Source organism: Triplophysa dalaica, chromosome 21, assembly GCF_015846415.1.
Source record: "Triplophysa dalaica isolate WHDGS20190420 chromosome 21, ASM1584641v1, whole genome shotgun sequence".
Classification (NCBI taxonomy): domain Eukaryota; kingdom Metazoa; phylum Chordata; class Actinopteri; order Cypriniformes; family Nemacheilidae; genus Triplophysa; species Triplophysa dalaica.
This window is the reverse complement of record NC_079562.1, coordinates 6650147-6870457: the sequence shown is the minus strand read 5'-3', so window position 1 is coordinate 6870457 and position 220311 is coordinate 6650147. Positions and strand designations below refer to the sequence as shown.

At 37.9% G+C, this 220311-nt stretch overlaps 5 protein-coding genes and 2 long non-coding RNA genes across 8 annotated transcripts; 3 read left to right on the top strand and 4 right to left on the bottom strand.

The window, feature by feature from the left end:
* Window positions 1-1151: 1151 nt before the first annotated feature.
* Window positions 1152-3042, bottom strand: LOC130410478 (uncharacterized). The gene is made up of 3 exons (XR_008905017.1): window positions 2748-3042; window positions 1922-2008; window positions 1152-1804 (listed from the first exon to the last, which is right to left on the bottom strand). It is a non-coding gene; the product is annotated as an uncharacterized LOC130410478 (long non-coding RNA).
* A 7158-nt stretch (window positions 3043-10200) lies between these two features.
* Window positions 10201-12093, bottom strand: LOC130410474 (uncharacterized). The gene is made up of 3 exons (XR_008905016.1): window positions 11797-12093; window positions 10971-11057; window positions 10201-10853 (listed from the first exon to the last, which is right to left on the bottom strand). It is a non-coding gene; the product is annotated as an uncharacterized LOC130410474 (long non-coding RNA).
* Window positions 12094-13061: 968 nt separating this feature from the next.
* Window positions 13062-25497, top strand: alpl (alkaline phosphatase, biomineralization associated). Its single transcript, XM_056735365.1, has 12 exons — window positions 13062-13203; window positions 17198-17317; window positions 17822-17941; window positions 19101-19216; window positions 19889-20063; window positions 21316-21491; window positions 21619-21759; window positions 22124-22193; window positions 22285-22419; window positions 22497-22688; window positions 22763-22882; window positions 23160-25497. The coding sequence occupies exons 2-12, from the start codon at window positions 17245-17247 to the stop codon at window positions 23426-23428; spliced, it is 1587 nt and encodes a 528-aa protein (XP_056591343.1). The 5' UTR covers window positions 13062-13203; window positions 17198-17244; the 3' UTR covers window positions 23429-25497.
* Window positions 25498-42958: 17461 nt separating this feature from the next.
* On the bottom strand, window positions 42959-43961 carry si:ch211-220m17.5 (guanylin family protein). The gene is made up of 3 exons (XM_056735239.1): window positions 43803-43961; window positions 43439-43625; window positions 42959-43296 (listed from the first exon to the last, which is right to left on the bottom strand). The coding sequence occupies exons 1-3, from the start codon at window positions 43872-43874 to the stop codon at window positions 43238-43240; spliced, it is 318 nt and encodes a 105-aa protein (XP_056591217.1). The 5' UTR covers window positions 43875-43961; the 3' UTR covers window positions 42959-43237.
* Window positions 43962-50755: 6794 nt separating this feature from the next.
* nmur3 (neuromedin U receptor 3) lies at window positions 50756-56176 on the top strand. Its single transcript, XM_056735096.1, has 3 exons — window positions 50756-50903; window positions 51630-52596; window positions 54636-56176. Exons 2-3 carry the CDS (start codon window positions 51732-51734, stop codon window positions 54944-54946), a joined length of 1176 nt encoding a protein of 391 aa, XP_056591074.1. The 5' UTR covers window positions 50756-50903; window positions 51630-51731; the 3' UTR covers window positions 54947-56176.
* A 1112-nt stretch (window positions 56177-57288) lies between these two features.
* On the bottom strand, window positions 57289-65987 carry lactbl1b (lactamase, beta-like 1b). The gene is made up of 7 exons (XM_056735095.1): window positions 65925-65987; window positions 63429-63579; window positions 62691-62797; window positions 62123-62280; window positions 60336-60583; window positions 58463-58568; window positions 57289-58264 (listed from the first exon to the last, which is right to left on the bottom strand). Exons 1-7 carry the CDS (start codon window positions 65985-65987, stop codon window positions 57289-57291), a joined length of 1809 nt encoding a protein of 602 aa, XP_056591073.1.
* Window positions 65988-92496: 26509 nt separating this feature from the next.
* ephb2b (eph receptor B2b) lies at window positions 92497-220041 on the top strand. Of its 2 annotated transcripts, none has more exons than XM_056734408.1 (16): window positions 92497-92648; window positions 137930-138009; window positions 147706-148390; window positions 177569-177724; window positions 178920-179255; window positions 193547-193671; window positions 195280-195442; window positions 197978-198086; window positions 198312-198376; window positions 201287-201409; window positions 201501-201748; window positions 206574-206789; window positions 206871-207020; window positions 211152-211345; window positions 213216-213371; window positions 215158-220041. In XM_056734408.1, the coding sequence occupies exons 1-16, from the start codon at window positions 92594-92596 to the stop codon at window positions 215264-215266; spliced, it is 2970 nt and encodes a 989-aa protein (XP_056590386.1). In that variant the 5' UTR covers window positions 92497-92593; the 3' UTR covers window positions 215267-220041. The 2 variants fall into 2 exon arrangements, with proteins under 2 accessions (XP_056590386.1, XP_056590385.1); XM_056734407.1 differs by having other exon boundaries at window positions 198309-198376.
* Window positions 220042-220311: the final 270 nt, after the last annotated feature.

Sequence of the window (220311 nt, the reverse complement as noted above, 5' to 3'; positions counted from 1 at the left end):
ATTTGCGTTATATGTCAAAACGGCTACATACAGCACTGTACAGTATTTTAATATGTCAACACAACTAAATGTATTTCTCAAGTGTCGTCATCACTTTACGTGCTACTGCTGCTTTAACTAGTGGTCATAGATCAGAGGAGCAGTCAAACGGGACATGGGAAGTCACGTACGGGACACATCAGGCAGGCATACACGGGATGTCCCGGCCGGTACGGGACAGTTGTCAACCTTATTTTCAACATTTCGTTAGGCTACTTCTCACAATTTCAAATTAGATGTCAATGCCCCCAGCAGGTCAATGGCCGACTAGCAAAACGGCGGATTGTTTCTGATGGAACATAAAGTGGATTGTTTGGTTTTAGTGACACCTTGCGGCAATCTGGTCTGCAATTCTTTATGTAAATTTGTTTGAAGTGAGAGATAGTATAAATGGTTTGGATAAGTGAAAACATTACTGAATGTACGTACGCAAGAAGCACGTAAACCTGGAACACTTGTATGCTATTATTTTGGAGGCACTTATCAATCGAGGCATGTTTGCACAATTGTTTGTCACTTTATGTGACTTTGTTAGAAAGGGAAAATCTTGTAATACATTGTAAGAATCTGTTGCATACATGTGACCCTGGACAACAAAACCAGTCTTATGGGTCAATTTTAAATTGAGCTTTTTACATAATCCGAAATATGAAGAATAAAGCGCTCTATGGATGGATGAGTTGTTAGGATATGACAATATCTGATTTATATCTCTGGAATCTGAGAGTGCGAAAAAATCAAAATCTTGAGAAAATTACCTTTGAAGTCGTTCAGAGGCGCTGTCGGAGGCCATCCACTCACACAAATAAAGTTTTATATATTTAAGGTTTGAAATTTACTAAATATCTTCTTGGAACATACACTCTAAAAAAAGGCTGGGTTAAAACAACCCAATTTGGGTTATTTTGGTAACCCAACGCTGGGTCAAATATGGACAAACCCAGCGTTGGGTTATTTTAACCCAGCCAGTTGGGTTATATCTTTGACCCAACATGCTGGGTTGTTTTATTTCAATCAACTTTTGCTTAAAAATTACATTGCTGGTTTTAAACAAACCCGAAATGTTTAAAAATAATAATAACAAAATCACAGAGAAATACTCGAGGCATCAGTAAGAATCAAAAGTTTTATTAAGGATCAAAATGCAAAACAAAAGGAATTCATAAAAACATGCAATATGTTATGCTCAATGAACAATAAAATGGCATATAAAACACTTTGATGAAATGTATGTTTATACATATTTAAGGAAAATTAACTTCAATAAATTACATTAGTTTAGATTTTAACATATACATTTAACAAGGTTATTAAAGTGGCACAAGTAAATATAAATAGTTAGACAACTTAACACTTCAAAAATTCATATACAGTTAACAAAGTGGCACGAGTAAAATGCTTTAGGGCAATTCCAGCGTTATGGATGCGACATAAAAACACTATAAAAAGTATTTTACTAAACCCTTGTTGATAGAACCGCTTTTATATGATAAAATATCAGTCTATGCACAAGTTTTCTATAAAAAAAGAAATAAACAAGCGTTATGGATATGAAAAAGGGACACCGTAACTTTCCTCTTCATATAAACTCACAAAACATTTTAAAGAGCGTTAGTTCTTTCGGTTTCAGCACTGCTTAACCTGACATATCCACGGAGCAGTCTTACTAAAGAGGATTCTTTTCCTGGGAGTTGTAGACAACAGTGTGGCGTGCACTTTTGGAAGTGGATGTTCAGCAGGAGGGTTTCTTTATCAATTTGTTCATCTATAAAGAGAAAAAGAGACAAGAGAAGAATGTAAGGAAACTGGCCTACCCAGAGCACAATGGATTATAATAAACATATAAAGAAGTACATTAACATTTTACCTAAATAATGTTTACCTTTAAGCCTGTCATGAAAATATCCAAGTTCCAGTTGACTTTCTCTTGAATAGAATGATCCATTAATATTAGCTGTTATTCTGCAACCTGTCAGTGGGGGAAAAAGATGAGTGGGATATAGTACAGAAACTGAAATACAGTCTTAAAAAATAATATTATAAACGTTAACACAACTCTTAACTAATTCGACACACTCGGGAATAAGTAGAAATCTAAAAAGAGCAACAATTGTTCGTTTCATATACCCAAAATTAATTATATCGCATTGTTAACCACTAACGTTATAAGAGCGGCTACTCCCGAGGCAATGGCCGAGATGCCACGGAGCCACGACCGCTGACAGCCTGAAGCTCACACCTCCGACAGCGTCTTAACAAAATCTCAAAGAGGCGTTATGTTTATATATAAATCACGTATTTGTGTTCTTAACAACTACATTCTCGTCTAAAAGACTATTTAAACTAAGTTCCCTCACCGAACATTAGCGGTATTTAAAATAAAAAAATTGCTGGATGTTTGCTTTTGACACGACGCTCTCTCGTGTCAACCTTAAACTAATATCAAGTTGCGTAAGTTACTGAACTAAATTCCTCACACAAGTCACACATTTCAGAGGAAATGTTCACCAAAAAGGAAGTTTAAATGATTAAAAAGCTGTAAGTTAGAACAACGTGGGCATAACGTTACAGACTAGCTATACAAAGCTAACGAAGCTAGATTGTAACGTTACTTTTCAAACCTAATGCGAACAGCCGAATTTTGCATACTTTTGCATTTTTTTTTTGTACAGTAATAGTTTTATACATTAAAAACTCGTAAAACATACCTTTTCTTCTCCGAATAACAACTTTCCGAGATGAGGTGGATCAAAATGCCCGCGAAGGTAAAGTTTGTCTGATGCGTAGAGGAGTGGGAGGGGTTTACTCTCTCAACTGTCACTCAATTGGACCCGACTGCTAACCCAGCGTTTGGGTTACTCAAAAAATGACCCAACACTGAGAAAATAACCCAACAAAATGACCCAACAGGCTCAACCCAGCTGTTGGGTTAAACAAATAACCCAGCATTTTTTAGAGTGTAATTGTTACTTAATATCCTGATGATTTTTGGAATAGAGAAAAATGTATAATTTTGACCCATACAATGTATTTGCATGTGCGCCGTAAAGGGGTGGAAGGTTAGGACGATTCTAAGGGCCCAGGCTAATTTAGGGCCCAGAAGAGCAGACCCCCTTTTTATTTTCCCTCTTTGTAGGGGGCCCAGAAATTTTGGTTTCCATAGGGCCCAGAATTTCTGGCGGCACCCCTGATTTACTAAAAATGTCCACGTGCTACTTGAGACTGGTTTTGTGATCAAGGGTCACACATGTAAAATTGTATGTTTGCTTGACTGTGTTTTATTTATTTATTTAATAAATAAATTGACCTTCTTGAGTTATTATTTATCTGATTTGTTGTTCTTATTTGTTCCTAATTCGGTTTGAATTCTGCGTCATAAGCACTTGAAAAAGAAAATTGCCTTTGAAGTTGTTCAGAGGCGCTGTCGGAGGCCATCCACTCACACAAATAAAGTTTTATATATTTAAGGTTTGAAATTTACTAAATATCTTCTTGGAACATAATTGTAACTTAATATCCTATTGATTTTTGGAATAGAGAAAAATGTATAATTTTGACCCATACAATGTATTTTTTACTAAAAATGTCCACGTGCTACTTAAGACTGGTTTTGTGATCAAGGGTCACACATGTAAAATTGTATGTTTGCTTGACTGTGTTTTATTTATTTATCTATTTAAATAAACTGCACGTTGTGTTATTATTTATCTGATTTGTTGTTCTTATTTGTTCCCAATTCGGTTTGAATTCTGCCTCATTAGCACTTGAAAAAGAAACATTCCGTTTGCAGCAGAAATATTATTAAAAATATATAAAAACAATATAAATAAGGTTTAAAGCAAATACTTTATCTACAATATGTTTTCCCCCACAAAGTTGTGTGTGAGTCAATGGGATGGGACTCATACGACTCCTATCAACAGGAGGAGCTCTCGCCTCACATAACAGCATTAATAATAGTGGACCGACTATAAGCCGGGGGTCTCTTGCTCCTCACTCTCTCTCATATGGGCTGGCTCATGATATAGCGTCCGTTATAAAAGCCCAACGAGAGGAAAACACGAATCTCACTCTTGTGTTACTGGAATCGCCGAGGTGCAGGGCTACACACAGGGGTAAGTGTGCATTATTCTCACTTCTAGTGTATGTATCTGGGGGAGCTCTGAATAGAGGGGCTCCAAGAGTGCTTCTGTTGATACACACCGTAATGTGACTAGAGTTTTAATAGCTAGTTGAAGAGTTGTGCGTGACCATATCACATTTGCGCTTTAAGGTCACTGCAGTCCAACAAGTTGCACATGTTTCGCTGTGTTCTCCGGTTTTCATCTGGATAACGGGACGCACGCGACCAACTTCATAGTCATGAAGCAAACACAGAGAAATGCATTTACATGGGAAGGATGTTGATGCTTTTCCTTACCTGTCTTTTTTGTCTGATTTAAAACCATGTGTGATTTAAAAGACTAGATGTGTGATTGGAAATATATGTATATACAGGTACATGCGTTCATATATTTCAGTAGTTAGAGCATTGTGCTTGCAACGTGAAGGTCATGAGTTCGAGTCAGGGAACACACATTCACAACAATGAGAAAAGTATTGAGCGCACAGACTCCTCTTTCAGATACATATGTAACATTATAGACCGAACTGATATAGTGGCATTGTATTTATTAATAGATACTGAGATTCCTTAACCACGTTTATCATGATAAACATAGTCATTTGTGGCTGCCATGAACTTGTATAGTTTTTGTCCATAGTTGTTTTTTGCAAGGAATATCAAAGGAGAACATTGTCTATATACACATACAGTCGGCAGACAATAATAGAGATGATAAATATAAATTATTTATGATGACAGAAAGCAAGAGAGGGCTAGAGTATGTCAGGTCATGTATCATTCAGGCATACTATACATAATCCAATACACATTTATTAAAAAAAGCAGTTGGATAAATACACAATCAGTATGAAGTATTATGATGTCATGATGTAATAAATATGATTTGTATTTGGAAACAAGATGCATGAGCACATGATGTGTGTGGTGATATCACATATATTATCTATATGATGCTAATATAACCAATACAGATACGGTTTAATAATAATGTTTTGTGTAATGAAAGAGTTTGACTGAAACACACTCTCTCTCTCTCTCTCTCTCTCTCTCTCTCTCTCTATCTCTCTCTCTGTTCGCCAAATCCAATGTGTTTTAATGCCATTTATCTTAAAATTATACCTTCTTTTAGCTTTTTTTGTCAATCCTTCAGACACAACACACCACACAGACATTTAAAGTTAATCTGTGAGCAAAAAAAGAAAAGAAAAAACTGAAACCTCAAGAAAATGACAGCAGGAAACACTGCAAGTACAGGGAGATGAAGTTTGCTTTTTACAACTTGCTAAGTGCTTCCCAGACATACAGTGTTTTTGAGACTTTTGTTATCATATGACCAACTGATTTGTATGCAACAATAGTAAAGTAACATAGTTCGATGTAACAACAGCAGAATTATAATGCTTAGAGTAGCATCAGGTTTTGTGGACTCAAGAATGTGACGTTCAAAATCTTTCTGAAATGGTTTTGTTGCTCAGAAAAACGACTTAGTCCTAATAGAATCATTTACCTTTTTGTATTGTAGTGGCCAAACACATGCTGCATCCTTAACATAATGCAAACCCATGAAATATAAACCTATATAATATGGTCAACACGTTATACTAACAACTTTCAGTCACAGTATATGAGTTAAGATCTAATTTTCTCGTTTATTAGAAATGTAGAATTGCATCTACAAAAGCACACTTACAGGAAACAAAAGATTTTTTGTGGAAAAACAGGATGCAGCCCCACATCCTTCAAAAACAATTGCTTTTTATTCATTTCAAAAAGGGTGAATTCAGGTTAATTGAGTCGTTTTTTGATGTTGAGAATAAGCAAAAAGTGCCAATCAGTCTGAATTCACCCTGTTTCTTTTGTAAAAGGTAATATGTGTGAAATGCAAAATATAATGATTATTTTCAAACAATTAATATAGTTATAGTTATCTCTGCTAATTAAATTGGAACATGAGAAAATGTTTTAACATAGAATAAAACACATTTCAAGATAAATGCAACGTCCATCTCTTTTTAGGGGGGCGTGAACAAAGATTTTCATTAATAATCTTAATCGTAATCTGTTTGAGCATGTACATCCTGCCAGGGGAATAGGTCTCACTCGGGTCCAGTGTGTCTCAGACAACAACAAAGTTCCTTCTCTGAAACTTGGAGTTGTGTTCTGATGCCATGAATCGGGAAGGGGTTTGGGTATTGTTGACGGCTTTCTCCACCGGTTTGCTTTTCCTTTGTGTTTTGGCACTGCTGTGTTTCTTTACCTGTAGAATAGCTTAAAGAAAACTGCCTGTCGGAGCCCCATTGCATTTTTGACAGAGATTTCGGCTAGGCCTCAAGTCACGGTAAAAGTCTCATAGTCACATCAGAACTCTTAGAATGGGCATATTAGATTAGATTAGATTAAAAAAGTGCAATACAAATACTGTATCTTTGCAATGTAAATTGGGAAATTCATTTGTGGGAAATTTATACAAGTGGACATTTTTTACTGCAATGAGAACTCATTTAAATTATGGTTTATGTAGCTATAAATGGGTGACATGATAAGATTCCATAGTGTAAAATTAATCTGGATTGCATATCTCTGGTAGTTCACAGGGTAGAATTGGATAAATGTTTGTGTTCATATTAAAAGGAATTAGTTTTGATTCCAGACTTTGGTACAGTTTGTAAATCTGTATCTCGGAAACCACTTGAGGTGTAGGAAAAACCGTCATATTAAAGAGATCTCATTTGTCGTTTTCGTTTCTGCGAGTAGACACACTTCAAAACTGTGTGGGAAGTACAAGACGTGACAAAACACTTACCACGCATTCATACAGCATTTAATCAGATATAAATATTTAATTGCATTACATGACCAGCATAGTGTCCCTTATCTTGTTTTGAAAATGCAAATATTATGTCCTCAACAGTGTTGGGTAAATTACTCTGAAAAAGTAATTAATAACTAGTTACTAATTACATATTCAATAGTGTTATAGGCCCTTTTCACAATGACCTCCCTAAACTTCCACCTTCTCGCAAAGCAGTGTTTCATGACATCCGTCTTGCAACAATCAAGAAGAAGATGAACTTTTGTTTTGCCGTCGCGCTGAACAGAACTGAACTTCCTGTTTCAGTTTAAACAAACACACATTAAACAAACGTTAAAGTGAAATACAAAAAGCAGAACAGAACTGAACTGAGTCAAAATGTCAAACAAATATCCTAATTATATGACTATTATATGAAATAAAATTAGAATATTAATGAAATTAAAAAAACTGAAATAGATACTGCTTCTGGACTAGTTTTGTTTACATCTACTAAAATGGTCAATACATTAAGAACTATAAAACAAGCTATTCTTTCAAATAAACTATGATTTAAACAGCAGCAAACAGCATTTTATAGCCAGTAAATACCTATTCTTTAAGCCTGAAAGTACACAATTAAATTTATACTAAAATCTACAATAAATGTTTCATGGCTCATTTCTGTTTACTAAATACATTTCGGCCAACATAAGCAATCGCTCCTATGCATATTAAGCATAAGCAATACGTATGAACTAGGGGTGTGACGATACGTATGGACAATAACCATGATATTCAAAACCATGATTAGCAATATAAACAAAACACAAAATAAACCAAAATTAAAGATAAATTTAATGGATGCAATCATTTAAAAGTAACCAATAATATATATCATGATTTGTAAACATGGCTACAATAATCGTGAAGTGAAAATCTGATGTGACAGTCCTTGTAACAACATGATCAGTGTAATGATGGGATATTTTATTAGATTATGCATAACTGAAGAAGTCACAAACAGGGCTGTTTACTGCCTTGTTGTTAGACAGCATGTACAGCTGGGATTCTGTTGCCTTGGGGAAACAATTTCAATAAATTCTAGATAATAAGTAACCTACGTTCTACCCAATGCACCTCATGGTTTCATGTGCCTAGGTACCAAAGTATTCGACCATTAGTCACTTTCACATAGGGACAAAGACTACAGGGAGTCATTCTGAATATGTTTCAAATAGGCACAAAACTATGTATATAATGATGTGTACGCTATTTAAGTAGATTCATTTATATGCAGTCAGAAACTGTTTATATAGAGACATAAGGAATAATCACATGATGTGTACCTGCAAATATATGAAGTTTATATATCTACTGTTCGTATGTCATGTATATTAATCAGATTGCTTTACTCCCAGCTGCTTTTAAGCAACCATGAAAACACATCAACAAGTATAGGTTATTTTCACAAACATATAAACAAGTGGGTTATTTTCACAAACATATAAACAAGTGGGTTATTTTCACAAACATATAAACAAGTGGGTTATTTTCACAAACATATAAACAAGTGGGTTATTTTCACAAACATATAAACAAGTGGGTTATTTTCACAAACAAATAAAAGTCGAATTTCTTACCCTTATTTTTTCTTGTGTAGTCTGTTTTCTAATAACATTTCTTAATATTTAACGAGCATAACGCCAGCATTCCCTTGATGACTCATTGAACAGTAAGCTATCTGTTTAACTGCGAGATGCAGCTTGGGTTATAATAGTAACTTGTCAACCAATCAGATTTTAAAGGAGGAGCACACGTTCAACTTCTGACCAATTGTAGTTTAGCTGTGGGCGGGTCTTTGATAACAACAGTACTGATAAAGTACGGCATGCAGATAGTTCAAGGCGTTTTTTTTATGTTGAAATGTAGCCCATACATGCATTGAACAGACGCAGGTCGTACATGTGGATTATAAGAACTAGTATAATCTAAAATGAGCACTTTTAATCTACTTCAGATAGGGTTGCCACCTTTGTCACGTTGAAATACGTGACAAAATTTGATCCATACGCATGACATCATCGCGTCGTATTTGCGTTATATGTCAAAACGGCTACATACAGCACTGTACAGTATTTTAATATGTCAACACAACTAAATGTATTTCTCAAGTGTCGTCATCACTTTACGTGCTACTGCTGCTTTAACTAGTGGTCATAGATCAGAGGAGCAGTCAAACGGGACATGGGAAGTCACGTACGGGACACATCAGGCAGGCATACACGGGATGTCCCGGCCGGTACGGGACAGTTGTCAACCTTATTTTCAACATTTCGTTAGGCTACTTCTCACAATTTCAAATTAGATGTCAATGCCCCCAGCAGGTCAATGGCCGACTAGCAAAACGGCGGATTGTTTCTGATGGAACATAAAGTGGATTGTTTGGTTTTAGTGACACCTTGCGGCAATCTGGTCTGCAATTCTTTATGTAAATTTGTTTGAAGTGAGAGATAGTATAAATGGTTTGGATAAGTGAAAACATTACTGAATGTACGTACGCAAGAAGCACGTAAACCTGGAACACTTGTATGCTATTATTTTGGAGGCACTTATCAATCGAGGCATGTTTGCACAATTGTTTGTCACTTTATGTGACTTTGTTAGAAAGGGAAAATCTTGTAATACATTGTAAGAATCTGTTGCATACATGTGACCCTGGACAACAAAACCAGTCTTATGGGTCAATTTTAAATTGAGCTTTTTACATAATCCGAAATATGAAGAATAAAGCGCTCTATGGATGGATGAGTTGTTAGGATATGACAATATCTGATTTATATCTCTGGAATCTGAGAGTGCGAAAAAATCAAAATCTTGAGAAAATTACCTTTGAAGTCGTTCAGAGGCGCTGTCGGAGGCCATCCACTCACACAAATAAAGTTTTATATATTTAAGGTTTGAAATTTACTAAATATCTTCTTGGAACATACACTCTAAAAAAAGGCTGGGTTAAAACAACCCAATTTGGGTTATTTTGGTAACCCAACGCTGGGTCAAATATGGACAAACCCAGCGTTGGGTTATTTTAACCCAGCCAGTTGGGTTATATCTTTGACCCAACATGCTGGGTTGTTTTATTTCAATCAACTTTTGCTTAAAAATTACATTGCTGGTTTTAAACAAACCCGAAATGTTTAAAAATAATAATAACAAAATCACAGAGAAATACTCGAGGCATCAGTAAGAATCAAAAGTTTTATTAAGGATCAAAATGCAAAACAAAAGGAATTCATAAAAACATGCAATATGTTATGCTCAATGAACAATAAAATGGCATATAAAACACTTTGATGAAATGTATGTTTATACATATTTAAGGAAAATTAACTTCAATAAATTACATTAGTTTAGATTTTAACATATACATTTAACAAGGTTATTAAAGTGGCACAAGTAAATATAAATAGTTAGACAACTTAACACTTCAAAAATTCATATACAGTTAACAAAGTGGCACGAGTAAAATGCTTTAGGGCAATTCCAGCGTTATGGATGCGACATAAAAACACTATAAAAAGTATTTTACTAAACCCTTGTTGATAGAACCGCATTTATATGATAAAATATCAGTCTATGCACAAGTTTTCTATAAAAAAAGAAATAAACAAGCGTTATGGATATGAAAAAGGGACACCGTAACTTTCCTCTTCATATAAACTCACAAAACATTTTAAAGAGCGTTAGTTCTTTCGGTTTCAGCACTGCTTAACCTGACATATCCACGGAGCAGTCTTACTAAAGAGGATTCTTTTCCTGGGAGTTGTAGACAACAGTGTGGCGTGCACTTTTGGAAGTGGATGTTCAGCAGGAGGGTTTCTTTATCAATTTGTTCATCTATAAAGAGAAAAAGAGACAAGAGAAGAATGTAAGGAAACTGGCCTACCCAGAGCACAATGGATTATAATAAACATATAAAGAAGTACATTAACATTTTACCTAAATAATGTTTACCTTTAAGCCTGTCATGAAAATATCCAAGTTCCAGTTGACTTTCTCTTGAATAGAATGATCCATTAATATTAGCTGTTATTCTGCAACCTGTCAGTGGGGGAAAAAGATGAGTGGGATATAGTACAGAAACTGAAATACAGTCTTAAAAAATAATATTATAAACGTTAACACAACTCTTAACTAATTCGACACACTCGGGAATAAGTAGAAATCTAAAAAGAGCAACAATTGTTCGTTTCATATACCCAAAATTAATTATATCGCATTGTTAACCACTAACGTTATAAGAGCGGCTACTCCCGAGGCAATGGCCGAGATGCCACGGAGCCACGACCGCTGACAGCCTGAAGCTCACACCTCCGACAGCGTCTTAACAAAATCTCAAAGAGGCGTTATGTTTATATATAAATCACGTATTTGTGTTCTTAACAACTACATTCTCGTCTAAAAGACTATTTAAACTAAGTTCCCTCACCGAACATTAGCGGTATTTAAAATAAAAAAATTGCTGGATGTTTGCTTTTGACACGACGCTCTCTCGTGTCAACCTTAAACTAATATCAAGTTGCGTAAGTTACTGAACTAAATTCCTCACACAAGTCACACATTTCAGAGGAAATGTTCACCAAAAAGGAAGTTTAAATGATTAAAAAGCTGTAAGTTAGAACAACGTGGGCATAACGTTACAGACTAGCTATACAAAGCTAACGAAGCTAGATTGTAACGTTACTTTTCAAACCTAATGCGAACAGCCGAATTTTGCATACTTTTGCATTTTTTTTTTGTACAGTAATAGTTTTATACATTAAAAACTCGTAAAACATACCTTTTCTTCTCCGAATAACAACTTTCCGAGATGAGGTGGATCAAAATGCCCGCGAAGGTAAAGTTTGTCTGATGCGTAGAGGAGTGGGAGGGGTTTACTCTCTCAACTGTCACTCAATTGGACCCGACTGCTAACCCAGCGTTTGGGTTACTCAAAAAATGACCCAACACTGAGAAAATAACCCAACAAAATGACCCAACAGGCTCAACCCAGCTGTTGGGTTAAACAAATAACCCAGCATTTTTTAGAGTGTAATTGTTACTTAATATCCTGATGATTTTTGGAATAGAGAAAAATGTATAATTTTGACCCATACAATGTATTTGCATGTGCGCCGTAAAGGGGTGGAAGGTTAGGACGATTCTAAGGGCCCAGGCTAATTTAGGGCCCAGAAGAGCAGACCCCCTTTTTATTTTCCCTCTTTGTAGGGGGCCCAGAAATTTTGGTTTCCATAGGGCCCAGAATTTCTGGCGGCACCCCTGATTTACTAAAAATGTCCACGTGCTACTTGAGACTGGTTTTGTGATCAAGGGTCACACATGTAAAATTGTATGTTTGCTTGACTGTGTTTTATTTATTTATTTAATAAATAAATTGACCTTCTTGAGTTATTATTTATCTGATTTGTTGTTCTTATTTGTTCCTAATTCGGTTTGAATTCTGCGTCATAAGCACTTGAAAAAGAAAATTGCCTTTGAAGTTGTTCAGAGGCGCTGTCGGAGGCCATCCACTCACACAAATAAAGTTTTATATATTTAAGGTTTGAAATTTACTAAATATCTTCTTGGAACATAATTGTAACTTAATATCCTATTGATTTTTGGAATAGAGAAAAATGTATAATTTTGACCCATACAATGTATTTTTTACTAAAAATGTCCACGTGCTACTTAAGACTGGTTTTGTGATCAAGGGTCACACATGTAAAATTGTATGTTTGCTTGACTGTGTTTTATTTATTTATCTATTTAAATAAACTGCACGTTGTGTTATTATTTATCTGATTTGTTGTTCTTATTTGTTCCCAATTCGGTTTGAATTCTGCGTCATTAGCACTTGAAAAAGAAACATTCCGTTTGCAGCAGAAATATTATTAAAAATATATAAAAACAATATAAATAAGGTTTAAAGCAAATACTTTATCTACAATATGTTTTCCCCCACAAAGTTGTGTGTGAGTCAATGGGATGGGACTCATACGACTCCTATCAACAGGAGGAGCTCTCGCCTCACATAACAGCATTAATAATAGTGGACCGACTATAAGCCGGGGGTCTCTTGCTCCTCACTCTCTCTCATATGGGCTGGCTCATGATATAGCGTCCGTTATAAAAGCCCAACGAGAGGAAAACACGAATCTCACTCTTGTGTTACTGGAATCGCCGAGGTGCAGGGCTACACACAGGGGTAAGTGTGCATTATTCTCACTTCTAGTGTATGTATCTGGGGGAGCTCTGAATAGAGGGGCTCCAAGAGTGCTTCTGTTGATACACACCGTAATGTGACTAGAGTTTTAATAGCTAGTTGAAGAGTTGTGCGTGACCATATCACATTTGCGCTTTAAGGTCACTGCAGTCCAACAAGTTGCACATGTTTCGCTGTGTTCTCCGGTTTTCATCTGGATAACGGGACGCACGCGACCAACTTCATAGTCATGAAGCAAACACAGAGAAATGCATTTACATGGGAAGGATGTTGATGCTTTTCCTTACCTGTCTTTTTTGTCTGATTTAAAACCATGTGTGATTTAAAAGACTAGATGTGTGATTGGAAATATATGTATATACAGGTACATGCGTTCATATATTTCAGTAGTTAGAGCATTGTGCTTGCAACGTGAAGGTCATGAGTTCGAGTCAGGGAACACACATTCACAACAATGAGAAAAGTATTGAGCGCACAGACTCCTCTTTCAGATACATATGTAACATTATAGACCGAACTGATATAGTGGCATTGTATTTATTAATAGATACTGAGATTCCTTAACCACGTTTATCATGATAAACATAGTCATTTGTGGCTGCCATGAACTTGTATAGTTTTTGTCCATAGTTGTTTTTTGCAAGGAATATCAAAGGAGAACATTGTCTATATACACATACAGTCGGCAGACAATAATAGAGATGATAAATATAAATTATTTATGATGACAGAAAGCAAGAGAGGGCTAGAGTATGTCAGGTCATGTATCATTCAGGCATACTATACATAATCCAATACACATTTATTAAAAAAAGCAGTTGGATAAATACACAATCAGTATGAAGTATTATGATGTCATGATGTAATAAATATGATTTGTATTTGGAAACAAGATGCATGAGCACATGATGTGTGTGGTGATATCACATATATTATCTATATGATGCTAATATAACCAATACAGATACGGTTTAATAATAATGTTTTGTGTAATGAAAGAGTTTGACTGAAACACACTCTCTCTCTCTCTCTCTCTCTCTCTCTCTCTCTCTCTATCTCTCTCTCTGTTCGCCAAATCCAATGTGTTTTAATGCCATTTATCTTAAAATTATACCTTCTTTTAGCTTTTTTTGTCAATCCTTCAGACACAACACACCACACAGACATTTAAAGTTAATCTGTGAGCAAAAAAAGAAAAGAAAAAACTGAAACCTCAAGAAAATGACAGCAGGAAACACTGCAAGTACAGGGAGATGAAGTTTGCTTTTTACAACTTGCTAAGTGCTTCCCAGACATACAGTGTTTGTGAGACTTTTGTTATCATATGACCAACTGATTTGTATGCAACAATAGTAAAGTAACATAGTTCGATGTAACAACAGCAGAATTATAATGCTTAGAGTAGCATCAGGTTTTGTGGACTCAAGAATGTGACGTTCAAAATCTTTCTGAAATGGTTTTGTTGCTCAGAAAAACGACTTAGTCCTAATAGAATCATTTACCTTTTTGTATTGTAGTGGCCAAACACATGCTGCATCCTTAACATAATGCAAACCCATGAAATATAAACCTATATAATATGGTCAACACGTTATACTAACAACTTTCAGTCACAGTATATGAGTTAAGATCTAATTTTCTCGTTTATTAGAAATGTAGAATTGCATCTACAAAAGCACACTTACAGGAAACAAAAGATTTTTTGTGGAAAAACAGGATGCAGCCCCACATCCTTCAAAAACAATTGCTTTTTATTCATTTCAAAAAGGGTGAATTCAGGTTAATTGAGTCGTTTTTTGATGTTGAGAATAAGCAAAAAGTGCCAATCAGTCTGAATTCACCCTGTTTCTTTTGTAAAAGGTAATATGTGTGAAATGCAAAATATAATGATTATTTTCAAACAATTAATATAGTTATAGTTATCTCTGCTAATTAAATTGGAACATGAGAAAATGTTTTAACATAGAATAAAACACATTTCAAGATAAATGCAACGTCCATCTCTTTTTAGGGGGGCGTGAACAAAGATTTTCATTAATAATCTTAATCGTAATCTGTTTGAGCATGTACATCCTGCCAGGGGAATAGGTCTCACTCGGGTCCAGTGTGTCTCAGACAACAACAAAGTTCCTTCTCTGAAACTTGGAGTTGTGTTCTGATGCCATGAATCGGGAAGGGGTTTGGGTATTGTTGACGGCTTTCTCCACCGGTTTGCTTTTCCTTTGTGTTTTGGCACTGCTGTGTTTCTTTACCTGTAGAATAGCTTCAAGAAAACTGCCTGTCGGAGCCCCATTGCATTTTTGACAGAGATTTCGGCTAGGCCTCAAGTCACGGTAAAAGTCTCATAATCACATCAGAACTCTTAGAATGGGCATATTAGATTAGATTAGATTAAAAAAGTGCAATACAAATACTGTATCTTTGCAATGTAAATTGGGAAATTCATTTGTGGGAAATTTATACAAGTGGACATTTTTAACTGCAATGAGAACTCATTTAAATTATGGTTTATGTAGCTATAAATGGGTGACATGATAAGATTCCATAGTGTAAAATTAATCTGGATTGCATATCTCTGGTAGTTCACAGGGTAGAATTGGATAAATGTTTGTGTTCATATTAAAAGGAATGAGTTTTGATTCCAGACTTTGGTACAGTTTGTAAATCTGTATCTCGGAAACCACTTGAGGTGTAGGAAAAACCGTCATATTAAAGAGATCTCATTTGTCGTTTTCGTTTCTGCGAGTAGACACACTTCAAAACTGCGTGGGAAGTACAAGACGTGACAAAACACTTAACACGCATTCATACAGCATTTAATCAGATATAAATATTTAATTGCATTACATGACCAGCATAGTGTCCCTTATCTTGTTTTGAAAATGCAAATATTATGTCCTCAACAGTGTTGGGTAAATTACTCTGAAAAAGTAATTAATAACTAGTTACTAATTACATATTCAATAGTGTTATAGGCCCTTTTCACAATGACCTCCCTAAACTTCCACCTTCTCGCAAAGCAGTGTTTCATGACATCCGTCTTGCAACAATCAAGAAGAAGAAGAACTTCTGTTTTGCCGTCGCGCTGGAATTTAACAACAGTGACAGAAACACTGAAAGAACACTTATTCAAGTACTTATATATTACAGAAAAAAACATAAGAGTAAGGCCTTACTTTACTTTTCAAGGGATAAGTAATTAAATAAAAGTAACTAATTATTTAGTAACTAGTTACACCCAACACTGGTCCTCAAGGCTGCAATGTATGAATGGAATAATAAAGGACTTTAATGCTTTGCTGACTGCACAATGACTAAAATACATTTAAATAATGTGAAGCAAGCATAGGAGTCGTGTGTGCGAAACCGTGCGGTCTGTGCCTCTGAACAGAAGTGTCCTGTTAATCAGCTTTGTCATGCCTATTAAAGCACCGTGTGCATTGGCACTCAATCCCATTAAAGTGACCTTGACCAAAGAGTAGAAAGACTGTGGTTCAATACTAATGAAGTCGTACCACGTTTACAGGTGTAAACTTGTAGTTAGCTGGCTGAATTTAAGTGCAAATGTGACTACAAATGGTTTAAATGAAATTTTAGAAATGTACAATTCTAGCTGCTTTTGCATAGGGAGATACGATTATTGGCACATTCCAAATGGCATGCACGGTGCCTTCAAAGGCCATTTGGAAGGGGGAACAATAATGGCAATTATGTTCCAAGCTTCATACAGAAATTTCTGAATGACCGTTACACCTTCTGAAGCTCTTACTGTCAAATATAAAGCCTTGGAAGAGAATGATGTGTAGGGAAGGTTATGTCTGAATAGATGGCACTTTATGATTGGTATCATCAAACACATTATTTATGTCTGCAAAATAGTGTTAGAGAAATGGTTATTTTGCATGAAATAAGTTACAGATGAAACTTTTAACTATAATAAAGAAAATACAGCTTTTCCTATCTTTTCTCATGGCAGATTTTAGAACCGTCTGACTACCCTGGAACGTGAGAGTTTACCAGCAGATGAACAATACAATGAAGGTGGCAGTACTACTTATCTTTGGATGCCTGTTGTGGGAAGGTTTGGGGTTTCCAGGTCAGTTTATGCTGTTTGTACATGCATTGAGAAGCTTACTATTTCAATGGATTACATACTTCTGCATGGAGACCTGAGAGTTTTTTCAGTTTCATGACCAAGATTGGTTTTATATACATTAAAATGATATGCATCATAAATAAAAAACCAAACATCTCAGGGCACTAAAAAGCTAACCCTCTTTTTTGACCAGGTGAATAGAAATAAACTCATTTGAAATCTATGTTAGCTTTTATAAGAAGATTGAACCTTCGTATCTGGTGAGTTGAAGGAGATTATGAGGTTTAACAATATTAAGTTGTAGTGACTATTTCACTGAACATCGTTGTTTTGTTATGCACGATTGTTGTCCCAGTAATAACGGCAAAGATAACATGTTCATAATCCCTAAATGGAGACCTTCACTCTAAGGTCATCATTATCTTGGTTACCAGGAGCGTCTTTGCTCCCTTTGTGTCATAACATGTGAACATAAGTGTAATTATTTTTTCCTACGCCTTGTAGAGCAAGAGAAGAATCCTGCTTTCTGGAAAGAATGGGCCCAGCGTACGCTGAAAAATGCCTTGACCCTCCAAGAGCTCAACAAGAATGTTGCTAAGAATCTCATCTTGTTTCTTGGTGATGGTAGTCTTGGCATGTTCTGTGCGGGTCTTTAACAAAATATTTCTGGTTTCAGCACAGACACTACGTTAAAGAAACAAGTTGTTCCAAATCTATATAAATGTTGTTCTGATGAACACCGAGACAGATATTTGGAAGAATGCTTGTAACCAAACAGTTCTTGGCAACCATTGACTACCATAGTATGATTTGTTTTGTACATTTCTTTGCTGTGTTGTACACAAAAGAAGATATTTTGAAGAATGTAGTAACACAAACAGTTTGGGGCAGTTTAGACCAGTGGTTCCCTACCTTTTTTCCTTGGGCCTCCCCACGTTCATATATGTTATATGTAATAATTAAATTAAATTAAATGGTTAAAAAGGAGTAATTTAAAATATTTTAATGACATTTTTACTTGAATAATCAATCAAATTTTCAGGTTATTTTTCACGTGACTGTCAATTAATGCTTATTTTTACAAGGTCTCTTTTCATTTTGCTTGGTTTCATGCTGTCGTTTACCAATTTTCATACTTGTCTTGTCCTTCAATAAAACCTAAATTTAAGTTTTGTCAGAGCATCTAAACTTTTTCATCATTTCTGACTAAGAATCACCGCATTTGCGTTTGTAACGAGCAAGGCGGAGAAAGAGACGTGGGAATGACGCGAGTGATAATGAGTGTCAGCTGCGCGTTTTTCCGGTCTCGCATCTCTCACGGAGGAGATCGGAAGCATAAAATGAAGAGCGACAGGAGTGTATGACGAGAACGAGCCAGGCCTGGATTTTATGTTATGTTTTATTATGTTTTTGTGGCCCGCAGTCGAGCGTGAGTTAGCTGCCGCATTTTACTTTGGTTTTGTGGTTTGTTTATTTTATTAGAAGTTGTTAAATTTTCGCCGGTTCCCGCCTCCTTCCTTCCATACTTGGAACTGTGTTACAACGTTTCTCTGCAATGTTTCCTTTTGACCATTGCAATTTTTCCTAGTGGTAGTCAATGGTGGCCAAGAAGTGGCAATAGGTCCTCCAATAGAACACCTATACACCGCTACATTTCATACACTGGACTTTTAAGACCTGATGTTTGGGGGTACATGCAGACTATGACTCAATACATTTAAGTAAAACATCATTTTGATGAAATACGTCTTAAACAAGCCACTCTCTGTTTCGTGTACTGTAGGAATGGGTGTTCCAACAGTGACAGCAGCACGGATTTTAAAGGGTCAAATGAATGGCCAGAGCGGTGAGGAATCTCAACTGGAGATGGATAAATTTCCCTATGTTGCCCTCTCTAAGGTACATCCCGCATGCTGTAATCCCATCATGCCTTTCTTTTGTGTCCAAAATCCATGCATCCGCACAACAGTCTGCCCAGAGCCACAGGAACCGATTCAAAACATAGTTTAATTCCTCTAGCAACCACAGTTCTGGGGTCACGATTGTCATCTAGTTAAACACTTCACTGATGTGTGAGTCATTATAAAAATTATTACCTGAAAGATAGTCAATTATTATCTTGTAGTTTGTAGACATTAGATGATCGTGATTATAATGTTTACACCTTTCCTGGTCATAAATTAAATAAGCATTATGACCCCATGCTAAACGTCAGTAGTGAACCACATCTGATGCTTTTTTTGCTGAGACAACATGAATCAGGTTTTAGGTAAACTTGCCACAGTAAAGGGATAGTTCACCCAAAAATAACAATTCTTTCGTCATTTATTTATCCTTACGTCGTTCAAAACCTGTTTATGACTCTTTCTTCTGTGGAACTTAAAAGAAGATATTTTGAGAAATGTCTCTGTGGTTTTGTGTCCATACAATGAGGATCAATGTTGTTTGGTTACAAACATTCTTCAAAATATCTTCTTTTGAGTTCTCCAGTAGAACAAAAGTCATACAGGTTTAGAATAACATGATGCTGCATAATTGAGGAAGTCATTTTAATAACACTTTTTTTTTTAGACCTATAACACCAACGCTCAAGTACCAGACAGTGCAGGCACCGCCACGGCGTTCATGTGCGGCGTCAAGGCCAATGAGGGCACGGTTGGAGTGAGCGCAGCATCTGTGAGATCCCAGTGTAACACCACTCGGGGGAACGAAGTCACCTCTATCCTCAAATGGGCCAAAGATGCAGGTGAGCTGACATCCTCACACGCGACGGGTGTATATCTCATCTTTTCCTCGACTTTCTGCTTCGGTCAATGGCAATTAGAATATAGAAGGGATATTTGTCTCTGGGCAAACTTTTTTCCACTAAGAATTTATTAACTTGTTTTTGCATCAGAGAAACAAAGGTGACCCAGTGAAAAAATAAACATGTTTAGCGGATAAAGTATGGAGAAAAGTAGAGAAACACAGCCTTATCTGAAGAACAGGAATAAATTGAGTGACAGTTTGAATGATGAGTGGAACAGGCGAACAGCTTCCTCATATTATATTCTCGTATAGAAAATAGAAACAAATGGTGCGTTTTAGAAGATGGAGGTTATCAGCTAAAGTAGAGGTGAATGAATGCAGTCAAGTGGAATTTGTAACAGGTCTGGAAGGATTGACGACTTGACGTCCATAAACCTTTTATGATACCAGCTTTAAGTTTTTAAAAGACCAAAAGGTCCAGTCATTGTCAGAGTGCTGTCCTGGGAAAACGGTCTTAGATGGGTACTTGTACTGAGAATACATTAAAACACTGTACTATACAAGTACATGATCTTGACCAGTCTAAAAGACTTTACATTATAAGGTGTGCAGACTTCTTGTCTAGTGTAACATTGGCAGACAGATTTTTTTAATTTATTTATTCATTTGTATTTATTTTATTTTAGTAATAAATAAAAATAACTAAATTGACATGAATTCATTAAATAATATTTACATTAGCATGTATTATTTAATACATTGAATACATTTGATACTATTTTATAGTAAAAAAATTAAAATTATTCTAATTATACAAAATAGTTTTAGATTTGAAATAAAAATAAAATAAAATGATTTTAAAATAAAAAAATAGCTAGTAAAAAATACATATACATGAAATATATTCATGTCTCTGATAAAAATGTGTTGCAATTTTTTTATATGTGTTAATACAAATTCTTAAAGTTCTTTTATTTTGTGACGATAGATAAATAACATTAGATTTGGCAAAAACATTCAAAACATTAAATTTTATGACAAGTTTTGCAATATTCCCCCGGGTCATCGTGTCCTTCCGCAACCAAGTAAGGATGATCGAGTCCTGATCCAGATCCACAAATCTTATCTTATGTACTTTATTAATTTCCATCAATTTATTTTCTTAGGAAAGTTTTACAAAATGTAACATGATTATGTACCGACAGGAACAATTAACAGTTTTTACTTGTACTTTCATGTGTTTCCCTCAGGTAAATCAGTGGGAATTGTAACAACAACGCGCGTGAATCACGCCACACCCAGCGCAGCGTATGCCCACTGTGTAGATCGTGACTGGTATTCAGATGGGGACATGCCACCTGAGGCAGTGGAGAGCGGCTGCAAAGATATCGCCAGACAACTTTTCGAAAACATCCCAGACATAAACGTAAGTTGTTACTCTCATTAAAGGTTGTTGGTTTTTTTTGCCAAGTGCAACCTTCCAAATGAAAGTGTGCCGTACGGTATTAACTAAATATTTCTAATTTGAAACACCTCCTGATTTGGTTTGGCAGGTGATTATGGGAGGTGGACGGAAAAGCATGTATCCCAAAAACACACCAGATATGGAGTACCCGGCTGAGAAGAAACACAACGGTACACGCAAAGACGGCAGAAACCTTGTGGAAGAATGGACTGACAGAGTGAAGGATAAGGTGAAGGATGAAAGCGTTCCATCTTCTCGCTTACAATGTCACATTCAGTTTCACTCCACACAAACGCTTCAATATTACGCCTGTGCTGACAAATCACTTTTTTCATTTCCTCTCTGTGTTTGCCTGCCTCTGGTAGTATATTTTCGCTTTGATGATATGATGCCTTGTTTCTTGACCTCACTGAATCTGATCCAATGCCTCCAGCATACTTTACAACTGCGCAGTTGATGACAAAGAAAGAAAATGTGTACTTGTTTTGAGACCGCGTTACTTGGTTTCAGATAAATCATAACAAAGCAATGTTTCTGTTGTTAACAAAAAATGAAGAAATAAAAGGGTCTCTTCTCTTTATTTCTTTAATCAGAAAGGAGAATATGTTTGGAACAAGAAGAAACTCCTTTCTCTCAACCCAAATAATGTGGATTATCTGTTAGGTGGGTTTTATAAGCATGCTGGTCAAATTGCCGTCTTCAGATGTTTTGTTTTACTTGTATTTGAATCTGTCATGTTGAAACTGTACTGCAGGTTTGTTTGAGCCGGCGGATATGTCCTACGAACTTGAGAGAAACGACGAAACCGACCCTTCGCTCACCGAGATGGTGGATATAGCCATCAAGATCCTCAAGAAAAATGAGCAAGGGTTCTTCTTGCTTGTGGAAGGTATGAATGTTGCATAAATCAAGATTTAATCTTCATTTGCCACATGCGTGACAACTGACCGTGTGGTCCTCTAACAGGTGGACGAATTGACCACGGACACCACGAGGGAAAAGCAAAGCAGGCCCTGTATGAAGCTGTGGAGATGGACCGAGCCATCACTCGAGCTGGTCTTCTCACCAGCCTTTATGACACGATGACCGTAGTCACGGCCGACCACTCTCACGTCTTCAGTTTCGGAGGATACACGCAACGAGGGAACTCAATCTTCGGTAGGTAATGAAGTCTTGAGGCTTAATTGTGGGTATATGGTCCAGACTCAGAGCTTTAAATGACTTTTTTGCAGGATTAGCGCCTATGGTAAGCGATGTTGACCAGAAGCCCTTTACATCTATTCTGTATGGAAATGGTCCTGGGTTCAAGGTGGCTAATGGCGTAAGAGAAAATGTCTCAACAGTGGACTACAGTAAGTAATTGACGGCTTGTCGCTTCGCTTATCGTGCTTTCTGCCTCCGGACTTTCATTCGAGCTACTTGGAATGCTTGGATTTCGGTTAACCACTGTTGGTTTGGTTTTTGCTTTTTAAAATGTTTATACTTTGGGGAGGGTATAGCATACTGTACGGGCATACTGTATTAGAATGAGGCGCATTCAATTTACTACCTGTCACTGTTTTGACTTGTGAATTAAATCTATATGATACAGCAGAATATATCCTAGTATTGACTTTCTTCTACCCTTAGCGCAAAGTAACTATCAGGCGCAGTCCGCTGTTCCATTGCGCAGTGAGACTCATGGAGGTGAAGACGTAGCCATTTTCTCAAAAGGCCCCATGGCTCATCTTCTTCATGGAGTCCAGGAACAGCATTACATTCCTCACGTCATGGCATATGCAGCCTGCATTGGCCAAAACAAAGACCACTGCCGTATGAAATCTGGTTCTGCTCCGTCTCTCAAACACGTCACGCCTATGCTGGCGGTTCTTCTCACAGTAACTTGGATTCTGTGTTGACCCGTTTTCTCTTTTTAATCGATCACTATTCCATTATCCAAACTGATTACTTCAAATGGAGTGTATCATGTTTTTTAATATTTGATTTGTTTTTTTAATATTTCTTACCAGTCTATAAACACTGGGACCAGCGCTCGGGCATTATGAATTGTGTAATATGATTTTTTTTTTTTGGGGGGGGGAACGAAGGTCAAATGTGAACTACTTTCATATGTGGCATTTAGTTTCTTACAATGCACAGTTTTAAATGTAGAGATGTGGTTTGCAAATTCATGTGAGCAATTTCACATTCATCTGGTATTTTCACATTCTGGCATTTAGAAGACGCTTTTATCCAAAGCTACTTAGCAAAGCCGTGAAATGATTCATCAGGAGGCAATAATATAAGAAGTGCTAAGAAACAAAGTTTCAATGGCCCTTTCACACATACAACCGCAGGTTTTCTTTTTTATTACCTTGTTTGCTCAACACGTTTTTAGTCAGTCCTGTCGATTTTAAGCAATAAGAAGTTACCAGTAAGATTACCGGTAAATTACATTTACACCATCAAACGATAAATGGCAAAACATTACAGATTGCATTCCACAATTACTGGCATCTGGTACTGATGTGTGAATGGTAATAAAATGGGGAAATCTTTTTCATGTGTAAATTGAAGTTGGTACATTTACCGGAAAAGGAAATTTATTGCATGTATGAAAGGGGCTTATTTTAATTGGATCGTCTGCATTTGAAAGATCATGTTTGGGCACTTCATCTGTTCTGGGGAGTATGCACACTGCTGTATCAAGACAGTATATAACAAGAAAAAAGTTATGAGTAATATCACACCCTAGTAGCTCACGTAGCTTTGCGTTCGATGGGTGTGTTTTTAACCGGTAAATAGTTGGTCTCTTAAATTGGTCCCTGGTGGATTTTGAATGTTCTCGAAGAAGTTTATGATAAACATCTTTGTTTAGATGTTCATCAAACGACTGAACTCGATCATTCAAGTCAGATGCTTTCCAGAAGATCCAATCCAAACAACCCTGTGCTAACTGGCTATTGATTTTGTTACTTGAATGTTATAAAGTGTGAGCTTAGCCTTTTGTTTCTATGATTAAATAGAGTAAACACTGTGTTTGTTACTGAACACAGAAATCACTAGTTGTCTGTATTCCCATTAAACCTTGTCTTTATATATTGTTACCCATCTGTTAGCATCTTTTCTATTTTTCCCGAATGCAAATCTACCTCACTGTTATGTGATATTCAACTGTAGTGAAATCCCAAATAGTCCCAGGCAGACAATATCTTAAAGGCACAGTTTACCCAAAAATGAAATTTCTGTCTGAATTTAGTCACCCTTAAGCTGTTCCAAAACTTCTTAAAAGTTATTGTAGCGTTTGCTCTGTTGAACACACAATATATTTTGAGCAATTTAGGAAAGCAAACTGTTTGACTAATATTTTAGTCTTTCCTAGTCAATGATGCCACAGAACTGTCAGTTGCTAACATTCTTGGAAATATCTTTGTGTACAACCGAAAAAATAAATGTATACAGGTTTGGACCAACTTAGGGGTGAGTAGTTTATGACAGAATTTTCATTTTGGGGTGAACTATCCCCTTAATATACATTGTATTCCCCTATGAAGAACAATTCGTGGCCAGCGAGACTAGATGTCTTATTTTTTCTTGAAGGACTGTTTGCTTTTACAAGTGATTACATGTTTTTTTGTACACATTATGAAAAGTAAAAATGATCTTTATTGATGTTTAAATTGGCAGTGCTTGCTTCTACTTGTTTTGAGTCATCTGATCATCTTTTATCCGTATCCTATTTGATCATCCGAATGACAGTTGAGAATGTGCAATTGTTGCATTTATATCTATAGTGCTCCATGAGTTCTCAGTGAATGTAATTCACTCTATTCAATGCTAATAACTGTTTTTATGTTGTAATCTGTCTACTTTGTTTACCCGAGTTTCTTTCATTTGGATCTGAATTGAAACATGCTGAAAGAACAGACATTGCAATTTTAGAGATAAGGAAACCATTCACAATAAAGAGAGCGAGATGGAGTGGGGAGAAAAAGTTGCACGTGTCATTTTTCCTTCACTTTAGTACACACAGTAAAACACACACAGCTCAGACAGGCCGTCTAGGAGCATTGTGGGAAAAGAATATGGCTCATGTGGACATTACGACATAAGATATTGGCTGATAATATAGAGAGGAATGTTACAAAACTACTGTGCCATGTAGAGGTTATTTTATCACTTTCCAACCACAGTGATCTGGCGTGTTTATATTAAAAACATTGTTTAAGCCATTTATAAAATAAAATAAAGCTGGTTGACTTGAAGGGACAGTTCACTCGAATATCATTTTTGTAATGTAATTTGTTCAAAGCCTGTAAATCACACTTTCTTTTGTGTACCAAAAAAGAAGATATGAGAAATTTCTCAGTGGTTTTGTGTTTATACAATGGAAGTTAATTGGGGACAATGCTGTTTGTTTACCAATATATTTTCTTCACCACGGTTAGTTATTACATGATGGCGAATTTTCATTATGGGTGAACTATCCCTTTAAAACTGTCAAGCAAATTTCATTAAGTACAGAAAGCTTTTCAGAAACTAGGCACAATTTTGTGTTCACATTCTCTTCCGTCTTTCACAGCCAAATAATCATTCTCAGTAAAGTCCCAGGATGCAACGGGAAAGAGAAAATTCTCTTTTTGCAAGTTCGCTTTAATGAGCGAATGTGATATTCGTATTAAATGTCACCCGAGACACCACCTCAATGGATAGGGATACAACAGCCCCCAAATTGATCTTCTTTTCACTTTTCTGACCTCTGCGTTAATACCGGTCGCCCTTTCATTTATCATCATCCACACATTTTGCATTAGAAGACAAATTGCCAGGGACACCCATCCCCCATCTCCTCTCTCCAAGGCTATTGGTTTTTATATCCATCATCCAATGCTGCTTATATCACACTGACATTCAAATGCCAGAGCCGGTCATTTCCATAGACTGAGAGAGTTAGTGTCCTTCTGGCCTTCAGAAAGTGTTGATAAGGTGTGAAGTCAGTGTGGGGGGATGTGTGGAGGGTGGTGTATCCCGCGCCTTGCATGCGGAAGAACGCGTTCCTCTAAACTAGCAATAAGTGGAGAGCTCTTCAGTAAGAGGCATTACAGATGACCCTGAAGACAATTTGACCGTATCATGAAAGCCTCTTTGGAGCTGTTGTGATTGACATAGAGAATCCATCAGAGGAAGTCTTTATCTGTCAGAGCTTGAAATGAGGGCACCGCCTGACAACTTGCCAGTGCATGGCACCACTCGCTTTATCTGCCTCTGGTTTTCTCTCTCTGCTTAATTTTAATGTGTGATTTTATCAGTGGTTAAGCGCTGAAACCTGACCACGCCCCCTTATAACCCACCACCACCATTATAAACTGACAACAGATAATAAAAGTTATACAGAACATGAGTTGATGTCTTACTAATACGAAGCTAGTATATTACTTTTCAATATTTTTTTTATAAATATCTGTTCACACTGTACTTTTATTAATCTTTTCATTTCACTTTGTGAAAACACTAGAATTTTTTTATAGTCCTATTTTTTTATATATTTCCATTTAAATGTATATTAAAGGACTGTCAAACAATTAATCGCGATTCATCACATACAGAATAAAAGTTTATGTTTACATAATTAATAATATTAATAAACACAAAAACATACACAGAAATGTTTATATATGTTTTTAGGAAATATTTACATGTATTTGTTTATATTTATAATTAAATATAAACATTTACTATTTTTTCTTAAATGTACGTATGCGTATGTTTTTATAACAAATGAATATGCCCAGTGCACAGACATGTATTATTTAAGCACAAACTATTATTCTGTATGCGATTAATCACGATTAATCATTTGACAGCCCTAATTTATTCATTTACATGTGATCTCACAAAAATGTTTCAAAAGCACACGTTTCACATGTGATATTCCTGTCTTTTCTGTAACATTTCAAATTTTCATTTAGTTTCTGCTTTTCAAATGTTTATGCTGATGTTTTCTTTGATTTTAATTACAGAAATTGTTTTATAGTATTATTAAACTATTATAACATTGGATTATATTTATGTTATATATAAACTATATACTATAATCTATTGAGAATGTTATTTGGAAAAAGACAAACGTGAGACGTTGAGTTACCCTGCAGGACGACAAGGACAATTGCCTCTGACAACTAATAGTCTATCAATTAAGTTTATCATCTCCAATAATGTCTTTCTTTCTCTAATTTCTTTTGTGAACTCTACATTAGACATTAACGTCAAATAAGCAGCCCTTATGGAGATCAATGCATTGTCCACAGGCCCTGTTGCCCTCCTCTCTAACGCAATATTTCTGTTGAACTGATGTCCTCTGCAGATCTGAACTCATGATGTCTCTTCTTGAGATGCCTGCCATAAGGCATGCATAACCAGGCTGAATAATTGAGGGAAGGAGACTTTAGATGGGCTCTTGCTCGCTCAGATCAAACCCAGATCATAGAGCCATGATGACAGCCACTGGCTTCTCTCATAAAATAAGCTCTGAGGCTGCCTGCAACAAGATCCAAATGCTCTCTTGTTTAAGACCCTTTTTTAACCCCCAATCATTCGGACCCTGACCTCCCGCACAAAACATTACTGCAACATTCAAAAGCTGACCTCAGTACAGTACTCCAGAATAATGCGTATTGCCCATCAATCAGTATGCTCAATGATTGTTCAATATAGACTTTGTTGCACTGCATATTGAACAAAATCAAACATTGGTTTTGTGTTCATGTCATGATTTTATAATGGCAACAGATGATTAAGTCTATTTTGGGTAGATTAGATGTGATGATTCTGTCCTGGAACAAGGTGTGGTGACAGATCCTGTTAGTGCACGAAAAGGTCAGAGAACATATCAAATATTTTAAACAAATGCGTTGACAAGATTTATTTAATAGAAAATGTGTGGATTAAGGGTGATGAATATGCAAATATGTTTTACTAAGCTATAAGACAATATATACAGTGTGTATATATGCATGCTGTCAATTTCCTATTTGGTAGTCCCTAAAACAAATTTACACATGTACACAATATTCAAACCTCTCATTTGTTTTTACTAGGAAGGGTCACTATATGTAATCTCTTTGAATATCTAAATATTTGTCTTTTGTCATTAGATATCTATTTACTCTCATGCAATATTAATAAAGTACACATTAAGTAGTTTGTGTTTTTGTACAGTCACCAAGGTAAATTCTCCCTTTAAATTAAATGAGAAAGAAAAAAATTCTGCTTGGCCTCTATCTCACATTGCTTTGGTTTGTTCTTTACAGCAGCCATGCATAATAATATGAAAAAATATGAAGAAGAAATAGCACATAAAAAGCAGAACACTTTGGACCATTCCAGAGGGAAATGGTCAAGCCAGACCTTATGCTTTTTATTATCATGTCCAAATTAGTTTCCATTTATTAGTCTGTGTAAAACAAGATGATGCTGAATTAACACTTTCAATGCAGGGAAACGTATAAAGAGAAACCAGGTTTGACATTCGAGTTTAGAGACGAATGGTTGAATTCTGTTCGAATGGTTGAATTCTCAAAGATAGGATATTGGATTTTACTGCTCTTTAAAGACCTATTGTTCTCAGAACCTGATTCTGCATAACCTTTCCTGACTTGTGCATCAAAAGCCTAAGCCATTTAAACTCTATTCACTTTGTGAGATCCTTGTAAGTTTAAACCCTCTTTTATATTGGACCTGTAGTTTACATTTGACATAATTTTGCACGTTATTCATCTTATCTTTCTTCAAATGTAGTCATGGCCAAACATTCACAGTCTTATGAATATTGACATTCTCTTGTCTTGGTAGAACTTGTATTGCAATTTGTGAAAATCAAAATGGGTACTGGAAAATTACATGACATCTGTTGATCTTTAGTGTAGCATGTAAGTCCCTTTATGGGAAGTCATCCCACTAGGCGGCCGTATTTGCAACAACTCATGGCACCTATTTCAGTCAAAGAAGTCCTATGTATTTGAATGGGGGAAGACAGATATTTAAGAAATGTTGGTAACTGAACGATAGCGGAAAATAGTCATACAGGTTTGAAATGATGATGACCGAATTGTTTATTTTTGTGTGAACTGCCCCTTTAATTTGCTGGCTAAGGTTACATTCATACAACATATTTCTATGACCAAATTCTGTTTCCATGGCTTAAATTAAACAGTCAGGTTGCTTGAGCTACTTCGCATGCACAAATGCTGGAAAATACCTCACAAGATGATGATTGGCTTTTTCCACAGATGGGCGGGCTTTTGTCGCAGAGTAAACTGTACAACAACAACAGTTTCTTGATACTATATCTACTAATAATCTTTAAAGTTTTTGTGTCAAAAGAAAATGTTTTCCAAAAGGGGAGACTTTAGTTTGCACCTCGTTTTTGGCTTGAGTTTAAAATGAACGTTTAAACAGATGATACATTTAAGTTTCTTTCAACATTTAGCTGTGACCTTCTTTCACCCTACGGAGTGAGGTTATGATGACTGTTTTTGACTTGGAGTGTACAATAATGTTATTTTAATCAAGGATAATGGAAGTCAAAACAGATTACACGCTGACTGATAAAATGGAGAGAAGGATACCAGAGCACGAGATGGACTAAAATACCAGAGTTCGCCATTAAAGAACCGCTAGCTGTTCAGTTAACACCGCACCCTGCTGTGATTAAAAACAAAAGAGTCGTACCAAAGAAATGTTCCTTAATCGTTCCCACAGTTCTCTAGTAACAGTTTAGCTCTCCTGAGAATTACATAAAACATAGATTCAATGGTTTTCACAAACATTATAACACACTTGCAGACAGCTTTACACCGGTAATGAAGTCAGCCCAGAAGTCAGAGTCACTTCTTTGGTTTAGATGAAGACGTCATTGTGTTGTTTGTGGTGGCCATAATATTTAGTTACTAGCTATATAAAAACACACATTCTATTTAAACGTACATAGTGGAATGGGACCCTGGGACATTTCAGAGGAAATCTATTATGCAAAACAGTTCAACATTTGTTTGTTTTTTGTGGGGGACAGGGTGAGTGTCCGATTATGCATATTTTTAACAGGTTAAAGTTGAACATTTCCTGCATTTTACTCTGCCCGCCATAGTGTGATCTCATAACATGTATGCACAAAATAAAAACACAATTTATCTGCAAAAGATGCAGGGAGGCTCGTACATATCTTTCCAGAAACATGCTTTGAATACCACAGTGTCATCTTAATCGTGTTTTTCACATGAACTCGTCTTGCACAGTTAGTCATCAACAAAGTCGTCTTGCTTCAGTAGAGAGCAACGGGCAGATCATATGGTTACATGATCATTGAGTTGTTGGTTATGTTTTTTTTAATTCAATCTTGAGATATCTGTCACACAAATAATTTTGAATATATAGTGGATGTTCATAGAGGGATGACATTATTTGATGCACATTCCATGAAAATGGGACAAAACAAAATATTGTATTTGACAACAAATCATAGGCGAAATGATACATTCAGAAAATGCAGAATAATTATGAGATCAAACTACATGTCATCTGTCATTTTTGCATCCAAATTCTGTGACTGTGCCCTTTGTGATTTAATTGTCTAAAACCGGGATGACCTGAATGACCGTAGTCCTGCACAGTTTAGCTCCAACCCTAATCAAACAAACCTGATTCTGCTTATTGAGTCTTCAGGATTAATAGAACCCTGCGTTCCATTTTGAAGGGCTCATCCCTATCCCCTAAGCCCTTAAAAGGGTTTACCCTCAGGAGTGAGAGTTTCAAAGGGTTGAAGGGTGTAGGGGACCAAACCCATAAGTAGCCCGTCGCCATATACGCAAGGAATCACGGGGGCCCGAAGCGTCCATCAGTTGTTCCCTTTGAAGTGGCCAGTTATGAGCACTCGGTTTGGAACGACCTTTCAATATGGCGGCCATGATTGTTTTCAATCCGAAGTGCCCTTCACAGGGCGATATATCCCATTTGGAATGCACTGGATACTTCCAACCAGGTGTACGTTGGAGCTAAACTTTGCAGAGCTGCAGTCCTCCAGGAATTGAGTTTAAACCCCTGGTCTAAAATAAATATGTGTTTACTGTATACCAGAATGGGTAACACACATGTAAATTAGCCTAAATTATACAAAAGGTAGCACCAAATGTTCCTTCATCCAGCTAATAAAGTACATGAAAGATTTATTCCGAATAAGTGAATAGATTCGGGTTGGGGCTGATTTGTGCACATCTTTGTACAAAAGTATGTTCGAGTTATTGGGTGAGGCTGATAAAACTTACAATTCAGGGGAAAAAAAATCATCCTGTAATAATCTGATGCACAAAACGGGGCCAAAGAGGACACTGAAAATCTCCCAAATTGTTAAATCGGGTTTTGCATAATCTCAATCACATTCAGTCAATAGAGATGACGTCCGGACGTCGTTTTTCATTAGCTGACAAATCCATCATATTCTAAAAGAAAGCATGCCAAAAAGTCTCTCCAATTTAAGTCATCTCTTTTAGTCTCTAAGGCATAATGTTGCGTAATTCTGTTAACATCCAATTAACCTGGTTGGTGAACCTGAATGATGGCCATTGAATAACTGCCACACAAGATAATGTTCCCAATTATAGAGGACATTAGGCCAGACTTCCTTACGGTATCTTTATACAGGCAGCAGGTTGAAATACTTGTTACTGCTCGGCCATAGAAGATTTATTTTTTGATAAATCAAAACATGTTTAGTTGCAGCAATTGCTATTTAACAGTACAAATGAACGGTCAGATTCACAATGGCCGATAATGATAAACTACAGTTTGTAAATTATCAGACACCCTTCCTATGGTTTCCACGGCTACCACAAGGGTACAGACAGTTCAGCGAACATAAGAGGACATGTAACTGAAGCGTGATGATTCAGACACGCTTCATACAACCTCTCCTTCCATTCTCATCATCACACAATAAATCCAGGCCTATAAAAAGAAAAGAAATAGAATCCATGCTCATCCTCAGAAGGCCGTTGAGCAGCCGCCTAAAACAATCCAGGGACGGTGTTGTTTAGCGTCTCTATATTCCCAGCTATGACTTCAAAAAGGGCCTATGTAAATCAGATGATAATTAACAGTCTCTAATCCCTCTCCACTCCTCCATCTGTCCTTGAAATGAGATTATTAGTGAAACTCCAGAGAGTCACCCAACCAGCAGCAGTTTACAGCCAGTCTCCGGGTGGATTTGGTATGTTTTCAAATCCATGTAAATCCACATGATTTGCTGTGAAAATATGCTTGAAAAGCAAATTTTCTTCCTTGCAAACAATGTTTCGCACATATATTTAAGGTTGGATTTTGGTCGGATTGCTCTAGGTTCCCGTAAATTTTTTAATCCAGTTTACTCGTATCCACATAGGAAATGGGACGTCACAATGTGAGTCATGCCTGAATAACTTCTGTGGGCCTACTTATATTTCAGCATCTGGAAAGAATACTTTTTTCCTGTTAAAAACGTCTCCTGTTTGTTGAAGTACAAGACTGTGCTCAGTGTGTTGTAATTTAATGGTGACCTTGTGCAATTAGCTTGTTTTCTTTCCTCAGTATGTACATTAATAGGATAGTTTTCTACAGAGAGGAGGCCTGGATGAAAATAAGCATCAAAAGTTTTAACTAAATATAATAATGTGTGTACACTTTGGGGTCTGTAAATCCCGAATTAAGATATATGTTAGCATTCTCAGTCAGCATTTTCAGACAGATGCTACTTGGCTGGCAAATGACCTATTGAAAGGATGTAATTTAAAAATATAATCTCATGGGACCACGGGACTTTTTGAGTTTAGTGACATGAAGCCATAAATGCCTTGTGAATAATCACTACGAGAAAGCAGGAGTATCATGACATCATCAAGACAATGCTGACTGGCTGATGGCACCACACAGTCTCAAGCCCTTCATTAATGACTATCTAAACTGTAATGCAAAAGTACACAGGAGAAAATTAATCCATAATAACATAGTCCATAATAAATAATAATAACGTCCATAATAAATAATAATAACGCCCATAATAAATAAATAATATATTTAATTTAAATAATTGTATTGATAATTGCATTTAGATAATTACACATATTTACATATACAAAATCTGTTTTTCTGAATGTAATATTTTAAGTTATGTGCTTAAGTTTTAATTAAATTTTCAGCTATGTGTTTAAATAAAATAATTTTTTGTTAATTCTGTGACAAAGGTGACAATGTTTGCAGATCTTGAATACTTCAAAGAAAACAACTTCATATTCATGTTTAAACAACACAATAATAATGTTTAACATGTAGGCCTATGTTGTGTTATTTGAATCATCTCAGTTAAACATAAATATATGATGGAATAATCCACATTTTTTAATAGCTTTCATGCATCTTTGCATTCTCTCAGTTTTTCCCATGTGCTATGGATGACTATATGTCATTCTTGATATCCAGATATCACAGATACTGTAAATGCCACAATAGTTTGCTCTCACATGGCTCAGGAGTTCTTAGTTGTGTTTGAATTATGTATCAACTTATGCTAAGGTTTTTTACCTAAAATTCTAGGAGAAATTTGAAAAAAATTCAAGCGAAAAGTTTTTTGTGTTCATTGAACTTGAACATTTTAAGCTGCAGTATAAATAGTTAATACTTCACATAGGACTACAATGTGTGGTTTGTATAGAGCTAGTTAGGACAAAAACATCAATTTACACAGGAGATATGCCACTTTCTCACATTGCACTTTATGAGGTGTGGTAACAGCCAAGCAAAACATAAGAACTATAACAAGACAAGAAAAGACGGCATACGCCTCTATCAAACACATAATCGCATCATTTCCAGAAACATGAGTCGTTTCTCCGACTGACTGACTGTTTGAATGGCTCGGTGGGAAAAATATGTTGCAGGATTTGTGTGGGAAGGAATGAACACATCAATCTACTGAACTGTATAATACCTCTCTCTCTCTCTCTCTCTCTCTCTCTCTCACACACACACACACACACACACACAAAACATGCACTATAAAGAGCTTAACAAACACAGCACAGCAAATAATGACAAGGGACAAGAAAATAAAAGAGCAATAAAATAAAATAGAGGTCAGGGGAAATATCACAAGACAGAACAGTTTCCATTTCATGTTGATGCCTGTATAATGCCACTGCACATCAAATAAAAAGTGTTTGGTTTCCCTAAACAGATATTTGGGATCTTGTCTTCTTTCAATTTCTTGAACATTATTTTGCTTAGCTTGTTTGTATGCATGCTTCGCTTCGAGTTAGATTGTTCCAGGAAGCCAAGATCACAGCAGGTCAAGCTAACCAAGCTTCTGAACAGCACAAAAAAAAGCTCTACTGAATACACCACCCACTGAGATGGACAGAGCGAGGTTGAGCCATGGTACACGGTTGTAAACTTGAACAAATGTGAGTAGAGAGATGGGTAGTGACTCTTGAAGTGATTCCATAAAGTAACCCTGAAGACTAGCACTGGTCATCAGATATTTTGTGTTTTGGAAGCTGATGTGCTGTTTTCTTGAGTTAAGGATTCGTAGCAAGAGACATGCACCTTTACGATAAATGCCATGTTGTTAAACATCTTTTTTGGTCCTTATAGGGGTGTAGAGAATCAACAGGGCTTCATATTATAATCTAACAGATTTGGTATAAATGGCCGTTAAACTTTAAAAAAAATCGATATTAAATAAAAAGGAACTTTTTGGGAATATTGTTGCAGAATTGTGGGGTAAAATGTAAAAACCAAACCATCATAAACCCTAAATCTTCCCTGGTTTTATTATTTGGAAACCTTAATATGAGAAGAGGAAGAGCCTGTTATGAATTCCTCTGGGCAAATATCGTTGGAAATCATAAAAGACATTTGATTATGAGCATGTATGTCATATGACTCTCGCCTTTATGATGCTGCAGGGACAGATCAGTTGCCTGCATCTGTTGAATGTGAAAACATAATGAAAAAAATAAAACAAATACAAATAGCCCCGTCTCAGCTCCCTACGCAAACATCACTTTGATATTCTTATATAACTGGATCTCAAAACAACCTTTTCCTTTTAGTATTCTATGTGGGATTGACTGATTCACACTCTGTGATCGTGAAGACGGAAAAATGATGTTTGATCCTGTTGGACAGGAAACGGAGGACGCTTTGTTTGATACAGTTTCTGGTTTGAGATGTAAACTACAGTGATTCCGTGGGTTCTTTTCAGGTCAACGCACAAGTCTGAACACACAAGTCTAGCTAGAATCAACCTGCATGCTCATTCTTCAAAATATATTATTCTGAAGAGGCATTTTTCTTAAAAGTGCACTGTTGGTTTACGCAAATGCTTCTGATATAAAAATTGGTCTATTCCTCAACACACATACAAAATCACACACTTACACAGACTTTAAATAGCTAGACATTTAGGTCAAGCCAAGTATTATGTGTTCATAACCTGCAGCTGCCAACGTAGAAAAACATACATGGCTTGAAACAAACAATACTTTTTTTTTAACCGCTTTCCATTCCAAAGTGATCAACCATATGCCCCACTCCCTCTGAAGAGTAAAGCTCTTGATGTGTAAACTCTGGATGCAACAACACAACTGTATCTGTTTAAAATTCACTTGGCAAAAAGAGCAATAAAAACAATGTGATTTTCTATTTATTTGGAGGGATGTTTTGTGGGGCGTCCCCTTGCCAACGGGCCCTTCGGAGGGCAATATAACCCGTTTGGAAGACAATATGAAACACCTGTTTTTAATATTCCAGTGATGGGAGAAAAACGAAAGATCGAAACTTTATTTGAGACAGTGCTGACCTCTAGTGTTTGGTCAATTTAATGCATTGTGTCTAGCACTCGTGTCACTTAAACTTCAAGTGAGTGGCATTCTACCGTATTTGAATGTTATAACGAAATGTTAACTTTTGAAAGTAGGCCATCACAGTGTAGAACAGCACTTCTATATACACCTGCTAAATTGAACTATTTTAACATTTTCAATTTCTCTCTGCTTTAAGTCTCCCAACCGGAAACTGCCTAGGCTTTTCCTGCGAGACGCGGAAGTCACGCATGCATGTAGCCCGTAAGAGTCCTTCAAAATAAAACAATCACTTGCTTTATCATAATTTTAAATTGTAAATATTATATAATTGTAAAGATCATGTACAATTAAAGATTACAATTCTAAGTCAAAACAAGATAAAGGAAAATAATTCGATAATTTAAAAAGATTTAACAGGCCATAGGCCTGCCATTAAAAACTGTACTGTCCTTTACACCCAAATAACTGGCAAAATGGAGTTAACTGCAGTATATGTTCAATTCACTAGATGGCACTAACTCCATTCAATGTGGACTTCATCTTTGTGTTAAAAACATTTTATGAAACACACAGATGCAATTTTTATTTCTCAGAAAATCAAGGAAAAAAATACATTAAACTGACCATGTTTGCAGTGCTGTTTATATAATCATCATGAACTTGAGTGCTCATAGACAGCCGGTGCAGGCAGCGTAAGCAAAGATCTAACAGGGGTTAAAAGTTATGATTTTAACTACAAACAGAACCAAGAAAAGGTCAGATTACTGTATCTAATTATTTTTTAATGACACTCATCCTTTCTGAAAACTTCTGGAGTACACTTTTAAGTCCCATCAGTGAAATTTCAGATTCATGTCCAAATTTGTCATATGAAGCTTTATTAATATATTCACTGTGTCATCACACACCTTGAGAAAAAATATATAATTAACGATTTTAAATAAAATTGTATAGAATTATTTAGGTCCCACCATATGGTCACAATTTTAAGATATGTAAAATAAGCGAATTGAATTACAATTTGACATTATTTCAAATGGAATTGTTTAATATACCTATTAATTTACAGCACCGTAAACATTTTTGTATATTTACTGATCATTTTTATAATTTTATGAAGTAAATGTGCATGTCCCACAATTATGAGTCCTTACCGCAACCATGAAAAAAGGCTTTTATAGTAAAGTTTTATCAAAGACAAACAAGGCTAGTTTCTATGGAAACAAAAATTTCCACATGAGCGACAGATTAGCCCACCTCACTACCTCACTAAACTTCATATTTTCTGTGTTAGTATTTATTGTGTGTCTTTACCATACAGCTTAGTAATTCTGTACTTCTGTCTATGTATATTACTGTTGAATTCATGTATATAAAGATGCTAAGAGTCAAAACTAATATCGTAGACTTTATCAGCTGCCACTTACTGTAGCTGGAATATAAGCAAAAATGTCATTTCTGTGGGTTGATTTTTTGTTTTGGACAGTCAGAAGTGCCCTTGGTTGCAGAAACACCCAAATACTTCAATCAAGTGTTGATGATGGCAACAAAAGAGATATGATCTATTATAAAGAGCAGATGATGTCAACAAAAGGGCAATTACAATAGTTTTGAGTTCTCAGCTCAATTTGTGTGGTAACAGCATGGCTACAGGAAAGTCTCTATTTCATCGCACTTTACATAAAGCAAACAAGACTTTTCTTTGTTCTTGTTCAATTCTAGTTAGTCTGCAGAAGGAAAAGGGACGAGACAAGTTATGCTAAGACTGGACAAATGTTATGAGCTGTCAGGTTCCTTTGATCAGGTCTACAGCTCGAGACGTAATGGTGTCTTTGGAGTCGCAGTTAGGGTGATTACAGCCCAGCGCTCCTGTATGTCTGTCTGATGCTGATAGGCAGAGAAAATGCGTGCCTGTAAGACTCTCAGAGAAATCACAGTGCCCATTGATACTGCTGTATGACATGAAGGGGAACGGGTCAGAACTACAGCTGTGTTCGCTCATACTTCTATACAGCATATGTGAATCCTGCAGGCCTATAAATCGCATGTAAAATGTGTCATATATATATTTCAGCATAGACAAAACAAGCATGTCGAGTCTAACATCTGAAACAACCAAATGATCTACGTGCAAAAAATATAATTACATAGTTTTCGACGTTGATGGAGGTTTAAGGCATCAAAATTTATATACGTTGTGTTCTGTTAAAATAGAGCTTATTTCTGCTTCACCACCAGTTTAGTGTCATGAAAAAGTATGTGATACAAATCCCATTTTACAGTTTGTGAGATTTATCAATAATATCAACTACAAGTCACTAACCCTGATTGTGGAAGATCATCTTTTTCACAACACTGTGAACCCTCTTGGCAGTTTACGGTTGGTAAAAAACGATGGTGATTCACTGAAGGTATAAAGAGGGATTGTACTCATGTCAGACTCCTTAAGCTTTTTCAGGGTCTTCACTGCCTCCAGGGGAAAACTGTACCCAAAAACAGACATCAGATATTGAGCCAAGATGTTAATTATTGCACAACACATTTTTTCCTTATGGAGCTGTCATTAACAAGTAATAGAAAGAGAGAAATGTACTACACTATTAAACTGCCAATATTATAACCCTGCAGATAGCCAGTGTATCATTTAAAGGGATGTACTGTCAGAAGAGTAAAGGACTACCCTTCTGCCAATTTACCAGACCAGACTCATTGTTGCAATTTACATTAATTGAAACAAGAAGAGTTTGAATCTGAATCAGTACACATTCAACCATGAATAGAGAACAATCTTTGTCCAAGACCATTTAACATCAGGACATAATAACCAATGACGTCAATGTTGATGTTTTCAGAGAAATATGGCGACCATTTGTTTGCTGAACACTAAAATGAGACCAAAAACTAATAAGTAAATTAAATTCAATACAAATATTTGAAATATGTGTATAAATTCACATAAATACATTGTTTAAATAAACATTTGCCGCAATTTGCTACTCTTACACTTCTAAAATTTAGGCTTGTTGTATTAACTATCCAAATTATGTTTGCCGAAATATTATAAAACCAAGATTACATGCACAATTTCAATTCTCTTTATGATTTTGTGCTGATATGAATTCATTAAATTCACCTGCTCATGCACGTTGTAAATACAATTTTGTCAAACAATATACAGAAATGATCATTGCCGATCATATCCAAATTCGCATATCACAACGATTCGCACAATTTGACTCATTTGTACTTACATATATTCACATTTTCTTAAGATTAATGTTATGAACTTAAATCAATACTGTTTGGCATATCATGTTGCATTATGTAATTTAAGTTATTGCATATAACATTTTTCTTCAATATGGTGCTGCACTATTAAATATCAAGACACTGTATGTTGAATCAATGCTCTGAGGTTTATAATAAAAAAGCCTTATTTTAGAAAAAGTAGAACACATACTAGTTCCTTCCAGATTTTGTTGTTATACACAGTGTAGACATAATACTTCTTTGGCATGATTTTGAGAAGCTATTGCTAGTAGCTTTTACTAAACAATCTCTAAAATCAGTCCGTTGTCTAAAGGTGGTTATGACTCACCGTAACCTGCACACATCGTGAGGTGTGAAAGAGGCATGTGGCCATGAGGAAGATGATTATCAGCGATCTCGTTTTCAGTCTCTGACGGTATCAGGAGTGATGACTTCTTTGGTTGGATTGCAGAATGGATACAGATGTGTGTCAGCTGAATATATTTATAGCATGTGCGTCTTTATTAATAGTTTACTAAGTAACCTATTAAAACTAAGTCGTCATAGATAGTCTGTCAATTGTGTTTTGGCCTCTCTGATAACAAAAGAGGATGTTTGTGTTTCCCATTAACTTTTTTCATATTGACGAATCATTTGGAGCACTATCAGTGTGTGATATACACATTGTACTTGTTAATCTCATAAATTCATCCTTTACAAGCCTGTACAGGACATATCTACAGGATGTCAGCTGGCTGGCTGGGAAATTGGGATTTAGGATGTATATCGTACACAATGCACTGTCCGTGTAAACTGCATGAACAGTTTAACACTTTCTATCTAGACTTCAAATGAATTGATGTGGTGGCATTTTTATAGTTGTGCCTTGCTTTTTGACCAAATATTGAGTTTTGTGGAAGCTACTTTGTTACTTTTACAAACTGGTGATAAAAAGCAGCATTTAACTTAATAATGATTTCTTGGTCAAAAGAATGACTGTATTACAGCAGAAGTACATCTGTGTAGTCCTGACACAACCCGTCAGTGACAGGATATTGCATCCCTTACCCTGAGTTTCTTCAGCTATGGAATAATGTCCACCAAACGCAAGATAAGAGTCAAGAAGATTGCATATTCTTCTCATTGTGGGGCTTGCACACAGGATGGAATTTAATCAATAATAAACAACAGATCACTGACTGTTGCTAGACATGATACAATCTGACCCCATATTTAAATAAAGAGTTTTTTATGAGATTTTTCTGATGTTCTTCTGGGAACACTCACTCTTTACATGTGGTTCAGCATAAAAGCCCTAGAACGCCTTTAGATTCACTAAAGTCCTTTTTATTGTTTTCTTTTTTAATGTTTTTAAATATATATATAATAGTGTACATTTATGTAGGGGTTTAAAGTCTTCCGCAAAAACATGAATACATCATGGTAGGACATTATGGTGAAATTTAACATGATACCAGTGGCGTCCAAACTGCGAATCCTCTGGATACCCGAGTCCTTTGAGAAAGTGAGTTTAGTAAATAAATCAGGGTTTGACATTAACTTTCGGCTCACCAGCCCCGGAGATACCAAAACCAAAGTGTTAATGAATTTCAGTGATCAGTAATAATAACATCAAATGTGATACCTTGCGTTGGCCTGGGACCCTATAATCTAGAACTAACTTCAAAATATGAAACGATGGGAACTCAAAAGGGAAATCTAACAAGCACACTTGTTGAAGAAGCTAGTCGGCTAGTGAACTCCACAAGTGCGAGGCTTCCGAACCGGACATTTCTGAGTGAAAAGGAATTTCGAAGGAGAAAATTAGTGGCCGTGGCTTGAGTTTTTCACTGCATATTGATTGGATGTGTAAAAACAGCTGTTGCATTGATTTTAAATGAAATTGGGAAAAGACTGACAGTCGAAGGGGAGAAGTAAACGGATGCTCCGGCCAAGCCGTCTAATTTGAGATGGATATTCATTTCAGGGCGGAAATGCATTTTCCGATTTTAACTGAAGATTATGAGGGTACATGAATTTACAAAAGAAAATGATCCACATTGATGAGCTGTTTACTATAAACGATGCAAAAAATAAGAATAGTAATTTTTATATTTCACTGGGACTTTAAAGTACCGCTAATGTGATCTGCGTGCCGAATACAGAAAATTATACAAAATACAAGTTGCGAAATCAGCGATGTTTAACCAATTAAAACAGTGAGAGATTCTTTCTGCTAGCATATGTAAAAAAGTCACTGCTTGCCACTGTCTGTTTTTAAATCTTTGGTGATTTTTTTTTATGATTTTATTACGTCGGTTGAAAAAAAAGATCTTGATTAGATTAATTTAGCTCCCTTTGGAACACACAACTTTTGTTACAGGATTAACTTTAGTTGTTTTACAAATAATTTTTATAAATTTACTGTAACAGTATAGATTTGTTTTCTCATGAGAGACAGGAATTTGCTGCATGTCCGCATATACACAGCCTTTTTGTCATGTGGGCTCCTGGTTTCTACAGCATTATTTAAGCTTTATGTTTGGATTTAAGGCCAGTCCAAAACACACAGTCATAAGCTTTTGAAGATTTCTGTGAAGAAAAATTCTAGAATAATGATTTATTCACTGTAGTGTTTGCAGCACTTGCATGCAGTTTTTTTCTAATGACCGAAACCTTCAAAGCGAATATGTTATGGTAGCTGAAAGAGATGCCCTCCATTTTCTTGTATATCATTTCAACAGAGCTTTCAAAGTAGGTGAATTACAGTTCTAACAGTGGCCTTCGCTTTTCTCCGAGCTCAACCAGAATAGAGAATAGCCAAAAGTACATTGGACCTAATCAGATTTCCTCAAAGCACGAGATATCTATAAAAAGTTAGCAAATCAAAATTTCGGAAAGGTGAAAATGATCAGGAATGTGTGTTGTAGAACAGGTGGGGTTGGGGCGAGGGGGCTTTGATGTACTGCACACTTAATTCATTGCATTCATACATTTTCTAGAAAGATTTCTTATACACACATTTAAATTCACACTCGCTTTTGGTTCAAGCATAAAGACATGTTCACGGCTGAATGAACTGAGGACATTTTGTGTCAAATAGCTACTGCCAAAATGGAACATTTGAAAGGGCACTGAAATAGTTCCCTGTATTAAATACACTCTTTGCACTGAATGTTTCTGTCACTTCGCATTCAATAAATCTTTGCAGAGAGAATGAAACAGCCCACAGAACATCATCAAGAAGTAGTGGCAGAGGTTTAAAGCATTAAAAACACTTTCATCTCGATAAAGATCACGGTAGGTCAAGACTATTTTAAATGCAGTTTATTGAACATTAAAGCATTATCACACACAGAGGAGGATAAATAGAAAAATACAAAGATATTTTGTCTTAAATAAATGAAGTATGCAATGTAACAAACAAAACATTAGAAGAGGAAAAAGTCAATGTTAAGCAAGTAACAGTTAAAAAAAACATCTGCTGACAGTTTTGCCATTTCTTTGCCAAGATGACAATATGTGGATGGTTGTTCGATGATACACAACATGAAAACTTATGATGTGGTTCAGAACAGGCGTAGAAGAGGATTAGCATCCGGTACACGCAGCAAAAGCACATATTTCACAGACATCCACAGGCACTGAAGCTGCAACGCAGAGAGAAAATAAATTCAAGTCAGATCAAGATTTGTTGGTCGGTCAATGAAATGTGACATTTCTTGTGTGCTCTCAAGGCTACACAACATACAAAACAGTGAGCGTGAATTTGAAATAAACGAGGAATCCTACCAAGTCTAGCAAAAGACAATGTTGCTCCTTTCTGCATGCACAGGGGCACAAACTCCTGCGGCAAGGTCGGACTGGCACACACAGAATAGTAGCTTGTCTTGGCCAGGCGTGGGTTCTGTTCCCGAGGTTGGGCGGTCAGCTGCTGGAGAACTTTTACAGATTCTAATGAAAAGGAAAATTCGCCTTCCTGCAGGAGGGAGATTGCAAAAATAAAAGGTTAAGTTAATTTCGCAACTCCTCGATTCCTAGTGAGCAATGCATCAGCTTGACCACTGCAGTTGTACTTGAGTATTTTTATTTTTCAATTTGCAATAGAGGAGAATGTCTTTATAGATGAAAAAAACAAGAAATGTAAACAGCATACCTGGACCTGGACAGCCTCAGAGTTCAGGCAAAGAGCCATAACCATGACCGTAACGGACAGAATTGTCTTCATTCTGGCTGGTGTAGCTGGTTCTTCTTCAGAAGTGTTTTAGCTGTACGTTTTTCAGGTGTCAAACAACCTCTGCTCCTCTTGTTTTCTTTCTCCTCTTTTAAAGGGACTGATCCTCAGCCTAGCTCTGCCCCACCAATCAGAGCTTTTCGTTTTTTCCTGCGCAGTTAATGAATAAAGAGGATAAATTTTACAATGCAGTAAAAAGGAATTCATAAATCCTCCATGACCTCATCTGAAGTGTGATGTGTGCTTTTATGGACCTTTTAGTTAGTTCTGTCTATTGGCTTGTGCTTCAATGTCTGGTTAAGGGTTAATTAATAACCCTACAGTGAGCACACAACAGGGCCGTTGCGTTTTGCAGTATGAAAAGGCCATGGTTTTTAGCATAAATAGACTATTTTGTCGATCACAGACAATGCCTTAAACCTTGAGTGATTGTACTAAAATATTCATAAGTGTTAATGAGCTGATTCATCATGCAGAAAATAGTCACAATGAGCACCTTTAATGCCCCCCTTGGATGTTTCAAGAGGAATAATAGACTGCACAGCTATGTGATATATTTATATAAAGAATATGGAATAGATACCGTTTTATCATTATTTATTCACCCTCATGTCATCCAAACCTGTATATTACCTGCATTGAACACAAAATAAGATATTTTGAGGAATGTCACAGTGGTTTTGTGTCCAGACAATGGAAGTCAATGAGGGTGAATGTTATCAACATTTTTCAAAAACTCATATGTTACGTAATGGAGAAGAAAAAAAGATGAAATAATAAACAAATATTTTTTTCATGTGAACTATCCTTTTAAGTTATGGCTCTTTGTCTGAATAATAACTAAATATAACTCTTTTCTATTTAATCATATACACTGTCATGAACTGATGGTCTGTTCAGGCAAACATCCCCTCGTATGCAATTTCAGAACAGGACATTTTGGATAGACTTCTTCTCTCATGATTGATCTGTTCTGACCATCCAAGTTGAAATGAAAAATGGGAATATTAAATGTCGACAATTTGTCATGCTTGTCTTTGATGGGTATTTCATTCAAGACTCAACATTGATTGTTACAATCAGTAGGTTAATGTAAAATTTTAGGAGGGGCTTCAGTGTGAGGCGGTGATGCACGTACCTGGCAGATTGATGATGTAATATAATTTCAACACTGCTTATCTGTCAAGTCTCTCCCTGACGTTGTCAATATCCACGATTGTTCACACTACAGACACAGTCACAAATGACCACAGGCCGTCATGTCCACAGTTTTCTAAACAACACATGTCTCCCACGTACATGCGAAAAAGTCACAAACAGGTATACTCCAACACTTATTGTTTGTATAAAAGAAGCTGCTGTGGCTTATCAGTGTGGGACAAAAGGATTATTGTGCGTGGTGTTTACTTATTATTGTTAATATTCCTCTATCATGTGAAGATGCCCTCTGTAAAAGCAGCTTTATGACTTAATCTCCCTGATTACACCGTTAACGCTTTAACCTTTGCATTTGATCCGCCGACGGTTGTGAGAACAAATCAGGACGTTAAGAAATGTAAAAGTGTTATAAAAAAAGTAAAGTGTTAAAAAAAGTAAAGATGTACTAATGTAGCAGAAAGAAATCGTTAGCTTCTAGTGAGACGGAAACAGCCATTTTGTTACTAAAGGGGTCATATGACAGAGCTAAAATGAATATTATAGATTTTTTTGATGTAATGCAATGTGATTACACGATTTAAGGTTCAAAAACGCTGTATCTTCCACATACCGTCCATGTTTGTATCTTCTCTTTGCCCCGCCTCTCTGAAACGCGCAGATTTTTAACAAAGCTCATCATTCTGAAAAGCGAGGTGTTCTATGATTGGTCAGTTTACCAGTGCATAGTGATTGGTCGAATACTGCAAGCATGTGGCGGAAATGTTACGCCTCTTACCATATTTGGAACATCAGGTTCCAAAGCAATTGTGCTGACAGGTACACCCACATTACTTGCGTATACATTGGAGCGATCTTGATACCACAAACTGACATAGACTTCAATTTTATGTTATTAACATGTCTAATGCGTGCATGGGCAACTTATAACACACCAAAGACACAGAAAAACATTATTAACAATATAACACATATTTAATAGGCTATACAGTATGCCTGTATGTTGTGTATGTATATTTATAATAGTCTCACTGACTCTCACACACGTATTTTATGAACACAAATATTTATTTCGGAATCGATTAATCATGCTTAATCAATTTGACAGCGCTAAAAATGTAGAAATATGTGAACAAATAAGATTGTATCAAACAACCCTCATAAAACAAGCTGTTTAATCACAGTTTATGCTTGAATTATTTAGCTTTAAGTTAAAAACTGTGTGACATTATGTGTTTTCCTGCTGGGATAACTGACATAGCAAAAATCTGTACCCATTGACATTTACTTTAAAACAATTTTAATGGAAATTTTTAATTGAAAATGCATGGGATTACATGTCTCAGTAGGACAGAGCAAAGTCTATTTTTATAGGATGGTGGTAAATGAGTTGAAAGATCATATTAATCATCAGGGCCTACATGTTTAGGAGTGCCCAAACATCCGCTGTTTAGTGCGGCAAGATTATTTTTTTTATAAAACTAGCTCACAACGTATTCATACGCAAGATCTGATGTAAGATCTGTGAAATCTTTCACCAATTAATGATATCAAACTGATGACTGCAACACTAACCTGCCCAGACTACTGACTCACACTATTGAAACGTAATTCAGCACTTGCGCTCATGATCTTTGTATCTGGGAGGTTAAAGGGAACTTCAATTATGTATGAGTCTGATTGACAAGGAAGACTAAGCAGCACATATATGAGGAAATAAAGGAAGTTACTGTATAATGCTTTAGTATATCAATAACTTTTTATGCGGGTTGAAAACTAATCTGATTCATTTGGTGTTTTAAATCTTTTTTTAAATACACAGTCTACAGTTTTTATTAACATGCGTCGGCAATGACATTTAGGCGGTTTAACATTGATGTTAGGGATGGAATGTAGATTTGCCATTTAAACATGTTGACTACCGCCTTGACTTCCCAAGTGAAAATATATGTGACAGCCTTTTCTTACTTGAGAATTCAAATAGTCAGTCCGCAGTAAACAACATGAATATTACTGAGGGTTTTAGGTTACTATATCATATATTTATATACTTATATCATTATATATCACTTCAATTTCAACTGGAGCAATTCCTACCAAGTGTTTCTCTTTAGTTCAAGAAGTCCAAATAAAAATCATAATAAGGAAATTTGTTTGCTTGTGACGCATAAAATAATAAACAGGCATTTTTTTCGTTGCTCACACATTTCCACCAGGTCTGTGTTTATCGTAAGATGACAATGTTTCTTATTAGGCAAGATTTCAAAGCTAATTTTGTGGACTATAACACTTTTCCCACAAAAATGAAAATTCTGTCATCATTTACTCATCCTCAAGTTGTTCCAAATCTGTTTAAAATGTATTTGTTCTGATAAAGGCAGCTGTTTGGAAGAATGCTTGTAACCAAACAGTTCTTGACCACCATTGACTACCAGGAAGTTACAATGGTAGTCAAAAGTGCCCAAGAACTGTTTGCTTTCCAACATTCTACAAAACATCTTTGAAGAACTTAAAGTTTTTTTCCTACCCCGCTAGTCCGAATTATCCTTTTTGGGTGAACTTTTCCTTTAATAGATGAACATTAAAAAACATGAGACACAACAATACAATTATTAAAAAACTAAAGACTAACCAGGCCTTTTTTACATAACTACACGAATCAGTGACCACCAGTAACTTTCCGGACACATCAGTATGTACACTCTCTCACACCCCATCTGGGTAAAACACACAGTTTTATAGGCATATATGCGTCATTTTAGAGATTGGTGCCATCTTTGTAGCTCTTTATTCTGTCTATTTGATGTACAGCCACTTCCATAAATGTGGGAGCCCTATTCTTATCTGTCAGTATTTTATAGTCATGTCTTCACTTCGTTGTCATACTGAAGCTATAAAGGTGAAAATAACTCATGAGATGAGTTTAACCACTACACGTAAAAGTTGAGGATCATATACTGTACATAAATATTCTCTGTTATGAAGACCAGTATTGTCGGTTTTGCTCATATAGATAAACTATTGACATATTAACTGCTTATTTTTATGTTTATTGAAATTTAAAAAAGACATAAAATAAAACTGGACACGATGCAAAACTGCTTAGTTTGTTTTTGATTTTCAAAGTTGATTAAAGAAATAAAATATAGTAATTTCTATAGCACTTTTCAAAGTGCATTGTTGCAAAGCATCTTAACAGTGAATGCACAGTACTGAATGGATATAATTCAGCGGGTGAGCAACAGTGCAAAAAGATGCATGATGACATTTTTTTACTCTCACATTTGTTCATTCTTTTCACTGGGTCTTTCAGATCATGGTCTAATCACAATGTACCCAATTTTACATTTTAAAATCTCGTACACTACGTCTTCAGAGGTGTATGAAGACCTTACATAATGAAGTGTTGTGTTGTTTATTACCTTAGAACGAGTTATTTCTATCTATATATACCGCGGGTCCCCTTGCAACATGTTGTTTGTGCAGTAGACCTAAACAGAAAAGCTGCTCTACAGAGCGTATTTTGTAAATATGTTATCTCCTTCAGTAAAGAAACTATATGTGCCGATATGTTTGTCCTGTGTCAGTTGTCATAGTGCTTTGAAAGGGAGGGGTGGAGTGAGCCATTGGTTGCAATTTGCAACCTTACCGCTAGATGCCGTTAAATTGCATACACTGGACCTTTAATTCAACTATAATGGTTTCTGATGGTCTCTACTGGTTATGTCCAGCTTCAGCTTTAAAATGTTTGTAAATAAGTTAGTTAGGTGACGATTGACTCACAAGGTTGGCGGTTTGCGATTGATCTCTGTTGTTGCAACAGTGCCTAAGTGATAAAGTGAACTGAGAGCTTACTCATGGGAGAATTTGTTCCAGTGATTGGACCATTTAACACAAGGCTGTAGTGGAAGTGTACTCTGATGAACGAGGCTTAAAAAGGCTAAGCGTGACCAAGCAAGCTTTTGAGTAGTGTGAATAATAACAGCTTTGCAGTTTCACAGTTGGTTGGTAGATGCATTTGTGATCTGTGCGTGCTCTGAATACAATGAAGACACATGATCTTTGAATGTGGCCAATCTAAATTAAAGTCTGATTACTACACATTAACTCTAAAACACACATCTACTGAACGCCACCTTATTAGTTTATTTTTTTGACCATTTTTTGTGCATATGCAGATAGCCGATGAGGTGTAAATATTAGATACAAAATTAAATATTTGATATAAATTATGGCAAAACAAATATATAAAAATAAATAAAATCACATAAGAATAACAACTTTGGGCTACATTTGATGAAATAAATGACCAGCACTAGACAAAAAATATCCCAGCATTCCTCCATGCAGTATTGATTCTGCAGGAGCGTATTGCCTTTTGAATGCTTTTCAGTTATTGTATGACTTTTTATGTGTTGTATGTTAATTTGGTTGTCATGGTAACATTGACAATAGACAAAGTCATGCTATCTCACACGTTATCGGTCTCATTGTATATCTGTATCACGTATTTAAGGCTATCTCTTGAATCAGTAAAATACTGTCTTTTATTTACAAGTCTTATCTAATCTAATCTTATATAATCAAATCTTTGTTATGCATGAGAGTTTAATACAATTTTGCACTCATTATGCATACGTTTTGGTAATTCTCACGTTTTTTAATCACGACCGTGATATGTTTTCTGGGCTTCCAATTTTCATTATATTATGTTAAATCTGTTGTGAAGCTTCAGTATTGACGGTCAAGCAGAGGTCTCTCCACACTTCTCATCTGATGGATGTTTAATAAGTTAATCGATCAAATAAACTTGACTTGACAGATAAATATATATTTTTTTGTTAATATTTGTGTGTTTAACAAATAGGTGGGAAACACAAGAATACACATAGACACAGTCTCTCTCTCTCTCTCTCTCTCTCTCTCTCAGCACTTAGATTTGATTTTACTTAAACAGGTGCTCTGCCCTCTTTTGGTGGACTCTATATCAAGTCTGTAATTTACCCATAAATTATTGTGACATATTGGTACCTGAAAAAGCATTACATTTATTTTAGTGTTTCGGGTTAAAACCTTCACATAATGTCTATATTGTTACATGAATATTAAGTTTAGTTACATAAAGCACTAACCCAGTTATTGCCCATGTGGACATCTACTTCTTAAACCAATTCCATTTTTGTTGTATAAGAGCTTCAACATAAATCTTATCATTTAACTGTATAAACTTTAACATGCAGATGTATTGACAGTTTCATTTCTTCAAAGAAAAATGCAAATGCAACTAAGTGCACTTCAGAGACATCACATATAACTAGACATTTTAAATGGGATTTAGCATTTGAAATGATTGAAAATGGATTTGAATGTATGAATGAATGATTGAATGAATTAGGCATTTAGATAATGTAGCAGAATAGAGAAACTGCATTTGAAATATAATCGACTGATATTGGAGAGGGACGAGGGAGCGCGCGCACGTTGACGTACCCATCACTAATTTGCTTCCTTTACATCCTGTTAAGTTCACTCAACTTTGAAGCAGACATGCACACACAATCAAAGACATATCTGTTTGATTTGCCGATAAAAGCACCGAGGAAGGAAAATCAAGAAGGATAAAAGCCTCAGGGCTTTTCATCTCACAGGTGATTGGGTGCGCCTTCGCTGCAAAGATCCGTCACCCAAACAATTCAGGCAACGGGAGACATCGTTGCGGATCTGCGACAGCAGGAGTTTGCAATTTTACACAATTGTTTTCAAGATACTGGAGCGAATACGATCATTCGGAAACCATGAAGTTAACGGCAAGTTTCTGTAAAGCGCATCAGTCTGGATGCGACGCGGCGCGCGGCGGACGCTTGAGAGGTGCGTGTATTCTGCTTGTTTTTGAACTACTTTTCAACAGTGCACTATAAAAGCATTAGGCTACATATTTCTTTTAATGTCATTACTACGAAGAAAGTAGAGTTTTAATATCACATTTTAGCCGTTATTATACTAAGGGACATCAAGCAGATGGTGAAATTCCGAAGAATTCATGCATGCAGCAAAACATATATTAATAAATATACTACTGACTATTATTATTTTACATCTGGAAAGAAAAATGAACCTTATGATTTCTCATACGGTGTCAAGTGGGCTAAACGCTAAATAGCCTATTAGATAAGATTTTTTAGCACGCTTCATTTCATGCATCGACATTAAGAGGGTGATGTTTGTTTTTATGAAAGTACCCTTCAAGAAATCTAAGCCATAATTAAATGAATGATTTGGTATAGATTCGGTTGCATTTACTGTGCTCCCCTATTGGTTGTCTTCATAAATATGCATGTCAAAGTTAATCATGTAGAGTGACTTATCGTTTTAATGGAAATGAACGTGTTAACTAAGATAGCGCCGAGTGTTTGTGCCATTGTCAGTCGCTTCCAATCGCTTCATATAATTTACAGTTGGTTAAATCGTAAATTCGATGAGGTCTTGTCAGGAATTTAAAAAGCATAACTGAAAGGGGAGAAACAAAAAAAAATCTTGTCTTGTTAGTGTTGTTACCGACCTTTAGATTATTTTCCTATTTTCTCTTTGACACAGGTCTCTATCGTTCTCAATGTGGAAATCTCAGAGGCAGCAGTTTCTAAAGCAGTGTTGACTCAAGGACTGGTTACTGAAGCATTTCATCCTTGGAAAGCAACAATGGCCCTGAGCTGCCTTTGTGAGCCTGTAAATGGTTCCGAGCATGAATTTGTCTTCTGCAACAGCACCGCATTTAACTTTACCGGCAATGAAAGCGGACACTGTCACCTTCAGACGCTGGATGAGGTTCTGTTTAGGCTTCTGGGCCCTAGACGATCTCCATTCTTCTTTCCTGTAACCTTCACGTACATTTTCATCTTTGTCACAGGAGTTGTGGGAAACCTCCTGACCTGCACCGTAATCGTTAAAGACAGGAAGATGCGAACGCCTTCTAACCTCTATCTCTTCAGCTTGGCCATCTCAGACCTGCTTGTGCTTTTGTTCGGGATGCCCCTGGAGATCTATGATCTTTGGCAGAACTACCCCTTCCCTTTCGCGGAAAGCATCTGCTACTTCAAAGTCTTCCTGTTCGAGATGGTGTGCTTTGCATCCGTGCTCAATGTCACAGTGCTGAGCGTGGAACGTTACATAGCTGTGGTGCACCCGCTCAAAACCCGCTACACAATAACTAATAAGCATGCCCAGCGGGTTATTTCTAGCGTTTGGGCCATGTCACTGTTCTGTGCCATTCCGAACACGTCCCTCCATGGTTTGCAGTATCACTTTCTTCCAGAGAAAGCGATGGAGTCGGCCACGTGCAACCTGCTGAAGCCCAAATGGATGTACAACTTGGTGATCCAGGTCACCACTATACTGTTTTATTTTGTCCCGATGATGGTGATCAGCGTGTTGTATCTGATGATTGGTCTGACACTGGGAAGGGGACAGAGGCAGAAAAAAAGCAAACAGGACAAACAACATGGCAATGACAGCTGGAAAATTCATTTGGATCGTGGCCGGAGAAGGCAGGTCACCAAGATGCACTGTAAGTGACGGATAAATATTTACATTAAAGGTCCAGTTTGTCTTTTTTTAGAGGATCTAGTGACAATTTGCAACACATTACACATAACTATTTCCTTAGAGGTGTATAAAGACCTTACATAATAAAGGGTTGTTTATATTAGAATGATCTATTTCTATTTACATACACCGCAGAGCCGTTCTCATCAAATTCTCTATGTTGTTTTTACAGTAGCCTTAAACAGACAAAATGCTCTACAGAGCACATTTCGTAAATACATTAACTCATTCAGCAAAGAAGCCAAAACGTGATAACATCTTAGTTCTGTGTCAGCACCGCATTGCTTGGAAAGGGAGGGTGGAGTGAGCCATTGGTTGCAATTCACAACCTCACCACCAGATGCCTCTAAATTGATTGTACATTGTACATAACAAATCCTAATTCTATTTTTTTAATTAAAGGAGTCATATGACACGGCTAAAACAAATATTATCATTTGTTTTAGATGTATTGAAATGTGTATACACGATTTAAGGGAAAAAAATGCTTCATTTCCACTTACTATGCACGTTTGTATCTGCTCTTTGCCCAGCCTCTCTGAAACGTGCTGATTTTTTACAAAGCTCATTGCTCTGAAAAGCGAGGTGTGCTATGATGGGCCACTAACCAGTTAGTGATTGGAAATGTAGCGCCTCTTACCATATTTGGAACATCAGGTTCCAAAGCAATTGTGCTCACAGGTACACCCACCTTACAGCCCTTGCGTATACATTTGATCGGTCTTAGTCAAGTCATACCACGAAATGACATACATTTGTGGGGGTTTGGTTACAAGAGGTGTTTCAGGCAGGTCTTGGTGAGCATTCGCTTTTAAATAGATACTTTAATTTTGGCAATTTTACGTGTCTAATACATGCTTGGAGAACTTATAATACATAAAAGACACAGAAAAACACATTTTCGTGCAATATGACCCCTTTTAGATAAAAACAGCAAAGGCTGACGACATTGGCTACATTTTGGTGACATCTGGTACATTTACATCACAATGTGTTAATTATCGTAAATTGTACCTGAAAAGAATAATGGTGTATCAAATTAACAATTTGTTTAGTTGGAATGGATCTGACCATAAAATAATCAGAATTTGGGATTAATTCTTGGAACAATAGTCTTGATTCTTTTTGTGTACTTTTGCACAATATGTGGAAAATCTAGATTGGAAACAACCCAAATCCATTAGTAGCAAATACAAATCAAAGCATGGGTGAGCATCTATCTCAAAGCATCCATCTGGTTAGTTCTCATTTTCGGGAAAACCCAGACTGAAGCGGTGAAGTCTCAAGGCAAAAACACATTTTATTCACACACATATTTTCTTTAGTAGCGCTTTAATGGTGAGGATATGCAAAGGCAAGTGCGTCTTTCTTTAAGCTTGGATAAGTCTTAACTTGTGGCTCTGGTCATACTTTGCAAAGTAAAGTGAACCCTTGTTATCAATGGGGACTAGAAGCAAGACAAATTTCTCTGCTTTTACAGAGCATATAAATACAGCATACTGTAGTAGAGCTTTTTCAGAGTGTATTCATACTGTTATATACTTGTGGCATGTTCATACTTCGTGTAAAAGGGAAAATTGCTTGCAGATTTCATAAAGCATGCATGCAGATCATAAGATAAAGATTAATGTATCGTTCGCCCCAAAATGAAAATTCCTTCATCATTTACTCATCCTCTTGTCATTTCAAATCTATATGACTTATTTTCTTCCAAGAAGATATTTTGAAGAAAGCTGGTAACCGAACCGCAGCAGCACCCATTCACTTCAATAAGGACACAAAACCATTGCAAAGTGAATTGATGCCAGTTAACAACCTTCTTCAAAATATCTTCTTTAATGTTCTGCGTTAGAAAGAAAGTCACACAGGTTTGAAATGACAAGAGTGTGAGAAAAGAATGACAGAATTTTGGGACTAATTATCACTTTCAATTGGAAGATGCTGGTGCAAAACTTCTTTTAACAATTATTTACGTAATGTCTGCTCTCTATCTTTTAACAGTCGTGGTGGTGTTAGTCTTTGCCATCTGCTGGGCTCCGTTCCACATCGACCGACTGTTGTGGAGCTTCATCACGAGTTGGACGGACCACATGCATAACATATTCGAGTACGTGCACATAATCTCAGGCGTGCTCTTCTACCTCAGCTCCGCGGTTAACCCCATCATCTACAACCTGCTCTCCAGTCGCTTCCGTGAACGCTTCAAAGCGCTGGTTTGCCGCCCCCTGCCATCGAGCTCTTCTCGTAATGATTCAGTTCCTTTTTACTTCATCAACAAAGACCCCACCACTGATGCTCAGCGTCCAGGGTGACTGCAGAGACACGGGCAGCGCACACCGCTTTGTGATTATCAGCAGTGGCTGGAAACAGGAAAATGAATGTGGTTGTGGGGGGGGGGTTGCATTTGAACGTTTGCCTGTTGTGTATACACTAAACAGTTCCTTAAAACCATATGTACATTTAAAAAATGTTAAATAAGTTCCATTTGTTATCAAGCTATTTACTATATGATCATTATTATAGCTTCTATGAGCATTCGTGTTGAAGGTCATGACAGCATGTTACTTAACAATTACTCACCGGTCTCGAACCACGGTCTCGCCCCGCCTACTCCACAACAACACACTTTACCCAATATACATAGCCTACATTTACATAATAAATAATTGACAATTGTACACAATATACAGTACACACATTTCCATAATAGGAAAAAAGCCCATAACGCCGCCTTTTTGTTATGCATAGCTATTTCCATTCAGGTTGGGCATTGTGCATTTAGATGTTCTATTAATGCAGATCATTGCATCACATGGATGGCATAAAAAAAGGAAATATTGAATTTCATATAACGCTTATTATGATTCTAACAATAACTGTTTAAAATGAACACCATCAGTTTTGTTTGGAACTAGTTGTTTGTGTCAAAGGGACATTTACAATCAAGCACGCAAATCTTTTTTCTGGATCTATTTTCCACAAGCACTAGAAGAGAGATGAAGAAGCACTTTATGCTAGTGCGTCATCAACAAAACCACACGGTGAAAACAAGATAATAAAAGCTGCATGGAACATTAATCCTTTCAGACTATTATAGTAAATTGCGTATTTCATGTATGAATGAACAATAAGGGACGGATGCGGTGTTGTTTTAACATTGTGCCAAAAGTGCTTCAGTAGATTTGGATGTAGAAATTTCACATCATGGTTATAGTGACCAAAATTACCACAGTAATGGTAAGTTAACTTATTTCTCATTCGCTATATAACAGCGGATGGTGTTCACGAATATGACTTTTGCGGTGACTTCCTTTTTTGCATGACTTGCAAACAGGCTGCCCATCCTCAAATAAAATGCCCTCAGGACTCCGATTTGGTCCTTTTAGATGGCGGAAAAATCTCCCGAGCGCTGTCACTGCCTTCCGCCATGTTTGCACGTGCAGAACAACGTCACTAGCTGCACAGGAATCACTGCAAGTTTTCAAAATCACGCTAATCATACCCGGTAATCATGATAAGTACAGTTTAAATGGTAATACTAACCGTCAGTGCATTTTAGTGTGGTTTATCGTGAAACCGGTAATCGTTTAATCTCTATTTGGATGTCATGAGAATTAGATTGGAATACTTGTAATTGTGTATTGCAACCTGTCTTTTCTGTAGAGCGCCAATGTCATAGTGTTGTTTACCAAGGAATGCACATACAGCTTGAATGTACTGTGTAATGCTTTGGATAAAAGTGTAATGCATAAATATAATGTAAGCAACAGAGAAATGTGATTTTGATATAAAATAAATGAAAATTTTTAGTTTTTCTTCAGCCATTGGTCTTTGTTCTGGTTTGTTATCTTTGCAATTCTTCCAGTACAGTGATCTTCCCGAACACAAAATGTTTTTAAATAAAATTAACAATGGCGGCATTGACTTGCATCGGTTTGTGTTCATAAAATAGAAGTGAATGGGCACCATCGTTGGTTTGGTGACCAACATTCTTCAAAATATATTCTTTCATGTTCAGCAGAAGAAAGTCAGTCATAAAGGATTGAAATGACAAGGAAGTAGCATTTTTGGGTGAACTATCCCTTTAATATAATAAACCAATGCAACTATTGAACCTCTGTTTGATTTCATCTTAGATTTATCATTCAATAAGCTCAGTTTATTCGTTTTGATGATGAACAATTATACATTTTAGGGTGCTCATTTTATATCATCAACTTATTTAACTGCATACAATATTTTGCATAAATTACATTTGGAGGTCCGAATATCCGATTGCGATGGTACAAAAATTAAACAGGTGACCATGATTGGCTAAAATAACAGAAACCATAGTTTAAAAGACACACGGACCATTCATTATGCTAGAACATTGTAGTATGTACAATAATGTGTGAAGCCAACTGTACATAAACATTGTTAATACGATTGCATATAAGTGTATTTGAGAACATGAAAATATGGGTCATTTTTATATACAAGGACATATATATGTACAAAACAAGTTATGTTTAAATTTCATAACATTGAAAACCAGCATAGAAATAAGTAAAATGATACCAGAGGTGACTTACAATTTAATCCAATTTATCCAATATAAATGCAATATATAACCCCCCAGGTTTTTAAATCAAAGTTTTTCTAAAGCCTTTCTTTAGGAGAATGTGGGTCTGCGAGCTATTCGAACCACATTATACGTGTTAAGCCCAGGAGCATCAAATCCTGGAGAAAGCCCATTCTTGTCAAAGACGTAGAAATTAAAAAGCTGCCCATCCTGAGCTTCAAGCGACACCGATGCGGTGTTGACACGTAACACACAGGGGTATTCTTTCTCAAACACGACTCTGAAAACCCGGTCCACGAGGTAATTCAATTTTATGGTCCGATAACGCTCGGGGATGAGATCTTCTATTTGCGGTCCAAACTGCTGCATGATCAAGACGCCATCTGGCCCTGCTTTAATCTCGTAAAAAGTGATGTTGCCGTAGGTGTAAAAGCCCACGTATGGTGCGGGGTTGGGTGGTGGATTCAAAACACGCCTGGCTTCCCTGAAAGCTCTCTCCATGGCTGGAATTATATACGAGTAAGCCTTCGACACAACGTCTTGGTTCTGTGGCCTCGTGCCTGCCATTAGCACCACCAAGCCTAGCTTGAGCCGAGGGACCAAAGAGAACGTTGCGGAGTATCCGTCTAGATCTCCATCTTTGCGGAGCACTTCATATCCCAGCTGTTCGTTTACCTCCCATGGAGTTCCGGTCCGGTTGGCAAAGTAGTCTTTATCGCAGCGGAAAAGAGGAGTAAGCATGATTTTGAGAGTGTCTGGTTCCAGCAGCTTTCGGTGATAGGCACCCAGCAACACCATGGCTAATTTAGCCATGTCGGCAGCCGTGGAATACATTTGGCCCGATGGACGGTACCAACCCAGGTCATACAGAGGTGCCGTCGCACCACTGGAGTAGACCCCCACGGCCATTTGACTCTGGATACCAGGGTTGATGTCAAAACCAGTGTCCTCCATTCCCAGCCTGCCCAGAATGTTCTCAGCGATCCATCGCTGGTAGTTTACACCAACTACTTTTTCAGCCAGTACGTGGGCCAGTAAAGAGAACGCCAGATTGCTGTAGTGACATCTAAAATAACATTAAGAAAAGAAAAGTTAGTAACTGCTTCATTCAATCACAAAGGCTTGTTATTAAGAGACGATAGAAAGAGAAAGTTATTGTCATCATAATGCAGTTTACATGAGCACAAACGATGTTCATTTAGAGTTGCTGGCAGAAACAAATGTCGGTAAACACTTCATCTAAATGAATGCAGAGGAGACATACTTAGTTCCTGGATCTGCAACAAGCACATCATCTTGCAGGAGACTGACAGCAGTTTGGGTCTTTCCTTTCCATAACAAGTTAGTTGCACGAAGCCTTCGAGGCAGACCTGCAGAATAAACAGTGATCTTTATTATTGTCTTAGTTTTTGAAAAGACAAATTTAAACCTTATTATGTCCTTTTATGAAGTAAAAAGCCGAAATTTATGGCTGGCTGATGTTCTTAGCTTTTGATACAATACATGTCTATTTTTGTGCTCCACAACTTCATTACACAACATTCAATTAATTCAATACGTATTTATCACACATACAGTTGTAAGCATGATACAACTTGCAGTGAAGTGTAGGTCTGGTTAACTATACTTAGACAGTGCAAGTAATAGAAAAGGAGGTATTAAAGGGGTAGTATACAGCATTTAGCATCATCTAGTGGTGAGGTTGCCAATTGCAACCAACACCTTTCTCCATTCCTCCCTTTAAAAGTACTACGGAGGCTGACATAGAACTAAGATGTCTTCATGTTTTCTCTTCTTTGACGAAGAAGCAAAACGCGTTCTGTAGAGCAGTTTGTCTGCTTAGGGATACTGTAGAAACAACATGGTGAATTCCATGTAATGGGACCCACAGTGTTTGTAAATATAACTCATTCTAAGCTAATAAAAACATAACGCTTCATCATGTAAGGTCACCACTGAAGATATATGTATATTATACTGCATTTCTGTCAATAGATTCTCAAAAAATGACATACTTGACCTTTAAGATACAAAATACCAGTGAGCACTCACCTAAAGGATATATGAAAACCATACTAATACTGTGTTTGACCCCCTTTCGCCTTCAGAACTGCCTTAATTCTACGTGGCATTGATTCAACAAGGTGCTGAAAGCATTCTTTAGAAATGTTGGCCCATATTGATAGGATAGCATCTTGCAGTTGATGGAGATTTGTGGGGTGCACGAAGCTCCCGTTCCACCTCGTCCCAAAGATGCTCTATTGGGTTGAGATCTGGTGACTGTGGGGGCCATTTTAGTACAGTGATCTCATTGTCATATTCAAGAAACCAATTTGAAATGATTCGAGCTTTGTGACATGGTGCATTATCCTGCTGGAAGTAGCCATCAGAGGATGGGTACATGGTGGTCATAAAGGGATGGACATGGTCAGAAACAATGCTCAGGAGGCCGTGACATTTAAACGATGCCCAATTGGCACTAAAGGGCCTAAAGTGTGCCAAGAAAACATCCCCCACACCATTACACCACCACCATAATTGCATTAATGAGAAATTGAACAGGTGTTCCTAATAATCCTTTAGGTGAGTGTATATATATATAAAAATGGCAATTATAATAAAATTTAAAAATGAGAATAATAGAATAAAAATTGGAATCAGAATTAATAGGCATCTGAATAAAAGAAAAGTGTATAAAAACTACAATCAGAATGTAAGTGGAATGTAAACAGCATACAAACAGAAATCTTTAACCCACCGGGGTTTGCACAGGTTCAGACTGTATACTGTAATTTCTGCATTGAATGGATCTAAATTTGTCTCAACCAGCTGCCGTACAGCCACAGTGAGAACAGTAATCACAGATATTAAATATATTTCAAAGACCCTTTTTTATTCTGAACTTTTGTTTGCCATCAATTGAGACTATTAAGACTTACTACAGTGTTCAAAGAAACACTCATGATAGCCTGCCGGTCTGACTATTGCACACGCTGCGAACAAAAACTACAATTATTTTTAATGCTCGGTAGTTGTGCACAACCACAGCATTGCTCTCTTGTTAAGATTTGGTACCAACTACTAAAGAAATAATGAAAATCATATGAATTTGAAAAATGCGGAGGCTGGATACGTACCAGAAAGCTGGCTGGCCATTCTTCTTAGTGTTACGGAGGACGATCGAATTTGAACCTCACCGCTGTCCAAAAAGATAAGGCCATCAGTGACATATTTCAGTTCGGAGTCTTTGCTTTTGCCCAGGGGGTTCTTAATGGTGAAAATGTCCACATATTTTTCGAGTGGGTCATCCAGAGAGCCCACCTTACCATCCTCCCATAATCGATATAGCATCAAAGTGGGAAACAGCTTGGATAGACTAGCAATTCTGCAACAAAAACAGTTGATTCAAATGATAAGGTTTAACAAAACAACATTTATCAAATTTAAATGTGCTTAAAAATAGATTTCAGTTTTTTGAGAAATAATCAAAATCATAGTGAGCATGTTTAAAGACATCCTTGAGAGACGTTTCTTAACAGTGTAAGTCTCATTTACATATCATCTAAATATGAACACAGAGTTCAAATCACCTACTGTAATGCATCAAAGATGCGCAATCTTTATAAATACATTCCAATCTAATAGTTGGATACTTCAAGACACTTGAAAACAGAGACAGGGTTGTGTACCAGGTTTTAAATACAGCTATATCCCTAAAAAGAGCAAGAGAAAAACAGCTCACTTCAATTAACAACAATACTCTCTAGAAAGAGAGACCAGTTTCTATGACCAATAAAACCATCATCTGTATTCAAGATAATACAAACTGCAAACCCTTTTACTTTTGGTTATCGTCTTTGACCTCAGCTACTGTAAACACAGCCCTCTAGTCCCTGGGGCTTTTTATAAACCAGAAAGGAAAATACATCTAATCTCTGTATAAAAGGGCAAATTCAAATGTGAAACTAAAGGATAAAAAAATGCTTCTTTTACAAATAACCTTCTAAATCCATTATGTTTTTAAGATTAATTTTAAATTTTAGAGAAATTAAATTTTGGAGATTCAACCAATAGATGGTAGTAAATACTAATATTACTAATATACATGCACATACTGTGTTTGAATGAAGAAAGGAAGACATACTGCATACATCAGGGATGCTATATGGTTGTGTGAAAGAATTTAATTTTTGGGTGAATTATTCCTTGTTGCAGGCGTACAGAAAGAATCAACATTTTCCACTCCAGTTACAATTCCTTGCCATTCAGTTTAGGTATATACAAACAGAAAACTGATGCCTTTCAATTAATAAAAAAGATCAGGTGCAGTTCAGAAGAGACTGACCAATTTCACAACAAACTGAAAGTAATAAATGCAATAATCTTGTCACAAGACTTATATTGCAATGGAGAAAATAAGGCTGCTTTAGTTCTTTCTGAAATGTCAGTTTCAGACAACATTAAGTGCCGGTGCTTGAAATGAGAGCTCCAATTAGAAGTGGATTTGAACTGATTAAATGGATAAATGTGGAGCTGTGTTCTTCTTCAATGAAAAAGAGTTGCATGGCTCTTAGGAGTTGACAGCATCAGTACCAAATCAACAACATGCTACAAATTACACACAGACATTAATTTGGCAATTATGATGATGTTCTACGTCTGTGACAGACGCTGTTAAATATGAAGGGGATCTGTGTTCCTCTGCGTAGCATCTATGTCAAGTCATTGAAACCAAAAACACAAATTTCAGACTCGCACAAAAACGTGTGGAAGAATTTAGCAGAACATTTGAAAAACGAATCGCAAATTGTATTTACAAATGCGATTTTTACGTGTGAATAAGTTTCAAATGCTTCGATGGTATATGGGTCTCACTTCCTGTTTTTAAAGCAATGAGACAACATGTATAAATGTGTTGGCCTACCTGTAGATGGTGTACTCATTTGGTGGTGGAGAGTTTGGATCGCTCCCATTTCTCTTGCCGAAGTTTCCAGTCCACAGTACCGTGTCATTATAAATGACAATAGCTGACAACGTGGGCAGGCTGATAGGGTTGATGCTGTTGCGCAACACAAAGTCAACCTAAAAATATAAGACTCTTAATCATTTAATAAATATTTTTTTGAACATTCAAAGGTTTTGATATTACAAAATTATTGTTTATCTTGAAGGAATAGTTCACCCAAAACCGAAAATTCTGTCATCATTTACTCACACTGTTTTATGACTGTACCTGTATGACTCACTTTCTTCCATAGAACACAAAAGTAGATATTTTAAAGAAAGCTGAGAATCGAACAGCGCCGGCACCCATTCACTTCTATAGGATTGTATGGACACAAAACCAATGCAAGTGAAAGGGTGACAGTTAACAACATTCTCAAAATATCTTCTTTTGTGTTCTGCGGAAGAAAGAAATTCATACAGGTTTGAAATAAAAAGAGGTTGAGTAAATGAAAGGCAAGGTTGGCTTTCAATCTTCACATGCTTACCTTTTCAAGTGCCTCTTTCAAAGTAGGAATGGGGTGTTCCAGAGTGGTGGGCTCGGGAAAGCGAGGGCACATTCGCACAGATCTGGAATTTCCATCAAGATTTCCATCTAAAGATTGAACATAAATGCACACATGCAAAGAGGGAAATTATGTTAAGACGAAATTGCACTGATCAAGCAGACATCAAGAAACACCAACATTTTAAACAATGAGGATAATTCTCTCCTATGCTTTTTTGTATTATAAATATTAACAATAATCATATAAAACGATATATTATGAACAGATTTTTTCGTAATGTTTGCTGTCACACCATAGCACACATGTATGAATGGGAATAGTAAGGCTAAATGCTAAATATGTGCAGTGCAGATTAGTTTTGTGCTGTATAAGTAAGAAAACTAAAAGGTGGTCTGACAATTTTAGCATCCTTGGTACATCCTCATTTACAGACAGAAAGTGGTTAATAGGATCAACAAATCACACACTGTCTAAGCTTTCACACATGCTCCTCTCACAACACGGGTAATTCTTCTGAAATTGTTAAATCTAAAAAATAATTGTATTTATCAAACTGTATTTATTAATAAAACTGAAAAATAAAACATGTGCTGCCTTGACAGTCGCATTTCACCCTGGTGTCTATCGAACTCTGAGGTTCTGTTAAGTTACCCCAGTTTAGCAATACCAAATAGACAGTGAAAGTATCTTGTATTAAAAACTACTTCTGTTACATACCTGGTTCTAGTTTGGGCAGTTGGTACTGCCAGATGAAGCAAGATGTCATAATGACAGATAACAGCAAGAAAAAGATCAGGCCCAGTTGACTCCACTTCACCTTCATCTTGCTAGTTTTGGTCAGTCCATCTATGGCAAGTGCCGGGCTAGGCTGTTACCAAAAAATGGATAACAAATACATAGTTGTATGTTTTTTGTGATGTGCAATTGCAATTGAGTTAAACATATACATTGTCTAAACGATAGACAGTTTCAGCAGCAACAACATAAACATTATGTGACCCAAACTGAACGTCTGGTAACTCTCCGCAAAGAATCAATAAATGTTGAGTAGTTTTAACTTCATTTAATACACAATAAAATATTATTATAAATAAATAATAATATCAAAATAAAATGGTTATATTATAACCAAACAAGGTTTGTAACAAGGAAGTAAACTTCAGGCCAGCATGTTCGTCCGATGAAACCGTCTTGTCTTATAACAAAGAACGAGGTGGCTATGGTTAAAATAATCATAAAATTTAAAGCTCGTTGTCATTGTTTTAGCTTTTGTTGATGCTGCAAACCTTTGTAAATGATAGGAGATGCGTTTTGTCAGTCCAATTAATCAAATTTCTGCACAATTCTACAGGCATTGGATTCCTCATCTAATCAATCACCTACAAAATGACAATATAAAACAAGCCAAACAAGCAAATTCGATCAACGGTGTAGCCAAGGAGAACAAATTATGACGTAAAACCTGCTGCAAGCAGCTGATCAAACTTCTCAACAACAAGACTAAATAATAAAATATATATCAGGGCACTCACCGCAAGTAAAATTCAATTTACACTTGAAATCCCATTACTCAAGAAGCCTTATACAGTGAATCTATATTATATAGAGCCGTTCGGGTGAGTCCTACTCCATAACTGTCTTCACAACATGACACAAACACCTGACTTTGGCCATCTTGACTGTAGCATAATCCTGGCCACCAGATTCCCTTTGACAATTCTATTTCCCCTCCCACCCCAGCACCCGATCTGACATCATAATCCCTAGATTTACCCTTTTAAAATCCATCAGACCAGAGCGGTTCTTTATGTTAATCCCTGCAAATCAATTCACTTGACATGTTGTATCCTGCTTCCAACTAGAGTGGCATTCCCTGCTTTAGGTATTCCTAAACCTAGGGTGAATCTAACTTCAAATGCTGTGATAATATTTGAAATATTCTTAACAATTGACAGTAAATCGCCACATACGGCACACATCTTTTCCCAGACACTCTAAAACAAATCTTTCCAGGCCATTAACGCGTGCTAAATTTGGTCTTGACCATTTCACCCCTCCCACTTGTGGATGAAACATGTGAATAGTATAGAAGCCTTCGATTGGACCAATCGGCCCATGGGTGTAGCTAAACCTTTGGATTAAAAGGAACACTGAGAGCAGGATAAAAATAAATACTCAACTGTGAGATTATTGGAGTGTGAAGAATCCACAGACATCTTCTCTGACACCTGAAAATCAACATGAAAATATCTGAATGATCTGAGGTGTCTCACATTACTCAGTAGTCACATTTACATTTTGATTTATTAATTTACCAAGCACTTTCATCAGCTATTTCACAGCTGATGAATGTCACATGAAACGTGGGAAGTGTTGCGAAACAAAGCTCCAAAATTGCTTAGATTGTTGAACAACATTCAAATAGAAATGGAGCAGAGCTGTTTGATCAACATGTAAGACAGAATAATACATATCTAAGGGAAATGCTCTTGCTTGAAAGAGGCAGATCACGGTTAAACATTCCTGAGTAAAATAAATGGATGGGTAAGGGGAAATGTATTTGCAAACCAGTTTGAAAATCACAACGCTCGGGTTCACATTAAAGTTACACGGGAGCAGACGCGCGGTACTATGATGTCATGCGCTGATCAGTCTGCGCAGCGCCGCTTCAAGTCAAACACATCTAATGAATTGAATACATCCTCTTTAAATGGACTGAACATTTATACTTAACTTATGTGTGACTGTGGAGTAGTCAAATGGTTTGCTGTTTTTCCATACTCTGGACTGATCAGTGTCGGGGGACACAGCGCAGAACTGTTTTATTATTTTCATCATGCTAATGCATTTTATATGGCCTAATGGAAAAGATGAGGGTGAAAGTGTGAAACTCGAACTTTACTCGTTTTCCTGCTGAGCCTCGTGGCACCACAGCTGGTAAGTTTAATGCACCATGAGAGGACTGATGATATGGCGAAAAAATACAAAGTATGTTACATTGAGCTCGCGAGTGTGTTGCTTTGCTTTCATGATGAGCACAGATGGTCATGAACTAAATAATGCGTGTCAGAAAGGATCTGTGATAGCTTAGGAAGCTTCCAGTAGTTCAAAAAAGACAATGTAATCCAGTAGTTCAATCATTCTTTTAGAGATGGGTGAATTATGTTTTTGCATTTCGATATAAAAAATGGCACAAGACTGTATTTCTCTTACCTGGGGCTGGACTCCATCCACAGGAGTCTCTGTCTTGACAACCTTGCTCCCAAACCCCCCCATTTCTGTGTTCAAAAACAAGTCCAAACACATTTAGACAAATTATTGGCTCTGTCAAAAAACACATTTGTGTGTATTTAATTTAAAAAAAAACATAACAATATCTTAAATTTAATTTCCTCAAGTTTTTCTTGGGCATTTATTAATTGAAAAAGATTCAGCTAGTATTGATGAGTTCATTATGATTCAGAATGTTTATTTTTACATGGGTAAAAAACAGAAAACAGTAAAAATCTGATTTATTATTTTACAAATTACTTTTGTACATTATGCACTTATATGTTAACAGCTCAACTATTAGGGACATTAGGGACAGACACATATATTGACCCAATGTAAATGCACTAAGTCACTGAAGTCAGTGGTGAACATTATTGGGTGAATTAATCCTTTAACATAATCAAAATAGGGTGTATGCACACGGGGCGATGATGTACTTCCGCCAAAATCTCTGCCAGCTAGGTCACTTCCGCTGTCATATCACTAAGTGTGATAACAATGTGTTTAGTAAGAAAACGTTCAAATTTTGGCAAACCGACAGGACTACGGGTTAGGATTGTTAAGTGTCTATGAGATCATTCCTCTAGTGAGTACAAAAATTCAGCTTTTTTCATATTTGTTGATTTACCTTCAAACCGATAGCATGAAGTGCTTCTCCTTTTTGGATATCAACGTATGGCGAAGTGTTAGAATTATTAGACTCACCTCGTTGAAACCAATGAAAACGCCTTTTTCCCTACGGCGCCGTATGTAACAGAGCTGGGAGAGATTTTTATGGAAGGACGTCATCACTCTGTGTGCACCATTTGGTATTTGTAAAAGAAAATAAATCAATTATTAATTTGTCTTTATACCAAGGTCTGTCTGAATGATTGATTCTGATTGGCTTAAAAAAAGTGTGCATTAAAACCATTCAATGCTAGCCATGGATTATCCCTTAATTGTGTACTGAAAGTAACGCAATACAATGAATTGTCTTATAAATCATGTTATTTATACACTTGTTGCTCATTCTAAAGTATTTCACCATTCTTCCTGTTATCTGCCACCTGTGAATAAATTATTATTTTGCCCTTTCATGCATTTGGGTTTTCACTGTATTATAAAGTCAATTGTTCCGGTCCGCATGTACTTTTACCCTTAAGGTAAATAAATGACATTCTTAGACCTTTCGGCAATTCTCAGTCAACTTAGCTCTGGGAACAATACCAAATAGATCTGATAAGCGTTCCAACCCTGAAAATGATATGCAACTCTCGACTATCAAACCTCAAAATGTCAGACAGTCCGAGAACTAGGTTCCCCAAGGACCAAACATGTCCAGCATGTCGTTTTTTCACAAATATATGCAGGTTGAAAACTAAACCGAAGGTGTTGTATTGCGGATGAGTTAGTGTCGTGTGAGTATAGGGTTTAGTCTAGAATAAAATCATGTTTTTTAACAGGATGCACCAAAAAATTGGAAAGCATTACTTAACATTTTACAGTAATGGTAATTGACACAATGGAGACATTTTCAATTTTTTTTACATTTAACTATTCTATCACTTAGACTTAACTGATGTTTTAATTTCATTTAAATACACGGAATGTATGGTTTCATGAATCAATAATAGTTAAATGGCTTTTGCTATATTAGACAGAAATTAAGTTTATTATTATATCTCGCAAGATGCTTTGTCCCTAGTGCTCAGAAATTATGAACGTTTATGAGGGAGGAAACATTTAATTTGACCCACAAGACCCCCAAGACTGGACAAAACTCATAATAGGAAAGATGTAATTGTATCTCCATTACATGGATGATTTTGTGAGTTCATTAAGACATTGAGCACCCCCTACAGACTAATATGTCTTAAAATAGACAATTCTTGAACCAGATAATGATATATACATATAATAAATACAAACTGTATAGTGAAATGCATCTGCTTTCACAGTTTTCCTTTTGGATAATACACACAACACACAAAAACAATTTATTTTGAATTGTTTATATAGACCTCTTCCTCAGATGTAGACATTGGTCCAGATTCTGGTTTCAGTTTTTATCGATCTATTTATTTATTATCGAATTAAATCTAAAATATATATTTTTTTCACTCGCTTATAAATATTCTGTTACTTGTAATTTTTGTTCAAATATGAGTGTAGTATAAAAAAACAGGAAGTTCTTCTGGTCCAGCGTTAAACCAGGGTTGCATATGAAGTGGTCTATAATAATACAATGCATGATGGTAAACTTTCTATCGAAAGCATAGTCTATGCGATAATGTGATAGACTTTTCCTGTTCTCTATTTCTTTGAAGTTAAATGAGATTATCTTAATCTCTATATGAGTGGTAAATCATGATTCAGATAAAACCAGTTTATGTGAAATATAAAACCTGCTTTTTTCATTTTTTTATAAAACTGCTAATATTGCATTCCTTGGCCATGTTATAATGTTAACACTGCAACAATTCTAATAACTGTATAAAGCAGTGGCTTATAAAAGAATCCATCCGCAGGGTTCACACACCAGATAGCCTCACATATGGCCCGCATATTAAGAAATCTTGTATAATACATGGCATGTAAAATATATGTGTTTTATGAGAAAACTTTTCTTTTGTAATGTAAAAAACAGCAACATATGAAAAAACTATTTATTTAAAAATAAATGCAAAAATTGAAAAGTAAATCCTTTAAAATGACAGTTTAATAAAACTTTAAATTCTTGAATATGCATTACCAAAAAGAAGTCCTGGAATGGTTTATTAAACCAGTTTATTGTATACAAAGGCTTTTTTACTTTAATATCCTTAATAATATTTTCCTCCATAGCAATTGCATGCATTAATCAAACATCAGCAAATGCCTTACCTTTAGGTGAGATCTCGGGACGCTTTTCTTAAAAACAATGGAAGCGTTTTCACGCTCAACACACTTTCTCTGGTTCAGCTGGCTTTATGTGAAGTCACGACAGATGTTGGTATCATGGGCATGGCTAAATCCAGCTTGTATCGGGCCCAAGTTTCTGGATTATCTGCCATCTGCAACATCTGCCATCATTGGAGAATAGGCTGTGTGCAATGATTGAGTTGTAGTGTGAGGTCATTGTTTGTCTGAGTAACTATGATTTATGCATATGTGAAAAACACAGTGGTTGTTTTATTGCATTGAATATTTTCCCTTGTCGCTCTTCTGGCCTGTCTAAAACCTGCCTATGGATTTACAAGCTGTCATTGAAACGTTTTACCACATTTACACACACTTTACACAATTATTTGTTTTGAGATCAAATATACAGTGACCTTAAAATGACAAGACAAGCAAGACACACCAAAAATATGTTTTTTAACTACTTTCAAAAGCTTGTTTAAAAGGTCCAGCGAATGAAATTATGCGCCATCTTGTGGCGAAGTTGTGAATGGCAACCAACGGCTTACTCCACCCCTTCCCTTTCTAAGCACTACAGTGACTGACACAGAACTAACACCGTGTCTACACCAGGCGTGTCGCGATGCGACAAAAGACAATAGATCGCATCAGAACTATTATAATAGAAATAGAATTATAATTTGAAATTTGTCTATACTGGATGTAGCGCGGCGCAACAATCCCATTAGAACAGGCTGTGTGTTGTGTCGCATCGTGGCGTGTCCGACGTAGACACAGTGTAAGATGTCATCACGTATTTGCTTCTATGCCAGAGGACATAACATATTTACAAAACTGCTCCGTGCAGTTTGTCCGTTTACTGTAGAAACAATGTGGTGAATTCCATGTAAGGGGACCGTGCTGTATCTTGATAGAAATAGCTCATTGTAAGGTAATAAAAACAAATATATTACATCTCTGAACACATAGTTATGTATATTATATTGAATTTCTGTCAATAGATCTTCCAAAAAATTACACATTGACCATTAAGTGTCCAAATAAATGTTGGGGTAATTGTGAATAAAGTACAAAGCTGTGCCTTTTAAGGTAAAATAGCTGTCACCCTTAGGGTTCCTTTTTGAACTTCTGCAAGTACAAAACATAAAATGTTGTACCTTTTATTACTATATATGTTTTAACTGTTCACCAGTTACTGTTTCAGTAGTTGAAGGTAAAATACATATACATGATTGCATCCCAAGTGTGTCATTTCGATTGTAGGCCAGTGACATCTGGAGATGAGCAAATATTATTCAGAGCCACAAGTGTCACCGGTCACAGCTAACCTGAAGGCAAATAACAGCACAAGCTTTCTGTTCAGTCTATCTAAGATGCTTTTGAGAAGTGTTCCCTGTGGTACGAGAGCTGAAAATTGTGTTAGCAAAAAATGTATCTATGTATCTCAAAACACATCAAGTGGTTTTGATGTATAGTTTGATTTAGAGGCAATTTTAAACTAATTTGCATTTCAAAGGATTGCACATAAGAACATTGGACAGGTATCAAGGTATTAACCGTGTATATTATCCAAACTGTCACAGAATTTGTCTGCATCGCTCATAATTATTCCATTCAATCACAACTCATCTGAATGGGTGCATTCCCATGATTGTTCTCATTGATTTAATAGTCTTGCTATGATGAACTGCTGAAAAAAATATCAGAGTCATGTTGATGATTTGACCGTCTGCCGTTTGCTTTGGACGTTTTCATCTCCCACTTCATTTTACAGGTGGACAGACTCGAAAACAGATCATAATGAATACTGCACACTTGTGTGTGGGGTGTAGAATAGCAATCATTCTTACAAAACAATTACTCGGAGATGGTCAGCTGGGCTCTTTGTCCCAAAATATTGAGATATAACCTATGATTTGAGAACAGTTCATTTAGAAGCTGAATTGTCTATCCGCTATTCCCATTTGCAATTAAATAGGAGAGACAAGAATGATGAGACTGATTTAAAAATAAATTACACATGTGTTTTTACAGAATGAAGTGAAGAATCCTTATTTACTGGAATAAATTATCAATGAAAAAAAAAAAAAAATCGAAACTTTAATGAGACCAATTATGAGTCTATTTAATGCCCTTGTGTTTGCCTTTTCTGGATAATTTGTCTACCTCGTCTCTGTCTGTACCCCGTCTCGGTTACTTCCGTCTATTGAAGTCAAGTTTAGTTTGTTTTTTGTCATCTTGTTTTTTTTCCGCCTTGAGGGATTTTGAGTTATCTTTTGGTCCTCAATGTCAAATAAAATGTTTGTTTTATGAGAGCTGTCTGCATTTAGGTTTCATGCATATCATGGTCATTGGAGCATTCAGATTTTTAAAGGTCCAGATAGTATTTTACTATAGTGCAACATACCTGTATAGCTTTATTTTTTTTGTAGAACACATAATAATTTATTTTGAAGAATGTTGGTAACAGAACAATGGCCCTACTCATTCACATGCATTGGTTTTGTGTCCATACAATAGAATGTAATGGGTACCACGGGTTACCAACATTCTTCAGAATATCTTCTTTTGTGTTCTGCAGAAGAAAGTCAAACAGGTTTGAAATGTACATTTTCATTTCTGGGTAAATCATCCCTTTAATAAATGCAATTTGAATGTGTATAAGGCCATGAAGCAGATGACGGGCAGATAAAAAAAAATTGCAATTCAATTTTCCGCCAACAGATGGCGAATGGACTTAAGATATTGTCATATCTATGGACAATGGAGATTTTGGAAGGAAAAACTTGGTGGCATGCTGTCCTCTGGAGGCCATTCTGTGCTTGCTTTGACACAAGTAACAATTTTTGCTGTTCGTAAATTACTTGTTTGTACTCTACCTGTGTGTTTTATACCATCCCTGAAACTATTTGAAAAAGGTAAAAGTATAAAAATAAGGAGTGAATACTCAAGCAGGTCACATCTCCAAAACTGAGTATCCAGGAAAAAGAAAAGAAAGCATTTCTGCATTTGCAGACAGTTTTTCTAAAGTGACTTACTTAATGTATTCAAGTTCACTTGTGTGTTTCATAAAAATGAATCTAAAGCTGTTGGCTTTTACAAAAGCATTAGACTTCGGCGGATATGGAGTACTGTTATGATCATTTTTATTGCCTTTTAGTCATTTTTTGGAGCTCACCGTCCTCCTCCCCCATTCGATTTTACGATGCCAGAATTTTTCATTTTTATTACACAATATTTTAACAATATAGGCTGTGATAGTGTGCAGATTATGTTTATTTTTACCGTTCACTCTAGAAAGCATGTGATCACAATGAGTAGGACAAAAATTCAGTTTGTCATTACAGTGTGGACGGTTTACATCTGGATGAACAAAGCATTGGAAAACTCTCTCCCTCAGTCATTCAGGTCATCGCAGAATGTCTCAAATTATTTATCTCAGGGTGTTTTTGGAGAACATTCCAGGTTGATCTATGGTTCAAACTTCCATTATGATGACCTATCCGCCAGAGAATGCACGCAGAGTCAGCCTCTTCTCAAATAAGCACCATGTGGCTTTTCACCAACGTCGGTGCTCCAGTCAACAAAATGCATGCTTGACATTTTCCACCTTCGTCCAGAAGAAGTTGGCATTGGGATAAAAACAGAATGCGCTGCTTTGCTTTGCCTTACAGCCCTGTTCCAAATGTTGTATTTGCCATTTATGTGCCAAGAGTTGGCCGCAGTCGTCGTCTGCCGTCATCCACCCGGATCCCACAGGGTTTTCCCTACCAGATCAAATATTTGCAATCAAGATGAATCCTTGGGGCGATAACAAGCGGATAAAACATCTTAATTTTGAAGCGCTCAGTATAGAGGAAACTTTACTACAGTATGCCAAAGTATTGAGATACCTAGTGAATATTTAAAAAAAGTTATGCAAAGAGACTTGAACTAAAAACACATAATATCATGTTTTTTATCAGTGCATTCTTAAGGAAATTCTGTTGAGTAGATTTTAGTGATTAAAATTTGTACTTGTTTATTACATCTTTGCGGTCATGTTTAAATTTGAGTTTTATGCCCACTTTTATTCAGTTTTGTTTGAGAACGCCTAAACATGAGACGCAATCCCTTTTAAACCCACTGAAGCAGAGGAAAACACTCAAGACATCATTGCCACTTGTCTCTCAATACTACACAATGTTTTCAACCATGTTGGCCCCCTGCCTCATGCCCCAGTGGGCTGTAGTGAATGGCGGGTCTGTCGCCCGCAGTGTTTGCTGCCACAGACTCTACAATAATGAGGTGGAATGAAGAGGGCCTCTGCATCTGGCTTTGCCCTCTTAGGGCAAACCGAACGGACCACCTTTGCTTTTCAACGTCCCTTTCGCTGATTGCCCGCGCCTCCCGTTTTATTCCACCGCCTTGACCTCCGAACTTTTTTCAGCCTTCCATCAGAAAAGTGGCATTTTGACACAATCTGCCCTATGGGAGCCGACAGAGCTAGGTCAGAAAACATGCACCAAACTATCCCGACACCACATTGTGAATGTGAGTTTGTGTGTGCGTTTTTCTGTGCAGCTTCCGTAGTGCTATTGGTATGGCACACAAAAGGGGTGGAAACTCCATCTGTTGTGAGTGCCTCTTCAGGCTTCATGCTTATTTCGCTGCTGATGGTTGAGGAGATCCATTTGCTGATTTTACCCACAGTGTTATTTAGCCCTTTCATACACCCGGTGTAGTAAAGCAAGGCTTAGGCGTTGTGACCTTATGCTGACAATTGACACATTGGGATGTATTGTTTATTGGGTGTTAAATGTTCTCACTTTCAAAATGTGAGAGCAAACATTGTATGTAAAAATAATATTTTTTGTTTTTATCTGACATAAAAGATAAAAGGCAGTTGGCTTGAAACCTTTAAATAGAATCAGAAACATAATTTATATAAATCATTCAGTGTACAGACAGTATAGGTTTCATTAGTTTATAACATTTGCATTTTTCCAATTATATTTTTAATTTATTGGGAAGTTCAAATTGTTGAAATCATTTTGTTTAAATTATTTTTTTCAAAATCTTTTGCATTTTTAAAGCAAAGTTTTCCTAAATCTGTGAAGTGAATTGTCACATTCATAAGGGTCTGTAATCCTCATAAATAGACACATGAAAACTAAAATAATTTATTTGAAGTTTATAAAGAGCCACACCTTCTCCTTTTGTTGTTGTTTTTTTTGTACATTTTAATTAACAGAAATCATAAAAAGTACTAAATATGTCAAAAACATGGCACGACTTTCTGTTCTGTTAATTACAAACAGATTAATATATTGGTAATAAATACATTCAGAATATAGAACTTATATTTCAAGTTGTAATTGCCCAGATGTAAAAAATAATGTAATTATTTAAAAATAAAAATATATTCTAAAAAAAAATATAATATTGGTATTTATTTATAATGTTTTATTATCAATGTTTGTAATAATATAATTTGGGATTGCTTTTCAGTTGATTAAAAAGAAGTAAACAAAATTGATTATAGTGACCTGGAAATAGTGCAAAATCTTAGGTTAAGAATAATGATTTTTCTGACCCGACTCTTTGTATCAGTAAATTAATAACATTATGAATTATTATGACAATTATTAATTATTTGTCATGTAAGTATTTTGATTCATTGATTAAATAGAGCAAGCAGCTATGTGATTATTGCACTGTATAACCACTAGAGTGGCGCCATTTCACACAGATAATAGAAGCTAGAGAGCCTAAGCAAATCGACAAGAGCTGACAAACATCGAAGAGTCCAAAAGGGCAGTTCTCACCAGTAAGTGACCCCTGACTCACACCATTATCCAGTCTGGAACAGGGCCAGCGGGAGGGCAACATCAGTGGATGCTTCTCTGCTGCACAGAACAATGCCAAAGCCTGGAGCAAATATTAATGTTATGAACTGTACATACACTCACACGATCATGCACACTGTAGTGGAAGCGTGGATATTCCCAAATGCATATGTGCAGTCTTGCACTCGCAATTTTTTCCTAGCGCATTTGCATCAATACACACAGGCGTGCAACCATGAATATTCATCTGGATACACAGTTTAAATAAAAATCACTCTGACTTAGCCTTTGGTATAAAAATGAACAGCAAGCAGTCTTAAAAACTCCATCTGTGCGTTTCATATGCAATACAATCACTGACTGAATTATAAAATAAACAACTAATAATAATTATAAATAATAATTAGTAATAACAAGTATGAATAAATACATGAATATAAAATATAAACAATTGACTAAAGCTGAATGACTAAAACAAGTCAATCTATGTTTTTATAGTGCACAACCCAAATATAGGAGTGATCTAAGGATAGCAGACATCTTGAAGTAATTTAAAAGTATAATGTAGTGGATGGAAAACAATGGATATTACAAATGATAATAACGAATCATTAAAGGTTACAGTAGGCCCTTCCGAGTGGTTTTCAAAGTGAAGTGAGTGTGAATCAAAACATAGAGAACCTTGTTTTGCTTTCTGTCTCTGCTTGTTCTTTACAAAGCTCTTTGAAATGTCAGATCTCACTATGAATCATGTATTAGATACAGCTGCTTTAAGATAAATATTTACTGCCCAAAGTATATCTAGAAGAAGTGGAAAAATCTGCAGAACGGACAAAATAAAAAACAAATGCTAATAATTTTGTTAATAATTTATTTTTGTCAACAATGGAGGAGAAGACGAGTGAGTTGGTGTTCAGCACAGAAACTTGATTTATTTCCTCCCAAATTCCATCCGTGTCTACACATCATACATTTATTTTGAAATGACCTCTGCCCTTTTCCCATAGCAACAGCCTTTGCTGTCCAATGACAAACCTTTTCTGATTTCATTGATTTATCTGTCAGCTGCGTCAGCACATCTCCAGCTAAAGAGGTGCAAAGCTTTCCCCCTGTTCTTTTAAAGACAACCAGCTGTGGTTCTTTTAGTACTGACCTGTGATCAGTTCATCGACGCTATTGGAGTGATGAGGATTGGGCTTTAAGGATAGAGCTTTGATCGGTGCTCAGAATTAAAAAGGGCAACTGCTGCTTCCAGGATCGAGGGATTGACCAATTGTGCGACCAACTGAACTTTGAAAGGATGGAGGCTCAATCTGAACATATCTCAGCTCTTATCTGGTGACCTGTGCATTTGCCCCCAGGGCAGTGAAGGCAACAGATTGAACAAAATGTGATGACAGGGTTCACATACCTTGTGCTAAAGCTATTTTAACAAATATATATTTTGCAAACAATATGCATGTGCTGTTGCCTCTAAATCAGAATAAAAAAATAGTCACAGTATATCAGTCGGGCAAACAATAATGAAATGTATTATTTAAATATATTATTTTATCTATTAAAGAATGTTTTGTTTATATTTTATTTTATTTTTTAAATGTCTGTAATTAAAAAATGACAGTATAAAAAATTAAAGTAATTATGTAAAAGGTCGTAATGAAGATAGATTTTAACATTTAGATTTTGACCTTTTTACTAATTTTTAGTTTTAGTTTTTACAACCTTTTATTTATTTATTTTTAATTTTTCAAGAACAACATTTGTTCATGAACTTTATTTTTCATAATATTTCACATTTTTTAATTATTTACTGTTTAAATGTATTTTTAAAAGAATAAATCAATACAACGATATAATATAGTATATTTGATATTATTATATGTAATTAACTATAATACTTCAAGTAAAAGAAATGTCAACATTAGACGTCAATTTTTAATATACAAATATAGCTTACTTTACATAAATAGACATGTCACACGCAGAAGTGTTAAACGTTGTTACATATTAAAACATCAATTATCCATGTTCTGTCTATGCTGCACCCTATAGAGTCTGATCTGACTTTTATACATGCTATTTTAACTCGATGGCACTTCTAAGTCACAGCGAGGGGTGGCAGTGTATTCCTTAAACTATTTTAAACATTTATAAGCTTCTGTGTTCTGTGTCATGACAGATACCAAAGTTTCCCAGATACCACGTGTAAGCAAGACCAAAGACATTGATTCTGTTGAAATGCAAAAGTTAATATAAATGTATACCTTATATACATTGTAGGCTGTTTTGGATAAAATGGATTAAGAAATATTCTTGAGAATTAACTTTCCTTGTTGAACATTTATCCTATGTTTAGGTAAATAAATTGTTCTCTCATCAAATAAATCTCAAAGTAAGACAGCAAACTCTAATTTCAGATGTTAGGCGAGGACAACATGATAAATATTGCTATCGTCGCTGTCATGTATTCACTGACGATACTGAGAATAATACTAGATAATATAGTGATGTGCAGTCATGCCTGGAATTTCAAACACCTCAGGATGACCTTCAGCAAGTATTGCTCATTTGCATGTTATCCTCACCTTCCTAATGATATGATGAAGCATAATTTTGGGTTAGCAGGGTTCATTGTTGCAGCTCATTTGAGAATGGCACATATGATGTCAAATCTACTCTTTGATCCTGAAATTTGTTTAAACCATAAAGTAATAATAACATTAAACATGAAACATTTCCTAACATATTGGGTTTGGACCCGTAAATTACAATTCTTAGTTCATGTAATTTGTTAACCTATAAAATCCATATTTGATTAAGATGCTATAAAGTGAAAATTAACAGTTTAAAATGCATAGAAGTGCATTTGATCCAAAATAAGAACTGATCTAAAAAGGTTAATAAAAAAATAATTTTAAACTCGGTAGTAGTGATGTTGTTTAAAGTAAAAAAAATCTTTAAGTAACTATTTGGTATCTTAAAGTTGAATGAAAAGACGATTGACATTTCTAATCTAATTAATTACATGATGTGGCGATTATTTAATCTAATTAATCGCAAATTAATCACATTTGGGGCCAATATATAATTTAAAGCCATTATAAGACAATACAGAAAGTAGCTTCAGATGTTCAGAAGCTTAAATGACCATCATTTTATTTTATGAGCTGAAATAGTTTGATTACCAACAATAAGAAATACCTTCCTTTTCCCCAAAGAAATCGCAATTCATGTTTAAAACAACATGAGGTTAAGTAAATGTAAATAAACTGAATTTTTTGGGCAAACTATCACCAATTTATTAGCATTGTAATTATTTAACTTTTTGTATATTAATACTGCTAAAATTCTCTATAGAATCAAAAACTGCCAGTAGGTAGATATTTTTAATTTTCGGTTCTTTTTGACAGTATCCTGTATGTTATATCACGCAGTAAGTTGTTGCAAGCATCATATTTGTCACCAATCGACTGTGTGAAATATAAGATGACCTACTTATGTCTCAGGGTGCATTAAATGCATAAAAAATGTAATCACATTCATTTTCCATAACGGTATATGCACAGCCCTTGAAAAAACATGACAAGATTCATGTCAAAAATGCATTATAATGCGAATTTCTGTAAAAAATCAAGTTTATTCAATGACTGAATTATCATAATATAATTTAGTAGGCCTACATTAAATAAACACGGTTAAGTCAGCTTAACAATTTACATTTAATATGAGCATCAAGTTGGAACTGTGACTGATACTCAGAATTTAGTTTGTATATCTACATGGCAGAATAAATGTTTATTTTTTAAATTTCAATTTTTTGGGTCTTTTTTTAATACTTTGCGCATACAGAATTTCTAATCCTTATCCTTGTAACACTATTATTATTATTTTTTTTAATAATATTGTCATATAATCTATTTTGGAAATCCCCACTCCTAAAACAAAATGAACTGGGATTGGTCACTTAACATGTCACTCATGTGGTTTCTTCCTGTAGGCGTTTATTATAAGCCGGATAGGCTGGGATGAGGACCAGGAGGCAAGTCTGTCTACACAGGGATGCATGTCTGCAAAACTGTGGCAATTGTGGAGCTGCTCTTGTTTTTAGTGACCAAGCGTTAAGAAGTGCACGCTTTAAACATATCTTGCCTGTTTGCCTATAGACATAAATTTGTCTTGCAATTCTATTCAGCCATGCAATCGAGGTAAAAAGACATGAACCGACAATAAAAGGGAATCGACTATTTTATTGTAGTGGCTGCTCATTACACATCATCTAGCTCTGAAGTTACTGAGGGGGAGCCCTGCAGGATGACAAGACAGAAACTCCTGTTGATAGGTTGCGTGCGTTTGTCGTTGACCCCCCTTGGGCGGGAGCACCATTCAAGGCGCATTAGGCCAAGACAGATTGAGTCCGGGCAATGACCCAGAGCAAGAGGGCAGCACAGTAAAGCGGGTGTTCTCAACCCTTAACTGGCCCTTAGAAAAGTACACATACACAGTTCATGCCCCCATTTGCTGTTCTCTTCGAGATCGGTGGCCGTCTGCGTACTCTTGCAACCAAAGATACAGGGGAGGCGTTCATGTTCCAGATATTAAATTACTCATGAAAAATTTGCTTGCGCTTCAGGCTTTGCTGCTCCTCGGAGCACTTCACTTAGCCCTTTTCCGGGCGACTCGGAGTGCTGGCGTGTGGCACCTCTCTTCAGAAAGTCAATTTTTCCCATTTGGAGCACCAGCATTAGAGGAGCATTTCGTATCACATTAGCATCAAAGCCCCGTGCCTTGCCACCTTGTACTTTTGCACCCTCTTTTTTCCTTCCTGTTCTCAACTTCTAATCACCACCACCTTCACACTTTAGGTAAGATGGTTCCCTAAAACAAGACACTCGGGAGGTGACCTCCGCGTGATTCTGAAATGAAATCCTTCATGCTTCCCTGCGCTCGACAGCGCCAGAGAGCTCCATCTTTGCTCAGTGAACCCGAACAATTCTTTAAAGACCAAGCGCTGGAGAGCTGTGAGAGATCGCGTTTAGTTCCTACTGGCGTAATTTCATTAGTGCTCTAAAACTCTGGGTTTCTGTCAGATTGTGTATGCCTGGGGCTGTATGACAAGAGTTGAGAAGAGCTTGAGCATTAAAGATCATTTGAGTCATTAATTGAGCAAAGAAATCTGCAGAAAAATAACCAAATCAGAACTTATTTATGTGAATGTGTTTTGAAATAATATATTCTTAATTATAACATATCAAATTGTTATTGCTATAATAATAATGAAAATCGTAATAATAATTATTATATAGCTTTGTGTAATTTTTTTAGTTAATAATTATAATGTATATTAATTTTATTATTATACCTAAAATATAACATACATGTGTATTTATTATTACTACAATTGTACCTAAAATATTAAAAACAAGTATATTTACATATAAAATACATATAAATACGGTTTATATTAGAAAAATTATACAATTATGTGCATTATATAAATATATGACACTGCACTATGATCTTGAACTAGAAATAGAATCTCAAGCATATAGTATAAACGTTTAATGTTAAACAGATTTCAAGATCCGATTATGTTAAGTATTTTGAGAAAAAGCTAATTCATTCAGATGGAACGTAAAATGTTAAACATTCCTAAATGACATATCTCAGAATTTTGCAAAATAATGCAAGCTGATCGATGGTCTCCGGCGGCTTTGATCCTGTGTGAAAAATCAAATTACTCCTAATGACAAAATCAGATTAGTCTAGTCTGCAGCTGTAGGCCTTTACGTCCCCTCTGAAAAATATGGTCAAGCTATCCAACGTCTGTTTTTGGAATATCGTCTCTGATTCCTTTCCCCCATGAGCACTGCACAGAGGCTAAATGGGGTCTGGGTGTTTGCCCTTCTCCGCAGACCTCGCCTGCTTGTAGCTGCCAACCGCAAAGTCTCGTCAGGAGATATTCACATCTGTCCGTTATAGTAAAAACTAGGCAGCCCTCTCTCTTTCTCTCTCTCTCTTCCTATATTTCCGCTCGGCTCTCGTCCACTGGAAAAGGTGACAATCCATTCACCCGTGACTATTGCTAGCTCATTCATGAAATTTTCAACCAAGGGACAGAGATGAAAGGTGGGAGTGCTGGTATCAAGTGCCCTCTTTACTTTAACCAGTCCCCTCAAAGTGGATAAAACAAGTATATTTCAGTACTTCGAAAGCTGTTTCTGTGCATCAACAGATCAGGGGTTGTGCTAGGGATTTCAAGGGTAGTGTTTATTTCCCATTTAATCCATTTTAATGTATCTTGAATACACTGTAAGCTGCTCTGAATATAAATGTGAGCAACTGTTTAGTTCTCCTACTTTAATTTGCTTTCAAATTGTATTATATATTGTCAGCGCTGGTGGTCCAGTGTACTGTGTGATCGGCTTCTGTTCCCCTTTCTCTCATATCACCATTTCTTGTCTACAGTGTTCTATTCAAATAAAGCCGTAAATAGAAAAAAATATATATTTAAAAAATATACCACTATATATTTAACAACATCTAGCTCCATTTCTCCTCTGGCCTCTTTTTCTAGTGATTACATTTGGATTAGTGGACTCCTCTTTATATAACCCTAAGTCGATGTGTTTTGATGGAATAAGTATGTGTGAGTGTGTGAGCATCGCGTGGTGATAATAAGTGTTTCCATCAGTATTTGTAACCCTTTGAGTAAAATGTCCCTTTTATAAACAAATCACAGACGTTCTCAGATGCCGACCATAAACCATGAACCAAAGTCTTAAGTTTCAATGTATATAAAACGGCGTACAGACCTTGAATTTCTTTACTATCTTCAAATAAGTTTGGGCCCCTCTGATATTTGTGTTTTCTCTGTTGTGTCTTTCCAAAGACATGACAAATAAATCATACTTATTTGTTTTTCTGCTGATGTGCTTGTCCTCTGTGACTCTACGAGCAGTCAACCAGTGACATATAGAACTAAGAAGCCTTTAATGAAAAATAATTATGGTGTGGGAAAACTATATCAGGACCCTTTGGAGAATTCTACAAAACATGTAGGGCATGTCAACAAAAAGCATAATTTAACAATGCTTACTACCTTTTGTATTTTTATTTTGTGCATTCCACATAAACAGAACAGCAGTAATAGTGCTGTCAGACATTGCATCTTGAACAAATCGTACAAAAAAATTACCTGGCAAATGATATAAAGCACATACTGTAGCACGTCTGTCCATCTGTCAGCAATTACTGCCATCGTCCTCTGAACTAATTCCTTTCGCTCGGACTCCCAACATCTCTATTCCACCGTCTTGCTGTTTTGAAAGCAGTGACTTGTCACATGCAAATGAACATAAATAAAGTGCCAGACGGATGCCCGGTTGTCCGCGGCGTCTCATGCTCCATTCAGCTCAAAATGTAAAAACACAAGATATGTTGCAAAGGTGAAGATCACATTTGCATAGGCCGACATTTTAAAATATTGTACTGGGAACGCAAGAAGGCGTCCTGGGCAGTTTGTATATTAAATAAACACAGACTATAAGCATGTCTAAACTGAAAGAATACAGATGGACCAAAGTGAAGAATTAGAGTCAAAGAATTCCCCCTAGGTGTTTATAAATCTTCTGAATTACCAGATGAAGCCTTGGGTGCATAAACACACAGATTGAGTTGCCACAACACAACCCCCTACACAGTTGTGACTAAATTGGATTGATTTTTTTATAAGTTGTTCAGACGTTTACTTTACCCTGACAGCTGACTGGCTGACAATATTCAGTCAATATTTATAGCAATTTCAATGAACGGGGTACAAAAAAGGGCTTGAAATGCAAATGAAATGGGAATCTTTGTTTTTGTCTTTTTTAGCTTGTACCTTTTCTTTAGTTATTGATAAACGTATATGTCATGAACTTAGAGAACAGGCTTGAATGTTTGAGTCGGGTGAATGCAAAGTTCAACACTTAAAATTAACCAAATAACTAAATAATTTACTTTTGAAAATCATGTTGTGCTAGGATTGTAGTGAGATGGGGCTTAAATGTATATTTGTAAATAAAAATTATACTTTTTTAAAATTTGGTAATTTAATAATTCAGATTATCTTCTGTTACAGTATTCCTTAACATATTTAATAGGAGGTCACATAACAATAATGCATGTGTTTACTTTAAGATATTAGGAAACCCAAGTTTGCAACATGAATAAAAAGTGATAAAAAATATTAAGATGTTTTTTATTATTTGCATATGATTATCAGATTTATAATATCTTTTGTCATCTGTCTTTTGTTCAAAACTATATTTTAGTTGTCCTCCAATGAAATTTTGCACCAGAGACAAGCAAATAAACATAAATCAAGCTAACGTTGTTCTGCGAATTTGTGTACAACAATCATGTTAACAAGTGTTTACTCTCATCCAAGATGCCTGTGTGTTGTGTGTGTATTTTCATAAACACTCCACATTAATGTGGCCCTGACCTGGACAGTGAGATGAGTCTGGGATGAAGCCAGCTTTGCAGTGTAATTTATGACCTCGAGTCAAGCCAGATTAGTCCTGATTGGATCGCCTGTGCCATATGTGACCTACAATCTGTACTCTGCTTGTATTGGCAGGCTGAAAGGGTCAACAAACTCCGTGGGCAAAGGTTGTCATGGGAACGACCCCTGGATTCTTCAGTCTGCTGTTTCGCGGCCTCCTCTCATCTTGAAGCTGAATGATCTAGATTCTTGTATGTCAGTGTTCTATTCTTCTGCTCTATTTCCAAACTCCACTGCACACACAGTGGGGCGAACACAGACAAAATAATATGTGAAAAGTATACATATTTAGAAGATGAACAAATGAATAAGTTTGCTTAATACAAAAAGTTTCTTGTTTTCTGATCTCTGTGAGAAACCTCTTGTGAGAATCTGTAAAAAGCTGATTCGTTATTCTTAAAGTGCGTAAAACTTGCCTATATGAAACTGCTATTTTACTTGTAAAAACATGGAGAAGGATTATGTTCTTTTCAAACAAAAACTTCAATGTTCTTTTTTAACAAAAAGTTAGTAAAAGAAGTTGATTCATAACAATTTTCTTTTTTTATAAGGCCTGTAGCCAAAATTAAACTTACAATAAATTTAAAATACATTTTAAACATAGTTTAAATGTCTAATTTGTGTAATTCTTTAATTGCTGAGAAAAATGATTAAATAAACATAATTGTTGAAATAAAACAAACAAAAAATATTGAAGAGATTTTTTTTTAATAATAATGTTTTTATTCAGCAGAAGGGACCAAATAATTGCTTCTCATTATGTAGTAACTTAAAATTGAATGATCCAGAGTGATTAATGTACTGTAGTCAACATAAAAATATTTATTAAAATTAAGAGAAAATAAATGGATCATTTCATGTGTGTCACAATTTTAAAAAATTTTAGCATGTCATTTATAACAAAAAAATTTAAAACATTTTTTTTCCATTAGAACTACTATAAATATAAACATAAGGGTAAAGGGTGATTGCATGCCGACCAGGGGCCGGATGCATGAAACTGTTCTGAAGTCAAAATATGAGATAGTTTTTTAAGATAAAATATAAGCTGTTAGGAATATTACATTTTAAGAAGTTCTAAAATACATTCTTAAGAACATCTTCATTTTTTTCATAAGAATAAAATTACATATTACGTGTAAATCAATCTTGAGAAATAAATGTAAAAACTATCTTAAGAAGTTTTTTCTTAAAATTTAAGAAAGAGACATTTTCTTCAGAATGTTTTGTGAATCCGCCCCCAGGAGAGAAACTGAAGAGTCATTCACATGCGGGCCGCCTGCGCCTAAACACCTTGAAATTATTCTGAAAAAGCAATTGCAGAGCTTTTAAAGGGGCGGCTGTAACACTGTCATCCCCATCCATTAATAAAACATCCGCTGAGAGCTCCCGAGCACAACGCCATATTTCTTAACATTCAATGGGGTACTGAGAAGCCTGATATGAAATGGTTGCACCCAGCTGCCCTCGGCCCATGGAAGAGTGATTAAAATGAGAGTGTTCCACAGGCTGATTGTAAATCGGGTAAATATCTTCCAGATGTAGTGCTGTAATAATCTCCTGAAGAAGAACAAGAAACGGGTTGTTATTGAACACTTTGTTTGCTCCGATTTAACATACTTTCAGGAAACTGTTAATACTTGCTAAAGTAGCGAGCTCTGTGCATTTCGCATTAGAGTGTTACACATAAGTAGAGAGCCAGCGTGCAATCAGTGAAACTGTGTATCTACAACATTGGATAAGTACTGTATTAAACACATTGCTTAATCGTTGGCAGATATTAGCGGCTCCACATCATAGACCCTTATAGTGTGGGTCATGGTAAGTTTATGGAAATGTACTGTAAAGGAACGATTTGAATGACACATGGAGAATTTAATCCCTTTTGGTTCACTGGACTGGCGTAGTTGCCGTAAACAGAGGATTTTCACTTTGCAGCACAGCGGGGTGAAGGGAGACGTGGAGTTATGCATGATATAGTAAACACTGTTGGGAGGAATGGGAAAGTGCATCTCAAACACAAGATTAAAAAATGTTAAAATGAAGCAATTTATTTTTAAGTAGGCTATTTTTTATTAGCAGTGCATGCAAATAACACATGCACACACTAAAAATTAAACAATATGTTTATTTTTTAAAGTGAATTGTTAAACATATTGTTCGTGTAAAGTTGACTATTATTAACATTTCGTATTTATTAAACATATTTGAACACGAGTAAAATACATTAAAGCCTCAACTCAGATTTTGTAGTGACTGGTAACATTTAAATTTAAAGCGATAGTTCATCCAAGAATGAAAATTCTGTCATCATTTTACATTTAATCTATAACTTTCACAAAATAAGATATTTTAAAGAAAGTTGGTAACCAAACACTTCTATTGTAAGCACACAAAACCAATGTAAGTCATCGGTTGCCAGTTAACAACATTTTTCATAAAATCTTTTTTTGTGTTCTGCAGTAGAAAGAAAGTCATACAGGTTTGAAATAACAAGATTGTATGAAAATAATGACAGAATTGTTATTTTACTTTAAAATGGCACAACTGCGAATTATCATTTGTGACATCAGATCTTTCCTTGAATTTACAAACCTTAAATTGGGCCAAAAATGTGGAGTTGAGAACAGAAATTGTTATTTTTTTAATTGCGGCTTGTTAAGCCTGACCACCATATTTGGAAGTTCATACTGTTTCCTGATCCAAATGTTCAATAAGCTGCTACAGCCAAATAACAAAATTGCTAATATACGCTCATGGCGAGCTGTAAAACTATCAGAAAGTCGCACATGGCCCACACAGCCAGTCAGCGATTCATTTTTCATAATTTATTCAAATTTTGATGTCGGAGATTCTCTGAGCCTGGTGACATAGTATATTGAGTTAATACATGTTTAGCTTAAAAATGAGACCAGTTTTCTTATTGCACTTATGCTTTTTGTTGTCCTTATGTTGCTAAATGGCTTCCATTGTTTCCTGAATCTGTAATTCGCTTTAGCGTCTGCTAAATGACTAAATCTAAATATGCGAAATGATGAGTAAACAGTGCTCACTAACAGTTGTTTAAGATGTTGCCCCGATTGAAATGTATGGATGCCAGGACACAGAAACGGCAATCCTTACGTCACCACTTAACAAGCGGATAGCAACTTTTGTCACATAACTACAGTGAGCAATCCTGTTAGCTCTTGATTCCTGTTTACAAGTTCCATCTGTTGCTTTAGGTCAAAGGTGGAAGGTGGACAAAAATTGTATATGTGTTTAACAAGATTATTAACAATCTTTAGCATAAGCTGTTCTTTCTATATTTTTATTCTATATCATGTTGAATGTTACCAGAAGCATTCTATTTCTGATGAGCGGATAATAGCTGATGGGTTCATAGGAATTAACTGTGTAATGTCTCACATTTTTTGCCTTTCGCTAAACAATCTTTTGCAAATTTACAAAAAAAAACATCAGAAGCAAATCAACATATGGTTTGGCTTTTCACAGAAACAAATGCACATGTTTTGTCTAGTGTTACATACGCCGTTTGACATACGCACACAGGTGCACACCAAAAAAAACCTTCTCGGGATTATATTTTTTGGCTACGAGAAACCTGACGGGACACACAGGAGCTTTGAAAGGGACTTCTGGCTAATCTGCATTTGGAAAGTGAATAAAGCTGTGGACAGGGAGCTTGTGTTTCATGTGGCTAATGAAAGCCACTTTTCTTCAAGGCCGCTGCTCATTCCACCTGAGGAACATTACAGGAGATTTGGCTCCATGGTCAGCCCCCCAAACTCCCTTAACCAACCCAAAGTATTTCGGCATGGCAGCTTGGGCCGTCATCGCTTTATGTGAAGAGACCTGTATCAATTAGAATGAGGTCTGTATGGAGTTCACATGGCCTCCACCACATGATCGATGGCAAACTTTTGCTTTCGCCGTTTGAATAATTTTGCGAGAGGCTGTGTTGTGCTGTGACGGACTTGGATTTATTTTGGTGATAAAACCCGTGTCCTGGATTGCAGGCTGATTTGTGAGGGTTGGGTCTCCGAGGCTGTTAAATGCGGGTCTGTCTGTGTCATAAAAACAGATACAAGGGTAAACGTTGATATGCAAACAAAGCTCTGATTTCAACATTTCATCCTTTGTTTTGTCTTGCAACAAAGCAACCTAAAGTATTTTTAATACCACATTGCATCACTTTGCTTCGTTGCAAGACAAAAAAAGGATGCAAGGTGGTATTAAAAATACTTAAGGTATTTTTTGCTTTCTGGGAGCGAACCGAATGTCCACCATTTTCAAACTCTCGTACTACATTCGCCGACGTCTCTTGCAGAAATTCTGATCACATAAGTTCAGATGGTAATAGTCCTGCAGTAAGTTAATTAAAGAAGGACAAGACTCCTAGCCTTCTGATTAAATCTGCACAGCCTAATTGAAGTTGAATTCACATTTTGGCAGTCAGTCACTGAAGCACTAATAGGATGACTTAAGCCAATAGGATAAGCTGTAACTAAACCTGACCACAGGGGAAGTGCAGAGAACCGTCTTTGTATATAAAAGGCTTTAATATTCCTCTCACAGGCAGAAGAATGCAATTCATTAACTTCCAAATTCACATATTATATTCTAAAACCTAATGGCTGATGAAGCTCTATATACGTATTCTCTCCCAAAGCAGCCAAATCTATTTGCAATATGCCTGGAGTCAAGCTCAAGTTTAATTGAAAGCCTTGAAAGTGAAGTGCCAGTATAAAAGCCTTATCTTTTCTCTCTGACCTGTGAGGGTGAGTCTACCTTGAGGCGTAATCCACATCTGAAGGGTCTTCTGAGATTAGAGAGCAGGGAGGATCTGTCACAAGGGTCAGAGATCAAGCACACATACTTAACAGATAGCAGACCACTTTAAAGCCCACCTTCATTTGGCTCTGTGGACAGTCGTGCCTTTAACAACAAAATACTGGTATGGGCAACTTGGATGTAAGAGGTGCGGGGTAAACAGAGGGCTTTAAGTGCTTTATGGCACTGTGTTTGGACATATACAGTGAAAACATTGATGTTTGATTGATGAAGAGAAACTTAAAATACCTGGTGCTGACTTAGAAGCGCATATTAGAAAGTGAATATCTGCAGCTGTTACCTTAAGTATCTTGTATCAAGGATTTTGTTGGTGTAACCTCATGTTTTCAGGATAATTCAATCATATCAAATTATATTTAGTTTGTTTCTTAGTTCAGAAGTACAATTTTTTTTAAAGTGGTAATAATTTTGAATGCAGTTTATTCTCACAGACGCAACTTCAAGCAAGACAGAGATTCTTTTCAAGGCTGCAGGATAAAAAAAAAACAGAAAAAGTTGAGCCGCAAGAATGAGAATGAAATTCAACTCCTCACCTCTAGGTGGCAACGTTGAAGCAATTTGTTCCCTCATGTGGTCATTGGATTACAAAAATTTCACATCTTTTTAATTTTGCATGCAATTATTTTTTTGTTTTAATTTGTTGAACTGTTGAAAATGACACAACATTTCCTTTTTAAAGAAATTAGGCTGATCAAAATAAAATAAAAAAACTGATTATGATATTATTGTAGCCTATTTATTATGTGGATTTGGAGAGTTAATTGTTTTAGTCTGTTTAGAAGGAAAACAATTTAAAAAGTATTGTCTAAAGATATATATATATATATATATATATATATATATATATATATATATATATATTAAATATTGCTTCAAACTATCATTCATATATCAGCTTTTAAATAATGTGACATTTAAATTATATGAATTAAATGATTGATTGTGTATTCATGTTTTATTTTCTTTATTTTTCCTTATGTTTTATGTATTTTAAAACATAAACTTACATTTTAAAACATAGATATAAATCTGTCCGTAACTTTTAACTTATTTTACATTTCAATTATTTTTTCTTCAAAATCATTTTATATGGGAGATGCCTGAGAGAATGCTAGTTTTCTAGCACGAAGTTGAGACTGTCAAAAACTAAAGAATGAAAGAAAACACATTTCTCAGTTTGAAATGTGTTCTGACTGATATATTGATGTAAGAATGTCAAGGTTTTGGTTTTTAAAAAGTGAACGGGCCACAGTGACTCAACAAGAATTTTTTCACACACACAGTAATTCTCTCTTTGATGTTTAGTGATATTAGAGAACGGTATCAATTCACAATACACATTCTCTTCCATACGGGAAATGCTAAAAAATAATTTAAAACATTTCTTGCTCCATTTTCCAGCAGGCATAAGTCAAAGTATTCAAGTCCAATCTCCCATGGTTAGTCTAGTTTTATATCCTTTGATATTTCTCTTCAGCCTGACTGGTATTTTCAAGTAAAATACTGCCAGTTCTTTATATTACAATAACAGCTTTGTTCCATGAGAGCGTAGACTAACAAAACGCAGATTCCAAATTCAATAACAGGGAATAGAATAACTTAATCCCATCATTGCCTGTAAGTCTCTACTTATTTAGACAGACACCTTATAGGTCTATATCTGTGTTCTGATACGTCCTGTAATTTCTATGATTTACTTGGTCAATTTTGTGACCTTGCAGGGAATGGTAAAAGCAGCCACACAGACATTAATCTGGGATCCTTATGCTATACTTTACCACTGTTGCCTTTACCATCTCATTTTTATTCTGTGTGTTTGAAAATCTGCTTGTGAGCATCTCGCTGCTTTATTCTGTCCTTCCATCCATTTCCACCACCGCCCAGAACCTCATTTTTTGGCTCTTGTTCTCAGCATTATTTGGATTACACTACCAGCTGCTGAGACAGGAAATCAAACTTAGATTGCTTTTAGGAAATTTCAAAATTCTGTTTGTGGCTTGGCGCACAATGACGCATAAATTCAGCTGTCACTTCTTACAAACTAAAACTGACAAGTAAAAAAAACATTACGGATCTGTTTAAGACAGACCCAGGGACTTTTAGTTTGTCGAGAATATTATCGCCGTTCGAGACAAATATTCAAGGTTTCTAAATTTGAAAAGAGTTAGCGTCTGACATTTCTGTGCTGACAAAACTAGTAGGGTGAATGTAAAGAATTTAAAGAATTTGGATAAAAGCGTATGCCAAATGCATAAATGAATAGAGGTGATTAATCAAAGCCACATTCTTACATTGGAGTAAAACCACTCCAGAAAAAGATTTAACAAAAAAATGCCTTCGTGATTTCTGCACAATTGCTCTTTCCCAAAGACCAATTTGTTGAAATTCCACTGTCCAATGGATTTAACTGTCATTTTCTAATCCACAGAGCTTTGTTATTTCCTAACTGTCCAACTTTTCATCTGTAAGCAATAAATTATTGTGGCTTTTTCAACTTCTCTTTGTGGGAAATACAAACTTGTACGATCTCACTGGACAAGAGAAAATATTTATAGCTTCATGACAGAGACATATAGTTTATATAAAATAGATGTTGTAGTTGTATACTTTATAACATTTTTGTACCTTTAAAACCACCACGTAAAAGAAAATGATCAACTCTTGCCCAGAGCAAATCATTGGTCCATCAAACATTGAACCTGGTAACCAGATTTGCTTGCATATGGAACTTATTCAACAAACTGAACAAAGGACTAGTTAAACAGGACATTCTGTTTAGCGATTTAAGTAATATCAAACACAACCTATGTGTAATATAAATCCAGACACAGTCCGCCGGGATCGGCTAACTCTTGAATCAGGCTTTCCTATAAACTGTGGGCAAAAATAAAACATGTACCTCTTTGGGCTCACATACAAGCACAGTACTTTTCTTTATTTTTATTTTCAGTTTTTACAATGTAATTTTACTTTAATTTATTAAAAAGCCATTTATTTTATATACATATTTATATCTGAAGTAGTGTAGCGGTATATATCAAGTGAAATATAGAAAGTGAAAAGGTATGAACAGGTCTCTAACTAATTCATCATGTGCCTATGTTATAATCACAGACCAAATAACCTACACCTCTTGCCAAGAAACTATGTTTTCATTGGAATAAGTGATTGGAAATAACATGTTTCATTCATCACAAGGTTTCAAGGTTCATTATTTTTTTATGAAGCACCCAGGGTCACAAAGGAAACTACGTGAATTACGGTGACTGTTTGAATTTATTCTAAAAATTCATTGTTTTACAAAATGATAAAAGGTACAGTATAGTGTGTCAAATATTTATTTGTGTCCATTATTATTTCATGATATGAGAAACAAATTAATTTGTTTTTATTTTTCACATACATCTTATAATATTTTTTATATATATGGAGTGGAAAAGGCATTATTTATTTTCCTAGTGTTTTATACAATTTCTACTGTACTTTTATCACATCAGTTACAGGTTAGCTGTAGGCAGCAGGCACACATTTTCAAAACACATAGAAATCAGTTAGTCCCTGGACACACACATTGTTAAAATTGCAAATGAGGCCTAGTGAGCCTGTGACAGCTGCCAGCAGACACATTGTACCTCATTCTGTCCTCATTGATTCAGCTCTAGCCTGTATTAAACATCTGTGCCTCTAAATTAAAGTTACACGTATGCATGTAACGCCAGGCCAATGTGTTGTTCACAAGTATTGGTTTTTATAATTTACATAATTTTCCTATCGAAATTACAGTTTAACGAATTAAATACATATATTAATTAGAAACAACACTACAATGAGTATAGTAATAACTTATTCTCTTACGTTTTCATTTGTTTTTTTGCCCGTTTCACACTAATTTCAAAATCAATCTTACCTTAACTTTAAATGACGACGGAAAACATGAAGGCACCAGTCTAATCCATTAACATAAAACAACTGTAAGAAACACAGTTTTATCAAATGAAATTGATAAAGCACGTAAAATAGTTTAAATCACACATCTCTGCGTTTCCAATACTCACAAATCTTTCACCGAACATCCCCTGATAAGACCGAACAGTTACGCTCTTGCTTTGATTGACAGGTAGGAAAGAGGAAAATTGCTCTTTCGGGTGAGTTGTCTTCACGCTTTTACAGACGCATTGACGGAAATCGGCTCGGGTCGATGCTTATCAATGAAATAATCTTAAACACGGCTGTTTCGCATTCGTGAAGCGTTGCTTCTTAAGCACATCCATCCTCTGCCCGATCGCTCCCGGTCCTCGGAACCACCGCCCCCCCCTCGTCTGTCTCATTTGGTCTCGTCCATACTTGCTTAGGATTTTAGTTGTGTGTTTATGGCACCGTACTCATTCAACGGACGGGAAAAGTCTGCGGGTCTGCGCCAGCGTCTGATATCAATGGCTTTCAGGGCTCGTTTTGTTTAATTGCCTGGACTTTCTTATTATTTCACCCCTAAGAAACAAATGATGGATATCTTATGGATTTTATGGACACTACCGTCGGTCCTGGCTGTTGAAGGTAAGATGTTTCCCCCCCGTGTTGTGCGAGTCCAGCATCTCGCCGACCGAGTGAGAGTTTACGGTCACGGCGCGTTAGTTTTAAATGCCACGCAAGAAATAAGATACGAAAGCAGTTTTGCTCTAATAACGAATGTTGAATGATACTGAGACAAATGGGGCATTTTTGAGCGGTTGCAGGGAGGTTTTCCCTTTACAGGGGTCCGGTAAAATACGTGGTAATAACATCAGGTGCCAAATGTGCTTATTTTAAAGAATCGGTATAACCACGGTGCATTGTGGTCATTCCATCCATTTACATGTTTGAATCTTTAGTGACACTCTTAAAAGGTTATTTTATTACCAAGCTCAGATATCGTTGCGTGCGGATACGAGAAATACACGCTCGCGCTCCTTTCAGCTTTAATTGTACAACAATCGCTGAGGTGATATATTAACACAGACCACCTATATGTATCGCTCGTGATTCTCCTCTTTAACATTTCCTCGTATATCATCCATGTGATGTTTTAAACACAGTGGCTTGTGTGCACGAGCTATCGAGTGGTGAAATAGTGATGCTGGAATCAGCATGTTGGACAATGAAACAGGTTTCCAGCAAGGCATACAATGCGAAAAAAGGTCTTTATTCTGAATTACTCACATCAGTTTTAGTCCCTAACAAATGCAGTGTCTGTCAATCTGGTGATTTTGATTTAACCTAGGCTAAATGAATTCTAAGTAGGCATTGATGTTTATTATTACAGGAACCTCTTGTGGCTTGATATCTAAAGTTTAATTAAACCTAGTTTTAGAGGCACGTGTAATGTATGTATATAGACACGCTCCTTCCTGTATTTTATGCTCTAGATTTGAGAAGAAATACATTTGTTACTTTGTTTTTTTTAGCTATGTTTGCTTCCAAACGTAAAATAGATTTTAATGTTATTTTTTTGTATGTTCAAAACAGACAGAGTAAAGCTAACAAAGCACGTGTTGTAATAAAAATAAAATATGCATATATAAAAATGGCCACATTTGCATACTAAGGAGCTCCTTCAACACAGTCACAGGGAAATTCGTCATAGTGCTTTTTCTGATGATAATAACTCTTTTCTCAACTCTTTCAATATATATATATATATATTTGTAATTTAATATATTATAAATACTTCAGTGTAGCATTACTTATTAAAAGTTTTTAAGATATGTTATGCTGGATTTTTAAATTCGAGAGTTCAGTGTATTTTAATTAAACTTTGTAACTAGGAAAAAATGGGGCAATTTTTTGCCATTGATCCCATGAGCCACATCGTCATGCCTATATTAAATATTTTAAAACGTATTCAGGCCAAATTTGTTTTCACTTTATAAAATGTGTGCATATAATAATAGTAGTAAGCATAAATCAGTTTAACTGTTCAATCAATTTAATGCATTTAAATTATTTTTTATTATGCTTTTAGGGTTCTTACTTTGTAATTGATGTTTTTTCTTTATTGTATTATATTTTTGGCTTTTAGTTCTGTCTTTTACAAAATTGAATGAATGGTGTTCTCTTGCATGGATTACTGTAAAAGAGCGCTGATTGTGCAAGTTGTATTGTGGGATTCTTCTTTTAGCACGAGCCAGCTCATGATTCTCGCAGATTCTCTTTTAATGTACATGCAAATGTAACTGAAAACAGAAGATGTATTAGACATAGACACACATATAGTAACATATTCCTTTAAATGTTTTTTGAGGAAAATATTCTGGCTTTCCCCTGGGTCGCTTTTTTACAAAATCGGTAGTGATTGGTCAATTCTTATTCTTCCTTTGACTGTCACCCTTTTTATCAGCCAATGGCTTTAAAGCATGGCGCTTACATATAAAAAAATAGAGAGTTGAAAAAGAGGTCAGCGCTGCTACGACCTTACAAAAACAAAGAGATACCATTTTAAGTAGAGAAGATGGGTTGCTCAGATTTGATATTGCCTATAAAACAGTATATTAAACTGCAGAAGTGTGTAAATAATCTAATTCACCGAAAGAGAATACAATTTTAGACACTTTATTTCTGATTTTTGAATAATGCAAAGTAATGTATTTGAGGATGGGATTTTATTTGCTGTGTGGCCATTGTTGTAACCCTCAAGATGTAATATTCGGCTTCTTGTGAGCGTCAGCCCCCTTAGGAGTATGAATTGGCACTTCAAGTTCTTTTTTAAGCTTCCCGATCCAAGAAGAATTTGCTTGTGTTGATTTTGACCGATCACCCAGCAGGTGTCTTTACGAATATGGTTCAGATTCTCATTGTTTTTATCAAATGATACCACCTGCCTAACAGACTTTAAAGTTTCTCGCAGTGACAGTTTTTTTGTATAGGCCTACCTTTGCATGTATTTATAGAGCGTAAATGAAATGTCTTTTATGTCATTTTTGTCATCACAGTTGAGTGCCTATTTTTCTTCTGCCGTTCCACTTTGTTTTAGTTGTGTGTTTACAGTGTAATTTACACAATGTGTAATTTTTTTGTTTTTAAATAAATAGAAATATAAAGGAAAGAGACAGCTTAATGGATCCATTAGACTTGCAGCATGCGATTTACAGGCATTGTTATGTTTTAAATGATTTAGAAATATAATTCAGCAGGATATTTGATCAAATAGGCGTTAATGAAGCTTAATTTTGTTTACCATGTCAGAGAGTTGGCATCTCTTTGTGAGTAGGACACCAGTCGTGCACAAGATTCCTTGGTATTTCAGTATTCCCAGCATGCATTCCATTTTGCTGTCATGATACAGTGTGACTTCTCTCTCATTTTGAGATGTCCCATAAGCAGCTGCGTCTGTTCCCATGTACTGTATGCAAATATTTGATCGCTGATTATATATTACTGTGCTGTAAATTGTTAGAATGCTTCTACATTGTGGGGGTTAAAATATTATGTAGCCAAGGGATTTAGTGACTACCACACTATTTTAACATCCAACTTTATTTAAAAAAATATTTTCTGTATCAATAATTATTTAGGTTCTGCTAAATTAACATCTCTATAAAAATACTATAATTTTGAATATAGACACAGCAAAATGAGGGGAGAAATGGGGAGAATTTTCAATGTTATACAAATTCAAGAATTTTGTTTAGCTATGTTCAAAGTTTGTTGCCGATAAGTGTTCATGATCTATTTCAATAACAGTAAAAAACAACTGAAAGGGCCATAATTAAAGCTGTTGTTTGTTAACATAGCCATTTTAGCCTTAATATCAACACTTTGAAATGCTAGCCAAGTTTGAATAATATGCTTTCAGATGTAAATGCAACTAGTCCGTTTCCAGCTAGACTGAGTGTGGGCCACTGCGGTGTAAAAGCCGACACATCGCATTACAGTTTTTCAGGCGGGTAACAAAAGGCAGCGCGTAGGGTGGAGGGCTGCCTATAGACGTTCAGATACGGGATTAGATAAAGGTAAAGCAAGCGGCTGCTCGCAATCCTGTGTTTTCTCAGTCCACTGAATGAGCAGATGCAGGGTGCTCGTCTGCGCGCCTGCCTCCGCAGTGGCGTTCACAAAGAATCCGCCTCCATTCAGTGCTTAATCCATGCTGCCCAGGGCCCAGCTATTGTCACTTTGCATGCAAAATTTCAATTAGTGCTGGTACCAGTTGTTTCTGTAGTGAGACGGGGTGTCACGTTTCGAGGGAACGACCGAAGGCTACCTTGACCATGCAGGAAGTCTGAAGTAGCAGAGAGACTCATGGGAAATGGGCTTGATGGTAATAAAACAAGTTTTTTTTGCAGAGATCCTGTCGCTGTCGGCGCAGCATGCTATCTTTGAGTTTTTAGTGTTACAAGTGTGTCATTTCTACACTTGCTGCACTGTTTATTTTAAGCGGTTTCTTGATGTCAGTGCGCTCAGCAATTTGAGGAATTCAAACTGTTGACAATCACTCTATCAAGGGAGTTCGCTTTTGTTTAAGCCAAAGCTATCTCAATATCAAAACATGTCAGTAAGAGTTAAACTCATATTGCCTTGTGATTATAGCTGGTAATTTAGTAGAAACTAAAGAACAATTTAAGTGATGACTACTAAAATAATTCTCATTAGCACTTCTCATTAAAATTGCATCATGTCCACGTGAGACATTTAGGCGAGATCAAACACCATCTATTATTGTTTGACAGTAATATAAGGTTATTTTAGTCAGGTCCAGGCAGTTTTTCTGCTTTGAACAGGGAGTTTCAGTAAGCAGCACAGTCGCAGTGATTAGAGTCGCTGTCTACCACATTCCTCTTCTTTGGATCAGTCCGAGTGATGTCACGTCATCCAAGGCTTGCACACACCCCGCACAGGAGCAGAGATCTATCTCCCTTTAAAGCTTGGCGGGGCCTTTTAATGCATCATGAAGGCGGTGAATTCATAATCATGCGTTTGTCAATAATCAAAAAAACTTTTGCTCACTTTAATACTTTAAGTGCTTGAATGGTTAGGGCTTCTGTGAAATCATAACTCAAGATTTGTTTTTGAACTTTGAGAGTTGATTGTGTTCACATTTGTCATTGACTTAAATTTGCCTTTGTGTACTTTAGTGTGGATGATGCTTTTGATGTGATCCAGGTTTTTTCTTTCCTGGCAATTTTATGGCTTTGCAAATTGCGGTTATTCGTTCCTAACTAGGCATGGGCCGGTATGAGATTTTGACCATAACCTTTATCCCAAAATACCACAGCTTCCTGGTTTTGCAGGTATTGCAATTACAACACTAAAACGTGTTTTTTTTCAGCTGGAGATAATACATTTGATTTTTAATCAACATATAGAATATGTTTGTCAGGAAAAAATAAAGCCTTTATATTCTTTATAAAGTCACAGCTCATACCTTAGAAATGGTATCACAGAAAATGATAGTAGTTTTAAAAACTTGACCCTTTTAAAACCTGGGTATACCTTGAAACCAGTAACCGGCCCATGCCTATTCCTAACACATTTTATTATAACTTCAGCCACATTTTTAAACTGCACAAAACCTGAATACACATCAGTTTATAATCAGAATAATTTGAATAATCATTGTTTCATGTTTCATCCATGTACTTTCTGTGCGTATTTACACAATGTCTCAAAGGACCGTATCCTTTAACAAAAACATGGCAGATTGACCATTACCTGAGCTTGTTTAACTCTAGTGTTAGTGCAGCGGGAGGACAAATGAGGGTCTGTATGTTACAGAATACTGTACTCTGTACCCAAGATGGGTTGGACGTGTAGTTAGAGATGATGTGGGTTTTTTGTAGCAGTTAAATGATAGCTTGTGTTTTTCCTACCTTGAGGTGATAATTGTTTCAATCTGCAGTACTAGAAAAGGCTAAGGCCACGACGCTTGCCAGAGCTACGGTATGTCTGGAGACTTTACGTAGAACATATTTAAATCATGCCATGATGAGACAATTCAGTCTTTTTATCTGCATAAATGTTTAGGCTTAATGCAGCCTAATCAATCCATTTAATCACATATAAGCACTTACTGGCAGAAAACAGAATGGCTGGCTTATTCCCATTGGCCTACTTTGTAAGAACATTTTTCTTCACCGTAACCAGATGCAATGCAAACTGTCTCCTGCAATTTACGAAGCATTCTGCAAAACACATTGAAAATGAAATATGCAGGCAGTCTTTTACTCTTTAGAGCTGTTAGCAATGCAATTGCTCATGCATATGTAAGCTCTCATTGTTCATTCTATGTTTTTAGCCATCATAATGCACTCAAATTCTCCAGGGCGTAGAGCATGAGCGTAAGGGATAAATATGTGTTGTTAGAATCTGCAGAATCTGCGGAGAATCATAAAAATAAAACTCGTCACATGACCTGGAGCATTACATCAGGGAACTTTTATGATGTTGGAATATTGATTTTCGCTTATATATGGACTCCTGAATGTGGTTTTACTTTGAGCTTTTTGGCACTTGGAGCATTTCTGCTAATTCAGTTTTTAGTTGGCTGGTTGTCTTAAGGGGATAATTAAAAGAGCCTAATTGCATGAACTAGTCCTGCTGAATAGTAACTTAAACAGCAAGGCCACTTAACCACAATGAGACCATTGACCTTTGTCAGAGCTTGAAAGGATTATAACAAATTTGGTATGCATTTACACGTATCCAATAATTTATTATTATATTTGTGATGTTTTTATTTGATCACATGCACTTGATATTGTTGCACTATTATGTTGGATCATTGTCACAACGGAACGCAATGGACCAATTATAAAATTGGGGCGAAGGAACAAACAAATAAACAAACAGTAAAACATAATTAGTCTTGCTTGCACCTGTGAAGAAATTAACAGATCATGCGGTTTGCGCTTTCTGAAACAGCAATCAAACGGCACTCTCTGTTTTACAGATCTTTAAAAGAATAGAAAGTTTGTGACAGTTGTGTATTCTTGCGAGAGGTCAGACCTTGTTCGCGTACACCCTGAAACAGCTGCCTCTCATCAAGATGTTCGACAAACACAATTCCTCTGAACTGGTGCGGTGCTGTCATGAGTTTCTCCAGTCTGTATTCAGAGATAAAGGCAGACTGATTGCATCCTCATCTGCATCACAAAGGAACGCCGCATTCACCTGAACTCTGCACACACTTGACGTCTCTCGGCATTTCCGCCACCACATGAAGTCTGCCAAGCTTTGACTGCATACATCCTCTCTTACAGGCTGGAGGCTGACGGCTTGACTTATACCAGCTCCTTGGGGATGTGACCCGCGGTTCCCTTATAACTCAGCCTGATGTTATTGCTTTCATCCTTGTCAGTGGCAACCGCAGCAGCGCCCACACGCTGGCCTTCCCTTCACACCGGTCTGGGTCACAACATGCACTCGGGATGAGTGGAGAGCAGACAGAAAGCTTCCACTTTCCCAGAAAACATTGCAAGGGTCTTTGGATACAGCAGGATGCCTGATGCTGTTGTTATTTTTCTGTTCCATTGAATGATGTAATGATGTAATGTACACACAGTCTTTGGCCCTCAGTTTAATTTAACTCTACTGTTGGTCTGACAAATCCAAAGTTGCTCACATATTTGCATAAAAAGGTATTCGCTACTGTTAATTCCTCATATTCTGGTGAATCATACAACAGGCAAAGGACTGAAGTGGCAAACTTGGACTAATTTGACGAAGTGTAAACATGAATTGATTGCTACCCCAATATTTTGCATTGAGACATTTAGTTTCCACGCTAGTGTTGAATAACACTTCTCACTTGGTTGTTTCTGCCAGAAACTGACTGGGCAGTGCAATGTGAACTGGAACAAACTTCGTTTTGGGCAATGTGTCAGCCTCCTCCTTACAGGATTAACACCCCGACTCCATTCCCAAGCCACCTGTGACTTTTTCATGGCTAATCAAATGTTGCATGCTACGGGCCCCTCTGGTGACAGAATTATATAGAAATAATACGCAGGAGGTCCATTTGACACTTTCCTGCTTTTTAAGCCTCGGAATGAACTGGTGTACTTAATAAAGACAAATTTAAAATTAAACGTATAAGAAGTGACCTAAACGGCTCTGCAGCTGTCTGTCCTCCCTAGACGTTTAGAAATTCTACATAAGCCAGTGGCCAAGATGTTTTTGACACGCTGAGCTAATCAAAATTACCTGTCGCTGAAAGGCGAAGTGTGCATGGCAAAGAGAGAAAAAAGTGTTACCATGGAGCTATTTGTTTGCATATAATTGCATTAGTTTGGCACTGAGGGAATTAGCGGAGATAATTGAGTGATTTGGCCTATAGCTGTGACTCAACTGCTTTGGTGGGGGGGATTATCCTCAGTTATTTTCCTATTAATTTATCATTATTATGAACCCTTCAGAATTCTCATACTCTGTGATGTTTTGTTGTTCTGACTTGAAGTCAAGAGCGCGGCGCCATATTAAAAGGCATAATTAAATGTTTGTGAACTGCTGGTGTTTTAGTTAATTGTATATATTTGTATACAGTATACGGTTGTACACAATTGTAATTGTGTAACAACTAAATGGGTAAGCTTACACATCAGCTACACTCTAAAAATAAGAATAGAATGGAGTAATAGAATGCCAAAGAAATACATTCCAGGAGTTAAAGGTTAGGACTTAAAGTCACAATGAAACGGAAGTTGCGATTGACTTCTTTTCCATATCGTGACGTGTAACCGAGTGAAACGGCTTCTGAAATGAGAAACACAAATGTAAGGCGGGGTTTATTTTGTCCTTCCCTTTTTGATTGGTTTGTTTTTAGTTGGGCCTGCAGGGGAGGGCTCAAAATGCCAGGGCATTGGACTGTAGTAGTACCTCTATTTTGTTGCTCACGTCACGTGATGAAGAGTTGTTGTATAGAGGGGGAGAGGAACTTAACGTTTTTGATTAAAAGTGCAAATAAATATTACAAAACAATGGTGTGCGTGGATAAATCATTTATAATAATCACTGCAACAATGTGGAAAACATCTTACATTTTCCTGTTTGATTTCATGGTGATTTTAAAGACATTTCATAATCGTATTAGGGGTAAAGCAGTTGCAGTCTAGTTAGTCAGGACTGCACCACAGGGGACCGCCTCAGTTTTTTCTTAGTATTATCTCTGATAGGCACCATGAGGGGGTTAAGCTAAGCAAAAGGCAGCAGGTGGTTGTGATGTCTGTAGTGTGGGGGTTCTTCTAAGAATTATTGTGTTTTTATTTTTTCAGTGTGGGCATTGAAAGTATCTTTTGGAATGATCTTAGCATCATGATTTTTGAGGCTAAAGGATACATGCCGCTACACTTTAACACTCACTGTGCATCCAAAGGAGAAAAGTGGAGTTTGAGTGTCAGACTGGTTCCACACACATTCACATAGATCATTTATGTTTCTGGCTACATACTGTAGTATAAAGTATATTGAAGATATATAAATAGAACATCATGTATAAAGTATGATTATATGCATAAATATGCTGTCAGGGAAAATACATATATATCACAGACAGATCTAGAGATGCGCTATAAAGTGATGATAATGGAATCTGTTTTAAGTTTCCATCCCTTTTAAGGTCTGTCTATTCAAAGGGGGAGAGAGAGAGAGAGAGAGAGAGGACACACAGGTTGTGCTGATTTACTTTCACAGATTCTGAAATTAAAGTTTAAAAGAAAGACTTTCATATTCATTTTGTTTGTTTTAGTAAATTCTTGCAGGAATTAATTCAAATTATTAACATTGCTCACAATACCAGCAATCCTACGACTAGTTTTGAATCCTGTATACCGCTTCAGCCAAAATACTGACATATTCATCCACTGGGGTTGGTTAAACCATGTCTGGAATCATTGTGGCCCGAAAGTAACACCGCTCGCTAAAACAGGAGCATAAAGGGTTAGAAAAGAGTGATGACTATTTTCCGTAACTTCCACCAGCCCTACCTTTCAGATAATAATCATCATGGATCATCCAGGCAGGCAGCTGGAAAATCTATCCAGCCTCCCGAGGGAATAAATGTAAAGAGGAGGCTGTTCTATGAAAATGAATAAGTCATGTGACGGAGTTAATGTTCAGAATGTTATTTCTCTCACCGCATATGTTGAATACCGTTTTTATCTGACACTAACACAAGATGTCATGCGTATGGGTTTAGCTAGGCTGTCAGTTCTTGGCAGTACCCACAATCCATCAGAATCACAGTCAACCACAATGGCTGAATGAATGTGAACATTGGAAAGTGCCGATGACAATTTACCTCAAGGCGATGACTATTACACTGTCTGGGGTCTGGGGTCACATAAAATAATCTGTAAATTGGATCAATTCAATGTGGATTTTATTGGTATTTTCAGTATGGGAATATCTGCCACATGCACTGTTCTTATCACACGTCAAGTGAGTTTTATCAGTCTAGAAAAATAAACAAAACCACCCAAGCAATTTTCCCTGTTTATTACAACCCATCCCCATGGGAGGGGCTCAGCATATCAATTACAACATCGAGCGATACGATTTCTCCTTTGTTCTATGCATGCAGTCGAACCCCCCAAAAGCCTCGCATTTGAGAAAACATGCTCGGTTCTATTGACATAATTTACACCAACTTCACTGTCATATGTTTAGATCTTTTAAGCTTCGGCTGCTTTTGTTAAGATTATTCTCGCCCTTCAAGCTTCCTTTGATTCCACGCCATGTGCTGTTTTACTGGTCCAAGTCGTCATTTATATGAAACACAGCTTTTCTTTGTGCTCCCTTTTGGCAAAGCAGTTATGCATTATATCAGTCAGTCTGAGGGTATTTTTTATTATTACCTAAATTAAACAGTAGCCAGTGATTAAGCGAGGACATAAATCTGCATGTGATTTTTCAGCACTGCACGGTGGGCTTAGAATGAATTATTAAGTGCCGGCACAGAACACTCAACACAATGTGTGGAGTTGGTGACATGATGGCGTCTTCCAACTGCAGACTTGTCTCGTGATACATGCATTTGCGGCCTGTGGTGATATGTGGCAGACACGTTGCATCCACGTGGTAACCGTACAAGTCCCTCGATGGGCTCTGTGTCGGAGCGGCCTGCTGCATATAGAGTGATTGAAAAAACATGTTCTTGATTAAACACCGGCCTACAGTTTGGGCAGTGAACATGTCAGGCTTTTACCTAAATGTCCCTCTCCTCCGCCTGCTGCTAGGGCCTTTGAGTGATGGGAAGGGCCACTTGTTCCAACAAGCCCCCTTCCACCCCCCAAAGTGAATAATGGGCCCACACCTCCTCTGAAACGGACCATGTGAGGCTGCTCTTTGTAGGGACCATATGGCTCAGGCTGTTGCATTTTGATATATGGCCAAAGGAGCACCTGCGGGATCGGACAAGGAGACCACGTCTCTCCTTGGTGTGTGGAAACAAGAGGTCTGAAGTTGGATTACTGTGTTAGGTGTGAACACAGGGTCAAGGGCATGGGTAGCTTTTCAACTATATGCCACCAAAGGCCACACCTCAGATGCTTAACTACACACATTACTGTTATGGGCTTATTTGTTCATAATTCTTCCACATATGTATAGAGTAGATTTAAGATGTTCAGATAACCTTTTGAATGTAAAAAGTAAGTCTCTTGCACAGCAAGTGGACCTGGCGTCTACTTTTTAAAAATCATTTGACACCTTTAAACATTTTGGATTTGTATCCTCTTGTCTAGCCAAGATGGCTAGCGCACTGATGAAAGCTTTTTAAATGGTAGCAAACAGTTTGTGCATCTGTCGTGTTCTACTTTGTTGTGCCAATTTGTTGCCACTTCAAACAGTCTGCTCTTTTGAAACAGTGGTTTAAACCTGTTGCTTTACAAATCAATGCAGAACTTCTAAAAGCATCAACATTGTTTATTTTAAGTTGGTCGCCACTGAATTGGCGGTCCGTTTATGATGCTCTCACACTATAGTAAAACAAACAAGTCGTGCATTTATTTACAATTGTGCAGTTTATACTTTATACATACACTGGCCTCTATGTATATACTTTCACACCATCACACGCAGCTAAGGTGCATGAGTTTACTTCATTGTCATGGCGACAGTTTGTCATCACATCTTTTTACGTCAGGGTTTGTGGGAGAATCACACCAGACGGAAAGCTCACACATTCCACGACCAGATAAAAACAGATTGAACGTGTTCAGTTAGTGAAAACAAATGGGAGTAGCAAACTCATCCAACAAAACTCAAGTTGGTGTTAAATGTGTAAAATGAACGTTCTGAACTTTTTACTGTGAGGAATAACAACATGTTTAGGTTGCCAAGTTGTCGAAACAAAATGTTTAATCATGGTTGGAGCAGCATGGAAATGGGAATGCCATAAAACAAGTATCAAGCTGCAGATAGTAATAATACATTTATTGTTAATTTATATAAACATTATTATTAGGTTTAAACCTTTGTTTACAAAAAAGCAACCATCACGACAGCAACTCTGACTGTCAGACAAGCATACATCACTTACCATATGGTAGCTGTCTATCAATTTTAATAAAGCATTGAAGCATTTTTTTCAAGTAGTGTCAATTAGTGCGCACATCAAACAACTCTCTGGACACATGTGCCATCCATCAGATTTTGTATGTGGTCAACATGCGTAGCATTACGGCATCACATACTGTAGCTCTGCAACATAAAATCAAAGTAACAAGCACTTCAAGTTCTGACTCATACATGTTTTAAAAGCAAACATGTGCTTTACTACACTACACAAATGTACTCTGTTGTTTGTGTAGCCAAGACTGTTTCCAAGATGCAGTGCTCTATAAAAACCTTTCTCAGAAAGCGAGTCACTTATTGGAGAGGGTCATTTTCGATCGTTATCAGCCACTTGTTACTTGCCAAGAGTAAATTGCATTTAGGCTGCTCCGTCGAAGTCAACATTAAAGACTATTAAATAAAGAAGGTTTCAGACTTCACGAATGTTAGACTTCAAATGGTGTATCAAAGTGATTGATTTCACTTTGTTTGTGTTGAGTCAGGGTCTGAATCAAAGACTGACCTCATTTATTAAACTTCTAACTTAGCTTTTTACATAGTCTGTTCGACAGAAAACAAGTAATGAAATCCAGAATGATATGATTATTATGTACCCATTAGACAGCAGCTTAAAGGGATAGTTCACCCCCAAAAAATCATTTAAACCCCCTTATCTCATTCATGTCATTATTGGCGCAAAATGTGACATGTTTACACACAGATCACTGATTGGGCAGAGAGAATCATTACCAGCGTCATTGGATTCACAACACATGAATACGCATGTTCATACATAATATTGGCATTTCGATAGATGCTTTGTGACAGTAGAGATTGAGACCCTTAATGCAATGCTAAATGCTACATTAGCTTACCCTTGTGAGCCGTCGAGCAAACCAAATGATCGCTGTCTGCTCTTTGCTGTAAGATTTCCCAAACTCTCTTGTATTTTCGCAGTGTTTAGTTTTTCTGCCATCCGCCATCGATATGCTCCATTACTCCTGTTTTGTACGTTCGTTTGTCGCATTCACAATGATGCTATGGCAGTAGAGGCGGGACGATACCAGGACAACCAGGACGATAAGTTTATAATCTCCACCCACTTTGAAGCGGTACTAAACTGATGTGCAAAAGCAAACTGAGCCGAAGTTTTGGGTGAACTATCTCTTGGAACAATAGTGTATTTTTTCTTGTTTAGTATTTCTAAAACACCTACAAAAGTTTTTTTTACATAGGGAATACTTCTGGAGGATTCATCAGGACTTTTCTCCCTAGTACAGCTGGTCGGACAACCACACATACTGTACACATGTACATGAAATACAAATTGATTTTCTTTTAAACACATGTAGCATAACGTGGTTTTTATCACCCAGGGACACTGTAACAGTACTTGATGATAAGCACATGTCTTTGGCATAGATCTACGGCACATCATAAATAATGTCTGCATTCAGGAAAGCCATGTTTTTTGAATAATAGATGGAGACTTTGGTTGGCGGCACCCCTGGCTCTCCTAATGGATTCACATTTAACCTCTTTATCCTTTGGCAAGTTCAAAACACTTTAACAGCACATTCCGACTGAAACCTGGCAGCCCTGGGAAATGTCCCTATATGCTAGCGTAAGGTTGGTCTTTTTTATATGCAGGAAGTAAACCATTGTTTGCACACTGCAAATCTTAAGTGATGTACTCGAGACGCGCAAATCGCTTCAGGTGGGAACACAAAGTATCTGCTTAGCAGATTTTTTCAGGACTATTTTGGTTGGTGCTGGCACCTTCTGGACAGCATCTCCAAATCCTTGAAACCAGGAGAAGAGAGGAATCTTAAGCTGCCTCACTTGAGATGTGTAGCTGAAGGGCAATGCTCGGTGACCTCGTAGACAACACAATCCACTACACTCAAAGATGGGCACTCAGCTGCCACCTCAATCTCTATTGTTGCCTCTCTATCCACTCTCTGTTCTTTGTAAATCGAGCTCTCTTTCGCCCTCTTATTCCATTTCTATCACTAACAATCTTCCTTTTAGCTAAACCTTGCCGTTGCCTGTTGTATCAGGTTCTGCTTATGCAAAGTGAGAAATATTCACAGAACTAGACCAGTGTGGCAGGATCAGTGCGGAGGAAACATTGCTTGTCATTCTGCTTTGTATTAAGATCTCATCAGTGCCAAAAGATTTAAGAGGTTCGGCTTCAGATGTCAGTTTGACACAGATTCACCCAGGGCCATCACAGAACATGTGTTTTCTTTGAGGGACCGGGGCCAGATGTAGCGCTTCGGGTTTCCTCTCACCTTCCATGTGTCAAAACTGCAAGACAGGCGTACGAACTAAAGCAGTACCACAAAACAAAGGAGAGATAGAAAAAAAGGGGAGGGGTCTAGAAAAGACAGACAGCACGATGCAGACTATGCCATCTCTGCCGTTCCGTGGGCGCGGGGTTTCCGCATTCCGAATTGTGGCTGCTGTGAATTGTGTGTGCACGTGTCTCGGAAGGGATTACAGGTGGAGAATGACAATCATCCAGCCTTCGCGTCAAACCTGGTCTCTTGCATGTGTGTGTGTGTGTATTTGTGTGTGTCAGAGAAAGAGGAGAGGAGGGCCTCCCTGCCGGGAGGTTCAGGCACAGGGTTGAAATCCTTCTCTGGGGAAGGGTGGAAGGAACACGCACTGTTCGATCAAAGCGCCCGTGAATTAATTAACTCAGCATGCATTATTCAACACGTTTTCAACCGCTGTACTCATAATAGTGTTTCTCCACTCCTCTGGGGAACAAAAGAACCCACATTATATCAGATAATGCAGAGGCATCCGTGGTCTCCAGAGAAAACTGCCCCAAGGATTTCGACCGCCTGTGAAGTGCAGTCCTCATGTTGATGAGGTGTTAGGGGGCTTTATAACCAAATTTATTTCTTTTTTTTATATTTTATCAATGTACAACTACCTTAAAGGAAAAGTTATTCGTTTTGAGCTGACAGAGGTATTTGGGCTTTTCATGCTTGATAATCAATGCTATTACATTACTGTCATAAATTCATATTATGGTGGTTTGTAGTATGTTACATTTGAGTTTCCAAAAGAGCAATTTTTCACACGAAATAGTGTGCTTCTAAAAAAACATGACTAACTCTGCTTCAAAAATAAACATAGGTAAAGATAATGTACAATAAAACAGTGGTTATTGTTCAGAAAGAGCAAGGTTTCTTCCTTGAATGCTTGAATTGCAAAACCCTGCACCCACCCAGAGTAATTTTTTCTATATCGTATCCACAGGTATAATAATAGCAATTTGGGGGAAATAGCTGGCTAGTTTTTGTCCTACACACCCCGTTGTCGGTCGGGCTAGGTTCTGTTTCAGACTCACTGCCTTTGACACGAAGGAAGTGAAAACAGAATCAACAGGTTTCTGTCTCAGCCCTCTGCACTCTTTTGCCCTGCCGTCTATTCTAAATGAGAGTCGGACATTAGCCTCTCCGTGTACTGATGGCAACAGATTTATCAGCCAGGAAAATCTTTTGTAGAGGATATGAATACTGCATGAGAGCCCCTGACTCATTCATACAGCTCAGCAGAGAAAGGATATTGGCATCTCGATTCATTTCTTAGAACACAATGCTTACAATTTTTTGGTTGTCATCCAAAAAAAACACCTCCCTTTGTTAAGAGTAATTGAGAACCGTCTCCATGTGTGGCGGTAGTTTTCATTTGTAGACTATACGCTAAAAGCTTTCTGGTATTTTTCAGTGAGACACTAAGCATTTTAAAACTTAAAACTAATGCCTTTTGGCAAGCGAATAAAAGTTTGATAGCAATTCACCGTCCATTTGTTTTACCCTTTGAGAGATTAAAATTTGTCCTTGTCTCATTCGTCTCTCATCGTCCACTTCAATTTAAAGGGACACTTCAACCAAAATGAAAATTCGGTCATCTTTTACTCTTTATTTTGATGACCTAAAAACAAAGTATGTTTCAAGGAGTCTTGTGAATTTTCTCAGGTTCCGCCATTTGGGTATTTTCTCAGATGAAGTATTTAGTCGACACCGATTCAATGCAATTTAAGACGATTTGTTGGTAGAACAGGTGAGATCCTAAAATCCACATTTCACGCACCTTAGTTGTCCATGTCCCCGCCCTTTTTCTTTCAATTGCAGATCTTGATTTGTGACCCTGGACCACAAAACCAGTCATAAGGTTACATTTTCCGAAACTGAGATCTGAAATCGGAATAAATAAGCTTTCCATTGATGTATGGTTTGTAAGGATCAGAAAATGTTTGGCCGAGATACAACTATTTGAAAATGTGGAATCTGTGGGTGGAAAAAAAATGTTGAGCATGTCGCCTTTAAAGTTGTCCAAATTAACTCCCTATCATAGTATATTACTCACAAAAAACAAAGTTTCGATTCATCTACAATACAATAGGAAATTTACTTAATATCCTTATGATTTTTGGCAAAGAATAAAAATGGATCTTTTTGACCCAGACAATGTATGTTGCTGTTGCTTCAAATATACCTGTGCTACCTATGACTGGTTTTGTGATCCAGGGTCACATTTGGGTTCTTCATGGAAGACCTTGGTCTGAGAAACTGGGGGGCACTCTGCAAACAATAATACAATATTTTTGTTGGAAAGCGACGAGTTCTACGTGAGTGCACAAAATGGCTTTCCTCTGTCAGCAGTGCATTTAATATGCTCATTACTCAGGTCTGTCTTGGCATACCGGAACGGGGCAATGCATTACACCGACCGAGAGTGTTCGGAGCATTAGCTATGTGCAGGAAAATCATTTCTAATCTTCTAATTAAGACTAGAGTTGGACCACATCTGATACTCCGAACGTCTCCCTGCGGTGCCAGATGATGAATGGTAAAATGCAGTGATGGACTCTCCATAGCTTTAAACAACCACTGCATTAAGTAAGCCACGGCAACTGGAACCAGATGTGTTGTTCTTTAATTCACAATGGACCATCCTATTTATACGAATTAGCGTCTTCTCATTCATTGACGGAAGGCGGATGGGGCCTCACACCTACACCTGTTGTTTCGATATATGAACATTAATCTTGAGAGCTGGGAAAAAAAGAAGGCAGCAGCCATTGTTTCAGTGTTTTACACATTTTGTTCCTCGTGGAAATTCACATTACTAAGCTCTCAGCTGGAACAAAATACAAAAATATATATAGTTAAAAAATGTATACCAAGAAGGGGGTTCAATCAGGAGTTGCACTCATGCATGATGCCCTGTCTTTTTTTAATCCAATCCAGCACTAGCACGCTTTGGCATACTGGCCTACACGGATTATTTGTGACAGCCTTGTTCAGTGTTCTGTTTATACATCGAGATAGAGAAGTTTGCGAGATCTTAAGATGCTATTTATAGCAATTTTTTTAAGTATTTGGCAGAAATTGAAGTCAAATCCCAGGCAGTCATGTTTCTTTTGCCTGACAGATTTTTCCGTTTTGTAAGGTAACTTTATAAGAAAACATTTCCCCGTTTTCTATCTATGCCAAAGCTTGCATGACATCGCCCAAGTCTGATTGGCTAGGACGCTGTTGCAAAATGTATAATTTCAACCTCGTTTTGCATATAAAATGAAGCAAACATTCATGCAGTAGGACACATTGTGGAAAGAAAATGAGATTTTTAATCTGCCATTTGCAAGCCATTACAGCCATTTTAGACAGTGATGGTTCTTCACGCTAAACGGATTGGACATTCTTGAGCAGAGTAAGGCAGGCTGCAGCTGGATTTCTGCCTGGTTGGAAGATTGGAGTCTCTGCTTCACTAGCTTCCACTCTGATGTCTTGCCGTGGCTCATCTGCACTCTGACAGTGTGGTCCATCTGCCCGGGACGGGCCTCAGAGGCTGCAAATGCTGTCAGGCTGCAAAAGAGGAAAAATATCAATTGTAGCCTGGAAGTTTTCCCTATTATATCTGCAGATTGTTCTCTGTGTGATTTAAGAGGTACACAAGTAACAACAGCACTGCAGTTGTTTCCGAAAGGATGTATTTCCTCATCATCTAACCTTAAAAATTATTTATGTCGGTCCAACAAGCCACCTTTTATTTATAACTCTAGGTTTGATTTTTCCTGTTTGATCTTTTCATAATCAACCCATGCAAAAAAATATTTAGATGATGTATTGCCGTCAATATTTTCATAATATTTTTATCAATTTTGCACTTCAAAGGGTTTAGAGCTTCGAGGACCACAAAGCCCATAGCAACCTTAAAAATCTAGCACACTCCAAATATCACCCACAATGTTAGGCTTACCAGGGACCTCGAGTAACCCATCATTCACTCAAGTGATTGTGCCCTCATCACACCAAAAACGGCCTGCGTTTTTACAGAAAGAAACAGACAGATGTTATTCAAGGACTTGGTGGTGATAAGTAAAGCCGTGTGTTCACACATCAAACAAACGCCTAATCATCAGTGATTTAAAGAAAGATACATAATACTCGCCCCCAGTCGGGCACAATTACATATTCTGTCCCCGCAGAATTACATTCAAAGCTTGCCATAAACACTCGCCAATGAAAAATGGGAGGGGAAGTGACACCTTGACCTCACTTGAGCACTGATTGGCGGATCTCATCTGAGGAATTCCTCCTGCACTTAGCTTTAATAGGAAAAGCAATGAGTTTTCCAGAAAAGCTAGAAAGAGTTCTGACTTTGTCGGGTTTGTTTCCTACATTACAGTGTTATGCTGCCCTGCCTCGTGCTGATTGCAAACAGACCTTGGATCATGTCTCGGGCAGGTCATGCAAATTGAATTACAGTTAGAACGGGGTGGGGTGTTTCAGAAACCAATTGGCAGGAATTGTGTAGTTGGTGACCTTTTTATACACTACAGAGAGCGTCTGTGTTGATATGGAGAGCCTTTTCTGTTGTTGTCCTATTGAATGTCTGTTTCTTACACGGACCCATTGGGGTCACAATGGGATTAATCTATACCGGTTTGGCTGATATGAAGTGAACAGCAGCTGTAGGAGGATTACTCTGTAATTTGTAGGATTATTGACACGCCACTGAGATGCATTCAAAAGTGAGGCCAACACGGATCGATCTGCGGTCAGTCCCGATGCTAAATGTATTATCTAACACCGTGTCTACACCGAACACAGCACCGCATCCGGTGTAGACATGGTGGAAGTGTAGCGACAGTTATTCAAGTGCCACAGAACGATACACAGAGTTATTGACAGAGAGGGGCTCTGGAAACGTCCTATATTCAGCTAAACTATATTGCTTTATTGAGATTTACACCTCTTGATATCATTTGAAAAGGCTGTAGTACTTTTCACACATATCAAATCTAGATAAAAGCACAGACAATGAGATATTGTTTCAGCTTCCAATAAGTGTCTTTGTTTACATCATTGACTGGAACCAATGGAAATGCAACACAGTCTCACGGCAAAAACTGTAATTTTTTACAATGTGACTTATTCTTATGAATTCGTAAGATCTTGTTTGTATGTTTTTGTACAACTTGCTTTCGTGCTAGTGACATTACTGTAGGTCTAGGGGTAGGGGCGGGGCGGGGCTTAAGTGTAGGATTCTAATAGGCTCGAAAATTCGTCACCTCGTGAAATAGTTTGAAATTCCTGTGAGATCAGGTTAAAATTTCTGATCCGTAACATTAAAAACAAATGCCGGTGGGGTTCGAAGCATGGTCGGGTAAAACATGGACAAAACATTTTAAATGAACCTGTGCTTAGTTGTTTTACACAAAAGGTTTAATATATAACCCAACGGTTGTTTTTGTGGGGCGAAACAACCCAGCATTTTTTATAGTTGGGAAAGTAACAGCACAATTTTTCATTCCTATCTGTAGCCCAATTGATGTGGGATGGAAACCCAACTGTATTACTAGGGGTTAAGGGTTGTTCAAATCCCTAACCTCAAGTATAAGCAAAAACAATAGTAGTTCTAGCTTTAGACTCAGTGAAACACAATAAAGGCTTCTAGCTGATCTAAGGTTTCGAGGATAGTATAATGTACTATTATAGGGATTCACCAGGCCAAGCCCTTCAGTTACTTCAAGCGGTTAGAGATGTGGCAATGCCATCATACAATAACTAGAGTCTAAAAATAGACATGATGGTCAAGGCACGTGAATGCTGTTCATCCAGGTGCCAATGAAAAGACGCTGTACTTTTTTGTTAAGAGATAATGTGTTTGTTCTGAAAAGGTGTGTCTGTCTCAAAGTAAAAACACAGTGAATTTTTCTAGACAATGTGGGACAAAGTAGTGTCTCTACATCATTGCATGTCGCTTATGCTTCGCAACAAGCATGACCCCTGCAGTGTTAACGCACTGGATATAATACTAACGTAGTCTATTATATCGCCTTTTTTTGAAATAATGTGCAACCCGCACTCACAAAATAGAGGAAATCTATGTGCCAAACAGCTGAATTTATTCATACTCGAGGACGCAAAGGTGTCTTTGCTCAGCGTCTCACTGTGTGAGTGCTCGGCTGGCGCCGTTCCAGACCAGATTCATGCGAAAATGGTGTTCATCTGAGGGTGATAAATAGGGTTCACCCCGTCTGCTACACACTGTTTTCCTCGCCCTCCCTTCCTCTGGGCGCTGATCACTCCCAGATTAACTCCAACTCCTATATTCACCTGGACAAGCGCTTTTCAGTTCGATACAATGTAATCTGACATGCGGTTTGCCTATGCACAGCAGGCCAGACAAGTCTCGACTGATTTAGCCCTCGGTTTGCATAAATGCATCTATCACCCCAGCGGGGAATAAATAACCACACTCTCTCATCTCTCATTCACCCTCTCTCTCTCTTTTCTCTGTTAATGCACATCATTTGCGGTAAAGAGGAGAGGTGCCTCTCGAACCGGTGGGTCTGGGGTTTGTGTTGAATTTCTCTGAGAGCCTTTCGACAGATTTATCCACGTGAATCCGAGCGTTCAAGAGGAGGACGTCTCGTCACGTGCTGCCTATTGTCACCTTCACAATGACTACGCTTGCATTTTGAGAGGACATCACACTGTGGAGTACGAGACAAGAGAGCACGATTTGAGTTCTTCACGCGTAAGATGGCAGCTTCTGTCTGAGAGGCACAGAGATACTTGACATTTTACGCTATGTAAAAACCCCCCAAAATTCTACTAAGTTCAAGCCATGCAAATCTCTTGTGAATCACAGAGTGTTATTGCTACGTGAAAATGATTGTTATGCAGAAAGCTGTCTGTGGGTGCTAAGTGTCTTCGGTCCTCTTGATGAATTAGGACGGGGTGCATTTGTGATTAAACGGTCCCCAAATCACTTCTGTAGGATTTAGGTGTGAAGGATTTTTTTGATGAACAAATTATTGGACTCAAGTAAGCTTCTGAGAGGCCACTTACCAACTGCAAACACCTCTTTGAAACACATTTGCAAGAATACAATTTTCAAAATGCGCAGTAAAAGAAAAATGTGTGTCATACTTTAAAACCCACAGTAGTTCACCCAAAAATAAAAATGAAGGTAACCATTAAAGTTATTTGCAAAAAATTCAGCTCAAACATGTCATGTGATACATCCGAAAACCAATAGTGTTTAACATCACTTGTGTCACGCTGTATATTTGAAAATAAGATTTAGGAGCTATGGAGGAATGGAGGATTTTCTGAAAATAATTTTAGTCTGTTTCTCACACAAGTTATTCTATGGCATTTGAAATTGTATACTTTGAACTGTGTTCCTTAAAAAATAAACATAAGGATCAATAATTGTCATATAATGTTCATTTGCAAGTTATTGTAAATTGTTTACTTTTTTTGTAGAGTTACTTTAATTGTATGTTATGGTAAAAAATATCAGTCATCACTAGCCATGTGACATGATCTGTACAAGGCTGTTATGCCATCAGCAGATGTTCATTACAGTGTTGGGCTCCGGATCTTTGGTGCTTGCTTGTCAAGGTTTTTCCTGCCAGCCGTCTGGGTTGCGTTTCTCTCCCTGTTGCTCACTGCAGCCCTGTTTGCACCCTGAGGCACCATGACACACGCTGCTGCTTACTGACCTATGACCTAGTCAGCTGAGTACCAATCTAGAGAGAGAGTTTGCTGCAGTTGGATTGGATATAAAGGAAAGCTTCTTGGTGCATTATTTTGTCAGATTTGACATCATTCAGATTAGAAGCACCGGCACATGTTTATGTTGCACTGTATGGAACGAATGAAGGTATATATTTTAATTTTCTTTCTACCATTTTTACAGCACAAACAAAAGTGTTGCATAACACTGCAAGATGTAAGTACTTCACACGGCGGAAGTTGCAGAAACAGGTTACTTAAGATAGAAAGTTATAAGTTCAGCAAAGCTTTTAGAATGCAAGTGTGATCATACTGTGCTTGAGTTGGGAAGTGCAAACCTACAGATGCTCAAAATCCATTAGTCTGAATGACTAATTCTCTAATATGAGTCTTAAAGGAACAGTTCACCTAAAAACTATTCTGTTGTCACCTTCATTCTGTTGTGTAGCCAAAGTAAATGAGGACTTTTTCTATTAGTCGGTAACACTATGTCTAACATTATAGTGACAGTCAAACCTTAAACATCCCCATCAAGGAAGCCCTGTATAGTTAGGCTGCTTGTGGGTTAGATGATTAGATTAGATTCAACTTTATTGTCATTACACATATACAAGTACAGTGTAACGAAATGTAGTTTAGGTCTAACCAGATAAAAACCTTAAATTAGTTAAACCTAAATTAGTTAGAATGCAACAGACTCAAAACTGGACTGGACTTTATTAACTTGACACCACATCTTAAAAATGAAGTCCTGATAATGGGACGGTCACAAAAACAGCACGAGACATGACGCAATGGCCAGAGATGTCGATCTGAATGTCTTTGGCTCTAGTGGTGGTGCTTAAAAGGGTATGGATGTACAGATGAAACTTTTCCAAAGGGTTTTACAATGCAAAACAAAGAAAACAAAGCAGAGCAGAGCGACTGCATGTTCAATGAAGCACTTTTGCAAAAAAGAAAAAAAACTTGTCAAACTGAAACAGCGATAAATTGTAAATGTATACCTTACAGGCTATACATATGTTATGTATAAGTCAAGAATATTAATTTACTTCCTGGTTGTTACTAAGCTGTGACCATTCGCTATTCCATTATTTCATGCAGTTGTCATCTCAACGCTGCTGAAACAGCCAGCATTGTTTACCATTTTAATGATTTTTGCATCATGCTGAAAGAGAACCTCACATTTTGTGACTCGGGTGTACAAACTGTTCGGTCTTTCCCATTTTTTGTTGTTCAGAGACGAAGTTTGTGAAAGGAGTTAGCAATTTGAGGGGAGTCTATAGAGTGTGCTGAGCAGCTCATTTGCCTAATCTTGGGAACTAGAGTGGAAGCGGGCAGTTTATTGAAGAGCATGGCTTGTCTAGGGTGGGGTGACCGAGCGCTGGCTAAAGCGGGGGGAAGGGGACAGTCTAAAAGACATGAAGGTATTAATCAGACAAAAGACGCAAGTCTGAACAGAGTGAGAACGCTGGAGGAATGGTCAAGCATTTTGCATTTTCATAGCTTTTGTCCAGACAGTTTTGATGGAGAAAGAAAGAGAGAAAGTGAGGTGCTGAGGAAGGAGGTGTCATTCTTTGCAGGCTTAAAGGCTCGTCTCACAGCAAACATTTGTCCACTTTTTGGAGTGCAGAGAACTGGGCTGGAATGCGCGCCGTGCGCCACGTTTCGCAGAGCGAGACCGCGGTTCTGCATCGCTGAGCTGTTAAGGGCAGACAATTGAACCTACAATAATGGAACACTAAACCAGGGTTTTAGTCACTCTAAAAGGCATCAGTGACTCTACGCTTCACGAAAAAATTTAACTACCGCCTTTGTGTGCTAAATGCGAGATTGCCCACTCACAGGTACCACCATTGAAAGGAGATAGGCTTTTCGAACAGCCACGAATTAAGCTGTCTGCATCACTGCGAACAAGACAGAAAATAGTCTGAAGTGCGTCTGCGCTCGGACGACACATGCCAGGCTATGGATTAAGGAGCTGCTATTGTATTTGATTGGATTTTTATGTCCCGTTTCACAGTAGACCACCTGCACGTGTATTTACATCTGATTGTTTAATTAACCCCCATTTCCCCTTCACTCACAGTCCCTAGGGCCACAACAAGCTATTCAAACAAGCACACTTTCCCACTGCACATACACACACACAGACACCAAACACCAAGGCATCTGTACCTCGAACCTCAAATGGCAGTAATGCTGTAATGACATGGACATTATCTGGAGTAATCTAGCAGCAAATTCATCATAATTAATTAGGAACAACAGTTCTCTGTTTCCTGCATCATTTTCCCCCAAGAGCTGCACGTAGTTCGACTGGCTGCTCGCTCTACAGTACAGAGCCCAGAGCTTTGGCAGGACTGCGGCCATAGATACCCTCTCTGCTATTCATTCTGCATGTAAATGAGCTCCCTGCAGCTAAATGTCAGCACTTCTTTTTTTGAAATGCTTTAAAATTACATTTTACATTCTCTTGGAAAATGGCGAACTGTTAAAAGCGTGTCATCACGATGATAGAGCACTGCTGAGGTTCTGAAAGGTTGCTACGGTGTTGCAAGCATGTTATATTTGCTTTCGTACCAGTCGAAGTCAAACCAGCCGAATGCAACAAATACTGTAGCCCACTTGAAAATGAAGAAGATAATGCTGGTGGAGCAACTCTGGTCCAGAACAACTTCCTGTTTTTAACACTGCATTAAGTGTTGAACAAAACACAATCAACAAAGTGTTTATAACCGAATCAAGCTTTAAGCAAATATCTTTATGATTTATTTACACGGTATATGCAAGATATAAAAAATATAGTAAAATGCTGAAACAGGAAGTTCTTCTGGTCCAATGTTGTTTATTTTCTTAAATGATCGTAGGCTGTGAATATATCAGATGTTCACCGCACCGTTATCGTGGACAAAATAATTCACTGAAAAAATCTCCTTTTTAAAGAAATAAAAATGCTATCAGTCAAGTCTTGAAATAAAGCCGATGAGTGTTAAAAATTAAAGTGTAAAATTAACATCATATTGATAAATGTGTTTTTTATTTCACGGTTATTGTCAATACTGGTATATTGTGACACTCCTATGCCTTAATCTCTATGATAGTTGCTATATATATGGCTAGAGTTCCTCCTTTAGTGTGGATATTTATTATTTTAATTTATTGAATTGCATATCGGTGCTGTCCTTCTGAAATCTCCATATTCCATGATTTTTATTTTTGCCATAAATCATTATTATTAATCATTTCGAAAGTACAGTGGGTTTTTTTTAATTACCCTGAAAAAGAGCACATTTTTTAGTTAAAAGGTTTAAGAAGGATGAAACGTTTGTCCTTTTTTCTAAAAAAAATTATTCTGATACATTACATTACAAACATTTCCTTAAAAAGCCAGGGATCATCTTGTTCATTTTGCATCAGAGTTTAATATGTAACGTTTGATAGCCCATCTGTTTATAACCCCAGTGATGCTTGCCTCTGGTTAAGAGGCCTTAACAACAAAAATGTGGCAGAGTGAATGAAAAGGCACACACCAAACATACCACTGTATTTGCCTATGAAAAGGCCTTTGCCACCTGTAGGCAAAACTTTTCAACCGTAGAAAGTTGAAGTAAACACGTCTGGTCTAAACGGCCGGCATCAGGTTTCCCTGTAGATGTTGGCCTGAATGTGTGATCAGGGTAAACAGTCACACTTTAAGTGAATGATTAATGTGAAATTGATGACATGCAACTATAGCCTTGTTAAACAGGCCCGTCCCACTGTGAATAGTTAATCTGGTTAACATGTGTTAATGATAAATACCTCCTAAAGCTCACATCAAGTTACAAAGATTTACAGTTAATCTGCTGTGAGAACGACCCACTCATGTTACTCGCCGTCTTTCACAGACGAGAAAACTTTGCACGTCCGGACAGAATTTCCGTTCCTATCTTTGATTAGTCCGTCCTGCATCCGCAGCCTCTCGGAACGTCAAAGTGAGTGAAATGAGGTCAGCATCACAATGAAGGAAATTCGAGCAGATTCCTGTTTGTTTTCTTTGGTTTCCATTTCTCTTGTAAAGGCCTCCTGCATTAAAACATGCCAAAACCCCTCCCAGTGTGACAGAAGGTGAAGTTTTGCTGTCTCACTGTACTATACACCCGTTATAGCATATATAAGTAAAATAAAGATGTTGATGTAGAAATATACGCCAGGTAAGGTACGCACGCACAGATTTGCACACAAGGTTATAATGAGGGCCCTGGCAAATGCGCACATCTTATGCAGACACACACCCTGCTAAAGGAACACACTGGAAAATTGATGCACACACACACTCTCAGTGATAAGCCCAGCGAGTTTGTTGCCAAGAGAATACGGCCATCCGTATCGTAAAAGAATACACACGAGCGAGCCGGTCGCAGGCCAGAATTTTTCCATTTTGTCACCTCGACTTCTAAATTAAAGTCGGCTGCAGAACGCATAACTCATTCAGCCATCAGCCACGATTGTTATTCCTCTCTTTATATTCATCGGGGAAAGATAATGATAAGAGTGTTTGGGGCTGGCGGACATGAAATTGAATTCGCGCTCAGGTTCTTCAGCTTTGAAATCTTAAATAGGTGGGTTTGAAAAAATTGAAGAATAACAACTCAAATTGCATTTATTTCCGGACCATTTCCATCTAGCATTTATTCTGTTCGTTTTGACAAGACAGAGATGCTACACGAAGAATGTTGTCAGACAGCACGATCAAACTGAAACTAGAGTTGGCTCTGGAAATCGCATTGTTGGACAGGAAGGTCTGTTTGATGAGTGAGCTCAGATCTGTGTGCCTTCAGAGATTTGAGCTGTTGAATGAAGTTTTCCAGTGGAAAGTTTCAGCGGCTGGTGTCTTACTCAGGTGATGATGAGCAGAGAAGTAGCAGCTTCCGTTTTTTACCTTCTACTGTTTCAAAGGCCAAAAGTTTCTTTATCGCAGATCACAGGTCTAAGATGATCTCCAAAGTATTTTTACACTCCAGCTTTCTGTTCTCTTTCGTGTCTAGTAAATTATACCTGAAGACTTAGAATGTTTTATACCAGAGGTTCAAGAATGCAAGAATTCCATGCGTCCTGGATGCAGGGTAATACATCTGCAAAAAAGCAACACAATACAAAATAAATGTATCGAAAGAAGCATTCTTTGCAGTTGAATCACGATCTTTATGTTTGAAGTGATGTGTAATTTTTATTAAATAATATAAATATTTAAGGAGCTTACACTAAAATAGCTGAAAACTACAGAACATTATATTGTAGATGGCCATATCACTCTACAGTTTTATGCCTCTTAGTGTTCTTTGCCGTGTCAACTGATCATGTGAAGAATGCACATTCAAAATACAACAGTTGTGCATCTGAAACAACAATAAGAAAACAAAACAAAGTCAGGATGTGGTTGCTGCTGAGCATACATGGGTTGTTCCTGAAGAGCCTTGGCACAAAATCCAGGCCCATTGAGACAAAATTCTTCTGTGGGTAATTCAAGCTAAAGTCTGGCCATGACAATGTGTTCCAAACGCCATTATTCCTCCTCTCTCTCTTATAATTTCTGTCTTTTCATTTTAAATACTGTATGTTTAACGAAGTGGAAAAGCCCCAAAATTCCAACAGAATCCTTTATCTTTTCCGCCAAAAGTCACTAAAAGCTTGTACAAACTGTTGCAATGTGCCACGATAAACCAAAGGAAACTCCACAGGAATGGATTATAAAGCGTTCCTTTTAATGCTGAACGGTGTCATTTTTAATTCAAGTTAATTTCCATGAGAGGCTATAATACACCAAAACATGCTCTGATTGTTTAAGCATCCATGTACAGTAATATGTCAGATTTATGAGATACACTGCATTGAATATTCAAATCAACGCCCAAACAAACCATTATTAGAATTTTGTAAAAATGTCTGTTATTGGGTAAAAAATGCTGCACATAGTCCTGGCTGTGTAAATACAAGAAACAAAGCACATTGACCGATCCCCATAACACACTCATAGCCAAACGGCAATAGGGGGTATGTATTCTTATAAATGAACAAGCATTTATAATATTGAGGGGAGAGAAATTAAGACATGGGGTGTATTTGTTTGGGTATTGATTTAAAATATCAACAGAACTTATATCACTTACTGCGTCTTTAACCGATGTTGTGAGTTTCTCTACTTTAAAACATTTTAAGTTTTTGCAGTTCTATTTGATGACAGCAGTAGTGCATAGATGACACACGTCAGCTTTTAAATGAAACATCACTCAAACGTTTTTGCTTGAACCTCATTTGCAGTTTGCAGCTCCTTTGCAGCACCGCAGTTAATTACTCTGCGCCTTGGCCGATTTGTAAAAATGAGTCTGACCGTAACCTTTCTGCATTAATCACAGTAAATTACACAGAGGAAGGCACAGCACAGAGACTCAATTAACCTCTCAGCCTTCATCTCAATCCTGGGCTTGTCAGTGGCTATTCAGTACAGACACCTTTGCTAGTCACCGGGGAGAGGTAGCGGCACATGGTGTGATGGCACATGCTGCATGAAACTGTACCACCCGCCCGTCTCACGTGCTCAAGACCCTGGGCTGATTTTCTAGTTGAGTGGGCTTTTATTAGAGGGTGTTACTTGACTGTCGAGAGCGCAGGATGATGTAGCCAGATTAATTTTTGATAGAGAGAGAATACGGTTTTACTGGTGTGTTGGTGTCAGTTTGAAATAGCAGGAGCGCAGACTATAGGCACCGAGGACATGATTTACCACTTGCGTTCTATCATCATAAAAATATGCGCAGTGAAAATAAACAGAACGGCAGTTTTTGTCTGAACGTTGACAGCGTCTAGTCACGCCTGTCATACGGGAGCCATGGCGCGTTTTATAGCATCCGTTCATTAATTTATTTGTTTTTATACATAAACACACTCACGACATTGAGCGCAGCAGCACATCTTTGAAAGACAAAGAAGTGTTTGTTTTACATACAATGGCTTCCTGCATTTTTTTAATTGTTTACTTTACAGATTTAAACAGTCAACCTTATTGCAGACGCCGAGGAGCGTTTCTGCCAGCGCATCCCCTGGAGATTCTCACTCCTGTCACTTTCTTTGCCGTTTAGATTCTCAAATTGTTATCCTGTCTCTTTAAGTATGTTAAGTTGGCACCCAAATCCTCATCTTGTATTCCGGCCGTGTGCACCGTCACGAAAGGAATGCGAGGGACCGGGCGACGAACCAAGGATGCTTGTTATAGGGCATATCAAATTAGTGTGTCTAAGCCTGGCAGTCCCAATTCAAGTTTTATGTAGCAGTTTTGTATTGTTATTTTGGATTTACAGCATGCTTTATGGACTGCAGTCTGGTTAGCAGCACAGCACAGACTGTAAATCGTGAAGCGTTTGATTGCGAACGCGGTGAAACAACGCAGAAGACCTTGAAGGAGATTTTCTAAAAGCGAATAAACATTTGCCGTTTTCATTGCGTCTTTTATGTGGACGTGAACCTTGGATGACCACGCTTCCTCTTTGGTCGTGAGGATGTTGTATAGTTCTGTATAATAGTCATTTACTCACTTTGTGAAGGAAGAGGACGTTTGAGTAAATAGCAGATGGTTACAGCGCAGTAAAAAAGCTTGCTTTCATCCCTTAGATGGGTGCGTGTTATACAGGAACCACGTGACCATGCATGTCACGGAGGCACAGCGACACGAAAGGGGGTTTCTTTTAACCTATACTAAAGAATAAAAAAACAGCGTGGGTTAACATACACATCATCACACGCATGTGCACATATGCAGTAATGTATGAATATGCAGGCAACCACGGTCGTTCACCCAGAAAGCATTTCTATCAAAGCTTTAAACTTCCTGTGGGTCGCCCCCACCATCTTCACCCCAACAATCCGAGTGCACACAAGCATTCCTCGCGGATCACTGCCCTTGCCCCCTTTTTTCCCATTCTGTGGCCACTCCGACACCTGTTCCGCTACACCCCCCCAGCTCCTCATTAACAGCGTGTGATATTAATGGGAGGTGAACGCTGGTAAATGACGGCCTTCTAAAAGCTCGGCGCGTCCACATGCGGACCTGATTTACATGCCAATCCGCGCTCCCCCCCAAAGCTTTTCCCAGGCCACTGCCCAGCCAAGCCAGTGAATCGAACCCTCTGTCACAATCTCTCTTTGCTTTCCATTGCCTTGTTCTTTCTCTCTGTCTGTCCAGCTGAACGGCCGCACCTGGGCGTGATATGTGTGCGCTGAATCGCTCAGTCACACTGGCCGATTTCTGCTCTGCGCCTGTTTTCTTCTTTCTTTTGGAGCTTCATTATATTCAGTTGAGGGGCATAAATCACTCGTCAGCTTTATTTGGAATGGTGTACGGGCCGCCGCTTTGGCATTTACTGTGCGTGCGCGTGCATAGCTGTCCTTGCGTGCACCTGCGCACGCATGTGTGTTTAAGCTTCTTTATTTGTTCAGACACTTTATGTTGTTCGATATTGAAATATTGAGAACATTCAAATAACAAACATTGTCATCACGCCATTAAACTCCAATGCTCTCACACTGTGGTTTGTTTCACTGTTTGTCAGAATTTTTTACAGACTTCCATTGTTTAAAAAAATTATGTTTATAAATTGAGATATGTAGAGATTTTCTACCCCTTTACCTTCAAATAAGCCTTGTTAGATTTGAAAAACAATTTTTGAGGACTTTTACTTTACTGTACTTTACTTTACTTTACTTGGTGGTTAAGAATATTTGTTTGGAGATTTTCACAAATTTGTCCCTCTCATGTATAGACAAACCTGTACTCACACCCACATCCTCCCAACCTCTTTTCTCACTCGCTTCCTGTCCCATCTCTTGCAATGAATGTTGGCATTGAGGACTTTCTTAAGCAATGACCACTTGTTTGAAAGGCTGCATACCCTTGTGTCCTTTAGAAACAGAGACTGCTTCTCCACTTCTGTGCCATTGTTCGGTGCTCTGTGGATATAGGAATTTGCCACAAGATAGAACAATAATCTTTTCTACTAGATGTCCCCCTCGGTTGAGCTTAGAGCATCGTGTGGTGAAAAGGCAAAGCAAATGTGGCTGAACTTTGTCTGTTTTAGCAGCTCAAATTTGTATAGAAAATAAGAAACATCAACCCTGTTTAATATAGCCTAGTGTGTAAACTTAGTTCACCCCAAAATGATTTTTTTTCATCATTTAGTCACCCTCTTGTCATTTCAAACCTGTTTGACCTTCTTTCTACAGCAATTCAAAGGAATACATTGCTGTGAACTATAGAGAACCATACAACTACATTATGACATGCACCTGTGAATGTAATGTAAGTTGGATCTGTTTAGAACGTACATAAAACATTTAAACTTTGTTTTTTAATCAATGGCAGAACTGGAATGCGGTTAAACAGGTTTGAAAACAATGTTTCTTTCTTTTGCCGGGCAATTGTAGCCGACTGTTTGCTCACATAACCTTTCCCTTCACCGCTTTGTCTGATGAAGCACCTTATTTAACGCCGTTGCCGTGCATTGCCAAAACAATGTTGGATTTGTCTCCTCAGATGACTGTAAGCCATTTGTTATTGCCAGACATTAATGGCAATTTTATTAGAGTCTATATTTAATTTGCTGAAGAGGAGATAAAAAAACATAATGGAATGAATATGCATGCTGTGTCATTGTGTAATCTGTTTAATAGCATACATAAAGGTTATTTCTGTGATCTACGGTCAAAACCTAAACCACTTTTGAAATGCTTAAACAAGACTTAAAACATAGAAATTACTTTGTGTTTAAGAAGTAAACATTAATGCGAAGTGTTGAAATGATGCGTCTTAAGGTGCATTTGGCAGTCAAAACACAAATCTCTCATACCTGTCAGCAGATAAGCTCACCAAACCTCTAAATCACCTTAAGTGACTGTAATCGAGCGAGAGCAAACACTGAGGAATGTGTAAAAGGGGCCGTTGGACGTTCCAAGTGACAGAACAAAAAGGACCCAGACTCCAGACTTTAAACAAGCCGTGCTACGTCGGCACATTACACAGATCTTAAGCAAATGTTTATGTCGCAGGCTTAGTCTGCTCTCCGCTAACTCTTTTATAGGATAATTTCGACTGATGGACACACGTGTTTGTGCCTGTTTCTGCTTAGGGGAACCTTTTGCCCTTCCCGGCGATAAATTACCCATGTATTTTGAGACCCTGTTTTGTTTGCACAGCTTTCTGTGAACTTGCAATATTATACTGCTTTCAACGTTGCCTAAGCTTAAGTTTGCCCTCTGAATGAGCTGTTGCGCTCCACAAGTCTCCTTCTGGAGTAGCGGGGGTCCTTAAAGCCTCCGTCAACTCGATCGCTTAGAAGTGCTGAATCTAAGTGCACTTGACTGACCTCTCCATCACATGAGCAGCAGGCCTACTTCAGCTCTCAAAGATGTCCAACGTGGATCCTGAATTATGGGGGTGTCTGTTGTATGCGAGATCTGTTCGAGGGCTTAACTCTTGATTCATACCATAAGATAAGCAACGAAGCTCTTCATTTTTACGACCGATTAGATCCACTGACGTCTGATGCTATTTCAACTGTCTGGGACTTGAAGATCAAGGGGCATTCTTTTCATCTGGGATTTCTTGGTTTTCCAATCTATTATTTCGCGAGTCCAACATAATTACAGAAACATAAGCGTGGTTTGTCTTGGATGACACTTCTGTGATACTGGAACATATTTGCCGAGTTCGGATTTCACACGGGTTCCCTGTTCCTCAGCTGTTAGCAATTCCGTCCAAGGGAGTTTGCTCACCGAGACTCATCAGTTAAGCGTATTCAAGGAAAGGTCCTGATAAATTTGCCGTCCTACATATTGAGCTTCCTTCTCTGCAGCTGCACCTAGATCCAGCCCAGAAATCCTGCACACTCATGGGCCCCTTTCTTTACTTCTGTTCCACAAGCATTGAATTAGGGCTAGACATATGAGAGCCCTCAATGGGCTTCAACTCTCTATCATTGGGATCAAGTATCCAAGCAAAGTTAAATGTAGTTTCCGTTCAATACGGTGGGGCAAAGTGGCGTAACAGGTCACGCTAATGACCTGGAGCCTGAAGCATTTTTGTCTGTCATTTCCCAAATCGTGTTTGGGTTTGGCCATTGACGTCTGGGCGGTGCAATGGGCTAGTGGACGTATAATGATCCGATGCGTGCAGTCTACAGTGTAGTCTACCCCAGGGGCTGTTGTTTATAGTTCCCATAGGACCACATGGAGTCATAACTCATCGCGCAAAAGCGAGCTGACTCACGGGCCTGAAATCTGCAGCCAGACACCATTTCTTTCCAACGCTTCTCTCTTTCACCCCGACGTGCAACTCCTCCGTGGGGGGATCCTGGTTAAGTGGTCACGGGTGTGAAGAGCAATGCTGGTTTTCTCCTCGGGTCAGGGAACATGATGGAGCAGCAACTGATATGGTCCACCCATAAAAAGACCTGGGGAGATAAAAAACATCAGTCTGTGGTCTGGATAAGAGCTTAAAGGCACTGCTTCTGTCAGCCCTTATGAATAATCGTCCTTGGCTTGCGTTCTTATCTGAAATACTATTTCTGTTCCCTTGCTGCCTTTCTGTCGGGCTAACAGCCACCTTGTCACACCGTAATGCTCATGGTTGACAAATAAGTGTTCGTTTTCTTTATTAATGTCCATCTATGGTTTAATATAGGCAGCGGATAATGTGAAAAAGCTTTCCATTGATTATACACTGAAACTCTGGCCTACATGCTGACAAATATCAATGAAATGTTTTTTGGCAGACAAGTTTCATCGACTGGCAGGAGATCATCTTGTCGCGTCAAAACCCCTTAAAACTAACTTTCAATGCCTTCGTGCACATCCCTCTGCGAAGTGTATTGACAAGAAAATCTACCCTGGTGTCTGTCACACCTCTTTCTTTCGGACACAAGAAAGCCTTTGCTATTATCAAGCCCGGGGATTGCAATTAATGAGGATAAGTTCATAATCGCAGCTGGGCCGAGTTTAGACCTTGCATGGGTAATAAATCGAGCTGGAAGGGCTTGCTTTGTAATGAGGACGTGGCATTATGAACATATTGGGTGTCAGCAGCACACTCCGTACTGTAGCAGATTGAGTAATTTGCACTTGGGAAATGGTTATGGATTACTCAGGGGGTTAATTTGAGGGTGTGATCCAGCCCAGCAGGTCACTGCTTTAATGTTTCTTTATCAGGTGTAAAAGCTGTTACTCCAACAGCTTCTCATCACACCTTTGAATCGCAATACTTATCAGCATATGGTAATTATGATAGGTGTTAATAATATTAGCTACGACGTCTCTTTAAACAGAGCATATGCTCAGAGGAATAAGATGCTTTTCAATATTCATAGTTTGAGTCTTACAGTATGCTTTATTGTTTGATATTTGGCTTTGGTCTTCTTTTCCTTTACGGTTATTGATGATGACCCCTTTTAACCGAAAACAGATGCCACCTACTCAGATACTTGAGATAGCATGCACTGAATGTTCAAAATAATCAGACTCTCCACTTTCTTGTACAACGTGCCATTTTTCCAGAATGCCAGCATTGTTTTGGCTAGTTGCCGTCTAATGATATCTATAATATTTAACAATATGTGGTGTCAATGGAATGACTTTTGGATAACCCCTATCCGTACACATTTTAAATTGTCTGTTTAATCCATGCGTCTGCATTGGAGAGTTGTGTTTGTATGTGTCCTATCAAAAATTTGGAACGCTAGTGGCATACTTTGAAATATTAAACGCATTAAACCAACTGTAATTAAGGGTGCGATTTCCAATTGTTCCAAAGCACTATTCATTTCGGTTTACCATCTGTGATTTTCTGTTTAATACAAAACATAATAAATATGTTTCAAGAGTTAGTAATCCAAAATAAAACCTGATTCACATTAGTTCCATTTTATGCGTTCTTTGTTAGCTATTCGATTTCAAAACCCTTTGGAGTGTGGCCCATCATCTGAGCATGTTGAATAACATTGCGCTCAGTTCCCTTATTTTAATCGGAACAAGAGCAAAAGCTTATAAAGTCTCCTATCTGCACACATGGTTTCTCACGCACATTGCTGCTAGAAAAGAACCCCAAGATATTGACTTATCTCAGAAATCTGGTAATCTAAACCATTCATATTGGACCAAAAACATAGTAGAAAGTGGTCAAGCTGAAAAAGTAAGAAAAGAAAGTGCCCTTTGACTACACAAAGCACTACATTGGGAACTTTCATATATCTGAAGCTTCTACATAATTAATTAATTTAATTACTATTTATTAACATTTATAGTTGCATAATACTGGAATGCATGGTAGGATTAGAGTGCATGGTAACACCCCCATCCCACCCACACCATCTGGTTGGAGCCCGTAGGCTGACCTGGCATTATGAACCAATTTCCAGGTGTAAATGATAATTTCCCCTTTTCAGTTGATGTCTCATCTCTTAAGGTGTAAGACTTCAACAGGGTCCATTCTATAAGAATTCACTGTCATTAGTGTTTAATGACAGAGCTGTGTAGGTACAGCAGTCTTGGTTAAAGCACTATTGACATTTAACCTTTACCCTCTTTATCATAATACAAATCCGTCCACAGCTTTGTGATGTCTCTCTCTAATCACTTCAGGCTTTTATAGTATGTTAATAACGCTATCTAAGTAATTGAAAATGTGACTGTGTTATCAATATAGTACACTGGCATGATACCAAATGTCTGACTAATATGGGATAAGTAAGTCCCAGTATGCCACAGCAGGAGTAATAACTGCATGGAAAAAACGGCACAATGGTTGACTAGTAATCAAAAAGTTTGTTTCTATTTGAATCAAATACTTAAATAGTTTTTAATAAGAATACTTAGTGTAATGTGGATATTATTTTTGTATTCATAAAAACATACACATTCATGTATATATTTAAGAAAAATATAAAAATAAAATATATTAATAAAATGTATCTATAATTTGAATTATTGGTCAATATAACTTAAATACGATTCACAACGAAATCGTTATTAATCGTCTGACAGCCGTCGTATAAAGATAGCATTTCTGAAATGTAGCTGAATAAAAAGTGTGATATATGTTTAATAATGTAGGGAAGTAAAAGAAATCTATGTAAACCCACTGATAATGTACAGATATTTTTACGTGATGGTTTAAACACTTCTCGACTGTCCACACCTTCTAAGTAACATACAGTATGTAAACCTCCCTAATAGTAAATGAATAAAAATATGTAACTAACTACTGTTTTAAAATACCTACGACTGTCGAGTCTGGAGAGTACTTCATGTTTTCCACAATTTTCATACAGAGCTGGCAGAAGGAAATCGAACCTGTTTGAGGTTAACCGTGCCCGTCCAGGAAACAACACAGTCCCTTATGACTAAACCTAAATATTCAATAGGATATCCGAGAGAGGAAAGCCTTACCCACATGTCTAGCTCATTCCCATGAATATTTATCCATCTGCAGTCAGTTCTGGAACATAACAGGGTGTTGTAGGACAGCATTTGTTTCTGACAGCTCGCGAGCAGCCCGTCTGTGGCTTCCTTCACCAAGCCATCCCTGGCTCGTGTCGAACGTGATGGAGAACTCACAGGGGTTCCCGGGGATTCCATATCAAGGAGACGAGTCTAGCACAGAAGTACAATGTAAGCCAAATGTACTGATTGTATTAAACCCTCTTTAAGCTCATAAAACAGGTAGTAAACCAAACCGTTTTGGCAGGTTAATGAGCTAGCAGAATCGACTAGTTATGTAATCGCTTGGACATACAGTAGAGTAAGACGGTTTATTTGGTGAAGGGTATTTGGATGACAATAAATTGGGTTCCATTGGACTTTTCGGCGCAGGAAGCTATCATCCTGAAAGAAATAAGGAAAGAAGCTCTTGGATGCATTACCTCTATGTGTTCCCAGATGGGGTTGTTCAAAGTGCACACAACTCAACAACACAAGATAAAATTGAAAAGATAGATATCCAACTGGAACTCATTAGTTTTCTCATAGGTCATCCTGAAAGAGGGTCCCATGTGTGAGACTTTTCCAAATTCATAGTGCAGTATCTCTATTCTGCTGTCAAAATGTGAATTGAGTGAGAACACAACAGATCTCAGGTCATTCATTACTGAGACTCGGGAGAATACTTACATGAAGTGCAAGAAGTCTCCACTGCCCACTGACTTTTTGGATCATCAAGCCCAACCTGGTGAAGGGAACCAACATGTCATGCAAACCTCCAAACAGCACAGCTACATTATGACAAATTGTATTCCTCTGTGTTCGTGGATGCGAAATGTACACATTTTTAATCATTGCTTTAGTCTATTTCCTCTGGGCGAGAAGTAAGATGTTGGCAATTATCATTTTCATCAACTCAATAAGCAATAATGTTTTTAAACCTGTCAACCGGATGTTTCACGGTTCAATGTCATTTGTGAAAATGAAGACACTCCCTAATCCATCTGCATTTTCTTCCAAAAGAATTCTCCATGCTCGCAAATTGTGACACAATTTATCTATGACCATTGCATAGATGTAATGGTTTTCAAATAAGGTGCTCTTTCAAAGCCAAGCACATTTAGGCCCCTTAGCATCTCACAAATTGGCAGCATACCTAACTGCGAAAACATATTCTCGAAGCACGGAAAGACCATTGCACTCTTATATGTTTGGCAAAAAGAATAGCATGCTGTAATCCGAAATGATGTAAGATCTAGCGTTTGAGGAACGAGATGCTGTGATATGCTTTGGAACGGATGGTTTGGAAATACAGTCGGCATGAGCTGTGGATCTCTCTGCACTCCGCTTTGTGCACGGGGGCAATCATCTGCACCCGAAACCTCACACAAACAAGGGGGTTGAACGAAGGGACAGAGAGCGAATTCGAGCGCAGCTTTCAATTACCATTTCGTGGTGTCCTTGTGATGCACATTCAAAGTAAATAATTAAGCTTTTCACTGAAGAAACACCAAGCCATTCAAACAAGCTGCTAAAGAGGACCTGGGATTGATTTAGGAGACTGGCCTTGAGACAGACACAAATTAGAGAGTAGCCAAGGACGTCTCGCTTGTTTAGAGAGTGTGCGTGTGTGTGCCTGTCGATGTGCGTGAGGAGGAGATAAAAATCGTGCAATGTTTTCCTGACGTTTTGGGTTCTTTTTCGCTATTTCTCAACCCCAGACACGTAAAGCATTCTTAAATGATGTGCTAGTTCGCTCTGCAAGGATAGAAAATTACTGAAGCCTGTCCCCCATTGAACCCTGGGAATTTAAAGCTACATCATGTTGTCAAGCGGTCAGGAATGCTCCGTCGACTGCGTGGTAGCATATTTCACAGAGAATCGCCTGCCGCCAAAATCAACCGCCTGCTTCCTCTTCCTTTAAAACACAGTGATACTTGTGTTGCTCAAGTCCCTTTTCATTCCATATCTCTCCGCACTTCCTTATTTTATCATCTGACCCTTAAGCAGTAAGCCCAAAATCTATAGGAGCGAGCTAGACCTCTCCATGGACGTATGTAAAATCTAGCTGATTCTGTTTTGGTCTTCTAGGGCCCTTGAAGTTAAGCTGGTGGGGTTTGGGTATCTGCCACCTTCTGGATTAAAGCACTGCTCTCTAAGCACGTTCTGGGTGCAGTATGCCCTGGCATACGGACTCGATTACCATACAAAGCCATTCTGTAATGTGGCGGTTACGTGCGCTTCACCTAATTGACCCGCGTTGTGCTGAAAGATTTCTGGGCGGCTAAGGGCACGTCAGAGCCTTGCAACCCTGCTCACCCATCATTCCAACCGCACGGGCCTTTGGCCTTTGACGGGACATATGAACGCCATTATCACGTACGCATGCCACTCTGGAGAAATGATTTCCCCCAGACCCTTTTGTAAGTTGCGGCAGGATCCTAGTGTTACATCGATCCTGCATTAATTACCTCTTTTGTGGTTTCTTTCCGTGCATGTGAAAGTATTTGCCTTCACTGAATAGCGGTAAATGCAGTGCGGTTACACCTCACATGTCAGGACAACTCGTTTCAAACTTATTCTAATGTTTTTATTCTTTTTTACGAAAATAAAATAGCTTTAATTTTTCAGGTGTTTCTCAGAGGGAAAAGCGTGAGGTTACATGCCCATAAGGAGCAAATGGCTGTATAATGGAAATGATTTTTTTAAATCTGTGCATGAGTTTGTGCCTGCTGCTGCAGGCCTGTTCTTTTGTGAGACACACAAACTACTGCTGCTAATAAGAAAATGTCTTCATATCAAGGGATTTGTTCAAAGCGGTTTGTACACTGCGTTTTGGTACGAATACTTAACAAATGTTTTAAGCCAAGTTGGCAAAGGGAGATATTACTTCTAATTGTGTTCATATGGAAAAATAACCTAAATTATATCTCAACATTCAGTGTCGAAACTGAAAATTGTGCATATTGGGAATCAGCTTGGTATAAATGCCTGTCTGTGACTCATTGATGTGCGTTTATTTTGAAACTAACACTTGTTGAAAGAACCCTGAGGAAATAATCATTTTATCATAGGTTGCTATTCCATATCTCGGAAAACCCGTTTATTTCTCTATTGTATAGCATTTCACTGTAGTAACACCATGGTCTCATATTTTTCTTCCGAATTTCTTCCTAAAAAAATGAGTTACACAGAAAAGAGAAAGGTAACATGTATAAATAACGTATAGTAAAACTAGTTATAAATGAATGTGATAGTAAAGCTCAGCTAATTTAGCTTTATATGAATTTAATTAGAAGTGTTTAAATAGATCTCATAAGAAAAGTGACATATCTCTAATGTTTTCTTGAATTTAATGAATGAATTCGAATCAAGAGCAAATAAAAAGCTTTGCTTAAAAGTTTCTGCATCTCAGTTAACAGTATCCTATAAGAAAATATCTTACTTTCAAAAACGGTGCCTAAGTTGCCAAGATACTAAAGTCTGTAATCATTGAAACTTTTTCATCAAATTTATAAACTGGATAATTTGACCAGATTATACAATCCGCATTTATTTATCGGACCCAGTACTCTTAATATATGTCAACAATTCTTTCAATTCTCTTAGCAAGCTTTCCAATCTCACTACAGTTTCAGAGAAACAATTAAAATACTAAAGAGGTCCCATTTGGGCTATACAAAAGCCAGGTGACTCACTTTTATGTTTTTATGGCCAAAAACTTTAGTCTCTCTTGTCCTCTGTCATATCCAGCCCACCCACAAGCCATATAATTGAATTAGAGTAAGCGTAGCCAGTTTTTGAGGTTTCATCCGTTGGAGAGCATATAAAATCATACACAGGAATTAGAGATTTCAGGGATTTTGCAGGCAATGGAATTATCAGACTTACTTTTATCATCGCAACTCATCATTTCTTAACACTGATTTGGAAACAGGCCCAGATTCAAGGTCACCATTTAAGCTGTGATGTATATCTATCACAGTGTGATGTAGGTACACAGTTCAGAGTTGTCTATGTAACACGAGAAAGTGTGTGGCATTCTGTGGTCAACAGCCCAAACCCTAATCACCTCCCCAAATAAACAGACCTCCAGTTAATGATCCGTGCAGCCATTTTACACTGCAGCGTTCCCCAAATAACTAGCTGTGGCCTTTTAAAAGTAGCAATTTTAACAGGTGCCACTTTATCTCACGCTGGAGCGTAGCTGCTAACCAATCCATTTCTACTGTGGTAATCCCAGGCCTGAGAAGATCCTGTTCCCTATCAATTAACGTGGACTGGTGTTCAGAGCCTCCCTTTGTTAACAGCCCTGAGATGAACAGCTGGCCTATCTAACCTTCATTTGAAATGCCACGGTGCTCTCAAACCCAGCCAGAGCTGTTTGGCTCCTGGCAGTTTTGCTAAGCAAGAAATGCTTCTTGAATACACCTACTACAGCATCTTTGAAAAATTCCCGTCGACAACTTTATTCAACCTTCAATTTCTTAACCCTGCTTTTCACCAACTGAGCTCTTGAAGTCCATTGGACAGCTCCTCCCGTCATTGCATATGCATTATACCTCCGGGGAAACTGCAGAGTTCCAAAAATCATCTCTGTTGAAAAGCTTAAATTTGCATGTTCTCCTGGGTCTTATGAAGGCTGAAATACAACTGTGCCAAGAAAGTCAAAGGCTCGGCCTTATTCTCTGGCACAGGTTGGAATGTGTTGTCACCTCCAGTCTCGATGTGAGTGTAAACACAGTTAATCCTCACAGCGCCGTATCCACCGCTCTCCTCACGTGGAGCTCACAGACCCCCTGCCTTACCTGGTCACAGAGTATGAAGAGCAGGAAACAAGACATAGTCCTGAGGAATGGCCGTAACCGTGGGGAGTCGTAAATCTCAAGCTTGGCTCTGCGCATTGAGGCCTCTGGTAGAGAGGTTAACCATTGCACAGTAGAGTAGAAACATTGCTCTTCCAGGCTGCGAAAAAACAGAAGCCTATGAAAGTAAAGGATCTCAGAAAGACGATGAGGGAAGAATGTGTTTATCTAACCACATGCCTTGTTTCTATAATTCCTAGAAAATAGCCTAGTAAACAGCTTCAACCAACTAGTCGATTATATATATATATATATATATATATATATATATATATATATATATATATAATTTGCATTAAACAGATTGTATGGTAACCCAGAGGGAATTTGTATTGCTCACAGGCTGGCTTTTATAGCATAGAAGATTTGATGAAGTTCTCAGTTGTGTTTCATTTGAGGATCAACTTGTTCTCAGGTGTTTCTCCTAAAATTGCTTAGGAAAAAAAATCAAACGAGGCAATTGTTAAAATACAAAAATAAAAGTATGGTGCAACTCTGGATTTGAGTTGATTTTGAAACGTTCAATAATATTGACTATGTGTCAAGTTTGTGATATTTTTGAGATCTCTTCTGAAATGTAATAGACGTTTAGGAGAAATATCTGAGACGAAGAAAAATTCTGCCATGGATTACTCACCTTCAAGTCGTGCGACAAGCCTAGGACATCGGTTCAGCATCACAACGCAAATGAAGATGGTTTTGGTGAGTTTCGGAATCCATCGACAGAAACGCAACTGACTTTCATAGTGCAGACTGTCAGTAATGTTTCCGTTTATAGGCAGGAGCCAGAAAGCTACCGAAGCTCAACAAAAATTTTGCGTCTTGAAGATGAAAGGATGTCCTAGGCTTGTTGAACGACTATAGGGTAATTCATTGCAGCATTTTCATTTTTCAATGCAGTTCCCCTTTTAAGCAAGTTTCCATTTGCTCTCAAATCTCATTGATGTCATGAGGTGAAATAATTGACATGCTAAAGAGATCTCATGTGTGTTTTTTCTTTCTTATGGGTAAAACCTTCAGGAAACATTTGTTTCCAAAGCCATATTCAGATGCACATCCTTGGTCACTGTGTAGCATCTTGAATTGTTAAGCTTTTAACATGAGTTGGCACATTAAAATAGTCTATTGCACTCTATCCTGCTGCTTTTGAATCCAAGAGCACATCATACACACACTGTGTAATGTAAATACCCTGTAAGGGACGTGTTCTGAATCAGGTGAATGTAAAACCAGCCCAATTATAAATTTGGTTTATAAGACCATTAGTCAATTTAATTATTACTTAGGGCATCAAATGTCTACGCTATTTTACAATGTTTTCAATTACCATTGTTTATTGTGGTCTGTCAACTGAAGCCAGAGCTCCCCTTTACGTTATTTTGTCAATGGCTACAGAGTATAATTGATATAAATTTAAGGCTTAGTAACAATCAAATGTAATGCGTAATGTGCTCACATAGATTAGTGTGCCTTAGAGATTCAAAACTTTTTTTTAATAGACACACGTGTCGTTTGTTCATTGAAAGCTTAGTTTTTCCCAGGAATATAATTCAGAGGGAATCTGAAGTATAGAGACATGCCCAAAATGCTGCATTCCTCAGTGCAGCCCTAAACAGAAGACTTACTGTTTTTCTGCAAAATCACTGTCGTTTTCAAGACTTAATTGCAACCAGCATTGTAAAGCGCATTTAAAATGATCAAATAGCCTAATGCAAGATTAATGAAAATGAATAAGAATTTCCAATAGCTAAGACTAGTAATTACGTTGGCCTCAAGCTGAGCTTCTGAAAGATGTTTTGTACTCTAGTGCCTGTAAAAGGAAATCAAAACAGCTGCGTTTCAATGTGATAAACCCCCCAACTTCCTCTATTTCTATCAAGCCCCATTATCTAATTCATTCCAAAAAGTCTAAGAAGTCAGTCTTACTCTAATTACTAAAGGAAATTAATTAAGTCATCAGTGTGATAACATGGATTATTCACATGGGATGACTGACGGCCATTCTGAACAGAGAACCATCATCTCTTTGCCTCCGAGGACCTTAAACTGTAAAATGTAGTCTCTTTGACCCCAATTACTTGAGATATTCTTTACCACCAACTAATCAGAAGCGGATTGAGTAACTGGCCTCCAGTAACCAGGAAAATCGTTTTTCCAGTTACACCACAGAGCTAGTGGCTAAAAGACCAGCATATCCAAGATGAATGACTTGAAGTGTCCTACTTGTTTCAGGTTATTGGAACAATAACTGACTTCTTCAGCAAAGTCTGATTACAAATCTTACTTTTCCAATGCCATTCCTTTCCGCACTTTTCTTTCCCACATAGGGCATACATATAAAAGGCTTGTCCCTATATTTCGACAAACCGTAAAATATGGATTTATGAATTGATGAATTTTTTATGCAAACGTACACACAGGCGTTATTTTTGGAGCTCTCCAAGGTGTAATTTAAAGGCTGTTATATTCACACTGAGTGTTGATAAGTCGTAGAAGCACCTGAGCTGCATTTTCTAGCTCTTCTTTCACATGTGCACACATTGACGAATACATTCTGCATATTAAGAGTTCAAAAATATTCAACAAATTTTATTTCAAAATATTTTTTTATGGATAAACAAACAGTCACAATAATTTACAACCTCATGTTTGCTAATGCTTTCAAACTAGAAGCCAATATAAAAGAAGCAAATTAAAAGTAGTGTGTCCATTTGGCAAAATGTACATTCAATTTAAATTCCTTGAGGGTTTCATCATTGTTTTCTATCCAAAAACTGTACCGCGATAAGCAAAGTCAATCTAAACACAGTTTTAGTGTTTCCTGTGGGTGGATATGGCTTCAGCCCAGCTATATGCATATTTGTGGATATTCATGTCCATTTGTCTGCACAGGCAAAGTAAAAAAAAAAAAACGATGTCTGTAAAAGATTCTCCTTTCCAGTATCGATATACTGCTATACTATTTTAAAAAGTGTCTCCACTGGGGTTCTCATCCTTGTCCAACTGCTAACCTACATCCAGTGTCTGATGTTACAGTAGTTCTACAGTGCCAGAGTTAGATAGCAGACTGTTGTCTCTAAAATATCTTGGCTCAATCACACAGCGGGGTGGCAGAACCCACTATTTCCCGCTTGCTTCCTGATTTTACAGCACTTTTCATCTTTACTACTGGAGACGGCTGTAATATCGAAGCAGATTTAGGGCTGATTCTTGTCAAACATGTTGATAGTATTTTATGGAGCAGTTGGTTAAGTGGTATCACAAGCTTGTATAACTGTCCGGGCAAAGAATGATGTCCATGCATTGTAAGATATGAAATATTCATAGCTTATTATAGTTCCCCAGCATTTCTTTAAGCATGGACTGAGGACAAAAAATGACTTAGCTCCATATTTTCACGTTAATGTCAGAGTCTGTTTCATCTGGTTTCTGGGTTTATTTGTAATTTTGGAACTTCTTAGAAACACGGGAGACAACATTAGCAGGATGAAATGAATTTCCTTATCGTGTTCATAACTCAACAATGAGGATTATTCTTCTGGCTTGGTCATGCAAGTAGTTTCATTTCACATATTTTCACTGGGTGATTATTATACGTTTAGTATTTTAGTATAGCAGCACATTTTTATGCAGTAGGTGTCATTTCATTTGCAATATTATCTGGAATTTATTACTTACATTTAATGCAAAACATCTGATAACTTGCCACCGATAATCACTGAAGGTCATTGCAATTTGGCAATTGAGGAGTGCGTCAACTAGCTGATAAATTAAAGACCCTTTGGCTGATTATCTCATTAGGTGTTTGAACTTACTGTACAGGAATTGCCTGTTTTAAAAACATCACTTAGAAATATCCTGTTTAACCTTTTTATATTTCCTCTCGCTTACACAGAAATATTGATGGACTCCACCACGGCGACCGCAGAACTGGGCTGGACAGTATATCCTGTTTCGGGCACAAGTGACACCAGTGTAAGTCCTCAATGTTTTTCTATGTTAACTAAGTCTATTTCTAGATTTAGAAAGACTAACTTTGTTATAGTTCTAACGGGTCTGGACAATATATTCACAATAAATGATTAATAATTTTGCTGGTGATATAAAATTAAGCAACATTGTGAACATGGGTGAGATCAGATATTGTTTAAGCTTTATCTACTCCTAATTGTTTTCTAAAGAATATGACCACAATTTGATTCATATACATCCCAGATCCATTCTGCATTGCATTCATCTAGGCACACGCCTGGTCGGCACCCGCTGGTCAGATAATAATTAATGGTTTCCTTTCCCATGCGAGGATCTATGTTTCTCCAAATTGTTCAGGAAGGAAAAATGTATTTCTGAGTAATTTGCCGCTGTATTTCTGTAAAACCACTCCTTATTTTATTCAATTATTTATGCTTCTGTGTCTGATGGGGGATGGTTTAAATTATACCATGCAGTGTGTCTGGAAGCGTTCTTATGAAACAATAAAAACTGTGGGAGAGGAAAAAGTGGAAGGAGAAAAGAGGATAGAAGGCTGACAATGTGGTTGTACAACTTCAAAGTTCTTCAGATATAATTTTGCTCACCATATTCTCTTCCAACCTGAGGGCACGCAGCTTTTTCCGTTCTGATTGGAGCAATCAATATAAAAGAACAAAGCGGTCCGGTGTCTCTGGGTCTGAAGCTCTGAAGCTCTGGATTCAATCTGTGAGGAATAAGATTCACCTCTCTTCTTCCTCTCTAACAAAAGAAACAGAATTACACATGCTTTTCATCACCACATCTTTTTTTAACTTCGTTGCTGTGAAGGTTTACCAAAAAAACAGCAAAAGTCAAATTATTTCAATACCACAGCTAATGGCGAAACACGTCAGAAAGAACGTCTGGAGATAAATGCAAAATATGATATAACATGGAAAAGTTGCAATGCAAGGTTTTGACGCATTTAAAAATGTACATTTCCAAAATGGCCACGCTGTCTCGAAGGAAATGGATTCTTCAGTGAGGCATGCTGATGATCTGTCCAACTTTCCCTTGCATTCAGTTATTTTGCTGTCTGACACCACATATTTTTGAAGAGCATATACATTTACGTGAAGGAAATGAGACAGAGAATAGTATCTGGGAAGACATAGCATGCATTATCTACACTGTAGGAATGGCAGCCCCCCGCAGCAGTGCTAAACAGGTGGGATTCTGTAAACGTTAAAGAGAGAAAGGCTTTAAGTTATTGTCTTACACCCCTGCAGAGCCTTGTGGGCTTAACTAAAGTATCAGTGTCAGTCAAAATATAGAGCACTCTATCAACAGTTGGCTTACATGGCACTGAATAGCTTTGCAAAACAAACCCCTGTTGCAGAACTGTCAAGGAGAAGAAATCCAGATGTGAATTACTCATTCTTTCATTTGTTCATTCATTCATGCCACTGTGTTGAATGTACTCAAACCCCTTAACATATTATGCAGATGGAATTTACTGTAGAACATTGTAATTATAGATTTTAACACCTATATTAGAGAAAGATTTATGGTAAACATTTATCAAAGGCAGGTGTGAGAGGTGCATACTTCATGTGCTTTCAGCAGTTATTATATGCTTGACTACCTATTACTTGTCTATGTAGAGACTTGTTGAGACCTGCACATTATCACACCAACTTAAATATTGTTATTTCAGATTTCTTTGAAATATTATAAAGCTGAAATGCGTTTTCTATTATTACACAAGTAACGTAAAAATCTGTGTTCAAATCTGTCACATTCCCCCAATTCGCAACGTTAAGCAGGACTAAGATGGTGATGTTATAGATGCTAAAGTTGGGGATTTCTGTTTTAATAAACCAAAATGAAAGTCTGGCTTCGCTCGTCCACATTTTAGCACTTATATCATCTCTAAACCTTGGATGTCCAATTCACTGTTTTTCAGGAAATGATAAAACACTGTACTTTTTAAATGATTAAATATTATGTTGTCATAGGAACGTTTTTGACAGGCACTTTTTAATCATTTTACTTGTTCAGATATTTTGACAAACATAAAGGCTGACTAATAATAATGATTTATGGCAACAACAAAAAAACCTGTATATGGAGATTCAAGGTTTCAGAAGGACTGCAGTGATATGTATAGAAACTCTCTCTCTCTATCTGATAATTGACCAAAAACATAGATGATATCATCTACTGCTCATGGGTGTAAACAATTGTAAGATACATTGATTTTTCAAATGCTTTTTACTACTTATACTAAATAGCTACTCATGATTCACCAGTCTTTTAAGTTAGTTTAAACCTCTTACTTTTACCTACTTTTTTTACACAATTTACAATCAATCCTTGGCTTGTAAAGGAAATAATGTGTCAAGTGTTGTTTTACATGCTTAAACATAAGCTAAAGGCCACTAACTTTATGAAATATGAATTCCAAACAAACATCTTCTTTACAAATGTGTGATAACACTGCATTTCATACTCTTCATTGTAAAATGGATTAAAAGAAGCAGCGAAAATAATCTTTAAATCAATTCTTCAGTAATAAAGCTCAGAGCTGGTTTGCCAATTACATTACAAAGATAAGTGTGAACTCATAATTCATTCTGTTAACCTTACAATTTAAGTTTAACTCAGAAGCTTAATGTAGCTCAGGGGCATTATATAAAATATATATTTTAACAGAAATGATAAATAAAATACACACAGAATGTTTAAATACATTGTTAGTCAAACATTTGTTTTACAGTGAAATTATTTGTAACTGTTAGGGTATGATGCTGCAAATGAAATCATTACTGGCTTAATTACATAAAGCCATTGCAGGGACTTCACAGAAGTGTATAAATGGCTCCATGTTCAGGCTAGTGTTGGTCATGCATCTTGACTTGTTGCTTACTGGTGCAGAACATGAAAATGAGGCAGTACATTTGTGTAACTAATCGCTGTAGTGTGCTCCTCATTAGACCGCATCTACGTCCAGATGAAAATGCTATCATTAATCATCCGTGACTGTATTTGCATGCTAATGAACTACTACCCACTGTTTTGCTTGTACTAATACGCAATGACATGAGGTTTGACGGGGTCTTACTGTAATTCTGAATGTGAATCTGCAGTACATGCTGCAAATGCTAAAAAAGCAAAGTCAAAGGGATGGCTCACACAAAATCAGGAAATCACTTACTAGTTCCAATTCACAATTCATCACCATTGGAACCAGAGGTACAGAGAAGACATTTTGAAGAATCTTTACTTTATCCAGACAGTGAAAGTGAATGGGGACCAAAGTTGTCAATCACAAATTTGCAAATCTGCATATCTTTTTTAGTGCTTGTCTCTAAAGCACCTAGAGCATTGTAAGTTGGGAACAGCAAGAATCTTTGGTTCTGTCTGAACTAAGGCTTTAACGCAGTTTTAAAGTCCCAGTTATAGTAAAAATGATGTACAGTATCAGGTTAACTGTCACCCGGTTCCGTATACGGGACACCTAAGTTTGAGTCAATATTGTGCATGTAATTTCTAATCGAATCATGACAAACTATATATCATTGGAAAGGTCTAAGACTCTAGAATACAGATTTCTTTGATGTTTTTTTAAATAATTTATGTAGGGAGACTAATTGATTCTTTTTTATAAAGAGTATGCTAAGAATTTTTGTTATCCTTTTGCGACCCGTATTTAAATTTATTTTTTAATCAATGAAAAACAAACCTCTTTTTATATTTTACAATAAACCTAACAACATACCTTTAATTTTTGAGTGTGTTGGATTTTTTTGGCAATATTAAACTACTTTTCTTTACCAACCGTAAGTCTGTATTCCAATTAAGTCTGAATTGACGAGTTACCGCCATTTTAGTTCCAACATGCATTTTCATGTGTAGGCTCAAAAAGAGCTCCGACAGTTAAAATGTTTTAAATATCGTAGCGTTTATTGTAAATAGTTTATCAATGTGGGTCATTCTCTTTTTAAAAATCGTGTGCCATCATAATCTTCAGTTAAATTCAGAAAATGCACTTATGACTAACCATCTAAGATTACATTTGTTAGACGGCTTGGGCGGAGCATCAGTTAACTCCCTCCCTTAAGCTGTCATTCTGCTACCAGTTCCATTTCAAAATGCAACAGTTGTTTTATACATTCAATAAAATCGCAGAGAAAGAAGGAAGCCACACCCACTATTTCTCATTCAAAATTTATTTTCACTCGGAAAATACTTTAAAATACGGATGTTTGAAGCCATCGCAAGTTCCGAGTCTTTATGCTTTTATTTAAAACCATGCATCAACTCATTACTGATTGCCATCGCATGACCTACACAAAACATATATTTCAAACACATCAAGGCTGTTTATAGTACAGTATTTAAAAACAACACACACATATCAGCAGCCGCCTCAAAAGAGCACTTGCTTTTGGAAATTTCCTAAAATCAGTTCCACTGCTGAATGACCTGTGTCCATTACATTTGATCTATAAAAGACTAGTATACCATTTTGTGGTCCCTTCATCAAGAAATCCAAACTCTGTGTGGTCACATGTCAAGATTTAAACAAGCAGCCCCTGGCAGCGTGACTCTTTTGTCACGCCCTTGATTTATATAAAGAGAAATATATAAACAGAATCCACATGAAGATGGAGAAAGACGAGGGTTAAAGAAGCAATAGGAAGCTTGTTTGTCTAACTTCACATGTTGCGCATTACCAGTGGATGGAGGTAATTGAAAGTGACTGCTCAGTTTGTAGGTCGGGTCTCAATTTTAGTCTTCAGTGTTCTCTCTCTCTCTTTCAATCACTCACTCCGTCCCTGTCACTCCTCATGGTGGGGATCTCAGTCCCTCGCTCGGTGTTGTAATCCCACTGCACTTTAACTCAAATATCTGGATGTCATTTGTCTCGCACGTCCCCTCAGGACAAATGTCTCTATGAGTCTATCTGTCAGAAATCCCACAACTGCAAATGGGTAACTCTCCCTCCGGAGCTGTCATGCACGCCTCCGAGTGAATTGTTTATTTATGCACATTTATGATGCATTTGTAAGTCCGAGGCACGCTTTGCACACAGGCCAATGAGATGTGGAGTCAGCATGTTTCATAAAAAGACCCATCATCTCCGCTGGTTACATACGCTGTAAAACAAACGACAACCCTGGGAGAGCTTTAATTGCGGCTTCATGTAAACTTCATGAGGTTGTGACAGTTTATTTGTTATAGATGCTGAAGTCCAAATACATGTTGGAGCTATGTCACAGCTGAGCAATTAATAAAACACAACTCTCGATCACGGCCAACGTCTCCGTCCCCCAGAGCTAGACTTTTTCATAATTCAGTACGAGCTCCCTGCGGTTCCACTCGACTGGACCGATCAAGTAGGGCGAGTCTCTGTCTGAGAGACTTATAGATTACAGCTCAGTTCAACTCTCTCTTTTTGGGAGGCAGGGGAGTTATTGATTCTAAACTTCTTTCTAGAAGAACATTGTGCAATATATCACAGGGCCCCTTTTCCCATTGCAACTTATAAAATATTTCAAGAGTAGAATTTATTATTTCTTTCTTTGGTTTGTCCAAAAAAGGAGCCCACGCCTAATATCCTGCTTTCTGCATTCATTATGTACTCACTCTTATGTTATTCCAAACGTGTATGCCTTTCTTTCTTCAGCAGAACACCAACGATATTTTGAAGAACATTGGTAACCAAACAACACTGACCCCCATTTTCTTCCATTGTATGGATACAAAACACTTAGTCATTTCTCAAAATATCTTCTTTGATGTTCCACAGAAGAACAAGTCGTGTGCAGGTTTGTGATGACAACTTCTTAAGACAGTAGTAGAATATGAACACAGAATCTATTCAGTCTTTCTTGTCGTGATTAAAAGACTGCAGATTTGAACCGCATGGGCCCATAAGTCCCAGGTTGTGTTCTCATTCAGTGGACCGAAGCTCTGGGTTCTGCACTAGCAGTCTCTGTGATAGTCCTACTTATGTTTGATTGTGACCCTCAAAGCACACTCTGCCCTTAGACCCGATGGCGCCATTATTTTGTTGTGCTTTTTGTATGTGGTGCCTGTAAATAGCGATGCGACCGAGTGGTGCACCATCTCCAAAGGACCTCACTCTGACCTCCTGCTTTGAGTGCATACAGAAACATGTAAGATCCACCACGATATCCAAGATAACAACAAAAGGCAAATTTGAAATGATTATCGTAACACCCATCAAATGCAAAAGTTCATCTCTTAATTAAACGAACCAAAAGAATAAAGAGGGTATTTTACAAACCTTTGGCCAGTTATTACTGAAACTGACAAAATCTCCCTTATCCACCCATTGAAAGTCCATGGAGAAACCTGTAAAAACGAAGATGCTGCATTTAATTTCACACTTTATACTTGATAGCTTGCTTCCTCTGTCTCACTTGGTTCTTGGTTCACTCCTCTAATAAAAGAGTGGCAGTGAAGCTCAGAAAGCACAAAGGAAAGCCCTTTTAAAGGATGTTTGTATGGAGTTTCTTTAACCCATCTTCTCCTGCACACATGGCTCTCTACTTCGTTTCTCATAAGCAACCACCTTGCTTTTTCAATTCTTCATAATTTGATTAGCGAGAATGACAGGCAACAAGCAAGGAGATGCTACACGCTGTCTTCTCTTGTTTAACAACCCTTCATCTCCACCCTGCTTAGTGTTTATTTAAAGAACGGGTCATCCTTAAGAAAAGGAGCAAGGTTAATGGCTGCCATTGACCCGAGAGACACCTGCCTGCCTGCAGAGACAAAACATTTGGAAAAGATACATTTTTCTCATGTGACTATGGTTCTGTGATTTTACAACAAGAAAAGAAGATATATATTTGACAGTTTAGTTCCACATTAAAATGTATTCAGATATATTAAAGGGATAGTTCACCCAAAAATGAAAATTCTGCCATCATTTACTCAACTGAAAGTTGGTAACCGAACAATGCTGTCACCCATTCACTTCTATTGTATGGACACAGAACATCGCAAGTGAATGGGTGCCAGTTAACAACATTTTTCAAAATATCTTCTTTTGTGTTCTACCATAAAAGTAATAATGCACATCATTTTATAAAAAACCTCATAAAATCATTACATTCTGTCAATCAAAACCATTACTATTCAAATAAAGTAAAAATTATAAAGTGTATTTTTAACATGGCACCTAAATGCTGTCAAAGCTTTAGTCAAACATAAAAATTTAGATATCGTTTTCTCCATGTCATCTCAATTTCAAAAGATTTTCTTTCATATTCCAGTTAAATCTCCTCCATATAATGAAAGATAAAGAGGTTGGGGATCTTAATCTCCAAAATGACAATACAAGCACCATAAATGGGCCAATAAAAGTCTTCCGAGAGCATACGACCATCACAACAAATTTTTAACAACGCTTGGATAATTTATGTCTCTTAGGAGCAATAGTTACTTTAACACTCTTGGTTTCGAGGAAACCATGCAGCTCCTAATGACCACAATTCAATCCAGACTCATTTAGCTTTGTCATGAATAACAAGCACATGAGAGCAGAGAAGAAAAGCTGTGAGAAAAGAATGCTTTTTTAATTAGTCCAAGACCATTTGATGAAATGGAGGTCTTGGACAGGCTTGACTTTCTCCCCCAGCCCGTCAAAACTCTGTCAAAATCCTTGTTAAGCAGCAACTAATTTGGGAAATTATGTCAGCTGTTAAGTGAAGAGTAAAACACTCGGGGGGAGTTGGAAAAGGGAGGGTTGGGCTGATCATAGACTTGCTGGGCTTTGAGGCCACGGTACGAAGAGCTTTTAAGGTAAAGGAAAGGGCTTTCCCTATTAGACAAGGTCACGACTTTGACTCCTGTGGCTGGTATTTTGCTTGTTTAGTGCTGAAAGCCTGTGGCTTGATCGCAGGCGGGTTGACTGGAAACCACAACGGAGTCATCTGGAGTCACTTTAGGCCAAGTTGTGAAGTCCCTGGTGCATGTACCCTTCATGCTTTAGTGTGCACAATATATACTTGTTAACTTTACAAGAAGTCTCTTTCGCTCTATCAAACGGTCATCCATATAATTTGATTATCTTTGGTTTGCAACCTTCAGTGGGATGCCATTTTTATATGTGTTTCTATAAGAGCTGACATTGCTGTGCTAATTACCATCAGGTCAACTAAAGGTAAATTCTCTGTAGGTTTAAGATTATATGTTCTCTCTCTCTCTCTCTCTCTCTCTCTCTCTCTCTCTCTCTCTCTCTCTCTCTCTCTCTCTCTTTCTCAACTCTTCTTATTCCCTGATGTAAGCTGTTGCTTGTATGTAAATATATTATAGAGGTATGTTGGTAAATGTATTATTATAGATTTTTGTACGACGATTTAGTGAACAAAAATACTTCATTTAAAATATATATTCTTACCCCTCATTCCTTATATACTGTATACATTTTCATTGTCTGTATGTCTGTATTTGAACAAAAATTACAAAATTGAAAAACATATGTTTACTTGTTTGGATCATAAAATGGGCAAAAAATCCAACAGATTTGCTTTTTATTAGATTGCAGTGTTGTATTTAAAGTCCCCCTGCAGTCGATCATTTTATCACTCAAAAATCATCTTTGAGCATCAAAATAGCATACAATTGTCCTTCAGAAACCTCTGATTTCCAAATGTTTTTTTTTCAGGAAATCGAAAAAACTGTACCTTAAAAATGACAAAATATCGTGTAGTTAAATTTTTTATTGGTAAGATATTTGCAAACCACAGTGACAAACATAAGGGTGACTCAAAGTAATGATTTATGGCAAAACATAAAAATCTCAAAATAAGGAGATGCAAGGTTTTAGAAGGACGGCATTGATATGAAATATTTAAAAAATGACTTTGATGTAATTCCACCCCGTAAAGTAGGTTAAAAAACACACAGACATATAAACAACATTAAAGGCTTGATTTTCACCACAGGGGGATTTTAATAGCCAGAATATCATAAAGAACTGAAGGTGGAATGCATAGCACCTTAGCAAACCAATGAGCAATGCCCCTGCATTGACTCAACACCACAGTCATAAAATCCACAGAGTAATACAGCATATCAAAGGCCCTTGACAACAACCCACAAAGCACGGGCGGGTACCACTCACATTTCCAAAAATATAGATCACACCAATTAGTCAAGTAATATTTATGTTGTCAAGTCAGCGTGTTTATTGTTTAATTTCACCAAACTACGCTCAGTTCTTTTCTTGTAGTCTAGCGTGCAGGAAACATGAAATTATGCTAATGCTGGATTCATTTGATTCTTCCTGAGGACAGAAAATAGGCAGCACAGCAAGAAATGAATAAGTGTGTAAACATCAAAGTCTGTCACCTGTTCTTCGTCACGACCTGAGCTGTATTAATAATACATGTTCTTAAACAGAGCAAGAAATTGAGAAAGGGAGGGAGAGATCATTTGGCGCAGTCATACAGGGTCTCCAAAAAACACAGCCCAATGCCAGTCCTCTTTATACCGAGTGCCAGAACCTGCTGGCAGAAAGCAAGCAAATTTTACCCTCTTCCCTGGCTCATTCCTTCTCTGCTCTGTAATCTCCCTGCTTAAAGAAAAAGCCTTGCTGGTCACCACCATATGTTGCGTTTTAGATCAAAAAGCCTCCAGAACAAATCCATAAACCATCTCTTTATCTTTTCCTCTCTTTAGTGGGAAGAAGTGAGCGGGTATGATGAACACATGAACACCATCCGCACCTATCAGGTGTGTAACGTATTCGATGCCAACCAAAACAACTGGGTGCGCACCAAGTACATCCGACGAAGAGGGGCACAGCGCATCCACGTGGAGATGAAATTTTCTGTACGTGACTGCAGCAGCATCCCGAGGGTACCGGGATCGTGCAAAGAAACATTTAATCTCTACTATTATGAATCGGATACTGACACGGCCACCAAAGTCTTCCCTCCTTGGATGGAAAACCCTTGGATAAAAGTGGACACCATCGCGGCCGACGAGAGCTTCTCCCAAGTGGATCTGGGTGGAAGGGTGATGAAGATTAACACAGAGGTTCGCAGTTTTGGGCCTGTTTCACGCAATGGTTTTTACCTAGCTTTCCAGGACTATGGCGGGTGTATGTCGCTGATTGCCGTACGAGTGTTCTATAGGAAATGTCCTCGCACGATCCGGAACCGGGCAATATTTCAGGAGACGCTTTCAGGGGCGGAGAGCACCTCACTGGTGGCAGCGAGGGGTGTGTGCATCCCTAACGCTGAGGAAGTTGACGTTCCTATTAAACTGTACTGTAATGGAGATGGAGAGTGGATGGTCCCTATTGGCCGCTGTATGTGTAAAGCTGGTCACGAGGCGGTGGACAACGGAACGGTTTGCAGAGGTAAGCTGATTCGTTTGGCTAATGTGTGAAAATCTTGGCATGGTGCACGAAACTCTTTTATTTTTAGGTCATGCTTTCTGCTGACCACAGACAGAATACAAGACCGAACACATTGGGGGCATTCGCTGATTGTGAATGCATAACATTTTCAAAAATAAGTTTTGTACATGTATTCTTTCCTAAAATAATGGGAAAATTTGAAACAAATTCACTTAAATAACATGTACACAAAAATCTCAAATGTTTCCTGTGAGACGGACGACGTAAACAATGCTAGTTTAACGCTGGTCCCGTAGAACTTCTTGTTTCAACAAAATACAAACAACAGAACAATAATAACTAAATCAAAATGTATGTATGATTTAAAAAGAAATAAAAATGAATCCAGAGGGGCCTTTCGAACCTTTGTAATATACAGATTATTGCAATATTAAGTTTTTATAAATATTCACTTATATTAGTTACTTAGTTACTAAGTTTTGCGTGTTACTAATATCTTTATATATAGTAACTTGGTAAATAAGTCAATAATTAGTCATTAATTATAATAAATATATATTTTGTTACTTAGTAAATAGTTATATTGTGATGATTGGGACACGTTTTTGTCAAAAAATCGGCAGGCTGCTTTCTTTGTTATAACCTGAATAAAATGGTCAGAAGAAATGCATTACAATATTACTTTATATATTAGGACATTAGGACATTTCAGCAGGTTTTCTTTCATCCCCCTCTATGGATATACCATTTGGAAAAACAGACTGCCAAAAAATCCTCTTATGTTCAGACATTAATCAGTCCTCTTGTTTTTAGACATTCATACTGTATTGTTAAGGGACCTATAAGCTATGTACATTTTCCTACCAGCTCATTTTTTACCCATACTGGAGCTCAAGAATCAGCCCACTATTGATGTTGTGGTTTCTCCGTGCTGTCCGAAGCAACTCAAACACATTCATGTGGCTGATTTTCCCCCTCACCGAATCCCAGTGCAGCGTTGACGTAAACTGGCCCTTTCTCAGCATGTGGAGGTATTGATCGTTTCTATGCCAAGCCCCAGCGCTCCTCTGCTTCAGTCCTTCTCACCTGTAATTCAACTCACACTGCAGCAGGGGCTCTCGTTCCACTCCCGACGGCGGGTCCTGTTCCCACGGCAACGCTTGCCTGCAGACAGGCACCATGCTGACACAGACGACACAATAAAACGCCCACCTGTGTTTCAGACACAACCCCTCCTTCCTTTCCACAAATGCACCCACTCGTACAGGCAGACGTGCACACACGTGCTTCATAGGCCTGCCTGTAATTACCTCACCGGCTCCCCGTCTAGGCCAGAATGGGCTGTGATAATAGATGCTCATCGCAGACATTCGCGGGGCGGCACTCCGGTGGAACGCATTCAATGACATTTAATGAGGGGCGCAATCGTCCCTTTGGAGCACCTGTCGATGACAAAAAAAAATTGTAGATCAGTGTACTCCAAACCGAAGAGCCTGCATAATTATGCACATTTGGTTGTTTTTGACCCACATCTCATTTACGATACACTGTGGATTTATATATCCCCAGGGTCTGCTTGTCCGGGATCTTTGTAAACAGCTGGATTTAAAAACAATTAAATGGCAGTGACAAATGGAGATGCTTATAGCTAAATCAAACAGGCTATGAAAAGGGTGCTTGATAGAGGCTTTCACATTACTGCTGTCAGTGTGTCTCGACAGAGGCTGGAAATCCAAACAGGGAGAATAATGATTGTAATCATCTTAAGCTCACCACAAAGCATTGGTGAATATTAATAGCTCAGCGATATTTTATTTTATATTCCAACAGACCCTGATTGCAAATCACTGATCATTTTGCCAATTTTGCCAACGTTTGTAACGTTATTGAGGCACTAGAACTGCCAGAAAAACACGGTCGGAATGTAATACTGTGTAATATAAGTATGCATTGCATTACTATTGCTGCATCAAGACGTTTTAGTATAATTACAAATTTTTCTTCATTTGCAAACAATTTTAAAGGCACCGTAAACCAGAAGTCATGTTTGAATTCATTATTGTGACATATTCAGACAGAATGCTGAAAAAGAAAAACAGAAGGTGTGGCTTGTTTTTTTACACTACGAATTGATTGGATCTAGAAAACCTGAATGTTCCTCTTCAGTTTTTACTTCTGCTCTGAAATAGCGATGGCTCCCGTTCTATTTTGGAAAGAAACATGATGAAAAACATACTAAAAAACAACATTTTATGTTTTATTTACCTGTAGAGGAACATAAAGTAACCCTTCAGGGTAAAACCCTGATAACAGGTACAAAACTGGAAATATGTATTAACAATGCAAACAGTGTCCATTCCAGGGTGATTTCATGGGAATTTGATGGCATTTTTTTAACAATATGACTTGACCACGCTTATAATAAGCGTCATTTTTCATTACCAATCATCCTTTGCACCTTCATAGAGAGTGCATGGCAGAGAGGACGTGCCGTCATCGGTCCATGGTCCTGCCGTAGCCAAATCTCACACTATAAAATACACTGACAAAGTGACCAATGGTAACACAAAAAAGTGGTTAAATTCACCTTATTTAATAAAGACATTCAATAGTCAGGAGACAGCAGGCTACAAATGAAAAGAAGAAAAGTCAGAAGGAATACGAAATAAGAAACTATATAAAATCATTTAAGAAGTAGAAGTATATTGATGGTGGTTGCCTGTCTTATACATAAGCGGTTTTGATCTAGGTCTGCCTTCAATTCATCCAGCCATTTATCTGTGTGGCAGAGGAAAGCCGATACTGCCGCGTGAGACAATGTCAGGCCTGTGGTCAGCCTTCGGGGGATGGGTTGATGCGAGCAAGAGGGGCTTTTTCAAGTGCCGAAGGTCGGGCGTAATGAATTGATTTGTGAAAGATGTTTGCGCGGGGATGCCGCGGTATCGCTTTACATTCCAGGTTGTAGTTCACAAAGAAATCATACGAACTGGAGATGAAAGACGTCTCGCATGGCTACTTTCGCAACCGCGCCGACACATTTTCCAAACACCTCTCAATGACATAGCATGTAATTACGCATGTTTCAATTAAGTCTTCGCCGACGCTTTCAACAAAAAACATTCTTCGACGTGACGTCTGTCAAAATATTGACAACACACCAATTTGTTTATGATTGCGATGACTTTGGCTTCTTGTCGGTGAATTCAGATTGTTTTACCAGCCTAACAATATTAAATTTCCTTGGAAGTAAATGAAGTGAGCCAGGTTCCTTTAGCCGAAATGCCCAGATCTTATTTCTTTTTGAGCTGCGTGAGACGGGGACCCTCTGGAGACACGTGGGGTCTTGTTCACAGAATGTGTTCGTTTGAAATCAAAGCAGAATGCTCTGAAGGACATAATGAGACACATGTTCACTGGCTTCGGCTCCTTAAACAATATTTTTTATTTTTCTACTTGTAATGGGATCATTCTACAGAACAAAGTACAAGTAGTGTAACTTAAATTCCATAACGCAAATGTCTATATATCAACACAACCAAATGCAGCCTCACTGGGACAAATCACTCTTTTAGTTTGACAAGTTGACGAAAGTCTCCTAAGCAATGTTGCTCAGTTGAAGTAAGACATGATACTTGCCTGGCCATGCTTAAAGACCGCAGACCTTCCACCTGTTGAGTAGTTTTCATCCGCTGATGTCGGAAAGGAACAGCAAGGCCTTTTCATGTCACGGTAATGATGAAAGAAAGCAAGTTTAAGAGGGGTAAACTTTGACTCACATGCTCAGGAATGTAGCTGTGCACTTTGCAGATCCAAAATTTATGGCTGCGCGATACAAAAGACTGCACAGAACCCTCAGAATAAAATATCTTTCTTTTAACTTGATTATTACATTTATGGTTTTCAAGTTTCACGTAATGAACAAAAAATCCCACAATGATGAACACCAGAGCAGATGATTCAGAACAATACATAAATAATATTAGGCATAATCTGAAACGTAACTCTTCCTACCAACCGCACTTTAGTCTTTAAATTGGTAAGAATTGCGATGGCACATTCAATGCCAGAAGATTACAGCACCAGGCTCCGCAGTCTTAAACTAATTCCAGATAAAACAAGTTGAAGACAACCATGACCAGATGAAATAGGAGGCTGAAGAAAGGGATAAAGGATTGGGAAGATACTGACAGTAAACAAGAACAGTAGTATCCCTCTGGATTCCTGGTCCTGGCCACCTTCCATCTGGACACCGAAAATATCATCACGACGCAAAAACACCGCTGCAGCTCCCTTTATTTCCCATGGTGCATCTGCTTTTAATGAAAGCTCTAATTGGCTAACAGCAAACGTAGGGCACAGCCATGCTTTTGGCCGCCTTGATGTCCCAGAGGCTAAGCGTGAGACATTAAAATAAATAAACACTGGTCGAATGAGGGATTTTTTTCTTTCACATTTTTCCTTCCAAATACCAAACCTGTAAAGAAACAAAAGTTTGGTTTTAATCATTCACAAGACATCTGTAATGTGACGTTATAGAAGAAAAAGTGTAAGCGTTCCTTTTGTGATTCAATCTAAAATCACAAATGAGATCTCTTACACATTTCAATTTTTTCTCCAAGACAGCTGTGAGATTGAGAACAACTGGAAACGTTTCGCTTTTCAGATTTTCTCCTGAGAGTTCTCGTGTTGCTTTTTTCATTGAGACTGACAGATGCATTTTGCTGAATACCTCTCTGTGACCACAATTATCCTAAATATCTTGTTTGCGAACGCATTTTTGTTTTGTTTTGCAGTTTAACGAAATTGGAAACTGTTTGTTTTAGCTGTTGAACTTGCTCTCTTGGAAACCCAATAACACATTGAATCTCACAATTTCATCAGCGTGCTAAACAACGTCTGTCTCAAGTTGACGGTAACTGAAAAGCGCTTGTTGTCCAAAAAGTATTCCAGCTCAAGCATTGATATATTCTCACGTTGTTGGATTTTAATGTTGTTCGACTGAAGTGAGCTCTTACCAGAGCTGCTCTTCAACACTTGATCACACAATTTTCTGCATTATCTCATGCTGACTGACACATACACACAATTCAAATAATCACGCTTGCAGTGTAACGTAAACCTCTCGACTTTCTCTTTAGCCTTGTGAGCACTTACAATTTGGCCTCTCTGCCGTTTTCAGACAGTTTGAATCCACATGTGACCCATGGCACGGTTTTATGGCTGAACTCCTAACTGCTGTGCTCCTGCCAACCCTCCAGTCTGCAACCTAATTGGGAAAGTAAAGAACATTAAGCAGTGAAATAAAACCCCCTTGTACTGTTTGTTCTAAAGCCTGACGTGGGTGCGAGAGTAACCCAGAACTCAAAGTGACGGTAAATGCATGGTAAAGTCCTCACGACCCGTCTCTCTCAACCATGTAGCCAGAAAATAAAGATTCCTCAAGCCAAGGATTAGGATCACAAGTACCATAGGAGCTGTCTACCCACCTACAGAGACCCACGAGGGTTGTGATATACTTTTATTTCATGTTGCTTAGCTGTAATGGAGATTTCAGCCTTCCTGGTGTTTTTTCTCTCCCTTCTCTGAAGCAGAATGGATGTAACATTTCTCTAGCTAAAGCTATCCCCCACACACCCATCCAGCCGTTGAGGAGCGCTCGTCGTTTTCCTCTCAGCACATTCATCACTCTCTTGAAAGTGATAACGCCAGACTGAAACGACTGGGAACGGCCCGGAGCTTAGGGAACATGATGTGTTAACTTGTTCCACATGCATCTCCGAGCAGCCAGTCATTAGCTCACATCTCCACTGGGATTGAACTTGTTGGCGGCCCATCCTCAGCAGCAGTAATCACTATTCTGTGGCGGCTCAGATCATTGGCCGGCTGGGGGGATTTCTCACGCATGTCATTCTTTCTGCACACGTTTGAAGTTCTCTGGTATCAGCTATAGCACAGACAAGAAAAATTAGAAATTTGATCTATTCGGCATTTAAATTGTTTTTCCTAACCGAAAATGAGATGAAATAGAGAAAAGTTAAACTTTTGGTTACGTCTCATGGTTCTCTTTTTTTCTGCTGGAAAAATATTTTCTAGAGTGATTTTTTGAGTTTTAAAGAAGATCTTAATAATGTCTTAATTTTTGATTGGAGACTTGAGGACAATTAATGAACATTTCTACTAAGACCACATTATTTCTACTATGTCATTCCCATCTCGGTTATTATAGTTTACCAAAACTATTGAAACATTTCCGTTAATTGACATCAAATAAAATATTGGCTCTATTATCATTTGAAAAACTTGAACTAAATACAAATTGTAAATGAAAACTAAATTTAATATGTTGCCTCAGCACTGAACTGAGATAAGTTTGAGGCACCAAACTGAAAGAAAATGAAGAGTTCGGTTCCAAAATGAGATATCTCGGTTTTAATTTATTTTCAAAAATCATGTTTTAATCACGTCATCATGTTTTTATTTGTGTTTTCATGTGTTAGTTAGCTGTAATTTTTATTATTATTATGGCTTAAATAAAAACAAAACTAAAACTGAAACTGAAATAAAAATGAATTTTTAAAGCAAGATTAAAGTAAAACTCATAAATAATAAAATAACAAGCACATAGTCACATAGCTAAACAAATTTGAACTGATTTTAGTGTTGGATACCCTTCATATACTGTATCTGAATAATAGTCTCATTTGTGTAAACAGTTGCTTTGTAACAATGAAAATTGTAAAAAGCGCTATATAAATAAAGGTGAGTTGAGTTGAGGAAAAAAAAAATCATTTGTTTCTCACGCCTGCCTTACTTCAGGCTTCTTATCTCTCATTCACACATCTAAGCAGAGGTCAGACAAATATCTACAGGTTAAAACTATAGACCAAGACCAAGGTGGAGAAGCAGCTCTGATCTCTTCAGAAGCCAAAAAACTTATCCTTTTTTTCCAATCAAACACAGGACCTCTCGCGAACATGCCAGAGATTTCTTACATCTATTCTGATTCATGTTCTGACAGATGTGCCACTGGAAGGCCTGCGCAGGATACAGTATCAGTTCGCCATGGGTCAGAGAAAGGAAACAGGGCACATGTCCTAAGAAGAGCTACACGTCTGCTAAGCGGCAGCAAATACAAAACAAGGGCCTGCAGAAATGGAAGCGTGTTTTGCCGCGAATACCATTCGATTCTGGTGAAGAAATCAGGCTCAAATGGCCGTACAGCTGTTGCGGCATTTGGGCAGCAACGAGTGATGGATGAGTTCAATTGACATGCAAGGCAATATATATTGCAATTCTTTAACCTTGAGTGACATTTGAGGGTCGTGGAGGACTAGGAATTTGTTACACTTCAAGCCTTTTCTGGAGGTTTGATAGATGGCTTTCATTCCAGCGTGAGGTTAGGACCGCTATCTGTGTCACGCTGCGACTGTCTTCGCAGGAAGATTCCAGTTGTTCGCACTCTGTTGACCCCGGCCATGCACAGAGGGGTATAGACTACAAAGCATTCGGTGTCCTCCCCGTTATATGACCTCACAAACATCACTTATGAGATCTTCTTACAGTGTATGTTAAGGTCTTAACTTCAAATCTCAAGACTTGAACTATACCGTTCGGTTAAAAAAAAATCTTTTGCCATGAGGTCTATGTTTTATTATTATTACTATTATTTTTACATTATTAGAAAAACTTTGATACTCGATACTAAATTTGAAGTATACCACAAAATATAAATATGACATTCACAGATTACCGATTTACAGTAAGTACAAGACAAATGTCTTATAGGTGTGCCCCTTATCTTCAAGGGTACATTACACATATTGGTAATGGATTCTAAAATAAGAAACCATTGGTGACAAAAGGTCTCTACATGATGTCTCCAGCCCCTCTTTCATGGTGATTAAAGATTAAACAAGACAGTGGGTGAAGGGCAAAAGATAAGAGTATGTGCTTACCCCTTGACTGGATCATCGGTAATGGCCGCCACAGTTGAAATGACATGCTGTGTTAATATCAGCATTCAGTTCTGGTCTTTCCTCTTGAAGAACACTCGAAACAGCGATTTCCCTGAATGAACAGAATATTTGTTGTTTAAAGTGCGGAATAAGAGCTTTGGTTGAACGGGAATTGAAAAAATGGAAAATAAATAAATTCTGACAATTGAGACATGATGCTGTAAACAGTTTAAGTTTATAGTGTGCAATAAGAGCAATGACAGCAATAGCAAAATCATATTTGTCATTGGATTCATAGATGCACTTGTGGCTGTTTATGTTTGGTAACATGCAGTCACCACATCTATAGAGATTTGAGCACACTGTGTGATTCATCCAAATAATCAAAATTTACACAGATTATGTAGGTTGTGGGATATGCATGTGACTTGAGGAACTCCAGGCCTGCCTATAGATTTTTCATTTGGAATATAAAATTCTTCTCTGAAGTATACCAGGATATCTCTGGGAAACACACCTTCAGGGCTTACTGTCAGATTACTCCATGATCAGCAGCCTGTGGTAAAGTTCTGTCCTTAAACTCTAAACCTTCTCCGAGTAGGCACCACAGGTAGAGAGGAATTACAGATTTTTTTCATGGTTTTGGGACTTAAAACCTCAAGGTTCTTACTATAATGATGTCGGAAACGTTAATTTTTCCCTCTGCTGCACAGGCGCGCTTAAAATCATTCCAGATTGTGGAGTGTTTGACGCCAGTGATGCCCAAAGTCACTGGTTTATCATTCGTGATGGAGCATGTATGGATACACAAATATTAATGAGATTTGAGAGCTACTGGAGGACAGATGGGAAGATTTATCAGTGAATTATTAACCTAAGTTGCCTCAAGACATATTGATTATTTATTAAAATAATGAGTAACGGTTTACCATAAGGTTGTATTTGTTCACAATAGTTGATGCATTGGCTAACATGAACTAATAATAATCAATAGTTCTGCAGCATTTATCTGTTAGTTCATGTTCATTACACTATATAAAAAAAAAAAAAAAAAAAAAAAAATTGTAATTTGTTAACATTAGTTGACATAGTTGATGCACAATGAACTAACATAAACACTTTAACTAACATTAACAAAGAATAATAAATGCTGTAAAACTATAACTATATATTCATGTTAACTAATGCATTTACAAGACGGCTATAGCCTTTTTGTGTTATGAAATATTTAATTTTTTTAAAGGATGAAAACAACATAAAACAATATAAAAGTGATTAAAATATGACAGAATTTTTATTTTGGAGAGATATATTCATTTAATATAACCTCTGTATATTCCCGGCTGACTCACTTGTACCTAATCCTTCTGGATATTGTACTGCACTTGATAAAGTTATAAAGAGACATCAGTTGTGTCGCCTTAGGAAAGAAAGTAAATTATAGAAAAGCAGCCTTGTAACTTATTTTGTTACGCAAGCTTAAGGATGTAAATTGTAGTTGCCCCAAGCGCTGCAAAGCAAATAAATGACCCAATCTAATGAGCTATTCTTAGGCTCTGCGCACCTCTAGAGTCTCCTACTGAGAGATGGATATCTTCACAACACTCCCTACTTATGTTTTGTAAGAAGAGTTCATCTAGAGGATACTGTGACATACTCACCTGCTGTTTGCCTGGATAGATAAATCTGAAAGTAAAGCGAGTCTCCTCACGACTCCATTTTGAGAAGGGCTAAAGCAGATAAACAGCAACCAATACAGACCTCAGTTTAAGCGAATTCTTCAGTCAACACTTGCCAAGTTCAATGTTCTGCAGACACTACATTCATCCCTTCCTGACAAACGATTTGTTTCTCACTTTCCTGAGGTTTTATTTGGCACACTCAATGTCCTCTCGAAAAGTACTTTGGTTTAATCACCGAAACGCAATTATTGAAACTTTATGCTATTGCCTACAAAGGCACTAAGCTTTGCCTCTTCTGTCTTATTTTCACTGTTTTGCTCCAATACAGACTGCTTCAAGGACTTTATAAGTGGAGTAATTTAAAACATGGTTTCGTTTGTGTACCTTGAGACGTATTTGCTAATATGGCATGAGACTTAAACGGCCTGAAGTGTGGTTTGAAATCGAATCTTCAATAATGAATACATATGTGTATAAAGAAAATGAAACACAAAGCCATGTGGTCCATAACGAACAGTCATATGTTCCTTGTAAACTAGCAGGAAATGCCAGGTAATCCCTAAACAAACACAGCACATAAATAATCGTAATGGTTTTTGTTTTAATTTATCCTCCCTCAGCAGATTTCGGGCACGTGATGAATAAAAAAACAGACCATTTCTTGGCCTCCTGGTGGAGTGCAGTTGGCAAACCGGACGATATGTGCCGGACATTATAAAGAAACAGACGACTCAATTAGTCGCTAGCATTTCCTATCTTTAGTATTCAGGCTGAACTAATTTAGCCTGGGCACCGTTTGAATATACCGTATCTCTCCGTGCATGTGGGACAGTGGTGGATGGTTAACTGGTAACTCTGTTCTCATGAAAAAGGACATTCCAAGACTAATACGATAATACCCGGTTTCTAATGATGGAAGAGAATGTGGCGTGGTAAGCGAGGCTTGGACCATCTCCAATAATGAATAGTGCCCTTGTGGATTGTGAGGTGCTTGGAGAGATTGGCAGTATATGGGAGTTCTTTAAGGAGGCAGCATGCAGGCCCGAAAATATTCGGCAGGTACCGGGATGCTCCGTTCCAGTGCGGGGGAACGTAATTCTGTTTATGCAATACGATCCACATTCTACCTCTGGTTTCAGGAAACCTGGACCAATTTGAGGGAAAATTCATTTATATTTACTAAAATGAATGTGGATTGCGGTGAGAAGGTTAAACACATTAATGTTCGCTCACCAATACGGAGACGTTTTGGGTCACTGTAACCCCGGCAGGAATCGAGCGTACTATATCCAAACTCGTCCGGACTGCCGACTCGAGGCTGCTGGCACCGTGGTGGTATTCGGCGAGGTTTGGGCAGGGCCAGGAGGCGCCTGTACGTGCTAGTTGTCGATGCGGCTCGCTTTTTCTCAAGCTAGCGCCAGCAGACTGTGTGGTGGCACCACAGAGGCTCACCAAGCTGGCAGACAGTCTTCCTGTAGAGCGAGAGGAATAGATTAGAGCCTGGCATTAATGACTTTCTTTGTTTCTTTGGCATTTTGCAAGCTAAGTATGAAAATAAGACTGTCGTGACGGCTTTTTGGTGAAACCAAAGGAAAAGCGGAGAGAAAAGGAAATCCCTGTTGCTTAGACAATGATAAATATGCCGAAAATACCAAATTGCTCCCTTCGAAGCTCTTAAAAGTTGTCGTGATTGTCTTTCAGCACGCTAACGCTCCTTCTCAGACTGCTGTTCACAGAATTACGATTTGACAATGTTGTTAGAATAAACAAACAAATACACACATAAATATCTTAACGGCGTCGTCTCCGCTAAGGATTTCCTTTGTTACTTTTCAAATGCTTCCTAATTTCTGTTTGTTTCTTAACTCAAGCAAGCCCAGGGCAGACTGCTTTGTGTTGCTGTCCGGTCTAATAGGCACAAGTGATGAATGGTTGCGCTGGGTCCAGGACAACACATTAGCATTATTGACCGGCTCCCGGTGATCAAAGAGTCTCGCTATGCTCCCTCCATTCAGGTCTTGTTTAAACTGGCTGGCGCGCTGTGGTCTTATTCACAACTTTGAGTACGCTGCAGAGAAAAATGTGCATAATGGTTTGGAACGTTCATTTGCCTCTCAATCCGACGTGTCTATCAATAGCAAATAATGAGATTTGATTAGCAAACGACAAGTAATACATTGTTAATAGTGCTCGGAGTCACAAGAGACATGGATGACTTTGACACCCTGAGTGGAATTTGGCACGACCTATAGCAACTGGGGAGACGTTTGGAAGAGCGGCTTTGATGATGTCACTCCCTCCCTATACAACTATGGCAGCTCCTCCTCATGACCCTGTTACCATTAATAGATCGTCACATATCGATTTGGGGAAAGAGTTCCTTCATGACATGTTTTGACACAGTGACCTATTTTGGCAACAGATCACTTTCACTCAATCACACAGAGAGCCCAAAAGAACTGTATGATCGGGAACAACGGAGAGTTTCTGAATCGTTGTGTTAACAGTGGCGGACATGCCTTCTCTATGTAGTAATGGTTGTTTATGCACAACTAATCCCACTAATGAATACATTGCTGTCCCATGACAACACATGTTGCCGAGTTCCTCCCTCTCCTTCACGCCGTTTTGAAAGTTTTAAGTTCCCCTCACAGCAGCATATCAGATGGCGTCTAAGCATTCAGATTCTTTGCTTGCTGTCCTACAAAAGACTACAATAAGGCTTCAAGAATGTGAGCGAATGTAAGGAATACATTTCATCTCTGAACCACGGCGGTACCCATTGACATTGGTTTTGTGGTAAATACAGTAGGTACTGCCGTGGTGCGGTTACCAACATTCTTTAAAATATCTTCTTTTGTATTCTGCAGAAAAAAGAAAGTCATACACGTTTGAAATGACAAGAGGGTGAGTAAATGATGACAGGTTTTTCATTCAATTAAATTTACAGTCATTCCTTTAAAATGACCCAATTCTTCAATTCTCCATTTTGCTCAAATCTCCTGGCAGAGACAAAATGCAAGACTACTTCTCTTGCCTGGATCATCTCACATTTTCTCAACACGTTTCATCAAGGCAGCGTTTGAAGACTGCTGATGCTGCGCGATGAGTGATTTACATAAGATAAACATTCACCTGCCAACTTGTAGAGTAGAAATTAGAGGTAGTCATACAAATATTGACATTTTGCTATGTCTTATAACAAGACCTCAAACACACGGACCAATATAATTATTTGTCTTGGCTGTTTTACCTAGAAAAATGAAGGAAAAGAAACGTGAACAAACATTCAAAGTCTTTCAAAGCCCTATATAGTTGCAAGCCCAGGGATAGGCTGGTTGCTAAGCTTTGTAAACATGTTTTTTCAGTATGCTGTCGGCACATGGATGAGCAGGGGAATATTTCTTTGAGAGAATATTTAAAAAACCTGATGTTTTATTTCTAGCCTGACAGTCCAGCCTATCAGTATAATCCACTATTCGATTGGTTTCGGTTTGGCGTGCTGTACTTCCTCACGTCCAAATAATGACCTCTTCCAATTCACATGGATGTAACAACAATCAATGCTTCATCTTGAATCTCGCTTTAGCCTTTCAGCACAGGCTGTTGTCTGGCTTTTGTGGTTGCTGCTTGTCAGTTGGCGCCCTGGTTCTGTTGATAAGGAGTGCGTGCCGAAAACACAGGTTGCTCTGTACAAATCTGAAGTGCTGGCTAATTGAGCGCTTCTGTGCATGACCTGTTATCTGATAAGCAGGTATTTGACCCTTTGGGAGTCCTGAGTTCCTTCAAACTCTGAAAATAGTCTCAATTAGCATGTTTTTCTCAAAACATAATGTGCCTACAATGGTAGGCGCCTGCTTAATTGTTGTGGTTCGGCTTGATGTCACTGGACCTTAAACGGAGACCGTGGATGCCATCACAGACTGTAAAGCACGAGACCTTGTGTTTACACATTTCTCGAGGGTGCATGCGCCTCGACGTGGACCAGAGCCGCGCTTGGACGCAGATCACTCATAGTTGGAATGAAACGATCCACCCCAAATTAAATTCCGTCACACTGGTAGACCGTTCGCTGATGCAGTCTACTGAAAGCATCCAGTAAATCTTCCACAAATGTGAACGCCTCAAATTTTGTTTCGCCTTCCACTTTACTGGCTAGAAGCCTTGTAAGTGGTAAGTTCTGGCAGGCCACACATCCCCCCGGCTCAGCAGCATCCAACTGTCATGTCTTTCTAAAGATCGTTGTTGCAAAGCGTGTCTGTCCAACAAGCCCCGTCCGACCCTGTAGGCTAATCCCGCTAGCTGCAGAAACCTTAAACTAATCCGGCTAGTTTCTCAGTCACACTCGGCCTCCAGACCGAACCTCTGAGGGTTCCATTACACTTCATTTAGATTAAGCGGCCTTCTGCGGTCACGATACGGGATTTTAAAATCAAATGAGCATCGATGCCAATGTGAGCATTAACGTGCCTGTGCATATATGTGTTTTACTTGGCACGTGCCCAGTATTGACTCAACTGCTCTTCCTAAGGCTAAAATTCCTCAGATGATCAATGAAGTGCAAAGAAATAAATATATAAACATAAGTCATATATAAACACCCTCCCCTCACACAGAGTATATAAGAGACCTGCTGGCAAATAACCATCAAAAGCTCATATTACGGTAATGAGCTGTCACAGGCCCAGTGTTGAGTTCTGTACCGGTCTGTGCGAATATGACAGCTTAGTGTTTTCGGAAGGTCTGACTTGCGGCTCTTTGAGTTCAGCATTTGTTTTATGATGGATTTGGAGTTTAGGTTGATTGGCAGCTGGATCCGCCGTAATTGGCTCGCCCTAATCAGCCGCTGCTGAATTCAGAGGTGTCATTGGAATCCGTCGGCATGGTAACGCTTTCATCACGAGGCCATAGTAGTGTTTTTGGACGTAGGACTGTTTTTCACCGGCTAGCGCTGCTTGCTGGGAAGGATCGTTTTTGTGTGCACCTGTGTTTCAAGCTGAGGCGTGCAATTTCAGCTCTGTTAGCTACTCGAAATATAATGGCAAAAATCAAATACTATTATTATATAAAGATGTAATAAAATAAATGTTTTCAAACATGTGTTCCTCCAAACTGGATGTCTTATCAAATGTATATGCTTAAAAGAAAAGTTCAATGAAAAATACAATTTCTATCTTCATTTACTCTCCCTCAAGTTGTGGCAAATCTGAATACACTTCTTTGTTCTGATAAACACAGAGAAAGATATTTGGAAGAATGCTTGTAACCAAACAGTTCTTGGCCACCACTGAATAGGAAAATTGCTTTATACATTTCTTTGTTCTGTTTAGCACAAAGGATTTTTTGAAGACCGTATGAAAGCAAACAGTTCTGGGGCACTTTTGAGCATTGTAATTGCTCCTACTGACTGTCAATGGTGGCCAAGAACTTTTTGGTTAATAGCATTCTTCCAAATATCTTCCTTTGTGTTTAGCAAAAAAAAGAAATGATAGAGATGTGAAACAACTCCAGGGTGAGTGAATAATGATACTTTTTTTTATTTTTGAGCGAACTGTCCCTTTAACATATGAAATATAAAAATATTTTTCTGTCATTTCTCACACCCAAAGATTCTTGTTGTGATAAAAAAAGACTATTATTTTTTTTATGGGATTTTAAGCACACAATGGAGTGTGTGAAAATGCTACAGCACATCGCTCTTGCCTTGAGATCAGGCCCCCAGACAACAGTAAACCAAACACATATTATCTTTAAAGGGAAAAATGTCCCATATTTCATTCCAGCGTGAACTGATTTCAAGAGGTCGGTGCTGCTCTCATCGTGTGTGGTCCAAAAAGAATAAAACCGCACCTAAGTGTTCTTTTGGGAACCATTGAATTGACCTAGAGAGTAACCGAATCGTTTTATTTGGTTCTATATACCTGCATCCACTCACTCACACATTTTATATACAGAAATATACAAATCCCAAACGTACGAAACAAAACATTTTTTGAAAGATTTCAAAATCCCAAATTTCTCGTACACGCTTTCTCCCCAGCATGTGTATAATGGTATTCTCCACGCCATGGAGATGTCATTGTTCTCCAAGCCCAGTCGGCCAAAATAGAGAAGAACGATGAATAGTAGTTTGGCACCCCATCACCATAGCAACAGAGGAGCATTGCTCACCCCTCCCCATGCACCTCGTGCTGGTCTGGCCCCTTCTCCACACAAGCCGTGCTGCTTAATTTCTCTGACCCCCAGGGTCTGCTTTTAACAGGCTCCATTGATTGGTACAAATGCGGGAGCGCAGAGCCGATCTCGGAGTCTCTGTAACAGGGTTAAGCAGACAGTGTGAGGGGAACACATTTGGGGGAGCGTAAAACGCAGGCAAGTGCTTTTTTATCCGGCTAAAACGCATCATTTATAGGCTAATTAATTGATGCAATGCACATAAAGCATACGTGCTCGAGGAGCGCAACCTTTCTTCGCCTTGATGATTGACACCTATAATGTATTCCGCCCTTAAATGGCCACCATTAAACCCTTCAAAATGAATCCCTGCCGAACAAAACGCACCCAGGTGTAGGTGCCCGAGGGAAGCGCACGATAAACGCACGTTTTAAAACGAGTTTCTGCTTGAGGCCACACAACATTAATTTTACAGCTTTGTGCTCAAAAATTGTCTCTTGTGTCTGTCATTATTTCTCATGTTATTTATCAGAGAGAAATTTTCGGAGAAATATAAAAAAACTACAATCAAATTAAATAGAATTGCAACTTCATTATTCATACGTGTTGGGATATACACAAATAGTTTTACGGTACTTGTGCATGATGGTGTGTGTGGAGGTATTAGGCAGCTGTTGTTTTTGCAGATTGGACTGATAATAGAGGTCAGACTCCCCAAAGCCTCATTAAACTTTTGGTCAGAACCGATATAATCTTACATAAATACCCTCTCGGGAACAGAACAACGCAGGAATCGAATGAACACCATTACAGTCATTCGGTTTGTGTGTGTGCGTGCGTGTATCCCTGATTGTATCTGTTGGAAGGGATCGCACAAGTAAAGCAACAGGATTGGACACCAGCTGCTTTCTCTAGATCCTCTGCTGCACAGCCGCCCCCCTCCTCTTCCTCTCCTGCTGTCTGCTCTGACAGGAAACACACAGCTCTTTTATGCCGCTTGCCTATCATTCCACACCCCACCTTGAGGCCGCCACTGTCACTGGACTGTGCACACAGACAGTCCCTGTCAATTAGACATTGCATCTGCTGGGTAACAATAGAGCCCTCTCGCTTCCTGTCTGTCTCGCTGCCTGTCGCTTTCTCGGACCATTTCTTTGACTTACGTTTTCCTCAATTCTCTCTCTCGCTCTTTCTATTTTTGCTTCTCATCAAGCGCCGACTCCCCACTTTGCAGCTATTATTTACCCGAGGAACAAACAGCCGTCCTTTTAGCGAAAGAGTTATTTGTGTTTATATTGATTTTTGAACGTGTGGCTGAGCTTAAGGCATTAAGGTGAAAAGTATTACAATGCCATCATTTTACAAACGTTTCTCATTCTTCCCGGAAAAAAAACAGGAAAAAAAAACGCTGCCTCGACACGCTGTGTCGGAAAGCTGCATTTAAGAAAATTACATTGAAAGAAATAAAGCCAAGCTCTTTGTTTGCCGTCTTTTTTGATCCACACATCTGCTCCCCCATCCTATTTTGATTTTGCTCGGAGACACCTTGGGTTCCAGCAACCCCCCTTCCTCTCCTGAAAGCGGCATCTCACGATTCTGACCACAACATGGGATGCATGCACAACCAGGGAGGGTCCTGCATGGCAACGGCTGGCTGCGGTTGCCCTGGCAACCGACTGTCCTTGAAGAAAGGGCACGTATGGAGTTTTGGGGCCAAGGTTCTGACAGATGCAGTCAAAACTCATAATGCACCCTATTATAGTGATCCAGTGATCACAGCACTGAATAACGAAATTCAAAGCCCCTAACAACAGATGAATCATGAATCTGTTTATACACACTAGTCTCCTAATAAGGGGCCTGGCCTTTGTGCCTCCAGTCACAATGGGCTACTTCATCATTTGGCAAGTATTATTTGTGGTGTAAAGACACAAACAAGCATTGACGAGGAAGCCAAAAATGATTCAATCGCCGTGCAACTGTGGGTGTGGTCTGCTTTTCCCTATGGGGGATGTGATTGAAGGGGTCTATAAAAGGTGCACTAAGATCTTGAAAAAGGCACTTCAGTTATCGTTACATTTTCTCTTCCTGCCATATGAGACAAAAGGACAGGTGAAGAAATAACCTGTAGCCACAAATTATCATGACATTGCTAGCACAACAGCAGCCTCCTTTGTTAGCCATTCAGCCCAGATGATAGATGAACTGAACATGTGTCCTGGCAATAGATGATGAAGGCAGTCTTATGCAATTTTTGTTTAGTTTGACCTTCTCAAAGATTGTCTCCAGTAAGAACACTGTAGACGCATACGGTGTCTTTGTCTGCTGTTATTTTGTGTGCAGACTCTCTGGAATTCTATGGAATAGAGAAACATAACTGAGAGTATATTCTTAGTGAAATAATCTGGGAATGCAGAGAATTTGGAAACGACAGGGGAGCTTTCTGGTGAGCTCTGCAAGGTGCGAGTGGAGTCTGTAAGCGTACAAATGTGTGTGCGCACGTCTGTCGCGCTTCCTTATTTGGCCCCTGTCTGACTGCTCCGTGAGTAACCCAAGTCTTCCTACAGGACGTCCTCGCTGATTTCTGTCTCGCAGGACAGCTTGCTGTGATTGACAATCCATCTTTAATGGAGATAAATGTGACTGCTGAGCTATCCCCTCCCCAACCATCTGCAGTGGACTTAAGGAGGATTCGAAATGAAAGTGTGTGTGCATGTGTGGTGCAGGGATTTCATCTACCTTCAGTCACACATTCCCTGTGACCTCCGTCGACCAATCCCTCTGCACAAAATGATCCTTGTCTGTCTGTTTCTTAGCAGCCTTTTCAAAGTCCTTGTAATTCAGAAAGCATCTGTCTGTGCGGCGCTGCTCAGAATAGGGAGGAAAGTGTGTTACAGGTAAAGCATTTCTTTTATTTGATGTTTCAACAGGTGGATGTTTGTGATTGTCAGAATCTATCTTCCTCTCAAAAATAATAATTTGCCCATCGCCCAATTTTCAAATTATGGACAACAAGCAAAGGAGCTCAGAGTGAACCATTATCACATGTCTGGTTTTCTCTCTGTCATTATGGTTAAGGCCTATAATGTGGCTGAGCCAGCGTTTCTGTTGTGGCCTCCTGCCCTCTTTGTCCTTTTAGCTAAACAGACATATATACACTGCTGTCCAAGCATCTAGAAGCACAAAGACATCAAAGACACGTTTTTTTTAAAGTGCACCTAGCATATGGTTTTTTAGGCCCTACTTTGGTTTATGGAGTGTCCAACAACAAGTTTATGTACATACAATGTGTTTAAACACTATAATGTCGTAATAATAGTCAGTTATTCGTACCTTACTTCTTGACTGACTCTCAAATGATTCGTTCTGTTCGTTGTAAGTGGCAAGTGACAACTCTTGTCATAAAAACTCCCAGTGTGACAACACGCATGTTGTGCTTTTGCTCATCAATGAAATAAAATATAGTTTTTTCTTAAAATATTGTGAATACGTTAGTAATACAATTATTTCGTCGTAACTGTGAGTTGTCATGGTACATAGAGCATTTCAGAAAGTCGACGTTATGGATATATACGGATATATACCCTGGGGTTATTTTCCTTTGGTATCGTTGGAAAAATGAATTGTAACCATTTTTCCCTTAGACGTTCTTCCTTTGGTAGTTGAAATAAGACCGACTGTGTCACACCCTAGAACACAGGTTCTAGACATGATATACACGCATCACGAACGAGTGACAGTGTTTGGGGGAGGAGAGATACATTTTCCCGGCAGTCTCAGCAAAACGTAGGCGGGGACTATGTATAGTGACGTAGATACGCAGTTGAACTATTCTACGTCTCGTTTGTGTGATTCAGAGTCGACTCCCATTTTTACATGCAAATAACTTTATTTATTCACCTTCGAACTTACAACTTGGCAGACAGCTTACTTTCAAACACGGCAACATAACAGACTAGATGAAATGTCATTTTCATGATCTCATGCTACCTACCCTTTAAATGATGCTTGACTTCACCCATGCAGCATTTCAATTATATTTATTTGATTGAGAAAAAAACGCAATGCTTTACATATAACAGTTTGAAATCCCTTGTACTTTATATTATTCCCTTGTATTTATATTATATATAATTATTTTTATATATCTGAATATTCCATTTACCTGTGATGACAAAGCTCCATTTTCAGACTACTAAAAAGAAACACTGCATTACATGATCTTCAAGAAACCATTGTATTGTGCAAATTTCAGTTTTTGAGAAAGCTTTCTTTTTATAAGCACAGTTGAAAATGGTTGTGCTGCTTAAGTGTTGAAATCTTAATACAATTTCTTTTAACAGCTGCTGAAGTCACTTTACTCTTGCGAGTCAAATTTTGGCTTCAAACATGGCAACACATTTACAGTTTTCAGAAAATCATCAGTCCGTTGTTTCTTTGAGAAATACAGACTACTTCATCCTCTACTGTGAACATTTAAATTTAGAGGAAGAGATCTCCCAAGAATGATAATTGTGTCTTTATTAAGTTACCCTTAAATTGTTCCAGAGCTATGTAAATTTCTTTCTTTTGTGTTCATCAGATTCTTTTTTTATAAAGATTTGGAACAACTCGAGGTACATATTAAATATTTGCTAATAGGTATTATTATCTTTCAAAACATAAAAGTTTTACCCAAACTTTGACAAACGAACATACCCATACCCAGTACGTTAGCATATGAATACTATTCTTAAATCTATTAAGTCTTGTTAGATTCAACTCAGTTCTTTTTTCTCTAGTTGTGTCTATTGACCGCAACATGTGGGGACCATAGACTGAACTCAAATGTAAGGCATGCAAGTTACACAAATGCGTACACATGCTACACACACTCAGCCTCATATGCACATTCCAGCTGTTGCGTCCGTTCCAGAAAGCTCTTTTCCCAGGTGCCGCACACATTTCCCTGTAATCTCTCTTCACACACACTTTACCGGTGCTCTTAATTTGCGGCGGTGGCGCCTGCTGGGCGGATTCGGGCCACGGATCGCGTCTGAAGACATCACCAACAACTGTTTGCAAAAGACACGGTCACAGTGGGATGCGTCTCCTAATTTCTGATGAGAAGTTTGCACGTGCACATCAGAATTTCACGCAAATTACTGAAGGCCATTCAGACTTCTGAAAGTCTCGTGAAGCCACAGGCCTGGATTTATGAATCAAAGATATGCGTTTAAATATCCAGACGCATGAGGCCCACTCTTAACATACTTCATGCATGTATACATGTTTGCATCGTACCAGCCTCAAAAGGGAAAAAGTGACTTAACACAGAAAACAACAGTGTGTAGAAAATAAATCACAATTTTATTAAACATTTCTGTTATAACAATTAGCATAAATCATAGTATATCGGCGCTGTCCTTCTAAAACCTCATATGTCCAAAAAATTTTCAATAATGGTTTAGGGTAAAAAAAACCCTCAAAATATGAAGATATGGTTTCAGAATGGTCAGGATATGTAATGAAACTATGGTAATACTGTACAAACGATAACCTGCTAAAAAAACATACTAACTATACATTTACTTTAATAAAGCAAGCCACAGTTTAAAATTCCTAGAGGAGTGTTCTCAAGCTGTGGGCTGTGGCCCCCTGGGGGGCCCCAAGATAGATCCAGGGGGGGGCACTGATTTTGTGGCAATTTATGAAATATAGCAATATATCAAATTTTATGCAAAAAAACATCAGAAGAATAAGAACCAAAATAATTGACGTTCCAGCATTGTATAACTGAATATAATTTTTGATTGATAAAAATTCTTAGTTTAGATTTTAAGTATTTATTTGGGGAGGCAGCAAAGTGACAAAAAAGTCAAGCAAATCATGAAGATGACCAAATCAAACTTTCCTACAGTACTTCTTATATATATTTTTATTACAAAAGTTTTTTTTTTGTGAAGGATAACACTACTTTTTGTTCAATATTTGTTAGTCTTTGAGTTCTAGGCCATGTCCGATATTCATAGCCCATGCCTTCTGAAGGTTTAATGCTCCGTACATTCAGTATTTGGCATTGACATTTTGAATAGACTGCGCTTTCATTCACTCACTGCCCCGTTTTTAGTTTCGTGTCAAACTAAATATGGCTTCTATTCTGAATGCGGTCTTAGGTCTACGCTAGCATATGGCACTACTTAACCTATGTCTAACTCAACCACCTTTTTGCATTGTCGGTTACTGTGACTGATGGAGCTGAAAGAGTTAGGGTTGACATTGAGAGTCTTAAGACCTTGAGAACATCATTGATACTGTCCTTTATTCCCTGGACCCCAGACTGGTCCCTCACTAACAGGCCGGGCAGACACGTTTCTGGTATGTTAATTGCATCAGACAAGACGACGTACATAGGGAAATAAATTTGTAATTTATGCCCGAGTGGTAGGTTGAGCCGAATGCCAGTAGTCTAATTGCTTTCACACAGTCCTGATTGAATTAGCTGGTCAGGCTTGAACCTTAATTGAATTCTGAGGCCCAATGATGCTTCACCTTCTCTTTCTCCAAATCTTTCACACTCTCTTAAAAAGATGTTGATGGCCAAGCTTTTTATCACCATCAGTGTAGAGATCCTTTCTAGGCGTTACGCATATTTTCTCTAATACTGTATGTATTTGTTAAATATGTGGGATCTCTTCATAATGCTTTTGGCTACTGCACATTTTCAACGGGGTCCTTGTCCCCTTCAGTTGTGAACTGAACAGTTGAAAAACTGGCCATGTCTGTCACTGTAAATTGCTCTCAGCCGTTGAAGCCCCTTTACGTCTGTAGTAATTTGCCTCTGATTGGCTGGGATGTGGGATGGAAGTATGTCTGCTTATACGTGGAGAATAAAAACATAAAGTGGGCATAATAAGGAGACAGGCAAAGGATCTAATGTTGATTTATCCAGGCATTGAGGACTATTTGGGGAAAATATATTTTGCATAAAAATGTTGTTACCTTACAATTTTTATTACAATAATATTTGCTTTACAAGTCATTTAAACATACTATTTAACATTTTATATTTAGATGTTTTCAATTATCAGAAGCTTCTATTCAATCAAATTAGAGAGTATTTAGCATTTTGTCAAAGAGCTGATAATATTTTTTACTTACAAAGTCATGTTTCACTCAAATTCTGCTTTCTCAAATGTTTCTAAAAAAAAATGTATCACTTCAACTCAACCAAAGAACAAAGAACTAAAGAATTACTAGCATCAACTCATGAAAATAAATTAAGCAATTTCAACTTTAAAAATTATAAGCTTTGTTATTTTTGTCAAGCAACTCATCACTGAACGAATTACATAAATTTCCCTCTGTACTGACCTTAAAAAGGCGATTTTACTTTAAATTTTATGGCAGCAAAAAAGTTTCCTTTTTTTCTAAAACACATTTTATTTATTTTTCTAAACACTACTGTATGTCATTTACAATATACTTTGAGGTTTAAGAGCACAAATCACAAACATCTCCTGCCCTTGGTCACAATAGGACTTCCCCCATCTAGCAGAAAACTCCCTCTGCCTCATTTCCCTGCTTTCAGCAGATTTTTCTGCTGCGCTGACAAAACCAAGCATCCCTCGATGCTTCGTTTTTCTGTTTTTCTTCTTTCCATAGATTTCTTTCACATACACATGCACCCACATACACCTCTATCCCTTCTCTTAATGTAGCTTTCATTAAATGCACTACTTTCAATTCAGCTTTTGAGGGGCTGAATGGACGGGCAGTGGAAAAAAAGGGGAGGGGATTTTGTCACTACTACAGTCACCGAGAAACAAAGAGGCCTTTTTGTTCTGGTCGGGACTAGAGGACATGTGAGTGTGTGTATGGTTCGGGGTATACAAATGTGCACGTCCGTGTGTGCGTTAGTTAACAGGACATGTGTTCATGTCACAGGATGACCAAAATAAATCTTCCAAATATCTGAATTGTTTCTTCGAGATTAGAAAAATTGCATATTTAAATATTTGCTTTATGCAGTTTCTTGTATTTTTCTCCTGAGAAATCGATCACAGTAAACACACATAAAATAAAATAACAGAATAGATCATAATATTAATATATATGCCCTTCAAAGTCTATAGAAATAATATGAAAAAATAAGGCTATGATATTTAAATGAACTTTCTTCGTGTCTATTTTTCTCCTAAAGAATTGAGCACACCCATCTAAGAAAATGTTCCTACTTACAGCAATTGAAACATAACATGTTCTCAAGGCATCAGCAGGGTCTGTAGAGAGATTTCCCCGCACTGCTGCCATTATGTGCATTACTCCTGAAGCAGGCGCAGCTGGAGAAGCCATGTTTGCCGGCACACATACACAGATTCCCGCCCTGCCACCGGGCAGACCCGCCGCGCATGCAGCCATCTGGGTCTCAGGCTCTTTCTTTAGCACCGGTGTAAATCAGGCTAGATGAAATGCTCTTGTAATCTTTGAAATCACCAGCAAATTACCTGCAATAAAACACGACTAGCATTCTGGCACATGAGCACATCCTCGCAACGGGAGTTCACACACTCGGCCCACTAAGCTTCCCGTTCAGCCCTCGCTACCTTTCCTACTATAAAAGGCAATAAACACAAGCGAGTGCGGGTCTGAAAGAACGCCAAAAGGTTTGAGTTCATTTCTTTTCACAGCAGTAATTAAAACGCAACAGCAAAGTTCTTGTTCGAAGGCCTTGAACGGGTTTCAGCTAATCTGGAGCGAATTGACTCGAGTTTAAAATTAGATCAGATGCTGGTGGAAAGACAGGCACATCTGGTCAAAAACCAGATGTTTGAGATGCTTGTCCCTATCATGGGAAACTGATATGAGGGTGTTACCATCAAGTCTCTTAGCTTAAATTACATGTCTGTGTTGGTCAACCAGATTCACCAAAGGTGACTCAGTTTTATCTGTTAAATTTGCTGGATTGGATTCTGGTGTAAACTGGATTTTACAGCGAGGGGGGTACTGTATTTTGACTTCCTGCATACTTTGCTAAACAACAAATACATCCAATTTGCAAAAATAGCTCCAAGATGTCTCAGAACTGTCTTATATGTTGTTTGCCATACAAACAGGTTTCAAATTTGCTCCGACAACAAAGAGTCAGTATTTTTTGCATGCCGAGCTCACAGGAGAAACTTTGTTGATCAAACGACACAACAGTTTGTAATCTGGATGCAAGCTGTATCAAAGGCCCGATGTGTTCTTTAATCAGGGTTTCTCTCGTCCCTGGGGCTACAGCTGACACTGCTTTTCTCTTCATCCATAAATTGCATTCCTCCTCACTGGGTCGGTCTGCTTCAACGACCGTGTTTAACACAGTCCCATGTTTTGAGCCGGGATCTGTTCTGGCTGACGTTAGTTCTATTGGTTGGATGGGACCATCTGGAAGCAAGTAGGGAGACATGCAAGGTCATGCCCAGACGCCAAGTGGCGGAGTCAGCCGTGGATATTCGGTGCCTTTCTCTCCCTTCATTCGTCAGTGTGGCGTAGACTAACTGTAGGAATCCTCTGTTGGATGCTTGCAGAGTTTTTAGAGGGAGGCCCGGTCCTCTACATTTATTTATTTTATAGTTAGTTTAGTATTAGTTAGAATTTATATTCTAAAGCAGGAGTTATAAAAACTCTTTGTATAATCGGTATGAAACAAAACTTTTAACTTTCTATTTGTGTAGTAATAGCCACCATCCGATTACTTAGAGTAACTGAATGAGTTTGTACATGTCTAACATCTTATCTTGCCATTTTTGGTTGATGGAACAAAATAAGTAACGTTACAGTAAGTTTTTAAAAATAAATACGTTTTGTTTACTTAAAGTTTTGAGTATAATCAAATTGGAAAAAATGAAAACATTTTTCGACAACCCCAGAAATCCTAGCTATAACATTCTTCTAAATATCCATCTTTGTGTTTAACAGAACAAACAAAAAAAATATACAGGTTTGAAATTACTTAAGGGTAATTCATGACAAAATTGGGGAAGACTATCCCTTTAAGGCATCAACATTTTTTACAGTATTTTATAGGAAACACTTGATAAAATGTTAAAAAAAATTAAGAATTAGTTAAATCATTTTGTAAACATTTTAATGAGAAGATATATGTACTTTAGCATTAAAATGAAATATTAAACCTGTTACAAATGCGTGAAATAAGTAAAAACTTTTTGCCAAAGGGGTACAAAAATATTTCAATATAATATTTCAATTTATAATATAATTTCAAGAATTTTGTAATCATTTTAATGAGAAGGCATGTTACAGTCAAATGACATTTAGTCCTGTTAAAATGTTTGAAATAGGAGAAAATTATTTGCCAAAGGGGTGCAAAAGCATAACCTTCACCAACTTATTAGATCTCTCTCAAAGTAAAACTTACTATCATTTCGTTTCATATTCAAATATTCTTAATTGAAAACCAGGCACATATATATATATATATATATATACCGATTAATAAAATATTTTTGTGCTGTGAATAATCAATACTGACTAATAAAAGTGATCATCTATGCTTTCCGACATGAATCACAGAATTGTTGGCCAATAAATATATCTCTTGTTTCTGCTTATTTAAAGCCTTGTCGTACGACAATCTCCACCCTGGCTCCCTTCTTCTCTTTGCTCACCTCCCTGCATTGAGGTCCATTCTCTGCCACTGCTGCTTTTGATTACCATTCTTTCATTGTTAAGCAATCTGAGTTTCATCCTTAATCCTGAAGCTTTGCAGTGGCTCCTGTCTCGGGGACTCCAGTGACACTTTCTCAAATGCAAGAGCCTCATATTTCACGTTACGCAAGGCCAGTTTTCCCATAAATCATTTGAAAAGAAAAACATGTCAAAGCTAATATTAAACCAAGATGCTCTATCGCGTTCACACAGCAGTCCATTTCTAACCGTTTATTATAGTCTCGTCAACATGGGATTTTCAGTCATGCTTTTTTGCTGGGACATACAGAGAGCTGTGCGTGCATGCTAAAATCAAGAGGGCCGTCAGATTGCTGTTGGAGACTAACAGGAACTTCCACAGACGGATTTGGAAAAGACTAAGTTTGCTTAAACCCTTTAGAGGGAGAAAGTGCACAAGTGTTTTTAAATACGAATTAAAGCGCGGATGTGTTGAGTGCAGTGTGGGAATGTAAAAATGAACATGTGTGTGTCATTGCGTGGGCGTCTAAAGTGTTACTGGATGCAGAGCCGGGCCTGCGGTTCACAGAGGTGTTGAAATGGAATCGAGAGAGTGCCCGAGCCAGCAGGTGAGAGGAAATAGGGAATATCACCCTTTCTGTCTGAAAAGTTTCACTGAAACAACAGCTCTCATTTAATGACCACTGGGCACTAGTTAACCTTTGCCTACTGTGATTGAGCTGAAAGAAAATGATCTCACCACTTCAGCGGATGTGCAGTCTGACGCGTTTGCACGCGCTTAAGTGCGAGCCCTGGCTGGAGTCACCTTCTCCAAATAAACCCACCGACAGACATTTTCCTTGGCCCGCCCGCTGAACAAATCCCTGCTGTGATTGCCAGCTAAGACTATGGAGGCCAAAGCGCCTGTGCCTTATTGCTTTTAGCTCCTCTAAAATGGTTCCGATATTGAAGGTGTGCTCAAACCATTTGGCGTGGATGCGAGGTCACCCATCAGGAATTGGGTGATGTTTTTTTTAGCTTGGCCGGCTGAAATAACCTCTCCCTCCCGTTCTCTCCAGATGTGGGTGGATGTGCTCTTACGTCTTTTTCGTTTGCTCCCAGGGCTGGGAATGTGCAGCAGGACGTACTTGATAGCAATGTGCTGCTCATACTAGCCAAGTGCTTGTCACATTTCCCACCGGTTGGGAAGTGCTTTGTTTGTTTGGCATGGAGAAGTGCAACATGAACACTGGCCAGATCCGAAAGCCCTTCAGGGAATTCCAGCACGTGTGCATGAAAATCTATTCCTGCTCACTGGTAGACCACACCTAATAATAAAGCTAACCTGGAATCAAAGCTGACCATTTTTTATTACTTTAAAGGTGCTGTGTGTCATTTTTAGGAGGATCTATTGAAAGAAATGCAGCATAATATGCATAACTATGTCTTCAGAGGTGTATAAAGACCTCACATAATGAAGCATTATGTTTTTATTACCCTATAATGAGCTATTTCTATTAGCTTACATGGAATTCGCCATGTTGTTTCTACAGTGGCCCTAAATGGACAAACTGCTCTACAGGGCACCTTTCGTAAATACGTTGTCATCTTCAGCAAAGCAGCGAAAACGTGACAACATCTTAGTGCTGTGTAAGGCTCTGAAGTGAGCCTAGCTGTAGTGAGCCATTGGCTGCGATGCGCAACCTCACCACTAGATGACACTAAATTTCATACACTGGCCCATAATACCTTTTTAGGATTTTGTGTTTATTTTATTAATGGATATTATTCAAACAATGTTTCTAACCTTTAAGCAATTGTTTTAGATAACGTTTGGCTGTTTTGGCATAAGTAGTGCATGTCATTGTTCTGCTCCACATTATTTTTAATATTCTGTTTTAAATGAGAAATATGCCACATTATAAAAGAAATACGGGTTGCAAATTCCAGTTCATATTCACTTTTAAGACGTTCCCTAAACAGATGCCTGCAAGTAAAAGAAAATGCAGAAAAATGAGGCTGTTGTTTTGGTGTGTGTTAACTGGAGAGCTCTCGCACACCAGCTGTACTGGCTACAGCAAAAAAAGACAGAATTTGACATTGAGTCTTCACATGTGCAATGAATTCTGGGAGGGTTTCCAGCACCAACAGAGATGGAGGGTGTCCCAGGTGAACAGAATGAGATTCACCTAAAGGAAGAAGTAAAGGAAGAGTTACAGTCATAGTGATCCATACTAGTGAAAACTGCAGTATACAATGAATGAGTACTGTAATGTATTTAAAAGGAAGTGCTCCAAGCTCAATTTAATTCCAATGTATAAAAGTATAATGTAAATACTGTATCTAAGATATACACTCCCTTACATATGACTATATTTCACCATTCTTCTTGCAAGTCTTTTTATTTTAGCTGTCTCTTGTTTTCCTATTTATTCTTCAACTGATGACATCAATGAGTAGATCACAGGAAGTGGAGCGGTCTCAAAATGTCACACAAGAGCACATGATTTGAATTATTCACCTCATACTGTATACTGAACGATATGTTTACTGTGGAACACTGAAGCTCTTTACATGTGTGAAATGCTCTTACATGTGTTTCAGTTCCAGTGGCCCATTATTCTTTAGCGTCTTATAGCCCGTGGCAATCATGCGATATTGAAGAGTTGACTGCCTTCCCTTCAGCTCTTCTCATTGCTCTCTCTCTCTCTTTTTTTCAGCATGCCCCTCAGGTTTTTTCAAGCCAGCTCAAGGTGATGAGAAATGCCTGCAGTGTCCAATAAACAGCCGCACCACCAACGATGGAGCGACCAATTGCGTCTGCAGAAACGGATATTACCGCACAGATTCAGACCCCTTGGAGATGCCCTGCACAAGTATGTACCTCTGCCTCTAAGCTTTATCTACATGCAAACATTACATGAAGTCATTCTTTATAATACAGCAAAACAAGCTACAGTTTGAAAGAACAGTCCAAGTGTAGTAGGCAACAATGCAAGCTCCACAATTTACTGTATCTAACCACCAACCCTCCCTTTAAAACAAAATTGTTATTGTCATCGACTGTATAATCTAGTCAACTGCAGCATTTTTTCTTTCACACCGACTCCAGACCAGGCAAAGTAAAACATTGCCGCGGTTCTATTATTGAAACAGATGAGACCACAACGACTAAAGCGCAAGAGGGAAACAGCTCCTTATGCTATTGTGAGTGGCACGTTTTTGTCCCTCGCTCAAGGAGACGGAGAAGCGAACAGGGGCGAGGCGGGGGCCGAGAAAAGGGAGAAAGAAAGCAAGGAGCGAAACAGAAAGATCATTCGAGCTTTTGACAAAAGCCATTTGCAAAAGCCCGGCCCTGGGAGCAGAGCAGCTGTTGTGAATAAGAGCAGCATCAAGTCGCAGAGTTGAAGCTCAGTGGGCCTTGGCTTGATTAAAAAGATCAAACAGCGGTCGGTAACGGCAGCCATTACCGCCCACTAACCTGGGAATTAGATGTTTAGAAACGCTTTTGCATGCGACAGAGAGGTTTTAACAGCTGTGACTTCCAGACGCGGATGCCTTTTAATGGGCCCATGGTTAAGAAAGCTGTAAATATGTAATCAATTGGAGCCTTTGTTTTTTGGACACTTTTTTATAAGGGTAAGGGTGCTGAGTTGTTTTTAGCAGAGCACCCAATGTAATTTGGAGCACATGCCAGTGGAAGATAAACTCGGGGCATTGTTAGGTTTAGTCGGGCTGTCAGACAGAGGGAGGTCTCCGAGGTGCTCTTTGTGTGGTGGCTTCTCGCTCTCCTTCAAACATACTTTTTGTGAGCCATCGCAAGTGATGTTTACAAACACAAAAACTGCCTCTCCTCCAGTATCTCGTAACTGGCTGAATAATCTGTTTCCCCATACCCAAATAAGCCTGTGATTTGTGCGATGTTATCGCTTTTCCAACTGGCATTATGAGAATACACAATAGTGACATTTCAGACCCTTGTAGTTAAACTGTATCATTCAATCCAGCCTTCCAAAATCAAACCATGAATGAGGAAGACCGCTAATTCGTACATCTATGCTTGTTTTACAGCCGTGTCTTCGGCCCCTCAGAACGTCATCTCCAGCGTAAACGAGACATCGCTGATGTTGGAGTGGAATTCTCCACGGGAGAGCGGCGGCCGCGACGACGTTGTCTACAACATTATCTGCAAGAGCTGCGGAGGCGGCAGGGGAGGCTGCACGCGTTGCGGGGACAACGTGCAGTTCAATCCGCGGCAGCTGGGACTCACAGAGACTCGGGTTTTTATAAGCGACCTGCTGGCACACACGCAGTATACGTTTGAGATCCAGGCCGTCAACGGAGTATCGGATCAGAGCCCTTATTCACCACAGTATACGTCGGTTAACATAACTACTAATCAGGCTGGTAAGTTTACACCTTCAGAAAAAACATTTCTAATAGCCCTGTTTCATGGATGGGCAAACATGAAGTTGCCATTTTTTACATTAGATTACTACTACGGCTGAGAATCTTTTGGTATATGACACGGCTATAAGGAATAGATTTTTTTTTTCTTGATGTAATGCAATTTGTATATGTATATAATATGTAAATGCTGTATTTTCCACATACCTTGTTTTTCTTGTATCTCTTTGCCCCGCCTCTTTGAAACACACAGATTTTTTACAAAGCTCATCGATCTGAAAAGCGAGATGTGCTATGATTGGCCAGTTAACCAGTGCGTAGCGATTGGACTAATACTGCAAGTGTTTGATGGAAATGTTACGCCTCTTACCATATTTGGAACATCAGTTTCCATAGCAATTGTACTGACAGGTACACCCACATTACTTGCGTATACATTTGGGCGGTCTGACGTAGATTCATGGTGGTGTGGTTACACGAGGTGTTTTTGCTTCTTTTGTTCTGACACTTTCATTTTTGCAATTTTACGTGTAATACAAGCATGGGCAACTTATAACAAACCAAAGACAGAAAAACATGTTTTTGCAACATATGACCCCTTTAATGAATCAATTTCATTTTGATTCTATGAGTTACGATCTGATTCCAAAACAATTTGTGATGCATCTCAATTTTAGAGGGCTGGTGGCCAAATTCTGTTTAAAAATCTCACATGAAAGTCATGTTGATATATTACAGTTGAAACATTATTGCATACATTTTTGTAGCTCAAGTTTGCCTTTCCTTCCCCTACTATTAACTAGTTTGATCCACTATACATCCATTCTTGATGTTTTTGTTCATGCAAAGTTTGATGTAATACATGAAATAGAAATCTCGGATCACAATGCAGCTTGCTTTGTTACCTCTACATTAAACCCTGATTACACTCTCTGGCACTAACCACAGGACCATCTCACCATGAGATTAGACCTAATTCTCAGAAACTCAACGTGATGCACGTTGAATCGAACCCAAACCAGTGGGACAGATTATCCGGAGCCTAGGATCTCTCCAGCCAATGATGACTTTTAATGAAAAACAGCTTCTTGCTACTGATTAGACAAACGTTTTCCTCTCTTGAAGCAACGTCCGTGGCTGGAAGACAGACTACAATCAGGCGCGGTCGTTGCAAAAGACGGCGGAGGCTTTTTTCCCTCCGCTCATGCCATTGTGGTTTAGATTACCGTGTTCCAATTATTTCAAAGGGGATACAGCATTGATTTGTTCTCCAAGTGTCCGTATGAAATGTGCTGTTGATCGTGCCAGATCGGTGCTTAGAGCTCTAAGGGGCTCAAACTGAGACAGCTATTATTTTATGTTCCTTATCCCTGCTGGCAATAGGCAGAACATCAGACCCATCCCCGGTTTAGCCTACTAAAGCTCCTTGTTCAAACAGTTGACAGTATTTTAATTGGTTATGACACGTTGCTAACTTCAAAATTCAACTCTTTTCCAATACTTGCAGCTGTCAAAGGGGACTTTAAGCAGTCTGGTTTGCAAAAAATAACCTGGACGAGATGTACCTTTGAATTCTTATTGTTTATATCATCAGGACAACCGAAAAGACGGCTTGCTCAAAGCATGCTGGGAGTGCGGGTTGAGTAGAGGTGTTTTATAAAGTAGCCTGCAGAGACATCATTCAACCATCACACGGAGCACACAGAGAGACACTTAAGCACAAACAGATGTATACAGCCATATACAATATTAATAAACAGACCTCCGGAACACTTGATTCTGAATGGTCAGTTGCTGCATAAGGTAAAATGTATATTTGGCCATTTGCTGTGGCAACATACCAGTGGTATTTTGCGGTCTCTTGTGCACGGTCTCAATTTTTGCAGTTGCTTCCAGGACTTCATGTTTGGAAAACAGACGAAAAATAACAAAGAACATAATACCGAGAAATAAAGCGCTGCGTTAGTTATGGCAGGTCTTGCTGTGCTCCCACTCTGTCCATGCAAGGCTGCATGGACAGGCGGAGAGTTTGCCCAGAACAGTTTCAATTCGCCAACCTTAAATATTGCTATTGTTTTTTTTTACAGAAAATTTTTTCTCCATATGTTTTCACTCCACGTTATCCTGCTGTAACCCACCCTCTCGTCTGCTGTCGGGGTGTTCCCCCCGCTCTGCCTGTCACTTTGGATTAGCTACCTTCGGACCTCCATCAGGGGGAGCTGTGAAAGTGCTCAGACCAGCTCCTGTTAGCAGGCCAGGTCCCCTGGGACAGGGCACTAGGACTGAGAGGCCTGGGTCACTCTTCTAGGCCTTTAATTTTGTCTGGATTGGAGGGCTTTGGGGTTACATAAACATCTTGTCACCCCTCATTAGCAAAGGCGTCTTCGAACTTTCCCCTGCACGGTTTGCGCTCGCAGAGTACAAGCACACTCAGGGTTTTCCGTATCCAAGTTCAAGCTCCAATTAGACACATTTTCAAGCCTGGTAGCTGAGAAGGGGAGATATGTTCTGCAAAAGAAACAAACAAATAAGAAAATTTTAAGGGCCTGCGTGAAAGCATTTTTTCTCATGCGAGAAGCCCCCCCTTGTTGATGGAGAAGCAGAACAGGGGAAAGACCTCAATTGTCATTTTTATTTTACACTCTCAACCAAGCGCAGAGAATCTCTTACAATTCTCTACATTGCTTTTATGATCTGTATCATGATCTCACATACAACGCAGTTGAAACTCGACTCAAGAAGCAACAGAAAAGTGCAAAACCGTTTTAAGTCTGCTGGACGGTCTTCAAAGCGCGAGTTATACTTATGCGCGATACATCATGGGCTTAAACTGTCCTTGCGCACACTTATTAAGGGATGAACAATTCGTAAACACTGCTATTATGGGGAGAGTGTTATGATCTTGGCCTTGAGGAGCTTATTTCCTGATGTCGATGAATTATGACCAGACTGCCCACTAAATATCAGGTTGGTGTTGTTCTTTGCGTTGACCCAGAATGCTGTGTAACTCTGCAAAAACTTGCCTCGGTTTCTTTTTGGGACACTTTTTGGTGGAGAGGAATTTTTGACATGATTTCATTATCTAGGTATAGGCTTTAGAATTGTAGGGCATTTTAACCTCGCTCAAATTTCAAGCGATGTTGAATATGTGATATGTGCATTTCTGAAATGGATACTTTAAAATACCCCTAGAAAAGAAGCTATGCCTAAAAAACGATTGAAAATGTAATGTAGCTTATCCTCTAAGATTTACTCTTAAATCTCAGGAGTGATGGATTCAAGAAATAATGTTGAAAAATCCTAATGTGTAGTGGCCCTCAAAATCTATGAACACAATTTTAACCAGTCCATGAATAACTTAAAAGAAAGTCAAACCAATTTTAACCAGTTTTAAACAACTACTTTGTGCACATGTGCCCTGTAGAGAGACCATGTTTATCAACAAAAAATACATGTAGAACAAAATGGCTGAAATATTTTAAATGAAAAATGCAAGAATGTTAAAATGCACCATAGCATAATTCAAAATTCCTTCTGGTAAAAGTTTTGCTTGTGATGTTTGTGCTATATTTCTTCAAAATAAATGCCACTTCGCTTGATATTTGATGATTTAATGCAATGACATTTATACAGTTCCTAAGTGGCCCTCAGGGGTCCAACTCTTTGAAACCGATTGTACATTCAAATATGTTGGAAGCAGAGTTTGTAATAGTCAAAGATTGACAACAGCAGCGGTGCAGAAGTCAGCCAGCCTCCCTCAGCAGTCTAAACAGTAGATTTCCATTCAGTTCCTCTATTAGTTTAGCGATTTGTCCCAATCATGGCACACCAGCAAGATTAACAAAGCTGTATTGAAGAAAGCCACAATGTTTTATTGAGGGAGTTATTACAGAGGCCAGCTTAAACGAAGGCCTTCAGCTTTGAGCAACTACGGTAATAGTCCATACAGCAGGCAGATGTAGACACGAAGACAGCTTATACCTTTCCTTTCTGCTCGGCTCTTATCGCTTGTCGCCCGCAGCTCTCAAACAACAGGGCCAGCAAGGTTAATCAGTCATCAAGTACACCAAAACTGACTCCGGGCCCTTCACTTAACTGACATACACACACACTTGAGACCGGCATTTATCAGGGCAAGTATAGAATACATCCGCCCGGCTGTTCCTCCCACTGAAAGTTTTATTGGAGCAGTGTTAGATCGTCTGCAATATGCAATTTGCCTAAAGTGGGAAGCACTAGTTAAGTGACACTCAAGGGGTTGTTCAGCGTCACTCTTCCCAAGAAACCAACAGAGACACGTCAGTCTGCTGCACTTCACACATATTGCTGTTCTTCCCAGAGCGGAGAAAGATAAACATCAGATACTCTGTCCAAAAGCCCTGTGGGGTAGTGCAGGGACTGTCAACTATTTCTCTGACCCAGAGACCCCCCACAGATCCTCAGTCAACACAGAGAAGTATAAAAACATACAGTAAGACTGCATCATGTCTTCCAAAAATAATATTAACAAACACCATTAGATTATGCTAAAGCTATACTAGTGTTGACCTAGTTTCTCAGTGAACTCTCTTCATTCTTTGTCATACTCTGAATTCATTATGCCACTGTATCTTGACAGAAAATGATTCCTTCATTTAATGACGCTCTATAGAATCAAATAAATACACCGAAATGTTATGTGAAAGGCGTTTCTTTATAAACAACCGTATAACCAAAGAAATGAAACAATACCATTAAATCATCTTTAATACATTTTGAAATAAACAGTGGTTTCAAAACTAAGATATATGCAGGGTTACGACACAACCTTATTCGAACCCAATTTTATACAACTAACAATGTGTTCACCCTGTTGTGTAGAAACAGCACAATGGTAGTGTCAACAATAAATGTTTCAATCAAATATCCAAACTAATATATCTTTATGGTGATCAAGCATGCATCACACCTTTAGCGCTAACAAATTATGTATTCGCAATTAATTCAGTGCCACTCCTGGGAAGAATCTTACTGTACGCTAACCATGCATCGCAACGCCCCTTTTATACCGTTTGTCCCGCCGTTATTCATCTGCTGGACTCTGCTGAGACGCGCCACCTTTATTTAAACAAATTAAAACACAGCTAACGTAAGTGGAAATTGGAGTAAGGTGTCCTCATGTGACTATAAGTAGCGCTGCACTGAATGAACGGACTATGACGTCAAAGATTTCGCCTATTTTCCATTTTGTTTAGAGTGTTTCCAGTCTAACAGACTTTTTGAGTGTAACAGTTGTTGTCCATCCACTTCACAGCAAACTCCTGGCAACATTAGCTCCATTAGTTTTCTGTGTGAGAGTCTGGCACGGCCAGATAAACGGCCGACCCATATGCTGTTTCCGTCTGCCAGTTAACTCTGTACTCCATTGCGTCAATACAGCATTATATGCTGCATCTACTGTTTGTTTATCCATTTCATCAGCCCAAGGTGAGCGGTACCACATGTGTCAGGCTTTGCTTAATACCTGAGGAAATGAATTGGTTCCTTATCAGATGGGGGAATCATTGTATGAGTGAATTACATTATGCAGAGTTGGGTCTGGTAATCTGGCTCGGGCGCTGTCGGGCGCGGGTGGAAGATTTATTACTTAATTATCTTCAGAATTGCTTTGGCGAACTCCTGTCGGGCCGCCAGAGACAGTGGTGCCACCGGCAGACTCTGGAGAAAGTGACGATACAGAGCTAGATGATTCTATTGCTGTGTAATTGAGAAGTGCACATTTGTCTTGTACCGTTTTGACCTTATTGCTGAGAGAGTCAGCCATTTCAGTATTCAATAAAGGCTTGGTTCAGTGAAGCTTTCGGATGGATGTAGATAGGCACCTGTAATTCCAATAAGCTAGCCTTTAAAGAATAGTTTAGTTTACTTACATGTATGCCATTAGAAACGTGTATGGGTGTAGAGATTCCTTAAAGAAAATTTTCCTTTTGTTTTTCACACTAAAAACAGGGTGAAATGACCTGAGGATGAGTAACTAACGACAAAATCTTTCATTCTGGCTAACCTTTAAAGCAGGCTGTATGTTTCTCAACCTCAGACAAGGATCTTTCTCTGACGAGGCTGCCCTTTTCATGCCTTGCATAACAAGTATATCTGCTGGCAAGGAGGTTGCCAGTGTGGGATCACTGTGACAGAAGGTGGCAGAGAGGGCACATATGGAAGGTGCCAGGTGGGGTCAGGGGGCAGGCGGGCAGGAGGCTGCGCTGGACACCTGGAGCACTGGCAAAGTCCAGAGTCACAGTTCTGTCCAGTCGCGTCCGGTTGCATGCTAATCATGCCAGGTGTCATTGGAGGAAAGTTAGAGATGTGTAATTTGCATACCCAGGGAAAAAGCCCTAATAAGTATTCAGGGGAAGTTGCAGGAGCTGTTGACTACGCAGTGACCGATGCATAAAACATGCATTTCATTATGAATGTGTACAGACACAAAACTACACAATAAATGTATTTGAAGTTTGCACTTGTGGTTGTGAGTTGAGATCTTTAAAACCTTGCAAATTAGGTAGCGCTTTGATGGTGGGAAATGTTTTGCTCATACATAAAACAACAGATAATATGATTTAGGATTCTGTGTTTAAATCACAACTGTTTCATCTCAACCAATGATATGAAGAATGTTTTGATGATCCTGAATTAACATGCCACAGCAGTGACAGGTACAAAAGGTCAATTAAACAAGTTGATATATTTCTGAAAACTGAGAATTAGGTTGGCCTTAACTCTTTAAAATAACAGAAAAGCATAAACAAAAATCAACAATGAAATTTGAATGGAACAACTATTTGTTACGACCCCAGAATTCATTGAATATCCAACAGAGGCCATCTGCTTCATTTCCTTACATATTTTGCATATTTTGCATTTTTACTCTTTGTGTATGTCAAGGTCAAAACATCAGACTGCAATCTGTGTTGTGGTTGTAGGTCACCTAATAACAACTGTACATAAAGATTCCTCTAAGCTTTTTATTTTGATTTTAAATTCTATATTTGAATATATATATATGTTGTTTTAAATTATTCAGAATATTTTTATTTATTTCAATATATTGCTTAGAAAATATTATAAGCCCTTATTGTCCCATTTGTGTTGAGAGAATGGATGCTCTGTCAATGTGGGTTTAACATTACAAATCATTAGATTTTGGCCATGTTATTGGTCAAGCTCAAACAATTCAAGTTCAAATTCAAGCTCAAATATATGCCATTGTGTTTTCTTATTCCAATTTATCCACTAACCTAGTAATTATATAGTAGTTGAACTTTGAACATTTATTAAAGATGATATCTCAATGTACCATGCAGATCATATGCAAATGGTAATGTATAATAAAAGTTTTACCCTCTAGGGATCTTAGTGGGAGTATTTTTCTCAGAGGCAAGTTCTACACTGATGTTAAAAGAGCTCCTGACGGTAAAAATATAATAGTGCAACGGTAATTTAAATTAAATTGCTATTGGTGACAGACAAGAAAACAACTTTTTTTGTTGATATGTGGCATTAGTTAATCAAATTGTTGTGAATTTTTTGAAAAATCTAATTATGTCCATAGAAGACAATGTGTCATGAGCTGGTTGTTTTAAAGGTACAGTTTGTAGAAATCGCCACTTGAGGGCGCACAATCAAAACAACAACAATCGTGTAGCTTGATGACGCTGTGTAGAAGCGTGGAATGATGGGATATGTTGTCTTCAACTCCACCCGCTGATGGTAGCGCTGATGCATCAATCAGACTAAGAACGAGAAACAATGTTAGCAGAAGAGGTAAAGTAATAAAGTTTTATAAATGTTGCGTTTGATGAAATAACTTAATTTCATTATAATGAATTAGGCCCGAGTAATGTAAGGTTTGAAAATTGTTAGTCATAGATGTTACAGTAATTGTCCGATTCAATAGTGTGATAACACAGCACAGTTTTAAGTGTTCAAATCAATCATAGTAAAAGTTATTTTGAACGTACACACATTATTTGCAATAATGCTAGACGGACCAACGGTACAAAGTACTTCCACATCTGCCTGCATTTTTGAAGAAACCTGCCCACATCTAAGGAGTGATAAAAAAAGAACTATTGAAGATAGAAGAATGAGGTTTCTTTTGTTTAAAACAGAGACTCGTTGTTTGTCCATATATTCTTTACAGAAAATGTACAGTGAGCCATAAAATTTTGATGAAAATGTTAAAAAAACACTGGCTTAGGCTGGCAACTTTTTTTTTAAAAGGCTGGCGGGGAAAGAGTTAAAGGCGGTAACAAAGGGTAACGCGGATATGATGCCGTTGACAGGCAACTAAACATACCCGGTCCAGTGTTTAGAATGGCGATTTTCTCAGGATTTAAAAGCAGTCGGAAAATTTGAGATATTCTACTCAGCTGAAAAATATAATAACATTGGCCTAGTGGTTTTTGGATATTTTACTGCAAAATTCTTGCAAACTGTACCTTTAATGAAGTTATTATTAAAAGTAAGATTTAAAACTTTTTTATCGTCCACATACTCAACATGAAAAGATGAGCATTTCAAAAGATTGTAAATTTCAACCACTGAAATAAAGTCCTGAAGTTCTACAAAACTAAACATGAGCATAGAGATCAGTACAGACATATAAATTATTCTGTTCTTTTATTTACTAGCTTAAATCGTCTTGGCTATTAAATTGGGGCTTGCACGGAACATCTGTGATTAGCCGACTGTCTTGACCCAAATAAGTCATGGCAGGGTTACAGAATCGTGAGAGCGAGTACATTTGGCCTTCTTACTGTTAACAGAAAGAACATCACTTGAACAGGTCTGGTTGCTTTGTTTATATGTAGTGTGCCAGTAGACCTCTGGTTGTCTGTGGTTATGATCATGCTCTCCAACATACACCATACTCACAAATGAAACATCCATATATACGAAAGAAGAAACGCTAATGCATTTCATTGGACGGAAGCCATTTTTTAAACTTACTCGAGGGTTTTCAAAACACCACAGCAGCAAAACGGTGCCGATGGTTTCAGCTTAGACTCAAAAGCTCCGTAAGTGTCTGCAATCTTCTTAAGTCTCTGAAGTGCCTATTTCTGCATTAGTTTATGCCGTGTATATGAGTACATTAATGCTTCAATCTTTTCCAGTGCAGATTTTTTAAAACTTTGATGAACTGAATTAGGGTGCTGTGCTTTACAACGCTGGAGACTCTGTAGAGACGTAAAACCCTCAATCCAATGCAGATGGGAAATAGGGACGCCTGCCAGACGCACTGTTTCTCTATGCACTTTTTTTAGTCCTAGACCACGCTCAAAGCACATGCAAATATAGCGAGTTCTTCTTTTCTGTCTCTCTCTGGACGTTAGTCTCGTAAACGGAGAATACTCGCAAAGTAGAAGCACAGCAGCTGCTGTCGTACTGTACCGAGAAATGCTTTCCATGGGAGCCGTAACGGGGGCTCTGGGAATCGACGGGGGTGGACGAAATTTATAAGCTCTGACCTGCCAGGCCTGCTTCTATCGACCTCACCAAATCACTGCATCACTTTTCTACACCACAAACCAGCTCCAAATGAGATCCACATGCCTTCAAAACCTATTATATAGAGCCGCATTGGAGGGCCAATGAGATCCAGAGAACGTTTTGCATCAGCCAGTGGCTTTTATATGATGATTAAGCCCAGCTTTTGATTACACATTCTTGAGCCTTTGAGTCAACATCTCTTGAAGATAGAAGTGATAATTAGAGACAGGATAACAGCGAGAAAGCAAGAATCGGAAAGAATGGATTCGGGGCTTGGATTTGTGTAGTGACACGTGTGATGTATTCACTTTTTCCTCTTACAATAAATATTCATACCATCAAGTAATCGGTACCTTCAAATGCACTGATCAGCTGATTTGGACTTTTCACAGCCTGTTCGCTTTATTGTTTTGGGCGGGATCAGATCTAGAACATAATGGCTCCAATGCATTTATTTATTAGCTTTAATTTGGATCTGAGCTCGAGATTTTCTGTGTGTGTGTGTTTGAATGACCATGACCTATTAAACGGCAATAAACTTGTATGAATGGAATTAACTCCCCGTGTAAACCCACTGTTTTTTACGTATTGACCTGAATTATGTTCTTTACAACAGCTATTGCGAAATTGTTATTGTGGCCAACCATATCTATAATCTATTTGAATCTATTTATATGATCCAATATTTCCTCTCTCCGAACTGTTTCTTTATGTGTATCTATAAGCTCATCATTATTCCATTCATCTTCTAAAACATTTCAAACAGAACCATCCCATCTGCTTGTTTTCTTTAGCACAGATATGCAAATGTTATCTGTTCCTCATGCATATGTTTTCTACACCTCACGCACAGAGACCATGTGCGGCAAGTACTGTGATGGTTCCAATGTGTCCCTGCACTCCGTCTGCCAGGAAAAAGTAAAGCACCTACGCTTGTAGATAAATAGTCCTCATCAGCTGTACCAAAGAGAGCAATTGTGTGAAAACTACAAAAGTAGAACATTTTACTAGCTGTGATAATCATGTTCGCTCCAACTGTGAGTGCACTTTATTCACTAAGAGGGAATAGAAATGACATAATCGCTTTCAGTTGTCACTTTCTTCCCACGTTGCTTTTTTTGTTTGTCGTAACATTGGCCCTGCTGTTCTAGGAAAGGGATGAGGTCAAGACAGCATCGGTCTGCACATATTGAGGGATCCAACCAATAAGAGCTCTCAGATTAACAAATCAATTGTTTGTCCTTTGGTTGCCCATCGTCTGCACTGCATGGTTTATAAGTAATCTTTCAAAAACACTTTTGAAAGAAAATGAAGTTGAATTGTTAGTAGTATATTCTGCTTTTGATTCATGCCTCATTTGTCTCTCTGACAGTATTGTGCAAAAACAAATACTTTTTAAAGTTCACAGAATTGATTTTATGCCAAAAGATCAACCCAACACTGTAGGGTGCTCTACATCCAACACAAAATCCAAGAAAGTGGTTGCATTCAACAATATTTATGGACAGATCAAGAATACTGTAACTCAAAGGGGAAAATATACCAGTTCAAATGATGAAGATGAAAAGTCATTTACTTGAATTATTTATGCCACAATGCATGCTGGGAAATACAGTCCTTCAGCATACAAACATCAAAGCACAAATGGTCTCCTTAAGGCGAAAGTAAGTGTTATTTACAAGGACATTTCAGTAAAGCCCACCATATTTCTGCAGTCCACTGCTTTTATGATTTCTGGCCTCAGTACTGTTCTAGTTATTTTCTGTGACAGACATCTGTCATCCCAGCACCCGAAAAGCATCTTTTAGTAATCATAAAACCACAGCAATCTGCCTTCTCAGTTTTCTCCCATCAGCATATGTTCACCCCTATGAGCTACAGTGCATTTTGTTTGCATTAGCCCAGATTGGATTACCAGCGACAGCAGCGTAGGCCGAAGTTATGTAAATGCAGTAAATAAAGCGCATGTGTCAGACTTTAAATATATGTATTTATGTATAATGAGATGCTTGCACGCTTCCCCAATGAGTAAGCCTGACTGTTGGCCTTATTAGTCTTCTCATGATACTGCTTACAAACATGAAGGTTGACAGGATGCTGCCGCTCGCTTGCCGTTTAGAACACAGCTTCTGGGTTGGACTGAGCATGGCGGAATATACCGATGGAGGATTCACAAGCCCACCCATAGCGCTCAAAGCCCTGAGAAGCCGTTCATTATCCTCTGACATATATTTATTAACAGGCAGGGAAAATAAGACTGTAGTCTTGATTTAAAATGTAGTAAGCTTCCTTTGAGCCTGCTACCTACAGAGACAGCTGCATTAAGGTAGTATCCAGGGTTGCCAAGTCTGCGGTTTTCCTTGTTTTTTAACAAGTTGCTGCAAGTTCCTTTTATTCTACAAGTTAAAAATGGATGGATTTTGTGGAGGTCATTAGGGTCATTGAATGTAAGAACAAGACCTATGATTATCTTTTAAATAATCTTTTGCTTATTGTTAGTTTTAAATAGTGTTTTTCAAAAATAAATTGTTTCTAATGTATTAAACTGTAAATTGTGTATTATTAGTTGCATATTGTGAAATATTTAATGTTTGAGTTCATTGGGCAAGTTTTAAGATAGATTCGTTTGGCCTTTGGGGTATTTTTATTACGCAGATCTGGCAACCCTGTTAACCTAATCATCAACTTTGTGGGGCGGTTTCTCGGACAGGGTTTATGGCTAGTCCCAGACTAATTTAAAAGATAAGAGGTGACTTGATCGAAAACAACTTGAACTGACATATCTCAAAATATATCAGTGAGATTGTTTTGTCTCAAGATGTACACAAGTAATGTTTTTAAAGTATGTTTTTTAAAAAGACTTAAATATCCGAATTTAACTAGTCCTAGTCCTATTTTAATCTAATCCCTGTCTGGGAAGCCGCCCCTGAGTAAAACATGGAGCTCTCTACATACAGATAGTCTCAAATCATATTTGTATTCAATAGTTTCAATAAACTCAACATAATCTAAAATATAATCCTTACTTCTTAATATGTTCATAGCATTGTCCTCTGATAAGCATAAAAACTAGTATTTTTAAATCGAACTATTGCTATTTCTGTTACTTATTTTTTACAGAACTTTGCCAAAAATTTGGTTATTTACACAAATGTAATAGCAAATTCGGTTAAAACAAGGTACATTTGGAGGAAGCAAAATTCAAAGATACCTTTGTATCGGTAGCACAGCTTTGTTATCTTTTTTTACCGTTTGTTTTAGATGTAATGCAATGTGTATATACGATTTAAGGTCAAAAACGCTATATTTTCCCTCATACCCTGCATGGTTGTATCTCCTTTTTGCCCTGCCTCTCTAAAACACACAGATTTTTGACAAAGTGAGGTGATGTAACGTCTCATACCATATTTGGAACATCACGTTCAAAGCAAATGTACACACAGGTACGCCCACCTTACTTGCGTATACATTTGGGCGTTCTTAGTACAATCATACCACAAACTCACATAGATTTGTGGGGGTGCGGTCATACGAGGTGTTTCAGGCAGGTCTGGGTGAGCATTCACTTTTAGATAGAATGCATCTTTTGTTCTGACACTTTAATATTTGTGATTTTACTTGTCTAAAACATGCACGGAAAAAATGTATAACACACCAAAGACACAGAAAAACACATATTCACGCCATATGACCCCTTTAAGCACAGTTGCCTGTTTTTCCAGATAAGTACATTTGGATAAATGAATGATGGTTGGTCATAGGCTGGAGGGCAGACACACTGCTGAAAATGAACAGTGCTGCTCAAAGCTGGATCTGAAACCTCCTTTATCACATGTGTGTCTGATACAGATTTACAACTCGTTCTGGGCTCACAAGTGCAGGAAATAAGCACACAAATAAAGCCACTTTAGCTCTCCTTCAACCCTGGAGGCTGTAGCCTCAAACTGATGGCAGGGTCGAGCTTTCCCACCAAGTGGCTTTTCCATAGAGAGGTGCGTGCCGGAGGAGAGGGTCTGCGTCTTTACAGGCCTGAGGCCTGGAGACGGCAAGAGCCATAAATCTCGGCCTCTCTGAACTCCAAGCAACTCCAACAGTGTTCTCTTGCATTTCCATTCAGCCTGACCCAGTATGCCACGCTCTAATGCTTAATGGCTATTAGGAACACTCCAAGCTTCTAATTCAGTAATTAACGGGAGGAACTTGCTTTTGTGTGCCATTCAGGTTGGACAAGTCCAACACAACAGAAGCACTAATATATGGTTCGGCACTCTTTCCTATGTAATTACCAAGCATTTTGATAGAGAAACTCTATAATTCACATCCTCACGATACAAAAAGCCAGTTGTGTTCAGCTTGTGGTTTTTGTATCGCACCTGGTTTTATTTGTTTTCAACACACCACAAAATTAGTGCGCCTTCCTTTTCAGGAGGATATAACAGGGGAAGAGATTTCAAGCTAGATTACATTGTGTTGAGGAACCATGACCAATGAAAAATACGCAGAAACGTCGGGACTGGAGTCGAGACTGGAAATTCCCTGTTGCCACCTTGTTTGTGTGGTTTGGCCTGGTGCAATTTACACATCGTCACATCTGTATAATCACACAGCAGAATCTGTGCTTTAATGCATCTGTCACTATAAATAAAACGTGTCTGAGTTATTTCACGACTTCTGTTTTGCATCATTGTTCTGTGATCTTGAGGGACAATGTTAGCATGAACTGTAAGTAAGAAATGTCTCTCTGTCTGCGTTTTTTCCAGCTCCTTCTGCGGTGTCTATAATGCACCAGGTCAGTCGTACGGTCGATAGCATCACTCTCTCCTGGTCGCAGCCAGACCAGCCAAATGGAGTCATACTCGACTATGAGCTGCAGTATTATGAAAAGGTATCACACACAAACACTTTGATAAATAGGTAATGTGTTTGACTTGAATAATATTAACTTGTTGATATGTGTTTATGTATATACTGTATGTATATATATATATATATATATATATATAGAGAGAGAGAGAGAGAGAGAGAGAGAAAGAGAGTGTTATTTATTTCTTGTTTCATATTTTTAATATTTATAAACAAATAAAATCATATAATAATATATAATCGAAATGATGTTAATCATATTAAATGAATTGGTGTTATGGAAATTAATAGGCAATTAAAATATTATAATGATCAGATTTTTATTAAAGCTGCAGTATGCAACTATTTGTTCAAAAAAATGTTATAAACTGCATAAAATTCAGCTTATCCTGATTTGAAACAGTTAGCTTAAAATAATTATATAAAAATGATAAAAATAATGAAATTATGATTTTTAAGTTTTAAAAAACAGGTACAATTTAGTGGGAAATGTAAGTTTGATGTCTTTTGACTTTAACCCGCATGAAGTAAATAAAGTTATTTGCATATTTGTGTTTTTAAAGAGATGGTCAAATAGAGGCAAAGGTTATGAGTATTCAAAATGAATATTTCAGCCAATTTAATTTTTCATATATATTTTTTAATGAATATTTTGATAATATAGCTGATTACATGTCACATAAAAGCTTCCTTAGAGAATGACTTGTGGTTTATTGTTTAATTGAGGGTTTTGACAGCTGTCGGACATGAATACCGAACTCCTGTTCCGCAGAGCATGATTACAATCACAGCTTGTTGTGGTCCGATCTGGATACCAGTGGCTAAAATAACAGAGATTTCACCGTAATAAAAAATCTGTTTTGGTTACAGATTCCTCTCTGTCAGCGCAAACCTCGGAAGACACACACGTGCTAACCTCTGCTCGGGGAACACGCCGTAGAGTTTGGCGATATTGTTACGCTCTACTTCTGTTTAGCTCACTTTGTGTTGCTGGTTGACACACAAAATAACCTCACCCTAAGATTCAAGGTCACAAAGTTTAGCACGCATTGTTTGACAGATACTTTCTGCCTTTTCTCTTTGTTTGTAACACACGCACACAGGCTGACAGTCCCCAGGGTTCTGCTCCTGCTCTTACTCTTTCCTCAGTATAATTCCTTTCTCAGAGAAGCGCCTGTCAAAACAGTCTTCTCAGACTACAGCAAAGCTCACATCACAGAGCTCAGAAATAGAGCTGACAGAAAAAAGCAGAGCACTCGTACTATCACACGCACACGTGCAGTCCTACATTCTCTCTTTCTTCTTCGCTTACACAAACACACAACGGCCACGGCTTCCCGGCCAGACTAATGAATTGTGGCTGGCCTGAAAGTGTCACCCACCGATCCTCTGCATGGCACACTCAAATCGGGTTCTCCTGATGGGGTTTGATGAGATAGATAGCCCTGTTAAAAGCCATATGTACCAGATATGCACTTCTAACTCTCTCATGCAGTCTCCTAGCATGAGGCTAGATGAAATATTGTGACCACAGCGCTAATGGTTTTGTAGAATTAATGAGTTTTCAGGTACATATGGAGGTTTTCTTTCATTTTCCTCCTTGTAATTTCTTTCCTGTCTCTTGGTGCAGGACCAGACGGAACATAATTCTTCCGTGGTAAAAAGTCAAATCAACACCGCAGTCATACGCGGCCTTAAACCAGGAGGCATCTACGTGTTCCAGGTCCGGGCACGTACGGTGGCGGGCTTCGGACGCTACAGCGGCAAGATGTACTTTCAGACCATGACCGAAGGTAAGTTTATGTTTGAAGAAATAAATAAACAATGGCTTGTAACCTTTTCAAATTTGGTAAGATTTCAGTTAAACATTCATGCTTCTTGAAGTTTATTTATTAAAAACCTTAAGATTTGTGTTATTGTAAATATGTTCAATTTCAAGCAATCTTTATGTTTGTTTAGTACGCAAAAAATATTGTTTGGTAAATATACATTAAATAAACAAAATGTTACTTTTATTATCATAAAGAAACTATGTTCAGAAAATATTGAATTAAATATTTAAATATTGAATGGCCTTATTTTTTTTAAAGCGTATCACATATATATATTTGAGTTTATAAAAAAGGAATATTCGTTTATATAAATTAAGTTAATAATTTTTTTTGTCTTTATTTAGTCACAATTTCTCATCGAGCTTATAATTATCTTTATTGAAAGCTTATAAAAATATTTATTAATATAAATAGATAGGTTTTTAATGTTAAAATGTTTTGCAACGTTTGGAATTTTTTGTTGTTGAAAAATACATAAAAACTGCATTTAAACCCGCGCGGAAAGGTTTAATACAAAAAGAAAACATACAAAACAAAATGCAATGTAAACTGACAGTCTATGATATATGGTTATCTTGTGTATGTTGTTTTACATCTCCTTGATAAGAAAAACAAGTATATAAGTCTATTTTACTCTGGTGAAAGTTCCTTAGGCGCTTACCAAGCCGACGGCGGGGAAAAAATGCTGCTCTTCTAACTCCCTTTAAACAAAACCCAGATATGACATGAATATCTGGCTTTATTGTTTATAATGTTGTTAATAAATATAGTAAACAGCTTGATACCTCCATGCCGACTGTTAAGATCCTAAAAAATACCCAGCAACAAAGCCACTGTAGTGCTTGTCTACTATTTATTATGTGACCGTCATCTGAGGAAGATATTTACTTATCCTCCTGATCAGCATTGCATATAAATATTGTTTTCTTTTTCGTTCATGGTCAGTGTCTGTCCTGTTTAGCTTTGCATTGCATCTGCATGAAAAAAAAACGATATATTTTTTCAACTAAGGTAAGGAATCACAGCGCGTTTTAACACAAACAATAAAAGCATCCGTGCAAATTTATTTACAGGCTGTAATTTGAAGGCGACGACCCTATTTGAACTTTTTAGAAGGAAAATTCTGGCTTTTAGGAATGGAAAAAGGTCAGTCACATGGCCAAATTCATTAACATTAGTGCAGTGAAATGTACATTTTTATGTTTCAAATTGTTAAAATTATCATAACTTAATGTTTTTTAACGAACAAATATAAATTTACAAAGAACAACCACTCTGAACAGGTTATGGTAATAAACTGATTTTGTTAATCGTTTAATATTACGTTGGTATTAGCATATTAATGAATTCTGTTGCGCAGCAGTTTTCAAACATTTTAATATGGTGATGTATTCCCAGCATAACATCCGGTGTGTAAATTTAACATATTTAAACTAGCTTGTGATCTGGATGAATAAAGATTTAGGAACACATATAATGATTTTTTATATTTTCTGTATATTATAAAATCATTACAGATGAAGTGAATAAGTGTTTAATAAGACTTGACCCTCTAGGGTTATCTGTAGTGGTAACTTAACCCTGTAGTGACACAGTTTTTATTCTTATGAAGAATAAGATTATTCGAACATTCGTGCACATCCCTATACTGGACAGGACTAATGAAAGCCGCCCATCATTTCGCCCTGCCCGATTTGCCTCACCCAAGGGCTTCTGCCTGACTCATGCCTACTTGCTCTTTAAGCAGCTTATTATGATCACAGAGTTAAGTCAGAATAAATCTGATCTATCCTCCCGAGCTCTCGCTTGCCGTGATGGGAGACGGCAACTCTGCCAGGTGATCCAAACATGAATGTTTCATACCAGCATCTTCTGGGGTTCCACAACAGAAAGATACAGTGCTGTCAAATTCACACGAGACTTGAAGTTCTGTTTTTTGTTTACTTGCTACTTCAGTCTATTCGACCTCAAAGTGTGTTTAAAATGAAAATTTGGTAAAATGCTGTGTGAGACTATGTTGGCAGCATATTTATCCTCTGTAGGGTTGCAGCAAAGAGCCCAGGGGTTATGTCTGCGTTTGGAAAGCATAGTCTTTAATTATAAAAGACAAGGAGAGAGACGAAATGGTAGGTAGAATGAAAATAAAAGAAGGGGAAAAATCCCCAGGCCTTCTCCACATACCAGTGCATCTGTCTCGCAAAGACACACACCACCCAACACATTTCCTCCATCTTCTGTCCATATGCTGCTCGAGCTGAGCTGTATGGCCCCATCTGCCCTCAAGGTATCTCACACAGGGCTTCCTGTCCCCGATTCCCCGCTGTGAAAACGGAAAAGTGGGGGTCTCTCACCTGTGTAGATGTAGACTGGGGGCTCCATACACCTCTGCCTCCTTAGAGTTTGAACTTGCTTCAGGCTACATCAGTTTTACAGACAGTCTGCTGGGCTTTGTCGGGAAGTGTTAACTCTTCGATGTGTGTGTGTGTGTGTATACAGCGGAGTACAACACTAGCATTCAAGAGAAACTGCCTCTCATCATCGGCTCTGCGGCGGCTGGTTTGGTCTTCCTCATTGCAGTGGTGGTCATCATCATTGTCTGCAACCGGTGAGTTCTGCTCAAATCCTCACACTGTTTTAAACACATTAGCGTAGCTTTTCCTTTGATTGCATCATTAGCATGGGTATGGCACCTCCTTTAAGTTCGCTTTGCTTCATTAGCGGACATTTACAGCAGACCTTGTAAAATATTTAGCAGGGACCAAGTGCTGTTTTCATGGCTTTTACACCTTTTTCAAAGCACCACTCGAGCTGTTTGCCTTTGTTCCAGCAGACGCGGGTTCGAGAGACAGGATTCAGAATACACAGACAAGTTGCAACACTACACCAGCGGTCACAGTGAGTATTAAGCCCGGAGCGTTGATAGACACACACCATGTATGAATTTCATATCGTTGACCTGAAACAGGCATTCAAATACATATTTTAATCTGTTTTTAATTTGTGACTTCGTATAGCTCACATTTAACTCTCACGTGTGCATCAAAAAGTTCCAAAAATGTTTGTGAACATGCCGTCTGAGGCTACGAGTACACACACTCATGCGTTCCCCGTCTCTCCTTACACACACCTCCATTAATATCTTTCTCTCTCATCTTCTCACACACACCTTTGTTGGACATTCCCCTCTCCTCCACGCTGCAACATTCAAATATTAATCCCACATCTTCCTTCAAAATCCCATCAGAGAGTGCTTTAGCTACATCCCCTTGAAGCTGGTTCTTTGTTCTTTTTCTGGATATGTGCCGTTTGTTTATTTTCCCATGAAAGAAAATTTAGCTAAAAAAAGCTCTGAACCAGGTGTTTTAAAGTTAGTAAGATCCATTAAAGATTTGTCATAAAAAGAGCAATGCTTTGGTAAAGACCATTTTAGCCTTGGAGTGCTGTTCCATTTATAGAAATAAATCTTTAAGATTCTCTGGAGGCAATAATTTGAAGCTAAGCACTCGCTCTCTGTAAGAGCTTAGAGTTCATCTGTCTCTCACTCAATCTGCTGAATATAAATGGTTTAGCACTTTTCCTCAAGTTTTATTCGTCATTGGCCTTCTTTATCAATTGTAACAGCTTTCACTCGATGTAATCAGGAGTACAGGAGTGCTGTAAATGCTCTGTTTATTAAAGTCATTTGTGGGAGAGTTTGGGGCCAATAAAATTTGGAAAAATTAAGAATTCGTCCTTTCGTGGCTAAGAGCTAAAAAATGCTCTGATTGCCACGTTCTTACAATTTTCTATTGTGTTTGTGCTTCCTGAGTCTTGTCTATTTTTTTCTGCTTTATACTTTCTTAGTCGAAGCCTATTAACTGTCAGCCGTTCCGTATACGGGACACCTAAGTTTGCATCTGTATTGTGCATGTAATTTCTAATCAAATCATGACAAACTATATATCATTGGAGGCAATAATTTGAAGCTAAGCACTCGCTCTCTGTAAGAGCTTAGAGTTCATCTGTCTCTCACTCAATCTGCTGAATATAAATGGTTTAGCACTTTTCCTCAAGTTTTATTCGTCATTGGCCTTCTTTATCAATTGTAACAGCTTTCACTCGATGTAATCAGGAGTACAGGAGTGCTGTAAATGCTCTGTTTATTAAAGTCATTTGTGGGAGAGTTTGGGGCCAATAAAATTTGGAAAAATTAAGAATTCGTCCATTCGTGGCTAAGAGCTAAAAAATGCTCTGATTGCCACGTTCTTACAATTTTCTATTGTGTTTGTGCTTCCTGAGTCTTGTCTATTTTTTTCTGCTTTATACTTTCTTAGTCGAAGCCTATTAACTGTCAGCCGTTCCGTATACGGGACACCTAAGTTTGCATCTGTATTGTGCATGTAATTTCTAATCAAATCATGACAAACTATATATCATTGGAAAGGTCTAAGACTCTAGAATACAGACTTCTTGGGAGTTTTTTTAAATAATTTATATAGGGAGAGTTATTGATTCTTTTTTATAAAGAGTGTGCTTAGATTTTTTGTTATCCTTTTGCGACTCACATTTTTTAAATGTATTTTTAATCAAAGAAAACCATAAACTTTTTCATTTTATTTTTTCCATAAACTACAACGTACCTTTAATTTTTTTGTGTGTGTCTGATTTTTTGCAATAATCAACTACTTTTATATTTTCAAACGAGACCAACTGCATTCCAAAGAATTCATGAGTTACCTCCATTTTATTTCCAACATGCGTTTTCATGTGTAGGCTCAAAAAGGGCTTAGACAGTTAACAGGTTGTGTAATTGTGTAATCATGTATTCCAAATCTGTTTGGCATTTCTTTGTCTATGTATCCGTGTGTATTTTTATCCAAATGTATCGTGTCTACTCTTGGTCTAATATATAAAAATGGCATTTTTAGGATTAAAAAGGTCAAAATTAAACAAAATTAAAGAATTTATATTCTATTCTGAGCTATTATTGGCTCATCTTTATTCAACATTTATTCAAAGTCATCCAGTTTAAAGATATGTTTTATAAAATGTTTATATTAGTTTATATATATATATATATATATATACAGTATATTACACACACATACACACATTATAACACAGAAACGTGTCATACAGCTCAAAATAACATTTTCCACCAAAGCACATACAGTACACTATATTTTGACGTTCACAAACCCTTCTATGTTGGACGTAATTCCCTTATCTGACTCTATTTATCTTCTCATTGTCCTCTGATAGAACACATTCATCAATTCCTAAAACGTCTGCACAGTCACATCTCCTCTTAAGAAAAATCGTCTAGCTGCATGGAAACACCATGTCCATTATAATGCCTTCATATAGATTTGGAGCCGAGAGGCCAACTAATTGGATTTAATGCAGAAATGACTTCAGTCTCACAAACTTAAAGTTCACCTTAAGCCAAATTACCTGCTATCAAAAGCCATTTGATTGGCAGGAATGGAAAGTGCTGATATGGTCTCCATCAGGGACTATGATACACTGCAGATGATACATACATTAAAACGCCTTATCTTATTCCCGCGAACATTGCTTCACTCCACTGACTTCAGATTCACTCCACTGACTGCATGAGCTGTTCAATGTCACGCTCAGAATCCAAAGCTACTGGAAAGGCAGACGTTCCCAGAATTCACACTGCCACATTTCATAGCATTTATATTCAATCTACATTTACAGTGACTCTTCTCATGTACATTTAACTTATAACAAAACAGTGTTTCTCAATTACACTTTGTAGCATTACATTTTTTCAATTGTTTATAAATATAACTTTTATAGTGTCACCAGGAATGAAGATCTACATCGATCCATTTACCTACGAGGACCCCAATGAAGCCGTGAGAGAGTTTGCTAAAGAGATCGACATCTCCTGTGTGAAGATCGAGCAAGTCATCGGAGCAGGTAGTTTACTATCAATCCTTCTGACCTCAAACAGCGATCATTCTTTGCAAAATGTAACTCTTGGCCGTAAATGAAATATTGCTCTCCACAGGGGAGTTTGGAGAGGTGTGCAGCGGAAACCTAAAGCTCCCGGGAAAAAGGGAAATGTTCGTGGCCATCAAAACACTTAAGTCGGGGTATACAGACAAGCAGAGGCGGGACTTCCTGAGCGAGGCGAGCATCATGGGGCAGTTTGATCACCCTAATGTCATCCATCTGGAGGGAGTGGTGACCAAGAGCAGCCCTGTCATGATCATCACAGAGTTTATGGAGAACGGCTCGTTGGACTCTTTTCTTCGGGTGAGCACATAAATATATCCTTGATGTGATAATCCATACCTCAGATGAGTACTGGATAGATGGAGAAATCATGAATACAAGATACACTGGGGTGACTCCAATAGATTGAAATAAATTGGTGGTGTCAGATACGCAAATTAATCATCAGTTTCTACTGTAAGACAAACATGTTTGGGAGTAAAACTGTGATAAACAGCATGCAATAAATTGTACTTAATACAAAAATATTGTGTACAAAATTCAACTGTTTGAGAAATGACTTCTAATCACTAAACATGTGAACCAGTTTGTCAAACCGTTTCATTAAAATGAATCATCCGAACGAACCAAATGACTAAAATTAATTGAACTTCCCATTGCTTAAAGGTCCAATGTAATACTAAGGAGGATCCATTGACAGAAATGCAATAACATATACATAACTATGTCTTCAGAGGAGTATAAAGATCTTACATAATGAAGCGTTATGTTTTTATTACCTTAGAATGAGCTATTTCTATCAACATACACTGCGGGTCCCCTTACATGAAGTTCGGCATGTTGTTTCTACAGTAGCCCTAAATGGCCAAACTGCTCTACCGAGCACGTTTCGTAAATACGTTTTACATTGTAAAATGGGATGACATCTTAGTTCGGTGTCAGCCACCTTAGTGCTTCGAAGGGTAGGGTTGGAGTGAGCCGTTGGTTACAATTCACAACCTCACCTGTAGATGCCACTAAATTTCACATACTGCACCTTTAAACACACACTTCAGTTGCATAGTTGTCCTTTAAATTCGGATTGATTTGCAGTGCAAATCTTTCATCAGCAGGTGCGCATGCACATCAGCATGCTGAACATCACACAAACAATCCCTCCTGATTCCTCGTGCTGTCCATCAGGGTCTCTATAATATCCAGCCCCCCCTGCAGCAAACATCTACTCTCAGTATTGATTCTGGCTGTACTTTTGTTATATTAAGCTCAATAATCTTCCATTTTTCTCCACGGGTCACCACACTGACGGCATCTTTAAGATGGTCTCTTTGAAAAAAAAAGCATCCCGAATCGTCGTTCTGTGGTTATTCATGCCCTCATTTCAAATCTGTCACGCTTTCTCAGGCTCCCTCTCTGCATTACATGCATCCAATGAACGCCACGTGTCCTGAAAACATGGACCGTGCGAGCCTCTGACGTAGAATACAGATGATTTGAAAACTGTCCTCAGAATATAATCTGCATTTGAAAATGCCACGGATCTGTGAGGAGTCTGTTGTTTCTCGTAACGGCTTCCCAGGACATGTCCGAATGATTTCTTGAGACACGAAATCGGACAAATCCCCATTTATGGAACAGGCAGGGTGGATGAGACAGATGAGTGACATGCGTCCGTTTGATTTCAGCGCGGAGCTGATGTGAGCAAAATAGACATCGGGAAGCTTTCATGGCCGCTAATTGGTCTCACTGTGTGTTCGAAGTTGCTCTCAAAGTGTCTTTAATTTATGTAAATATCTAATCTTTAGGGAAGAATGATTTATTTTGCTCATTAACAAGACTTTGCCTCTGATCCGTCATGAGAGAGAACTTATTTTATTCTTGACATGTGTGCTTTTCGAGGTGTCAGGCGCAGGAAGTGTAATTATGTGAAACGGGAAACCTCTGAGATTATGGTGTTTAAATGAAGGCGAATAAACAGGAAACAAACGACTCGCCATTTGTTAGACATTTAAACCAAATTTATTTCTTCCCACCACAATCAGACCCAGCTCTCGCTGGAGTTTATAATTGTGAGGTTCTGATGTTTTTTTAGCTGTTTGGCGAGGCAGTTGGTTCGCTCGTGTTTATACTTGCACCCTACGATGGAGGGCATATGCAATGCCATGTCATTTCTTAATTTTGCATGAGTAAGTGAATGAGGTCTGGTAATAAAAGTAAAAATGGCTTATTTTGTTTTGCACTACCTTTTGAACTCTGTAACTTTTAAAACTAACGGATATGCTTGTGTTGCAATTCAAGGGAATGCTTTTATAAAACCTCAAAAGGATGGAGCTTACGAAGTTGATGCTCAGTGTGGGATTTAGAGTTTTCAATGTTGTGGTAAAACATTCTTAAAACCTGTTAACTGTCGTAGGCCTTTTTGAGCCTACAAAACGCATGTTGGATCTAAAATGGCGGTAACTCATGAATTCTTTGGAATGCAGACTTACGGTTGGTCTCGTTTGAAGAAAGAAACGTAGTTGATTATTGTTAAAAAAAAACACACACACACAAATAATTAAAGGTATGTTGTTAGGTTTATTGTAAAATATAAATACAAAAAGTTAAGCATACTCTTTATAAAAGACAATCAATTACTCTCCCTACATAAATTATTAAAAAAAACACCAAAGAAATCTGTATTGTAGAGTCTTAGACCTTTCCAAAGATATATAGTTTGTCATGATTCGATTCGAAATTACATGCACAATATTGACGCAAATTTAGGTGTCCCGTATACGGAACGGGTGACATTTAACAGGCTACATATTTGATTTACTTAATTTATTTAATGAAAATGTGAAAATGCATTGCCTGATTCAAATGGCATCCTCTGTAATACAACTCATATTAAAAATAATAATTAGAAATAGCAATATGTTTCAATCACTATCCTCGATTCCCAGGGAATTCATGGAACTGAAATGCACTGTAAGTCGATTAACATAAAAAATGCCTGGAAATGCATAAAGATTAGAAAAGTGAAGCGGAGCAGATTTATTCTGTTATGAAAGACAAGCTAATGTCATTTGCTCTCATAATGTCAAGCCGGGGTGAGAGAGCTTTGATATTGTCATATCTTTGTTCAGGCAGACGTTATTTCTCCACGTCTCTGACTTCCCTGCATAGGCTGTCATATGTTTCTGACAATACGCTGAAAACATCACGCCTATGTTGTGGCACCCCACTATGACACCCGAAGACAATATTCTGTGTTAGCGCAGGAATACTGATGGAGCTCTTGTAATACAGAACCTGGGGGAGAGCGAGAGCGAGAGAGACCTTACACCAACCCGTCTAGCATTATCCTTTTACTGATGCAGCTTTCAACATTGTTTTGTGAACGATTAAGCAGCGAAGAGTGCAAGAGAGAGAGGAATTCAAAATGACATGCGAAATAAAACTTTCAGATGTATCCGAGAAAAGTCAAAGTGAAAAGCCGAGCGCAGAGGAACCGACGTGTCTGAGAAGAAATGGCATGAATAGAATAATTCATGTATAATCGGAAAAGAAAGAATGTTTGCTTCACTCAGACTGCAGATCCAAATAACTTCAGGTGAAGAATCCCTTCAATTAAACTATAGGCAAACACTGTGAGCAGATTAGAGTGCCGGGCTGTATTTGTGTAGGATTTTAGCTTTATGAATAATGGATGTAGCTTAATTGCTGTGGAGGGTGAGGAGAAGCTCGATGAGGGGAGGGTATGAGCATGACTCACACTTCTGAGTTGGGAGCCGAAAGTAGTGACACTAACATTAAATTACAGTATGTGACGGAAGCCCAGCAGTAAAATGTATTCCCTTTTGTTTTCATTTTTATACATTCGATATGATGCACAATCAGTGTTCATGAATACGACTGTATCACTATATTTTGAACTGAAATTTAGATTTATTTCCAAAACAATCAAAACAACATTTTCAATCCCTAATTTTATTCATCTAATTAATTTAACAGATTTATCTCCAAAAATTTTCAATCACATATATTAAAAATTATATAATATATTATAATTTTTCTTTCTTTACTTTCTTTCTTTAATTAAACAGATTTTTTCCAAAACATTAACAATTTTCTATTTTAATATCATATAATAAAATATGGGATTTGAATGTTTTGGAAATAAATCTGTTAAAATAAATTAAATACATTAAATAATATTTTACATTATTTTAATATGGGATTGAAAGTTGTTAATGTATTATGTGTTTCATGACATTTTATACATTTCAAAAACTATGAACGTCAAGGTATTCCCAACACTTATCCACATAAGTAACAGTTTGTGTAAAGAGAATGAAGATGTCTCTTCGTCTGCCATCCAGTGCCGTTCGTTTTCCCCACTTGACACGTGTGTGTCTGTCCACACTCCGCCTGCTGCGCTCCCGTCCTCTGATCAGAAGCTACAGGCTGCGTGCCTCATTGCTGTCTGTGGAGGGTCTGCAGATGGAAGCAGCTGCAGACACAGCTGGGACAGAAACTGACGGACCTCCTCGTGCGCAGAGGGCTTTCTGACCACCATGGTCAACAGCTGCAAGATTTACTACGGACTTGCATTGATCATTAAATGTCCGATCTAGCATAAACTTTAACAATCCTCACCAGAATGTTTGCATAGTCATCCCAGTCCAGAGTTGTCTGCATTGTTTTCGTCTTTAAACCAGGGACTCTAAGTCAAGCTAGACTATCTGACTTTGAAGAGTTAACCAAGTTCCACAGCTTCACTCCTGCGATGTTGGTGTTGTACAGAAAAGCAAAGATGTTATCTCTTTACTGTGAATGTGCAAAAGTGCATATTAAAGGGATGGTTCACCATAAACACTAAATCTCATATTAATTTCCATTACTTATTCAACCTCATGTCAGTACAAACCTGTATGACTTTCTTCTGCAGAACACAAAAGAAGATATTTCAAAGAATACAACATTTCTCATAATATCTTATTTTGTGCTCTACGTAAATAGAAATTCATGAGGGTGAATAAAGGATGACAGAATGTTTATTCCTGGATGAACTATTCCTAAAAAAGTATAATCTGCCACGACTAGTTCCATCCTGAACAATCTCTGTTCTGTATTTGTTTTTCAGCAAAACGACGGTCAATTCACTGTCATTCAGCTGGTGGGCATGTTACGTGGAATCGCCTCTGGGATGAAATATCTGGCAGACATGAATTACGTGCATCGTGACCTGGCTGCCCGTAACATTTTAGTTAACAGCAACCTTGTGTGCAAAGTGTCCGATTTCGGCCTCTCGCGCTTCTTGGAGGACGACACATCTGACCCCACGTACACCAGCGCTCTGGTAAGAAATTTTTCTTTATGCTGCTTTATAACATTTATGCAGACTTATAGTTTAACTTTCCTTTGATATTTTTTAATGAAGGGTGGGAAGATTCCTATTCGATGGACAGCCCCAGAGGCCATCCAATACAGGAAGTTCACTTCTGCTAGTGATGTATGGAGCTACGGAATTGTCATGTGGGAAGTGATGTCATATGGAGAGCGGCCGTATTGGGACATGACCAATCAAGACGTATGTATCTCATCACACACATTAGCCATTCATTTATTAGATTTACACTTTGCATTTATGCTTTTATCCAAAGCGACTTTTTTACAGTGTGTTCCCTGCATTGAAACACAATTCTCTACCAACTGAGCTACAAGAACAACTAGATTTAAAATGTATACTTAAATAGTTGAATTCATCTGACATTTTTAAATCTCACATCTTCCCGACTTCTTTATTAAGAAAAAGCTTAGCTTTCTTTTAACAAAAATGTCCAAGTAGCAAAAGAAGCATCATCGAATATTGGTCGGTTAGAATATGATGGATGGGCCTGCGGCAATGTCGAATCAGATGTTAAGGTAAACAGCAGCGAGAGCACGTCGTAAATCTGCCCGTGCGCTCTTTTGTTGTATGCGAGTCCAAACCTCAGACCTCAAACGCTGTGTGAACGCAATCAGTCTCTGCAGCTACAGCCGCACCGATCATCACATCCCGCCATCCTCAGAATGCAGAAGATATATGAGGGCTTGTGTCAGAAGTTTGCATTCTTGTTTAAATTGGGTTCGGACTGTATTGGTTTAACAGACTGTGTGTTCATGTTGGCTAGGTCATGTGAGTTTGATGTCTTCAAGCTTTTGTCCTTGTTTTGCGTGGGAGGGCAGCCCTGGTGAAAAAAATATAGAAAATGTAATGGTTAGGATAGGAATTGTATTGGTTTTAATGGAAACTATTATGGTGTCTACTTGTACAGGGATTCTATTGGTGGGGTCCCTGAAAAAAATAGAAACCATCACAGAAATTCGAATGGTTTACATTAGAATAGCCTTACAACCCAAATAGCTTTTCCTATTAAAACCATTGCAAAATTCCTTTTTGTTGTGTGTTTTGGGGATAATTGCATTGAGATTTTACATCCCACCTATAGAAGAAATCACATAACAGTAGACACCATTACAGTTTCCATTAAAACCTATACAAATCCCATTAAAACCATAATAACTTTTTCAAAGGTTTCTATAGTTTTTTTCAGCTGGGAATTTTGTCCTGTAGTGCTCACTTTTGGACAGTTAATCCAAAATATAAATGATTTAATAATTTACTCACCTTATCTTCAAACACACAAAACTTTATCTTTTATTAACAAAAGTGGGTTTTTGGCCATGATCGTAACATGCAATGAAAGTAAATCAGACATGTAGTTATCAAGCTTTTTGTTCTGTATCGGTTTCATTTCTGCTTCACAAAAGCAAGACATTTTCATTGATAATGACACGAGTGTGAGTAAATGTTGACAGAATAGTATTTCTGTAACTCGTAGTAAAATTCACCTGCGCCACGTTTACGGTGTTGTTTAAACAAAAAGACGTTTTGGCATGCAAGACACGTTAAACTGTCCCTGCCCTTGACAAGAGCTCCCATTTCCAGCATCCCTCCGGGTGGCTGAGAAAGGCAAATTATGGGTCCAGATAATGAAAATAGTTTCAAATTGAAAGTGTGAACGCTAATGCGCTAAGAGGGAGCGCAGATCTCGGCAGTTATCTTATTAGCAGTTCCAGATAGCGAGGCCGTCCTCCCATCGGGCTGGCCGTTTGAGGCGGCTGAATGAGATTAATCAGGCCTTGAATGGAGCTCCGTAATGGCTGCGATAATGAGCTGGGGAATGGCGGGTCTCACTCGGGTCCTGCACATCCTTTCCGCTTCATGGTCGTGCATTTTGTTTTGCGCCACCAAGGCAGCGTTTATGGTTTGTTTTGCGCTTGACTGACAGCATGCTGTTAGAAATAGAGTCATTCAAAACCTGTATGTTATTTTTTCTGTAGAACATAGAAGAAGATATTTTGAGAAATGTCTTTGTTTTGTGTCCACACAGTCGATGAAGACTTTTGGTTTGGTTACCAGCATTCTTCAAAATATCTTCTTTCAGTTTCTGCAGATGAAAGAAAGTCATACAGGTTTGGAATGACATGAGGGCGAATAAATGATATAAGAATTTTCATGTTTGGGTGAACTATCCCCTTAACTCCCATGATAAATGTTTCTCATTGCGGTTAAGGCCGATTAGTCAACCAGACATCGCTTTCACAAATGTAGTTTCACACATTCCTACTCATTGCTGGATTGATACAACCACATACAGTGGCGTAGTCACCATTTGCTCATTTCAAACGCTCGATTCGGATAAAACGGTATCTGTTTCACACGTTTACTGAAACTGCGGTTTAATTTGATGGAAGACAAAGCATATCGAAACGCAGAGTGACGTTCTTGATTTCCTGTTACAACTCGCAGCACATTTTCCAAATGTACAATTTAGCCAGTGTGTATATCACGACCATGTGTTAATCATATTTAATCTGACAGATGTTGCGTTGATTGGAAATGAGTAGAAGGGAGCCCGAGTCAGAAAAGTGCACTACATGCACAGGGCTGCCAATACTTTTGAAATATAAGAGAAACTCAAAGACGTGTGTGTTTTTTAATGATCAGAGAGGAAATGCATGTACTGCCAAATTGCTCTTATCACCACCTACTTTTATGAACACGGGCAAGATCTATTAGTTGATTTTAGGAGGCATTTAAATAGCAGCTGAAGTGGCTGTTACTTCTTATTTATAGTCTGAGTGTGCTGTGAAACCGTTGCTTGTGTGTCTGGTTGTGTAAGCGTGAAGGTTGAGTGTGATCATGTGTGTGTTCGCGGCCAATGACAAATGGCTTCTTCGTGTTCCCCCAAGACCCAGATAATGATCACGGTGCATTTATGAAGACTGCAGATCAATCCACTGTCTCCTGCCGTGTTACGAGCCCCCGCCCACACCGCCTCTGTTCTACCACCGGCACCTGCCTCGTGCTTTCAGACAGATCCTATCAAAACATCAGTGTTTTATGGCTGTGCAATAAATTTAGATAAGCTAAATTAAATCTAATACATTAAGTTGTTTACACATTTGAGCAACAGGATTTCTGTAGCTCACCTGGTGGAGCATTGCATTAGCAATAAAAGGTCACATAATGATCAAATATATAAATTATATGCATAATCCAAATGCATAAATGCAAATTTGGTTTCGCCTAACCTTTTTATAGTTCTTGTACAATTCTGTGGTGCTAATTATTGTGATAATATTTATATTTATGTAGCGTCGATGTTTTTGTGTATTTTTAGTTTAAGAAAATGTTGGACTTATATCAATAATATTAATAATAATTATATCAATAATTACGCTATATCGGTATATTGCAAATAACAACTGTTTCGATTTTTCAAACATTTAAAAAATGATTTTCCAATTGTCACTGTCAGAAAATTGTAGAAATGTCTGTAGAACAGGGAAGGCGGGATGAAGCGATGATGGGTGACTGCGTCTGGATCTTGGTTCGTAAGGACAGTATTAATCATGAAAGACAAAACACTATCAAATGTACACTTCTCAATTTTTGGAAGACTAATTTTTTGTAACTGTTGTTAAACTGTTGTTTTGTGCTCACTGTTAAGCCAGTACCATGTTCTGTCTATGGTAAAAAAAATGAATGTGATTTTCGTATTCAGCGTGTAAAACTTCATAAAGTATCGGTTAAAGCGAAACAACTTAAAAAAAAAAAATGTTGTGTTATTTGAATTTACACATTAACATCATTTACCTGCATAAGAAAACTTTATGAACATTAACCCCAAGCCTGAGAAATAATCACTGATTTGAAAAACAAAATATCAACACACAACAAGGTCTGATGTCCCAGCATGAAGACTCTAAAAGTGGTCTCTATATTTTCCAGTTCGTTTTGTGATGCTTTGCCAATTCTGCTCACGTTAGGATGTCACCGGGATAATGTTGTGTTGCTGGCATAGATCATTTTCCAACAGATGTGTTTACGAATTGTACAGCTATCATTATAGCTTTTACATTTCCAACTATTATCGCAATTTCACAACACTTTCCATTTATTCAGCCAACTTTCTTTCTGATCCAGTGTTAAAAGCCCCAAAATAAAATGAAATAAAAAATGCCGTAAAGTAAATTGACGTTTAATGCACTGAGATTGGGACACGTGTACTGTCTACAGTAAAATGGATAGTTCTCTTTTTGCGGGCTGTACGGTTAACCCCACTGAACTTTGAAGAGTCAGACCCTCACAGATCTGTGTCTCCCCCTGCAGGTCATCAACGCCATCGAGCAAGACTACCGGCTGCCCCCTCCCATGGACTGCCCCAGCGCCCTCCACCAGCTCATGCTGGACTGCTGGCAGAAGGAACGCAACAACCGGCCCAAGTTTAGCCAGATTGTCAACAACCTGGACAAGATGATCCGTAACCCCAACAGCCTGAAGGCTATGACTCCTCTGTCATCAGGGTGGGTTTGAAAACATGCCACAGTCGGATTGGAAGACGTGTTTCAGAATATTGAATAGTTCCTAAACCTAGTGATCTATCTACCTAAAAAGCATTTTAAGGCATGTGCTTTTCCACAATGAGACAGCAACATAATGCTGCTTTAAGAAAAATCCCATGTGAAAAAAGTGCAGTAAAATACACTTTAAATGTACTTAAAGTGCTCTATCTTCACACACTGATTATACAAAACATGAGTTTCAGTATTTTTAAAGATAAACTTGAGAAGATCTAAGTGTGCTCAACTGTGCAATTTTATACACAGTGAATAGAAGTAGTTTATTTAAGTGGCCATTTTAGTAGTCTTTGAAATTAAAGCTGAAATTTGCAGTATTTATTTGTTAAAGACATTTCAGTAGATACTGCAATAATATTGATATTGTTACTGTCTAGTAAAATCCGAAATTGTGACAAATGCGTAATTGTGAATATTGTAAAATTAGGTAAATCAAATATGTATAAATATATAAATTAAACATTATCTTGACAGTCGCTTATACCATTTTATGTAAGTTGCCGCCTTATAAACCAGCTGCCTGTGTAGGCGGTCGGCAGCATTACACCTTACTTGGATTTTGAAATATAGCTTTACTCATCTGATACAATTTTATTAATGCAGCGCAGTACGAAATAGTTATTCTGATAAATTGCATTATGTCGAAAGTCATGAAGATGTTTCAACAAGTCTCTTCAGTATTTCGTTTATGAAGACACAGTGCCTTTTGGGATAGAAGTATTTACTCAGAAGTGTAACTGAACACTTTGGTATGCCATAGAGAGATCATAATGACGTTCAGTTGAACCTCTGCACATACATAATACTGTATTGTTTTAAGAGGGGAGATCCATCCATGTTATGTGATATTCGTGCGGTTACCAAAACAACTTACTTGCTTTGAAGTTTCTTTTTGACACTTTTTTCCTGCTAGTTAGGGCTTAGATGTGTCTCTACACGCAGTATGTCTGTGTCTGCTATACTGTATGTTTCATATTTTAGGGAAATTTTCTGCATCTGACCTTTTGCCAGACCCAGTGTAAGACTCTCTCATGTCCTTCAAGGCATATTTACAAAACCAAATGGAATATGACCATAATAGAAATGTCTTTAAACAGTCTCCAAAACTTCCCGTAATGTTTTCAATCCGCCGTCAGATGCTTTGGGTTTACTTCTGATACCTGTGGTGGAATCTATCGATGCCAAAGAGCTTGTGTGTTATTTCTTTTGGGATTGAATTAAGACGTAAATAAAATCAGCTTGGTCTGACAGATCAAATCATTTTTGAAAGCTTGAGACAGTCATATATTTCAAACAATTGTAGAGCCGGTAGACGAAAAAACAGTGGGAAACACTCTAGTCTTTTTCTTGTGGACAAATGTAAAATGGCCCAGTTTCTTCTGTCACGCCGATGGTGAGAGGCTTGGGTTTTCAGCGCTTCCCACAAGCTCTTTTTGCCCGAAGGCTTATACGCCACAGAAATGTTGCTAGAAAGTACATTCATCTGGGGACATTAATTGCATTTTTGGACAAATTAAGCAGGGCAGAGGATATTTTGCACTTAAATTCTTCCCTAACATCCTTTTTGTCCTCTCTCGAGATTATATCTTATTGACCCAAGAAATAATATAGCCCATAATTCCCAAATGTGTCACAATAGCTAAAAATATGCTATGTTTCTTTGATTGATGATCACATGCCAAATAAATGTGAACCACATGTAATTTAGGAATGTACCATGTGTGGGGGGGATTTCAGTGTGTTTATTTTTACTGTGTACATTCACACAACTGCGTGACTCATCCCTCTCTCTTTCTCTTTCTCTCTCTCTCTGTAGAGTGCATTTGCCCTTGCTTGACCGCAGCGTGCCCGACTTCTCAAGCTTTAGTACTGTGGACGACTGGCTGGATGCTATTAAGATGGGCCAGTACAAAGACAACTTCGCCAATGGCAACTTTACCAGCTTCGACCTTGTTTCCCAGATGACTATGGAGTAAGTGTCTTAAAGTGCATATTGCATTCCTTTTTACAAATACTGCATTCAATATGATAAACATTGTTCGCATATTCCTGCTGCTTGGATACCAAGGCTAAAACAAAACAAAAGTCACATATTTCCCGCTGATGCAGTTTACACAAACTTGTTGAATGACTCATCTCACATATTGCTCAAGTGACAAAAAGACTGGTACTGTTTGTCACAAATAATGAAAAAGTGACAAAAAATTGTCACAGGGACAAAAATAATGCAAAAGGCAGTCATGGTTGGTAAGAAATGTTTCTTGCCACCCACTACTGTCCTTGACCATGTGTTAAGTAAGGGAGCCGGTTGTTATCGCAGAAATAAGCCCCGACAGAGTGTATCACACCGAAGGGGTTTATTTCGCAATAACAGCCGGCTGCTTGTACATTATCCTTATAACACGGCTACTTGCCACATGAGAAAAAAATTGACATAAAATGTTAAAATTTCCGCTAGGAAAAGCCATTTAGTTTCGTTTTTTTAATAAGAAATGACGTTCAAACATCACAAACAGACAAATTGGTTTAATCATTTATAAAAATAATCTCATATATGTTATTAAAAGACATATTTATCTCAAAATGATTTACAGCATCTGGGTTACAGGGTGATATTAGTTTTGAGCGGTTGTTATTTGAAAATAAGAACCCTTGGAATGTTGCGACTGGCCAATCAGAAAGAAGCATTCAAATAAATCGTGTAATCATTTAAAATAACCAAATTTGAATATATCACAAAACTTTTTTATATTTAAAAAACTGCTCAACAAAAAACAAAACTACATAAAAACATACAATTGTATAGGATGTAATACATCCTAAATCCTCTAAATCCAGATAAGATGCTTGTATCTTTGTGTGAAGAACAGGCGAAATTTATTCACTGATAATCTTGGATTACTGGAGTATATTTAGTAGATTACAGACAGAACCGAATGCTTTCACTTTGCTCCACATGTATACAGTATATTATATAAATACAGCTGCAGAAAAAAATAAGAGACCAATCCTAAATTTTCATTTAATCAGAATGTCTAGACGTATTGTGGCCAGTTCAGTGTCTGTTGAATTGCAACAAAATCAAACCTCAGAAGTGACAAAGCCATCCAACAGCAAAGGCAAAGACTGACAGCATGACAAGACACATGAAAACTGATGTTAACCGATGTTAAAACTTAAAAGAGTATATTTGACTTCTGAAAAAAACGCAGAGCATATTTTCTGTTATTGTTACCTGTTTCTCCAGTTTTCATTTTCTGCAAACAAATGTATATATAAACTTTTTTTGGGGGGACAGAAATAATATTAATAAATAATAATATAAAATGTATTAATCATTTTATATTTATTTATTTAAACATGGGGAAGTCTCAGCTCATTCTCAAATCTACAGTTCACACGGCCTGTATGGTTATAAATGTAAAATACTTCTAGTTCAGTTCTGCCTTGGTTGCTTGCTCTATATATCACAGTTTAAACCATGCGCATTCTCCTCATCTCACCTAAGCTGTTACCTGGCAAAACCCGATACGCATCCCTGTAAAAACAAAGAAAGTGTTGTTGTTTTATAGACGCTTGAGTTGTGCAACAAACAGAGGATGATATGGATTAAGGAATTTAACCTTTATTCAGTCCTGACATGCTGAGTTTACTTTGGCAACCTGTTATACAGCAGTGAATTGAAATTTATGACCACAGTGTTATGGTATCCGCTCCAGAGCGTTCATGTTTCTTCTTGTCTCTTTCTGCGTGCGCAGGGACATACTCAGGGTCGGAGTGACACTGGCAGGTCATCAGAAGAAGATCCTCAACAGTGTTCAGATGATGAGGGCCCAGATGAACCAGATCCAGTCTGTAGAAGTTTGACCTCCAGTGTTTTGGTTAGACCGGGAGAAGAGTACAAGAGGAGGAATGGGGGCGTCGTAAAGGGAGGACACGGCCACCACAGACCCACAGCCTGATTTACCTTCCGGACCACCTGAGCCCCTCCTCCAAAGACACTCTCACTCTCCATCTGTGTCATCAGAAACCCTTGTTAACCCCCAGCTATCCTAACGGACCCGGGAAAGCTGCGTTCGGAAGATGTGATCACAACATCCGTTTAGCTTTAGCCTCCATCAATCACAGAATGTCCGTTCAATCAGCCAGCAATAGGCTCCGCCCCCTCGCCCCTTCAAATCCCTTGTTTCTTCTGCAATTTTCCTCTTTTTTGTTTGTTTGTCGTTTTATTCCTTCTTCATTTTTTAAAGAGTTTTTGTAAAGAATTTGTAAAGCTATGAGAACACAAGGAATCTATATTAAAATATATAGATCGGTGTAATAATGTGGACTGAAAACTAGGTGAATTGAAAGGCTACCCTTTAAAAGGGCAATAAAGAAACTGGAGATAAACACTTTGCCCCTAAATACGCTTCGGAGATTTCCTTTATAATATATTGCGGAGTAGGAATAATGACTGTCTGCTCAACGGCAACCTGCGGGATCGTAGTCCCTCTCCCCCCGATGACATCCGAAGGAAAAGACTGGGAACACCATGAAATGGAACTTCCTTTTGGCAGCTGAACTGCCTCGAAGAAAATACAAGACTTCATTCGTTTTTGCAGTTAAAACGACTACAACCCGTAGGAACACGAGTCTCCTCAAAAAGGTTTTCTCATTCACAGTGTTGAATCGTGAAGAAGATTTCTCATTTCTTGGGGGAAAAATGAAAATTCTACAGATGTCACAACAGCCTGCCAAATAGACCATCATTCCTTTGTACCTCGTCCTGTACATATCGGATCCACTTGACATTGTGACGTCATCATCCTGATGTAGTCAAACATTTTAGTTTCAGCGTTAGATGGATTTGACGTTTGATGAATTTGCTTTCGGATGCCTAGTCTCCCATAGTCTTCCTCCTTTTTAAAAGGTTGGTCATGGGCTGAGATGATTTAGTTGGAAAGACTGCATCTGATAATACCCCCACCCTTCACAGCGATATGTTTTTCATGAAAAGCATCTAGAAGGACCCTGAGTGCATTGGTGTGGTCTTCCCATCGTCTAGCCGTGTGTGAGTGTGTTATGACACCTGCGTGGTACAAAACTCTGATTTCACGAGAAGCTTGGATATGATACACTTTGCTGATCACTGTGCTGATCTATATATTTTTGCCACCAAAATGTGTCGAGAAAGATGTTTTATAATGAGCTAGTAGGGGTTTTACTATCTGATAAAGTATGCAGTTATAGGACATTTCCAAAATGGGTACGTCATGTTTATTGTTGAGCATAGTTTTATATGAGGATACTGTCAAATGGTTCTGAAACGGTACATTCTCTAGTATGAGTCACCCAAGACGCGATGTAAAAGAAACAGTAGGTAGAAATATGACATCTAGTCGGCTTATGATGTTAAGCTGAAATTTTAGAGGCCATTTAAAGAACACAACACAAACAATAACAGCGAAATATTGTAAACTAGTGGTTCCTGATGTCTATAGGATTTATTTTATCATTTACAAAAAAACACAATCCCTGCAAAATACTTCCACAACACTCTCTTTTCTCCTAGGTGTACAACAAATTAAACTATGTATATAACAATCGAGCAGAACCCCCCCCCCCCAGAGAGAAGCTTTGTCAGAATTTAGTGTACAGAATCATTTTTATGTCTTATTGAGAGTCGCTATTGATAATGTTCTGTTCGGGCTTTTTGTTTTGTACAAGAACGGACTGAGAGACAGTCATCCTGACAAGCAGCTTCATGACTGGAGTGTGTGTGAGTTGTGCGTGTGTTTGTTTGCACGTGCAGGTACATCCATGTACCAGCATTGAGGTCACTGTGGTTAACGGTATACTCGCTCAGCTGACGAGGGGCTCATTTTATTCCATAACCTCAGGGTTGACATGCATCTTTATAGTGCTTTAAAAGCATGTGTGCAACACGGTACTGTGAGCTCACATCAGCACAGGTCAAATCTACAGACGGATCCACCTCATTCAATCTCAGAGTGCTGATACAGTTATTATCAAGCGATCTATGTTTGGCCATTCTTTGTTCTTCCCATTACACAATGCTTCCATTAGAATGAAGACTCGGTTCGGTTTTTCCCAGCCGTGCCGTACTTTGGCATGAAGTATCAGTTTAGTGAACATTCAGTCTTCAAATTGTCCTGTTAAGAAACACAACCTAAACTTCCTCAATTTCTGGTGTTTTCCCTTAGCCTGACTGTTACTAAAATGTCTTGAGAGTTTCGTCTCTCAGTGGTCTTTGTAAATTTTATGATGAGATTAAGAAGCTACGATGACAAGGAATATGATTGATGTTCACTGCTGGACACGACACTGTGTTTTAACTAGATGCGATGTGAAATGTTTCCTAAATCACAACTATTGAAAACAAAACATTATTACACAGAGGTAAACGTCAAGGTAGATTTGGATCACTGACATTTTTCTTTTGCCTGTGAATTTACAATATTGAAAAACGTGTCTAACGCTAAAAAACACCAAAAAAGTTTTGATTTAACCCTCTTATGCAAGAATTTATGAAAACCCGACACTCTTCTTCACAGCGATAACATAAAAAAAAACGTTTACTGAAGGGTTCTTACAAGAATCATTTCTTTATTATTTTTAAAATCTTTACTGCAAAAGAACCTTTTAAGAAACAGAAAGGTTCTTCAAATATTAAAGATTTTTTATAAAACCATTTGGCAAAAAAAGTAATTTTTAGTTTTTATTGCTTTTAGGGAATTTAAAGCAAGATATGAACTTTTTACACCGATTTTATGATGTCCACTTGAGTGGAAAAAATTGCGTTTTGTTTTTGTTTGAAGATACTGTAGCTGTCCACTGTAGTGACCTCTATGCGTGAACGGGTTAAAAGTTTCATCATATTTAAACTGAAGCTATACTTAAAAATACCTTTAACATTAAACACAAGTGTGTTAACTGCGGAATGTTGGTTACTTCAGAGCTGTTTTTTATCGCTTCTCACGCTATCATATCTGGTTAAGATACGTTGTATGTCAGGGAGTGAAAGACAAATGGAGATAAAAGGATAGAAGGATGCTCTCACATCATAAAACTTCAATGATGCCAGCGGTCTAGCAGTCACTTTAACCTGTCTGTCCAGCACATGTCCTTTCAATATTCAAAAGCTTCTCTGTATCTTACGAATCTCTCGTCTTCCTCAGAATAACAATTCACACTCACAGGACAACCCCCGTCACTCACACGGCCTATAAATCGACGGCTCTCCTCTCCATAGTGTGCTTAACCATAAACTATGTTTGGATAAGTCTGATCTTAACGCTGGAATAGTTTAAACTTCATGATGGTGGTTTAGTGATGTTTACAGGTGCTGCAAGTCACTGCGAGTTTTAAATCCCCAGGATTAACAAACCTCCGAAAGAAATCCTGAATGGATATCCCGTAAATTACTTCTGAAGCTCAGCTTATGTTCCTTCAAACCAAATGTGTTATTTCATAAATATACGTTTGAGATATTTGAACAAAATGGGGTTTTTCTTGCAGTTTGGTGGTGACGATCACGTGGGTTTCTGGCACTTGGTACAGAGCGATCATGAAGGAACATTAGAAGTCAACGAGCCTTGCTGTCTGTTATGATTTGTTGCGAGATACGCATTCGTTGAAAGATTATGACACGCTCAGCAGCAATACACGTTTAGTAGAATGCGTTTTCTTTCAGGAACCTGTATTTACAAAGAAATATGTCATCGCAACCGTCTCGCGTAATTCTGCTTTCCCACCGTGTCTTCAACCGCAGCTGCTGAAGTTTATTTCTCGGTAGGGGACTAATTACTTCACATGTCTCCCTCACTCATTTTGTTGTTTAACAGAACACCGTAGACCACATACAAATGAGACGTGGCGTCGAGAGTGTGAAAGAATGTCATGCGGAGTGATTTAGCACTTATTGTTTTTGTATTTCAGTTTAAACGCATACACCACAACCACTTTTTTAATACGAGGCCTGGAAAAGCATTCGGCATTTCTTTTATAAAAGAAAATCATTTTTTTCAGAGGTTTAACTGTTCCCGCCATGTGGACGGCAAAAACGCCGGCACAGGAACGTGCTCCATTTAAAGCTCTCTGTTGAAAGCTGGGTGACAGCAAGCTGTGATCAACATATGCTCACAGCTACTGGCGAACCGTAATTCCAATGAAAATCCGTTATTATGATGATTATATGCGACTGTGATAAATACAAGCTGGCTTTAGCTCACTATTGTGGGTCTGCGTTTCTGCCTGCTGCATCCTTCAAATACGGTGAGAACGAAGTTAGTTTCAGATAGAAAATGGCTCCCCTGTGCAGCGCTGTTTCTGCCTGTAGGGCTGCAGCACCCTCTGGTGTTAGGAAGGTAGTAGTGCGGGAAGGCTGTGGTTCTTCTACACGTCTCTTAGGCCTAGTTTTTGGGATGCTTTCATCACTCTAGCCCAAACAGAGCTCTGCCCACCTAGACCACTGTGACGGAGATAGGGGTCCTGTTTCGCTGTATAAAATGTACATTTGACTGTAACCCTGTGAATGATGTAACAATTTCATTATTTGTAATATTGTTATTGGTTTATTTTCTAAAAATGGAAAAGCCCAAGTTGACTCTCCTCATTAAAAAAATGAAACGAGATCTGTTATACAACTGTGTGCGTTTTGTCCATTCAATTTATTTACTTTGTACACAAACACAGAACTGCTTGAAGGGACAGTTCACCCAAAAAACAGAAATTCTGTCAATATTTATTCACCCTCAAGTTGATTCAAACCTGCATACAGATATATAATATATATATATAATATATAAATAAATAAAATACAATATTTTTTCCTTTAAAGGAATAGTTCGCCCCAAAAAATAAACACCGTCATTATTTATCCACCCTATTGTTGTTACAAAAATGTATGT

Excerpts from the sequence above, each read along its gene's own strand:
- ephb2b (XM_056734407.1), top strand. The coding sequence starts at position 92,594 with ATGATGGATATCTTATGGATTTTATGGACACTACCGTCGGTCCTGGCT. Across the intron at positions 198,377-201,286 it reads ACACTACACCAGCGGTCACA|TGTCACCAGGAATGAAGATC; the intron begins GTGAGTATTAAG and ends TAACTTTTATAG. Across the intron at positions 207,021-211,151 it reads GGGACATGACCAATCAAGAC|GTCATCAACGCCATCGAGCA; the intron begins GTATGTATCTCA and ends CTCCCCCTGCAG.
- si:ch211-220m17.5 (XM_056735239.1), bottom strand. The coding sequence starts at position 43,874 with ATGAAGACAATTCTGTCCGTTACGGTCATGGTTATGGCTCTTTGCCTG. Across the intron at positions 43,626-43,802 it reads CTGAGGCTGTCCAGGTCCAG|GAAGGCGAATTTTCCTTTTC; the intron begins GTATGCTGTTTA and ends TCCCTCCTGCAG. Across the intron at positions 43,297-43,438 it reads ATTGTCTTTTGCTAGACTTG|CTTCAGTGCCTGTGGATGTC; the intron begins GTAGGATTCCTC and ends TCTGCGTTGCAG.
- lactbl1b (XM_056735095.1), bottom strand. The coding sequence starts at position 65,987 with ATGGGGGGGTTTGGGAGCAAGGTTGTCAAGACAGAGACTCCTGTGGAT. Across the intron at positions 62,798-63,428 it reads ACTGCCCAAACTAGAACCAG|ATGGAAATCTTGATGGAAAT; the intron begins GTATGTAACAGA and ends TTCAATCTTTAG. Across the intron at positions 62,281-62,690 it reads TGAAAGAGGCACTTGAAAAG|GTTGACTTTGTGTTGCGCAA; the intron begins GTAAGCATGTGA and ends TTATATTTTTAG.
- nmur3 (XM_056735096.1), top strand. The coding sequence starts at position 51,732 with ATGGCCCTGAGCTGCCTTTGTGAGCCTGTAAATGGTTCCGAGCATGAA. Across the intron at positions 52,597-54,635 it reads GCAGGTCACCAAGATGCACT|TCGTGGTGGTGTTAGTCTTT; the intron begins GTAAGTGACGGA and ends ATCTTTTAACAG.
- alpl (XM_056735365.1), top strand. The coding sequence starts at position 17,245 with ATGAACAATACAATGAAGGTGGCAGTACTACTTATCTTTGGATGCCTG. Across the intron at positions 21,492-21,618 it reads AAAACATCCCAGACATAAAC|GTGATTATGGGAGGTGGACG; the intron begins GTAAGTTGTTAC and ends TTGGTTTGGCAG. Across the intron at positions 21,760-22,123 it reads CTGACAGAGTGAAGGATAAG|AAAGGAGAATATGTTTGGAA; the intron begins GTGAAGGATGAA and ends TTCTTTAATCAG.